Source organism: Dicentrarchus labrax, unplaced genomic scaffold, assembly GCF_905237075.1.
Source record: "Dicentrarchus labrax unplaced genomic scaffold, dlabrax2021, whole genome shotgun sequence".
Taxonomy (NCBI): domain Eukaryota; kingdom Metazoa; phylum Chordata; class Actinopteri; family Moronidae; genus Dicentrarchus; species Dicentrarchus labrax.
In genome coordinates this window covers 27,146,653-27,422,362 of record NW_026136704.1, presented here as the reverse complement: position 1 = coordinate 27,422,362, position 275,710 = coordinate 27,146,653, and the positions used below count along the sequence as shown (strand labels likewise).

General features: G+C 40.8%; 12 protein-coding genes, 1 long non-coding RNA gene and 2 other non-coding genes across 32 annotated transcripts; 7 read left to right on the top strand and 8 right to left on the bottom strand.

Moving 5' to 3' along the window:
• Positions 1-2,768: 2,768 nt before the first annotated feature.
• On the bottom strand, positions 2,769-7,451 carry mlnr (motilin receptor). Its single transcript, XM_051397614.1, has 3 exons — positions 7,377-7,451; positions 6,092-6,932; positions 2,769-3,799 (listed from the first exon to the last, which is right to left on the bottom strand). Exons 2-3 carry the CDS (start codon positions 6,873-6,875, stop codon positions 3,492-3,494), a joined length of 1,092 nt encoding a protein of 363 aa, XP_051253574.1. The 5' UTR covers positions 6,876-6,932; positions 7,377-7,451; the 3' UTR covers positions 2,769-3,491.
• Positions 7,452-10,173: 2,722 nt separating this feature from the next.
• Positions 10,174-55,299, bottom strand: fndc3a (fibronectin type III domain containing 3A). Of its 5 annotated transcripts, none has more exons than XM_051396635.1 (27): positions 55,281-55,299; positions 54,669-54,767; positions 51,454-51,597; positions 39,618-39,693; positions 29,590-29,666; positions 29,236-29,482; positions 28,645-28,962; positions 27,624-27,682; positions 26,258-26,424; positions 26,103-26,162; positions 25,874-26,012; positions 25,260-25,313; positions 25,020-25,144; positions 24,667-24,841; positions 24,010-24,096; positions 21,128-21,266; positions 20,404-20,472; positions 20,167-20,285; positions 18,945-19,052; positions 18,554-18,727; positions 18,279-18,392; positions 17,968-18,117; positions 16,569-16,915; positions 15,273-15,485; positions 14,778-14,944; positions 13,689-13,813; positions 10,174-12,676 (listed from the first exon to the last, which is right to left on the bottom strand). In XM_051396635.1, the coding sequence occupies exons 3-27, from the start codon at positions 51,562-51,564 to the stop codon at positions 12,353-12,355; spliced, it is 3,744 nt and encodes a 1,247-aa protein (XP_051252595.1). In that variant the 5' UTR covers positions 51,565-51,597; positions 54,669-54,767; positions 55,281-55,299; the 3' UTR covers positions 10,174-12,352. The 5 variants fall into 5 exon arrangements, with proteins under 5 accessions (XP_051252595.1, XP_051252591.1, XP_051252592.1 ...); XM_051396631.1 differs by lacking the exon at positions 55,281-55,299 and adding an exon at positions 54,882-55,127; XM_051396632.1 differs by lacking the exon at positions 55,281-55,299 and adding an exon at positions 54,893-55,127.
• A 2,280-nt stretch (positions 55,300-57,579) lies between these two features.
• On the top strand, positions 57,580-66,942 carry rcbtb2 (regulator of chromosome condensation (RCC1) and BTB (POZ) domain containing protein 2). 2 transcript variants are annotated; one of them, XM_051396637.1, is made up of 12 exons: positions 57,582-57,826; positions 59,097-59,231; positions 60,091-60,241; positions 60,946-61,112; positions 61,186-61,344; positions 61,799-61,906; positions 62,009-62,151; positions 62,503-62,693; positions 63,353-63,479; positions 64,838-64,977; positions 65,100-65,230; positions 65,342-66,942. In XM_051396637.1, the coding sequence occupies exons 2-12, from the start codon at positions 59,106-59,108 to the stop codon at positions 65,480-65,482; spliced, it is 1,584 nt and encodes a 527-aa protein (XP_051252597.1). In that variant the 5' UTR covers positions 57,582-57,826; positions 59,097-59,105; the 3' UTR covers positions 65,483-66,942. The 2 variants fall into 2 exon arrangements, with proteins under 2 accessions (XP_051252598.1, XP_051252597.1); XM_051396638.1 differs by lacking the exons at positions 64,838-64,977; positions 65,100-65,230; positions 65,342-66,942 and adding an exon at positions 63,616-64,265 and having other exon boundaries at positions 57,580-57,826.
• Positions 66,943-73,060: 6,118 nt separating this feature from the next.
• On the top strand, positions 73,061-75,687 carry lpar6a (lysophosphatidic acid receptor 6a). The gene has a single exon (XM_051398098.1). The coding sequence runs from the start codon at positions 73,969-73,971 to the stop codon at positions 75,052-75,054; it is 1,086 nt and encodes a 361-aa protein (XP_051254058.1). The 5' UTR covers positions 73,061-73,968; the 3' UTR covers positions 75,055-75,687.
• A 9,974-nt stretch (positions 75,688-85,661) lies between these two features.
• nek3 (NIMA related kinase 3) lies at positions 85,662-91,718 on the bottom strand. Of its 3 annotated transcripts, none has more exons than XM_051398838.1 (14): positions 91,602-91,718; positions 91,100-91,225; positions 90,654-90,747; positions 90,457-90,554; positions 90,263-90,346; positions 89,819-89,886; positions 89,629-89,715; positions 88,562-88,616; positions 88,100-88,300; positions 87,717-87,831; positions 87,047-87,199; positions 86,794-86,925; positions 86,524-86,635; positions 85,662-86,001 (listed from the first exon to the last, which is right to left on the bottom strand). In XM_051398838.1, the coding sequence occupies exons 2-14, from the start codon at positions 91,214-91,216 to the stop codon at positions 85,935-85,937; spliced, it is 1,383 nt and encodes a 460-aa protein (XP_051254798.1). In that variant the 5' UTR covers positions 91,217-91,225; positions 91,602-91,718; the 3' UTR covers positions 85,662-85,934. The 3 variants fall into 3 exon arrangements, with proteins under 3 accessions (XP_051254798.1, XP_051254797.1, XP_051254799.1); XM_051398837.1 differs by lacking the exon at positions 91,602-91,718 and adding an exon at positions 91,390-91,493; XM_051398839.1 differs by lacking the exon at positions 91,602-91,718 and having other exon boundaries at positions 91,030-91,154.
• Positions 91,719-91,803: 85 nt separating this feature from the next.
• Positions 91,804-91,876, top strand: trnak-uuu (transfer RNA lysine (anticodon UUU)). The gene has a single exon. It is a non-coding gene; the product is annotated as a tRNA-Lys (tRNA).
• Positions 91,877-93,291: 1,415 nt separating this feature from the next.
• Positions 93,292-93,364, top strand: trnak-uuu (transfer RNA lysine (anticodon UUU)). The gene has a single exon. It is a non-coding gene; the product is annotated as a tRNA-Lys (tRNA).
• An 8,738-nt stretch (positions 93,365-102,102) lies between these two features.
• On the bottom strand, positions 102,103-142,964 carry LOC127362586 (LHFPL tetraspan subfamily member 6 protein). The gene is made up of 4 exons (XM_051398433.1): positions 142,656-142,964; positions 141,312-141,829; positions 106,062-106,160; positions 102,103-102,903 (listed from the first exon to the last, which is right to left on the bottom strand). Exons 2-4 carry the CDS (start codon positions 141,694-141,696, stop codon positions 102,785-102,787), a joined length of 603 nt encoding a protein of 200 aa, XP_051254393.1. The 5' UTR covers positions 141,697-141,829; positions 142,656-142,964; the 3' UTR covers positions 102,103-102,784.
• A 1,193-nt stretch (positions 142,965-144,157) lies between these two features.
• On the top strand, positions 144,158-164,238 carry cog6 (component of oligomeric golgi complex 6). Its single transcript, XM_051399748.1, has 19 exons — positions 144,158-144,502; positions 144,687-144,830; positions 145,181-145,252; positions 145,469-145,527; positions 152,350-152,461; positions 153,040-153,122; positions 153,353-153,423; positions 154,313-154,406; positions 155,410-155,538; positions 156,526-156,617; positions 157,432-157,496; positions 157,622-157,713; positions 158,079-158,196; positions 159,059-159,190; positions 159,386-159,553; positions 160,066-160,173; positions 161,835-161,888; positions 161,991-162,070; positions 163,736-164,238. The coding sequence occupies exons 1-19, from the start codon at positions 144,368-144,370 to the stop codon at positions 163,881-163,883; spliced, it is 1,956 nt and encodes a 651-aa protein (XP_051255708.1). The 5' UTR covers positions 144,158-144,367; the 3' UTR covers positions 163,884-164,238.
• A 1,991-nt stretch (positions 164,239-166,229) lies between these two features.
• On the bottom strand, positions 166,230-185,446 carry LOC127363182 (uncharacterized). Its single transcript, XR_007884675.1, has 2 exons — positions 184,285-185,446; positions 166,230-172,733 (listed from the first exon to the last, which is right to left on the bottom strand). It is a non-coding gene; the product is annotated as an uncharacterized LOC127363182 (long non-coding RNA).
• Positions 185,447-188,653: 3,207 nt separating this feature from the next.
• On the bottom strand, positions 188,654-215,420 carry foxo1a (forkhead box O1 a). The gene is made up of 3 exons (XM_051399747.1): positions 214,214-215,420; positions 193,445-193,636; positions 188,654-192,862 (listed from the first exon to the last, which is right to left on the bottom strand). Exons 1-3 carry the CDS (start codon positions 214,874-214,876, stop codon positions 191,675-191,677), a joined length of 2,043 nt encoding a protein of 680 aa, XP_051255707.1. The 5' UTR covers positions 214,877-215,420; the 3' UTR covers positions 188,654-191,674.
• Positions 215,421-216,686: 1,266 nt separating this feature from the next.
• On the top strand, positions 216,687-223,806 carry slc25a15a (solute carrier family 25 member 15a). 2 transcript variants are annotated; one of them, XR_007884674.1, is made up of 8 exons: positions 216,687-217,067; positions 217,206-217,276; positions 218,041-218,299; positions 219,226-219,366; positions 219,459-219,634; positions 219,733-219,891; positions 221,332-221,512; positions 221,584-223,806. XR_007884674.1 is itself a non-coding variant. In XM_051399749.1 (7 exons), the coding sequence occupies exons 2-7, from the start codon at positions 217,222-217,224 to the stop codon at positions 221,451-221,453; spliced, it is 912 nt and encodes a 303-aa protein (XP_051255709.1). In that variant the 5' UTR covers positions 216,687-217,067; positions 217,206-217,221; the 3' UTR covers positions 221,454-223,806. The 2 variants fall into 2 exon arrangements, 1 of the variants encoding a protein (XP_051255709.1); XM_051399749.1 differs by having other exon boundaries at positions 221,332-223,806.
• A 1,984-nt stretch (positions 223,807-225,790) lies between these two features.
• Positions 225,791-231,819, top strand: stoml3a (stomatin (EPB72)-like 3a). Its single transcript, XM_051397719.1, has 7 exons — positions 225,791-225,908; positions 227,504-227,607; positions 228,262-228,334; positions 228,452-228,534; positions 228,693-228,896; positions 230,341-230,475; positions 230,585-231,819. The coding sequence occupies exons 1-7, from the start codon at positions 225,830-225,832 to the stop codon at positions 230,774-230,776; spliced, it is 870 nt and encodes a 289-aa protein (XP_051253679.1). The 5' UTR covers positions 225,791-225,829; the 3' UTR covers positions 230,777-231,819.
• mtus2b (microtubule associated tumor suppressor candidate 2b) lies at positions 231,015-259,723 on the bottom strand. Of its 8 annotated transcripts, none has more exons than XM_051397711.1 (15): positions 259,394-259,713; positions 253,162-255,167; positions 252,740-252,932; positions 250,233-250,448; positions 245,011-245,157; positions 242,721-242,819; positions 241,388-241,584; positions 236,099-236,165; positions 235,320-235,534; positions 234,741-234,846; positions 234,580-234,653; positions 234,378-234,476; positions 234,150-234,269; positions 233,791-233,891; positions 231,015-233,660 (listed from the first exon to the last, which is right to left on the bottom strand). In XM_051397711.1, exons 2-15 carry the CDS (start codon positions 254,941-254,943, stop codon positions 233,453-233,455), a joined length of 3,624 nt encoding a protein of 1,207 aa, XP_051253671.1. In that variant the 5' UTR covers positions 254,944-255,167; positions 259,394-259,713; the 3' UTR covers positions 231,015-233,452. The 8 variants fall into 8 exon arrangements, 7 of the variants coding, with proteins under 7 accessions (XP_051253671.1, XP_051253673.1, XP_051253674.1 ...); XM_051397713.1 differs by having other exon boundaries at positions 259,544-259,713; XM_051397714.1 differs by having other exon boundaries at positions 233,791-233,888; positions 259,394-259,712.
• Positions 259,724-260,512: 789 nt separating this feature from the next.
• On the bottom strand, positions 260,513-271,935 carry LOC127362261 (high affinity cationic amino acid transporter 1). 3 transcript variants are annotated; one of them, XM_051397752.1, is made up of 12 exons: positions 271,780-271,935; positions 266,872-267,286; positions 266,635-266,793; positions 266,355-266,526; positions 266,118-266,251; positions 265,815-266,037; positions 265,391-265,530; positions 264,608-264,710; positions 264,037-264,242; positions 263,766-263,917; positions 263,119-263,227; positions 260,513-263,022 (listed from the first exon to the last, which is right to left on the bottom strand). In XM_051397752.1, the coding sequence occupies exons 2-12, from the start codon at positions 267,239-267,241 to the stop codon at positions 262,850-262,852; spliced, it is 1,941 nt and encodes a 646-aa protein (XP_051253712.1). In that variant the 5' UTR covers positions 267,242-267,286; positions 271,780-271,935; the 3' UTR covers positions 260,513-262,849. The 3 variants fall into 3 exon arrangements, with proteins under 3 accessions (XP_051253712.1, XP_051253713.1, XP_051253714.1); XM_051397753.1 differs by lacking the exon at positions 271,780-271,935 and adding an exon at positions 271,347-271,623; XM_051397754.1 differs by lacking the exon at positions 271,780-271,935 and adding an exon at positions 267,943-268,025.
• Between the last annotated feature and the right edge of the window lie 3,775 nt (positions 271,936-275,710).

Sequence of the window (275,710 nt, the reverse complement as noted above, 5' to 3'; positions counted from 1 at the left end):
TTAGGGTTACGTAAAGTTTAGGGTTAGTGTGGTGCTGAATTAGGTCACTGGCACCTTTTACACTGTTGACACCTTTTTGTTTACTTGACTTAGCCAAAAGCAGGCTGTGATCCGGTTTCACAGGTTTGAAATTGATACAGAAGCAGGTTCCGTTGTCTAGGGAGTTTACATTTTTTACATTCTCAGTAGGCCACATGTCAAAAAGTATTGAACAAACACAAACACTTCACAGACAGAGTAGATATTAATTAGCCTCCAAATTGCTGGAAGCTCTACTCATTTGGAGAAAGAAGCAGGGCATTGACTCTTCTGCGTGTAACATGGTTCATTAAACAATGGAAACTGTTTACTAAAAGCTTTAGAAGACAGGGTGATTAGTGCTTTATAAATTAAGCTTATCATTATTACTGCCGTTAAAGGCACTCGAAGGCGCTGTGGGAGTGCCTGGTGGTTTATAAAAGCCGAAGACACATTTGTGTTTGTTGTCTTACTGTCACCCAGCTGTGACAACAGGAGTGCAAAGTGAAAGTGAGTAGGCGCTGGCACACATCTGGCTCTTTGTGGCAGGGACAAGATGGCCAACTTGACAGACCATTTCAGGCTTTTATGTTCGCACAAGATAAAATATCTGCCACTTCAAAACAGGTGGTCACCAGAAGGGCTCTCCGTTATAGGAGTTTTTTACAGTGAACACTTGACCTCACAGTCACAGCTTGGGGTAAGAAAAGCTTTGGGCATGGGGAGGCGGAGAGAGAACCAGATGACACCAGAGGACGTAAGGAGAGCAGCCTGGCTTCAACAGAAACCATCAGGAAATATGGTGAACCCCTGCAGTCTTTCTAGAAAGAGTTGATCAGCCGACCCCTCCCCTAAAGGACCTCCATTTTAGCGCAGCTTCCTGTGGCCACACGCATGGACCAGCAGGCACAGGGAGCCAAACAGGAAGTGAATATGTGTGGCTGATAATTTGTGGAAATGGGCCGAAAGGGGGAAGCTGATAAATATTTCTCACAAGGAGAATTGGAAGCCTTTGACCTAAAATAGAAGTGTTTATGTAGTTTACAAGCAATATTTGGCCCACATAAAGCCCAGGAAATGTTTGATATTGCTGTAATTTCTTTTTTGCACATGCACACACACACACACACACACACACACACACACACACACACACACACACACACACACACACACACACACACACACACACACACACTATTCTTTGGCTCCTCCCTCTGGTGGAGAAGATCATTACACTGAAATGATGTTGGCCTGTGCAGCTGTGCCAGAAAACACTCACTTTCCAGAAGAGGTTAACTTAAATTGATTCACTAATGGATGCAAATAATAATAAAAAAAAAACATACATACATACATCAAAACAAAGCAGCATGTATTATAGGGGATTATATGTGTAAATCCATGTAGTCTCTGTCTTATTTGAGGTTTACTACATTATACACAATTACAAAACGCTTTCCAAATGTTAAAATGAGGCAGACAAAACCAATCAAACACTTTGCTTGCAAATCAGTTTAGATATGTTTTGTGCTTAAGTGGTATATATATTACTCAGTTGCTTAATAACAGGCCTCAAGATATTTTTTGTAAAGGACCTTGAGATGAGGGAAACAGGCGGTGTAAACAGCTGCAGCAGTAATATCATCATCAGTTTCATTACTATTCATATTTGGAAATAATGTGTTTTTGCTGAGGAATTTTAGTCCTCATGACGTCAAGAAATCTCTGAGGAAATGTGTCATCATATTTCTATTAATATTTATCATTTGTTTTACATTTCCAATGAATGACATGCCGTATGCAGCATGTTAGATGGTTGCTGACTGAAGTCATGGCCTGAAAAGGAGAGTCAAAGCAAACAAACTGTATATTTCTAAAGCTGAATGACTTGAGGTGGTGTGAAGAAGGCCTGAGGGAGGTGTTGACAGCTCTGGACAAGCTGTTCGCAGACACTCTCTTCATTATCAGTAAAGAAAATAACCAACAGAGGAGTCGTGCTGCTTGCTGATCTTTCCCCAGGTGATGGCAGGGATGGTCTGCAGGATGTAAGCTTTTACCCGCTGCTTCAGCTCCTCTGGCAGAGATGAATGGCTCTGTGAAAAAAGTGTCATGAGGATGAGTCAGCCCAGAGCGACTTTGTCTCTTTGTATTTGTGCAAACCAAGGACTGATGATTCATGGGCAAAATCACGACAGTTCCTTTTAAAGAACAAGATGTATGGTAGACAGAACCTGGAAAACTCTGGGTTTATTTTGGGATTAGACATTGTTCAGGTTAAAAATACATAACTTTGACGTTACCTTTCTTGCCAGAGTGCAGGAGGTACAAAAGTGTACAATTTCTGATCCGAAACGCAGCATCAAAGAAGAATTGTACAATGGTGTCAAGATTATGCAAGTGGAAGCAATAAAAGCAATGAGCTCTGCTACTGCTGACAACCTAATATCGTTTTTCCTCTTTGAAATGCACTTAGAGCAGCCATTACTTTGAATATGGTGATGCAGGGACGTTGGCTGCCAGCGTAAATCTAGCTCAGAGCCCAGGTAATATAATAGCTGTGTCAGATTACATGTGATGGCCGGCACGTACGCAGCCTCAAACCTCAAGGCTCAGGTGGCCTCTGTATCACACACACAGACAACAACCTCCCCATTTTCATAGTAATTTGCTTTTATCAAGTTTATGTTCCATCTATTCACTGGAGAGATGGTACACAGCCCCGCAACAAACCCACACACAACACACACACACACACACACACACACACACACACATAATTTTAGATCTGAACAACTAATGGCCCACAGCTAATAGGTTTACTTGTTTTTGTGTTTCTTGATTTATGAGAGCAACCAACAAACAGTATGATAACAATTGTTCACCATACATTAAACAAATTCAATCTTACAACAGTAATGTAGCTGAGACGACAATTAAATATTATAAATGAACAGACATTTTGAATGTGGCAAACGTCATCTGTCATTAACAAAGACGGGTCATTTATTAATCAGAGCTGCGGATTGATGGTAATGGCGAACTGAAATGGTGCATGTATTCAATAAGCGCGGACACCAAGCAAGAAAAACAAGTAGCGGTACACAATGTAGAGATAAATACTTTTGCATGAGATGTAACACTGGAACAAGAAAACGTAAATAACAACTTTGTCTCTTGAGTCAACTGAATTTCTATTTCCTTGACAACATTTTTTTTAATCTGACATCTTTGAAAATCATCCAGTCTCTGTGAACAAACTGCCACTGAGTAGTAGTAAATCTGATTTTGCATTTTAAGTGCAGTGGAGCCCTCAGCCCTACTTTCATCCTCAAACATAAAATGGAACAAAGATCCCTCCTCTACACATCTTCAGCAAGTTTCCTCTTTAGCTGCAACTCCTGAACTTCAAAGAACCGTGCAAACTCTTTCTTGGTGATGAAGTCAAAAGGGCCTGCAGGAGCTGAGGCCCCTCAGACCCCAGTCAGGCTTTCGTTCAGGGTGGAGATGTGGTCGCTCACACAGAGCTGTCTCTGGCCACGGTGGGCTTGTCTGGGCCTCTGGTGCAACAGGAACAGGCGTTTGGCTGCAGCCCTGTACTTCCGTGACATAAGGTTGTAGACGACGGGGTTGATGGAGGCGCTGAGGTAGCAGAGCACCATGGAGGCCATGTTGAAGTTCTGGCTCAGCATGGCCGTGTCGTAGTCGTCCACCTGGGCAAAGAGGTTCCTGCCGATGTGGTAGGGCAGCCAGCAGATGATGAAGGCCAGCACCACCACCACTGACGGGGCGAAATAAAATTAGTTTAATTTAAAAGGTGATTAAAGGAATAGCTCGACATTTTGCAAAATATACTTATGAGAGAGAGTTAGGTGAGAAAATGTACCAAAATGTCAAACAATTCACTTAAAGCTGCATTCAATGGTTTGGTTCCACTTAACCAAATATTTGTTTGTATGTTTTTGTATCTCCACGCCTGAGGCAATAACATAACTAGATATCACTAGATTACTAGAAGTAGGTACAAAACTATTTTCACTTGTATTTTGGGTGCACAGACCCTTTGAGTATTTTTGACTAAAACACACTTGGTTCTAAGAGTTTCATAAACAGCTAATGGGACTGTGTGGGAGTGGTTCGATCAGATTTGATGGACAGTATCTGTCCAGCAGCAACCAGTTTACAGCCAGTAGTGTTATGTTGTTAAATTTCAGATTGGTGCACAGAAATACCTTCTTCTCCTGTCCTCTTCAAACTAGTGATAAATATAAAATAAAATATTCTACTTTGACAGATATTATTGTATTCATGTTGGGCTCATTTATAATTAGAAGCTGATTAATCAAATTGTCAGGATCTTTAAGTAACCTATGATCCATAGTCACCCTTGACATTTATTAATGAACAGCAGCAATTAACATCCAAAGAACGTCTCCTTAAGCCCACGCAAAACTCACTTGGACAACCTCTCTTGTTCCCTTAAGTGACGGCGGCCTGTAATTGGCTCCAACAATGAAGTCACATTTTCACAATACAGGCAAGGAGGCAAACTAATTAGAGCATGCAGCAGAAACGCCACTGAGGAGAGAACATGTCACAAATCGCAAATAGAAAAAAGCTTTATCGAGCTTTTGAAAGCCAGAAATATCGGGGGGGGGATGAGGTAATCATTGAGTCACTGATATTGATCAAGAAACCCCTGCAAATAAAATGATCATCAATTTGTCTGATAGGGGCAGAAATTTTCTGTATGGATAATAAATGTCAATTCAATAATCAAAAGAGAGGTATATCTGGCCTACATAAGCTTAATTATCTGTGAATTAACAATAACAGTTCAATTAAAAGATTAATTGTGGATTCACAGAGAGAACAGATGCCACACTTTTTTCCAGAATTGATCATCTTTTGCTGTACAGGAACACTGATCATTGAGTGACTCCTGAGTTGTGTGACACCGGCAGATTAAAAAGGTGCCCAGGACTGTGGGAGCATGTACATTTTCATTAAGGTTGATTTATGGAGGCCTCTGATGACAATCCAATTTGTGATTCAACAAATGTGGATACAAATGGCTGCAGGTCTGACAACATGAGCTCTGTGCAGTGTGTGCTCAGCTAATAAACAGCATTAATATCCTAATGGATAGATCATGATTAAATATTTGGTTAATGCAGATTGGCATGGCCACGGCCTTTTACTGTAAAACAGGGTTTCCTGCACAGTATGCCAGAGCTGCAAATTAAGCCAGTCACTATCTGCAGTGGCAGGACATGATTAGCTTCAGACAAAACAGAACAATTAACCAGCTGATATCAACAGCAACACACGTTACCGGCTTTCTCTTCCTCAAATTTTACCGCATAAAAACAACACATTGCGCTGTGAAAGCGCTTACAGAGCTGGATTGAACAGATTGGGTGAAACTACTTTAGGTTTTAAATTGAGGACAAATCAGTCCTTCAAATATATGTGAAAACAAAAGTTCAATTTGCCATACCAAACACGTACACACAACAGAGCCAGAGCAGAAAACCAGAAATCCTGGATTCCAAAGGAATCCGTCTGTTTCTTTGCTTCAGCAACAATGAAAGGCAGACTGTGTAAACAGATGGTTTTTTGGTTGAGGCTTTTTACCAACAAAGAGAGTTTAATATGCTATCAGTGGTGAATCTGAGTTGTCTGCCTTTGCACTTTCTGCCAATGGAAAGCAGAGAAAGGTTTTAGAAAGCAGAATCAGAGGGCGCAATTCTGGGTGATGTGAAATGTCTTTGAGCTTTTGTGCATTATCAGTGATGATCAATATGTACATGTTCACTTGCAAACTGCGAATGTGAAATTTTTTGTCACAGTGCTATAACAGCTGTCTGTTCAACTGTGCAAACCTGCTCTCTGATGTATATCTTTGTACAGGATGCAACACTTGAAGGCTGACACTCACTGACACTGGTAGTGGTTCAAGTTTCCGTTTTTTGTTTTTGACTATGATGTGGCCTGATTGCTGCCTGATATCAGCATACAAGAACCAGATCTGTCTTTAGATATGAGAAAAGGGAAGGAATAACCCACTTACCCAGGATCTTGACTGTTTGCCTGTGTGACCTTTCACGTGCCAAAGCACAGTGGCCTTGCAGGTCATTTTTGCTTTTCCACAACTTGCACCCGATGGAGCCGTAGAGGAAGATAAGGCAGAGCATTGGGCAGAAAAAGTAGGTGGTGGACACCCAGAGCATGATGTGCAGTTGCCCAGAGATGATGGCGTAGTTGGTGTGCTTGCACTGGCCAGTGTTGTAGTCCGGGTGTGTGTCATTGTCATACTCCACCCCGACCAGGAAGAGTGTGGGAGCTGCAGAAATCAGGGCGAAACCCCACAGGGCGAAGATGATGTACTGGACCCTGCGTCTGGTCACCACCACCTTACTCCTGAGGGGGAAGCTGATGGCCAGGTAGCGCTCAATGCTCAGGGCCGTGATGTGAAGGATGGTGGCTGAGGTGCATCCCTCAAAGATGTAGTGATAGAAGCGGCACACTGCCTCCCCAAACAGCCAGGGCACATACTTCCACAGCCGGTAGAGGTCAAAGGGCAGGCAGAGGAAGATGATGAGGTCAGACACCGCCATGCTGGATAGGTAGAGGTTGGTGGTGGTCTTCATGTCCTTGAAGTGCTGGATGATGAGGATGGTCATGGTGTTGCCCGTAACCCCGATGATGAAGATGAGGATGCAGATGACAGTGACAGGGATGAGGGTGGAGGTGGGGAACAGGGAGCCCTCGTAGTGGTGGTCCTCTATGTTATACTGGTCCATGGCCTCTGCTCCACCAGCATGAAGGTCCACCTGGGGTCTGGTCCAGGGCATGCCAACCTCCACTAAGTGCCGGCACACTGAAGTATGAAATCAAAACTCAACAAGCAGCTGAGGAGAGAAGAATAAGACCATTACAGAAGCAACCCTGTGCTCTCTCTTAAAGTTATGTAGACTTTACATTTCTGCTGACATGCAGGCGTTGGTTTCTGTTCATTTACGTACATTAAATATGAACATTTGTTAGCAGTGGTTTGAAACGTGATACAGATAGGTAATCTACAACAGTGAAAACAGCCTGCATTATTTTTCAGTTTCATTATGGTTGTAAGGTAATGTAAAACGTAAATGATTTTAAATGATAGCATTGCACTGGAAACCAGTGGATGGCTGGAGAAATATATTCAAAAATGTGAAACACAACAACATTATTTTAAAAAACAATTCAATATGAAGCCTAAAACATGCAAAAACCACAAGTGTGATCCTTTAACTTGAACACTGAAAGCAGAAATAACATCCTGGTCTAAAATAAATCTTTGCTGATGACTTTACCTTTAAAGCAGAGCTCAATCTCCCAACCTTTTAACTTTTTCTTGGTCTCTGCTGTGTTACTGTGTGTCGATGGAGAGCAGCAGCAGCAGCAGCAGCAGCAGCAGCAGGGGAGTCACATGAAGTGGCAGAGCCGGACCCTGATGCTTAATAACCAATCTGAGCTCTGGTGAGAGACGATGAAAGGAGCACCTCCTCCGCAGTACCCTGAGGAGTCAGGGAGCAACAGGGGGGTTGTCTGCTGTGTGTGTGTGTGTGTGTGTCTAAGTAATGTTCATAATCAAATGATGACGGGACTGAGGAAGGTAAAAGGCATAAGATGGAGGGGAATAAGATTTGAGGGAACACCCCCCCACCTCCTCTGGAATAAATAAATGCATATAATTTTATTAATTAATGCATCAATCACTGAAATCGCAGTGTGTTTGCCAAGCTGTCTGGAAGCAGTCACTAAAAAAATGAGTTCTGTCTTTGCTTAATTGTCCACCAGCCCCATCTGTCTCTCCGCTTGGCTTCATCACTCCACACACCCACAAGCTCATCTCTTCCTTTTCACCCACAAGATACCAATCAGGCTTGTTATGATAAACCTACAACAATGCTGGTTAAAGAGGAATGTCATTTTAAGAATAAACTTTGGTCATTACCTAGAGGTGTAACCAGGGCCTAAAAAGGTCAAAATCCCACAAGAATCTAGCTGTGCTCTGTAGACAGTGAATGAGTGGGGCATTGGATTTAACCTCACCCTATCCCTTTATCTGTGAGACTTGTGTGAGTTCTTCCACCTGGATTTTCAATGTGAGAATACAAGCTTTATTTTAGTGCAACCTCCAACAAGTCAGTGCACAGTCTGGATAATTCTTGTGAAATGAATGCTCTTCCACCAACTTGTGTGTTGCAAGTAGAAGGTAACGTCATGAACATGCGCAGAGGTGTATTTCTTGATCTACAGGTTTTCCTATGTTGTGTCACATTAATCACCAAAGCCTGGATGACCTGCTGGATGACCAGCAGTGTGCTCTGTTGGTTCCGAGCCACCACATCCATTAGATCTAAATGAACCTTTGTTACAAGAGTCACACTGACGTCAGGGTGTATTTGTGTGTTTACACTGAACTGACCCACAGCCGGATGTGCCACTTGACCTCAGAGGGGCAGCAGGAACGTCCCTCCTCTGTCATTGTTTACTCCCCGTCAAAGCAACACGACAGGGAAAGCTTGTTTGCCCGTTTTTTGTGTTTTTTAAAAAAAAGAGGATCCAGTCTGTCTCTCAACAAGAGCTAATGTTGTACACAGAATGGTGACTGAGACGAGTAAGCCCACTTTCACCCTCATTAATCATGGCTCTCTTGCTTATGCCACTTAGGTGTGCTTGAGCAGTGAACAGAAACTCGTAGTCCAGAAGCTTTCATTCAGCAGTGTTTCTCACACACACACACACACACACACACACAGTCAATACTGTGAGGTGTGGCAACAGTGCTGAACTCCAGACCAGACAGAGGAAGTATCAGTATTTAATGATTGATTAGGATTTAAATTCTTGAGATTCTATGCTTGTTTGGTAGGTGATTATATTCTTTAAGTTTTCTTACCTTGAGAGACAGAATGAAAGAGGAGAGAAGGAGGAAGTAGATCTGGGGAAACAAAAGGATAGAAGATTTTTCCATTCAGATTTTGAACCTTCTGTATTTTTAATCTTGGTTTAGGGGGATGATGTCGGCCACCTGCCGTCATCATCTGTGAAAATAGAATAGTGGTATTCCAGCAATGCAGAATTTTTTTAATAAAATGAAAGTCCTTCGGTTTGCTTTCAGCCTGAAGACTGTACGTACTGGCTGGTAGATTGGCTCCATAATGTGGAGCTCATTTCATTTATGTTGGTAAAAGTTTTTGTATTCATGTGCCTTTGTTTAACTAAAACATAATAGCTATAGATTAGAGTCTCTTCAGAGTCCCTGTACATGTCTTTTCCTTTTTTTGGTTTCATATAAGGTATTTAATTACTGGTCAAACTTTAGATTTTTGACACAGTGGCTGGGCCAACAACTGTCAACTATACTTGCATCAACACTAAGCTTTCATTTTCCCATCATTTACCGTTTCAAAAGTTATAAATAGAAATGATCAAGTATAATTTTTGCTGACGTCAGTCTCTCCAGCTCTGTGCAGGAACATGCTCTCTCATGTTATGTAATGATAATGTGATCTAAATGAAAATTTGACAATGCAGAAGCCAACCACGGTGTGGGACATCCTCATTAATTATTTTCTATAGCAATACACCTCTGGGTGTATTACTGCACTTACTTATGCCATTGCCGCCTACCACCTGAGAGACTGTGGTCCCTTTTTCTTTTCTTTTTTAAGTTTGTTTCCAGTCAGCTGAACCCGGGGTTAAGTCTGTTTCAGGTTAGCAAGTGAGGTAAATAGACCTACTGTAGCTATCATTTTGGGCTCCAACTAACAAATAATTTCTTATTTTTTCTTTTGATTAGTTAAAAGTCTATAAATCATCCAAAAATGTTGAAACATCTACAAAGATTTTGTTAAACCAACAGTCCAAACCCATAAAAATATTCAATTATAAAAAACCTTAAAACAATTAATGGATTTCCAGAATAGCTGACTATTCATTTTCTTATTAGTTATTGATACAGATATATAAATTAAACTGTGCATTTCCTGGTATACAATTTCAACAGACACCTGGCAGCCAATCAAAAACAAGTATTTCCATTGCTATGTTATAACTGATGAGTAATCCGAACACAAATATATGCCCAAACTTCCAACATGATTAAGAATTATAAATCTTTTATTGTGCATGGATCCTTTGTAGATATCATGGCTATACAGATACACTTTTGATACATATCTATGATTATACATTTTTCCCATAACGAACATTTTAAAGTGATATGTCTGGTAGTATGTATAGTATAACAAATTTTCATTTTGGAATGTACGGTGTATGAGGTAACTGCAAACATTAAAATTACATAAAAATGGTCTCTATTTTTGTGCATATTTTACTCATTTTTGTAGCATTTTGTTAATCTCTCCAACCAAAGGTAGTGAGCCCTGGGTGAAGAGGTGTTAAAATGGCACACGTTGCAATCGCTATCAAAAATAGGAATTTGAATTCTTTAAATGACAAAGAGAAGACATTTGCAGAATGTCTGAAAGACCAAATCATGTAATTATCCAAGACGTTTTGCAAGGTACCTGTATTTCATTTTTATGGTTGCAACAGCAATTATCTGCCCAAAACCAAACAACACTAGACCCTACAGCCAGATTACCACTGAAAACTCAGCACTGGCAATCTGTTACAAATACTTAACACACAGAGAAAAGGCAAATTTAGATTCACAGGAAGTACATGATATAACACATTTTTCTATCTGCCATTTGCGTTCCATGATTCATGAGTACTCAGGATTTATTATTTTCTCTGGAGAGTATTAACTTATATTACTTCAATATTATAAAAAAATATACTTCACACATGTTTGACTTGACAAAAGAAATCAAAAGAAATCATAAGTAATATATAGAACTACTTTCCATTTCTCTCCTGATTACGTATGTTTACTAACATCAAATAAATGTTGCAAAAATAAAAGTAAATAAAACACATTTTAGTGTTTTCTAACACTAAAAGAAAAACATCGAAACTTAAGAGAAATTAAGAAAATTCTCCCGAGATTTTTTTCCTCTCCAATTAAGGCCTCTGAAACAACTGGTACATACTTTTTTTTCCTCCGTTTTTTTTTCCTTTTTTTTTTGCTGAGATAGATCAGCTGTTTCAGTGACACATTATGTGGTACTACAACTTTTAAAACACCCAAAACACAAGTAGGGCTTGCACAATCTCAAAGTGTGTTCTATAAAATGCATCACAAGACCAAGACGCAGTTAGTCAAGGTTTCCTTTCACTAAGGTGCAAAATCAATTACTGGGGAAAAACCAAAACCAAAGTAAAACAAAACATACAGGTAAGCATACATTTTTTGTGCTGAACAACAATATTTCGGAGTAAAGCAGCAGTATAACTATATGATAGTAAAAATAATTAGAATTCACTGTTAGTTTGGTTTTTGTTTGTTTTCTAATCATACTGAGCATTTTTTTTCTCAAACTTACAGGTCCTTGTGTCTTTACTGTACAAAAATATACTAACATTTCTCCAGTCATTTTTGCATCCTTAAACATTCTGAACATCAAAAAGGTTGGAAAGTGCTAAATGAACGTTCTATAATGTGAACAAGATTTTCATTTCTGTTTCTTCTCTCACTAGACCCCTTAAACTCCAGCAGGGGGTTAAGTCCCTTCGTCTGGCCCTGAAGCCCTCCCAGCCGTGTACCTCTGTGGCACTAACTACGTACAGTATACACATCTGGACACACACACCCCACTGTGCAAACACTGGCCCACCAGGTCCCAGGATCAAATAGCACATAGGCTAATGACACACCTACATACTATTTTCAGAACACATCTATCAAAAACAGTTTCATACTGGACACATTAATGGAAATATAAATAAGGACTATTTCTATACATATATATGTATATATGTATATATATATATATACATATATATACTATAATCAACAAGAACATGAGTCGAAGCGCCCCTTCCCTCCCGACCCTCTCCCCAAAATAAACCATATCCCTGCTCTTTCTGAGTTTCTTTTGCGCAGGAAGCTGATCATCAAGGAACAGAATTCTGAACTGAACAACAGATACCACAGGGTGACAAAGGCAGGATAGTCAGGAAGGTATAACACGTGCTGAATAAGGTGTTACATCCTTAATTTTTAGCTGCTATTCAGCTCTCACTCAACAGCCTTCTTGCTCGTAACGCGATTACTCTGTTGACAGAAAACAAAGTACAAAACAAAGAATACAAAACAACAGAGAAAAGGGGGAAAGAATAAAGCTATAACCCTGCAGCTGGGTGCGCAAACTGCTCATTTAATAACAAAGTACTGGATGACAAAAGCGATGAGAATGGCAATGACGGCGAAAACCATGAGGAGGAGGAACGCGCACTGCTCGTCCGTCAGGCTTCGTCTGGCTCGGTTGGACTCTGTGCCGGCCCTGGATCCCGAGCCGGCCGCACCGCCGCCCACCGCCACTTCGTTCCGCTGGGGGGAGAGGGTCACTGTGGTGCTGTAGGGGCCGCTCAGCTCAGGGGCGTCCTGGCACTGCCTGATAGCGCACACACGGAAACGGTAGTCGCTGTTGGGCTGGAGGTTCTGAACATGGAAGGATGTGGCAGAGCCTTTGTACGCCTTCAAACGGGAAGGAAGAGGAGAAGAAATGATTAAAAACGGAGTGTAAGAGAGTGAAAAATTGTGCGATATTGTGAATTTTTTTCTTGAGTGCACACAAATTATTTTTCTTTTTAATCCTATCCTTACATTTTATCTCTATGTCTATGACAATATTGGTGGAATTAAATTAGTGAATTGAATTGAACTTGACCAACTGGATGAAGTATTCCTTTTGTGTCAGGCATTATGGAAAAAATCTGTCCCTCATTCAGCTTTAACTACCTATTTTCTGATTTATTTGTTAGAGTTATGCTGTTTGTTGCCTTGGTTGCAGGGGGAAGCCATCTGCCTTAGCTGTTTGCACAGCTGACGCTGAACCTGGTGTGTGAGTGACACTTTCTTGAACTTGAATCTAAAACTGCCTAAAACTGAACTGTTTTTCTTATAAATTGCAATGTAGTAAAGAAAAAAACGATTGAAGACAACTATCGGAGGAGGCTACAAGCAGTTTTTATACTAAACTAGCAAAAGCCAAATTACACTAGCTGTGTTGGTGCAAAGAAACTCCTATCCACAGAAAAGAAATAATTCCCTGATATTAAACATGGGCTTTTCGAGTCTAGGCCACTGAGACTGACAACAAACATCGAACTCATGTGTGGTGGCAGCCACATATTTCAACTCCCTGATCCAATTGCCATGTATGATATGGCGAGATTAGCATAAGCCTGCAGTGGCCATTACTCCACGTTAACATGGCTGGAGGCCAGCGAGAGGGATGAATGTGCTTGGCAGGGGCTAGACACCTGGGATACCTCATGGATCAATGACCTTTGCATAATGGACAATTTAAAGCCAGCAGTGAATAATACAGCATGCTGCAAAGCCACTGTGAAAACATTAAGGCCCCCGGATCCATCTGTATCTTGATCTGCATAAAAAGGCCACTGTGATGAATGGCAGGTCAGCTGAAGGTAAGGACACAAATACAAGAGGGAGTAACCGAACCTTCACACAACAGCGTCCGTACCTGTTTAAACTCAGAGTTTCCCATCATGCACTGCAAGGTGTAGATGATCGGGTCCCCCTTCATGGGCAGCAGGGCCTCCCATGTGACTTCGCAGGAGTTGTCATCCAGACGCTCCACTTTAGGGGCTTGGGGGGTGGAGGAAGAGAGTGCAGATGTAATGAAAGGTACACAGAAGGAACCTCTGCCACCACATATCAAATTTAAAATCAGTCACATCGATCAACCTGACATCGCTGCCATTGAGATGTGTCAAACACTACTAGCACAACACTATTTGGTTTGAACTCATGCAGTGTAATCTATAAGAAAAAAAAAATCCTCTGGGTTAGAATTTATAACAAAACACATTTGCTAAAACTGGTTGTAACTTGAATTCTTGAATATTAAAAAAACAGAGTTTGGAGGATTTCTCTTAAAGTGGGGTGGTTACAGAACCCATTTGCTTTACTACAAGATAACTCGCTTTAATGAATGTACAATGACTCAGCTAATGAATTGAGAATTAATTCTAGACTACATGTAACCTTAGTTCTTCAGTATAGTGCCATAACTATGAGTCATGCTCTTCTTAAGATAGGTGGCATTTTAAGCAAAAATTAAAATAAGCAATAAAATAAAGTTAGCATTATGATATTAGACTTAACGTTAAAATGGATAGTCTGAATTCAAACAGTTAACGGTTGAGAGTCCACTTCACTGTGTGGGGAGACAAACACTGTTGAGTAACACTGACAAACTGGCACATGCCTGATTCAAAAGAGGTGCAGCACTGAGAATAAAACCCACGTCCTCATTACTGACTTCAACATGTAGGATCAAAAGAGGCTTTGCAGAGGCTGTTTGAGACAAGACCACAGCGCTGAACAACCTGACTCATGATGACAGTCGACAAGTGAATCTCGGGCTACTGGGTCTTGATCAAATGCAAGTCAAACTTGGGTCAACTGAGGTTAAAAGCTGAGCACAGACTGGCTGTCTGTATGTCAGCAGTGAGTGTTTGTAATGATAATAAGAGCTGATCCACATTGGGGAGATAGAGAGACAGAGAGCGGGAGAGAAGAAGAAAGAAAGAAAGAGTTGCTACTGTACCTTTTACAGGGGCTGGAGGAGAGCGTGGGGTGTTGAATGTGTAAACATTGGAGAAGGGCCCTTCGCCCGCCTCATTAAAGGCCTGGATGCGGAACGTATAAGAGGTAGACTCATTAAGCCTCTGGACTTTGTGTGTGTGGCATGGTCCTTTATACAAGGATATAAATCTGCAATGACAGGAAAATGAACGAGAGAGAGAGAGAGAGAGAGAGAGAGAGAGAGAGAGAGAGAGAGAATTTAATGAGTAAAAGGGTAAAGATGACAAAAAGCAAACAAGACGAGTGACTTCTCTGTCAGGACATATACAGTGGCTTAAAGCAGATCATCTTTTGCTGTCTCCTTATAAAAAGGCACTCTGTCTGGGGCATTACTCTGTATGTATCTCGCCCTCCTCGATACAGTTATCTGAAGCTTTTGCTCAAACACCGGTCTCCTGTCTTATCGGTTCATCTCTTGTCAGGTCACTTCCTCTCGCCTGACTAATGGGCCACTGACCTGCCACTCTTGTCCCCCATCTGCAGCTGATACTGGAGGGCGTCTGAGGTGGCGGCTTTGGCTGGGCCGTCGCCCCACTTGAGCCTGAGGGTCTGGTGGCTGAAGGCGGTACACTCCAGACGGGGTGGCTGCGGGGGCAGGGGCTTTGTCTTCAGCTTAAAGGTGTGACTAAAGGGGCCTGCTCCCAGGCTGTTCAGGGCTTGGATTCGGATCCTGAGGAGGAAGACGAAGAGAAGTGTCAACATCAGAGAGCGAATCCATGAAGGATATTTTATTTTATTTAACTAAGCAAAATTCCTGCAAAAATACAAGAACACTTGTGATGAGAAAAAGTGACCAGCTTGTTGAGCCACAGCAGATTTGTGAAAACAAAAAAAAATGGTGTGCTATAGCCTCCTGAGACCTGAGCTTTTGTTTGGTGTGCATTTTTAATTTCTCCTAGCTCTTTGGGATTAGTAGGACCTGATAAACATAAAAACCAAAATGATGCCTCATATGAGGACCGGTCAGGTATATTTAGCGACCCACTTTAGCATTTTGCAGAGAAACACAGAGAGAGAGATGTTATCTGATATGACATTAAGCGGACACGGCAGAAATCTTACATTACGGAGCATCAGTGAACGCCCCACTGCAGATGTCACTAACGTTAGTTTTGGTTTGGACCCACATGCGGCGCACTTGAAAACTGAATCACGGGTGAGTTTATGAAACGTACTGCGGATGGAGAAAGTCAGCAGAGACACACACACGGAGAGAGAGAAAGAAAGAGGCGGAGCAAGCGGGCGTGTTTGCCGTGAGTGACCAGAGGTCCAGGCTAGGTGTGTGTGCTGTGTGTGAGTGTGGGGAGAAGAGAAAGGGAGCAGATTAAAGTAGTAAATAAACACTAAAATAAGGTGGAAAATGACCTGGAACCGTGGACTTTTGTGTCACGATTTCAGTCTCGGTTTCAGAACCGTTACAGCCCTAGTATGGACTAGGTCTGAATGCCCCAACTATTTCTTTAACAGCTCCCAGCCCTGTTGAAAAAACCCTGGATTTAGAAGTGCAACTAAATATATTTTGTTTGAGTTGCCCCCTTTGGCATTCTCTGGTACAAAGCACAGATAATATACGAGAGTGGTGTGTGTATGTAATTGATTTGTATCGCGTTATAAGACTTGTGAGCGCTGAGATTTAGCAGTTTCAAACAGCTGTTAGCTCGCGTTCACATCTAAAAAAGGTGCAAAGTTGTGTAGTACAAGAATGAGGCGAGCATTTCGTAAGCTTTTGAGTTTATTATGAGGAAGCACCAACCTGTAGCTGGTGTCGGGCTGCAGGTGCTGGATGATGTGTTTGGTGACGGGACCAACAACAATGGGCTGGCGCTCTCCAAGGTCGATCAGGTAGGAAGTTATCTCAGAACCATGATCGCATGGGGGGTCCCAGCAAATACCCAGGCAGGTGGACGGAGAGTAGAATGGTGGCGGCCTGGAACCGTTGTCCTCGTCTTCCTCGTCTTCATCTGCGTCCACTGGAGTCTCGTACCTTTGCAGCTCGGACTCCTTCAACGTGTAGATGTTGCTGACAGCTGCGGGCACAGAGCAGGGCGTCTGGCACAACACTGCCTCGCTGAAGGGCCCCACGCCAGCCACATTCACAGCCTGCACAACAGCAAGACACGAGAATCAGCCAATCAGGTCGACATCAACTCTCACTTGCGACAGTGAAAGGACACACATGTAACGTTCATGTTTGACCACAAGGTGGAGTTCCAATGTAAACATAATCGGTAAGGGTTTTAACAAGCGCAAACAAATATGCAGTTTTTATTTTGTAGCCAGGCCAAGTGATAAAATTCAACTATCATAATGAAAAGTCTGGTTTTATAGCCTGTCTAGAGTGTAATATTCAGCAATGGTCTAAGTACCAGAGATGTACTGCCTTTACTGTGGACCAACAGTGGCGGTGGGAAAAATAAACACACTGCAAGTGTGATAACCTATAAGCGTCCCTCCCTTTCTTCCCTGTTGGACCACAAAGGAGGCTGCAAGAGAACAGCACGGCCTGAAATTTCAGCCTGAACCAGACCCAAAGGACCATGTCACTGTTTTAAGGCCAGAATCTGTCTCCTCTTTCACACAAACGCTGGCTTCATTGGTCACGGTCTAAAAAGGCATTCAGCGCAGCAGCACAAGAGAGACATGGCCTAACCTCCTGTAATATCAGCACGTATAAACGATGGTAATGCAGCTCTTAGCAACCATTAGTTGGCCAATTATGACAGGCAAGCACACAAAATCAAAATCACTAAAACAAACCTTCTGGTTCCTAGTTGTTTAACATGTCAAAACTGACTTCACTTTGCACTGATGTGAGAAGAACATAATGTGAAAGATCAAGTTCACAAGTGTTCTCTGAATTATCGCCAATCAAAACCTGACAATATGGAAACCATTACCTTTTGTAGTTCATCCAAAACACAGCTTGGCATGATTTAATTTACTGTGGTTGCAATATTTTGGGATAACTATGAACCTAATTACAAGCACTGAGGTGTAAGATAAAAACCACTGATCTTTGCTGTTCTTACTGAGCTCTAATTGTGATACTAATAAAAGGTACTGTGAAATTTAGCTATTCTTCAAAATAATAATTGTACTGAAATGACTGGGTTTATAAGGTGATATAATTCGAAGTGTTTTTTAGTGCTGACCTGTGCCCGGCAGAAGTAGTTAGTTGCAGGCAGCAGCCCCTTCACTTCATGGCTGAGCGCTGGTCCGTTGTAGCACACCTGCATGCTGCCCTCAGCGGCTCCCCACTCCAGGCGAAACTCTGTCACTGGGGCTCCGTTGCAAGGAGGGGCCTACAATGAGAATGTCCATCAGTGCTTAAATTCATGACACAGTTTCATAATAATGCATTGAGTTTGTGATGTGTACGTTTTCTCATATATTGTCAGAATGACACATGTGATGTTGTAATTTATGTACATCAGTGGGGGAATAGGAGTGGAGCTGGTCTTACCTCCCAGCTCACAACAACACAGCTGGGGGATTTGCATGTGGTGGAAGGAGCCTTGCACTGCTCAGGGGCCCCGGGACCGGTTGTGACCTCACAGCGCTCCGAAAGAGGTCCAAACTATCCGCACAAGGAAACAAAAACAATTTAATACAACTGAATAATTTCATATTAGGCATTTTAAATCATATTTAGTGAGAGAGGGTTGAAAGCATGTAGCAGAAGAAAAAAACAATCCTCTCTCTTTTTATTGATAGATCAGTGCTGACACTCTTTCTCACCCCAGCCTTGTTCGCTGCCTTGAGCCGGAAGCTGTAGGTTTTGCCAGGCATTAAGCCTCCCACAGAGCAGTCCAGCTCTGGACCCTGGTAAACCTCCCTGCTCTCCTCAGACTGCGGCCCACTCACTTCAACACTGTAGCAGGACACTGGGCTGCCTCCGTCTACCTGAGGGGGGACCTAGGAAATTTGTGCAACCAGTGCTTATAAATCAATACACTTTAAAAAGGGTTTTCCAAGAAAAAAAAAAATACACAAAGATAAATGTACAAACAGCAAACTACAAACCGCATAATCAAAGCTCACTGCTTTGAGGTAGTTTGCTAGACAAATAAATGCATCAACAGAAGCTAGAATACATCCCACACAAATCTGAGTTGGAGAGGAATGACTCACCCCAGCGCAGTTGCACCTCCCTGGCTTTGGGCTTGCCCACCAGCCGAGGGGGCTGGCAGGGCCCAGGGGGCACTGCGGGAGTCTGGACCTGCAGGGTCTCCGACAGCTTGCAAGGGAAGACAACACACCAATTAAGACCCGGAGAAAAAAACAAATTGACATTCTCACTCCCCTCCTCTCTTTCTCTCTCACACAACACAGACACACTGGATACCGATTGTCATTTTCACAAGACTGATTCAGGCTACAACAGAGCAGAAAGGGAGACAAATGTGAATACATTGTTCAAAGAAGCTGGTAAATGTCTATATAAAAAAACAATTTTGACACCTGCATACAGAGAAATATGCTGTATATCTTACAAAGTCGTGGATTAAGTTAGACAGATATTCTGGTGATCAAAAAAGAAAGAAAAAAATCGGACTCAACTTCTGTGACAAAAGTGGCAAACATGTGAGTGTTATGTCACATTGTGCTGCACCAAAAGGCAGGATCTCGCCACCATGAGTCATGTTTCTTTACAAGCCCCATCATGAATAAATGCATGCACTAACAGCTGATGAAGAAATTAATGAAGAGTGCCTGTGAACTGAACTAATTAAGAAAAACATCCTCTGACACATGCAGGGAGGGTTAATCGATTAGCGGGCTTTGTCTTGTACTTACACACCAGGAAGCATAGTCTAATCTCCCAACATAGGACACTGGCTGAATGACAATTTCCTATTAAAACTCACCATAAATAGAGTGCATATCTAGAATTATTCATGTAAGATTTATCAGATCAACCATGGGATGTAGTGACATACATGGCTGCTTTCCCTAACAATTAGTTTACGTAACAGCCGAGAAATGTATCAATAATAAGAGCCCACAGAAAACAGTGCACAATAATCAGGTTTTACACTGTATAACTACATTGTGACAGAGACAGCGAGTGTGTCATATTGGATGTCTGGAGTAATCCTGCTTTGTAATTTGAAGTCCATTTTATGTTTGACAAAAAATAAGTGCAGGTAATAAAACCTTCACCACAGATAATTCTAATTCTAATAGTAATCTTGGTAATTGTGTATGTACAGTACATAATTAAAAAAATAAAGAATAGGTGCAATTTTGTGATCCCTTTCTACCACGCCATATGAAATCGGAACTGATCAGGAAACTTCTGTGGCGAAAGACAAGGCCGTGTGCACACGGTCTGATGCTGAATGACTCACCGGGCTCTGTCCTCCCTCGCTCATGCAGTAAACTCGAGTCTGGTAGGAGCACCCGGGCTTCAAGCCTTCACACACGTGCTCCGTAGCTGGTCCTGAGTAAACCAGCTCCCATGACAAGCCTAAGCACAAACGCATTGCAAACCAATTTAAATTTTTTCAATAAACATCTTTTCAATGTCCGACACATAGTTTTCACTGGAACATAAACAATTTTTATTATCACCAATAGCAACTTACCACTTAAGCCTTCAGACAGCTCCACAACATACTTTGTGACTTCTGCTCCACCATTATCTTTTGGGGGCTCTAAGGTGAAAAATAAACAAACAAAAATCATTTTTCAGTCATTCAATCAGTACTAACCAAGTTCATCAACATCAACTAGGTATCCTGGCAATGCCAGCAAGCTCAATTTTCACTGTGCTATGTCTGGAAATCTACTTGAGAATTGATTCATTCCAGTAAGTATGAAATTTGGGGAGTCACTTGATAATAGAGGAGCTCACAGCCTCTTAAATCTCCACAAACTCAGTAAGAAATGTAAAAATAGATGAAGCATGATTCACCAACGACATGGCCTCTATGACCCCTCAAATTTCTTCAGAAAATAATTTGAGAGGAAACAGAGAGGGACATTTAGAGAGTAGAGAGAAATTTGACAATGTTTTTAGACCTGAGGACATAGTTTTGCTTTTTTATTTTGAAAAATGGAAGAAGAGACAAGTACAGCAGCAGGTGATGTGTTTCTCAAGTGAGATTTAGGGAGGATTCATGCCGATGTCCGAATGATGGTGAGAACTGTCAGTCATCTACTGTAAAGGCTACTTGGAATTCATTCAACTACGGTCAGACACAGCTGGATTGGAAAAGAGAAATTATGAACTGACCTTAATAGGCTGTCAATTACATGTGAGACTGAAGGGATTCGATAAGGAAAGGGTGATTGGTAGGAAATGCTCACCCCAGGCCATCTTAAAGCTGTTGGGCAGGACTCTTCCCCTGATGACAGGCCTGCAGGGACTGCTGGGTCTGTCTGGGTTTGTGATGAACTCGACCACCTGGCTGGGGTTACTCTTCCCCTCTGAGTTGTATGCCGCCACCTAGAGGAAGTGCATGAATACAGGCAGTGAGGAGTCATATTATTCCTCTCAGAATACTGGCTACTGTTTGCATTGACAGTCAATGAGGGCAAGTGTACAAAGGTCATTATGTTTCCTGATAACAAGCATTGACTAGACTCAGAGAAGGGTAATGAACTGCAACTAAAATGGCCACACACACAAATACCACATTATCAAAAAGATTCAGCTGTAGATCTAAGGCATCTACTCAAACATTTCAACAAAACTGTTCAGACACCACAAGCATTGCAACCACAAAAACGAGGCAATAAGCTTTAGTGGCATTTGCATTTCAGTATCGCGCATCTGCGATAATATGGAAATCTCTATCAGCCTGCTGAGTACAGCTCATTCACATACTGTACCAAGACAAACCTGCACAGCACCCAGGCACCCTTCACACTGCGCAGCTGGATAATTGAAAATGAGGGAGGGAGGGAGTCTTGAGAGAGGCTAATGAACATTTCTATCATTTGGGCATATGGGGGTTTGTTTGGGTAATACAATACCTTTCTGTCAGCATCATGGTTTAGGAATGCTGTGGTGCAGACATTGGTGGCTATGTAAGTAATGCGTCCTAATTCTCCTATCAGACTATCTATTAATATGATTTCATGTTCTTAAGAGTTGGACAGATAGAAAGAGCACTTGTTGTTGTAAATGCTGCATGAAAACAATAAGTGTTAAAGAGGGAGCCACTCTGAGTGCCTGTGGTGTAGCGCCCAGCTTCAACTGATAACAGAGTTTAATTTATAGTAGTAAATACAGAGTATACGCACCTACTGAGCCAAACTGACAATGACCAAGTTATGAAATGTAACAGTTACACATAACTTGTGCAATTAAATAAAACTACTCTGCTCTGAATTTAAAAAGGTTTATTATATCCCATAAAAAGACCAAAATCAAGCATTAGACTGTCACTCAATATTTTCCTACTCTGTAGCACTCAAGCCCACTGGTTCCTACTGAAGACATGAATCTTTTTTGGGGGGGTGCTATTTTATGCCTTTGTTTAACAATGTAACAGTCACCGGTGGAGAGAAATTGGAAAGAGGGGAGAAAGAGAGGGGACGGCATGCAGCATGCGGTGGGGACTACGCGATCTACCAGGTGAGCTACCTGGGCACCCCAACATAAATCTTACACATATATAGTTTGTAGGGAAGCTGTGCCACGATGTAGCACTCAAATAAATTCCACACTCAGTGGACAAAGTGCTACACTACACAATAATATTTTTTAAAAGGGATCATAAATGTCCTCAAACAGTTGGGCGATGTAGTTTTTACTGTTATTCAAACAGGCATAAATAGTGTATTACGACTATTTACCAGGCATTAATACAGTACAATACAATATATGTGGGATCAGAGTTGGGAAGGTTACCTATAAAATGTATTAACATTTTTAGCACAAAACATTTTTTTCTTCTCAGGGCATTTGTAAAGGAAACTGATATATTTTACAATAGTAATCCTGTTAATAATTTTTACTCAATGGATCTACAACCTGATTTCATATGTTTTCTGCAACTGTACACTGATTACATAACTCAGTTACATATAATACATTACGCAGTGCTATGGTTCATTGAGGTGTTATTAATACCCTGGCCCACCCATGGCCATATCGGATTTTTTTAATACCATTTTAAATGTTTACTCTGTTTACCACTCCATTACTGCCTATTTTGCTGTCTGACCTGAGAAAGCATGTCAAGGTAAGTAAACATTTCCACACACTACCAGAGCTGTATCAAAACACTGCCATGCTATTTTATGGGGGTGGGGTGAGGTGGGATGTCCCCTTTTGTCAATTTCAATTGTGTTTCTACAGGCATTATCTATAGGCTTTGTGGCCTATTCTACAAGCTTTTTATTCTACACGTTCTACAAGCAAGTGCATTCAGTGGGTTGTTCCAGAGTCATTAGGTTCTGGAAATGCACTGAGGCAACAATACAACAATACATGTGCAACAACACATCAATAAATCTACCTGGAACGGCTCCCCTGACTGATTTAAAAGCCATGTAAGGAGCAAAGCTGTCAAAACCAGATGATTTTTGTTAGAGCATAGCTAATCAAAGCTCTGACACAAAACTGACAGTGTTAGAAAAAGAAAATGCAGGACTTTACTTTAAATTTACTGTAGATTATTTATGTCATCTTTTCTTACTGGATTGCCACTATTCAGCTCAGGAGCATCATGTGTCCTTCTCTCAATGGTCTTTGTCTAAAACGGGTGAAGGACAGTCACCTGTGATTCATCAGAGCTATTTAGTAAATGATCAATAGTCAATAACTAACCGTCAGGAGCACATCAACTTAGAAGAGAACATTAGAATGAGAGGAGGAAAATGAGGGAGATGGTGAGAGGCAAAGAGAGAAACTGTGACATGGAGAGAAAGACACTTGTCTGCCCCTACAATCGGCCACACTACTGCTGACCAAAAAGCCATTGTGGCTCAAACGCTTTGCTTGACCAGCTTCTCACTGGGGCCCCGCATATGATGAGCAGTGAAGTCCTCCTGTTTATGCTGTCAGTAGCCCACCGCCCTGCTGGCAGAATCCTGGAAATGGATGAGTCATAGGGCCACTGTGGGCCTCAGCACCCTCCCTGCCTGAAGTCTGTCCCCTCCACACAAACACACGCCACTGCAGTCTAAATTAAACCTGTAGATCACCAGCTTTGACTGTAAACATCACAAGGCTCCCTTACCCTAAACTTGTACTTTGTACTCCTGTGGAGATTCTTGACGGTGCAGGAGAGCTCGTCCCCGTCGTAGCTTGGCTGGAAGCCATATCCCTGGGACAAAGACAAATTACAAAGGGAGAAAGAAAACAACCAGGTGATCAATGGTTTACAAGGCAACCATTGTAGGACAGAAACAAAGTGGTCTGCAAGAGACACACAGCTACAGGGGATAGGGAAACTTTGTGTTTTACCTGGCAGGCACTATGTCTGCAGGTAGCTGCTTGCGGTGCAGGCAGAGGTGACAGTAGCTATAAATGTCATGTAACTTTTAGAGCAAACGGATGAAGTGTTGCAAAAAAAGAGATGTGAATCAGATCTTTGCTTTTGGCTGGGTTGAAAATAAATAACAGTACCTGAATACATGAAGTGGCTACACAAGGATCATCAACATCAACCAGGAAAATGGCTCTCTATTATTCATTGATTAACATTGTACTTCGCTAATGGTGTACATACATTCTGTCTGAAGATGGGCAAAAAGTCAAAAAGATGCATTCGGCAATACTGCCTTGTAAAAAGCAACTACAGCAAGCACATTTGGTAGAGGGAAAATTGCTGTGTCATTATGTGTTTCGATCTCCCATGATTTCTCTATTTAAAAAGAGACCGTGAGAGACATACCGAGCCTTCCTCCTCCATCTCCAAAATATAGTAGATGTCGTCCTCCTTTGGAGAGCTAGTGGGCCTCTGCCACTTCAGACACAGCCAGGTCACCCCCGCCATCTCCAGCTCTGGAGGGAAGGGTGGCAATGGCACACTGCATGAAGTGAACAGGTCCACCACTTCACTGAACTCGCTGGGGAGGGCAGAGAGAGACAGAAGATGGGAGAGAATGGGAGAAAGAGACAGGAGAGACAGTGAGAGACACACATGCGCACACAGATGGAGACAGTGAATGGAAGAAACTGTAACATAAAAATGGACAACAGGGAGGGTGCCATCCAGAAAAGAATCTAGCATGTCAAGGCCCCTACCTTACACCCATGTCATTTTTGGCAGCAAGGCGGAAGGAGTATCTTGAAGCTGGTGAAAGCTTGGTCACTCTGTACTGCTTCTGGGGTCCATAGTAGCACTGTTCATAAATCCCAGTGCCCTTCCCCTTCAAAGAACAAAGTCTTTAGCCTCAAGAACAAGTAACTCGAAATATGTTGCACATAAAACATCAGAGTGCTGTGCAGTGTTCAACAATTCTTTCATTAGAAATAAATAAATACCTCATCCCACTGAAGAATGTAGTTTTGGATTTTGGAACCGTTGTCACATGGAGCCTGTAGATAAACCACACACAGTTTGATTATTATATCTCAAGCCCTGCGATCCCTTAATCAAAACCTAGTACTAAACACTTCCTTTAACTGCCACTAATTACAAAGAAGCAACCTCCAGCACTAATAACAAACAAGGTGTGCAATAAGGTGTCCAGGTGTGCAGCCTTTTCTATGGTTTAATTAATTCAGTGAAGTTTGCTGAGCGTGCATAGTTGCTCTTATTATTTCTCACTAAACTCTCACACATTTACACGCACTCCTGGGAGGCGATCAGTGATCTGAATCACTTTTCCCCTCTTTCTCCCAGCCAGTTTGGCAATCTTAACTGGTGACCTTTCAGTCATATTCTCATTTCTCCATCCGTAAGGCTACTTAGGAGGACAAATATGTCTGTGTATTAAAAAGGTGTCATGGCTAACAAATGATACCGTGGTCTAACTGTTTGCTTTATCTACATTTTTTAAAAATCCTTGCTTTCTACCACTTAGATGTTGTTGCTACTTGTCCTTTAAAACTGTGGTTTTAAATCCCAGCTCCATCAATCATCTAACTGTTCTTACTTTCCACTGGAGTACGAGTGTGTTCTTGGTCCCGCTGGCCTTCCTGGGAGGATTGGGAGGATCCGGCTCACAGCTTAAAGTGGTGAAGCTCACAGCCTCCGACGGGCTTCCCTGTAAACAGTTACACATGGCCTGGACCCTGAGGTCAGAAGAACAAAGTGGTTACAAAATGGTCCTCCTGGCATTAACACTGTAGTTAAAACAAAAGCAGGTGGAAGGTTATGCCAACCTGACATGATAGTCCGTTGCTGGTCGAAGGTCTTCTAAAGTAGCACTTAGTTCTTCCCCACTGCATCAAAGGAAAACGTTAAAAATAAAATGTCTATGTAAAATCTCGACAGCATATGGGGTTTAGTCTTGTAGCATATTGCTGCTAGTGCTCACCAGTAGTTGCTCTTGTACTTCCCATCTTTGCCGCTACATGAGATGGAGACCTCGTAGCTGAAGGGCTCCGGGGGGCTGCACTCGTCCTCCACATTGCCGTTCTCACTCTCTGGCCTGGTGGGCGCACTCCAGCTCACTACTGCTCCTCTTGCCTGGATGTCTGACACCTATCATATGAAAGTTTAATGGGTCACTATCAAGTCTACACAATGGACACGGAACGAAAGCTTTTACTCTTCTAACTGCAGAACCTGCCAAATCTCAAAATACAAGTCACTAGATTTTGCTACCCGTACCATACTTAACTTATTTTTAAATTTCCAAAAATAATAATAATAATAATAATAATAGCACAAATATTGCAATGCTTGGTAGAAGAATAGAGACAGGTATCAAAATATTCAAGCTGATGCCACTCTGGGAAAAGATTTTCTGCACTTGGCAGGGATGTGCTGTGCAATCCTAAGATTTTTCATTCTGTTTTGAGGAGGTTTAAAAATAGCCTGAGCTACACTGCAGGGGGGATTCATATGTGGAAGAATTCAATCAGGTCAAGTCTGTGCCTCCTCCTCCCCTCTCCCCTCAGGGGCCCACCTTACTCCTTTACTTCCCACAGTTAAGATTCTCAGTCCTTTAACAAACCAGTGTGACGGCAAAGATGAAGAAAATTAACTTTCCACTGAAGCTGAACCATCCCTGTATTAGACATACTCCCTTAACTTTATCCATCATCTTTCTAATAGACCTGTTTTGCTACTTTTACAAGGAGTTCAGACCTAAGAGACAGTCTATGACAAATCCCATCTTATATGGAGGTCAAAGAAATTCTATTTCTAGTTCTACTGATTCCCATACAGCTGCTGTTAACACAACTATTCTGTATTTATCCACATTGATGCTGTAAGCCGAGTGCAACTAAACCAGGGTTTCTCAAGGGTTATTTAAAAGAAAACTTTTGCATATATGTATAATTTTATCTGATTATATGTCGGATTTGTAATCTTACATTTTGGGACAAAATAAATGGTTGTCTACGAGCCACCGCAAATAGTACCGTGAAGATGTGAGAGCTTGTTAAAAATCAGTCTCTTTTTAAAGCAAAGCTCAAACCTTTTAGTAACTGCTAGCGTAGTTGTTTGGTGACACATCTGGGAATAGAAATCCCCACAAGGATGCTAGTCAGCAGGTCTGACTCCATTAGCAAGATATCAGCAAGAATTCATCATGGATGTTAAGAGAATGTTTAATGATGCAATACATTTGCATCATTACGAGTTTTCAAGAACACAGCACTAATAGTCACATAAAATCAGGCAAATTGCATTCATTTGATAAAGAAAAAAAGATAGCAGAAGTGAATACTAACCACTGGTTTACTGATCGTACTCAATAGTGCTTGCAGGGCCAGAGCTTCCTCGTCCAGCTCTGAGGAGAGAAATAAGAGTAAATACGGTCAGAAAACACCACTGTCTTAATGAAATGAAGAAAAGATTAAGGCATGTGACAAATAATGTGTCAATTTCCATTTAAATAGGTAACACTTAGTTGCCTGCTGGATTTTATGTGCAGTGCAGTATCTATCTCACTACTGTAACATTTCTGAATGTCATGTTTGTGTGCTTCTTGGATAGTGTACTAATGGGTGTAACTTTGCACTATCCACTATCTGTAGGAAATGCAATGTTTTAGTAGCAGTTCTTCAAACGATGACGTTCAAAAGATGTGAAAGTTCTTAATAAATTTACCATTACAAATCAACATTTAGAATCAGCACTGAGGGTACTGGCTACTGAGGGTTTTATTGTGGAAAAAGTAAGAATTTCACCACTAAAAGTAGCCTCGGTAGACCTGTATCCAATGCACTGCAGCAAAAAGAAACTATGCAATCATGATAGGCTTGCTGCCACAGTCATAGACCAGTCAAGTTCACAAACTAGTGTGCTAATTAGGTACATTTGTATGCTTATATTCCTACCTCTAACAGAATACAACGTCAACCATTTCCTTAAAATAATGGAAAGTATCGACATGATTTTTTTAAACACCCCATTACATTTTTGAGGTAGATTGCTCATATTTCAGCAATCTTTACGAGGTCATAAGATGAAATTAATTTTCCCTCCACTTTCAAAATTGACAGTAATTCCTTAATTATGCACTGGTGTCGCCAAGTAGCAGTGTTAAACTCCATGATTAATGAGCAGTCAGAGTTCATGTAATCAAGAATAATGTTGGCCGTGTTGCTGATCCCTCACTGCCACCAGCTGCTGCAGCTAATGAGGCACTATTCTCAGTACCTAAACACAACACACTCCTAACATCCGGAAAATGCTGTGTGTCAGCCCAATTGTAAATCTTGACAAACCTCTACCCTTTAACCTCCTTACCTCCTGACTCTCCATTTTTCCCCCTGCCTGTCTGCTTGTCAGGGCCGGCCACTGCATGGCTGAGCTGTCCCTGCTCCGCCTCCAGCCCTTTCCCTCCGACGCCATTGTGAATGTCCACCGTTGGGGGGCTGCTGCAATTCTTCTGTGGCGAAGGGGGAGGGCTGTCCTTCACCTGCCCTCCTCCTCCTCCTCCTCCTCCTCCGCCGCCTCCCTGACGCTCCTTCAGTTTCTTCTGCAGACGCTCATATGTTTTGCTAGTTCTGTCGTCTCGGTGAAGAAACGGGGGGCGTCCGTGTTGGGAGTGAGAATCTGCAGAGACTGAAGGAAGGAAAAGGCAACACTTGTAAGTTTGTACGGACACAGACAGGAGTACAAAAAAAGCCAGAGAAGCAGGTCAAACAATGGCAAAAATCATAGGTTATATGAGGGCATACAAATAAACAGGCGGTAGTGAGGTAAACCCCCACAGATCGAGAAACTGAAAGACTAAACTGTTTGACTCAGGCCTTGATTGTATAACTTGACTGTGCAACTGTACGGGACAAATAAATAACATCTTAATACAACAACAGAGCCCAGACACCAACTCACCCTGCTCTGAGTAGATATGAGCTGGATGGTACTGGGAGATGTACTGAGAGCTCATGTCGCCCACGCCCCCAGCCATGCCCGTGTACAGGTGGGGCGGCGGGGGCATCATGGCAGGGTGTGGGATGAAGGCTGGCAGGTGGGGATGGGGTGGAGGTGGAGGGTGGTGGAGAGGGGAGTGGCCCCCGGGGTGGAACTCTGGTTGCTGAGGTAAAACCAGAACTCGCCGCACTCCGTTCTCTTCTATGATCTAAGAGAAAAACAAACAAGGAGAGGGAATGTAGATATCAAAGCTGACCTGAGTTCAACAAAGTGCCAATCAGAAACAGTGCACTGTAAGTAGTATAGAATTAGTACCTGTGAAACGTATCCAGGAGGCACATAGATTGGAGGCACTGAACCATTTGGAGACATCATGGGAACCTGAGCAGGACCTGTGAAGAAAGAAGGAGCGAGATCAAACACTCTGCCGCAGGGCAAACAGCTGCTTCATCTGTGCTAAATGTACTGAGAGTATTAGAGTGGTGAACAGGGCTGAAATTTCAGCCCCAGTCTGGCCTGATTCATTCAAGCCCTAGCCGGAATTCAACAGCTAATGTTTTAACACCAAACCCAATTTTCTATGTCAGAAAAAACTCTCTTTTTCACACACACACAATTGCAGAATGATCAACAGAGCTACTTTTAAAGCTCACACACCAACATTTGAGAGTTTTGTTTCAACAATAACATCAATGCAGCGTTTTTTTTCCCCCATCAGCAATTGACTCTACAGTACCCAGGAGGAGAAGCTTTGTGAACTTGTTGTTTTTGTGGACACAGTCTTCCGACAGTACTTTTTAAATCAAAAGAGATTTATTTCAGTACAGTTGTTCATCTTTTGTATGGTTTGTCCTTTACATCCAAGCCTTGAAACTCCTTGAACTGTCAGTCACCTTAAACTATACACGTAGATAATAAATCCACTTTTACTTCCGTATCCCTGGACAATCATAATAACTCCTCCCATTTTGCCACCTATGGTCTATGACACTTGGCAGGTTTCATTTTAGACAACCTCAAACGTTAGCCTCTGTAGGGGGGAAATCCCCAAATACTCGATTCCCTCTTCTAAACCAGCTACCATTCCATTTTTTAAATACCTGTGAGTAAGAAAAGGCAGAGGAATGCATTTTTTTTTAAAATACTGGCAAATGCAAGAAGACCACTTTACAAAAGTGCTGAGAAACAACAAAGTTTCTTGCGTGGCTCGGTTGTAGGGGCCAGTGCAGCGGCTTAGCTCAGCTCAGAGAAGTGACAGCTCAGCAGAAAGTATGGGAGAGAGAAAGAGAGTGGGCCCTCTGTGCCAAGTTTGCACAGTCGCACATTTCTCTTCTTACAAACCTAAGACATAAACACTAGGGCCACAATGCCGGATGTCATGCAGGAAAGCAAGAAGATCCACAACACACACTGACCTCCCAGCAGCCTGTTTGAGGAAGAGTCTTCCTTCATTTTGCCAAAGTTACCGTAAGCAGAGAGAAGACATTCTGCAGACATAATGGGCCAACAACTACAGAGGCTGGCCTGTGCAATGATACACTGAAACCTCCCACTTCTAACCTCTAGCACCACCCCTTCAGGTGCTGATGTCCAGGCTCCACCTCTTGGGGAGAGTAACATCAAGTGATATATAGACAGGTGGTTTGTTAGGTAAACCTAGTCAACACTGATAAAGTCTAATACAACAGTCCTGCAGTAAATCCTACCTTCATGAAGGTTATAAAGTTCAGTTATTGTTGAAAGCCCAGAACAGACAAACCAAACACTGGCTCTAGACAGGGCCTTTTGCATTTTGCACGAGCTTTTTAGGGCCACCGTAGTTTCTCCTACACACTTGGAAGGGGAGGATGAGATGAGGGGTATTCAGTTGGTTGCAATCACACTACTTGATGCCACCAAATCCTAAACACTAGACCTTTAAAAGAGGCGTTGATTCACCTTTATGGTCTTTTTTGGTTGCGGTTTGTGGTTCTGTTGGACTAAGTGTTTCTTTCATTATTATATCCACCCCATTTATACTAAGGGTTGACTAAATCCCCTCTCAGTATAATGCACAATCATGAGTCTCTGCATTTGCAGATATATTCCACGCCTGCTGCTTTCTTTCTTACTTTATCATCAGCCACACTTTTTGTATTCAAGCTGTGTCTCCAAAGTTGGCGCAAAATTGTATTATTCAATGTAAAATAATAAATTAAAAGAAATTTATATAATAAGATATGGACCGTTCTTTAACAGTTTTAAATATTTCAAGGGAGGAATGGATAAGAATCAGCCACAGTGAACTGGTAGAAGAGCTGCAGGCACTGCAGTTTGTGCCAACTAGAGAACCTTCAAAACTTTATAAAAGGTGAGCAACATCTTTTATAAAGCTACAACCCTGTTTAATAATGAACAGGACTTGCAGAGATAATGAAAGATGAAATGTCTGACCTAATTTTGTGTCATTATAATGTAACACATTTGTAAGCAGTAGTGAAGCAATAAACTAATAAAATAAATCGTCTCAGAAATTAAAAAATGAAGAGGGTTGAGATTTGCACAGGCCTAGATTAGATATTCAAACTGGATTTAATTTCAGAATAAATTAGCCAAATATTACAAATAAACATTTCCCAAAACCGTCATCGGACCGCTCTAGTCACTGTGTACTGTGGGCTAGAAGATGCACTCTTCTTAAACCTGTTACCGTCTAATGTCAGACAGCCTCACAATTTATTACTTTCTGTTTGTAGAAAAATATATTGGAAATGCACTGTATTAGTCTAGCTGCTAATAAACTTCATTGGACAAGACAGACAGCAGGTAGGCATCTTAGACTGAAATCAAAAGGGCAAAGAGCTTTGAAGCCCCTCTCAGTGCACAGAGCCAGCAGACTGATAGGCAATGAGTCATTTCCCTACCTGAGAACACAGGGTCTGTAAGGACAAAAATCTCAATTCAGGGAGCATGGGAGAGCTCAGCCTGAATGAAAGCAGTCACACTGCCTCAGCCCTTATTGATTTCAGATTACAATATCATTTGAGTGGGAGTTCAAAGTGTGTACTGTTAACTCCACTCACTTTTAAGACTAATAAATGATGTTGTGTTTATGCCAGGTGCTGCTGTGCACCTGCGTAATGACTGATTAAGGCAACTCCAGTTCGTGCCGCCAGTGCTGACTAACAGGAAATCTGATGAATCACATTAGCATTCAATATGCCATTGTTTGTCCGTTTAGAATGAAATGCTTGGTGTGTACCGACTTGCGGAGCATAGGGAGAAGAGGACCAGCAGAAAGCACAGGGTGAGGGAGGGAGGATGAGGGAGCCACACACATCTAAGAGAGAGAGAGAGAGAGAGAGAGAGAGAGAGAGAGAGAGAGAGAGAGAGAGAGAGAGAGAGAGAGAGAGAGAGAGGTAGGGTGGAGAATGGGGGGGGAAAAAAACACCCACTCTTTTACATCAGACTGACGCACGAGTGCTGACAGAGATCAGATAGAAAAGGCCACATCCCCCTCGCCCTCCCCTCCCCCCGAGTCAACTGGAGCATTGGTTGTGCTGACGTGGCCGTGGAGTGCCAGCCTTCCAGAGGAAGCAGCCACGGGAAAAACATCAGTCCTCCTCCACAAAACGGCAGGCTGCCACTGAGCCAAGAATAGCCACAAACAAGCTGCCCGTTCTGGCAGTGTAAACAGAGGCTAGGCAACACTTTGGAAACACCATCATCTCCCGTCAACATCACATAACCCGTCTTCACCTCCCCTCCTCCTGGGGCAGGCAGACAGGATCAACTGGTGCGACGTGTCTGAGTCGAGAGAAAGGCTGGAGGTTACCACCGGGAGATGGGGATAATTGTTCAGGTTGGGTGAAAAAGCCGAGGGAGAGACCCATCCAAGGCCAGACACATGTCCACACACATACGTACGCAGGTGCGCAGGGGTGGTAGGGCCACTTGGAGCATCCACCTGTTTCCTCTTGTCTTAAAATGGACAGAGATCATAACAAACTAACTCAAGTGGGGCTTCACGCAGGTCTTCTAAGGCATACTGCAACCAGGAAACTTGGCAAACGTGGCTCTGAAATAACAGCAACAATCCATGCAAACTGTCAGGTTTAATCGGACGTACAAATGAACCCTCAATTAGATACGGAGAATGAAAAGAAGCAGAGAAGACAAGCTAGACATAGGCTTGCTGCTATTAACAGACGGGTGTAAAAATCAAGTAAAGCACACAGCAAGAGAGGAGGAAAGAGACAGAATGGTTTCATATGGGAGCTCTTAATAAGCTCTCAATGGCAACATGATGAACTGTGAGCCTATAAAGATGGAGCGGGCTTGATTATTAATTAGAGCTAATAAATTGTCGCCATCCACAAATAAAGAGGAGAGAGAGAGAGAGAGGACAGGAAAGGCAAGGCAAGCAGACTAACCGACAGAGGTTAATAATTACAGCAAAGCAAGTGAAAGAAGCTAAGTACTGAACTGTCAATACAACCAAAAAGTACTTATTGCAAGTTAAAAGCCCAACACTGACTTTTTTGTGATGACACTGTGGCAAATGGTTCTCCTTTTGCAAGGCATGGCACATTTTTCTCACAGCCAGGAGAGATCTTCATCAATTAAGGAAGTAGTAATTTGCAATAAGTGTAGCGTTCTATTAGCAAATTACAAAGCCACGGATGTGTACGCTTGTCCTTGGAATGGCTACTTCTCCACAACATGCTGGTTAGCATCAACCACTGCCAATCCAGGCACACGGAGGAGGATAGCAAGTGGATAAAAAAGGGGCATTCTGTGTTGATCTGTGTGCAAACCAGAGCCAGAGGGAGGAAGCTGTATAGTAAACAACAGAACAATTTAATAAGAAATAGCCCTTTTATTTTTTAGGTGTTAGTAAACTGAAGTCTGATATATTTTAAGCTACCCACATGGGTCCTGCAACCCCAACCAGCATGAATGACGTTTACAGGAGGGGAGGGAATCAGTAACCTTCACGCTTGTGCTTATTACAGAACATCACACTGCTGCTGCTCTCAGCCAGACCAACGGAAAAGGGATTTTTTTTTTTTTTTTTTTAAGTAATTCATTATTTGGCTCTGTTCGGGATATGAAGATTCCACTCTAAAACCACTGCCTCCCCCTGTAACAAGAGGCTAACCTCACAAACCCAGCTGAGTGCACGTGGAATTGCCTTCCTATGACCACCCCATCCCGGACTAAACTAACTAACGTTTTTTTTTTCCCCATCTTCTATCATCCTCTTTACCCTTTCTCCCTCCTCCCCTCGGTATCAACGCAGCAATGGGAGAATGAGTCACAAGCTCAGTCATTCTTAGAGCTACTCACTGCAGGAGCTGTGAATGAACCGCGCCTGTGTGTGCGTCCGCATGCACATGTTTGTGTACATGTACGAGGAGTTAGGTGGGGGAGGTGGTGGATATAAAAATAATGTGCTAATGTGGCTAATGTGTGTGATGTGTCTGATGATTGCGGCCCAATTATGTGAACCATATGTGACGAGTTTTTGTTCAGGAGGTTGCTGGGGGTGAGGAAACACGCAACCTCCCCACAACTGTGCACATGAGTTTTAATTTTAGGCCAACAGATACTGTCATGTCATTTTATATGCTGTGTTGTCCCTGCTAAGTAACGGACTGCCCACTGGAAGCACAATACCTGTTGCACCAGCCCCCCCCCCACCACTGCAAGCTCAATGTTGCATGATGGTTTTGTGTCCTTGCCGCCCACTCGCCAAACACAATGTAAACTCAATGGAAGGCTTTAAATAAATAGACAGGTGGGAAATGAGGAAAGGGAGGAGGAGAGAGAGTGTCAAATAACAGAATGAGAGGTAGGATGAATAAAGGAGAGATGTTTTTTTGAAGCTGATGTTGATACCTTTTTCTAGTGACGCTGCTGATATTTTTGGCTGATTTTTACCATCTTTAAATGTGACCATATAGTTAGAAATATCCCTGGAGTTTAGGGACAGAATCCAAGGCTTCTAAAAAGGGGCCAGTATAGTCCATTAAAACTGCTTGTCGGATGGGCAAATAGCTTCTGAGGGACAGATCACAAATATATTTTTCCTTCCAACAAGGCTGGACAACACATCACACAGCCTAACCGGACTCTAACTGTCTCAAGCAATTCAACTTGATGATAACACTTGGGCTATTTTCAAGCAATCTTAAAAACTCAAACTTGTCTTGAACAGAAAAATAATGGGAATGTGTAATGCAACAGTAAAGCTTCCTAAAAGTAAATTCCAGCAGAATTTCTCTCAAGCCGGTACTTGTGTATTGACAGTATGGATACGCCTGCACCACGCAGTGTCAGATGTTCAACAGTGCACGTCCGGGCTGCTCAGTTTCAGGCACAGGGGACATGACAATCTCAAGTCCCTCTGATAGAAAATAGACCAAGCACATCTGCAGCACCATCAGGAATGAGATGAGGTGTCACAGTTATGGCATCAGAGATAAGGGACAAGTAGACAGATATGTTGTTACTGGTTGGTCAGTCGGCCTCAGAGAGAGAAAGGACAGAGGATACTGGCGACAGGGCTACAAACTGAGCCAAGGGTACTCATGTACATACAAATGTGTGCGTGCACACACACACACAGACACAGACACACACACACTCTTTAGCCACCCGTCGAGATGCCAGAATGGCTGTCTTGGCTTTGGTGGGAGAAGGCACATCTCTATCAGGCTCAATAAGCCCAGTGGAACTACACAGTGCTTTCAGCCATCAACCAGAGACTGAATCATCCAAAGTGATGTGAATCAGCAGCAGGCTAAGTCAGATAAAGAAGTGGATCTAATCAAGCCAATGGTCCTGATGCTGACTTGTCTCATCAGTCACCAAGCTTATCAGGTGGTCTATCACTTGGTGCCAGTGATGCAGCCTTCAGATCTACAGTGGCAGACGCTGTGAAAGGCCAATCCAGGGAGCGCTGGGGGTCTGGGTTGAAGCTATGAGGGCATGTCCACTTGAAAACAGAAGTCCCCTTATGGCAAGGAAGGATAGCGAGCAGGAAGATGCTAAATGGCCACACTAATAGCCTCCCTCGCTAAAGGCCCCTCCTCCAAGGCAGATATCTAAAAAGGCAAATGACTCCTATAAATTGTATTTTGCAAGATTGTCTGTTAGTATTAAGCAGGCTGTCATGCGCTAACACGTAGCAATTACGCACATCCAGCTGATAAAAATACATGATTGAATACACATATTAGTGTGAGATGGAGCAATTCCTGAAAAATGTGTAAACCACATCATTCTGTCTGTAACTGTGTCACTCTGTCCCTGTCAGTACATACTAGGGTTAAAGGTGAAAGCATGCATAGGCACAACAGATACTTAAGTGAACAGGGATAGTCTGTTGTTGCGAACACACAACAAACCAAACCAACCAACCAAATGCGCATACATGCTCGCACGCACACACTCTTCTTCCTCCCTCCTTGCACCGCAAGCGGTGAGTCATCCCTCTATTCACGTCACCAAGAGATGAGTGCACCCTGTGACAGGCCAGTTAGTAGCAGTCACACTGATCTATGTGGCACCTCTCAGCTCTTTGTTTCTCCTCTGATGGAGAGACTATGTATGCTCGCTCCCTATTAGGAAGGTTTACTCAGCTCGTAATGGGGGGCCGGTGTGGGAGCTCAGTCAGACAGGAGTAGGGAGAAGAGCCCCTGCATGAGCAAACTGTATGATGGCTTCCTGCCTTAGCAGCATCACTTTATGTCACTGCTTCTGCTCTTTTGTCATCTAAACCTGGATGCCTAAGGCCTATTGCACAGGTCTATTGTCCCATTGTTATTCATATACATCACAATGCATAGTCAAAAACTATAGACAAGAAATAGCAGTGTGAGACAGTAAGCACTGGTCTATACATGGCTCAGTGAATTTATGGTAAAATGTCATTTGCCTGTGTGCTGTGGTCACAAAGGGTAGCAAACATTATTCACTCACAAACCTTTATCATGCTGCCATCCTTTAGTTTTATTTATTAAATCAAATTGAACATTTAAGAGAAAAAAAAAACCGCCTGTTTCACAGAAACGTCAATATGCGGAGGGATGTCCGTGGAGCGAGCCATAAACAAAGCAAATCATTTTCAGATCTATGTTTTCCTGGGCAACTACATTTTATCATAATCGTTTACAATTATGGCCCCACAACTCTACCTCCTACAACTACTTCAGCTGTCTTCCGTTCACAATGTCAGCGACGTGTTGGAGCCAGACTTTATTGTTGCTGTCACAAAGCCAACACAATCACCAACAATTGAGGAAAAAGGAAATGACTGCCATCAGGACAAATAAGAATGTGTAACACATCTTACTCAAACACCGCCTTTCTGCCCTAACTTGTCTACTAACACACTGTAATTATACCATATGCTTATTTTACATTATGATATCTATTGGTGCACAGTTCATTTTATCATCTGTCAAATTGAACAGTAAGAGCAGCATGCCAAATGGCGTTCAGATAGCAAAGCTGATGAGGGGGGGAAAAAATGATGACACATTCTGTACTACGGGAAGTATTGTAATAAAAACATCAATAACAATCAAAGTGGATGCATTTATGTGCACGCAACATTAGTTACTAAATTTAAGAATGAAGGTGATAGTACATTTTCTGAGGTCAGGCAGCATTTGGTGTGTCTGTTTTTAATCTGTTATCTTCTACATGCACGTCCCTGTACCTATTATGTTTCTGTTTAGTTACTATGCAGACTGAGCATTTGTATGTACATATATATCAAAGCTCAGCTCAGTGTCTCTTGTAAAACATCTCACTTCGAAAAAATATTGAAGCATTTTCGTAACGCATTCTTTCAAGCTGTACATTTCTCTATATTGGCTGGAACCATAAAATGAAATTGTGCCATTGAGCAGTCTGGGAGCTGTGAGACATGACTGTCATCCTTTTATCATTTCTGGGAAAATACATCAATGCATCCTGGCCAACCCCCTCCATTTTTCACTGAACACACTGAAGAAAGCTGAATGAATCCAGGTGGAGGTGATATATGAAAAAAGAATAAAGAAGTTCAGCAGAAATCTGGCTCTGTTAATCCGATTATTCTTACGCCTCTTACAATCTAACACTTGTTGAGGTGATCAGAATTAAGCACCTACATGGATTTTGCTGAACCTTTAGTAATCTCTCTGATTAGATGACAATATTTGGGGTGTCAATATTGGACTTTAGAAAATCCTCGATTCATCATAATTTTCTACACGTAGGGGCACAAATATACTGAGCTTTCATTTGAATGTTTTGCCTCTTACAGATCAGTAAATTTCAGAAGAGAAGAAAAAATACATATTGTCACGTACATTTTATGAATCAGCCAAACACAAATATACAGTGAAGACCTCCTCTCTAGTTTTGAAGAGACCGCGTTTGTGCTGGAAAAAGTGTAAATATCTAATATGTCTTTTTATGAGTGTGCATTTTTTTACAGATGACCAAATTAAGGATTCTAAACAAATCTGTAGTTAAGAAAAGAACAAACTGAGTTATATAAGTTTATGTTCTGCACCGTGTGGAGAGATTGTTATACATAACAAAAGAAAAATATATTGCACTGAACATCAGTTTGATTCTTTCCATGTGATTTTATTTTCTTAATTGCATATTATGGTGATATACGTCACTATTAGGAAAATCTTGTTAATTTTGAGATAATCACTTCAACCATATTGCCCAGCCCTTTATATTTTCCAGATTTTCTGTAGTAATCAATTTAGACAAGTCTCTTAGCTTCCCATAGATGTCAGGGTATAAGCAGAGTACTAAGCATTTTAAATGAGCCATACATTTCCTGGAGCTTTTCGGCAACCCTGTGAAGACCGCAGCAAAGAAGGCATTTGTCTTGCGGTCACAATGTCCTGAAACTCGCACAGTTACAATATGTTGTCTGCGCTCACTGGAGCACTCTCTGCTGGAGCAGTAGCCCTTTGACCACTGAATACACTAGATCTCTTACAGCAAGGTCTTCTGTCTTCATATTAAGGTAGAACTGCTAGAACTTTCTATTATTCTTCTTGTTGCTTTTGGGATTTTTTTTCCAGACTAAAAGCACATCGAGTGCTGCAAGGGCGAAATTTGCGTTTTTTTTTTTATCCTTACACGAAGGGTTTAATAAATGACCATGGGTCCAATATTTTGAATTGAACAGAAAAATAATGTTATTTTCCACATTTGTTCTGTTTTTCCTTCTATACTGAAAATGTACCAAACCGTGGCCCAAAAACCAAGGTACATACATCATTTTGTGTACCTTTACAGCCTACTGAAAAGATATGCATGCAATAACGGAACAGCTTTCTTACCTGTGATACACTGAAACTGACCATCCTCTCGTCGAATAGTGAAGGCCTCACCTGGGTTTACCTGCACCAGGATTACCTGTGGAGAACAAAAGCAACATTTCATCTAGAGCCCTTTTTGTACGTGGACAACTTGTACAACATGTCAGCATGTTTAAACTAAAGTTGCTCTGGAATTGTACAAATCATCATAAAGTGTCCCGTCAAATTACCATGCAAAGCACCAAACGGTCTTGACGGTTTAGTGTTACTCTGAAGATACTGGCAAACGAAACTCATAGTTGGAAAAAGAATCATACCCTATCTCTCCAATTAGAGCATTTTCTGTGATGCCTAATATGTAGGCGACACTGGCAGAGGTAGGTACAAGCAACAGAAATAACACCACCAAAAACAACCAAAATACACAAAGCTGTCTGCTTTGGGACAAGCGTTCCAACCAAAATATGTGCAGTTGACAATAAAAAACAAACAGGTGGACAGGTCACTTTAATTTAATTTTAAATCACAATAATTGTTATCAGGACATCAAAACAGGTATTAGCTACAAAATCAACAAGATCAATTAACTGAGAGTAAGGCTGACAAACTGTGAAATGTAAGGCATTGGTAAGACTTTCTCAAGTGTTGACTGTGGTCCTCAATTTGTCTGAGGGGATAAACAATCATTAAACCTCTAAAAAAAAAGAAAACCTTTCAACTGATTTTTTTTTATAAAGAGAAAGACACCATTAACCAGTGCAATACCTGGACAATTGAAGCCATCAATATGTGTGTGTGAAATGGTTTAATTGAACATACACAAGCTCATGTTCTACATAAACGTTCACTGTCAATTTCTCACAATATCATCCATAGAATCTAGGATTGTTTCTAGGAAGTAGTACATGTTAATGATTGTAAATGTAAAATGATTCTACAGATCATGAAATTGTGGTTTGGGTGTCACGAGACAATATATTTAAACTGCTGCTCATTTTGGAAATCAATGAGATAAAATGGTTGAATTTGTAACTTTTGTGTTTGATAACAATTTTTTTTATGTTTTAAGGTTCAATTACAAGGATTTACAAGGGTCAGTATCATTTTCCCCAACTGTACGAAAGCAAGAATAACCTGTAAATTCAGGAACATTCAACAGATGTTACCTACCGGTTAAAAAAAAAAAAAAAAAACAGGAAGCCCTTGCCTCTATCTCTAAAGCTGATTGTGTCAATATTATAAATTAGAAATTGTCAAGGAATCATTATTTGTAATCGTTTCTCCCCATACCTAGTTTTAATGTGGATAAAAACACGTTCCCCTTGTAGAGTTATCATGCTGTAAATGCATTTTTCTAAAGCTTCATCCATAAACAACTGTAAACTGTTACTATATCATACCATTCATGGAGTTCATCATGACTGTTGGAAATATCAGGTACACACTGTTAGCCTACACTGAGTCATGCTGCTACTGTCATCACTAAAGACTTGAGGATCAGAAAGGAACAAGAAAAGCCTCATGGAAAGGTGAAAGCAACCAACCTTTTAAACCATTTAAAACGTTTCTGACAAATATTCTATTTTGTTCATTTTCTATTAACGGAACTGAAGACATTTTTTTTTTTCCATTCACTTAATCAACAGGTCAGATTAAACTTCTCCCTCTAAATCCTCTCAAATTCATCACGCTCTTAACTTCCCAAAGAACGCCCAGAACTAGGTTTTTGTTGCCCGGCAATGTGTGTGGGCGCTAGTTACCTCACTCTTGTGGTAGTCGCTGTCATAGAATCTACACTCCCCTGGCAAAGGGCTTTGCCTATGGTTCTCTTCGAGCACAGACATCATCAGCACCTCCATCTCTGACACTGCTCCCATTCATGTGCTCAGCGGGGAGAGGAAAAAGCCCTTTGACTGCCACACACAGAAGCTCATATGTTCATACACACCCACACAGGCAGCGTCAGCAGCAAGTGTAGATGGTGGTGGTGAGGGTGGGAGGCTGAGGGGGGAGGGGGGTGCAGGGGCAAGGGAGGTCTAATTGAATCAAAGTCTAGGCACTCCACAGTCGGGTGAATGTGTATGTTTGTTGTCCACCCCCTTCTGTGCGAAACAAACACCCCTCCTTGGACTCCCTTTTCTAATTTAATCTTAACACTGGGAGTTACATTTGAAACCAATACTGAGACATTCATTGCATGTTCATAAAATCAAAAGGAAGGACATTTTTATCTGACTGCTACTTACTGTTGCCCGCATTGCTTTTTCTCATTCAGGCCTCGCTATTCACGCAGTCACAGATGCTCCAGGGTCTACCAGACCCTCCACCACTTCACCCAACCCTCATGAGAAATCACATGACCTGCGATGCTAACACATCTGGCTGGGCTGATCCTTTACACCCTCCACTTCCATCAACTCCCGCACAAAATCCAGGAAGAAACTGGCGAGAGGCGAGGAGAGCAGCGGGAGCTATGTAGGCGGATGGGGCTTAGTCTCTTGCGCTGGATGTAGCCTTCACAGAAAGTGTGGCGTGAATCTCATGTTTGCTTAGCCTGGTTCAGCCTCATCTGCTCCATAGCGGCACTCTCTGCAGCAGGCAGCTTGCTCACTCTTGCCTCTGGCTCCAGTGCAGCCTCCCTACCGTCAGTATCCACAGCAACCCCTTCAACAAATAAACCACAGCGATGTCCGCGCCAAACCTTCAGAGAAGGGATTGAAACCTTATCAGCAGTGGCCACTCTCCGGAAAAGGAGGCGGATGAACCCAAGAAAACAAGACCAAAAATATGAGAAGGACTGGATGATGCCTCAGTTTGCTATTCAGTTTCCTCCTTGCCTCTGTCACTGACTGTGTGCCAGCTCAGTTAACGCCTGCTGTGCTTCTTAATACGGTTAATTTCAATAGCATTCCATCAGGGTGTGATCATAGCACAGCGGAGCCGGCAAAGGTATAAGGGTTCCATAGCGTGGGGAGTCCTTTGTTCTGCCTTTTTTCACAACAACAACAATGGCGTGAGGGAGCTGAGCGACCCACGCAGCTTCTGAGGCTGACATATACGACTACGCTACAGTCCCTCTCCCTCCCTCCCTCCCTCCCTCCCTCCCTTCTCTCCCTCCCCCTCATACTCTCTATGGCTCTCTCTCCCATTCACAGAGCGACATGCCATGCAACCTCTCTTAATACTCCGATCGATGTGAGAGGAGATGAGGTGGTGGGAGTTCAATTGCAGCGGTCCAGCGCTGGCGACAATTGCACCCTCGAGTTCTCTACTGTCTTCAAAGATCACAAAGCAGCCCACTGATAGTCAAAACAGAGACAGTATTTGTACAACGACACAATAAACAGAGCTTGCAAGTATTCACTGCTTCTGTAACATCTGTCCTCATTCATTCTAAATGGATCATTTCTTAAAGCGACAGTGACACTGATCACTTGATCAGCATGTGCCAAGTTAAGAGATACTCTGCGTCACTGATACTGCTACGCAGAGGGAACACCTATGGCACGTCCTCGGCAAAATGACATTGTACGGTTCATTTTGCTCCGTAAAATGAAAAAGGGCAGGATTTAAGGAATTAGATAAATAAAGCAGCTTGTAGCCACGATCAATGACTAAGTACAATAGGCTTATGAATTAAGATGACTTTAGGGAAATATGAAGCAGAGATTAATTTTGGAAGAAGAATGGTAAGAAAAACAAACAAAACACTTGCAGCACACAGTAATAGGTTTTTAAAATTCTGCATTGATCAAATTAACAATCTCTAACGCTGAAAGTCTATTAAATAAGGTTATGGGGTTTTTTCCAACTACAATCAAGGATTTATGGACCAAATCACAGTTATTGAGGATAGCGCCCCCTTTTGGCTGATTTAAGTATCGATATATCTAAATACATGTTGCAACTTTATTCAAATTTCAGTGAAAAAAAGTCACCAGTTGGTTAAAATATTAGGGTGAACGTCAGCAGTTAACAGGGTCACATGTTAAACCAAAATACTGGCGAGCAGAAACACGCAAATGCCTCAAACTGGGAAAATTAGGGGACCAGTCGGCATTTTCTACTCAAAAGACTGCTGGTGTCTTTTTCAGAGCGAGTAAGGCGTAAGCTACGCAACTTTCTCTCGTGGGCTACTGTAATCATTGGCTGTAATTTGAGGATTAATGAGTAGCATTGCATTTCAGCAACAGCGCCTCTGCCGTTCTGGGATGCTTTCTCATCATAAAAAACAAATACTAAACATGGCGTGATGATGTGACGTCAGGTGAGGTTGGGGCGGTGGCTTGCCACTCCAATTATTTCATTATTGTGGTTATCGCGATAGCTCTAACTACCAAAACAAGCAACTTGCTGCAATTTTATTCCTTGCTGCCAATCACGTCTTGGCCAAAAGGTTGTTAGCATTTTTTTTCTTTTAAAGTTACAACTGCATATCATTGTGCTGTACTAGAAGTAGACACTGAGCTGAGCTTTGATGTAATGGTATTAGTGTTTTTTGGTTTAGAATATGGACAGGTTACTATGATATTTCCAGGCATATTCCATAATGTATGCTTAGACTGGTAATATTCTCTTCACTACAGTTTTTATCTTTGGATTTCAAGATTGCCTCATACTATTACATCAATGTCAGCCATTAAACAGAGGCAAAACCTCTAGTTTTCCAAGTCTCAAAGTAGCATTGTCTACAACATATTCAGCCCAAAAAAACTACACTGCAAAATAACAAAAGGACATAGTAAAAGATTAATACATTTTTAGTCAAGTTATCTTCTGATAACTACACTTGCTTGAGGCAACTGCCAATCACAGGTATCCTTATCCATACACAAACCAAGCTCTTACGTCCCTTGAAGCTCAGCTCTAAGGAAATAAGGAATTGGTAATTTACAGTGCTAATGTAAAATACACTCAAGCTCTGCTACAGAATGAATGTATCACTTAATGTGTAGCTGCCATCACAAACCAACTGTGCGATGGCTTCATTTGAAAGTGGATAGACTCTGAAATAGTGCTAGGATACTGCAAAGGTTACTTTTCACACAGATGACTAAGCACTGTAATGTGCAATGGTTTCCTGGTCACATTCACAACAGGGAGGATCTTTTTAACAAAGCACTAGATGGAAGAAACCATGCATTAAGAGAACAGAAACAATGACACACATATCCATAGAACAATATGTCCAAAAGTTAAATAGTATATCTTGTTCCCACCATTGTAAAGATTTGCGTCCATGTATGTAACCCTGTGCAAAGAGAGTGTGGATCAATTAGCACAGGCTGTCACACAGGTGGCCACTGCTGTGTTTTATTACCCAGGAGAATGGGCTCTGCTCTGTGTGTTCATGGCTGTTAGCTCTGACGTTTCTCAGCCGTCGGTGACTCAGTTCAGGTTTCTCACTATTTGTTCCTCTTAATTGTTTACTGTGCGTTGATGTGACATAGCAGCTGGGCGGACAGGAAACAGGAGCCAAATGACACAGGGAAAAGCCTGCCAGTGTCGGAACTGGCCAGGAACTAACGCAGTCTCCCTGAAGCTGATGGCATACGCTTACGTGTGCAATGATAATTCAAGGCAATTTGATGATCCTCCACCCTCCAGGTTTCCTTGGAAACGTTGCATGATGGGTAGGAGTTTAACGGTACACATTATTCACATTATGGTATGTAGCTCGGTTTTGGAGTCACGTTTTGGTATGTTTTCAGTGCAGCAGGGAAAAACTAAAAATATTTAGAAAATTATATGTTTTTACATTTATCCTGAAAATGTTAAACTTTTAATGGTAGCTCATCAGTTCTGTACAATTCTTACTGTAACAGTTAATGGACAATAATAATAATAATAATAATGGCATATTGTTAACAAGAAAAATTAAATAACACAAATGTCATTAATGCTCCATTTTAAGAGTCTGACCTGTTGATAAGTCATGAACTGCATATCTGGAATGATAAACACTATATAGCATTAGTTATTACATTGGCACAGTATTCGAGTGATACCATTGTACATAAGTGCTTCCACAGACAAAGCAGACTTCAGTTGAACAATATCTGCATAGTTTGACACTAATTGCTGCTGACATCAGTTTTTTTTAATACGTTTCTTTCCCCCCAATAACTATTCAACCACTGACATGAACGTCTTTATAAGCACCTACTATGCCTACATTAGTCTGATACAGCTGTACTTTGTCACGTCTCCGCTTCTTTCTAAAAACTTAATTCAGCTCATTTGAAATATGATTTATTATAGGGCCAATGCAGGACTGAAGTCATTCCGGTATTGATCTGGGTGTATGGTTAGGATCACTGCTCTGCTAAATCAGCATCAAAATAAATTACAATGCCACTATGAAGAGCATTTTACTCATGATTTGGCCTGCATTTGGCTCTGGGCTTAGTTCCCTTCGATATCTACTATTAAAAGAAATGTTAAAAAAAAAAGTATCCCACAGCCTGATGCTGCCACCACCATCCTTCACAGTGGAGCTGGTGTTAGATAGGTGATGTGGTAGTCCTGATACAGAGATCTCCACTACAGCTGAACTATTCATTTTTGTTCAATCAGACCACATTATCTTTTGGCTCATGCCCTCTGAAAATTTCACATTAATTTCTCCCAACCCCAGGCATGCTGTCATGTGTTTTGTTTCTCCCCAGGAGTACCTTCCATCTGGCTCCCCAACAGCAGAGCCCAGACTTGTGAAGTGCTGTACTGAGTGTAGTCCTTCCAGAGGAATTTCTCATCATAGCTAAGGTACTTTGTACTTTTGTCAGAGCTTTCTTGGGTTCCAAGTCAGCCTCTTGGCAAAGGTCCTTTTTTTTTTTTTGAGCAGACCTGGAGACGTTTTCTCCCAGGTTTCTATGATTATTACTTAAAATAGCATTTTAAACAAACAAAACATTTAAGTTTTGTGGTCGGTTCAGTTCAAAGTGTTTCTTAGTCCATTATTTTCAGGGGCAAGAGGGACATATGCAGACCTGATGTATTATATTTGTAATATGAGTGATAGGCTATATTGTGCTAGAAATACCATATACTATAGATATAACGTTCAAATATATTTTACTAATGTGATTTTAACAATCATATGGCTTAATAGACTATAAGGCAGGAAGTCAAACCTGCCCCCCCCCCTTTCACAACTTTGAACTCACCCAGACTAATTACTTCTAGGTCGAACTTACTGAACATTTACTCGGCTCCAAATGAATTAACACCATGTCAAAGACCCAGCACAAATCTCTGTATTGGCCCCCAGCCTCAGAGGAGAAGAAGAGCTGAGTGGATAAAGTCTGTCCGTGACCTAACTTCAAACCTGAAAGCTCAAAGTTTTTGCCATGTTTTAGAGATTGTTTGTAGGTTAACCTGTCAAACTTGGCGTTAGCATGTTGTGTGGCTAACGTGGCTAGCATACTCCCACAGGCTAAGTAGGACTCATTTTGTAATATTGAGGAACGGTCAAGATAACTGTGTGAACGTTAAGCCTTGTTTGAAGCCAGCTAAATAATGAGAGTAGCAGGTTGGATGCCGATAACTGTTCGTGTTGCTTTTTGTGGAACTTCTGCGTTAGCTTTGCTGTTGCTGTTGCCAGAATATATGTGTGTGTTGCTCCTGTATGTAAATTGACTTGATAGACATGCCCCGAAGGTGAAATAGCTACATCAGTTCAGTATTTGTACTGACTGACGTACTTGAGAAAATATTCAGTATCTGAGTCTGTTCTGAATATTGGTGCAGTAATAATCGTATGGTTTGTCTCACTGGCTTAGAAGAAAGTGTCCTAAATATTGCTGAGTCACGCACTGTCCACCTCCTCTCGATAGCTGACAAATAGTGGGCTCACCCCCATCTTCACAGATGATTCAGTGGCTGACCAAGAGACAAGGAGAGTGGGTTGCAATTTTGTCACAACATCTCAAGCCCTCTGGCAACTTGTGAGGGGCACATTTCCAAGGCCCTGTCTCCTGTGTCTGGCTATAGCATACAAGGCCAGCACCAAAGACGGCTGAGTCGGGAGTGAGGTCTCACTATCCCACAGTAACATTAGCCCACGCATGGCACGTAGCCACAAGCAGACCACACACTCATGGCTGTGTGCTCCCTGTTCAATTTGTGTAGTTACTAATTAATGCTAAGTGTTCTCTCACACAGACAGAGCAAACAGTAGGTTCTTGATTTTTTTTAAATCTCAGCTAATGTCATAGGATAAAAAAACAAAAAACAACACGATTAGAAGAGAAAGGCAATTCAGAGCAATTATAAAACAAAATACCTATTCCTTCTTTCACTGTTCTTTCTAAGCTGATGCCTCAAAAGTGCTACGCTGTCTTGAAAGATCTTGTAATTATATACATTTCTCGAAAGGTTGGATGATTCCTAGGTAAGGGTTTGGCAGGAACTGCACAGCAAGAATTTATTCAGAGGAGTGAGAGTTACTGCCACTGAACCATTTCTACTAACTGCTCATCAAAATGTCCTCAAAGGTGTTTTTTATCACTTACAGTCTGTGAGGTTGCAAACACAGACCCGAAAACCATCAAAACACAAGAACATAAAAAACAAATGCACAAAGAACACGAAAACATTAAATGGCAGGTCTAATGAAAAAGAGTGGCCTAATGAACAAAATGGAAGAAACCCATCGGTACAGACAACAGCTAAGTACATAAGCCATTAGCTGAGCTTAAACATTGACAGAAACAGACTGATTCATCTGTTACAAATTTAGCTACAAACCAAACGGCAAGAGCAGGAAAAACTTGGAGGGGAGGGGGGCTTAAATGGATGGAAGCAGTGAATCATACTGTAGCCAAAGTCATCTCTAAAAAGGAATCATCTCAGGTAATGACCCCAAGACAACAGCTTCCTCTCTGACTCACAATAATTGGTCCAACAGAGCGTTAATACCAAGCCAAGACTGGGATAAAGAAACCAAGAACAAAAAATAAGGTGTCCTTGCAGCTTCTCCAACTAAAGGTCAGAAACAGAGGGGTCAGCCATCGCTGTGAATCCTCTTCACTGTCACCACAGTCCTGCCTCGCTCTGTCAGGGCCCAGACCCCTCCAGTGGTTCCTGCTCCTCACTCTGCAGCTGTCATGATATTTACACACCTCCTCAGACACACAACGCACATTAGATACATCTTATTCACAGCAACACTCAAACAAAAAGAAAAGCCTCACATCAAATCATGCAAAATGTATGTCTTTTTTTTTTTTTGCATCAGGATCAGCAGTCAAGACTCTGACACCATGAAATTAGTTTATTAATTCCCATCAAATCTCCCTTGCCATATGTGCTTTCACGAGTTACTAAAAACTCCCTTAATAGGAGAAAGCACTGTATTTAGTGCCAGTTTCTAATGAGAGTAACAGTAACAGCAATGAAAAGGTCTAGCCTAAACAATCACAATCACTGTGAAGATAGATGTGAAAAGAGGAACCAATATGTATGAGAAAGTACAATACAGATGTCAAAACCCCAGTTAGGAGAAATCGCAATTCGTTCTGTGCTCCTGAACCTCCAGTATGTATGCTTGTGTGTATAATCCAGCAAAACAAAATAAACAAATCCCACGCACATCAAAATAATAGCCTGCACAGTATACAACAGCCCAGCCAGCCATAGGTACAAAGTTTCAGAGTTCATCAGATTCTGCAAAAAGCAGTGAAGTCAAAAAAACAGCAGAAACATGTGAAACGTGAAACAGCCATAAAATACTTTTTTAATATTTTGGCACTCCATAACTTTACTGCTCGATTCTCTATTATGCTGCCCTGAATATCAATTTCAGGAGGTTTCAAGAAGTCAATACGAGGCGAGCTAACAATGCTAGGATTAGTAACTACACACTCACACCCAGCTCAAAAGGCAATAACTGAAGTTATAAACCATTTGATTTGCAAGGACATGCACCCATATAGCATTGTTGAAAATGATGGCTACAGATGGATGATACTGACCCTGAAACCAAAGTGCACAACATCCTGATCTGGCAGCATTTCAGTGAAAATTCATACGTAATGGGCACTGTCCAAAAAGTTGCCTCACGTCTAACTGCCCATTGTTTGTTATTATCGTGTTTATGGTTAAAATGAGACCTTAAGACTTTTGCTATTTTTCCATTGTCATTCAAACTCATAATTTATTTCCCATAAAATCAAATCATATTAAATCTTATCTCAATGTCGATGAATTATTTCTGTATCTAATTGTACACCATACTGGGTATTGATATGGCTGAGAGGGATAAACAAAATACCTCTAATGCATACACATCATGATGTAGTTTGAAAAACACAGCACACACTGGTCCGTGTTATCTGATACTTGTTATTCCTCCTCATAGAAACACATTTCAGTACATTTCAGCAATCATGAACATGCAGTGTCTCAAATTGGTATGAGCAGCAGGGTGGTAATGGTGTAAGCTAGGAAGGGACAGCAGCATTTTATTCCTCTAGCTCTCATAAAACACTGTAAACACTGCCAGGGGACATGTACAGGTAATCAGGTAACCTTTGTGGCACGTGGTAAGGTAACTGAATTCCATGAGAACAACATCCTCACAGCTCAACACAACCAGCAAAATGTGATCTGTACGTGAACAAAGCCTGATTCAGGTGAGGGTTTTTCCACTGTGGAAAATGACATGATGGCTGGAAAGGCATGTTTACAGGGCAGCGCTAATATTAGCGAGTCTTATCTGGACAAACTGCATAAGACCGAGGAAATGACGGAAAGGATATCACTGTGGGTTCCGTGCCATCCCCCAGGAAGTCACGGAAACTTAAGCAAATCGAACTGATGACCATCAAAATGACAGGGAAATCACCCAGGCTTGTCAGGGCCACTCAGTCTCACTCTGACACTGACAAGAGATGGTGGGGGATATCACCCCATATTCTTTGCACACACAGCAAAGGCCACTATCACAACCAAAAGAGATGTGGTTCACAGCTAACAAACACCTGTTGCCTATGAAATAGGTCCCATGAGCAGCTGAAGAAACCTGACAACAATTCCGTTAGGGTTGTTTCAATACTTATCTGAGTAAGAACCGAAATCTGCATATTTTGTTTAGCACCTGAAACAAGCTACCAAACGCACCAGGTTTCACAAGAGGTAGATACTCTATGCTATCTATACAATGGAGTGATTCTTTTTTTTTTTTTTTTTTAAATTGAACATACAGCTAGGTTTGAGATATTGTAATCTTGACTATTAAACTAGTAGTCAAGGTAAGGTAAGTAAGGTAAATAAAAAATCAATTATTTAAAAAGAGATTAAACCACTTCTCACAGTAATGTGTTATTTCACTATTGTCACTGAACAACTCTACGTGCAGGGCTTCAGACAGCTTTTGGATTCATTATTGTATGACACACTGGCTCCTGCTTCTGCTGGACTACATATCAGGCTGAATACCACATTAGTGCCTCCCCACTGTGCTGGTCAAACCACACACTATATCGCTGCCTCTAGTGTTACCACTTAAGTAAGTGCTCAAGTGCTTTAAGTGTACCTGATAAAATTTCCAAAGTCCATGAATGTAGTGCATTTCATTTATCTTCATGCATGTATATTCTGGCTTTGCAAAGCAGTCTACTGTTATTATTATTTTATTATTTGTGACAAGGACAAAAAGCTACCGTATGCCATTATGCCTTTGTTTTGCAAAGACTTATGGCCAACAACAGACAAAATAAGCCAGAGGAAGTACTTCCAACAAATCCCTTCAACTGTAATTACAAGGCAGATTGCTTAAAGTCAATTTGGGAATAACAGACTTGATTAAGTGTAACTTCTAGCAGAGAGACATGAGGGCAGAAGGGTCTGAGTGTACCTGCTGGGGGCCGTCCCCGTTGACCATGGCTTGGGGGGGTGGCGAGGCCAGGATTGGGAGTTCAGGGCTGAGAAGCTGGCCGGACTCCAGAGGTGGGGTGTGGTCTGCCATGTCTCCCTCATTCACACCACTGAAGAGGTACACCTGTAAGAAAGACAGGGGGATCAATGGAAAAGTACAAAGGATACCACAAAGATCTGTGGTATCATCATATTGAGTCATCCAACCAGTCATTAGAAAACCACATTTACACAGAATGCCCACAGGATGTGGCTTCTCTACCCCCTGTCCCAGTGTAAAGCATGAGCACACCATTATCTACATTTGTACAATGTTGGCACGTGACTGCTTTGGATATGAAGTAGACGTGTGTAAAATATTATACTACAGAATCATATTGATCACTATGAAATATCTTTATCAGTTTCTAAAGATGTTTTTTTTTTTTTTTTTAGCATTTTATGATGATATTAAAGGAAAAAAATTATTTGAATGAGTGATTTCTGCATTCTCTAGCATACACTGACATCACACATGTGCAACTGTTTCCAGTAAAGACATAGTGACAAGCTGAACGGGACTGAGTGGAAATTTGACACGCATCATAATTTATTTCCAAACCTACCAATTGTTTTCCACCGCCAGTCATGCACTGGCAGCCTTTTCTGGCCCAGCGGCCCAGTTGCTGACTCTGAGATATTTTTTTCTGATGGCATCGATGAGTGGCCAGGTTAGGGCAGCTGTCCCATTTAATCTAATCAGGCCTGATCACAGACCGAAGATAGGGTTTATGAGATGCATTTTCTTTTATAGAATATAAACATGCTATGTAGATAAAAGTCACTCTTATCTGTGCCCTGTTTGGTCCTTGTCTCTGCTGCATATTGCCTGCTCCATTTAAAAAGGAACTTGTATAGTCCATATGAAATTATAAAATCAAATAGCAAGCCATGAGCCAAGATATACTCAAAAGGAAGCTTACCTGAAGCTAGTGAGGGAGAGCTTATCAAGAAGCATTGGCAAATGAGCTCTCTGTGTGTCTATCTCAATTCTTGTTTAGGTGATGCAAACTAAGTTTATGTATTTACAACAATAAATCAAATCAAGAAGGACTGTATCCTGGGAAGATGTGGTTTGTTTTAAGATAAAGCAATGAAATAAGAGTAATAAGTAACAGGGCCACACTGAGGACTGACCCCTAGTGAAAATACCTGCAAAATGCTTACATGGCTAACAACAATTCTGTCAAAAAAAAAAAAACAACAGAACACCATGGGAGAAATGTAACATGTGTCCTTGAACCTAATTACAATCTAGCGCATGCGCCCCTAAACCTCACAGTGATCTGGCTTATCTGTTAGCTTTAGCCCCTCCCCTCCTTAAGCTTAACAACAAAGTCAGTTTACAGTGTGATGGTCAATGAACTGGGTTTGAGCGAACTATTGCTGCAGCAGAGAACCGACATGAGATTAGCCTAGTATCACTAGCAGGCTTTAGATGATGGCAGGCTCCTTCACTGGGCCTTCAAGTTGATCACTGCAAGCATACATAACTTTATAACACAAGACAATTACAGGTAAATACATGTTTATCCAAGTTTGAAATTATTTGTGAAGAACAGCTACTGAGGGGTCAGTGGAAGGAGAAGTAACAAAAACCCCTGATCTTTTCTTCTTTACATTTGCCACTGACCAGCCACGTTTCACACACTTGATCAACACCCAAATGACAATCTATTCTCACACAGGAAATGAATAATTAAGAGTTAATTCAATTCATTTTACAAATATGATGCGAATAGGTGATTGTAAATTTCCCTCAGGGAAAAATAAAGAACAGTATCTATCTATGTATGCACCTATCTAATAGAGTGTATAGATTGTATACTATATAATTATATATAGTAATTGGGAGTTAACAGCGGAGGATGCATGACTGCCTGTTACTTGTGCTAAAATATGAACACATAGTGTAGGTGCTTTCCCCTCTTTGGTCCTATGCCTTCTTTAGGAAAAGATGTGGCTATAAATGTTGTTGATAATGATCACAAAAATCACCACAATCGTGCATTAAAAAAAAAAAACAGCAAAAACAGCAGCTGACCCTTGTGGTTGAATTACACTATATCCTGTGCACAGCCTTTCCTGTTGCAGCACAATAAACATTAGTTCTATATCGAAATTGGGGCAACAGCTGTTGTTGCCCTTACTGTGCATCATATTTGACTATGTCTAAGAGAGCATTCATAATGACACAACAGCTGTTTTTCAGTTACAGTTTTTGGTGTGTGTGTGGGGGGGTGACACCCTGAATGACTAGGATAACAGCCAACATTTCTGTTCAGTACTCATTGTTAAATATTAGCACAAACATAGCATAGAGAAAGTCATGATAACGATAAGGGGGAGAAAAATAGGGCTGCACGATGTGGTAAAACCCATCATATTGCCATAAATTGAACAGATATTGCGATATGGTTCAAGATTACTGGGAATGATCATTTCTGTATCACAAATTAAATTATCACTTTTCACCGTGTGACATTTGTTGGGGTCTGTACCAAGCAAACAATAACACCACTGTCTTTCTCTGCAGCAGTACAGTACTTCATTATAATGCTGTTTGTCCCACATTTTACCTATAGTGAAAAAAAACTGCAGGTTCTTGTGATTTGGATAATATTGCGATTAATTGTGCAGCCCTGGGGGAAAAAAAAGAAAAAAAAAGAAGTCTTCACATATTCCTATCATGTCTTGGTCCGTCTTGTATAACGATTAAATGAATCCTGGTTTTGAACCTTATGTGTGCTTTTTGCTGGAAGCCCAGCAGATCCGCTCAAACACGGTGCAACGTTAACAGCTGGGTTTCCAATTTAGCTCACGTATGTGACTTACCGTCACCTCAGCTAACCCTATCCCTGCCTGACTCAACGTTATTGTTACCCCGTCTACCGACATTAACTCGGTAACATATTACCATGTCACATTACCAATATTAACCAGCTAGCTTAGTCGCCCTGCAGCCACAGACTATTGTTTACTCTGTGTGTGTATGTCACAGCTGTGTGGTTATCTGACTGCCACATTAACACAGGAATGAGCCACATTACCGAACGAATAAACCTTGGACTTTACTTCAAGTCGGCACACTTAATGCACGGTGGACTGTCAAGCAGAGCCAGTTATTAGCAGTAGCACAGCTTTCACGTTACTCACTCAGTCAGTCGGCACAGCAGCAGCAGCACAGTGATGATTCCTCCGCAGCTCTTCCCCCAAATGTTTAACGTCAGCGAGCGTCCGACGACCTGCTACTTTCTGCAACAACAACAACAACAACAACAACAACAACAAAAAATAATCAGCCGAGGCGGATAACTTGCGAGCTCCCTAAATAAACACGGCGCAATGTGACATGCTAGCGTTAGCTACCTTAATGCTACCTTAGCTAATAGTTAGCGAGATGAAGATGGGCTTTACTCGTTGTATGAACGACGATCGTCCGCGCCGACTGCACCGAAAACACACCGAAGTGACTGGCGAGCGACAGTGGCGGTGCCAAGTATCGATAACGAGAGCCTAATTGGCAATTTTATCGAGATAACTTTCCATACAACCCTGCTCCTCGCATAAAAGTCAGGAATTTCGCCATCGCTTACAGGGCTCTGTGCGCATGCGTATTACAGCAAATCATGACGAATCCCAAATTCCAAGATAGCGAAGAGAAACATTTATAATATTGTCACGTTGTTTGATTATTATTATTATTTTCAGTATCGTGGACGTTATATGTGTATAGTGCAGTTATATAAACTTAATCTATCCACCTACATTTGCATTATTTTAAGGAAGACCTTAAGGTTGACGTGTCTGTGATCGGTTTGTCCACCAACACGTTGGCAGAGAATCATGTGAATGTGTTGAAAGGGAAACAGCACATTTGTTTCACGTGTATGGGACCTTGCCAGGCTCCGGGTTAGGGCTCAGCTTCGCCCTGCCGAGCCACAGATATACCCAGACAACGATGAACCGTGACCAGCCTCTTTCTGGTCATTTCCGATCCACCTTAACAGCATCATAGCGCCTTTAAAGGGTACCATTACACTACAGGAATAAGAAGTGTGTGTTATATGTAAACTGAAAATAAATACATTATAAAATACATATATTTTCCACATACCTTTTGAAAGAAATGATCAAATATCCCCTTATCACTCCGACTACGTCTTGTCACTTTGATAATAAGTCTGTGATGGTCAAAATATGACAGATATTTTATATAAGTATTGTCTAATTACTGCCTCTACCCGTTAGTATTAACATATTCAATACACAGTTAATCTAAATATCTATCTTATATGAAATTCTACTGTTTTCCATGTGTGGTGTGTAATGATAGACTTTCTATGGCTTTACATCCTGATTATTAAGTCTCAGGAACTTGATATTGAGGTTTGACAATCAATCAATCCCAATCCAGAAATTCACTCTAGCAGTTATTTGCTGTGTGAAGTACTTCACATTTCATGACACTGCACTTGTGCCAAACTTTAACTTACACTTAAAGACACTTTAACACAACAAAGATCTGTCTAAGATAGATAGATAGATAGATAGATAGATAGATAGACAGATAGATAGACTTTATTAATCCGCGAAGGGAAATCGGGTCGTCATAGCAGCCAGGTACATTTAAATACAATAAAAATACAATAGAATAAAATACTTGAGGCAGAAAAGATAAAAAAGATAAATAGGTAGAACCTCAACTTTAACATGTGCAAAATGACAGTTATTTGGATAGGAAAACAACATATTAAGGGATAGTATTAAAATGAATTAAATCATTAAATTACATGATTTTATTTTACCCAAAAAATAAGTCTGTAATATACTGAACTACCATGTATCCAGCTACAGGTGAACATAAAAAATAGAAACTGAAAATGAATGAATTACCTCACAGTTTATTTTCAGGCACACATTAAATTTAGCAACACGGATGATTTCCAGATCTTCAAACAAAATAAGAGCATGTCAAATGAGGGTCTGTAAAGCTTTGGCACAAACAAGTGCAATGTGTCATACATTGATATGCACTAAGAGAAGGCTATCCATGGCTCCATCTGCTGGACTGGCATACTGTGCTGTTTCTGCCAAAGTAGTCAGTGAAGGAGGAAATAGAAAAGAACGTAGTCTCTCTTCTACAAAACTGATAAAAATACAAACAACGCTCTATTTCCTGATGTTTTCCTAGTTTGCCTTTGCTTTTTTCCCCCTGCAACTTACAGTAAGAAGAGTCCATAGAGGAATATCAAGGAACACCAACGAAGTGTTGAGGACCAAGGGACCAGCAGAGATGAATCAGCCTTAAGTGTTATAAACAAGTTATAAACAGATAGTGTAATATTGTATTGAGCAAAACAAAACCAGAAATCAAGGTGACTTCAGTACAAAGAAGAGAGGATGGCTATGGGGAAAATACACAAAGACATTTTAATAGAAAAATAGTAATAGAGAATGTAACATAGATATAATATAGAGATAAATAGCCATTAAAGTACCACTTGCACCAGATGCACCTGAGGAAATACAAACAGAACAGATGTAGGCCCTACATATTGTTTTTACATGATGTGTCCAAGTTAAATTAGGTTTAGTGTAGTGTAAGTGTTATGATGCTACATAGCCTACAAAACAAGTATAAACAAATGAAAACAAGTTGCACACACCATATCCAATACACTCATCATCCAAAAGGTTACACATCTTGCCATAATTAGAGTAAACAAGGTTGTTTTTATTTCTTCCTAAACAATCAATCAGTCAATCAGGTACTTTACAAATGTCAATATTAATTACAAAAACGTTGCTTACTTGTACTTCTAGATGTTTGTTTATGGATTTACAACTAAATTAATATTTAAAGTGAACAATGCAAAATTATTGGATAGTTTTTAATGAAAAAAAAAAACGACAATAGCATATATATTTGTTTAGCACTTTTTTTTAAGCAAAGAACTGCCTAAAAACAAAGTCTATTACTAATAAATAGCTAATGGTATAGACTCCTGCTGAGAAAAGCCTTCGACACCTTTAATAAACAGGAGAAGTCCCCAGCTCCGACGTTCCGTGAACGCACCGTCCAACTACAGGAAGTAAGGTTGTGTTTCTCGGAGTCGGCGGTGTAGCGATCAAAGCTAACTAAACAACAAACTGCAACCACAGCAACTAATGTGAAGCCAGCAACCACACCACACCGCCGAGGCAGATGACTGCACCAGCAAAACATGTTGGCTGACCATTTTTCAATGTTTCAGTGTTCAGTGATTAGAAAACGACATCGCGGACGAAACACTAGCTAGACCGACAGCAAGGTAACGTCAACAGTTTGAATCCTCAGCGGCTGTCAGCTGTAACATCAACCCCCCCTTTTACGTGAATTAGCCTCATAGTCTTTTGCTGCATGGTTTGATAGCTACGATACCGCTGCTCATGCATAGCCAACTTTTCTGTTGTGTGAGTTACAACGCAACACACCCACTGGTTCGGTGTGTGTTGCGTTGTTTTGTTTGTATCCTCTGTGGGTTTGGTTGTTTTGAGGTGTTGGACAGCGGTGTGTAGGTGGGGAGGAGTGGCGACCATAAGGTCTGCAACTTTATGTTCACTGAGAGACAGCCACTGTTCACACAGGACTGTAACTTAAACGATAAAAGGGGATTTTGACTCTTTGAACTTCAGTTGTGATAAAGCTAGAATCTAATGTCTGTTGCTTATAATTCAGCTGAGAATTGCTCAAGGAGAGAGAAGTCGGGTTTTATTAGCATCTATTGATTTTTGATAAATAACCTCCATTAAGTACAGAGGCCCTGACTGCCCACTTCAAATCAATTTATGTGGGCTGGTTTTACCACCCTGAGGACATTATGAGTTCAGAAAGAAGAGTATGTCTTTGACATATGGTTTGACCATTGTACTGGAAATATTGTGTCTGGCTTTAGATGTAGTTCTAGATAAATGTATGGGTGACATAACCTGGACCCTCATTCTGTCAGTAAACAAACATTAATGGGTTTATGTCAGTCATTGGGCATTCATGTTTTAATCCGTCTACAACACTGGGCTCAGTGCCCAGTGGCTCTCTGTGTCCGACACTTTTGAGACATGGAGAACCGTGTGGATAATTTATCCACTCAGTTTTTATTTCATGCATTTGTTGCTACAGACTGGACAACACTTCACTTTCAATTTATAGTATGTTTCCTTTTGGCATATTCATTCTACAGTCAGGTTTGGCCTTTTGGTCAGATTTTCACTGTTTTCCATTTTTAATAACTGGACTCTACAGCAATCGTTTGTTTGTATGCAATCAAGAAGTTATTAACTGGAGCAGGAATGGCTTCAACATGACAACTTCACCGTATTCCTGCTTTTCTGTGACTTTACTTTACGTTATGACTCTATTCTTTCTTTCAAAGGATACCCCATGTACAGTTCATGAACATGCACATGTTAAAAAAAAACATTCTCATATTTCCATTGAGATCCACATGTTCAGCTTTTGTACACTGTAATGTTTTTGAATCAAAATGTCTGGCTGACTCCTATTTACATCTGTTTAACTGTGTTTTTCTCCTCATTTCACAGCTGAGTAGTATGCTGGACGTGGGGAAGTGGCCAGTGTTTGCACTCCTTCCTCCTGAGGAACTACGGCTTATCCGGCAGGCTTGTGTCTTTGGCAGCGCTGCAAACGAAGCCCTCTATGTCACAGTTAATGATGAGGTAGCACTTAGGCTTTACGCAGGGGTTCTTTAATCCTCTTGTTAACGTTGACATGTGTTGCAAGACTTGAAAGACTCTTCTTTTTGATAATACTGGTTTGATTATTTTGTATGTAGAAATGGATAGAAAGAACGCTGCAGGCCTCTCACTCTCTGGTTGATACAGGATGCAGTTCCAAGCACAGGGATAAGCAGATAGAATGAGGCTATCTTTAGCTAATACCCGAGCAAGCTCCATTTTTATCCTCTGGAAAGGTGTAGAGCGTGGCTCATCTTGACACCCTTGCTAGTGTGTTTGTCCCTGTAACCAAAACAGTTTATGTTTTTGGAGCAGTCAGTTGTGGCGTAAAACATAATTTCACAAAAGATTACATTTTGGTATGCCGTGTAGTTTTATTTGGGTGCGAATAGCGCTGAAATTATAAGTCTGTTGATCATTTAGTCAACTCACACAAAATTGATTGTCAAATCTTCCTCTGTACTGGGATATTGCGAGGCACAAATTTCCCTATTTTCTTAAAATTTTAGAGACTGTACAGACAATTGATTAAAAAAAAATAATAGAAAGATTAACAAGACTGAAAATATTGTTAGTTGCTGGCCTATTTGTATATTTGGTCATTCCTCTGTGGCCGTGAAATGTAAAATAAATTTTTTTAATGTCATATATATATATTTCAAATGACTTTAGACTTCATTATTTCAAATCATTATTAAAATCCTACTAACAAAGCGTCAATATGTTGTCTCATATTTTTTGTGTTTAGTGGGGTGTTTATCAGTAAACATTAGAATAGTAGTATTTACACAACATTTTTTAACATTAGTACCATTTCATCAGTGATGTTTGATCTTTGCAGGTCTTTGCTCTTGGCACCAACTGCAGCGGCTGTTTAGGGCTCGGAGACCTTCAAAGCACCATTGAGCCGCGCAGGATTGATGTGTTGTGTGGAAAGAAGATTGTGTCCCTAAGCTATGGAACAGGGCCGCATGTTGTTATCGCTACTGCAGGTAATCCAGTTCAGAAAACTTCTGTTTGTCCCTGAGGGGCAGTATCCTCAGGAGACATCAAACAACAAGATGATACATGTAAATATTCAGAATGTGTTTATGATGATGCTGTGTCATTATAGCCCATATACAAAATACACTTACACTCGGAAATACCTAATAGTCTAATAACAGATCAGATCAGTACAATCTGCATACACTGAAAGTTCTATGAATTAATAAGGCTTCTGACCAAAATCTGTTGTTATGCTACAAGTGACAGGTTTGTATGCTGAGATTCAACAATTCAACGTGTTTTGGCACAAAAGTGGCCTTCTGGTTATTTGTGGGTAAACTAATCGCACTACGTTGCATCAACTAATAGACAATTAGTGTAACCCTTACTGGTGCTTGACCATGGCAATTAGAGTTATATTCCCATCCATAATCTCATTGTAAGATGGATGAAAATGAGGCTATTTGTTTCCCAATGAATCAGATTTTAAAATACATCGGGGAAACATTGCAAACATTGATTTACTTGTTGTTTTCTTCTATTTCTGTCAGTTGAATTTTGGAGTGATGGCAGGTTTTAATTTAGGTTGTTGGATTGTGCCTTTTTATACAGATGTCTTTACTCTGCTGCAAATTGTGTGTTTCTTATCTGCTAATAACATATTAACCACTGAGACAACATGAGTGAAAGTTTGCTGGCTGCTGTGTAGATGGAGAGGTGTTTGCTTGGGGCCACAATGGCTACAGCCAGCTGGGCAATGGGACCACCAACCACGGACTAACCCCTGCCCTTGTGTCCACCAACCTCCTTAACAAGAGAGTGACAGAGGTGGCCTGTGGCTCCCACCACACTATTGCCCTCACCACTGATGGAGAGGTAACCTATCATCAGCTGTTTCCTTTTATCGAGTGTATTTATTTAGACAGTGAACATTTATCTCTGTGTTCAGGTGTACGCGTGGGGTTACAACAACTCAGGCCAAGTAGGTTCAGGTTCTACTGCCAACCAGCCAACACCGCGCCGGGTCAGCAGCTGCCTGCAGAACAAAGTGGTGGTTAACATAGCCTGTGGCCAGCTGTGCTCTATGGCTGTACTGGACAATGGAGAGGTAATGGGTCACGTACATCTGCAGATGTTTAGAATGAACAAATGAAGCAGTACTCTCAGGTCAGCTATCCTTTTTTTTTTAAAGCATTATCGAATGCATACAAACATGATGGTTTATAAGCAGTTTGTGCATTAGAGGCATAATTTTAGTTTTTTTAAATATACAAATATCTTTAGAAAGGCAGATTAATTGAAGCCAATTTTTACCCTGATTTAATATCCCCATGCATCCAAAAGTGTACGATGTTCCTCAGAGTTAACAGTAAACTTGTTTCTTTCAATAAGGACATCTCAGAATATACATATTCTAACCACTAAAAGAACGTGAAGAGAAAAAATAAGAGAAAATGCAAATTAACCGCTGATACGTCAGATAGATTTTTACAGTATTAATAATATATGCAGATAAATGTTGAGCTTAGTGCATAGTCTGAATGTGTGTCCCCTGTTTGTAGATCTATGGGTGGGGCTACAATTGCAATGGACAGCTAGGTTTGGGCAACAATGGAAATCAGCAGACCCCATGCAGGATCGCTGCACTCCAAGGTGTCAACATCATCCAGGTGAGAGCCTAGAAGGAGATAAATCTCATAAAGCTCTGTTTTTTTTTTATCAAACATTTCTGTTAACATTCAGCTTAATTACACTCTTCCTTCCGTCTACAGGTTGCCTGCGGATATGCACATACATTGGCACTTACAGATGAGGGGTTTGTTTATGCCTGGGGAGCCAACTCGTATGGGCAGTTAGGAACAGGCAATAAGAGTAACCAAGCTCTCCCCACTCTAATAAACACAGACAAGGAGAGGTTAGTGCTTTGTTTTCACCCCAGCCTCATTTAACAGCAACACCTCTCTGCCACCACAACAGGTCAGTGAGGGCCGCGTGACAAAATCCTGAGAGAGGATTTATGTTTTGTTGCTGAAGGCCCCAAAGGCATATACGGTTTAACATTGTAGAGTAATAAGAGATTGGTCGCTGCCTCTAGAGAAATATTATTAGAGAAGTAGTTCTCATTGTGATATAATGCTTATTCTTCTCTATGATAAAATGTGTTCTTTGTCTCTTGGCAGTATTAGACATATTTCGTCAGACAGTCCGCACAAGAGGGCCTTACATCAGTCGTACTTTAAGCTTTGAGTTCTGTTTTTGTCACTAGGATGGTGGAGGTGGCTGCATGTCACACCAGCCACACGTCAGCTGCCAAGACCCAGAGTGGACAGGTTCTGATGTGGGGTCAGTGTCGAGGTCAGGCTATTGCCAGCCCCCACCTCACCCATTTCAGCAGCACAGATGATGTGTTCGCTTGCTTCGCCACCCCAGCAGTAACGTGGCACCTCCTCTCAGTAGGTAAGAGTGTTTCAGGAAAATATTTCCAAAAAACTTCCTAAAACTAAAGAGACCATTATTTCCAGTACAGTTTGACATAGTCCCATTTACCCTTTACTCAGAGGTAATCGTACCACGCAGTGTGTGTGTTTCAGAGGTACAAATTCCTGGAAGTGTCTAAGAAACAAACAGGAAGCTATGTTTCCTGACCGTTTCAAACCATCACATGTGTGCTGATTGATCTCATCTGAAGTCAGTTCAACCTGAGGAGCATGAACATTTGCACATTGACTCATCTCATTTTAAAGCTAATCACATCTCTCTAATTAAATCTTTTTAATTAACAAGCCACTGAAACCAGCAGTGCTCTCTCTGTTTCAGTCTGTCGTTACCTGTTCAACTGTAGTGTTAGAGGAACAGATAGTGATTCCCTAGAATTTTTGTACTAGAGAGAGTCCTATCTGTAGGGTCTAAAGGCATCACTTCTAATTGTAATTTATGTGATTTGAATAAAAGAATGTACAGTATTTGCACACCCTGTACATAGGTGTGGTTTATCTTTGCTGTGAAACACAGCAGTTGTTACAGGACTGTAAAATACGCATTACACATAACTTAGCCCTTTTCATTTCACAGAAAACATTTAGTTATTCATTCCTCCTTTTTTTTATTTTTGCCAGATGGCGATGACTACCTGACTGTTGCCCAGTCTTTGAAGAAGGAGTTTGACAGCCCAGAGATTTCAGACCTGAAGTTCTTGGTTGATGGGAAGTGTATCCATGTTCACAAAGCCCTGCTGAAAATAAGGTACAGAAATTATTATTATTGTGTAGAAAATAGGCAAAGTTTAAGTAAAAAATGTGTCACCTTTAATTTTAGGGCCACTGAACTCTTCTTTTGCTTGACTGTTTTTAAGTGATGCTTTTCTTTTCTTCCTCACCAGAGCTGCCCGCTATTCCATCCTGACTCTCAATTTGGTCACATGAGTGTTTTTTTCAAATTCAGAGGTTGTGCTTGGTCATGAGTAATGAAAGCGCTTGGTATACCACACTGGGATTTTCAGGGGAACAGAAACACAATACGATTGTTAATTATAGTGACAAAAAACCAAGACAAACAAATCGGTTTGTTAAACCGTTGTCACAGCAAACACGCTGAGCCATCTTTCTGTGACCATGAATTTCACATTGCCCACTGAACGAAGTGTTGCCTATATTTAAACTTCATCCGCTTTAGACAGATTCTTTGTCTTTCCCGCTAATGTCACGAGGAAGCAAAGACGGACTTATTGGTTCCTGTTTTTCTTTTCATAACCACACTTTGACACAGAGTATCTGCGTTCCAATCCCTTGCTCTTTTTCACTGTCAGCGGGAAGGAGCCAGACTGTCTGTGACGTCGACCTCTGTGCACACGCTCACACGAATATGCAACAGTGCAAAACGCCTGCTTTGACAAGATCACATGCAAATGATACGTTTGAGATGCCCTTAGACTAGAGTATGCTGAGGAGAAATTATAGCGAAGCAGCGTTTTGAGCCAGTAGAGATTAGCAGTGAGGGGTAAATATAATGCAGAGGGCCGTAAGGAACAAATATGGAAAAATAAGTCAGATCATTAGAATATATAAATATATTTTCACTGATGCAATGAACTGTAACAATTACTGTATATTTAAAAAAAAGCCCCATAGCTGTTTCTGTACTTGTTCAGGGTTATAAACTTATGTAATGGTGGGATTCAGATGAAGCAGTATGGGAAAGAAAACATGACTTACGCTATCAGACAAATAGAGAACACTAACAATTACAAACACCCAAACAGCAGCCTCTGTCTACACTGATTTCCATCCGGTGTGAAAATTAGTTAGCAGGCTCTTGAAACTTGCAAGTTGTGCAATCAATCGAACATCGAGTCTCTTTTTCTGTTGTTGCTAATTTTCTTTTCATTGGGTGGTAGTGCACATTGATCCAAGCATGGACTGCACTGCATTATGCATCGTGATAATGATAATACGCCGACAAATGAATCACAAACCTTGGTTCGATTTAGTGGGATTTGATTTTCCAATCACTTTGCGATGTGTCAATGGGCACAGGCTACTTCACCGGTGTGGTATAGTTTACCATGTCACGCGAGTCGTCTGCTCCTTTTCCTCCCCCTCCAGATGTGAACATTTCCGTGCACTGCTGAATGAAACAGATGAGGACGCCATAGAAATCCACCAGTTCTCATACCTGGTGTACAGAGCCTTTTTGGAGTACCTCTACACAGACACTATTAACCTGCCACCAGAGGATGCTATTGGTAAGCTTAAACATGGGCCACAATCCTTTACACCCTGAGTGTACTAGACTCTAAGAGCTTTGAAACATACCAGTGCAGAAGTCCTAAATACACTCACCCGTGTATTGTTCTTGTGTTTGCAGGGTTGCTAGACCTGGCTACGTTCTACCGAGAGACGAGACTGAAGAGGCTGTGCCAGGAAACCATCAAGAGGGGCATTTCTGAGGAGAACGCCATCACTCTGCTCTCTGCTGCTGTCAAGTATGAGGCCCGGGTAAGCTTATAGCCCCTGACACACAGACAAACACCATGGTGGTGGGGGCCTTCTCAGTAGCTAGTCAGTTGTACTCCTCAGCACTGACCAGACAGCCCTCTTCATTTTTAGGACCTGGAGGAGTTCTGCTTCAAGTTTTGCGTCAACCACCTAACAGCTGTCACGCAGACCCAGGCCTTTGCAGACATGGACCACGACCTGCTCAAGAACTTCATTAGTAAAGCCAGCCGCTACGGGGCCTTCAAAAACTGACTCGAGTGCCCCTGTAGTGATGGATTGAACACGATGAGGGTTAAGCTCAAGCTGAGGTCCTTAAGGGTTGACCCTAAACCAAAGTAAACACCAGGCTGATCAGTACTTCAAAGCCTTGTGGCTGGGGATGTTAACACTGGAGAGGCAAATGGTTTAAGGTTTCACCGTCTAACTGATGTGTCTGTGTTACTCCCCTAAACCTGGCCCAAAGGCAGTGGTTGCTTGGACGTAAATTAGGTTATACCACTCGGTCAGTCACAGGCAGACAGATTCTGTTGTGTTTGAGTTACTGACAATATGTGTGGTTAATTCTCTGTCCTATTTGTTTGTTCAAGCTAGTCAACAGATGGATGGGGTGCAGGGGCTTGCCTCAAAGTAACTTTTTTTTTTTTTAATCACTCAGCCCTTTTATCAGTTAGTAAAACAAATAATCAATGCTTATATTCTATTGTAGTACTATATGTCTGATCAGTAGTGAGAGGAAGCGATAAACAAGTCAGGCATGAATTGACCCTTCACAATGTGCTGCTTTTCTTTGAAGCCTTGATTCTCAAACTCTCTGAATTGAGGATTAGTATTAAATAACGAAACATGTAAGCTGTCTTTTCTTTTTGTTCAGAAAACTGCAACTTAAGTTTGAGCTCACCTTCTTTTTCTAAACAATCATAGTTTGTGACTGATCAATGAGAATATGTGCCCTCTTCCGTAAGTCAATGTTAAAATTCGCCACCTATGTTTTCTATTACAATTATACACCTTTGCCATCCAAATTGATGGTCACTGTTCGACGTTTGTATCGACTAACATTTGCACTGTTTTGCTGTAGAGAGTCACCATCAGCAGACTGATAGTCAGTTACACTTCACGAGAGATAAGAACATCCTCCTGCATGTTTACTTGTGTTCAGTTTAACACTCTCTGAGCAGCTGAAAATTGTGTCTGACTTGCACAAGCATATCTATTCCTGTGTAGCCTGTTGGTTATTATTACACTGTAATTGCAGCTGATTTTACAGTTGTGTTTCATTGCAATTTGGTATGTTTACAAAAGTTTGGTTGTTTATTGTTTTTGTTTTTTTTATTGTAAATATGTTGGCAGCAAACTGGTTGTTTTTACAAGTGTTTTGTTATATCTCTCCCCTGGTAGCACCTTGTGATAATGAAATAGGCCCGGCTTAGTGTAATTGCCAACTGACAGTGCTTAATATAGACCCAAGTCTCTTATTGGACCACAAGGTCTTTAAATGTAGTTACCGGATAATTCCACATTAAATTCCCAAATCTATCCAAATAGAATGTAACATAATGCTTTTACTTTAACAAGCCAATTATTGTATTTTTTGGAACATTTTGATAATTACTAAAAATGCCTATTCTCATTTTGTATGGAAAAGCTGCTGACAATGGCACTAATGGTAACATTTGATAATCTAAAATGTATTAAAATGAATAAGTACATAATTTGTTGTATAAGTTATTGATGTTATTGGTGGTATGTTGTGGGGTGATTTAACAGCCTTGACATACATGTATACACTATGTAATTTACTGAAAAAAATATTAATATAACACATTTTTGGGGTAAATGTACAGCTTGCTACAAGCAGACACGTAAACTGTGATCAGTGTTTCACCAACAGTAGCTCTCAGCCATTGAGGGGCATTGTGTTGCACTTGAGTATCTTTTTATTCTCATATCTGTACTGAAAGCCTGCTGAGTGTGACCTTTGATACTAGTTGTGGTTTTCTCATCTGCAATCAAGTGCTTTTAACAAAGTGTGCAAACACATCACCACTACATCTGTTGCTCCAGCTCTGCTGTTTGCTACCTTTTAAAATAACCCAAGAAATATTTATAAAGTAATGTGGCCAAAAAATAATTTTTTGAAAAGGCATAAGTCACACATAAGTAATACTTTAATTTCTACAGGAAATGGAGACAATGATTGAAACGTGTATCATGCAATACAATCTGACTTTGTACATTGAATGAGGAAGGTCTTAATCTGCATGAGTGCCAGTTCATTTCCTGAAGTGCAGCTTTAAAGTGTCGCATCATCCAGTTAGAATAACGGACACCTTACAAGATAAAGCAATTCAATATAAAATATATCGGTGTATAGTAAATATAAACAGTTTTTTTGAGACTGTGTGTAGATTTTATATTCATACAGTCTCAGCTACTACGAAACATTCTAAGCTTCATAGTCTGCTGAGCCCTAACAGACAGTATGTCTGGACACATTGTGAGGAAAGCCAGATCAGCAGCTCACAGATGATAATTCAGTTACTTGGTTTCAGCTAATGGCTACTCCCAAAACAATTGATGTGCATAAGGCTTGGAGGATAACGGCCACTGTGAGACACAGTATAGCAGAGTATTTGGTGTAAGGTTCTCTGCTGATTTAGCTACAGTCTAGCTTTAATACTAAAGCTAGATAAAAAACGGAAAAAAAACTTGAAATTGTATTAATTTATTGTATTTATTTTTGCATTACAGTTGCCAGAAAAGACGTTTCATTTCACCTTGTTGGGTTTCTCTTAGGGCAAAGGGCCTTTCAGTAGTATAGTATAGTATGCAGAATCAGGGTGTGAGTTAAGTTAATATGTTATTAAATGGATAAAGCCTAAAACTAAACATACATACATTGTCACACAAAATGACTCTACATAGCTGACACACAAGTCAAGCCATTTTTATCTGGAATCTGAGGAAGTGCATGCAGCTGTCAACGGTAACTGGCACTCTGCCACATACAGATGACCCCCCCCCCCACACACACACACACACACACACTGACACAAATATAATTACATTTTAGATTCCTTTAGTCACAATAAAGCCCTTCCATTTTACTAATAACAACATGGTGAAATAAGATTTATTATTCTTTAATGAATTAAAAACAAAACTTTAAATCAATCAAAATTTTACTTGAGTAAAACATTTCACACAACATGCATTTATGTGTGAGAAACATTTCAATTTTGTTTCTGTTTGGAGTTAATTTTACCCCTTAACATGATGTTTGGTAGTTTATAATCAGCTCCTTGTGTGAGAAATGCTTTTCTATCCCATGTTAATCAAGACCTAAAGCCTTCTGACAAATGTAGTAGCAAAAAAACATGTAAATATGAATAGCATGAGATGGAAATGCTCAAGTTCTTCAAAATGAAATACAGCCATCGTAAGAACCTGAGCTTTTTTTTGTAAGAAAATCACTTAAAGTATTTGTTCTGTAAGGGGAAGTTTAGTCTGGGCTAAAAATAAAGCTTTGGTCTCTGCGTTGATCCTTTAATACACGGGAAGTTGTTGTTTTGATAGAAGAGTGCTGGGCTTCATCTGGTTTATAGTCTGCTGTTACAATTAGGTCACATTTTCTTGTACCAGCTTGTGGTGATCTGGATTGCTGATTTTCTGTGTCAGGGGGTGGGGGATACTGCACACTTGAACAGCTATGCAAAGTGGTATTTAAGTTATTTTCTAGTGCGATACAAACTAGCGGATGTTTGTTTACAGGTTTTACAGATACTGGACTGGATTTTTTTCTTTTTTGAAAGCATATTATGTTAGTTCACTTTATGGACTTTATGTTTTGTTTTGTATCCAGTGTGAATCATGTAAATAGACATCATCATCACTTTAAATAATAATAAATAAATAATATAATTAATATACTTAATATAATACCCTTTGCATTGCTATTCAAGCGTGTAGTAGTTTGAGATACAAAGTCAGCGGTCCAACAGTCGCTCACTCAGGATGACAGTATGTTACGAGACATGCAAATGACTGGTGAAGTGGTAAAATGAATCCATCTGCATGTCTATTTCCAGTCAGTGACAAATTCCTCTATAGAAACCAACTTAACCAGAAAAAGCAGAACGACAGCCAAGATCTTTAAATTCTAAATGTTGGTTTTCAATAAAGCAGAACTTAACTTAAGGCTTTTGGTTTAAGGTGCATGCCATTAACTTAGATGCAGCACTGTATGCTAAATCTAGGCCACAAATACAATTACATTTACAATAAGGATTCAGAATAATTACTTACTGCTTCATAAGCAATCTGGCCTGGTCTGTTGTTCACTACACCACTTCTCTAAGGTGTGGACTTGTCTAAGTCACATGACTTGGACTCATGTCTGATTTGAATGTCAATTTTGATAGACTCGACTTGACAAAATCAAAAAACGACTTGCAACTCGACTTAGAGTGACTTGTGACTTGGATTTGTGAGTATTGACTTGAATATACTTGATACCTTCCTACATTTAACCATATAAACTAGTGACTCATATAAACTACTTCTTATCAAGTGTGCCCAAACGGCCTGTGATGGATCATAACACCCTCTGAAGAGCCTGTTGGGTCTGTTGTGCTACTGAAACAGGTTGAAAAAAAAAAAAGGTTGTCAAGACAAGTTACCGCTAAGTTGCTTTTAGATGCAGATCTTTTTATAATAGTGTACATGCAGTCGGCGGTTGCAGCGGGGGAGTGAGGGAGTTTTTGTGGGTGGGGAGTATTTGTTTTACAAAGCAGTCAAAAGCTTTAAGTTGATAAGGCAGTGGGGGAGCACACTGCTGTTCAAAGACCCACAGCAGGCTCTTCTCTTGTGTTTTTCAAATGTCAGGACTTTCATTTTGTAATACATTAAACCATATGGTACAAGTTAACATTTTATTTCCAAGAGAAGATGAAGATAAAGATGATTCAGTTGTAGGGTTATCTTTGTATTGCTCATAGCTTGTGTAGGCTTTTTTCCCCATTGTGTTAATATGTGGAGATCGCAATGATGAAACAATATCCTCCCTTTTTGTGCCTTCTGCAAAGCTTCAATCATTCCCCAATTCAAGTTGTTTTTTCTTGCAGTAAGATGTGTCCGAGCTCTAGTGTACTCCACTTTTTGCCGCTGTGGCATCTGCCACAGCCTCAGTGGTTTGTGTATGGACTGTGGTTATGTGGGGGTTATACCAGTATGTCTTGCTTGTTGTTTGTGCACACAAGCACAACTTGTGTGCTGCTTCTGTTTCCAAGGTGAACAAGAGAGAAGGAGCCAAAAGCCCTTTGAGTCGCTGGCTGTGAATGTCCTTTTTGCCAAGTTAGACATTTGTACAGCAGATTTCCTTTGGGCTGCTCATTTTCTTCTTTGTTACAGTGATCAAACACAATGTTATTTCTTCAAGTTATGAAAGTCATCCTGATAAAATCCAAGCTCACTAATTAACACAACCTGCATATGAAAATAATTTTTTTTAAATCGACACTTAAATTACTCTGTTATATCAAAGAGGTTACTCAGTTACAAACCCAGAGAGAACCAACCAACCACAGCTTTTCCTGAGCTTTTTTAGCACAGAGATATGTGCAACTGTATTTCTCTCATGACTTAAAATGTGTCTCGTGTCAATATACATGTTAAACAGTTAAACAAGTGTTATACCACGCTTCTACTCTGGGTTCCAAGTGTGTATCAATTCATATTCGCATTAAGTTTAAGTTCATGTTTAAATGCAACATTCATGTTTAAGTCACGATTAAAATGATGTCCCGTGTCTGAGTACACTCCTGACTGCCACTGGTGATCATTACGCAACAGCATTATGTCACCTACTGTCTTTCTCATGCATTTTTCTCCCGTGTTTGAAAGCCTTCAGTCTTGGCCTTGGGGGTTCCAGACAGTTTCCTGGCATTGTGAGAAATTTAACAGTCCAGGGATTTAAGGCACATGTTTTTGTTTAGCGACCACATACTTGCATGTGAAGAGCTTGTTTTTATGTGCTGGATGGAATTATTTTGCGAGTGAAAGACAATAGTACAGGTTTTTCTATTTTCTTCAACGTTAGCCTTGATGATGTTTATTTTGTGGCGGACTGACAAAGAGAGGCACACTGGCCATAAAACACCCACCGTCTCTTTGATTCGCTCCAAGATTTCCCCTCTCATTTGTTTGGCTATTATTGGTAACTCTGTGAAGTCAAGACAAACCATTTTTGGATTAGTGTCATGTTCCTAAGCCAGCATGCATAATGTTTGTATCACTGGAGTCAGCTCCAAATGGGGAAATACTTTTGTTACCAATAAAAAGAAGCTAACAGGTTCTCTTATCTTGGTGTGGTTTTATTCATATGTTAACTACAAAGTATCTCTTTTTAACTCTTTTTTTTTTGACAGACAAGCATTTCTTAACTAACGGGAAACCCAGGTATACTTCCTATCTGACACAGTGACAGCCACCTAACACAAATTGACTCAAACTATTTACAGTACTCGCTCACCACACTGCTGATCAAGAAGCTGAGAGCCCTTTCAAGTTGTCTGAGACTAATTATTTATAAACTTCACATTCCTCCTTGCTAAGCTACTTCATTCACAACAAAGGCCCCAATGTTTCTACTGACTGCCAAGTGGGGACTTTCTGCTACAGGAGAACTTGGATGCCGTTGCACAGAGCGCTGACAAGAGAAAGCTGTGGGTATGGACTGACAAGGGCCGAATAGAGAACGCTTTCTGTTCTGTCTCATTTCCAATGTCCGCTGTAGAATAAAACCCTGTTCTTCTATAGCAGAGCCGCTGCCCACGCAGTTCGTCAAAAACAAGGAGACAGTTAAATTTTCTTGAACCTCCCGTCGGACCTGTGGAGGCAGTCACCTCAGGCACCTCTGGGTTTCAGTGAGCTTCTCAGGCACTTTTGACCTCTTGTCTTCATTGACAGCTTGACTGATGTAAAAAAAAAAAAAAAAAAAAAAAATCAATCAGCAATTAATTTAAAGATCAATATTAACTGATTTGTTTATCCTGTTGGGTCATGTTGTGCTGTAACGGTGATGGAAGAGCCTTTAGTTATATTAAAGTAGCAATACCACAATGTAGAAATACTCGATTACAAGTCCTGTATTCAAAATGTTATTTCTTAAGTAAAAGTGCATAAGTAATAGCAGTAAGATATACTTAAAGTGTCAAACGTAAAAGGACATAAAAATGGCTCCTGTCATTTTTATATTATTACCAGGTATCACATTATATGACTGTTATTAGTCATGTATAAATATGTAAGCAGCATTTTTTGATGCAGTTGGTTGAGGTGGAGGTTATTTTAATGTATATGCTGTTGGACAAATTAACCTATGGCACTGTACTGTATTATATAAGCCCAATATAGTATGTAATAACATGATCTCCATGCTGCAAAAGAAAAGCAGGAAACAAATAATTTTAACCTTGTAAAGGCACATTTTTAAACATTAGTTGACCTGTAAAATATTCTTTTGATAAGCCCAATATTGTTGATAACATTTAATATTGCATTTTTAACTTATTAACTCACTCACTACTCAAGTAAGAATAGCTCAGAATGTTTATTACAAATATGTATCCATGCATCAAATGTGTTTTTTACAGGACTGACAGTATTCCAGCAAATTATGAGAATTTATTGTATCATTTTGATAAATTCCCTCACAATGGAGAGTTGTTTGGGTTGATTCCTCCTTTAACAGCAGACAAAGGAGAAGGAGGAGTTAGATGGGAGGCAGAGGGAGGAGTTACGACAGTTGCTCTCCCTTCCACTCAAAGTACAAAAACTGTCTGTGATACCGGCACAAAGGAGAAGTACAACTGAATGTGATGTGTGCTGAGTCAAAGCTTGTGAGGCTGTCAAAGGGAAAAAGAAACTGAGGAAAGAGAGAGAGAGAGAAGTAGATACTGAGTGAGTCAGTCAGTTAGTAAGAGAAAAAGAAGAGAAGGGGGGGACAGGAAAAAGACCCTGAGGACAAACTGTGAAACACACTCACGCTGTGACACACACAGACGGAGAGCAGGAGCTCAACTCAAGCTTGACTTCTGCTCCTGGGAAGAAGCCTGGTGGTTTGTGGTCAGGACCTTGTGAGAGGTGGAACTCTAATGACAAGTTTGCTGCTTTGGAACTGAAAAGGACAAAAACAAAGGACTGAGTTTTGACAAAGAGAAGGGATTTTGCCATCAGGGAATCTCTCTAACGGACCTGAATGTGGATATGCTATCATTCCCTTTGTGGACTCAGCAGCTCATGGTGGTTGAGGACTTCTTGAGAGAAAAGGAGACACATTTGTGGGACTGAATTATCTGAGTAAGTAAGGCTCAGCCTGCAACTTGTGGGGTGCATCCTGGTCAAGAGACAGGGCAGGGGGAGGGGAGGACGCTCCAGCCTGTATCTCTGTCCTCTGGGAGGGTTCTTTTCAACATGAGGTAACCCCCAAAATAACTACATCAAGACAGGGGAGGGAATCATTTTGACCATGTGCAGCAGTCTTCTCTAACATGGGCAGAAACCATTGTGCCGATGGCATGAATTATCAGACAACAGAGTGTCTTTCACTGTATCCTGGCTTAGGACTGTTCTGTGATATACTCTCCATTCATGCTCAATTCATTGTTCACAGCAGCCTTTTCATTATATAGCTATTACATAACAGACACCCCTCATCCCTCCACTCTTTGTCTCTCAGAATGTACAACAGCACCTTACCAACTGTCAGTTTCACCCAGCAAATCGCTAACAACTCTACCTGCATCAAGAATGATGGGTTTAAATACCCATTGTACAGTACAGTCTTTAGCATTGTGTTTGTGGTGGGACTGATCACCAACGTTGTGGCCATTTACATATTCACCTGTTCTCTGAAGCTGAGGAACGAGACCACGACCTACATGATGAACTTGGTAGTGTCTGACCTGCTGTTTGTCTTCACGCTGCCTCTGAGAGTCTTCTACTTTATCAACCAGAACTGGCCTTTTGGAAGCACACTCTGCAAGGTCTCCGTCTCTCTGTTCTACACCAACATGTACGGCAGCATTCTCTTTCTCACCTGCATTAGCGTGGATCGCTTTTTAGCCATTGTGTACCCCTTTCGCTCAAGGGCGCTTAGGACCAAGCGCAATGCCAAGATAGTGTGTATTGCTGTATGGGTGCTGGTGCTGTCAGGGAGTCTCCCCACAGGGTTCCTGTTGGAGACCACCTCACGTGGGAATAATAATACCAACGCCACGTTCTGCTTTGAGAACTTCTCCTCCAACCAGTGGAAATCTCACCTGTCCAAGGTGGTGATCTTCATAGAGACAGTAGGCTTCGTCATCCCACTTCTACTCAATGTGTGTTGCTCCATCATGGTGTTGCAGACCCTGCGTCGCCCTCAAACCATCAGTCGAGGGGGGAAGCTGAACAAAACAAAGATCCTACGTATGATAATTGTGCACCTCCTTATTTTTTGTTTTTGCTTCATCCCCTACAATGTAAACTTGGTTTTCTATGCTCTGGTCCGCACCAAAACTTTAAAAGGCTGCTTTGTGGAATCGGTGGTCCGGACGATCTACCCAATAGCCCTCTGCATTGCTGTGTCCAACTGCTGCTTTGATCCCATCGTGTACTACTTCACCTCGGACACCATCCAGAACTCAATGAAGAGGAAGCCTCAGGGCAAGCACTCGTTTGACGTCAAGTTCTCAGATGCCCTGCAGTCAGAAACCAGCTCAAACCTGCATTGCAGCCTAAGGAATCTCAAAGCTAAAGTCTTCCACAACGAGTCATCAGTGTGACAGTGGGGTTGCTACACTCAACATGAAAGGTATTAAAATACATCCTCTCATAGGAAAACAAACCTCCTTGAGACAATGGGAATGGACTTTTTTGGATTGTTTGAGTGGTTTATGAACCACCTGCCAAAGAAGTTTTATTTGATCTCAGTCTTCATCTCAGGACAAATGTTTGGACTTGTCATAGACAGCCTCTGCTCTGCAGTATTACTGCTACATGTCCATTTGTTCACATCTGTGGATTTGTTGTTACTACTTGCTAATTTCCCTTTCCTGTGGAATATACTGTAATTGTGTTACGCGCAATTACTCTGCCAGTGACCTGGAAGGGAATGTGATCACTGAACAGCAGGACAGTTATCATATTGAATGCTTCATGTGCCTGTATATCTGTACATTTCTGTGGTAATTTGTGGTGCCAATTTTATAGTAGTATCTATTAAATTAACATAAAGTTATATCAAGCTATAGATTGTACAGGGCTTTTTTAGGTCACAGAAGTGCCTTTTTTGTTCTGGCAGCATTTTGTTGTAGACTCTGTCTTCTTAGACTATTAAATGCACTGACACAGAATTCCATATACTGCACTAATGCCACAGTAATGAATAAAAGTCATGTACTGTTTAAAACAAAAAATTGCACTTGAAACCTTTTGTCATTTCACTGATCAACGATCAATCAATCTTTTGACAATGGTATATAAATCATTTAAAACGTTGAACTTGAACATTATATAATGAACCAAAACTTAAAATTAAATTATCAGTATAGTATCTTATTATTTACTATTCTAAACTTCATGAGATCACCTGACAAACTGATGTGACTTCATACCATTTAACTGCTAAACCTCATCCCTGAATATTTGTCCTGCATGCAAATGAGGAGGTAGAGAAGTGGAAGAAGAAAGGCTAATGCAGTCTGTCTGACTCTCACTGGGGAGTGCCAGCTTCCTGTGTGGCAACCAGTGGTGTGAGAGAGGAAGTCTTTATTAATGGAAATTTCATAATTCTGTGCCATAAAGATATCTACTTAAACATAACATGCATGGGTCAGTTGGTACTAGAGAGGAAATAAAGCAGTGCAGTGTATTTTGTGTTTAACTTAAGCTAGATAGGAATTCCATTTTATCATCCAGTAACAAATTGTTCTCCTCCTCCGCAAGGACATGATGTTTTTAATATAATCACTAAAAGGTTGGTCCTCTGCACCAGAACAGTAAAATCAGTGCCATTACATAGTAAATCAGGAAACTTTTGCTCAACAAATGATTACAATTCTAACAGTCGGGTTGTATAATTAAAAAAATTATTTCACATCCTAATGTGTACAAAAAAGGCATCAAATTTAAAAGAAAAATCGATTAATAAGTAAGTTGTGTTTGCAGTTTTCTAGAAAAACAGATGTGTGAAATATTTGTCCTGCTGTGGACATATTTACAAGTGATATACCATCAGTGAGGAGTCAACACAGCGTGAGAGTGAATAACAGAGAGCACATGGTGCTCCAACTTTATTGACATAGCCTGAAGGTCAGTCAGTTGCAAATTTTTCATACCCCACCTATAACTCTGGTTCTGAGGCCATGTGAACGAGTCAAGGACAGGGTTAAAGACCTGGACTGTTATGAAAACAAGTACAATTTGACACTGAAGCAGTTCACGTCATCTGCGCAGGAGGCCCTTTTAAATCTGCCACCTGGCCACATGCTTACTGAGCATCATGAACTAGAACCTGTTCAGAACTGAATCATGAAAACTCATTACAAGAAGACATTGTGTGGCTAATCATTATGTTAAACTGTATGAGTGTGTCAGGAGGTGTGTATTCAGCACATACAACCGTTATCTGACCACCGGCGGTTCATGGCAGCTGTCAGCTGGGTCAAAGGTCAGGGCAGCGACAGAGAAGGACAAACAAAGGAATTCACAACTTAAATGCAGTAAAGATATGTAAATTCCTTGATTAGCTTAACTTTTTCCCTGGAGCAAATAAATTAAGGAAGTAATGCAGTTCTCACTAAATATTTCCACTTCTCCTCAGGAAGTGAACCTTCCTCATAATAACGGATGTAAATAACTTCTAAGAGTTTCTTAATTGTTCCCATTTTACAATGAACATATTGCATAATGTCAAGAACATGAAGTTGTTTATATACTAAAGTCTTATGGTTGTATAAGCTCTCTGGATCAGGGTTCGGACCCCTCACGTGAGCCCAGCAGGCTCGATCCTCTTCATACACAACGGTTATCTAATCAGCCTGACCTCTCCTTCCCAGCAGGCTGCAGGGTGAGAAAACACAGACACCACACTGCTTGTCATCACATACATTCTGTTCTGCATTGCTCTGGTAAATTCAGATGGGAGTGTTCATTAAAGCCTTCTTGTACAGTACAAGATGAACAGAGGATCTGTGAAATTTTATTGTGTGAGTGATGGGAATAAAACAAAATTTAAACATCAAACATTAAACATTTCTACTTCTAAGGTTACAACATTCAAAGGAGGTTTGTCAGCCAATAGTTTTATCTACTAAATAAAATGTTCATAAATCAGTTACATCATATGAATTTAGTAATTCTTAACTGACTGCTGGAATCCACCTAGGGCATGCAAAACAAAAACAATGTTTTGGCTGAGAGTAGCAGTCTACATCAAGGCTAGCACAGTCAGTGCCATTCTCCTAGTCCTAGTGGAGATGAAAACAAGTCTGGATCTAGCCTTTAACTTATAGTGTTAGGTTCCTGTTCCCCTGTGGTAAATTGAGCATGTTTTCTCCAATGAATCCTTTAATAGCTGCTTTGATGTTCCGTCAGTTTCAACTGACTGGAGATCCTCTGCTGTGTTGAGAACTTGTGTCAGGGGTAATTTCTCCCGGGGCATTAACTGGGACTTCAGTAGTGTATGTGTACGCTTTCGGGGAAGAGGAGGACCGGGTAGGGGGTGAGATTGGGGTGAGGTCCTTGTCCTCAGATTAGCTCTGGATCACATGACAAGGGAAGTGCCTGTCCTACTAAATTGACCTGGGCCCCCCCAGGGGGGATGATCATCGTTTTTTTCCTACATGGCTCATAATTTTGAAGTCAAGGGACGCTATTATCCTGATAAAGGAAGTTCCCATTTACAAATTTGCACTATTTTCCCACAATTACACCAGAATCACATTCCGCATCTCTGGATTTTACAATCCCAATTTGGTTTTGGGGTAAACAGGTATTATTATCGCTCTATAAAAAAGATTGTCACCCCCTGGGGGGGGGGTCGACAACTTTCCTGACTGGGAATGAGAAGGCAATAAAAACACACAATGCGGGAGACAGAACATTGCGTTAAGTAATCATTTGTCAGGATGTGGTTTGACAAAAAAAAAAAAGCTTACTTGTGCTAGCACAACAGCCTTACTCATTGTAAAATCAGAGGCAGCACTGAACTAATAACCAGCGGTGGAAGGGGCTCAATGTCTGCAAGGAGGGAGGTAGGCTAAATAGCTGCACCAACCAGTCACATGTAATCCTCCTTAACTCCCTGTCGCCTCGGGCCATAAACAGGCCTTATCAGTTCCTGGAGGAGTTATTTGCCCAGATCAGCTCTTGGTTGTATAACGTCTTAGGAATGAAACAGAAAGTATAAGCAGAATATTGATTAAACACTCCCTTCATCAGGGTGCTGTGGTGTTTATAAAAACATGCGGCAAGTGTCCAGTCCGTTAAGAACTTGTGTCATATAAATAAATAAATATATATATTACTAAATTTGACAAAGCGTGTGCACAATGTTATTGTTCTTTTTATCGACAGGATGAGTCTTCACCCTAAGGCAAGAGCCTGTCTGTGCCTGAAAATGGCAGTTGGAGCGTGTGTGGCATTGGTATAGGGGCCAAGAACTTCCTGTGAAATTGGTTAGATCTGACAGAGGATAATTCATGTAAAAAAGAAAAGAAAAGTAATGCCTGTTTTGGTATGAATCACAGATAAAGGAGTTTACCATCATTCACCTTGTGTTGTTGAGCATGAGGACGTCATTAAAAGTGTTGAAACGCCTCAAAAGTGCATCCATGGTTTCATATAAAACCAAGAAGCCACAAGTTACATCATGTAATGGGACTTCAGTAAGAGGGTTTAACAGTTATGACTAAATCATCCAGTAAATACATCCGGGAATTCCCATACACATATTTTTAGGTTGACTTTGATTTATTTCCCCCTATCTGTTAAAGTGCTGTACACTGCAATATGTCTCTACCCCCAATACATACACATTAGATACAACAGTACATCAAATCTTCTGCCTTTGCTTCAGACTGAGAGTTTCAGGCTGACTGAACATGGTATTACAGTCTGTTGGAGAAAAAAAACGTTATGATTAGGTGTGTTCTGCTTGATGGGACAGGTTGGGCTTTCCTTAGCTCGGAGTCCTTCCTCTGGAAACTCCTGGGGATTTAAACAATGTCTGACCAGCCAATGTGAACACATTAATCCTCTCCTGTAGCTACAGCTTCAAACCAGAGAGGACAGCCCACTGGTGCGACTGACAGTCTCATGACAGAAAGGAGAGGTCACTGGGTCAAATCCCACAGCAATCAAATGTCCAGCATGTGGCTGTCAAAGCACCCTTATAGCAAATATATTATAAAAACTGCCAAAAATGTGGTAGAATTTACTTTTAGAAAGTGTCATATTTTTATACAATAAACTGCATATAACATTAGGTATATACCAGTATATTCTATTCAAGTAGTTTCATCATAAATACTTCAACTGATCATGTAAAATAACAATGTGAAAACAGGAATAAGTAGAGCAAAGTAGAGTTGTTCTTTATTAGTCAGTATTTTATTAAATTAGTTAATAAACCAATTCATCAATGAATGCAATTATTTGTATTAGTAGTATTACATTAATAACATGTTTATGTACTTTGGACAAATTTAGAGGGGCACTGTCACATTTTTTATTACCTGCTGGCTATTACTGCAGCTCTTGAGCAATACTGAATCCTTATCTAGGTGTTTATTGTACATAGCTGTGGATAAGTGTAAAATAAATACCTCAAACGTCAGTCAACCTAAAGAACTGATCAGGAAAAACTTGGAATGGGTGGAATACACCTATCAAATTGTACACAGCGTCTCCACTAAGCACATGGCAGGATTACTGATACCCGGGCCCCACTAATACTACAGCACAGGCTCATAAACAAATGCCCACAGCACACTGCACAGCACAACCACACATAAAAGCTGACGCTTACAGGTCGGCCTTGAGGTCAGCATGTTCCCCATGAGGAATTTCCATAGAGCCTCTCAGACCACACAATACTTTCCCTCTCTTCTTTGGGAGAATTCTTCCTCCTTTAACCACAGCAATTCGCTATTTCATTTCAAAGTGAGGTTAATCCTCATCTGCTCAACCTACACAAAAGCCAAAGCTCTTCCGTAAGATTGAATCATATTTATTGTTTACCACAAGTTCCTGTTTTTAACAAAAACAAAATGTCATGTTCCTTACGACCACCACATCCCTTTGAAGCAGGCTCCCGGAGAGACACCTAATTTATTGACACTCTGGCCTCAGGATGGGAAGGACATGGCTCATTGATACCCCGGGGTTATCTGCATCCAAAAAGACAACGCACAACGTAACAGACAGATAAGACGAAGATCACTCCACTGGTCACAGAGCTTCCATCAACCAAGAGAAGCACAATAATCCATAGGTGATATCTGATTATCATATACATATTGATGTATGTATGCATGATGTATGAGTTATTTCACTTGTTTTCAATTAATACCACATTTACTTTTATCTCCTTAACAAAAAAATCATGTATATCTTATTCTTATAACTATACTATAATTTAAACCATCCACTGGAGTTAAATGTCAGATTAGGATTCAAGAGTCTATGAAATGTACCAGGTGGAAATAATTGGTAGTTGATGGCTGCCACAGAAGAAAATAGCCACAATAAAAATGTTCCTTTACCAAATCACCACATCCTGCGACCTATGACAGATAACATAAGTTGTTGGTCTCCACTTTCTGAAACAATTTCCTGTGATGAAAACACTTGGAAAGTCCAAATGTCATGACTGATTAATTAACCCTTAATTTGACATTGATGAGCTATAAATACAGAAACAAGACTGAATGATTTGATTCATGTTCTGTAGTATCCTTGTTCATGCGTTGCATGCAGTGGATTCAAGCTTGCATTAAACTATGTCAAAATCAATGCTTTGCTTCACTGATAAACAAGTATAACATACTGGCTTATTTAAGAAATATCCAACTAAAGAGCTAACTGAACTAAAGAGCTGAAAGCTATACTGTAGGCCTGCAGCCCTCGCTGTGGATGTGTTCATTGCAGGAGTTTCTCTACATCACATTTGTGCTGCAAGTGCCGCAAATCAGACTCATTGCGAAACCACAGAGCTTTTCACAGGATGTTAACAGAGGTGCAGAAAACCCAAAGGAGCAATTAATATTTAAATTGGGGAAGGACAGTGTGGTCTGAGATTCACATTTAGATTAGGGTGTAGATCAGTGAAGTGATAAGCAGGGGCAGAACTAGTTTCAAGTTTAAGCTGTAATATCACCACCACTACCACCACCAGATGCTTACAGTTTGTTAAGTGATATCTGAAAATGTTCTGCTGCCAGTATCACACACTTCTAGTTTTTGCGAGCTAAAAGGGAAACATTTTTACAGCCTTTCTTACATAATGTACCACTATTTCAATCAAAAAGGATTTCAGTAAACTGCATGTAAGCTACAAGAGGAAATCTCCGAAAAGGCTCTGTTAAAGGTCTTGTCTGCTAATGATCTATTATTGGCTCAAAGGAATGATGGCAAAGAGTAAGGCCAGCAGAGCCCGTGACCCTGCCTAAAGGTGGATCAGGATCCATCATGAGTCAACAGGCGTGTGAGCCACAAACAATAGCAGCGTTTAAAACTGCAAATGGCCCGACAACCTTCGCGGAGCCGGCACTCTCTTACTTCACATAACCCAAATTTAACTGCTCCTGACCTTTTTACGGCTGATGAATTGTGGAGTTCCACAACAAACCCTGCTTGGCCAGGCCAGTCTCTATTGTCTGATACAGAGCAACAAAACACTGGCAGGAGACAATGGAGGGTCACTTTAGAGGGCTTGAAATAATCATAACAATGACAGCTCCCATATTTATAGTTGCAAAGAGACTCCCAACTGCAGCGCCTAAGTGCTTTGTTATTAACAGGAAGATCTGCTCCCCGTGCAGAATAAACAGCACTTCTCTTTACTGAGTGAGTCATGGTAGCAGGTTTCACTGTTTCCTTCACCATGTGGTTAATACCAGTAAGGCTATAAACGTCTACTAATACCACAATTACAGTCAAGACACTAAATGTAGCTTAACGAAAGCTCAAAGTGTAGCTTAAAGAAAGAAAGAAAGAAAGAAAGAAAGAAAGAAAGAAAGAAAGAAAGAAAGAAAGAAAAAAGAAAAAAAACACTAAGGTTTACCATAAGTGTAAGAAAATTGAAAATTGAAAGAGTAAGGTAGAAAATGCCTTTCTAAGCATCAGTAGCCAGACTGAGATCATTGGGTCATCTAGCATCTGCAGAGCCCTTCCTGAGTGAAACAGGGGGCACGCAGAAAGCAGGCCACAAAAACAGGCTGTGTGACAGGCAGACAAAAGGGGAACAGAGATTGTTGCAGATAAAAAGTGTCAATATTTCATCATGGGTGATGACAGAAACTGAGGGCCGAGGTGTGCAGACAATCTCCCAAAAAGACTAAATGAAAGGTCTTTTGTGCATCATTTGATAAGAGGGGAAGTTACTTGATTGTTTGCTATCAGGTCACCAGGATGAGCAGGAAGAAAATCAATGAAGCATTTCAGATTAGACGTCCAGGCAATGCAACCCCACTGCGAATCTGAGTAGATACTGAACAATAGGATGTAGCACCTTTTTTTGTGTTCCGTAGTTTACAGCTTAACAGGAAATTGTATATCACCGTGTGTGGACCCAGCTCAGCTACACTGATTCCTGTACTCAGCTTGCACGCGAGCACTGTGGTTTTGCCTGTACTTGTTAACAAAAACAGCGAGGTGTATTTTCACTTCAGGAAATGAGGCCAATATATGGCACACTTCTCTTCTGAAGTGGAGTTGTGTCATCAAACTGATTAAAAATGAAAGTTGCATTTCTACTTCGACCCCACAACCCCACCGTAGACCCTCAGTGTATTAGTGCGGAGCGGTTCATTCAAACAGAAATGTATTTTCTGACCCATTTATAGCCATTGAGATACAACAGACACAACTTCACATCCTTCCTGCAAGAGGAAGCTCCTGTTCATCTGCTTGTTTGGCTCTATATTTTCTGAAGAGCAGCTTCATAAAATTGTTCCGTCAGGATTTTGTTTTTTTTCAGCCAGGTCTTGCATTCTTGACCCAACAGTCAAAGGGGGTGGACAAAATAACAGAAGCACCTTCACAATTTCATGCAAACCAACAGTCCTGCAATAAATCCTTCAGTTTATAACATCTTGCTTAATATTTGTTAAGACTTTGTTAGAGAGGTTGTTGTTTTATTAAATTGCAATGTAGTGTGAGATGCTGTTTTTTGGACAGATTTTGTATAGATTTATCAAAGGTTATCCTGTAATGATATACTCATGTCCATGTTTCTAAAAGCGTTAAAGAATAAAGACAAACAAAGGCCCAGAAGAGAGGCTATGACTATATGGCTCGCTACGGCCTCATTTCCTGGCATGCTATATTAATGGGACTGAGAATTAATAATAGAATCAGAATAATCTAATAATAAGAAAGAAGGGGAAGGAATCAGAAAAAAATTAAAGAATTAATAAGGAAATTGGAAGAAAGCATACAAAAAGGCTAAATAGATACTGTATTGTAAGTTGTGTTATTTTTACCACCCCCTGTACATCAGCTGCACATGTTGTTGTCGCCTGCTAGCACAGGGGTATTCATTCTAGGACAAGTATTAGGACAGTCTTTTAAAGCCAACATTACATTTACACCAGACTCTATGGAACAGTCACCCACACCTGGAATTAGGGCTGGGTTTAAAGGTTTTGAGATTGGCGCCGATAGTTTGGGGAATATAAACAAAGCATCTGTGTCAATTACTTACTTGATAGTTTTTGATACATAAGGCCAGATGTCCAGATTTGAGCTGATACTCAAAAAATGCTAAGATTCAATAAATGAAACCCTCCAACAGCAGTTACAGCCCTTGACAACACAACCCTTACCATTCATGCACCACAGACTCAGTTAACATTCAATGCTGAGCTGTAAAGATGCTGACTAGTTTGTCATGGACACTGATGGGAGACCCTCCTATCTGCAGGACACACAGCATGGTGGTGTTGTAGCTCTGCTATGTTACACCACTTTATCTGTATCTTTGCTAAACATGGACATCTTTGGAGGTATAAGGGGAAACATGGTAAGAATAAAAAAGCAGGGGGCTGGAGGTTAAGCCCTGGAGGGGGATTCAGTGTGGCTTCAAGATAAGGGGCAAGCTGCAGTCCCGGGCTTCCTCAATAGAACACATTATGGGCAGATATCTGACAAAAGACTGTCATATAGCAGAGTTCTCCTGTCAGCCAATGGGAGACTTCAGTCACTGGAGGAACTTTGGCAGCAGGATAATCCATCCTTGGTGTGACTGTTGGTGAATCAGCATCATTATGGTTTTGTTGACTCAAGGGTCTGTAGTATCTATATCCTGTTGAGCCCAAACAGTCATGGGCGAGGCTTGGCTATTGTCTGCGCTTATTCTGTACTGTCGTGTTTCTAATTTGCCAAAGCAAAGAGACTACAAGGCTGTACTTGTTCCCTTGCACCAAATGTCTTTATGCTCTTCAGGGTGCCAGTAACCCTTATTCATATATACAGAAAGCGAGCATTCCCAGATCGATCTGCCTACATCTGATTAATATCAAAAGGATTTCAACAAAGCTTTAATTATATCTGAACCAGAATCTACAGATGGTCAACATTTTAAGGGAAATTAATTCTCCCATAGGTGTTCAACTGATTTACATAATAATCCTTCTCATTGTGTTCTGTATGTATTTGCATTTAACATATTTCTCCAGTCATTCAGATTTTTCCTTTGTCACCCATCTGTAGCTTTTCTCACTCCTACCCACAAAATGGCTCACACCAGTGAGTTCAACTCCACCTAGTGGTACATAATCAACACTTAACGTAGGAAACACCATCATCTCTCTGTCTGCACTGTTGTGGTCACAGCAAATTCAAAATAACACAACAGCCAAAGGGTCCAGATGTATGGTTTGTTAGTGTCTGAGAATACCAATGAGTGAACATGTTTTGTCTACTTTTGATATTGCAGAGGAAATAGACATCAAAAGGTGCAGGCGGGCTCACAATGGCGTGACCCCATGGAGACCCAGCTGCTCGGAGTCTAATATTTCCTGCTTCCCCGACAAGCCAAACAGAAGCTTCCAGACGGCTTCAATCTACTGGGAATGTTATCATTGGTAACCTGAACAGTACAGAGCAGATGTTCAAATCAAACGAGAGACAGAGCACGCACACACACACACACACACACACACACACCTCCATGTAAAAAATGTTTTATGACAAGTTGAACAATATTCAATTCAATTTTAGTGTTCTGTTTCTGAGCTTGAAACATACATTATAAAAATCTTTGCATGAGCTTAACTCGGTTTTTGTAAACATGTATAGAACCTGCTATAAAAAATTTTCATATTATTCATAACACATGGTCTTATATCAAGTGAAATGATTTTGGCATATGCAAACAGGGTTTTTAGTGAATGCAAACATTAACAATGACTGCCTCTGTAGGCTCAGGAGGAATGAGGCTTTAGTGTTCCGAAAACATTTTCTCAACTTCATCTATCCAGTCACATGGAGATTCTTCCTCAAAGTCTCTGTGAAGAGAGAACAAACAGTACAACACATGTAAACTTTGTTTTCATTTTAGAGGTCACATAAAATATACATTCGACATATATCCGACAGCAGGGCTCACTTTACACAGTAATAATGGATATGAATAGGTCTATTTTGCCAGGTGCTTTGATTTCTGTTGTTCCATTATTTGCTTTAAAGCCCACACTCTCTGCTTAGGAAGCTCAACACTTTTTTTATTATTATTCTTTTTTTAGAACATATTTTATTTTGGAAAAAAAAGAAAAGCAAAATTGACCTGTAAGTATCATATTTTTCCCATCTTATTATACATTTAGTCAAAACCAACACATTAGCCTTTAGCATCTTTACAATGCTGATGCTCTTTAAAATTCCACTAGCACATCTCAATAAAACCAGAAACCTACAGGTCTTTTCCTTTGTGTCCTCCTGATGTACTGTATGTCCAGTCAGATTGGATCAAGCATGCTCATCCTTAGTAATATCATATTAAATTACAGATATAAATTGAGGTTACTTACGTGTCCTCGTCGTCAGAGCGTGGCTGCAGTCGGTCCTCATCTACAACCACTTCCAGCTCAGGACCGTCTGTGTCGTCACCCTGGGAGAGGGGTCCCACCAGGGGGTCATCACCTGAAAACCGTGGCCACAATACCACAGAGGCCAATTTATATAATCCACGACACTGACATATTCCCATCAAGAATGAAATTCAGCACGAACATTATGTTAACTGTGCTCTAGAGAAAGGTTGCTTTATTAAAATAATGTGTATTTAGATATCAACAGACCTCCTCTGTTAATTAAAAAGGTGCTGGAGGCTCTGCTAAGCCTGGCCTTCTCCAACAGACTCAGAAGTCTCTCGGGAGGATCCTTGTCCCATCGTTTCCGCTGCCTGCTGTCCTCTGGCTCCTCTGACACCCCTGTAAAAGCAGGAGTACAGCTGATTCACTTGGACACTGTATCTCATTCTGCAAACTTAAATTTTGTACAAATGCGGAAGTGAAAATGCTGCTATTGGTATTACACATCTATGAGAATGACCTGTGAGGGTGTGGTTGGTAGATGCCATGCTGTCAGACGAGATGAGGGTGGCATTTGCCAACATCTTCATAACGCTGTCTGATGGCTCAGCGGCCCAGTGCTTTCGAGGACCCGGCTCTCTGCTTTCACCATGGGCTTCTGGTAACTCCACGCCTGAGGTAAAATGTTACTTAGGATTATATTTTTGTTATATTTCTTGTTTTCAAAAAGGTCCTGGCAAGAAATTAAACTTCTTTTCTTAAACACACGCAAACCCCTGAAAAGCAGGCAGAGAAAAAGCATAAAAAAATAATAATCAAAACAAGGTAAATGTAAAAGATTTTGGAAGCAATCTTCTACCCGGGGGATGAAGAGTTGCTCATGATCATAAAGATTTGTTTCAGTTCATTATAATGTTTGCTTTTAGTGCTACTTCCTACTTCCTTTACCTTTCTTTGTTTTGGGTTTGGCTGTGTTGAGTGGGTATAGCGGAGTCCTTTCAGAATTGTGCTTTACAGAGTTTGAAGGAATGGAATAAAACAATATAACACACATAAGGCAGTGTTGATGTCTTTACTGACAACAACATTTATGTTCCTACCAGTTTTCACAAAAATGTCAGTGATGTGGTTCTCCCAGAGTTGCAGTACTATATCCTTTTTTATGACTACACTGTTAACTTTGACTTTACCTTCAAATGTTGATGTTTTTATTAAACTTTTCTCTCCCAGAAGATTAGCCACCTCCTTTCCCTCTCCTCTGTTCCATCGACCCGTTCGCCTCCCCTGTTCCTCCGTCTCTATTGCCTGTAAAAGATTCAAAGCGGTGCAGTAAATCAAACGCATAACACCAACTCCTCAGCCATCTGAACTAACAGCAGCTTGTCAAAGGTCAGATTCCGCATAGGGTCACCACAGCTGGGGAAGTTGTGTAAGAGTTTAAATTCTCACTTCGACACTGTGTTGTGACAGTATGTCATTATGATGGATGGGCAGCCATAAAATCACCTCAGGTTCCACTGCTTGAGTGACTGTCACCAAGCAGGAAGCTGCAGGTGCTGACTGTGCTTTTTACCTGGGAGGGCAGATGTGTGCGCAGGAGTCTGGAAACCCGGTGAGAGGTCAGGATGGTGTGCAGGGACGGCCTGTCTTTTGGGTTTGTCTTAAACATCTGCTTGACCAAATACTGCAGCTCGTAGGGCAGGTGACTGGGCAGGGCAGGGTACGCACCCCGACACACCTTAAGAATCAGGCTCTTCCAGCTGGATGCCTGGAACTGCGCACAAGAATGAGGTGTGAAGAACACCAGGACAACAAACCGCGCGGCAACATCTGAGCCACAAAAAAATACACAGTGGATAATCTAACTCAGCTGAAGATACTGGGCCTCCAGCGTTCCACAACAATGCTTTGCAGCATCTCACTGTGCAGTAAGATAACACCAGGACTATCTGATACAATTATTCACTGACAATATTTGGAGAGAGGCCCAACAGTCAAACTCCTGGTACATGGAGAGTGGAGGGAGGGGACATACCGGGTGTCGCAGGGTACAGAGCTCGTAGAGAACGCAGCCCAGAGACCACACATCACTGCAGGACAAATACACAAAGGGACGGTTATTCATTCACACTAGACATTCGTCATGTCCTGGCACAGTCACGAAAACACAGGACTAGTTAACCCATGCATGAGTTACATAATCGCTGCTGAGTTGAGAAACACAGCAGAGCAGAGAACACAGACTGTTTTAAAAACTCTTATTGACACATCCGAGACTGTCTTATGAAAAGCTCACAGGCTATGTTGATGGAAAATCAAGCCTGGAAGGGAAACTCCAAGCAAACATGGACAAGATTATGGGATTTATTTGTAGTTAATTGAAGTCTATCTGTTGTCTGTTTGTTCAATTACAGTAAAGTCTTGGATATTAGAGTTTCCCTTTAAAGTACTAATTAGGGGATTACATTTACTGTATGCACACTGGTCTGGAGTAACAACCTGCTGTAATGCGAAATTTCCCTCATGAGCATTAATATTTAAATTTCTGTGTACATAAGATAAATCCATCCAAGGGTTTATTTATGCACATAACATTATGTGCACATTGTGTAAACATTTCAAACATCTTGCACAGAAGGTATGCTGTTCATGCTCTGTATGTTGTACCAGCAGTTGTGATTTGATACTGTATCGATGTAATGTGATGTTTTTATTGGATCTGGTGAGACCAAAGGGGATTTTCCGGCCTTGGCTTGACAGTGAAGTTGTATTCTATTTGCTTCTTCTATTCTATATCTTATAAACATACGTATAGTTAATACAAATATACTGACGTATAGTCTTCCCCAATGCACCAACCCAGGCCTGAACACCGTCTGTATATGTAAATGTTTTCATATATTAGCTTCTTTATGTTCTCCTATGTTGTTCTTCTCTGTTTGGGGAATACAGTCTTTGCTAAAGACAATTAATACTTCCTTTTGCAATAACCCAGTTTCCCCACATTGGTCTTCCATCATTAAGGTTTCATTTTATTTTGGTTTCATTTGCGGCATGTACAATGTACAAAAGGAACCAGTCGAAACAAACATGGTAACATACCTCTTATTATTGTATGGCTTGTTGTCCCAGATTTCTGGAGCCACATAATATGGTGTCCCAACGTATGTGTGAGCGTAGGCCTTTGAGCTGCAACAAAATTGCAAAAATTAGTCAAATGTAACAGCAGGAAATAAAGCACTGAACTTAAAAAAAGGCAAACTATAAAATTGCTTCCGTTCTTTTCATGTACCTATTCAGAATACACGCTGAGCCAAAGTCCCCGAGCTTGATTGTCCCATTATCTGTCAGGAAAATGTTCTGGGTAAGGAAATGAAAGAGAAGTGATGACTTAACATGAAGCCAAAACAAGAACAGCCAGCCACAGCAAAATGATGATATTATGCATTTGTGAGCGATAATGTTGCGATCTTATCTTGATCAGCAATTTCATCATTGTTCATTTCACAGCGCTCACACTGATGAGATTCTATCAACATGCATCCAACCAGTAAACTAAATGATCTACTTCTTGTTCTGATTCAGAGAACAAACATAAAAAAAATCTGATCTCCCCCACAAGTTCATAATGTCTGTTCCACGAATGACAATAAATGTAATTGTTATACTAACATAAAATGAAAACCTATTAACCTGTAATGTAATTATTAACTATAATGCCTAGAGACTACTGTACCTTGGACTTCAAATCTCTGTGCAAAACCCGTTTATCATGGATATGGTGTGCTGCGGCACACATTTGAGCAAACCACCTCAAGATCTAGAAAAGAAACAAGACTCCAGTGAAACAAAATTGAAAAAACGGTAACAAAACAGTAACAGCAACAGCAGAGTCAATTGAGAGAACAGTTGTAGGTAGTTGAGGCTTACCTCATCAACACAGAACTGAGTAGTTTTCTGCCGCCGGATCCTCTGGAGCAGGTCTCCTCCACTGCAGTACTCCATAACAATACACAGGAGGTCATCAGCTGAACAAACAAACAATCACAATGCCTATTCTGCAATCCAAACAATAATAATTGTATGTCACAAGAGCCCAAAAGGTCTTATAATACGTGTGTGAATACCTTCGAAGGCCTCCCTGAAGGCCACTATATTAGGATGTTTCATTCTGGACAGCAGGGCGGCTTCTCTCCTCGAATTCTCCAATTTGGACTGATTCTATAAAAATGCAAATACAAGCATGAATGCATTCATTATTATGCAAAACCAACAGCCTCCTCGTGTCTGCGTAGGCAACAACCTGGTAGGTTATCAGCGCAGAGCAAATAACATTTCCATATCCAACCTCCAGGCTATAACATAACAGTCTGAGTTCAAATATAGTGTGCAGCAGTGTAGCTCACAGAGTGGTGCAAATCCAACATATCTTTAATTCACTATTTTATGATTTTTATTTGACTAGAAATACTTGCTGCATTGGGAGGATCCAGTTCAGGTTACCTGTTCCACCACTCAGGTGAGCATGAAGCTACAGTAGGTACAGTACATCACCATCTTTGTTTGCAGATACCTTTGGCAGCTGGATTTCTTTGACCACATACTCCTTCTGGCTGCTTTTACACCGGACTAACAAAGCCCGACCGAAAGACCCTTCACCGATCACTTTGTGGAGGGAGTATCTCTCCATAGAGCTGCTCTGCAAACCACAAAGACACACCACAAAGGATGAAAACACAAATGGAGCTACAGAGTACTGGGCCGACGCATGCGCAAACTTTACAGCAATATTGTCTTATTTTAGTCTTTTAAGTGCTAACATTGAGGTGCAATAAAAGACTAAGGCACTAGATAAAAGTCTACCTGGACTCTGTTGCTGTTTTGTTTGGCCGCTACTTCCTTATTATTGTGTGACGTAGGTCGAGTCACAGGTAATGCGCAGCGTCACCGCTAGATGGCGGTAGATCATAATCTCTAAATTTTCCATAACGACTGTCTTTTCAATCCATTATGTTATATTAAACTTTAGGCTTTGTTCATAATGTTTTCTGCTTTTTTTTCTTTTATGCCTTTACCTCAGAGTCCAAAGTTATCTGCCTGCCGGTTTATGTAAAGGTGACAAAGGTATATTGATGGAAAAGTAACGGAGCAGTGACACCGGTCTGGAGAAGAGATGTTTCCTTTCATGTCTCTACAGACAGAAATGAGAAATAAGTTTCTAATTTCAATGTTTTGGCCACGTGATTTGTCAGAGATCCCACGTGACGACTTTCTAGAGCCCGGATAGCTCAGTCGGTAGAGCATCAGACTTTTAATCTGAGGGTCCAGGGTTCAAGTCCCTGTTCGGGCGATCGAAGTTTTAAAAACATAAAGTGTTGCGGACAGACTTTGTGCTAACATCCACTTTGCTTATAAAACAGCCCCCAACCCTGTCACCAGTACAGTTGATGGAGTAACACAAAGTGATCTCTGGCTGGAGCTGGAGCAAGAGACAGATCTGTGGTCAGGTACAAAAATCAATGTGTGCCATCGTAAGGTAAATACAGCAAATTACAGAAATTAAAGGACCATTCATCTATCTGTAGATATCACCATTCATCTATCTGTAGATATCACAGCTCCACATTTTGTAAAACATGCAGCTTTTTATAAATGACAGTGTGTGAATGTGGAGTTGTAGTTCGAACAAAAACACTGAGATCATGAGTCCTAATCCCCCACCAAAAGAAAATTTGCTCAGGCATCAAACGCACGTTCATAAATGTTCTTTTATTTTGTCTAAAATGTAGTGGCATCTAGTGGTGAAGTTGCAGATTGCAACCAACTGAATACCGGCCACCTTCCGAGAGTGTAGGAGAGACTACGGTGGCCCTGAAACCTGCGACAAACTCAAAAGATCCAGTATCTAGATCAAGTTTTTTGGCTTGTCCATCCCAGGCTACTGTAGGAAGATAGCAGTACAAGCATGTCGAACTCTGTAGAAGCTGAAGTTGTTGAATTTCTCCTACGGTGGATCAATAAAGCTACATCATATCTTATCTTAAGAGGACCCACTCCCTCTGTACATGTGAAAAACGGTCAAAGTTTTAGAAACCTCATCCAAAGTTCAACATGTGAAATCTGTGTTTAATTGCAGAACACAAATACCTCCTAAAATCATTAAAACCACCACATTCCCAGAAACAGTACAAACAACAAAGCCTGGATGTCCTCATAGTAACCATGGTGCTGTTTGAATGTGATCTATTCCTACACACAGAATATTAAATTCTAATATAATGAGATAATGATAATGTAATACTGACAGAAACAAAGCAGACCTGACATTCTCTGTGGAGGATTACACAATTTTAAGCAACTTCCAAGAGTCCTTTAATAGACTTTGATATGACACGGCAATGAATGTGGCCGCTAGATGGCGGTAGATCACAATCTCTAAATCCTACACACTCCATTTCCATAAACGTTATAATAATTTGCACAAGTAGTCTAGTGGTTTCATGTTGGCTATCCTGTCTTTAACAACTCATCATACAGTTTCCTCTTTATTTTAATCAATTTTCTAACGTAATGTCAACAATGTAGGTCTGTCATGTTCATGGTGTTGCTGTAATTCCTATGAGCAGTGACACAGGTCTGGAGATGAAACGTTTTCTTTCAAGCTTCTGCAGAAATAATTTAATTAATCAAAAGGTTAAGAATTTGTTTTTAATCCATGGATATCATGTGATTTATTTTGAGATCCCACGTGACCAGCCCTTAAGAGCCCGGATAGCTCAGTCGGTAGAGCATCAGACTTTTAATCTGAGGGTCCAGGGTTCAAGTCCCTGTTCGGGCGATCGAAGTTTTAAAAACTTAAAGCGTTGCTGATTTAAGTCAGATCACACTCCACTGCTCGCAAACATCCTTCTACTCTGCCGCAAGCAAAGTTAAGGCAGTAACAGAAAGTATTGGGTGGGTGGACCTAATACAAATCATTTGAGTCTGACACAACAATCAATGGCTTCCATTATAAGGTAAATAAAGCAGGTGAATTTTAAAGAAACTAAAGGATCATAACAGTTGTACTGACATCAGCTTTACATCACAGCTCAACATTTTGCAAACCATTCTGCTGTTAGGAATGACAATGTGTGAATGCAGAGCCATAGTCACGACACAAATACAGGGGTCATGACGCCTAGTCCCCCCCCCCACAGACAGATTGCTTAATTAATGTACAGCAGAATCCCTCTAACATCTTGTGCAGCATAAACCAAGCGCTTCATAGCCAAACAATTGCATAGCGGGTCCAAACTTGCCTCATTACCTCCTATTTTCTGCTCTCTGGCGGTGCTCTGGTTCCACCTATCAGCAAATAGCCTTCCACTGGGGGAAAATAAATACAATAATGAGGTAAATATTGGGCATGGTGCAACAGTTTGTCTACAGCTTCTGGATTATGCTGCACAAGCTGTTTGGGGGAAATGTGATGGACATTGTTTGCTTTTCTTGGAGCTGTAAAAAGATGTCTAGGTTAACTTAGTTTGGGAAGAAGCCTATTACAGACCTCAGTTGAGCTTCTCCTGACAAATGCATGATGACTATCAGTTTGGGTGAAAAATCTATACAAACTAAATCTACAAATACAACCTGAATACACTGAGAGTGAAGGCATGTTCTGGTATCTGAACAATGTCATGTTTTTAAAATAGCAGCTTGGCCTTTCTGGGATTTATAACAAGATGGTGTTTGTATAATCGGCTAAAGTTCAGTGGTGTCAGGATGTGAGTTTGAATCTGCTCTGCTGAGTTCATAAGTAAGGAACTATCACATGGCTTCTATCTAATCATGAATTACTGGTTATTAAAGATGACCACCAAAGGACCAAGCTGTGCAGGTGTGTGTTTGTGTGTGTGTGTGTGTGTGTGAGAGAGAGAGAGAGAGAGAGAGAGAGAGAGAGAGAGAGAGCAAGCTTTTTTCCACAAACTATTTGATCAGGCTGAAATGAAGATCGAGTTTCTACAAGAAGGGGCATTGCTGTTGGTACTTGTGGTGCAGAGAGAGCATTTAAATACAGAATCATAACATATGGTATCAGTCAGATGCTGTGACACTCTTCTAGTTTGCCTTGCTTCATAAATGACAGATGACTGACACGAAGCAGCTGTGGGGCAATAAAAATTCAAACTGAATGACATTAAGAACCCCTAGTGTATGGTTACTCAATCCAGGGGTCAGACTGGGCCAATAGACTTATTTATTGATGATATTTGTTTTTATGTCTGAATTAAGCCAGTTTTAATGATACCCTGAGTTGTTTATAATACATTCAGGACTTTATTTGTGATCCTCAAAGAGAATACAAAAGCACGCCTTGTTCACATTGCAACTCTTAAACTCCTGATGCCATGAGAACCTTGGGACCAAAAAACATGGCCAAGGGCCAAAAAAAGCCAGAGAAACTCTGCACGGATGACTTTCTGTGAAGTGAAAATGTTTGCAGAGAAAGTTGCCCATGTCATAAAATCTGTCATTTTTAAGCTTTCAATAAAATTTTTATGCTTGAGGTTAACGGTGAAATACATAAAACAGCTTGATGTCTTGAAGATCTAATTTCTAAGAGAAACTTACATTATATTAAAAGCCATCAAACAGTCCTTCGTGGGGACAGTTGGACGTCCATTGGCTGAGAGGATGAATACTGAAGAAATTCAAAAACCCATTAAAAAACTAGAGAAAGCCATTATCCTTAGTGGTTAAATATAAAAGATAATACGTATGTCTATGAGACGCTGTTGCAATATAGTGCTGCTTCAATGTCACACACATTTTATAAGACAAACAAAGACCAAGACCAAGACAAAGTGTTAAAACTGCCCTGTGAGACAACGAAATCTTGAAAATTAGAGTAAGAATTTGTGTTGTGTTACAAATGTGAAAGTCTGATTCCAAACTGGATCACTGCCCACATCCTAAAATTGTTCAGCGATTCAAATAGAATGAATAAATGAACTGAAACAAAACGGCAATTCAGTCTGATTATCAGGCTATTAAAGCTGGACATCAAAGAAACAAAACTATAATCTGTTGTGTCGTGTCAGTGGAGCTGCTTTGTGGGTGGTGAAGGTCACTTTGTGGTCCAATCCAAAGTTTATATAAACTTTAAGGCCCATTTGAGCGCCATATAACAGAGGTTTTATCACCGTTCTTAACCTCAGAGCATATGTTGATCCCCAGATAATTATCTTGGATACTGTCACCTTGTCCCTCTTTTTCAGTTCATTCTCTTCAGCGCTGTTTATCGGTTTACCCTTCATAGGCTTTGGAGATGGATCAGGCTGCCCCCCCTTTTTTTTTATTTTTTAGAGAGACACCAGCTACAGTTCGGGACCAGCGGGACCCTGTTTGATTTGGAATGTACAAACAAATAGGATGACATAACCATCCTGGATGTTAGCTTCCACTGCAGTTTCAGAGGGCTTTAGCAGCCAGATCTACAGGAAGTGGAAAAAGACCTATGATTATCAGTTACCTAATAATGTTTTAGTCAAACAGCTTGAATCCTTCCTGGAATGCACCAAAGTCTGGACCTGTGCAGGGTTGGATGTTGGATTGCTCTTCAGAAAAGGAAAGTCTCGGATTATTTGAGGGATGAGGTGAAACATAATCAGTACTGCTTCTCTAAAAAAAAAAAAAACAGAAATCAACATTTAAGGACATTTTTTGAAGGTGTGTTAAGACAAAACAGTCCTAACAAGATAATGTGAAACCCTGAATGAATGAATGAGTTAGTGGAGGATAAAAAAACAACATTTTGCATATTGAAGTGAGAAGTATCTTATCATATTCGGCCACTAGAAGCCAGAAGAATACAAAGACAAGTGGACAGACCTACAGCCTTGACATAAAAATGTAAGGGGCATCATTCCATTCTGGTCACATGATGATCGTAATTACAATGTTCTTTGAGCTCTTCCCTTACAGTTATTCCCTGTGCTAAAATACCATACGCTGGTACCTCATGTGCCACAGTTCCTTTACTACTTTCCTTTTTTCATGGGATTTTTTCCCCTAGGGGTACTATTCCAGTGCTCAGTGACTTGTGTGGTATTTTGGGACAGATACCACAGGATTGTAGAACATGCGATAATTTACCGCTGAAACTGTGGTACAATCCTGTGGTAGCTGTCCCAAAATACCACAAGAGTCTCTGAGAACCACAGAAATACCAGAGGAAGATGTCAAAGGAACACAAAAACTACCAGAATAAGTTACTTATAACAAACTAATAAGACTAATAAAAAACTTGGGGTACCGGTACCACAAAGCATAAGGTATTTTACAAATAATTTTTTGAAAAAGTGGAGTGATCTTCATCTGCAGTTAAACAAAGACTGTGACTTTATGATGGGCGGTCTCTAAAATATAAAATATCAGTGTCAGTTGGCTCAAACTACCTTTACAAAAACAGCAGTTTAAAGTTAGGTCTATAGTTACTGGGGATTAAGGGATCAAGGCTGGATTCTCAAATAGGAACTGAACCACTGTCTAGTGGCCAGAGAGCTGTTTATGACTGATAAGACGTTGGGATTAACTTTATCAAAGACCTCCTAGAGGAGCTCAGCTGGGGAGACCTTTTTGGGGACAGGCGATGCACTCCATATGAATAACACCTTTTTAAAACATGATCGTAAAATAGCTTTAAAACTATTTAAAGCAGAATTTAAACAACAACAGAATTGGGATCCACTGCTCACGGACGTTTGGGGAAGGATAAAAGAATCAGCATGTTTCTCCAGGAAGCCTTCTGTACTGCAGACGGTTGATAGCAGAGTTGATTACAGCAAACAGTACCTCAGTGTTGTGACAAGTTTTAGATAGGAGCTCAAAGAATGCTGCTCTTGCATCTTCTCTGCATATATCTCACATTACAGTTGGTCTTCCATAGGGTCGTGAAATAGTTGCGCTCTGTTGGTTGTCTGTTGTTTTTTTTGTTTTTTTTTAGGGTTTTATGTTCCCTGAATGAAGAGAAAGCTGCAATATTGTTGTTTTTTAACTTGAAATTGTGCAACAGAACTTCATTCAGGGACTGCATTCACCATTGAATGGAAACTGTGCCACCTCTGCAAGCTTAGAGAAGCTCACAATGATTTCTTTTCTTTGAGACTGTGCCCAGAGGTATGATTTCAGTTCTCTGGAAATTTGTGAGGCGGTACTTTTGGTCTTTAGGAACTATAAATTTGCTGTAGCCGGGTCTTACCCAGGCTTGAAAATAATGCTACTGCCTGAGTTTGAACTTTAACTGAAGTAGCTTGAAAGGTGATGCCAGCCTGCATCCTACAGTTTTTCAGTGATGCTAACTGCACACAAGGAATACATCTGTGGGAGGATTGTAAAGCTTTTTCACTCCTACGTCTCCTTTTCTCCCATCCCTCAGTACCACTCTTCTCTTACCAGGAAATAACCTGGAGGAGATGATGGAATTAAATGCTGGAAAGGAGGAGTAAGGGAACAAGGAGGCCATTTGGGATTTGGATGTTTGAATGTTATTGATGATACAGGTTTACTTAACTACTGATATCAGAGTAGGTAGGACAGATTTGCTTTAGAAAGCAAATAGAAAACAGCAACAGGCTTAAAACCTTATAAAACTAGAACAAAAACACAGATTCTATCCTGTTTGATTTCATGCCAATTTTAAATAAATAGATAAATAATAATAAATAGATATCAGTGAGGAGCTATCCACCCTGAATATTGTCTTCTTGTGCCTACAGCTAGATGATGTATGTGCTGAAGATCTGATTTTAAGGGGCCGGGCACTGAGAATGGACTTAACAGTGAAGTAGGAGACGTCTTGTATCCAGCAGGATACATTTAGAAATGGACCAGATTTGCATATTCATATATTCTGGAATTATTAATGAGGTAGATGTCTTTTAAAGAGTTTAAAAGCAAGGGTAGGTTACATCCCAACAGTAATCAATAAATCAAATGCTCTGAAAGAAAACAAAGGAAGAAAGGGGGGAGACCTGAAGGGAGGGGAAGGGATATTTTTAAAATGTAGCGGTCTCTCTCTTGTTACCTACCGTAGCTTTAATACATGTCTGGATGGAATCTTAAGATATTTCCTCATGTGTCTGATAAAATTGGGATTATCTATCACATTTTACTTCCAAGGCCCAGCATGCCCATCTTAAACCCACACAGGTGATTTTTTATCATTATATGCTTAATTGACCGCTCTCTGACACGCACATGCTCAGTAGGCGCCGATTCCACCTTTATCAGAAGCCATTTTTGACTTGTCAAAGTAGAAAAAGCATGGATGTAAATAATAAAATGAATGATGGTTGCGTAACATTTAGCTTCAGGGTCCGGGTATTGTGCATAGTGTCTTACATGTCGTGGTCTTACTGGGGCACTTGAATAGAACTGAACCGTTGTTACTGTTATTATTATCACTTGTGCTTTTCCTACCATGGCAAATCAAAACGTCTGCTCTGGAGCCCAGTTACCTCGTGTAATTCCTCACATGGCTCTGCCCACTTTGAACCTGAGCAGAGGCGTAATCAGCCAGAATTGGAAATACCTGTGTGGGTGGCCTTTAAAAAGTAAACAGTGGCACTAATATTATTGAGGAGAGGGGGTTTTTCTTCATCAAACATGCCCTTCCAGTATGGCGATGACCTACATTGAGTTCAAACAAACTGCTCATTTAGAAGCCCGGCTAACCGCAGCCTCTCTGTACCCCTGTTGGAGAACCAGTGAACCGAGCTGTAATCTGTATGAGCTCTGAGTAACAGCCTCTGATCCTCTTGGCTGATGCAGTTTGTCTGGCGTATGTTCTCATGAATTCCCTTCATTTCTGTGTCCATATAAACAAGATAATTGTCAGATCTTTAAAAGCAGACATATGGAGCTAATTGGAAGATCCTTTAAGACCAGTGGGGGCATGTAAAGCACAGTAGGAAACAAAGAAAGTAATATGTGGGTGGGAGTTTATTTTAAATCAATAAGACTGAGTGACTTCAAAGATTTGGCACTAAACTGCTCCGTACTCTGGGCGTTCTTTTCAAAATTGTTTGAATTCTATGTGATACACCTGTGTAACTGTTGTACTGCAGATACGTTAGTGCTTGAAGTTCTTTTTCATATTTTCTCCATTACAGTACAGCCTGCTGTGTATTTCACAATAAAATAACCGCTGCTGAGGGGTGACGAGGGTGACACTATTTCTAGAGGTTGTATATGATTGCAGTCATGGTTGACTATTTTGCTATCCTGCAGCAATATCAATTATGTAATATCTTTATGGAGATTGGTGTTATGGTAGCACAAAACCTTTTTTTAAGCAGAGTTGCTCTTAAGGGCAGTAATTATCTCGCTAGGGTACCGTCGGCGAAAAAAAATAATCAGAAATAATTAATTGATGTGGAAGTATCTAACGGGCTGCCAAGGTTGAACTCTCTAAAGGTGATTCACTGCTTTCTCACTCAAATAATCCCCACTCCAACAATATTAAACACACTGCACAGTTGAGGTGTTTTAAACTGCCGTCATAACATTGTGTTGCCTGTGACTTCAGTAGCATTCACTTAGTGGTATGACTGTGTTTTCTGTGATTTTGTGATTTCTTCCTCTCATGCTATTTCCCTTCCAGGATAAAGAAAATTAATTAGGAAATAAAAAAGAACGTTTTAATGTGGGCTATACTTTTCTGATTGTCACTAATCACATTATACTACGAGCTTATCCCTCTTATAATCCTGCTGGTCTTCCCAAATCATAAATGTTATGGCTATGAATGAAAAAAGGTCACCCTTGTCATTGTCAAATATACATTTTGTTATTTTGACGTTGGAGGTATTTCAAGTTTTGGCTTTTTTTTTTTTTTTGCATTTGTTTCTTCATGGGCTCCACTGAATAAAGTACCAGTGTAAAGGATTCAGTGGCATCTGGCGGTGAAGTTTCAGATTTTACAGAAAACACAATGATAATATAAGTGAATACTACTAAAGTTAAAGGCAACACAGTCATTTACAGAATACCATATGCAGAATGTGAAGGAGGAACTATGGTGGCAGTGAAACCCTATCTAGAGCCAGCCTTTGGTTTGTCCATTTTGGGCTATTGTAGAAAAATGGCAGTAACAAAGTTAAGGTAGGTAAGAAACGAAAACACAATTCTTATTTTCAGGTGATTATACACCAATGAAAACATACCTATGGATATTATATTCAATTTCTGCCAATAGATTTTCCGAAATGTTACACACTGGACCTTTAAAGTGATTTTTTTGTATCAAATGTTCAACCCCGATAGGTTTGAAAGGTGTTTTAGGAGGTCAGTTTATCCAAATTACAAAAATAATTCTTGGTATGTTTGGTGGTATTGAACCATGAACATAGTTCTGGCTTTATTTTTTACAGGTTTTAACATATCCGTCAGAGATTTCAGCCTCTAGCCCAAAACAATGGAGATTAGTATGAATCATTGTGTGGTTCTTACAGTATAAAAAAATCATACCTAAAAGTGCTCACAGTGAACAGCAGCCCCAGTCAGCTCAAATTCCCATCAGTTACAACAGTTGTAATATCCCTTTTATTCAGCAGCTGATGAAAGCAGCTGCACTTCCCAGTTACCACACATTTTACATGTTTTAAGACAATCAGCCGCCCACGAGTAACAAGACCTCAGATTGCATGGTACACCCTGTCAGTCTGAGGTAAGAGTACTGATATAAAGGAGGGAACGCTCCAACTTGACCCCAATGTGTCAGCCTTTGCTGATGAGGCATCTGGTTGACACTCTGTAACAATCGCTGGTGATATCAATCAGCACAGCAGATCAGAGAGAGAGAGCAGAATGCAGAGGGGCCATGCTAACATATTAAACAGAGCAAGTACTGAGAGAAAGATTTCTCATGTGAGGATGGGGGGGGGTTACCATTATCTGGGGGTTGCCGAGCATTGTGAGAAAATGGGCATGCTAATGAGGGCCAAATGCATGGAGAACAGCTGCATTGTAAATGAGCTGACTTTGTACACTTGGGTTTGGACGAATCTCTGAAGTGTTGTTTGTTAATCAAAGGAGGAAAAATGGAGAGGAACAAATGACTAAAAATAGTAAGTGAAAATCTAGGTGCAGCTCACGCCTCTGATGACACACATACGGCTGTGGTAATTGCTATGAAAAGGTTACCATTATTGTTATTCACACTATGAAGGCAGGTTGAGGAACTTTGAGATACCCCTTGACATTAAGCTGATGGATGCTATGTCCCAGGGTATGATTGCATCTCAGGCTTTGTCTGGAAGACTCAGAGGCTTTGAAGTTGAGCAACCTGATCAAACGGCAAATAATCTGACTAGAGGTCATGGGATTTAACTCATCAATAAGAGGGAAAAGTTAAATTCACAGCACTGCCCGTCCTTATCCTCTTTATCGATTGGGCAAAAAAAGGACTCCCACATGTAGTGAGGACTACCAAGATCAAGAGGTCATGGGAAAGGCTTTTTAGGAATGCCAGTGGAGGCCTGTTCAGTTTACCTCAGGGCGTATTATTCTTTCACTGAAATAACACGTTAAATCCAGAATTTCAATAAACATTTATTTACAAAAACAAAAAATAATGACAAAGAATAATTTGAAGAGTGAATACAAAACATGTGCTAATATGATAAAATACATTATCATACACAACGTATACCTTATGAATGTGTTAAATAAACTATGCTTTAGATTTTGGGAATCTGAAAAGTGAGTTGTGGAAGCAGGCAGCCAGTGTTGGATTGCTTTACGTATAGGGATTATTGCATTTCAGTTTGTGTTTAAGGCAAGGATGAGACATGAAGAGGAGACAGAAACACTTCACATAACAATGAAGCAATATTACTTTTCTCTTCATCACAGGGCGCACTATCACATAAACATCAATGAGGAGAAAGACAAAAAAAAGAAGAGAATACTCTTTTTGTTAAAGAAATAGTTATGTAACAATTTTACAAATAGGATTGGTCCATACATTTTTCATTTAAGAACAGCTTTTAAGAGAAGAACCAGTTTTCAAAGCCATGTGTGTGCTGCATAATGAAACAGTCCCTGCAGTTGTCAGATGAGTAGTGTCCCGTGATGTGCAGTGCACCATAATGACTTGGTGTCTTTGGTGCCTGATGTGCTGTACTGGTGTGAGTCCACAGAGTCAGAGTCCCCTCCCTTTCGTTGTACCACCTGAGGTCTCCGTCTGCCTGTCCCTGTCTCTCTGACGCTCTCTTCAGTACGGGTACTGCTTCTGCCTCTTGCCTGCGAAACAGGACAGCCAGGTGCACAGTAGCATGGCGGCCGCCGCCCCTGCCCCTGTGCAGTAATACGCCCAGCCGATCTGGCAGGAACCTGCAAAGGAAAACAGAGGATTCAGGATGATATCTTTTCTTTATTTTCTAAGTTAAAAAACTGTTTACTCCATCAACTGCAGGAGTATATAAAATATTCTCTCTCCTCTACCTTCAGTTGTGATCATAAGAACGTTCCCACTTGATTCCATGATTTTAAGGGTATGTTTGCAGAATTAAATAATCAATTTAATTTGGAAACTAGTGTGCTAAGAGCAATGTTTCTGGCCATAAAATAACATTGTTCTTCTAGTTGTATGTGTGCTGAATGTGCTGTATGAATGGAATGTAGTCAATATTGTGAAGGGGAGCCTACTGATAATATAACTGTTATGTCAGCTGCAGTTCATTTAGAATACATATGGTCATTTGAAATACACAACTGTGTGCACTGTATCCTAAGAAGACTATATTCTTGCCTTAGAGCCAACACTAACATGTTAGTATTTAGAGCAGAAAATGTTGCGAACTGCTTTACATTTTTGCTTAAGCCACGACATTTGCCTTCCTCTTGTGAAAAAGAGTTAGCATTGTTGAAACAAACGCACTGAACATAGTTTAACTTCATTTGCAAACAGACAGTCTGGTATGTGACAACAGCACTCTCACAGTACAGACTTTTGGAAAGCACACCAGTGACGAAAACTACTGAAACTGAGCCAAGACCCAAAAGCAAATACAAATTAAAACATTAAGTGTTTTCTTTAGCTGCATCTTCTATAATCCTCAGAGGACATTATTTGGATTATCAAACAAGAATATGACCTATATCTAACTCTAAATCTGGAAAATGTTACAATGACCATTAAGACTAATTAATCTCATTATAAGCATCACATTTTAGGGGAATATCTGATTGAATACAGTAACCTAATTACCAGCCTGGTGGGAGGAGGAGGAAGCGACTCATTAACAAATCATAGTCCTTTCTGTGTCACACTTAATGGAAATTAGCCTCTCCTCTTCTTACAATTTTGCTATAGTTTATCTATTAACACGGTGCGTGACTATATCCTTTTGAAAAACATGTCAAGTAAAAGCAATCACTTGGATTTTGCACACAACTTTTTCATCTTCAACATACATGCAATTAATGTGAACTGCAGCTACATTCAAAGTTATCTTTGAATTACTAAAGTACTGACTTCTCTCTTCATGATTAATGAATGAGTCTATGAAGGAGAGATTCAAAGTACTCGTTGTGGCGAACACATCATTTGTGTGAAATCCACTGTTCTCAAGGGAGAACATCACAGTCTTGTCGAGGGCGCTGCCGAGAATGAGGTGAAACTGAAATAACTATGGTGCCGTCATCTTCAGCAAGCAGATTTAATATGCCAGAGGCAGCGACCGGCACACTGATGCAAACACACTTGTTAACAATAATTTATACGTACTGTGCTTTCAAAGAGGAAATCACAAAATCAAAACTTATCCAACATAATTACTTCTGATGACATGGACTGAAATTTCTGTAATTAAGATGATGTGTCTAGGAATTTAAATCAGTTGGAGTTATATCTGTCTGAATTATACGGACATGGTTTAGATTTAAATGCTGCTGGAACAGTCACATCCATCTCCCACCATAGTGGCAGCAGAAATCTGTATGAATAACAAAACAAACAAATCTTTTTGTTTTTTAATGTCTATAGATTTACACAGTTTTTTTTTTGTCTTGATGGGGATGGTTTTGAAGGACGGTGATGTTGATTGGTGGCTCAGTGACTTTGTTCATCCATCTGTCCAGAGCAATATATATATATATATATATATATATATATAGATATATATATATATATATATACATATATATATATACATCTCTATTCATTGTGGAGTTGTTCCAGTGAGTTAACACCTCACTGATTCATGGCAAAAAAAATCCCTTGGCAGGAAATTGGCTGTGGGTATTCACTGTCTGCAGTGAGTGAATCCAATTTTTTTTTTGGTGGACCTTTCTCACAGCACCACCAACAGGTCGAAATTTAAAAAAATACCAAGATCAAATGGGCAGATTGCAACGACATTCACTGACAACCGTATCTTCTGCTTGTGCCATCCTCAGGTCAAAATGTCAACTTTGACCACAACGTATCTCATAATCCATCAGACTGACAAGAAATTTGAGGATGAACCAGGTAGATTTCAATGACCTCCATTACCTTTTCCTTACCACAACCCTTGGAATATTTTTTCTCATTTTTTAGACCCAGCACTGCTGGTAAGAAGAAGTAAAGAGGGCAGTATGTTGTCCATTTCATACAGTACCTTTGTATTATGAGATGTAATGAAAATTGGACCCTACAGGAGACACCAGTGGGACTTAACTTGATGTTCTGTAACAAGCCACATCTTTTCGCTTAGCAGTTAATAGATATTATAGCAATCCACTTCAGTTAACACATAAAGCTCTGCATAGCTTGATGTGTGAGGAAACAGGTAGACAAAATAACCTCCTTCCCCAAAATTAAAAGTGGCAGAAACTCTGGCATTGATGTAAATTGAAAGAGAGAGCAAATCTAAGTGTAACCGGTATCACTTGATCACATGAGTTATGGGCTCAACAGCTTTATCGGAAATTTACCTTTGACATTTAATTAAAATATTACAATCACAAATTTCTCCCTGTACATTAAGTAAAAAAATAAAATGCTATTTGATTAGCATCAAATAAAGGAGCAGCTGCAGTATGAATAGCTCTTCCACCTGCCTGGAGTCTGATACAGTAGCATATTACTGGCTGTGAGATAGTCCTGAGAATGCCAGCTGAATACAGAGCACATATCGGGTTCCTGCTTATTCTCAGCACATATTTATAGCTATAAAACACTACAGAAATCGACAGCTACTGGAGATTCTGTTGACTTTTTATCATACATTTTAAATACCAAGAGATCTTGTCTCTTTGGAATATGACATTAACAGAGGGTTGTGTCTGCCTGGTTTCTAAAAAAAGGCAGAATGTCAAGGGCCAGATATAAAAGTCTGTTCTTAGTTTCTAACTTTTTTATAGATTCATCTGTTCTGGGACCAGAACATTCAGCGAACACAAGACGCATTTATACGGTCAAGGTTGAAGCATTAGTGTGTAATTTAGCCTCCGGGTGCGTGCTGTTGGTGTGTGTGCATACTGCATCTGCCTGGTAGACATCTTACCTAGTTGAAACTGGTTTGAGCTGTTGTTGCAGGTCTGTTGTACTTCCTCACTGTCCCATCCTAATGGATAAAGTGCACAGCCAGATCCTATGAGCAGACCTGAGAATAAGAGAAAGAAGAGTTCGTCAGGGATGAAGGAACAACTTGAACTGATCACTGGGGGTCAAAAAATATCACAAAACATGGCTGCAGGCTGACAAGACACTGTTTGTGAGGTGGGGGAACTGCAGTAAGGACAAACTCTCACCATCAAAGTGTTCGCTCAGTTCCTCGAGGAAGGTCTGCATTGTTTTTGTGAGACCTTGCCTCTGTGGGTTTTCATAATTTAAACATCTTTCCATTAATGAGGAAGAAAAATGCAAAGCGGTGTGTTGTTTTTTTTATTTGTTGCATTCAAATATCTTGCAAGGCGTGAATTTAAACTCAGGTTTTTGCTCAGATTCCCTCTCATTCTTTGGTTTATGTTCTAATTAAAAACAATGAGCTGCTGCTTTCCAATTGAGAGTGTTTTTTTTTTTTCACCTTATCAACCGTTTCCAGCAGATACGGACGAGGAGGCAGCTCTGACCTGTTCCAGCAGTTTTACCTCTCAACAAGCCTCACATCCCTTTGTAAAAATGACACGGATTGTGATTTTAACACTTCATCACGTTTTCACTGCAACAAAACAAAGCTCTCCTCTGCCAGCAGCTCATAAAACCGCTGCAAATGAACAACGAAACATATGCAAATAGCTTGGCAATTTCTCACAGAGGCAACAGCGGAAAAAAACAAGCATTTTTTGGTACGTAATAATTACTGTAAAAGTCTGGAAAATCCTTGAGGGACTGCTTTATGTCAGTGATTAAAGAGACTTATGACTGTGCTTAAAGCTGCACACAGAGACAAGAGTTAAATCTAGTCAAGGCCATTACATTAAGGATTAATATCCTCAATATTAGCCTGCAACCAGGTCTTGACAAGTTATTCCCCGGATGCCAAGGCCTGTCTCTTGAAATTACCCTGTGGGGGTCCCTGGTAGGTGGCTCTGCCATCACATTAGCTTAATCCCCTCCGATGTGTCTGCCCTGCTATCAGTTTTTTGGATGAGAGGATGGCAGCAGGGGAAGAGAAGGCAAGAAAGCTCTGCCTTCCAACCTGATTACCGCTGCCATCCAGGACTGTCTTACTACATCTAGGCCAGATAACAAGCAGGAATTAATCCACATGCTAATGCGGATGGGCTGGACAAACCGGCTAACAATCAGAGGTGGAGTAAGAAAAGTGAAAAAGACATCTGTGTCTTCCCAGGGACGGTGAAAGTCATCGGCTCGGTTATGGGAGAAAATAGACTTGGTTGATTATGGCACCTGTGGTAGAAAATCAATTGAGTGAAACTCTGGCATGTTGATGAGAATGAAGGAATATAAAATGGCTCTAACCAAGTCTGTCATTACAGCTCAGGATCAGAAGGGATCCGGGGATTGTCATACGTAACAACTCAGCCGTTTCTTCTTCACACCCTTAAGAGAACTTCAGACGAATTTCTGCTTCAGACCTAAAATTCCTACCTTTAGCTGAACAGTACAGCAAAAGCAACGTGGGAGCTAGTCCCTGTACAAGCAGCCACTGTGGACCTCTGATGAACATAAAAACCCACTATTCTACAAGGTACAAAAATGAATTTAGGAACAAGCGAACACGTATACAGTCATTAAAATATTGCCAGTTATATAATGTTATCAGAAGTGTTTTGATTAAAATTTGTAACAGTAAAGACCGTAAAGCATGTGAGCATGATAATGTATTCATGATTAATATTTAACAAAATCAAAAATTCTCTTTCAAGTGTTGTGTAATGCAGAGCGATACAGCAGCATGTAATCAAATTGAATTTCCTTGCAGCACAAGGGAGGACATTTTTTTTTTTACACAGGGCAAAATGTAGCTTTGTCTCCCAAACACATTGTTATTCTACCCTGCAAATGGTAATATTTACATTTGAAAAAAATCCAGATTTATGGGGATTCTCAGTCATTCCTTGATTAACACATTTGTTAAAATGATCAAAACCATAAAGAGCTGCTGCTCTGTGGCAGGCACCTCAGAGAGAAGAAGGGGGAAAGAAAGATTTCAGTGCATAGTTTCCACATCAGGTCAGATGATGATGATGGCATGGAATGAACAAAAAAAAAAAGAAAAGACTACAGACAGACGGAAAATGATTGCCACAACACGAGACAAGAGCTCAGTTCCATTGTGTAATCACAAAAAAATCAAAGTTTTCTGGGTGAACTGTCAGGGCTTTCTGTTGTTTTTGGGGATAAACTCACTCAGCCTGCAACACTGCAGTGGGTGAAATCAATGTGGGCACTCACATGTTACCATGACACTATTAAGACAGATACCCCAAAACACAAATCACAGTGGGAGCAGATGAACAGAAATATAAACACATCACTAAGGTGTAATTCAATTCTGAAGCATATGTGGCACAACCTTCTTCTCTTGGCTTTTATTTATTTGATTTATTTATTTTTTCCCACTATAGTTAATTCCATCAAATCCCATCCTCCACACTCACTATGTGGGTTATTGAGAACTAGAGGTAGGGAGGCTGGTGACTGGGATGTGGGAGAAAGATTACAAAGAATAAAAAATGTTCTTTCACATATGTTTATGAGGCAAGCTGCTCGATAGAAGCATGGATTTGTGAGAGGCAACAACCTCAGGCTCTGATTCTCCATGCCTGCTGCTGTGGACCGATACTTCCTGTCCTTCTTATTTCCTAAGCTGTCACCGATGTGCCCCGATCTGCACAAACAGACATTTGGGGATTTGTGTCATTTAGCACTGTTTCTCAACCTTTTTGTCTCGTGACCTCTCAAACTGAGACAATTACTTCTTGTGACCTCCCATCAAAGACCGCATATGAAGACACTTTGTATTATGTAATGTGTTTTTTTGACCTAAATATGGCGTCCTGACCTCCAGCTTGAGAAACCACTGAGCTAGTGGATACGCTACAAGCACCAAACCACATGCTAGACTTCATAAGATAAAACTTAATGATCCCCTTGGGAAAAACTGGTTTGCTGTAGCAGAAAATAGAGAACTAGAAATAAAAAGCATTTCACTGGATGCAAACAAGGTGATGCATTTAGACTTTTGAAATGTTCGTGTCCATTGTGCCACAAAATAAAAAATCTTCAAATCTAACTGATATGGTTGTAGTGCCAAATTGGTGACAACGATCCATAAGTTTAGCGGCAAAGCTATCCAACTGGCTTGAGTTTGTTCTTTTCCGGCACAAATGCTAACCTGAAGCAGATGACTGTTCGTGGCGGGGGGTTGCAGTGGGCGTGAAGTCCAGAGGATGTGATGAAGTTTGACTTGAAGTACAGGCTTTCTGTTAATGGATTATCTTTATAATGTAAAGAAAGAACTATTGTGCCATTCAAACACACCGACCGAGGTGCAGAGGTGCATTATATTATTATTATATTACACATTATTATGTAATGGTGAGGGCCACCACCACAGCACCATAGCACCAAAATGAAACACCATTTGGCTCCAACAAAAGTATTCTGTGAATGTAATTTCTTTCCCCAAACCACAGAAAGGCTCTCCCTTCTCTCAGACAACATGATCGACTTCAACAAGGGGATTTTTCTGTGAGCAGATGGCTGCCTCATGATGAAATCATTGCAGAACTCCACTAAGCCGCCATGAGGATAGCGGTGAAAGTCACCAGAAGGCTGTTACTGCAGCTACAAGGCAACTATACAACAGTGTAGAACAGACGGACAGAAAAGATCATAAATGTGAGAAATCTGCCATCACCAGCGTACACAGACACCGTGTGCCTTCAACAGAGACTGTTAAGAATCAAAATAACTAGTTTCCCTTTAGCAGCATCAACCATTCCCTGAGGTCAAACTTAAAAGACGCCTTCAGCTTTCTGGGAGATCAGGAGAGGTTCAAGTGCTCCTCCATCAACACAAGCCTGGGAGGTTTGTTTGTTTACTTCACTGCTTTTTGCATGCAACCACTGTTTGTAAAACCTCAACCCATTTTGGAGTCTTGTTTCAGTTGCTATGGTAGCCAGCTGATGCCTGATTTGGCGGAGGAGGTGGAAGAGGAAGAGGAGAGGGTCAGAGAGAGTGCTCTCCAATCCAAGAGGCTGGACAACTTATTCACAGATCGAGTTTCAATTGATCTCCATGCAATCGTTATCCAAATAACTATCTCGGGGTCTAATGGCTTCTCTGAAAGGCTATTCTATGAACTGGAAAGGAGTTCAGTTAAATGGACTCAACCAAATACAATCAGCCGCACATATCAGTGTTCAATCCATAAAATCTGTTCTAATGTAGTCAACTTTCTTCTGTATATCCTTGCCTCAGATTTCATCATCGTAGTTGAGCTCACTTTTAAAATCGCATTTCGGTGCTTTAAAAAGCACACAGAGAAGTGCTTTATTCCATCAGAGCTGCTCCATTGTTCCCTATCCTTTTTCTGTCAACGCTTTTTACCTGAATGAAAAACAGCCCCCTTTTCATATCCTCCACATTCTCTGATTTAGGGAGTGCTGATGCCTTTTGTCAAGCCTTCTTGCTCTCTGTCAGGAACCAAGGAATTTCTTTACCCTCCTTCATGCCCCGAGACAATACCATTCAAGGTTATCATTCAAAAGGCCAAAGAGGACAGGGAGAAAAGGCTGCGGCTAAGCTGGAGAGAATTTTGGTGGCCAGGGAATTGGAGTGGGGATGTGCCTGAATGGGCCGGCTTAATGTAAGACATTCCCTTTTGGGCTTGGAGAATCATCCGAAAGAAGGAGGGAAAATGTACGAGCAACCACACCTGGGAAGGCAGACCTGTGCAGTGTCAAAATAATATCCACCTTTACATGTCCTTTGCTCTTTTTCTGTTTAAACTCTTACTTTTATTAAGACAGCTGAAAAGACAGCTTGAAAATTGTTATGTTCAGTGCTTCTGTTTAAGCAGTATTCTAGAAACGTGTGAATATAAGAAAAGACAGAACAAGGCAGGGTGGTTAAGATTTTCACAGAATCAAACACAGTGTTTTATTCTTCTCATTCTGCAGCAGTAGCCATTCAGTGTTACATTCTGTAATTATCTCTCTATGTAGTACTTTTTATTTGATTATGCCATTTCCGCACTGAATGCGTAATTTGGCAACCTTGGGTGTCGCCAAATCAACAAGGACTGAAATCGTCAGACATTTTTTTGCAATGTTATGAATTTACTCACATGGTAGTTGATAAAATGTGTGCACAATCTGGGCTCAATTTAATAAAATGTCACATTATATGGTTCCTCACATGCAATAGCTCAATAAATACATTCTGTAATGTAATTAATGATGATTAACATGCTTATGTGTGGCTTTTCTGAGTATTAATCCGAGAAAGCAACAGGTTCTGAGTCTCCACAGTGTCACTTTAGCCTAAACAGCCCATGTGACTAATCTGTCAACAGACCCAACCCTGCATGTTGAGGCATGTTTTTCCTTCACTTAAAACACAAGACACTATCCACATGCACAGCTTGCATGCCAGCTTTTCTTGTGACGCCACAGTCGCTCCTATGTGAGCATTTTTTGCCGACAAAGCCTGCGTTCTTAAGTGAGTGAGACGGGGATCTGGAGGTTCAGCTGAAATGTTTCTGGAGCTGTGAGAGATGGAGGATGAGGGGGATGCAGAGAAAGGAGGGATTTAAAGAGAGTATGTGAACTATATGTAATAGGTGATGATGCCATGTGAAGCAAATGCTTGCCGCTTGCCAATGGCTGGCATTCAAGCTTTTATTTAGCCAATTGGTTTTTCAACTCGTTTATGAAGCTACATCAAGCTTGGAAAGTAGCAAAGTCCTAAATTATCTTTATCTTACATTTTTAATTACTTTGCTAAACTGTTTCTCTGCACAGCACTTACCAAAGATTATGTTTGAATCCTACAGTTGGACAATAGGTGAGTTCATGATGAAGATGTTTTTCTGGTTTTCTCCCTACTGTGTGTAATATTTCGTGATATACGCTATATCTACTACTGTGTGATGGCTGAAGCAACACAGAAGACCTTTCAGCCTACAGCCTTCTGTTGAGTCTATTTTATGTTTCTCCATGTTTTGTTGGCTTTACAACTTGAATATCAAACACAACTAAAATGTATTTCCTGACCAGGCCAGTGAGAACAGAGCTCTGTGACAAACAAGCTCTACATCAAACTCTGACTATTCATTCAGAGTGTGACCATCTTCTCCATGACAAATTTCTCCCTCTTCCCTCTGGTATTTGCTACCACTGGCCGAAGAAAAGGTCAAACATTTACAAACACCCCTTTATCCCATCAGCCATCAAATGACTTAAGAAGCCTCATTGTTAGACCGTGTTCATGTGAGGTCTGCATGGTTATATTTTCCTGTCACCCTGCAGACAGACTGTTGTTTTCATGTTTCATGTGTTAGTTAACGTGAACTATTATAATCTAAACTTTAAAAACAACAATTTTGTTTCCCCACAGAAAATGAATGAAATGCTAAGATGTACGCCTTTTTTAAAAAAGTTTTCTTACACCCCTTTAAATCAAGGCCTCGCCCCTGTAAAGCTTTGGTGTGGAAGATGGGAACACCAGGTTGGGAACTAGTGATGTATTGCTTCTTTGCTCTTTGCTCTTTGCTCTTTTTTTCCCCTGCTGTATATCATTTGCCCGCTGGCATAATAAGAAATAATAAACTGAAGTGAACTACTGTTTTAAACAACAGCCACCCTGGTGCTTTCAGGCAGTGCTGTGAGTGCTGTTGACTGTTCAAGTAAACGTGAAAAGCTCTACCAGAGGCTTGTGCAGCAGAGCACACGTTGCAATGAAATGTGCTGGATCCTGTTTTGGACCACCATCCCCATTTGTAGAACACAATGGAAATGCAATGGACTTAACAAGTACTTGAGACTACTTTACTTTACAAGTTACATTGTCAGTTTTGATTCCTGATCAGGCCAAAAATAAGCCCAAAGCGACAGTATGTGCTTATTTGTTGGCTTGTACAACTCTCCTCTAACAGAGTCTCATTTCTTTCCATGTCCACCCATCAGTTACCATCACTGTCTCTGGGCGGAAAGCAGCTTGTGTTATATTGATCTGTTTCAGTGCTTTTGCCAAAGGCACTCTGTCAAAAGCTGGTCTTATCTAATCACACCATTCATTTGTCACATAGGTTCCGACTACAACCGGTAATTAATAAACAAACCAATTACAAGAGCAAATGAACTTCTGGTTCATTAGGCAGCGGCTATGTATGAAGCAGAAAAAAACAGCACAACGTCTACAGCTCAGGAGCACAACACAGTGCATAAAAATGAAACTGGGGTGTGCTAAATACGCAGCAAATAACTTTCAAAAGAGAACATCTTCTGGGTGTGTGGGGACAATGAGCTTTTCACACTAGGGCGCAGATATTTTCTGTATTTCTCACTCTTTCCAGCTAAAAACCCACGCCTCCCTGTGACCTCAACCATGTCTCCTCTGATCTCATATTGCAAATTGGACATTCTTCCCCCTCCTTTCAGTTAAGAGGAGAAGTCAAGTAAGAGGCATGGCGAAAAAAGAAAAAAAAAACAAGGGAAAGAATTCAGCAGCATCCGAGAGAAATTCCTCCTCTAGCTTTTCCAAAATGTTGCACAATCTTACCCTTTTCTTGAAATGTAGTCCCGCTTGTGTGTGGAAACAATGAGTTTGGGTATGTTAGTACAAGAGAAAACCTGCCATGGGAAGATCACCTGACTGCTACCATGCTGCACTGGTGTTAATTTACAGCATTGTTTTTTTTCTCTCCACCAAAGTCAAAGGGAAGATTAGTTTTCGCAATATCTTGCAATGTTTAATGACTTATTATCATTGTGAAGCTTGGTGGCAGGGTGGTGATGATAAGCTACTTTACTTGCACATGACACAGATAGAGTCAAAGCCAACTCACACTAGATTCTGGGCAACAGCTTTCCAGCTTAATTGAACTGAAATTTCAGTAATTTAAAAAAATCAAAGTGGAAAAACATGCAAAGGAGGAATATGAGCATCTTCTACAAATGGTTACACAAACGTATATCAGCATGCTAGTCTGGAATTTCAATTTGAAAAGTGATGGCTGCTCCATACATCAGAGAGTCGAGTGAAGAAAAAAAGGTGTGAGGGGAACAACAAAGCAAAAGGGTATGGAAATCCTCCTCGGGGTAGGATCCACTTTATAGAATCCTACAAGTGTAGCTCCCTAACTGGGTCATGTCTGATGTGTTGAGCAGCACCCTCCTCTCACTGACAGAGCCTGACAGAAAGGCATGACAGTAGGCCACGTGTCCATAAATCAGCATATACCTACAGCAATGCGTCTGTGCCTTAATTACCCTTTACAATAAGGAGTAAACATGCTAACGCAAGGCCTTCTGGGGAGAGGGGAAATCAAAGACACCGTATCTACTCTTTAATATTCATGTTAATAGCATCCAAATATGCAATAAATGTTTTAGTATCCTCCATGCAGAGACTGCCAGACATCAAAATGCCTCTCTGACAGTGCTGGGGCTCATCATGTGAGCAGCTCCATACTGCAAACACAAAGAGTCTCCTTTCAAAAGACAATGCAACGCTTCAGGGATCGAGGAAAAACTGACTCCCACTGCCAAGTGTACAAAGTACTCCATAGCATGTGTTTAAAGTGCCGGTCCACTGCATTCCCGCTGTCTTCTGGGACACAGACCAGGCTAGCTTATTAGCTTAGTGACTTGGGATGGAGTCAAAGCAGCCTTACCCAACTCCCAAAATTAAAATATTCCCTAAACTAACAGGTAACTTTTGCTTCTATTTCATTGTGTGTGTACTGGGAAAACCATTCAGTAAGAGTGGACATTGCAGTGGGACAAGAGGCTCATTCTAAAGCACTATAAGGGTTGTAATAACACCAGAATATAACTTACATTACAACACATATTTTAAAAACAAAGAATGAAACCAAGCATTAGATTTGACCGTTTTTAGAAGAAGATATGTTTTTACATTGAGAAAATGGCATTTCATTCAAGTTTTAAGATTAAACTGTTAGATACACCCAAACCACTGTGATACTCAGGATTTTCTTAAAGGAATAGTTTGACATTTTGGGAAATGTGTTATCAGAGGTTAGATAAAATCATTTCTGCACCAGCAGTCAGTTAGCTTCACTTAACACAAACGCTGTGTTCAAAGGTGAAAAAGTCCATAGCACCTGTGAAGATCACTAATGAACAAATTATATTATTTTTGTTTAAGAATTGTCATTCTTTTCTTTCTAGTCCATTTGCAGTGGGGGTTTTTTTTATGTTGAAGTTGTAAGTTACCTTTTTAAAGGGTTTTTTTTTCTTATTTTTGTACAGTAGACAGATAAGGGTTATGTGATGATGCTCAAGTGGCTCCTCTTTCATCACATGCTGTTATCGTGACATTTGAGAGCGCTTGAGAAAGAGGAGAATAGCTGAAATGAGAACACATTATGTAACATGTCGAGTAATCTGTGAGCAATACAATAGGGCAATACAATGGAGAGGCAGAGATCAGGTTGAGCAGGACTGTGTGCGCTTGACATTTTGTATGATATTGAATTGGTATTGTGATCCTACATAATCATATAATATCTGGTTTATCCTGTCCGCTCAAGGATGAAAAGCTATTTCTGCCCTGATGATTCCACAGATTGAAACCAAACAGATGTCAAGAAAAGGCTACCAATTCCATTTCATATGAAGATTTACCATTATCTTCCTCTTTTATGTTGCCATGCCGTCATCCGACAGGGTAGGAGATAGTACTGAGGTAAATTGAAGCAGATGCTATTGCGTTAAGACAAATGTTAGGGATGAAACTGCACTGTCCTGGTGAATTCTTGTCTTCTTTACAATGCTCTTTGGGAGTTACCCACGGGTAATAAAATAAGATCTAGAACAAACTACTTCTGTTTCAAACTGTTTCTTAATGCTGATTGTGTGGAAAAGAGACATGACAGTGACACTTGTTTATTTTACTCTGGTGGTGAAATTGTCTGTTGTCGTAAAATCAAATGATCAAATATGGCGATCGCTTGAGGGCTTTCCCCAAACCGCCGATTATTTTTGTGTCTCGGTCAGAGAACTGGCTCAATGTGATGACTTGGTTTTTGCTTTGACAGGCACATACATTAAATCTTCTTCCTGATAAACAGTTTGTATTTTCTCAGTTAAGCCCTGAGGCAAACTAAATCAAAAACATTTAATGAAAAGAAAAAGAAAACAGCTGGAAGAGTGTGAACCCAGACGAATTAAAACCCAAAGGGTTAAGCACTAGCAGGTGGGCTGAAAATGAAACAGTTTATATGGGTAATTATAGAGAATACAGAAAACACCCTTAATTATCTGAAATAAATCCATGGCTTTTCATTATTTACTCCTGTGTCCATTTAGGAAAATGTGTAAACCGTGATGTAATGCTAGATGAACAATGCAGCAGTTACTCAGCGTGATGTGTTTCTAATAAGATGAGGACTTTTAAGACAGTATGTTGTCCCGGCCAAGTTTTCTTTTTTTACTATACTTCAGATAATACAAACTTAAGACCTCTATTACACTACTGCCACCCACAAACATATGGCTTCAATCAAGCTGCAGGCATTCATGTCATAAGAGTCAGTGGATGGCATGAATCCACAGATTATAGAATGGGAGCAAGGGCGAATGAAAATCAATAGCTCCCCAAGTCCTTGCAAAACTGCCTCTTACTGAGAGAAAAAAAATCTGAAGAAAAAAAACTGCCTCTTACTGAGAGAAAAAAAATCTGAAGAAAAACAGATGCAATAAGATGTAAGAACAATGCTCTTTTAGCACCAGTGGTTTCCTCTAACAGTCAGTTCCTTATTTACAGATGACTAATAGCACAGTATGTCAAGACCTCAGTATGTCAAGACCTCATACAATTCATCAATCAGCTCAGTTTCAGTTTCTGAAAAAAAATAGGACAAGAAATTAAAATTCACCATGTTGTATAAAAGTGTGTAAAGTCAAAGTGTTTGTCACTAAGAAACGCTAAGCTTCCCAAATTGCCTCCTAAAAGCATTTACACCCCCCCTCTACAATTCCCATTACTGTCTCCAGTTTTATAACAAAGAGCAAAAACAAGAAGACGCCATTAGATGCAAACAAATTCAATTTACATGGGATTAGTAAGTATTACCTGGGGACCTCTGACTTCACCAAGACGTGGCAGGTAATTTGCACTGGAATTTCACTTAAATTATAATCATGGCAAACTTGCATCGGGATTAAAATCATCAGCTATCTCCCTCAATTATACAAATCACTTCCCAACCTCAGGTTACATTAGTTCCGTGCAAATAGAGCTTTATGAAGTTCCATCAGTATTCATGAACATGAACGCCTCTCTTCAGAAGCTTAAAATGAGAGATTAAACTTGGGTCTGATGATGAATTGGAGATGAACTTTGTAGGATGAAACTGTGAAACTTCACAGCGAAATTAACTTTGTGTCATTATAGCGCTCTCAGTGATGAGGCAGAAAAGTTTGCCTCTGTAATGTCATGTGTCCACAAAGGCCCCCATTCACTGTCAAAAGAGCGCGTCCACAATAGGTCTCCTGATTGAATCAATCTCAGTGGCTGTGGCTATTAGAGGGACTTGTTCCTGCTCACAAATTAAGATTGAATTGACCAAGATCATAGGTCATTGCATGTGCAAACTCCTTTTTTTCCCCTTGAATGTTGATCACTGTAGCACTGTTATGGTACCCTCACAGTGACTGAATAGCCTGCCATGGGCTGTTGAGAATGTACCACTGGACATTTCAGAGCTAGTCAGTCTGATTGATTGAGCCATAAAGAGTTTGTCCGTGGGGCTAACAGGACTCGGATAAAAGATTAGGAGTCTGTTGAGTCTTGATTAATGTTAGAGGATATAACCTCTGGCCAGTGGTGCTGAAAGATTTATATAAACAGGGTCTCAGCGGCGAAATATACGCACACTGAATTGGAGCGATTTGAAGTCGGTGAGGACAAAACAATCACAGGGTATCCCCAGGACACGAGCTAAATCAAAACAGAATTGTCACAACTCCGTAATGAGACAAACAAGTGTATTAACTGACAGATGAAGCAGGACAGCAACACGAGTGACAGAACAGACTAGACTAAAAGAGATATCTCAAAGGCAACAACCTCAACTTTATTTTTGCTGTTTTCTAAATCAGAAGGAATGCGATGACGGCAGGAGAAAAAATTCCTCTGCATATTTATACAAGACCTTGTCTGTGTCAAGCCCTGCCCCACCCCCTGGACCTAGGCTGCCTGATTAGTATTCAGTGAATTCATTAAGACACAATCGCTGGTGTCTGGGAACATGGGAACTCTTGATGGAGGAGAGGTTGAGTTCAGCCTACTGGGTAAGTCCCTACAGAAAAAGAAAAAGCCCCATCCCCCAAACCTGAAGGTCACCGTGTCCTTATTCTGCTACTGATCTGATGATCAGAGGCAAACAGCGGTTGGGGGATTCAGAGTTAAGATATTTATTTGCACAAGCTGTGCTGCTGCCAGCATGCAAAGATCTGCGCTGTGCCCGGTGAAAAAGGTAAATGTGAGTCTGACTTTTGACTTGTCCCCAAAGGCAATCCCCCACAATTCATCACCCAGGAGGGAGTGTTGTTGTGCCGCATTATAATATAGTGTTTCTCCTTGTAAGCTATAAAAAAATATAAATGAGATCAGACTTTGTAGCCCGAAGACCATCCATCCCTCAAAACCTGTACCCCCCACCCCTACTTTCCCAACTATTAAAATCAATGTTGAGATGAATGAACGGCAAAAACCAGGGGGGACACCAGGTAGAAAACTCTTCCGACCGCTCCAATAGTTCATACGTTAGGGAGGCGAGCTATGGTTGCATCCCGGCAAACCAGTGATGAATCATTCCTCAGGGAAGCACTTACACACTTCAGCCAGTTTAATGAAAAACACCAAAAAACCTGTACTGCATGAAAGCTTCACAATAATAAATCACAGGCAAGGAGAAAATATTGCATACAGCCACGGTGCACAGATCCAATAGAGTTTGGCTTAACGCTCCCTGCTGGACTGTCAATCTTGTGTGTTTCTTCCATCCTGCTGTTCTCCAGGCTGGCCTCACCAAATGGGGAATAACACGCCAATCTGAAGTCATTTTGTGTGTTATAATGACACCTTTTTTGCTTTTCAAGTGTCTTTTCACACCATTTAGTCTCTACTGCCTGTGCAGACTGTGAAAGCAAAAGTCAGTGTAAAGATAACGTATTTAAGTTATGTAATGTTTAACCCAAAATGTGATCTTTTTTCTTAACCTAACCAAGTAGTTTTGGTGCAGAAACCTAACCAAACTGCCACTTTTACCACACCATGACTGTTCAAGGTGACGCGTGGTATTTGGATGCATCTGGTCTCCAGAGAAACAATGGGAAGGTTCGACATATCAACTTCACGCAAAATTGTACTCTGAAAGTGCAAAGTCGTGTTATTTGCACGCATATTGTATACAAATGTCTTCGTCATCATCTTTGAAAATGATTTCAGCTTATGAGAGAATGATCAAACAGAGGTAAATAACACTTCCCCGGGGTTTAATATCACAATTTATGCTTCTCTGTTTCGCTTCAAGTGGTCTCTTGATGGCTGAGGAAAGATCTTTTGCCTGCACCATTTTTAAGATGTTTGCAGTAAAACTAATTACCATTAAAAAAACAAAACAGAGGGGAATAATATGAAGAGCTGTTCTGGCAGTCCACAGCGTATATCCCAGAGAGAAATCTGTGCCATATCCTGAAGCTTCTTTCTGTTTTCCTCCAACACAATGAGGAAGACAGACTTTGATCATCCACTATATCTCACTCACCAAGAGAAGAGGAAAACAGAGTCAGGGCATAAGAGTTGGGTTTTCAACACAGGGGAATGCAGAGCAGGAGAAAATGAGGTGAGAAGTCCTGAAAGGAAAGGCAGAAAACCTCCAGCATCGGCAGCGCTCTTGACAGGAAACTAAGCTGCTGAAGCAAGTGTCAAACAAAACAAATTGCTAAACCTTTTTTGACACACAGTGCGGTCTCAGGATTGTCACAACAAGAGTGGAAATTAAGTTGCCAGAGACAGAGAATGCCAAGGATAGATCACCAACATCAAGAATAATGCTGACTTTAACGGTAGTGGGGAGGTGTGCGCATGAGTGTACTTACGAAGAATCAGTTCACATCTAAGAATTAATTCATAAATCCTTGGTTCATTTGTCCAATATAGGATTGGAATTCCTTTTTTTTTTTTTTTTTTGTTCAGTTTTTGTCATGGAGCCAAAAGCTAAAATAGGCTTCCTCTCAGCAGGGACCAGAGTATTCTGCCTCAACTGATGCCTTTTTTCTTTTAGAGCCCAGGCATGGCAGACACATAAGAATGAACGTGACATCACAAGTGAGTCAATAAACACAGCCAGGAAACGCACTTTCATTTAGGAAGGAGGGAGTACTTCAAAGTTCAGCCGACGGGGTTAAGAGAGAATACAAAAGAATAAAGAGGGATCTGCACGGGCTGAAAATGCATTTTGAGATGGCGAAAAACTGATACAGCAGCTACAATAGCTACAATAAATACATCTGTAGTGCATTCAAGTTCAGGTCTAAATGAGCAAAAACCTATTTGATGTTTTTGAAGTCTAAATCTGATCGTTAATTAAATTTGTGCATGTGTGTGTTAGTTCAGGTATGGAAGCAATAACCATTACAGAATAGCAAAGTCATTTACAGTATATTATTTCTTGCAAATCCCCTCATTTTATTTTGACAAAATGTCCACAGGAAAGTAGAGAGTAAGCATTAACTATAAATCACCCCAGAGCACAATGACACTAATGCAAGACAAAGTAAAAAATGCAAAGGGAGATATATGAGATAAATTCCAGTGCAAACAGCCACAAAGAAAGGAGCGTGTTCCTGTCTATGTGTGTGTGGTTAAGATCAGGGGCATGTTGCAAAGGTTTAAGGTACCCATTACTGCTGAGTGTAGCAGCAATGGGATTAGTGGTACCCGGGGGGCACAGATGGCACCAAAATCCTCGGAGTCATTCTGAAAAGGTCACACAAAATACAGGAGAGCCACCCCCACCTACTCACCCACCCATTCACTGCTGCTAACAGATTCCTCGGGCTGGTTTCTGCCCAGGCTTTTAGCCCCTCATCAATCCTCTGAAAGCTCCACAATCGTTTCTTTTTTTTCCAAGTATGTAACAGAGAGCTGAACAGAAGTGCCTTTAAAATGTCAAACGGCAGCAGACCTGACTCGCGGTGTCATTGATGAGATCGTGGCAAAGGCTGAATTCAATGAGAAGCTTGTGGCGCGATACAGGAAAAAAAGATTTTTATCAGAGCTCTTTTGTTACTGTGTTTAATGGGACAGGAAGCGAGAAGAAAAAAAGTAGATACATAGTGATGTGTAAAAAGACATTAGTCTGCATGGCCATGAGAGACCAAATGAATCACTACCCACCTTGTAATTTAGTCTGAAGGTCATTTTTGACCTTTTCCGATCTTATTCTCTCATTCATCTGTCTCTGTCATAGTACATGTGCTCGTGTTGGGTCAGTTGTTTTTGCACTGAAGCAGGAGACTTGCATTCCTCTTCTGTCTTGTTTTGCCATACTGCTGTGTCTGTGTATTTCCTGCCACCATACGGCTGCATCCTCCCCAGGCGCTGGCTCCTTCACCAACACCATATGGCAAGGCCAACTAGGCAGGCAGTGCTCCACAAGACTCTCACAGTGTCTCCGTTCGGCATGTTGTCTTTGAGGGATCGGCTGAACCAGTTACAGAGGGGTTTTTTTTTTTTACTGTATATAGAAAATACGCATACTCATACACAATCTGAGCATAGCAAGGCAGCAGAGCAATTAGTAGAACAGACTAGAATGCATACAGACCCACTGGATAACAGGTGGTACATTCATCTGCTGCCGGCCTCAGCCTCTAACCTCTAGCTTATTTGAGATAAGAAAGTCTATTTAGACTCCTCATTCTTCTAAAGTGATATGATAACTTCCCTAATATCGTTTTCTATTGAAATAATATATCATGAACGGAACAGAAGAAAGACAGCTTTACTTTACATAATAAGAAGACTAGATGAAGAAAATTGGAGTTTGTATACATATTTGTGCCCCACGAGATCATCATTAAAAAATCTTTTGTTTTTCCGGAGGTAAAAGTTTGCCTGAAAGAGTAATTGAACCGATGTCCTCATCCTTACTTCAGCATACAGCTTGTAAACTCCTCCACTGAGAATGGACTGAGCCTGACAGCTGGCAAAGCAATCACTGAACTATGGGGAGCAGTTTAGATGATGACATGAGAACTCTGTACACTCCAAAACCTGGTGAATAACTACTTTAACTAGGTGCTCTGGGTATAAAATGAAGCGTGATTCTTTAGCTGCACAGAGCATTCCTGACCAGTTTCAGAGCTCATTTATAAAGAAAGTTGACAATGATAACAATAACTGCTGTGTTTTTAGTTTTTTTCCAGTTTGAAGTTAATTTTGAAATCAAATGGAAAGACCAATGACAGCCAAGTGAGTGGCGTGTTCATCCAATCAGGTGCAGTAAGGATTCATAATGATGCATGAGGGAAGCGGTGCACTGTCAACGGTTGGTTTAAGTTCTGGCTAGACCAAAATGAGTGAAATGTGCGGGTTGGCTGTGCGAGCAAAGTGTTTCATTCCAAAACACAGAAATTACAAGGCGCAGCGCAGCAGTATTTTGGTCAGTACGTCCTGAACCGCTGGATTGAAACTGTCGTTGCACTTCACCTTGGCAACACAACATGTTAACTTGCCCATCAGCTCCCCAGCGTTTGGGAGTTGGGTTGTATTGTGATTGTTTGGGAGTAATACAAACATCAAGCACCTCAGATAATGCTTTTGCCCTTTTGTTTATTCTGATAAATAGCTTTTTCCCCCCATTTTGGCACCGGCAAAGTAAGAACGAAACCAACGTGTGGAAGGAGGTGTGAAACCAAATCTGGAGAGAAAGCTGCAAATAGATTTAGCCAACTCTGGCAGGCGTGAGGAGTATGTGTTATACTGTGAAGATGAAACATTCACATACCCCAGGATCACACTTCATGTATTCAGTGTGCCTCTCTCAACTGGAAGCTCATTTCAAATGGGAAGGTGTTACCACTGTATCTTTCCTCTGCACAGGCATCACGTTATTAGGAAACTGAACTGAGTTTTGACCCATTTTATGATGAAAAACCTCCCATCTATGAATCAAAGACACTAAAATTTGATGTCATAATATTATAATTGATTATCTAATTAATTTTAACAGTCCACGTGAGATCATCCCATTGAGCTGTGCAGTTTACAGGAACATACATTAAATGCATTATGCAGTAACTGGTACTAGAGTCGAGACATCAGTGGTGACAGAGAGTCAGCACCACCCCTGACATCTGTGACTGATTACAAGTTGTAATGTGCCAGTGATAAATGTGTGAACACGAGGCGGTGATGAATTTAACACTGTTCCCCAAGGAACAGGAACCTTCCATTACATATCTTATTACTGTCTTTCCCTCCTGATGGCTTAATTGATCCTTACGGGCCAACAAAGGAAACCCTCCTCCACCCATCCACAGATTATGATACCCAATAGCAGAGGGAAAAAAACAACCCCAGCAGCTTTTAACCCAACTAGCCCCTTGTTCAACATTTAATTACAGAGCTATCAGGCCACTCTGTCTCTTGTATAATATCGAGCAGTTACTGGACCATAAAGGTGAATGCAGCGTTTTATCACGTAGCTTCATTTTCATTGAATACAACTTGTTTTTCCTCAGTAGAGAAAACATTGAAATAGGGCCACCGGTCTGACTGGCATGTCCTGCTGCCAGGGCTTCCTATGCTGCGGTGTGTGCTAAACTGAGCGCCTTCATGGATGAATTCAGAGGAGAAATGCAAAGCATGGAGGAATAGCACTCCTTTCTACCCTCAGAGGTTGACCACGGCATATGCTGCCGCTTGTTATTCCCTGTGTCTGCCTGTTTTCCATTGTATTTATAGCAGGGAGAACTTGATTTAGATCTGCTCCATCTGGTGATTCGCTGTATGGATGGGTGCCACATCTTCCGCTCTTCTGTGTAATCCCCCCCCCCACACCCCACCCCACTCTGCTTACTGGCCTTTATTTAAAAAAGATGGTAAGTGAGATAGCAGGGCGTCACTGCTCTCTCTCCGTCTTTCTCTCTGACACCAGCTGCTGCTGCAAAGTTTATGATGCTGACTGGGAGGCATTGGAAGGAGGGGGAGTCTGAAGCCTGTGGAGGTGTAAAAAATCCCTCCCACTTTCTCTGCTGGTATGCAAAGATTCCACGGGCGGCCTCCAGAGCCCCTTTCCTTCCACAACCCTCCCCCAGTCTCATTTCCCATCAACCTTCAGAAGCCCCTGAAAAGGGAGGGGAAAAGACTGGAGGTAAAAGAGCTGAGGTTTGGGGCACAGAGGAGGAAGAGGCTGATTAAAAACCATCTTTACCCTCTGACTTCCATGTCTGAGTCTCCTTTCAACTCCATATAAAGATGTGCAGGGTTTTCAAGGGTTTGTACCTACAAATGGAGCAAGTGTAGGTGGCAATTTCTTTCATTTCATGTAAATGTACTCCACGCGAAATGTAGGGCAGGATAGCTCAGCTGCCAAAAGATGATTTTCTGATCTAATGAAGCCTCCAAATACAAAGATACAGGTACTAACAAGAAAAAGCAATATATATATATACATATATATATTATATATTATATTATATATATAATATTCTGTATATTCTCCGTGTATTCTTCTCTGTATATTCCTGAACATTTCAGCAGCACAGACATGAGTCCATTTCCACTATAATTACATTTTAGAGGAGATCATAATACCTCTTAATGGGAAGCAAAGTCATTGCAACGGACAACTGGTAATGTGATCGTCTACCCATGACTGACACTCAATTCAAATCTTTCTTTAAATGCCCTTATTTCATTACCCTCTAATGTATTCTTTACTCAGTGTGCTGGTGCACAGAGAAGCGGGGAGAGATGAGGGAAGGGACGGTTAGAGATGAGCTGCTATCTCAAATGCCTCATTTCATGGCTTATTTTTTCAGCTGAGAAAAAGAAAAATGTTAAAATTGGTAAATATTCTAATTGGATCGATCAGCATCTGGCTTCGGCCGAAAAAGCCTGTTTGTGTTGAAGTTTGTTGAAGCTGTATTTGACTTCCTCTTGAAGGGAACAAACAAGGAGTTTGGCCTCCAGCAGCTTTGTCAGGGGCAACATGTCATTCACTTTGCCACAATTGCAAGACTTTCTGAGTGTACTTGCCAGAGTAAATAACTCACCATAAGCCTGACCGTCTGTCTGCTGCAGTACGCTGAAGCTGCAATGTTAGATGGTGAACTTTATACAGTGTGTGCAAAACATTAGCAAGATGGTGTGATTGTGCTTTATTTATTGCGTTTTCTGTCAAATGAATGCCTATGGTTCAAATTAAAAAATAAATAGCTTAATATGAATGTGGGCAGACCATGTGAAACTGCACTGACTTTCACACAATGCAGCTAACAGACTCTGAAGCTTCTGAACTACAGTCAGATGGATGCATTGTGTGACAAAACACAAGAAAAAAAGCACACAAATGACTTGCAAACACTTCTTTGTCTTCCTAAAATCTTCGCGTAATGAAGAACAAACAGTGACGGGGAGCATCTTTGGCTGACTCTGCCCATGTGCATGTGTTTGAATAACTGTGAGACTGATTGTTTGCTCTAACGTGGCGACGTGACAAAGCTATGACTGGAGTTTACAACAGGAAGAAAACAAATATATTAAATGTTGTTTCAGCAAACATTTATATGAGATATGTGAGCAGCTTCCAAAACAAAATAGAACCCAAAGTGAAAAGAAGAAACTGCTCAAACAGCACAGCACTGAAACTAACTTCCCCTGCTATTTGCTCATCTTCACCTCTGAGTGCAAGCACAGTCATGCCTGAGGCTGGAGGCTCCCTGCAGGGGAAAATGGCCATCTCCACTGATTTTCATTTCCACGCTTACCAACAGAGCGTGGGGGAAGAGACAGGCCACTGCTCTGGTGCCCACCTGGTGACCAGATGAAGGCTTCAGGGTCCAGCTTCCCCTCATAGCTCTGCATATGCAAGCACGACAGGACAGGCACGAGGCTGGCCCCTGCCTGTAGCCTGTCTTGAAGACGGATGAGGCAATGGTGCTAGGCCTGGGGCCCCGGGATCCCTGCAGGGACCTCACTATTGGGCTGGTAGATTAGGTCTGGATCACAGTTGACATGCCACAGCAGAAAGCAATGGGATGGTGGAGAGAGGTTGTGGGAATGTTTCTCTCTACTTCAAAAGTGGAGCAGCAAACATGTGATCTGTGATGTTTCTAACCTTTATATAAGGTAGTATAAAGGATATACATCTATTGTCCAGCTATTAATTGAACAATTAATAAAATAATAAATGATTCAATCAACAGAAAAGTAATTGTTAAAGACATTTATTAAGTAAATGCTAGACAGGATTTGCCATATTTCTCTGTTTTATATCATTTTAAATTGAATATCCGTGGGTAATGGACTCATGGAGTTCACACTGCAGCCATAAATCTGATTTTTTTTGCCCCTATGTGACACATCTGTTTTTTAATGGCAGTGTGTGAATAGCATCAAATGGAGTCTGCTCTTTTCCAAATCAGGTCAGATTTTTAGCAATGCAACCTCGTATGAACAGTCATTTAGTTGGACAAAACAAGCAATTTAAAGGCGTCACCTTGGGCTCTGGGAAATGAGTTGCATATCAATATTGATCATGAAAAACCCATGTACAGCTTTTCATTTGTAATGTTTTGGCCAATAGAACATAATAATAACATATCGTCTTTCCAATTGTTTCACATTATCACTGGAAAGATCACATTAGCAGCCACTCAAGCGACAACAGCCCATTTCCCCCACGTTCACCTCACCACCCCCACCTATTACTGCTTCTTGAAGATATATAGCCATCCATATACATGCCAATGAATCACAGTCCTACTCTGCACGCGACACATTGCCCTTGGTTAGGTGTTACTTTTCAAGCTCAAGGTCTAACAACGGGGTAATTATCGCAAAGCGGTGAGACAGAGGAGGATGTTAAAGGATGATACGTTTAGCCGAGGTGCGAGGGGGGTTCCTTCATTGCTAGATGCACGGTGCAGGATCAATCATTTGGTGGGTTTTTAAGACGGAAGACAAAAGCAGGTCAGCGGCTGAATGTCAGAGATAGAACAACAAAGTACTGTACGTGAGGAATGTAGATCAAGAAGAGAGGAAAAAACGTATAAAACACATCCAGGGTACACAGCGAGGCAGCAGAAAGTCGCTCATCATCACAAGTGACAAATAGTGCTCTGATGGTAACTCAGGAGAGGATGTATATCTCTTTTCACAGATCAATAAGTCCTGCAGACACTCCTGTCACAAGCCTGGGCCTGGTGCCTGCTTGTGTCTGAGTCTCCACCCTGCACTGTCCCCACGACTCCCACTCGCCTCCTGTGTAACTGCCTGCGGGGCTTGCCAAGAGGAGAAGTGCGCGCAGAAAACAACAAAGCTTAGAGCAAGGACACTACCGGGGCTCCCAGCTGAAGCATCTGAGCTTTGATCATGATTACAGATTGCTGTAGCTCAGGGCAGGTGTCTTCCAGACTCAGCAACACCCTGCTGAGAGCCCATCAATAAGCAGTAGGAAGGATGACTGCTCGAATACTTTGGCTTGACGACAGCACACCTTTAAATCCCTATGATACCTCTGTACAAGTCTGCTTTGAATTGTTGTTTTGTTCGGTTGCCTTCCAAGAGACAGGATGTTTGTGGAAACCCAGGGGAGCTTCTGACTAGATTTCAGAGGAAACTTTTTTTTTTCTGTGAAGGAAATCACAAACTCTTGCCCAAAGACTTTACAAAAAAACCAAACCCAGTTACTTCATCCCATTTATGTAACTGGTTTTTCTTATCAAACTGCACAGGTTTTTACTTTGGGCTGTATTGACTAGCTGTTATCCCTCTATCACCATTTCCAGCAGTGAAAACAATTTCAGAGTGACTATGCTAAAAGTAATTGTAGCTCAACAGCGCCTGTTTCATCTAAAGTGGCGTATGTCTAGTTTAAATATGTCTTTTCAAACTGAATGTATGCCGCCAGGGAAATCTCCACGCGCCAGTTGCCAGTAGCTGGCCGACAACTGCTCAGGAAAAAGTGCTCAGCTCCTCTCAAGTCTTTCACTGTAAGTGTCTCTGGAGGATAGAGAACAAAGCTGCGGACTGACCAGTAACCATATATTTGCCATTTTTCTTTAGTGTGCGCTTTCCTTTGGGTTGAGAGCCCAAAGAAGAGGCAGAAAGTGTGAAATTCACAACAAAACATGAAAGCTCCAAACCCATGGGAATGTAGCCTTTTAAAATAATAAGCTGTCAGATTTCCTTTGAAACCTTTGACATTTCATTTTGGACTGTTTGTCTCTTCTGTTTTTCCTGTCTAGTTAAACCATATATTTTTAATCCTAAATTGGCTGTGGATGTAGTCATATTAATACTTTACAGTTATATGACTGCTGGCAGCTTTAGAGGGAAACTCCACCCAGAAACTCTCCATGTTGTTTAAAAAAATAAATTGTATTTTCAGTGCCATTTAAGTGGTGTCATTTTTTTATTCCAGAAGATAACTGGGTAACAACATGTCAAGGTACATTCAGTGCAGTTATGCTGATAGTAGAAAAGTCTCCAGTAATGTAAAAATCCACACTAAACATCAGGATTTAGTCTAGGCCAAAAAAATGTAAGATCAAGAGCTTCTTTTTGGACATGCTGCACCAACATTCAGCAGTCGCACTGGCACTAGACAGATACACCCGTTTCTCCCACAAAGCAGACTGCAGAGCAGCCACTTGATTTTCATTAAGAGGTGCAGCTCTTGCTGTGCAGTCTGATCCAAAAGTTGCTGTAATCATACAGGATGCATCCGCCAAGATACATAATAAAATCCTCCTCATATCCTAGAGGACATATCCAGCACAGATCAACAGCCAGGGAGTCCACATGCTTTTCAGCTGTTTCTCTGCCTTTTTCGACGGGCAAAATAATGGATAACTCATCTTCAACTGCACTGCCTGAGGAAGTAGGAGCTAAATAATTTCAAAGAGACACAGTGGAGGCTGAAGGGGAGATACTGAGATAATAATGGACATTTAGTGGCCAAAACCCAGCAGGGTATTGCAGGGGTCTCTGTACACTGCACAGCTCTCTGCTTTTATTGACATTGAGCGCATGCAGCCTGGTTCAGTTTACCGGATGGCTTACAGACTAACCTTGATGTCACTGTTGTTCATGGGTGATGTGCAGTGTAACTGAATGACGGATGTCAAACTCGCCTACCTCTATAATAGCCACCTCTGCAACCTCAAACCAGAGAGCTGATGCAGTTACAGAGGCGGAAAAAAACAATATTGGGTAACATTTCATTTCTGGGACAGTCTACAATGGGAGAAAGATGTCGGTATAACATCAAATCAGAAATCAGATCTCACACAGGCAATCAAAATAGTACAACCTACGCTTTGTCCACTCTGCTGTTTGACTGACAGTCTGCAGTGTTATCAGCAGGCCTGAGTGCCTGTGACTTCTCGGATTCTATCATCTCCTTCTTTGCACATAACGAGCCATTCGGCATCTTTCATGAGTGAGGCTGAGTGCTCTCTGTCTGAAAAAAAAAAAAACCCACACTCCGGCCAGCCATTTACTCTGTGGTTATCTTCAAATGTCAGATGGTGAAGCCCATCACGGTCAGGCTGAAACATGTTGAGCAGAACAGCTTTGGAGGACTTCACTACCTGATCCAGCAGCTCTCACAGAGATTCAGCGATGTTGGAAAAATAACACTGACTTCTAACCTACCATCACTTGTCAGAATAGGTCAGCCAGTCACTGAAATTGTGTTGTTATGACAAGCAATCAGCTGAATCTCCATTTATTTGTGTAACTTCGCACTGAAATAATCATATCAAGTGTGTGCCTTGTGAAAGAGCCAAATTCAATTTGAAAAGTCTTTCTGACGATTTTATAATGAAAGCCATATCTTCAATTTCCCTGCATTTACGTGCTCTAGCAGAGAGACAGGAGGCGGCACAAGGCAGGAAAGGGAGTTGCCCTGAGGGGAATGCCAACAAAGGACCAGCTTTAGAGTAGAACTATCAGGACAGTCATGATAGCGACACATTCACTAATGATCAAGTCTTAGCTGGCGGTGCAGGAGATAAGCAGATGTGAGTGATATCGCTGGCAGTAGAGCAATATGCTTCACCTCCCAAGGGCTTGGCTCCACATATAATCACTCTGTAATTACAAATCCTCCATTCTGCCTTACCTTAACAGGTGACATCCTTGTCTTTAGTCGTGTCTGTTAAAAGCTTTCGAGTTTCCTTCCAATTTGTCCATGAAATGGTGCCTACACACAGGCAGAGTGAGACTATAACATTAGGGAGGGGAGACTATAATGAGATTCATGTATTTCATGAAAATAAAATCAATATTTTTTTGCAGATGCTGGATAGTAGAACAGCTCACAAACTGCTAAGAAAAAATAAATTTTATCCCATTTTCGCTTTTGAATGGATTTAGATTACTTTGTCCTGCAACGATTTATTTAAAATGAAAGCCACAACACAAAGCAGACAAATGATGGTGGTCAGTGTTTGCATTATCTTGGAGCTATACACTGAAGATTGGTGTTTTCATTATGTTGGTCTATAAAGCCTGAGAATAACTCATATTTAATCATTTCGATTCATCCACACTATCTCCCGCTAGGGACATCAACTCATGAGCCAGCTCAAGCAGTAGCTGGAATATGTGATTAAAATGCCCTGGGTTCAGTCACAGTATGACTCTAAATCACTCCCTGGAAAACTTTATGCAATATTCTTGTGTAACTGTAACTACAGCCAGGTTGCTGTTGCCATGAAGACCCCCAGTGAGCCCATGGGACAGGAACTGGGTGTAGTTGGCTTGTCAGGCCTGGGAGAACAACATCAGGGGGGCTCAGACTGGTCCAGACACAGAATTAGTGCTGAGAGCAAAGTCACTCTTGTGGATCAAAGAATACCTTTGTTCCCATGTTCCCTTTGGAAAGGAGCAGAACTCTCAGCTTTCGCTTTTCATTTTAGTTCCCTGTGACATTTTGTTTCTGTTCGGGCAAAAAGAACATACACATTAGTCAAGCAAGAAAAAAAAAAAAAACTGAAAATAGAATATGTGACTCATGGTAATGAAGTGCATTAAAGCGGCAGAGGAAGAGGCGGCGCGGACATGGAGGGCAGATTGTCTTGCTAATGTTCTCTGCCCTAACAGGTAAGGAAAGAAACAAGTTATCACTGGTATCATTATAACCACCTATCATGTGGTTTGACGTCCTACACTAATTTATTTTACATTTATTTATTATAACAACGATCTCTGAATGGCATTCAATAATAGCTTCCAAACCTCAGGCAGCTCTGTACAGTTTTTCCACCAAGCTGTTTTTCACAGTAATCCTATATATGGCCATCAGCTCTTGCTGATCTTCATAAACACATACAAATATGGGTAGAGCACTACAGGCAGCGTCTTCTGTCCTGTTATAGCCTCCTCTAGCTCTCTCTGAGAAGAAGCTCACTTTATGCATTCCACAGACCTTGTGTTATGCTTTCACCGGGCTGCATTTTGGAAAGAGTGGCTCAAAATACAGCCAGCCACTGTCTTATGGTGAACATCTCGCAGCCTCTTATCCCACAGCACTTTCACTACCTTTGTATGTTGGCTGGATAGATAGACTAAATGCCTGACTTCACGCTCTTTCTTGCTGGGTTTTGTTTATGTCTTGCTGTTGCCGCTGAATTTTATTCTTCTTCGGGTTCATGGGAAGGCCAGTCAACAAGGTGCTGTTTAACTGTTGGGGCTTGACTACAATCTGCTCACGGTGGGTAAAAATAGACTCTGGGAGCTAGACTGAATATCAGCAGAATGATGGTCTGTTGTTTCTTGAATCTAAAGGCAACTTGTAGCTTAACTTGTTTATCTTAAGCAACAGAACGCAGACCGCTACAAGACTCTGGGGATTTCTCCCAAAAATGTTGACCCTCTCTCTCTCCCTCCCTCTTTCTCTCCTTTGGGTCTGCACCCCCTGCTGCTGTGGAAACCAGATCCTATAATGGGAGAGCCCACCCAACTGCTGCTGACCAGCTGGAATGAGTCTGGGAAGCAAAGCAAAACTGGAGTCACACTGCGTCGCCTTCCACCCAAACACTAAACCCTCCCAAGTTTCCGCAAGTACAGCCATGGGCCTCAAAATGGAGATTATTGTTCAGCTTGTGTCAGCCTTATAAAAACTGAGGCATGCACACTTTTTTTCCCTGAGACATAATTTCATGCAGCACAATTACAGGGTTGTCACTTTATGATAATGACAGGAGTGACATTTTGCTTATTACTATGCCAAGGTGCCTTTGATGGTGTGTTTCTGCAAGGCTTCAAAAAAGCCCACAAAGCACATTCCACTCCTTCAAATGAAGTCTTATTTGTATTGATCACTAAACACACAAACACTCATTCTCTCAAGGGTCTTGGCGCCTCTAATTTATAAGCTGAATTCATAATGGAAAAATCCTTGACTCTGTTAGCATTCACAATCACAAGCTAAATATAGATTTTAGCCCACTCGTGTATAAACAAAAGGAAAGCTGTGAAATGTATTCACTTCAAATACTTACTATTGTGCAACACATGCAAGAGTATTCATTAAAAGCCTCAAATTAAATTTGTAGTGGTGCTGAGGATGGGGAAGTTAGGGGGGTGGGAGGGGGGCAGTAGGGGGCAACAGAATATATTTACCCTAAATTCCCAGCATTACTCGAGGCAGACAGCAAATGCTGACCCTAGTCTCAGCACACAGGACATTAACACACTAAACCACGTGTCTGCTACACTACAGGAACCCTCAAAGAAAAACACAGATACAAGAAGCAACAAATTCACACTTCACGAGAGCAATTCCCTTTCACGCATGCAACTACTGTCACCAAGTCATCAACCAACTGTGGGTCACTTGTGACAGACAAATGCATGTGCACAGGTGACCCACCCCCGTGCTCCTCTGATCTGATCTGCAGCTGCCTTTTACGCCACCTTCACCTGTCCTCACTGTCTAGCAGCACGGCCACATGTGTTTGAGTGACCCACTGAGGGACAGTTTCTCTCCCAGAGCTGCACGCTGACCCTGATCTAATTCTCCCAGAGACAGAGGCAGCCCTTCTCCACCCATTACCTGCTATGCAGCTCTCAAAGCTATTCCTGGCCTTTCAGGGATAAGATGTGGGAGATACTCGGACACACGGTGTCAAATTAAATGAGACATCCACGGGTAAAAGTGGCAAAAAGGAGAAAAATGACTTTCTTAAATGGGTGTTCGCAATGCCTCTGTGGGATATGGAAGTGTACAATATAATGTATGTTTGGTTTGAGGGTAAAGAAACTATAGACAGGCAATTACTGTGGATTCCTTTACCAAAAATAGACTTCTCTCCCGGCTATTTTGCGCTGCCATTTTATTTGCAGATCTGTCTCCATACATCCAGTCCATATTCTATTTCCTCGCTGGCCTGCTATTTGACCTACGAGAAGGCAGCACAAAAGGAGTATTGACCCCACATTCCCCCTCACTAGGAACAACAGGGTATAATTAACTGTAGTGTTAAAAGCACGGTGCCTCTGAGACTGTAAACCAGGGTATGAATACTGAGCAAAGTACTTTATCCCACAGGGCTCAGACCCAATCCATTCAATCCATACTTATTCATTTATTCAGCCGACTCATGGCCTCTGACTTCCCCTCAGAGATGTCTAACAGGTCAAATGTGGGCTTTCCATCTTCTTCATCCCTAATTAGACATAACGTGGTGAAGTTCAGGAAAACAGTTTTTTTCTTTCTTTCTCTAGTTCTCTCTTTGTATTTCTGTTCACACGATAGGGTTTATCTGCCACAGAAAGAAGAACTGTGATGTCTCAAACTGCATGAAAGAGGTTTATTCTTGTACCCCTACCTGTGACTAAAGTATTGCTCACTGTATGTACAGGCTAGGGAAGTGACATCAGACATGCCCTCCACAATGTGTGTCACCAGTGATACAGAGAAGCGGAGCCTCCGCCATCTGTTAAGCATCTGTGTGAGCTGTGATTCATCCATTCACACATATTCGCTGTTTTAGCTGTCAGCGGCAAAGACGTGATGTGTGTTAACAATTACTGCTTCGCCCTCACTGTCAAAGCAGAGGAGAACCTCCTGGGTAATCATCTCAGGAAACAAACTCTACACAAAGAAATTAAGTTAGAACTAATGACAGTCAGTTACCTTTTTACCCATGCTGCCACAACCCAAGAGAGAGAGAGAGAGAGAGAGAGAACAGGGATAGTCAAGTGAGCTAGAGAGTGAAGCAAGAGAGGGAGCGGTGGTTGTGAGAAAGCCGGTGAATCCGATAAATAAACGTTATTTTCTGATTGTTTCACAGAAGTTATACTCCCCCGCACGTATGTCAACGCCTGATTTGGTGTGAATAAGTCCTCAGACTTGTTAATTAATTAGTCAGTTTAAAAAATGGCACCGCAATGGTTAAAAATATCTGAATAGCTGGAACCAGCAAATGTTGGACATTTTTGCTTCATAAAATACTTACAAATTAACAATTAGCACAATCAGATTTACATCCCAAATACATTAATTCCCCACAACTACCAGCCTCCCTTTGCTCTCTGTTTTTTTTGGCTGCATTAATGCCAGACACAAATACAGACACTGCAGGCACGTTTTCTGCAACAGTTCTGTTCTGAGTAACAAAACCAACCCAATATGCGGCACGCCTGCTACTATGGCAGTGAAAACAATGACTTAACAGAGGAACAGACTGAAATAACCCTTCTGTCTGTCCTATGGTTCCCCAGACTTCCTGTTTGACAAAACTAAATCCCTGTTGATGCTGGGCTTTCCGCCCTGTTTCTCTCTGTTTCTGTCTCGCTCTTTTTTTTCATCCGTTCTCTCTTTCTGTCTTTCTGGCTGAGCCCAGGTCCACACTTCGGGTCACTGGGTACTGGCCCAATCTATTTGTTTTTCTGCTTGCAGACAGCAATGTGCACCGCTACTGAGAGGAGGAGGAGGAGAGTTAGGGAAGGAGAAGGAGAGAAGAAGGACACAGAGGGGTGGACAGAAAGCAGAATTAGGGGAAAGGTGAACCAAGGCTGAAATAGAGAGTTAAAGACTGAGAGCACTGGCAATAATACGCTGGTAACCTGAAAGGTTAGAGAAGGGGGGCAGATGTGTGAGAAAGAGTGAAGAGTGAAGGAGAAAGATAGACCAGAGTGTTGGAGAAAATAGACTGCCTATGGTGTACCGGCTATGTTTCGTTGCTCTCTGACTCCAATCACCTTTGTGGTGATGTTGGGGGGGGGTTTGAGGGAACAGTATGTTAAGCAAAAATAGCTGCCGGGCTCAATGAGCGCATTACAGTGTTGCATGAGTGGTCTGCACTTTAGGTGATCACTCAGCCCAGAGGAAGAGAAGTCCACTTTATAACCATCAGTGGCCGGAAACATAAGCAATGACGAGCAAGATAAAAACCATTAGACAAAGTCTTGTCCGCGGTGCAAAGGCCTGGCTCTTTCCTCTCAAACATATGGGCTGGTGCTATCTCATTAGTTTTATGCAATGCCTACATGGCAGCTGAGACAGTGTAGTCCATCATCATCACATCAAACTGGCAGGTCTACAAGGAGGAAGGAATACAGATTTTTTGGAAGTAAAAGGATAACACGGCGTGTCAGGGAATATTTACCCATTGCCTCGGAAATGTCTCGTGATCCGACACCATTAAACAATGACTGTCAAGAGACACTGTTCCAGACAGAATATTCCCCCGGAAAAATGAGCTCTTCATCCCAAAGCCTTGCTCATATGGATGCGATTTCATTTTGTTGTACCTCTTGAAAATGAGGGCTGGTGGTGAGAGGGGAGTGGAAGCACACATTCTGGGACTGGGCGGGATCCAGCTGGCAAGAACTCACAAAGCCGACACAAGGACAAAGCTCCTGGCTGTGCTGGTATGGCTCTCAAACAGGACAACACACTCCTGTGCCAAATGGCCCTTGGCAACATTATGGAAGCCACAATGGCAGCCCATCTGTAATTTATTTACATGTCTTTAAATGTATTGCTCGTGCACGTGCCCTTGACATACACTTCGAGCTACGGAGGTAGTGCAGACAGATGTGGTAAATTTAATTTCATCTGGCCTTAACAACACATGACCAGGAAACTGTATTACGTGTTCTGTGTTACAGGGCACCTCTGGGGGAACAAGAGAGTGACTGAAGGAAAAGATACACTCAAAATAGAGGCAAACCTAACTGACATAGACCCAGAGTTCAACGTATTTCATGCGTGTATCCTCTCTGAGGCTTCATATTGTTCATTTACTGACATTCCAACCCAGTGTGGGCAAACGAGATGTTGGCACAGTGGTGTAAACAGAGCCAATCAGCCAGAAAACGAAATGGAGAAGCTTTCCCAGAAGGAAACACAGCCAATTATTTGATAGTTCAGATCAACTGCAGCTTCAGCGGAGGCTGGTGTGGGAAGTGTTCAACCAGCGCAGCCAACAAGCCTGTGCACATTGCGGAGGCTAGACCCAGTGTGTGTCGCATTTTTTTCCTCACAAACAAATCTTTTTGTTCTGACAGACCAAGCCTAATAGGGTTTCATCTGCTTGTATTAAATTCTGTTTCCACTTTCACTGTTTTATCTATTTCTTCCATTCTGATTTGAGGGAATAACAAAATCAAAACCAAAAGCTTTGCGGCTGGTCAAAAGAATGTTGTATGTCAAATAAATGACAAGTCTGTCATCTCACTCTGAAAGATCTCACACGGGTGCATCAGAAAGCAGAAATGCATGTCAAGAAAACACACAACACAATGACAATTTCTGTTCTCACTTCATCAAAGAACTGTCAGAACGGGGTAATATTTAATGTAGCATTAAATGTCTCAGTCTGATCAATAATAAAGGCTGTTTATAGCCCATCCCTTAGTGATGGCGTTGAGAGTTCTTTGTACTTCTCACAATGACCGATAAAATTAGACTCTATAAATTCCCTGCTGACCACAGCCTTCTCTTATGGCAGTAAAATGTGCTGCGTTGAGCTGTTTCAAACTTTTTTTCTTTTACATCCCTTGGGGACATTACACCTCATAGGTCCGCACCTCCCCTGAAACAGCAGCAGCTCTATGAAGTCCTCTGATTGTACCCTACATACTGTCCCAACAAACTCCCTGAAAAGCACAAGTACAGCCTGTCATGGATCATATTGTTTGTCTTGTTATTTCGCTTTCAGTTTCAAGGACGCAGCAGTTCAACGCCTTCTCAATAAAATATTGCCTATATCCTCCGGCCTTGAGAAGCTACAGTATATCTCCTGACATTTTTATCAAGAGTTAAAATGATTTTAGTCCAGCTGACATTCTCATAGGCAATATTTTTGAGAGATTTCAGGCATGTTTTAGAAAATTGTTTTATCCTCTCCTAATGTGACTAGTGATTTTGGCTTTGGGCTTCAAATGCTGCAAATCAACCTCTGGGACCTTTGTTTTTTGGATCACAGCAGTTTTATTTGATTGATTGTCTTGAAAGGGCAACAGGGTATAGTTGTCAGTGGAATATATTGGGTCTACATTTGCAATTCAGGTTATTAAATGGACACCACCAAACTTCACAGTCTGCAATGAGCAGCAAAGCCAATGAGAGCTGGCAAGAACAGAGAAGGCAAAAAAAAATGAAATACACAATAAAATCTATATAATAAGAAGTGCACAATCAAAGTATTTCCCTAACCACTCTCCTCTCTTCTCCAAATTTGGCATCAAGCCCTGGTTGTCTCTCTTTCAGCACAGGAGTTCACACAAACTCCGACTGCTGTGTAATACTCCTCTTTCTCAGATACCAACTTTACCACAGTCATTTCAGAAAGTCACATTTTAAGTTTGTTTCTGTAAGATATTGAAACATTCCCAAGTAGATCCCTTTTGTGTACCCCCACCTATCAGAAATACGATAACGTTAAAGTATCTCAGTATGAAAAAACCCTTTAGAAATTGACTTGGTGAGGCCCAAGGCTCCCATCACTACCCCTAGTATTTAATTGGTGATGGAACAGACCAATCATCCAATCATGAAGCCTGTCAAACCATTAGTCACCTTGAGGCAATCAACAAAACTACCTGTCAGGTGCAGAGAGGGAAGAGATGAAATAAAAGGACAAAAAAAATCATAAATTAAAAGGTAGGTTATTGTGCTAAGGGAACATAAGTATGTAAAAAGGTACATAGAGGTCTTGTGCCTGTTGAAAACAACCATTAAATAGCTTTCTTCCCACTGTGCGCAGCTCTGCTTGGGGCACCCAAAAGACAACACAAGCTCTACAGGAGGGAATCAAAATCCCTAACAACCAAATCCAAGTCAAGAATCTTTTAATGTCTGAACCTCCTGTCTGTGCCACAGTCGTTTGGAGTCCGCATTGCTGCATAACAAAGACAAGAAACTACAGCAAAGGCAGTTGTTTAATGTAAGCAGCGCAGAGTTCTCAGGCCTTTGATTTATGAGCCAGAACAGTCTCATAGTCTCATACTCAGACTCTACCTCTCTGGCCTGTAGAGGAAATTTGGGCCTTTGCCATTACCAATTAACTAGCTCTGGAACAATTTGCCCATAGTGGACTGGGAGAAAACAACATTATAAGAGGGAAACAACAACACTAGCAACAACAGTAGTTATTGTTAAAAGTTATTCTTTCAGTCTGGGCTGCAGCTAATGAGATAAAGCACTGATAAATCCTTTCCGCTCTAATCTATTTCATGGGATTGAGATAAATTACAGGGAGATATAAAGTGGGTGTTTTACTTGTGACAGCCCAGAGGCCCGGGCCTCTCTGGTAAGACACTCTTCATTAGTGGTCTACAATAGGAGCAGAGGAAACACAAGAGACATCGGCATCAGATGATGAACCATGAGGCTCCTTTGCATCTGGTAAAACTCGCGTGCCTTGCCTCACCGACCGTTTGTCTCATTTACTCCCTCTCCCTCTTGCTGAGATTTGATCATATCTCTCGGCAAACATTTTAGTTTTCCCCCTGCGGATCTTTATTTCTCAGCGAGGTTCTCGGTTAATAAGAAGTGAATCCTGAATGTTTCAATCATCAGGTATTTTTCCTTCTTGCACGCCTGCAAGTGATGGAAGACAATACATGAAGCAGCCCACTGAGCTTCCCAATTGTGTCACTTCCAATTAGCCCTTCTGAGACATCTCTGCCCTTTTGATCAAAGGCATTCAAGTTAAAAGGACTGAGCATTGTCCCCTGTATTGTACCCCACCTTCCTTCACTCTCCCCCCATCTAAATTCATGCGTGTCTGGATTTGTGACTCCACGAAAGAGAGAAATCGCAAGAAAGACAGACAGGGATTTTTTTAATCCTTTAACCAAAAATAGCAGCTCGCTGTAATTCTGTATGTACGGGTTTGCTATGAGCTTAAAAGGCGCTCTTCTTACATAAAAGTGCACATTTCTGAATAAACCAACCAGCCTTCACCTTAATCATCCGCTATATTATACATCATTAATACCGATGTTCCTAAGTAGCTAAGCCTTTTAGAACTAGGACATGGCACGTTGTGGTGGTCCTCAGTAGATTTATCCTTCTGAAAAACCTGGCAGCTCTGTCAAATCTGCCTGCAACCTGCTTTTCTGTCATATCACTTTTTAAAGCCAAACTGAAGTGATGGGGATTGTAAATAGCAGAGTGGTGAGCCACAGTATGCGAGCAAGCGTTTTGAGTTAATGAGAGGGCTGGAGCACCGCAGCTTCTTAAACTAGGGCAGAGAAACTTGCAGCTTCAATGGAAGCCTTCCCTCAGACCTCACGTCCCGGGAGAACACATGTGCAAAACCAACAGTACACATAAACAAAGCCAGTGCCGTGCGGAGCCGTGTCCACTTACTGTAATCAAACAAACAAACAAAAAGACGTTTCCATAGCCAGAGCTGCAGCGTGGACAGGGCTCTATTTTTGCAAAGAGAATGAGAAAGGGCGTGGGTTTCTTTTCAACTTTAAGGGGCGCATTGTGGATCAAACCCAGAGCACAAAATCCCACTGACATATTTTGGTCATGCTTGTAGCCCAAATAAAGTTCAGTTTTCCATCATTTTATCAGTCAAACTAAAAACAAAAGATATGCACATAAGACAAAGAGTAAAGAGATTAAAATATTAGTATGTCTTATGAAACTCTGTTCTGTTCTGGGTTTTTTTTCTTCTTATCAAATTATATGTTCCACCTTATTTACAATATGTGAGCCCGGTCTAGGGTTTCTTAAATGGGACCACAGCCTAAAATCACCAAAAGCCATTCACAAAATGTGCACAAAATGCAGACAGACACCCTTGGCACCGTCACACTTGATGTGAAATCAACGATTCAGTTTATGAATGTGGTCCTTATTTAAACATTCTTTCAAAAAACTCACGCAGTCCGATAAAAACAATGTGCAGAATTGTGTGTTTTTTTTAAACTGCAGTCCTGAGTTATGAAATGTAAACTGAGCCAACGTCATTAACCGAGTAACATGACCAGCATCTCACTGAGAGACTTTTCATGTCTTGTGGAGCCGAGTATCTGAGGAAACAATAGCTTTTCTGGGCCGACGGCGGGTTAGTTGGCTTAGAAAAGTTGTCCAGAGGAGAAATTTTCATGGTTATCAAGATTTCTATGCCTCCTTGTTTCCTCACCAATGTGATTTTGTTTCATGAACAACACTTCAATTGGAGAGTTCAAACCAAATTTGATGAGAAGTTAACTACAGCCATTAAAACCTTCAGGTTCTATATAGGCATCTATATCTTAGGAGTTACAGAGAATCTGTCTTCTTGTAGTCTGTCTAATGGAAAGCAAACCCTACTGTGAAGTCCAGGGTGGTTGCAGGTACAAACACAAAGAAAACATTACATGAACATAAACTCACCTCCAACAAACTGGATACCGCCGGCCACACGGCCAATTGTACGTGAGATGAGGTCAGAGATGCAGCAGCCCATGAGAGCTGTGAGCGCCACCAGCAGGAGGAGGCCGCACCCCACGCCCGTAACCACCGTGCAGATCCTCCACTCCAGACTCGGGATGCCGTGAAAGGAGGCGTAGCGCCCACACTGCTCCAGCATCACCGTGGCCTGCCTCTCCTCGTCCCTCACCGGGTAGGAGCAGCGCCGGAAGGTGCCAAAGGACACTGGCTTATCCATCTGTGTCCCCAGCAGCCAGTAGGGCATGAAGAAGCCAACGCAGGAAGCAGCAGCACACAGCAGGGACAGCAGGGCCCAGATAACACCCGTACATGTCAGACTAGACGCCATGGTAAACAGTCTGCGAACGGTTCACACAGTCACTGAACTAACAGTAGTTTTATGAGCAGTTGCTGTGTTGTGGGAAGCCTTGTAGTGAGCATTTAACACTAGCAGTCTTCACCTTCTCAGTGACTCCGGGTCCCTGTCAGGAGGAAGAGAAACATCCATACTGAGCACTGACAGAAACATCATCTGTGGGAACAAGCTGTTGGCTTTTGGAGTAAAAAAAAAAAATCAGAGCTCGATAAACTGGAAACTAGAAACCTGTTCCCCAGTCATTATAAGTGGAGCTATAATCTCAGATATGAAAGATTCCTAGTAAGGGGTGCTACTCATTAGTTAGATCTTTTTCCTGTAAAGTACTTTAAGACAAGATAAACAACACAGGGTACAGTTTAGAGTATAGTTATTCAATATAGATTCTAACTATAATTTGATTCATATAGGCTATAACAGCAAACACAATCCAATAATGATAAAACTCAGGCCAATAAATAATTAACTCAAGTTTGATAAGCTTGAGGCAGCAATTATTCTCCATCCTAGTTATTTCTTAATGCGTTCCCTTCATTGACATATATAACAACTAGTGAATGCCAACAGGTAGCCTATTATTGCAACAACTGGAATTATTACATATGTATAGCTACTGTGGATTTATTTGGATTTTTAAAAACAATGTTAACTCTTATACAACAGCATTTCTACAACAACTACATACAATACACCATAAAAGGCATATTGCTGGATTATAATATAATTAAACATGAATTAAGTACCACTAAAACCAATGGAAACTGCTCATTTAGTTCAGGAAACACACACAAGCAGCCACTACAGAAACATACAGTGATTTTTTGGTTAGGGGTGACCTCACGGAACACGCTGCATTATCGCAGTGCTCACACTGTCGGAATGTGAATAATGAAAACAAGACTAAGAGAGGGGGAAAGGAGAAGAAAGCTTACATATTGGGAGACCTCCGGAATAAGGTGCGCTCGGTGTACACTGAGGGCTTATTTCCATCTGCTGACTCCAGCTGTGTTGGGTCTCAAAGCAAACTTTTCTTCAGTCGAGGAAAAAGAGAAAAGAAATGCGTTCGACCCCAAGAATGTAAATCCAAAAAGTGGCCGCTGAATCCGTTCACAAATCACTTCCTCCTCATCAATATATTTAACCGAGCAAAGATCAATTATTCACTCCTGTGCGGTGCAGAAAACGTGCGGCGCTGACTGACTGGACTCCGGTTTCCACATTCCTGCTCAGAGAGAGAGAGAGAGAGAGAGAGAGAGAGAGAGAGAGAGAGAGGGAGGGAGGGAGAGAGAGGGAGAGAGAGGGAGATAGCGGGGAGGGGGCGAGCCCATGAAACACTCTCGGGAGGTGACCATCAATCACACCAATCCCCACCCAGGGGCAGGACTCACCGCTACTATCATTCCCTGCATGCTCTTGATGCATTCACGGTCGCCTCGTAAAACTGCCACGGTAGACTTGGAAATAACAATAGGCCTACTGAATCTGACAAACCTCAATTGAGTTGTTGAGGTGATGAAAGTTAAGGAAATGAACGGATGAAAGTATTATTGTAGCATAATGTTAGGATATGATAAATATTAGTGTTGGTAAATTTTGCTTACGAGCCATTAAGCTGATTCACATTTACATTAATGAGGTCTTGATTTCATGTAATTTTATAATATATATATATATGCTATATATATCATATCATATCTTGTATATATATATTTGTGTGTACATATTACATTGTTATTATACATCATATTATATATACATATTATTATTTTATTATAATATTATTAATATTATCATTATATACTGTTATTAACAATAACACTACCATCATGTCATCAGTACTATTACCACCATCAACTAAAAACTAAAAACTTTGCAACCTTTATATCTTATATCTTTTTTTATATTTATTTGTATTAAGTATTTTATTCTTTTGTTGTATTTTATTCTATTGTATTTTATTGTATTTTAATGTACCTGGCTGCTATAACGACCCAATTTCCCTTCTGGGATTAATAAAGTATCTATCTATCTATCTATTTATCTATCTATCTATCTATCTATCTATCTATCTATCTATCTATCTATCTATCTATCTATCTATCTATCTATCTATCTATCTATCTATCTATCTATCTATCTATCTATCTATCTATCTATCGAACTGAATATTCCCATTATTGTGCAGAAATAGGTAATTTAACTATTAAAAATGTGGATGTTAAAGACAGATGCACTCACCAATTCTATTGATAAGAATTACGAGTAATAGCAAGTAATACAGTCTTTTCTTCATTAAGTATTTTATTATTATTATTTTAATTTGCATAATATAAATATCTTACAGCTGGAACAATTTCTAAGTGGAATATTTCTAACAGCACTTGAACACAGCAATGTGTTCTTCGGTACTTGGCAACACATAACATCATAATGACACAGTTTCTTGAATGGGTGATGAGCCTGAGTATGAAGACATATTGTATTTTGGTTGATATATTTTACTTATAACAAACAAGTGTTTTTCAACAAAAAATAAAAAACCCTGGAGCGGAACGCCTCCACGGAGCTACACGCCGACCGGACCTACATTTCACACGGACCAAAACATTTCCCCGAAGTTGACGTGGAGGTGTTTGTGTGCACAATGGGCGACACTAAGGTAGAAATGTCATCTGAGAGCTGCACTGTGATACAGAACCAAAACGCACAACCTCAACCCAACAACCCGTTGTCAAGGAAACTTAATAAAATACTGGAGACGAGGCTTGACAACGACAAGGTACGTGGGAGGCTAGGTAGCTAACGTTAGCTCACTTTTTTGCACGCTAGTCGTGTCACATCTGGATATAGGTTGATACTGTCGCCCTGTCAGAGGCAATTGTTTGGACAAAACGGTATTGTTGCTCGCTGGTTGTGGTAGTAATACAGTAATAATGCCCACAATGTCCTGGGTGTGCTTCCAGGAGATGCTGGAGGCTCTGAAGGCGCTCTCTGTGTTCTTCACTGAGAACAGTTTGCGCACCAGGAGAAATCTTCGTGGCGACATTGAGAAACGAAGCCTGAACATCAACGAGGAGTTTGCACGGATATTCAAGGAAGTAAAAGAGGTAACATACAGTTTTGCACATACAGTTTATAACGCTTAAACAACACCTAAGTGCTACTACTGTTGAACCAGCCAGACCTTCCTTGCAGTGAGTCTTTTTTTAACTGAGGTGTGTTTGGAAGATGTTGTTAGATTAATAGAGAGGTTTTCAGTTCCCACAGACACAGCTGTAAAACAGCAGTCCTGATGTAGCAGGTGCATTCAAGGAATGACATGAAGGTTTAGGTTCAAGGCAGTGTGTAAGATTATAGTACAGAGTATCGGAAAATTCAGTTTAATAGTTTGAATGTGTGAATATGGGGGTACGTCTGCCTCAGTGCTGTTGTGACTGAGACTAAATGTTCTCTGCAGGAGCTTGAAAGTGTTCACGAGGACGTCCAGGCCATGAGCACATGTTGTGAAGAAATGACCAATACATTAAAGGTATGTTTTATTATCTCTGCATCCTCCTCCGTGTATAATGAAACTCAACTCTTCATAGGAACGGCAGGTAGGAGGAGGGTAGGGTATTTGTGTAAGCTTGGTATTAGTATGGTCTGGATCAAATGTATGACACTTCATATGAGTGATTTATTACAGTTTCTTTGGAAACATGATGTTCACAAGCCATCTTTTAAAAACAGTAACTTTTGTCAACAGGCTGCGAAGGAGCAAACTCAAGACCTTATAGTAAAAACCAACAAGCTGCAGGGAGAAAAGTAAGTTGATTCTAAAGTAGAAATCCTTTTATGTGTGTTTGGATGTGTGTGTGTTACTGTGCAGAGTTAACCATGTTACTTCAAATATACATGCATATTTGAACTAAGATAGACATAAGGAATCAGTGGAGAAATGTTCTTAAGAATAAAACAGCCAATCCAGTTGCCTTTACTTTGTATGTCTAGAAATATTGCTGACTGATAATCTTTATAGACATTTCTAAACTCAATATATCTTTTTTGAATTGCATTATACTGTGAGGGTTTTTCTTATATTTTGCGCCATAAATCTGGAGGACAAAATGTTAGATATTTCTTTTTCTATCAGTCAGTCCACAATTGAAGTCCCCAGCGCATTTGTAATGTACAGCTTCTTGTAAGGTATGCTTTATTGTAGGGCTGACATGATGGATACAGTGAACAAGTTTTGCACTCAGTCAATGTAGAAATTAATCAAGAGACTCAACCTTATTCTATCATTGGGAGCAAAAGTAATTTTTTAATCCGATTGTAACTAAATTGTCCCCAAAAAGTAAAACAAAACCATATGATGAAGCTGTCTCCCTGAACTTTTTTAAAATAGCATTTCAGAATGTCAGAGAGATCGTGGAGATAAGCTGGACACTTTATACTAAATTATCTGCAGAAAGTTCAAAGAAAATCTCATACTGCCATTTCTCCCCTTATCTTTTTTCTGAGGCTACACATCATTTTGGAAACCTATCACATACGTCACTGATAGGCATCTTCATCAGTCCAAAGCTAGACACCATCATTTCACTCTCTCTGCTGTCTCATTTCCACAGAGAAATTGCCCCTTTTTATATCCAGGCGAGTTTCCAGACACATTTCACCTTAATCAAAAGCACACAGCAGGAACAATGCAGTGACTTTGTAAGTGATAAGCTTTTATTGCAAAGTGAGATGTTGCTTAATGAGTCAGCACCTCCTTGTTTTCCAGGAGTTGCCTCTGACAGTTGCCAATTGAAGGAGATTTCTACATTTAATTAGAACTAAACCATTAGATTAAAAATTATATACTGATAACTTCAAATATTTGCACAAATAAAGATAAGACTCGCCAAGTTAAAAAACTAATAAGTTGAAGAGTAGATTTCCAGTCTAGTGAAATGCAGCTTTTCTATAGTGTCAGAAGTTACAGAAATTTGGTGCAGGGCAGGAGGAGCTGGCAAGCACATTTTTTATTTTTGATGAGGAGGGATGAATGATTAATGAGGTTGATGAATATTTCTCCTGCAGTTGTCTATTTGCATAAGGAGGGCGGCAATCATCATTAATGGAGCTTTATTTGTTTTATTTGTCATGTCCTGTGATGTTTGGCCTTGAGATACACATCAAAGTAGTTCCTGTTTACACTGCATTACTCCCTGATCTCATTGAAGTCAAGCTATTACAACTGGAGAGCAGCCCATCAGTGTGTTCTTGTATTTGAGCGTACGCATTGAGATTTGCTGACAACACGTATTACGAGCCATCAGATATGCAGATCTAATATATATATATATATATATACCGCTCGCCACGACACAGAGTCATGAGTGGAGTCGGGCGGCGTTTCTTGGGTATCCGGGCCAGCTGCAACTCTTGGAATGCTGATGGATTTTTTTTGGTTGAAAGCTTGCCAATAAAATTAATCTAGGTATCATTAATCTATGATTTTTGGCCAGCAGAGTGTTGACAGGGTTGTGAAAATAAAACACTCGCTGCCTGTTCGCTGATAGCTGGGGGTCGGGGTGGAATTCATTAGTAATTTGTGGCGGCTGTGACCTTAGTGCTCAGTGACCTTGTGAGTTGACATAGAGGCAGTGGCACCGGCAAAGATAATGTAGATTTCTGGCAAAAGACACTGCTGCCAGCTGTGATGTACCGCGGCAATTCCATGCTCTGCTGGCACAGATTCAGGTCCTCCTTGACGAAAAAGGTGACATCGAAGGGGAGGGAGAGCGAGATTGAAAAGGAAGGAGATGAGCTCAGAATCTGAGAGCAGTCAAAGACACCAGTGGGGATAAAGCCACCAGTGAATACGTGCAGACAATGAATTAATACAAGCCATATTGCTTTGTGCGGGGGGTCTTGTTGAAGGTAAGTGGTCAGAGGTTTTACACGGATGCCCTTCTGAATGACCCCCCGCCTTGTCTTTTTCTTTGCATAGCGGTCCCATTGGGACCCGCTGTCCGTCTGCATGACATTTTCATTCGCAGAACCACAATGACCCCACAGCCAGATGGGATAGTGTCTGCACGCTGGGTTTTGACCTTGTCTTTAGCAATTGTGTCTCAGAAGAGCTGCCAAGGGAAGTGTGCAGTCAAGCTGTCCTCCTTCAACCACCCACCAGTCAGCCCACTGCACCACACCATTCCAGTCTTCTTGGTCAGATCTATTTCAGGTCACACAATCCTCTGCAGTCCCAAGCCACTGTCTTTTTTTTGTGCTTCTCCTGTTGACACTTATTATAGCAGTGCTACGTTTGCAGCACGATATCACTTTTTGTGCTTATAGGGCAGCTCTGCCGAGAGAGTACAGTCATTTTAAAAGCTCTGCAGATGCTTGTGATGTGTATTTACCCGGCAGAGCAGGCCTGTCCTGAACTGTTTGCTATCTTATCTGCCAGTGGCACTGTGTCATTTGTCAGCCCTAATGAAACGGAAAGGAGCCGCGGATTGCTTACAGTGTGCAGAAGCAAAGGTGGAAGAGGCGAGCCAATGAGAGTAGGCGTTCTGTGTTTGTCTGCCGGCCTTCAGACGTGCTGCTCTTTTGTTCTGAGCTGGTCCTGTTCAAAGGCGCTGTCAGCAAGAGCACTAAATAGGTGTTGTGTGTTGTTCCATAATGAAATGTAACGCTACCCACCTGCCCTGCACTGTGTGATCTTTGCATTAGCGTGACATGTTATCTGCTGAACATGTTGAGACGTCTCACAAACGGATGTTTCTGTGTACTGTGTGACCTCACAAGCAGCTGGAGCTGAAGGGTTGGACTGTCAGTTTAGTTCTCCAGCGATTACTGAACTGCTCAGGCAGCTACAATAGGCCTACCTGGCTGCATGCCAAAGAGCAATGTGCTGTTGACACATTTAGTAACCACAACTAAGATTTACCTGCATTTGGCTTGACACAGTAATTCCTACAGCATATGATGAATTATCAGACAGGAGCCCTGTGTTTCACTGAGACTATTTTTCCTGAAAATAAAGAAAATGCTCTGTGTGACTTCTGTGTAGGTCATTAATAAATCAAGAGCTCTGAAACCCTCAGGAGAACGATCGGGGACATCGGAGTGTAAATGACAACCTGTGTAAATGACACTTGAGCCTTATTAAGGCTCAGCTGGCTGTTAATGAGGGTATGGCTGTGAGTGTGCCTTTGTGTTGTCTGATGTGACTGGCTGCGACGGCACTCTGTGATCAGTGGCGCGTGGCTAACTAACAGCTTTTGCGCATGCCAAATTTCCACGCAAGCCTTTGAAATGGCCCCTAATAGATTTTAATGGATAATCGACCCACATGGTTTACAACCTCCGAGAAGGTTGGACATTGGCTTGTTAAGAGAACACTTGATCTCTTTATTATTCATTCTGTATGACTGTCAGTTTTTTCAAAATAAGACATTAAAAATGTCCTATTAATTTATTCATTGAAGTCAAATGTTTTTCTACCCTGTATAGTGACTAGTGAGCTTGGTAATTGTTATTCACAGATGAAGCTCTCAGTTTTTAGAAACTGACGAAGCTCTTTATGAGATTGTGCTGTTTTATATTGCAAACGATTTCTGCGCTTGAACAGACAAAATCAATCAGCCTAGTTGGGAAATCTGAGCACACACACAAGCAGACACAAAGAGGCCGACCATTATACAAGTTACAGTGTTAACTTGTTTTTATCCAGTCATGTAACGTGCGTAATCTGGATTTAGTGTAACTTTGCTCTTGCGTGCCGTTTTTAAAGAAAAGCTTACATCATTGAGTTAATTTTCCTTAACCACTAGCCCAGAGTCTCTACAAACTTGCCTTTAGAGTGTGAGGTTGCCGATTCACTCAAGTATGTTGCCTCTCTCTGGTATTCGGTAATTGCAGTCTGAAGAAGAATGTGTCATGTCCTGACAGCGCTGTAGAAACCGATCCTGCCGCTCCACCATTCCCTTGCCCTCCTAACTCTGCTGCTACAGCTCCCACAGTCCACCTCTCCTCACCTTGTACAAACATTTGCAGCCTGTCTCCTTGTTGTGATTTACATCTTAGAGGAGCCGGTCTGTCACTCCTGGCCTGGACATGAGAAAGTGGGGGCATTTCTTATCTTCTTGAGGTGAATCTGTTGCAGAGTTTGACATGTGAACAAGGTTTTCTCCAGCATCACTCCCATGCCTATCAAGGAACCAAGGAAATGTGTTTATCATTACACAACAGAAAGTTGTAGAAGTGAATATGAAGTTCAACATGTCCATTGACAGAAATGGATTAGGTACAATTGTTGCTTTAAATGAAACTAATGAGGTTATATTTCTGACATAGAGAGTGGAGTAAACTAGAAGAAGAAAGTCCATATGAACTGTGTCTTCAGCTGCAGACACTGAGCAATGAACTCAATTCCCCTGCTCTTTAACTGTCTCACAGAGCTACCTCTGTAACCTGAGAGTCCCAGAAATGCTCCCTGCTGATCACTGATAAGTGTTATTAAGAATGACAGAAGTTACTGAGAGTTCATATCAGGGAATCTTGGAGCCTTTTCCACACGTGGTTAAACCCTGAGACCTGTGCTGTTGGTAACTGACTTTAAAAACATTTGCTAATGATTTTGTGTTTTCTGTATTTTAGTCAGTCACTTTTGGACTCCAAGCTTTAACTCTCATACGAGTCATCGGCTCATTCAAGTCAACTCTTCTCATTAAATGAGTGAACACAACCTCTTCATGGCACCAGTTGTTGGCAGAAATGCAGTCTGTGGCTGATATCTTTTATGAATGTAATTTCAAACTATGACATGTTAAATGCTATTAGGTCTTAATGACTGTTAGGCCAATAAATTGATGTCCCATAAAAATGACATGTGGGACCTTTTGCCCCAGGTTCAATGTTTCTGGTTTTCCACTCTTGTGGAGATGATAACTCGACATGCTTCAATTATATGAATTCCATGTTTACACCACACTTTCTCACTAAAGAACAGATGATCCAATTAGATTTTGAAATCTTCCGGTTTCAATTAGCGTATTTGCATATAAAATTTCATTGAATCCACTATAGCGCCATGCTCTACTAAGAGTTTACAGATTACATATTAATATTGCTCGTGTGTTGTGTGAAGACAAGCGTGTTCACATGTAAATAGTTTCTCTAATTTATACACTACTCAGTTTAATTAATGACCTTATTAGCATAGCTTGTTTGTTTTTTTTAGACATCACTGTAATTGTGGTGGGATATCAGGCCGCTCGAGTGCCCCTTGTGTTCATTTGTTATCTCTCAGTGGCATGATCTGTTTTCTTTTACTCCAATCAATTCTCTTTCACTTTTCTCCCCTTTGTCCTGGAGTTCAGTGTGTTTTTGTACACACGTGTGCAGTGTTGAGCAACAACAGTTATCTTTTTAATATAAAAAATTTAACTGTTACATTACCTAAATAATGTTCTGTAATTTCAAGTGTTTGTGATAGACTAAATGATTGCTTTTGACAATCTCACAGTGAAAGCCTGCTGTTTTCGTTAAAATGGAACTTATTATTATCATTGTCACTTCTTGCTATTTTGAATATGTAGACAGATAATAAAGTCAAATTTGAAAATATGCTACCCAAGCCTATCTGTGCTGGAATTAAATGCAGTGGTCTAGCCAAGCTCTTATCCTTGTGCAGTAACAAAATCTCAACACGCGAAGCACGTAAAGGGCAAAGACGCCTTCAGGTCCTGTGTGTGGCTCGGCGAGCTGTACGGAGAAATACTAAATCATAGGATCCTGTAACACATTTACAACCCTTTACTTTCAGCTGGCTGAGCGCTGGTAAATAGCCGTGTGAGAAACAATGGTCAGATAATGTTGGGTTCTTCTGCTCCACCAAAACAACCTGGTGATTTACTGATCCAGCCTTGTTTTCACAGACAGGGGAGAGAATATAGACGAGGTGGTTTGGATGGAAAGATGGGGACAGTGGGAGGACTCACTCTTGTTCTGCTATCCCGTGACAGAGTTCCCTGTTTGACTGGGATGGTTGCCATGGTCACTATTGTGTTGAGACACTTAGAGTGACACTGATAGTGATCACTCTGCTGTTATTGATAGCGACAAAAGCTGGCCTGTATCTGGCTGTGTATTCTTTTTGTTTCTCTTGTCTTCCTCTGTTATTTATTTTCTCACTGCTGCATATGATATCTTTACTCTCCGTCCCACCCTGTTTCACTGTCCCAGTCAGTTCACCGTGAGCAAAGGTGTATGAGGAGTATGACTGCCATCTGCTGTAGAACGTCAAACATTACAGCTTCTTGATGACAAGCACTGTTTTTTTGTTAAATGAAAGTACACAACTTTGTTTTCCACACTGACAGGTCATTTATTTACACAATAAGAAAACACAATAATACAATAAAACTCAGTGATAAAGGACCGAAGGAAAAATCGGAATGCTTTTGTTGAATAAAGCTCCACAATGGCCTTGAAGACTAACAGAACAAATCATGATGACAAGCAAAGGCCCAACTGAACTGAACAGAAACTAAATGACAAAACATTATAAGATCAAAGTAATTCTTTATAAAGATGTCAAAGTGCAACAATGGCAAGTGAAGGAAATTATGACATTTATCTCTTTCCCCTTAGTCACCGCCTGGAAGTGAGAGCTCAGGTTGCTCAGGCTTTCCTGGCCAAGTTCCAGCTGTCTAATGAAGAGATGGCCACGCTGCGAGGTGCTCGGGATGCAGCCATTACTGAGGTAATCTCCATTATAATGTATTCTGATGTATTAAATCATATAAAGAATCCTCCCATCCACATCCACAGGATGGAAGGATGCAATATTAGGTAAAGCATAGTGGCAGAAGAGAGGGCTCCATTATCTTTATCCTCTTTTTGAAGTGTGATCAGTCTTCTCACTCTGCCAACATGCTGCCACAATATCTAATAAGTTAGAAGATATGGTAAAGATATTCCATAGTCCATTAACTAAATGTTTGAAGGGAGTGGAGGTGATTTTTAACTTTCCCTACTTCCTCTCTTTTCTTTATACTGTATACCAACTACTATACATAAAGACAAATCAATATGATCTAAAAAACTTTTGCTTTTTTATATGATTATGATATGCAGATGTAAAATAACACCATGCATGTCAGTTTCAACTCTATCAATATTGCATGATTAATTACAAATGCTGTCCTTGGTCACATCAGACAACATTTTTACCAAAGCTGTAACATTCAGTGTTTTGGCAGTACATTTTCTTCGACTCCTGCAAAACTGCAACCTATTTTCCACCTGATATATTCATTTATGTATCGTTCAATTTCCCAGGATTTCTTCAAAGCTCTCAGCCGAGTGAAGCACATCCATGAAGATGTGAAAATCCTCTTGCGAACCAACCAGCAAACTGCAGGGTAAGGCACACATCTCACTGTGCTCCACTTACTCTGACAGAATAAAATAACAGTGTCTTTTACAGTTTTCCTGTTATTGATGTTAAATTCATGGCAATTATTCTGAAGCTGAATGGTGAAACAGACAAGCAGGAAAAAAAAACATCCAGACCTGGTATGTCACTGTCAGGGATCTCTCACTCAGGGTATGGGTTTGTAATGTGTGGTCTTGGTTTGCATGCTTGTTCCAGGTTAGAGATCATGGAGCAGATGGCCGTGTTACAGGAGACATCATATGAGCAGCTCTACCGCTGGGCTCAGAGTGAGTGTAGTACACAGAATTTATACCACGATCACACTATGTACACATTGTTCAAGGTCTCCATACTGAAGTGCACAGAACTAAATACAAAACTGTGCTCTTTCAAGAGTAATGGCGTGTATAGGACACATTTGAGGACACATGTGACTCATAACCTCTGACTAAGTTTTGACAAAAGAATGCCAGAAACCAAAATTTTCCTCAGCTAAGCCATGTGTTTTGTCATTGAAATCAAAATGAAATAAACCATTTAGATCAGAGAAACCTCATCTGTATAATTATACAATAACAAAATATAGAGCATTTTCTAAATTATGAGTTTCTCCACAGTCACTTATTTTGTTGTGGTTAAGATTTGCTAAAAGACCTAAATCCAGAAGTTTGGCAAGTGAAAATTGTAAAAAAAAAAAAAAAACTGTAAGTAATTATAAAAAATATAAAAATATTTCTGCACATTTTTTACTTATATTTGCAGCATTAGGTGAGGTCTGACCAGAGTGCAGTGTGTTGACCAGTTTTCTCCACAGTCTGGAAGTTTGGCCGCTGCCTGTTCATTGTTTGTATTGTCTGAGGCATAAGTAAACTGACTTCTTGGTACAAGCTCATGGGAAAATATGATTGCAAAATGTTCTTGGTGCTTTGATTTGCTTCTTGCCAAAAGGGTTGCCATGGTCCAAAACATTTAGAAACAATGAATGGAGCATAACACAAGCATACTAGAAAGACTGCAACTATTTAGTTTAGTTTGATGAGTTGATGAGTTAGTTAGTTAGTTAGTTAGTTAGTTAGTTAGTTAGTTAGTTAGTTAGTTAGTTAGTTAGTTAGTTAGTAAGTTGGATGACAGTGTATAAGATGCATTTCATGTTTTGCTTTCCTTCTTTCCACAAAGATGAATGCAGAGGAGTCACCCAAGAGAGCTGTGATATCAGCCCTGTGTTGACTCAAGCCATGGAAGCCTTGCAGGACCGACCTGTCCTTTACAAGTAATATGTCATACAAACATACACACACTTACAAACAGCAACAATCTTTGATCTAAATAGCATGCTGTATGGTTCGTCCCTTCAGTTATATTCCTCTCTATGCTCAGTGTTTACAGGTATTCTAAGAGCATTAATAGAAAGTACAAGTAGACCAGGTATGGATGTTTTTAAATGTCAAAAATCACTCACAGGTAAATTGGGAGTGAAACAAAGAATTAGAAAACAACAGAGTGAACTGCCTGAAGCAAGTTTCGCCACGATCGAGCTTGCAGAAGAAGAAAGTGTCTCCTCCCAATATATCCCTTCATAGTTTAATAAGTCAGTGCTCAAAAAAGAGGCAATTTAATACAATGCTTGATATACCTGAGACGTCATATGAGATTAATCTGCATTCTAAACCAGCAGTTTAGTTCAAGGATATTTTTTGTGTGTGTTAGTGACAAACAAAGGGTTTAGTCACTCTGAGAATCATGACATATAACATTAAGAACCATTGGGTTTTGAAAATCTTTAAGAGCTTTGAAATGGCTGAAGTACATTTGATTCAGTACTATTAATGCCCATTACTCAGTTATTTTCTGACGCTTACTGGGAGTTTAACTTTGTCCCTAAAAGAAAACAGCTCAGAGGAAAGTTTCACACGTTACCCCAAGATATGTTTTCATGGCAATCTCTCCTTTCCCTCCTCCTCCTCCATTTGTCTGCATGTGCACCTGTCTCAATGCTCACAAAGTGTCCCAAGGTTATGCACTGGCTGGGGATGTTGAGGCTGAGAGAGCATTCCTGGAATCTTAATTCAGCACTATCTTGTGTTTAGTCTGTCTCAAAGCCTGCCACCGCCAAGTAATCAAAACAACCTCAAAGTCTTTCCTTTTGGAAAAGCTGCCTGCATTGTTGATGTATACCAGCGGCTGACCTCTGACACACAGTCTGCACGAAAACACGTCTTTTCACATGAGGTTTGGGTGTTGAGTGTTTCCTTCTCTCTCCTTTGTTTGATCAGGTACACTCTGGATGAGTTTGGGACTGCACGCAGGTGTGCGGTGGTACGAGGCTTCATCGATGCCCTCACCCGCGGTGGGCCAGGAGGAACTCCCCGTCCCATAGAGATGCATTCACATGACCCTATGAGGTACATCTCCAATCCCATTTATGAGCTGAACATTGCTATTTCGTACTGTAATAAAACCAATGGTAATAAATGGATAATTGCTTAATAAATGGTTATTCAAACTTAGTAACAAGTTGTAATCTATATTGTTATAGAGTCACTAATTTTCATTTACAAACACAGTTTATACAACAAATAAACTAGATTATATCAAACTTTCAACCTGTGTCCTGTTTACATGTGCCCACCTCCAGAGCTGATTAATACGAATACTGTGTGTATATTTTGTAAAAAGTAGTGCCAGACTGTTTTGTTGTTATTAGAATCCTCCAAGAACTGTGTGGAAGCATTCCCTTATGATCACAAAATATGACTAAACTCACGTTTGTCTAACTCTAGATATTAAAATATAAATTTAGTAAAATTCCTCAAAAACACAGCTTAACCTTTTAATAAATATTTAGAGATATAAGTATTCTATTGTATGATTGCAAATGCCATGATTCCTAATCTATAAATCTATTCGATTTAGTTATAAAGAGATTCTTAACTTTTAAAATCCAATTCCAGAGGTTGTTAAATGTCTATTTTCTCAAGGAGTGTGTCTGTGCTTCCTGTTGTACCACATCCTCTTCCCTCTTCTTCATGTGCCCAGGAGCCAAATAGGAGATTTTCTCAGAATACCAGCCATGTATGGAACACAAAATCACCTCCTCTTTAAAGGAGGCATCAGCAGTTCTGAGAACATCAAGTTCTTTCTCACCTCCCTATGTCCTCTCTCACACACACACACACACACACAGGCTTACACACAATAATTCAAGTTTAACCTTGCTGTTTTCCAGCGTTATGTAACACCAAAAGCCTTGTGTGTGTTTGTCTGTGAGGGGAGTGAAACACGATGATCCATGCCTCAATGTAGCTGTGGTCACAGCCTGGTAAGATTAGCCCTCAGGTTGGCCCCTCAGTGACGTACTGTTTAATACAGACTGTTTGTCGCTCTTTCAGGTATGTTGGGGACATGCTGGCCTGGCTGCACCAAGCTACCGCCTCAGAGAAAGAGCATCTAGAAGCTCTCCTGAAACAAGTAACTCTGCAAGGTATGACGTTTCATACATGGTGATTTTACAGTGAGCAGTTCTCCATCATCCCCAGTTCATTCACATTTCAAATACAGTTCTTGTTTTTTTTTTACCTTATTGTAAACATTTGCTGTGTTGCGTCTTTTAATTTAGTCATTTTTACCAGTAAACCAGGGCTTGTAAACATATATTACACAGACTCAAGAGTAGCTCGATTATCGGACAGAGTTTGGGTAACCAGTCGTTTAATGAGGGTAGAGATGTTGGCAACAGTTAGAGAGTGTGAACAAATCTAATTCCAGTACATTTAATTCAGCCTGATGGACTAATCCTGTGCTTGTTTCTCTAATTTAACTTCTTCGGTTCTCATAGCAGTTAAGAATGAAGATAGTTCAGTAGGCTTAGCCAAGACCAGGGTTTCTGTTTGGTCCCTTTTTAATAACTGAATCTATTACATCAAGGCTATCAAATGTCAACTTTATCTCCTTATAGTAGTAAAGAGATAAGTAAGAGATAGTTTTCTGCAGTGTATTTTGATTATGATCTCACTCCCAGCAAATCATGTGAGAGTTGACCTGGGAAAAGTTTGAGCCCTGTGTTTTCAGGCAGGTGTCAGTGTGGTTATATGGTGCCACAGGAGTTTGAATGATGGCATTGCTGTCACCTGCCTAAACACAGTGAATTCAAAAAATAAATGTGAACCTGCATTCACATGGATATGTGAATGCAGGACTAATACAGGAATGAATTAGGAATGTTGTGACCCTATGTTATACTCACGTAGTTTGTGTGTGTTTCTGTGTGTGTTCCTGTGTGTGTTTTCCTACTTTAGGTGTGGAGGAGAACATGCAGGAGGTAGTTGGACATATCACTGAGGGAGTCTGCAGGCCACTAAAAGTGAGCAACCATATTAGTTTTAAGAAGCTGTTAAAGAACCACGGACCAGCTCTGTTAAATGCATATAGTGTTGTAGTGTCATGTTTTGCTCATCTGCTCACTCTATGTTATGTGCTGTCATTCAGGTTCGGATAGAACAGGTCATTGTGGCTGAGCCAGGTGCTGTCCTCCTTTACAAGCTGTCCAACCTTCTGAAGTTCTACCACCACACCATCAGGTATTTTAACTCAGAAAATAATAAAGACTTAAGAGTTGAAATGATTAGTCCATTAAGTACTCAACAAAAAATATGTGAATAATTGACTAATCAAGTCATTTGTAGAGCAAAACATACTTGAAAATGTGTTGCTTTTCTACTTTATATCATTGTATGTTGAATATCTTTTACTATCTTGTTTTACACTGTCAGTTGCAAAAAACAAGCAATTTAAAGATTTCACTTTTGGTTCGTGGCGCTTCTTTTGCTATTTTCGGACATTTTGTAGAAGATAAAATAGTTGATAAAATGAAGAAAATAAAAATATAATTGATCATGTAAATAATCACTGGATGCAGTCACCCACCTATTTAATCTTTGCCCAGCTCTATCATTGGGACCAGTGTGGCCTCGTTGCTCATGACTATGGAAGAAATGCACATCCTCAGCAAAAAGATGTTCTTCAATAGCCTGAGCCTTCATGCAAGCAGACTCATGGACAAGGTAGTGTATGAGTAAGATGATTTTTATTTGAATAATACAAAATATTGTTTTCTCTTGTACGGTTGTGAGAAAGTGACTTCTAGGAAAACCATACCATCACCTAAAGACAGGGATTAAAGAAGCTTTGTTTCTAAAATGGATACGATTCGCAATGTTCTTTCATGAAATCGCTTAAATGACAGTGCAGAGGTTCAGTATTGCATCCTGTGGACACACATTGTGTATTTCAGCTCTGTGTCTAAACCCTCAAAGACAACAAGGCTATTTCTGAAGCACTTATGCTTGTAAACAGTTTCGGCCTGTTGGCCACAGCATCGAAAAGACGCTAGCTGCCAAAAAACACCAGACTTGTTACCGTTGAGTTAAATTGGCATCCAAATATACCTCAGCACGAGCAGGAGCTCTTCCACATAACATGCTGGCTGTGTCCTGATCAATAGCAGTTACAAGAATTATCCCTGTAGCTCGGTGTTAATCAAATTGGAGGCCCTCAGGGTTTTGGTGTCAATTCCAGCTAATGCCAGGAACACAGCCTTCTCATAATTTTCTCTATTAGGTGGACAAAGGTGGCTGGGCTCAGTACTATGTTGTCTATCCAGAGGCCAATGAAATCAGAACCCTCTTTATTATGAAAAGCTCATCTGACTCCGGACAAGCTGAGTCTCAGAGTAGCAGCAGGAAGCAGTTGAATATTCGGTCTATCATGCTGCTCATTAGGGATGTTTAGTGCTTTGATAACGTTATGAGGACCGCTTGTCTTGGTGAAGGCTAGGGCCCACAACTAACCTCTGCAAGAATAATTTTGCTCTTTTGCTCCATCTACTAATAACTTGTCTTCTTCTGGGCCTGTTTGGCTGGCCAGGTGGAGCTGCCACCTGCAGATCTGGGACCTACAGCCTCCCTCACTCAGACCCTCTCCCTCCTCAGGGAGGTGCTAGCCTCCCACGACTCATCAGTTGTTCCTCTGGATGCCCGACAGGCTGACTTTGCTCAGGTAAAGTCACATCAGGATTGGAGAAATGTTAAACTCATCTCCCTCCATTGTCTTATTTAAGCATTCTCTTAAATTTATGGGGTATAAATGTCTATCTGAATGTATTTTTTATCAAAGTTTGTGATATTTCACTGATGACTGATAAACAAGTAAACTTTCATTTCTTAAGGCTCTGTCTTATTTTGTATCTCACAGGTGCTTTCTTGCATCTTGGATCCCCTCCTCCAATTGTGTACTGTGTCAGCCAGTAATCTTGGCACTGCTGACATGGCAACGTACATGGTCAACTCGCTGTATGTCATGAAGACCACGCTGGCTCTCTTTGAGTTCACTGACAAGAGGCTCGAGATGCTCGAGTTCCAGGTCTGCCCTATTATTAAACAATTATCAACAAATTAAAAGTGAATCAGACAATTCCATTTGTTAGCTATCTATTTACTTTTAATTGCATGTAGTCAAGGACATTAATCAGATAAAAACACACCACACCATAGTAAAAAAAGACAAACTGAATCATTAAACACCAATGGTACTCATCATGAATGCTCAGCTTTGTCCGTGCATAGGAGGATTGTTCATTGAAAATAGTTAATTATTCTTGTTCCTTTCATTAAAACTAATACAGCCCAAATCTTTTATTTAAAAGATTTAATTTACTGTCTCATAGAAGGGTGTGCGTCATGTATTGTTGTTCATGCGCCAGTGCGCTAGCTATCCATCTATTTTTAGCATGTCTTTTGTAATTGAGAACCACAAGAGCTCCTGTGGAAGTTTCATTATCAATAGCACAGTGGTTCTCCATTAACCACAAGTACCATTGGTTCACAATGCAGGCTTGGACTGGATTTTAAGCCACTCTCTCCCTCATTTTCTAGATCGAGGCTCACCTTGACACTCTGATCAACGAGCAGGCGTCCTACGTGCTGACCAGAGTTGGACTGAGTTACATCTATAGCTGTGTCCAGCAGCACAGTGCTGAACAGGTGGATTACTTAACAGCACGTTGACATGCACTCACTCATTAAGGTTTAGAACTGTGGAATTTTTTTTAGGGAGTCCCTAATGGTTTTCCTTTATATTATAAATACCTTGTTGTTTACAGTACACTACCTCTTTAGGCTTCACAATAGCTATTGCTAAGGTTACCACATGATCAACGTCTCTTATTAGGGCATAATGGCATTTCTATCAGATTTTCAGATGAGAAAGAAGCAGAGGGAGGCAGATCGTATTATGTTCTGTTAAAATTTGTATTAGTTTCTCCAGAAGTGTCCTGTGCAGCTGAGAGAGCTGATGCCCTGGAGCCTTCCTCCCTCTGTGTGACACACATTGCTACTGGGCTGACTGAGACCCATAGTTGTGGTTTAGCATGCGAGTCTTGAAACCCTGGGTCATGTTAGGACACACCACACCCTGCTGCTGCTGCAGCTCAACGCAAAGCTCAATCAAGAACTGTCATTCTTCTGCAGACTACTTCTCTCCTCGGGTGGCCTGCCTTGGGTTTTCTTTAAATAGTCTTCTGCTTGAAGAGATTAAGTCTAGCTGTCTACACTCAACGGAGTCCCAGATGTCAACGACTGACAAGAATCCCCAAGTTTATTTTAGACTTTTCAGGTTTATGTTTGCTATCTGTTTAACATTTTATCCCTGTAATGTACTGAGATACATCAGATGAACATGTCAGAAAGAAGAAAACGGTGATTAAAACAATACTGTTCACTGGCTAGTAGCTAGCAGATTGTAGGCTCCTAGTATGTTAATATTCCCATCGCCATAAAATCACTCTAGGTACTGCACTGTAGCTTTGACCCTTGCACTGACATCTATTTGCTGCTTTTAATGTTGGCAATTTAGGCATTTAAGCTTGACTTAATGTTGCCATTCTGGATAATCAGTGTCAGCTAATTGCCTGAAATGTACCTGCTGTTGTGTTCACAAAGTCAGTCATGTGTTTACTTTGCACATATTTTGTGTTGTTACCATCAAGATTTAGGGAGGGAATTTCTCTTGATTACAAATTAAGATTCACAGGTTCAGTGTCTTACCAGCTTAAATTTACTCACTTTGTTGTTCAATATATGAGTAATCTGAATCCCATATCATTAAGCCAAAAAGACCTACAACAACCCAAACAAATGTTTAACCAACAAGTCAGCCATTTAAAAAGTAAGCCAGCACGATAAAGGAAGTGTTCTGTACTGATGTACATGCACTATTTATAGTTATTGAGATAAGTGTAACATTTTATTATGATACAGATGATATCGCCCGGCCCTAGTGTAAATCATTTTGTTTCACCGTAGGAAGGAGTGAGACAGCCGTACACAATGATGATGTGTGGGTTTTTTTAATATATTTTGTCCAAAAGAGAAAGAAATTATCCTTATTATATGCTCAGGAGGCCGGAGGTAACATCATTCATGTAATCATCATTGTGTCTCTGCCTCCATCCATTTTAAGCAGCTGCTCAGGGCAATGTAGACAAATGACAAAGGAAGAAACCTTTTCAATGCTGCCTGCAGCCGCGAATAAGAGCAGGATGTCGGCCACCTGACCTTTGTTCGGTTCTGAGATTCAACATTGTTGCTGTTCAAACACTAACCTTGAGTTGGATTCTGAGCTCATGATGACTTTTCTATCTCAGGGTCCCCTGTCCCTACTGCCAAGCATGGACAGCTCTTCTGTGAAAGCAGCGATGGTGAGTTACACTGTATATTAATGGAGCAAATTTAAACAAAATGAATTCTCACGGAATGATTTTTTGACTCGTAACCTGTTAACTCTCTCGCACAAACAACAGGTCCAGTTTGATCGTTACTTGTCGTCACCTGACACTCTTGTGATGCCACAGCTCAACTTCCTGCTCAGTGCAGCCATCAAGTGAGTTCCCGTCCTTCTTGTTGATTGTATATATATTGTATATATAACTCTTCTTGTCTCACTCTATAAAGAATAGAATACATGCAATATGCAGACTTCAAGTTAAGTGTTTATAACATTGCATGTTGTTTCGACAGGATAAAGAGCGTATTCAGAGGGATAAAAATAGAACAGGGGCATTGACCTAATAATGTTCAACATTCATTTGTTTTCCAGATGAAATACGATCATTACTGCATTCCAAACAAAACACTCGACTAAATGCACAGCGATTTTAGATGCTAAATTGCTAAAGCCGCTAACACATAGAGAGAGAGCGGTCTGCGAGACTGCCTGTATTTGTCTTACTGATCAGAAAATGTACATGCTTTTAGCTCAATACAGCTGCTACATTGGAGTGCGCTTTCTATGAGTCACGTTTACTGGGAAGTGCAGCAGGCTTGAGAAGCACTCTGTACCTCAGGTTAATGTTCTCTATTAATGGACATGGGAGGACTGATGGGCAGGACGCCATTAATTACCTTCTGGTCCATTTCTCACTCACACTCGTTCCCTGAAATCATTCCTCCTCTTTGTCTTTCTCTCTCTCTCCCGCTGTCTCTCAAGTCTGCTTCTCTGTTCACCTAAATACACAAAAACACCAGCCAGCACTCTGAAAACACTCCTGGAGCACACAAATAATGGGAATGTACTCACATTTCGTGTTAGTGCACTTGGTGTGGAGTAAGGTGTTATACACAGCACTGTGGTTCTGTGTTCTCTGTGGGCCAATTAAAAATATGGATCTCAAGAGCCTGAGTGGGATACAACCTAGGCGCTCCCACTGTGTCCTTGAGTCCTCTCACTGGGCTCTTCAGTCCGACTGTTGCATCCTCCATTCATACTCCGCTGCAAGAAATAGTGAAATTATCTCCTTCACTCAACAGTGTATGTAAAAAAAGAATCACACTGAAGAACTAAAATGATGAACAAAATCAAAGCAGAACAAGAGATCCTGTTTCCAATTTTCTTTTTTTTTATTCTTTAAACGACTTATAAAAGACTTCTTTAATTAATTAATAGTTTGGTCTCTGAAATGTCACCAAGTGACGTCCTCAAATGCCGTGTTTGGACAACTTGGAATCATTGAATGAAAAACAATGAATTTATTATCAAAATAGTTGCAGAATGATTTTCTTCTCCTGGACTAATTGTTGCAACTCTAAAAGAGAAAAGCATAACTGAATTGGATTTCAAACATATGTAGAAATGTATAAAATGAGAAATAATGCTATTGTACTTATACTGTATATTTTAATTACAAATATGATTGGGGGAATAGAAGTCTCTGTTTTCTTTGCTAAATCAGTACATCTCTCTGTGGCTGACACCTGATGCTTGAGCAATAATGCTGTAATATGTATCCATAGGTGGCAGTGTGCACCACATACTACCTCTCATTGTTTTGACACGGCTGGGGCATTCAATGGTCACTGAACAAAAAAAAGTAATTAGGACAAATTCTTACTCATGGCTGACTTATTTCGGCCCTTCATCAGTGACTAATTACAACATAGCTCTGCTTGTCTGATTTAGACTAGAAATGTTGGAATTTAAGAGGCTCATTCCCTGCTGGTCCTGGATTTGTGAGTATAAAAATCTAAAGAGTTTTATCTGTTTGTGCAGGGAGCAGATTTTCCGTCAGTCGACAGAGCTGGTGTGCAGAGCCTATGGGGAGGTTTACACAGCGCTGACCAGTCCAGCTAACGGCTACAAAGACCCAGAGAACCTCGTACCCAGATCACCTAAACAGGTTCAGACCTTGCTGTCCTGAGAAACACTCATGCCTGCAGGTTATTTAAAGAGCTGTGTAATTTGTATGGTATAATGATATAAATGTATATAAAAGTAGTTGTTAAGGTGGGGTTCTTTGTGGGAAATATGGCATGTGGGTCACTGACCTCAGAGAGAGACACTCCTGTGTGCAAGTAGGAAGGAACATTATATGTATATGATCCATTTACTTTCACTGCTGCAGGCATTGCCTTGTTTTTCTCTGTGTAAAGCACATATGTCTTGTTCTTTCTGTCTGTTTCCACTCGGTGTACTCTGTTTGGGGTACATAATTGTACAAAGTAATGCCTTTTTATTGAAAATATTGATTATATAAAACAAAAGGATAGACCGATTTTAAGAGACTTGTCTTATTTTTCCACACTTAAAAGTGGTCAGGAAAAATGTAGCCACAATGCCAAGAGGAACCTCAGAAGCTTCAGCATAAACGCTGTGTTTATTTTAATCTCAACTGTTTTGAGTTGTAGGGGTAAAATGGAAAATCTGTCTTACCATCTCGTTTGGCTTTTAAAAAATGTCTGCCATGCTGACTAAGATGTGAAAACAAGAAGATAATAATGTTGGATATAGTAATTTACCATAAATTCTACCTTTAAATAAAACTCTGGCCATTTAAAACACATTATGGTGTGCCATGTAGAGAATGTATGCATCATTAGCACGACATTTACACCTACAATTATATTAGTATGTTTTGCATGTATTCACGTATGAACTTTCTTACCATGTGCTGTCTTTTGGACCTTCTAGTCTCTTACCTTTCCCTAGACAATGTAGTGGTGACTGGGATAAAGTAACATAGACCTAATAAGGCTTCCGTTTCACAAGGACAATCTTCAGCTTTCATAAATCAAGATCTACAGAATCCTAAAATTGAAAGTGAAACCTCAAAAGCACTGGCCCGAATCCAGACCCAAAAGTGATCTTTAAAGTAGCCACAGTCTTACTTGTCTCTAAATGCACATACAGTACAGTTGATCCTAATAGTGGTATATTTCATCTCACTTTTAAGTAAACTTGACGGGCTTGGGCGGTTGTGACATGATAGTGTATAATATCATATCAGTAAAAATCTGACACCACCCATCCCACGTAATCTCCAATAAATCACCACTGAAACAGTAGAGATAAGTGAATATTGATTCCATCTGCTGTTATGGTCTCTGGCCTGAGAGGCAGCATTTCATTTCTGGTGTCTGACATCAAGGTTCATGGCAGTAGGCCTGATCTTGGCAGCTCTGCCAACACTGAGTCCCAGGATTTCCCCAGCTCACCGGATGTTACTCGGATATCATTGGCCAGGACATTGAGTACTGGGAATAAATGGAATACCACAAAGTTCAGCATCTGGACGGCGCTCTTAAGTCCTTTAAATAGACCAGCTCTGTCTTCCAATTCTGTTTGGCTCCGGTTGGATTCAAGCAGGATTCTTGTATGTTTTTACTCAGCACTCTTTGGCAGTAAGTGGGATGATGTTTGAGAAGCAGGATTATTGAATAACAGCATATCGTTCATGTGAAGCAATACGCACAGTGCACGCCCTCACTTACTCCGCTTCACATCAGTTGTGTGTGAATACATGTGGACCTACACAGTTCAGCACGTGAGAGCTTTTTCCTGCCGGTGGCTGTATTAATGAGTTAGCAGATGTGGGAGGTGATGGAGTCACCACTTAGAGGTAGGTAGTGGTGAGCAGGGTGGCAAACATTCATCCCATCATCCGCTCCATATGACAGCGGTCACCAAGCTTTTGCCTGCTGAAGCATGAGACCATCAGGAATCTGGGTTAAAGGATGACACCAGCAATATAGAGTTTTGTTTTTCTCTCTCTCGCTCCAGTGACTGGTGATTGATGTCGATCCATAGCTGAGAACTCTCTTACCTATTGCCTCAGCAGAAACTCTGACAGGAAAATGACAAATGCACAGCCACTGGAAATCACACTAATTTTGCTCTTTCTACATGTTCAATCTCAGAAATATCATGTGTTGCTTCCTCGCTTGGAAATGAATCATCAAAGTAGGATTCGGTAATTAGCTAAACAAGAGGAATGAGGTTTTTTTTTTATCACATCTCAGTGATGCTGTTCTGTATACAGGACAAATTCAGGATAAATGTGGAAAAAACAATTGATCAATCATTGTACTAATATAATTGATGTGGTGACTATTGCTCACCATGTTTTTCTGAAACTTAAATATACTATACATACGAGACTAGAATAATTTTTTATTTTAATGGACAGATTGATAAGCTTGATTGTATTAACTGAATAGACTAATGATACATAGTGTTTATAGCCTGAAGTAATTTGCAGTGTTCGTCCTTAGATAGGCTATATAAAAAATACATTTGATACAGTGGCCTCCATGTTGAACCATGTTTCTACAGTAGCCCAGAACAGACAAACACAACACTGGCTCTACATAGCGTAATAAGTTTTGCGACTGCTGTAGCTTCCCCTTCGCACTAGGAAGGGGAGGGTGAAGCAAGGGAGTTGCAATCTGCAGTTACACTGCTAGATGACACTAAATCCTACACACTAGTCCTTAAAGTACCCAAAAGTACCTAAATATGAAATGCTCTGATGGTTGCGTGGAAATTGAGTATATATTCTTTCTTGCAGATACAATTAAAACGGCATCGTCTGCATACATCTAGAAACCAGTTTATGACTCGGTGAAATCTGGTTGTTGTTCACTGGTTGTTGTCTATTGTTTGTTGTCTGGTGATGTTGAATATGTATATACTGCTGGCTGTACAAGAATTGCCCTTCATGGATAATAAATATACCCTTGATACAGTATTTCTTGCATTTGTGTGAAATAATAACTGCCGTTATCCCCGTATTCAAACAGTACTTCTCCATGAGACCTGGCTTTTCTCTCCACCTTCAAGCACAGAGCTTCAGAACAACTAACAGATTTATTTATAGTCTAACAAAGTAGTTCTAATTGAGCTCTTACGTGTAGCAAGGACATAATATTAGAATGGAAATATGTAGAGTGAATAGATCAATACAAACAAAGTCCACATTGGTTATCCCAGGTGGACTAAAATGATAAACAGCAGCTTCAAGGGAATTTGGATTATGCTGAGCTTAGGCAAAAACCTTTAACACTGCTGGTATGTTTCTCTACTAGTGACTCCGTGGTTCAGGCAAAATGCCTTTTTCTACTTTCCTGCTCCAATCTTCCCACACAGATGTCCTGTCCGATAGGAAGTCGTTAAGAAATCAATGACGAAATACTGGACTTTGTGCCACTAAAGCACTAAGTAGAAACACTGTGAGATGTACAACGTTAATGTGTTATCTGTTTTGATTAGGCTTCATTTCATAAACTGTGCTGTCCTCGCAGATTATGGTCAGTTGCATCATGACCTTCCCCCTTGTTAAACATTCAACACAAACTTTCTGCAAGAGGAGATGTGTTTATGCCCGGAAATCTAATTTATCAGTCATTATACGTAACATGGTCTTAGTCAATACTTGGAGAACGCTTTGTTTCTGGATTTCATCACCTCAGCCAAATTGTTGGTTTGAATTGAGCTTCTCATCTCCCTATCCCGACATACCTTATTAAACCCATTAGAATAAAGACATGATGTAATATGCTCTCCATGCATTGTCCACTAGCAGCTTCAAGTACAGGGCGTGTACATCTATCTTATTATGAAGCTCAGATATCTCTTGCCTCATATCAATGGTACTCATGATTATTTCTCCACATCGCTTTTATTATTTGGAAAGGTTACCTTATGTCAAACCTCTCTCTCTCTCTCTTTAGAGGCTATTACGTAATTTGTCTATTAGCACAGGAAGGGGGGCACTGTGAAGTACTGACCTCCAACACAAGTGCACTGTAATTAATTTTCTTCTCCGATTCTCTGCTGTTCTCATCACCCTAATCAGCATTTCATTCAGTGATCCCAACACAACACAGGCCTTCGGAAACTTCCAAACTGCCTCAAAAGTCAGCATTTGCAGCTTGTGCTTTTGACACATAAGATACAGTTATTAATGCACGTCCATCTGGCACTGCTATTGACAGGCATACTCCCTGGCTGACCAGATGCATGTCCAGGTGGCCTGATAAACAAAGCATATCAGAGACGCTAACAGCACAGTGTTTGGTTAGTTGTGGGATGAGAGGAGAGCGCAGAGATGACTGGCTCTCTCCAGCCAAAAGTTAGCCAATGATGGAGCTGCCTTGCCCTCACGCTGTTGGAAAAGGTTGGACCCCCCGATGGTGCCCCAGAATCCTTGTACAGTATTGCGTGTGGCTGTGATACTTCATTGTGTAAGCTTTTCCTCCCAGCAGAAACATGTTTGCTTTTGCTGGTATGAACACTTTGTACAGTCCCAGAGCCACACACAGCACGTTCAGTGATTTCCGAATTGTTTCACTAATGACCAGATTTGTCCTGTGTTGTTATTGGATTTTAGTCACCCATGAAAAATATTTTACGCACAAGCTGTAAATGCTGACTTTTGAGGCAGTTTGGAAGTTTTGGAAGGTCTGTGAAATTCTGATTAGGGTGATTTTCCCTATTAACATAATATATTTTACAAAGCAGTGCATCACAAAAGGGTTTTTGATGAAGATTTATTGGAACCTACTGGTAGTCAGAGATGTGTGTTTACTTACCATGATAATTCGTGTATATTTCAAACTGAAGAACATTTAGATGCCTTTTTTGCCAAACTTTTTAAAAATCACCAGGTTTGCCACAGCACACAACCAAATCAGACAGACAGACCTATTCACACTAGCAGAATAGAGAACAAGAACATGTAACAAATTCACCATGACTAATGCCTCTGAGTAATCCAACATGCTGTCAATCATTACTCACACAGAGAGCACTGTCTTCGTTCCCATTGGATCGAATGTGGTTGTGCTGTGCGCTTCTTCAAAGCACAGTCCCGTGACTCCCATCCTGAGGCGAAAGAACAGGGCCGAGCTGTGTGTGCGCGTGTGTGTGTGCGCGGGAGAGGAAGAAAGGCAGCAATTATATGGACAGGGGTTGTTCTTGTCGCCGGGGTCACGGCCACCTACCCTGTCGCCCCACTTTCATGTGTCCCCGCTCAGGGACAGTAAACAAACACGCATATGAGCACAAGCTATAGCTGCATTACACACGGCTGTGTTTTGACGCCAGAGTGCCTGGAAGGTGACGCAATAGTGGGAGGCTGTGGTCCAGTTAAAGGTGGCAACATCCGCTTTGGTTCTGTACTGCATCACTGTGGTGTTAGTTTAAAGTTGAGCATGCGTATCTCATCCTCACATCAATTACACTACTTTTGTATATTTATGGTAAACAGATGAGATCAATGATTTGTATGTAGCCTCTGTCTCACAGACTCTGTTATTTCTAGCTTGAAGCTTCAACCGCCTGAAGGCAAACTGAGCACCCTAGAACAAGAAGCATTTACACACCAAATAATGGCATTTCTGAGCAGCCTAGACTGTATAAGTATAACAATATGTGGTATTTCTGATTTATGTAGGGACTGTACCATAACTGGTAGCTAACTACCAACAAAAGCTATTATTAACAGAGTTTTACCTTCAGTATTTGCAGATATTTCACCAAATCTGCCCTGTTGGCATACGGAGTATCTCAGTTTTGGTGATTTTTTTTTTTGTTAGCTTAAATTATTCTAAAGAGGCATTCATTTATTTATTCTGTAATGAGTTATTGGGGTAATTCTGAGCCTTTAATTACGTTTGTAAATAAGTTTGTGGTTCGGATATCTATACACATGAGGTTTTCCAATGGGAAAATCAACTTGAGAACTAGAGTATTGCTTCATTATTTCGTCTTTTAGAGAAAGAACGTGAGGAAAGCGTGTTTGTATGTGCATGGTGGCAGGAGTGGGGGTGGTTGCACAGAAACAGCACTAGAGGCCTGAGAGGGGAAGGAGAGAGCCCCAGTTACTGAGTAACCCAGAGCAGCAGTCCCATACTCACCTTTCCCCTAATAGCCCTTCACCTTCCGAACCACGTGAAGTGGGCCTGTATGCTGACTCCCCATAGTGTGCACTCAAACACACACACACCCACACCAAGAAAGCTTAGCAAGTGACAGAGACACACACACAAGCATTAAGTAGATGTTTTCCTTGACAGCAGAGCAAGCAAAATAGCAGCAGCTTAAATGTGGAATATGTGTCATTTTAAATGTGGAATATGTGTCATTTTCACTGTCCCATAACGCAAAATGAGCAGGGCATAATGTGTCTGTCAGGATTTGACTTGGTTGCTCGTCAGTACGTATGACTCAAAACTTACCTCACTGTGCTGAGATTTCTGGGTTTTAAAACAAACTCTCACACCCTTCAGGGCCCTGGCACACCAAACCGTTGGGCGCCGTCGGGCCATGTGTGGTCAACTGAAGCGTTTGCAGTGTGATCGGTGCGGTTGTCTTCAGTCGGTCCTCATCAGGCCGTTCAACAGATTGAGCACTGTGAATTGACGTTGGAGGCAGCTGGCATTGGCATTAGTTTCTCCATGTTACGCCTTCACCTCGACTTTTTCCACGAGCAAAATACCGTGGGTTGACAAACAGTGCTGCAAAGAAAAACTTAGTTGCCAGATGCATCAAAATTTTAACAGATGGATTCGCAATTTGTATTCTTAGCACATGACGAGACTTGCTTGATCAAATTTATTGTGGTGTAACTGTGGCTTCCCAGTTTGTTTTGTTCATCTCTCTGCACACATACGCACTAGTTAATTCCTCTCATGCGGGCACAGAGCGTACATGCATGCCGGCAGCCAACAGGCCAGCGGCTGTGGCGTTCGCTGTGTTCACGTGCAACTTTTAACAGAAGGCATGATGCATCGGCCTTCGTCAGTGCTACGTCTTTCAAGTTGTCCACCTCCTTTGTTTTAAAAAAAAACAAAGCCCAACCTTCCATCTCCAGCTGCTCCCATTGTCAGCTTTCAACTGACAGATTGCCATGAGAGACTAAAATCACAAAACATCACAGTTATGAATGTTATTAAACCTGAAAAAAACAGGATTATCATTCCAGCGACATCTTCATCTCTTTTCTAATTAGCAGGCTATCCTTCATTCTGAACCGGTTACTCTATTCATTTTCAGGTAAAGGCTAATGCTGCTTTTAAGTAGGCCTCGACTGACCTTTGTGGAGCATAAACTACAGTTGAATATTGCTGTATAGAGAAGTGTGTGGGAATGTGTGTAGTGTACAACTGTGGCAGCAGAAAGCCACTCCTTCCCATTGTAGCAGCTGAATGAGTAAGATTTCAATGGAAAGTATGAGTCACTAGACCTACAACTCACAACAATAATATTTAGCATGAGTAGGGAACGCTGAGCAGTCTGCTGAAGGTAGATTGGTGATTAGTGGCTTTATACGCAGACTGGGAGTGGCTATGACAAAACTGCTGGCCTGACATCATTAATCCGTCCCAGCCCACACACTCTCCATGCCAGACTGGTAAGGGAGGTACCGGCTGAAAGATGGGCTGCTAATTCAGTCCAGGGTGAGGAGCAGAACCAGAGCGATCCAGATCAGCCACACTGAAACCTTCACCCGTTCCTTCATCACATGGGTGTGACTGGGAGCTTTTCTGGTAATGCCCTGTCTTAGACAAAAAAAAAGGAGTGTGCTTTCTCACACTACAGAGCACATTCTTCCAAGTCATTATGTACATTCTTTGTAAATATTGAATAAGTAATGAGTGATAAAAAGTGTTATGTCAAGAGTTCAGTAGAGATATGTAAAATAGCTCCAGTAAAAGTATATTTTTAAAAGAACTTTGTTTTTGCCAAAGTACCCATCACTGTTAATCAAGTCCTGTTCTATTTTCATGGTAATTTGGATAAACTAGCCATGTTGTTTTGCAGTGTGACAGGAATTTATGTGGATGAGGAACGTCATAGGTCTAAAACGTGTTATGTGTATTTTAACAATAGTCCATGAATCAGTGAACCCCCTTTTGGTTTGGAAAGGAAAAGCTAGAGCATACAGGGAGCATAATCACATTTCTGTCAAAAAACCTTTCTGTAGCATTCACATACTATGTAATTTAAATCCCTTTAAATTGCAAGAAGCACAAAATAGATAAAATTACTTGTGATGTGAGGCAAATAAATAAGTGAAATGGGATTTTTTTGGCGCAACCTCCTCATCCAAAAAAAAAAAAAGAAGCAGAAAATAACAAGCAGGAAACTAGATAGCGGCTCATATTATTACACTCTGTACAAAATTCTTTTTCATTTTGTGTTGTGACATTCTCTTACTTCCCAAAGTCATAAAGAAGTCCTTCAGTGCAAAAACGTCACAGCAGCAGCTTTGTTTCCGTGTGATATGTCAGCAGTAATGACACAAATTGGCAGTTTTTAGGTAACAGAACTCACATGCGTGACCGTCAGCTGGAGCACTGATAATTATCCACCAAACACTGTAGAAAATTCCTTATTATCTCAAAATAATTTATAAAACTCAAATCTCATGACAACAAACAAGAAGAAAAAGATGCCTTGTGGAGCTGTTGTAAAAGAAAATGAGAGAAAGCTTGGTTTTTTGTTTGTCGTAGCTGGAAAAATATGGAAATAAAAACCACTGCCTCTATATGAGATACACGCTAAGCATTTATGTTGTGCACATCGAATTGAGTAATCATTCAGATTTACAAATCTGTCCGTGAATCAGGACTGCATTGAGGTTGAAGCTCAAATCCGTGGTGTTGACTCAGAAAATGAATCATGGAACCTGCGGAGAGCCCAGATCATCTGAGCAGCTGTCCCAACAAGCCGGGGGCCGGGGCCGGGGCCAGATCAGGCCCTGTTTTCACTGAGGAGGGGGGGAGAGGAGAGGAGAGAGAGAGAGAGAGAGAGAGAGAGAGAGAGAGAGAGAGAGAGAGAGAGAGAGAGATCTGAAAACTTTCCACAGAATGCTTTTTAAACGGTCAGTTTCAAATCATGGAAGCAAATCAAATCCTTGCAGAGAAAACAAGCTTTTGTATTTGACACCGAAGCAAAGAGGGGCTGTTATTATTGAATGACTGGCATGGTTGGTAAACTCTCCAGCTATTTCCTCCCATTCATACGCCGAAAGGTCCTGACTTTCTCTTAAGTGATATCTTGGCTCCGGCATATGAAATGCTCGAGATTCATCAAGAAGTAGGAAGCTGTGTCTGACCTTAAATAGGAAATCACCTTAGGAAGTTAGATAAAATTCAAGAATGGAGGATCGGGCTTTCGCCAAACACTTTTCCACTTGTCTTGCAATGTGATTTATGTGTTGTGTGCTGTTTTGCAATTGCTTTTGTCACACAACCCTTATTTTCTTAGTTTAGTTTACCTGTTATGCAAAGTCTATTCCTCCCCGAGAAAGGAACATGGTCTGTGTGTTATACTTATTTTGTTCAAACTTTGCAAAAATGCAGTATTTATGACATTGTGCGTCCAGAAGCTAGTTTCTAATTACATTTTTGTGTGAGATGAAAGAAAAAGTTGTTTTGAAGGTATAAATTATGGTTGTCGTGGAAACAGTGTGTGATTTTAGCTTGGCGCTCTCATACGTGGGTGGCCCAAACATGTGAGTCAGCGAAACAGACCACTCGGATTGCATCTGCTGTCACGATATGAGAGAGATCGTGAACTCTATCTATTTTCTATTCCCTGAAGAGCGGCCATATGGTCAAGCCTCCTTTCTGCCGGTGCGATCCTCAAACTGGGTTGTCTGGTTCAGTTTTCTCCAGATTACAGCTCAAAGATGAAGAAACACTGAGTCAAATGAATCAGAGGCAGGAATATGCTGCATTATGCAATAAGAAACAATTCACCAAAAGCCTTTGCATTTGCTGCATCAGTGGAAGCAGGTGGATCCCAGTTAAGGCTTCTTATTTAACCACGTAGAGGGGCAACTGTGGCTCAGGAGGTAGAGTGGGTAGTCCACTAATCAGGTGGTTGTTGGTTCCCCTTTGCATGTTGAAGTGGGGTGGGCAAAGTGAAAAGCACCGCTTGCCCCTCCCTCATCACCACCGCTGAGGTGCCCTTGACCAAGCCCCTTAACCCCAGCCGCTCCAGTGGTTGTACTGCACAACATCCAGGTGTGAATGTGATCAGGGCATTGCACTCAGTGAAACTCTCCTGAATAAATAAAAGTTTAAAAAAAGAAGCATCCTTGTGCAAGAAAGGAATAATTCCAAATTGCACCCGATGGCTGTGTGAATGTGTGTAAATGGGATTAGTTAGTTTCTGATGAGCAGTGGGCATCAGACTCTGCCATCAGTATACAAATGTGTGTCAATGGGTTAATGTGAGTGTGTAGTATAAGCGGCGTTGAGTGGTCGGAAGAGTAGAAAAAGACGCTATGTCAGTGCATTTACCATTTAAAGCCACTTCAGTAATGACAGAGGGGAGTTGAGTGTGTGGACAATTTCCTCTTGACTGTGAGACTGGACTCAGAACAGCAGGGTGCCAATCAACAGCAGCACGTATTTTTCATACAGTAAAACAGTATTTTTCACAGTATCATATTTTCATTTGAAGTCAGTTTGTGAGAAATATGTGAGAAAAGTTGACTTAATGTGGCATATTTCATTGATTGATTGATTCATTCATTTAACCTCTAGCTATAAAGACTGGTCCAATGTTGCTCACTCTCTTTTCATGAAAGTAAAAGCAGATATTACAAGTTGCAATCTTAAAGGATAATTCACCATTTTGGAGATATACACCTTTGCTTTCTTGCTGAGAGTTATCAGAATCAGAAATACATCCCTATCTAGGCTCATCTAGGCTCGGGCAAAAACTAGATTGCTATCAATCTTCTCATCTAACGCTGGACAAGAAAGAGTATTTCACAAAATGTCTGACTATTTCTCGAAGTATAAAAAAAATAAAATAAAAACACATAAAGCTGCAATTGAATAAAAGGGGAAACGCATATGAGGGTAAACACAGACATCAAACAGCAATCAGTGATCATATTCAAGAGTATGAGTTAAAAGCCTAGAAAGTATCTACAGTTGCAGGTACAGCTATAGTCAACAGTAGATGTGATTAATAAGGTAAAATATCTGTTGCTAAGGTGATTGATTTTCACTTAGAGTTAACTCTGTTTGAGTGTACATTTAATGGCTCTTTTTTTTTTTGCCAAGCCCTGATTTGAAATTGGGAACCTTCAGAACAACAACGTTTTCAAAATGGGTTTAAAGGTGGCCATTATTACTAGACAATCTTCACTTTCCTCTGCCAGACATACTACATTCAATTTAGCGTCAAATCTCCATCAAAGAAATCCCTTATTTGAAAGAATGTGAAAGTAAATGAGAACCTGTCGGAAGGCCTTGCTTACGGAGGCAAGTCAACCTTTCCTCTTTCCTCTAGACAGTGAAAAGGCTGGGCCACTGATGAGCTCAGGGAGTCAAACAGGCAGCTGTAGCCTTCCACCTGCTCCCTGGCTCAGGCACCCATGGGAGCAGGTCTGGATCACACCTTGCATGCAGCGTTCTGGCCCCAGGAGATGCCAGGCTACAGAAAGCCTTGTCCTGACTTGCCAGCTTACAGTCAAACTGCCTCCCACCGTACAGGTCAGGCCTGTTTTCGTCTGTCTAGCCTGGAGCCGTGTATGGGATAATTAGCAAACTTTCAAACATTACATTAACTGTAACACCTGAGCCACCACCATACTGTGTGTGATCTTGTGTGAAATGTTGGTTATGTGTGAAACTTGCCTGACATCCGTTTCCAGAGCCACATTGTACTACTTTTAAGTTTCCTTTTGTTTGATATTTGTCGTACAAATACTGGAAATATTTATTTTACAATTTGTGTAACTGGATAAGGGAGTTACAACAGATGTAAAGTTTAGATAATGTGGTTTTTGAAAATCCCCCAAAATGTTTTGATGCTTAGACTGCCTCCATGTGGTTTAAAACATACTGGTGTTCTGGGTGAAAGTCTCATAAATGTCCAAAATATAACATTTTAATAAGCCATCAATTTATGAGGGATTTATAACTTGTCACACATGGCTTTGTTAATGAATATGAAGTCATTTGTAAAGGCTCTATATATCCACAGTAAGACACAAATAAGGATATGTCCTTTGATGAATGACTCTCTAACATTTATAATTACTGACTTGATGGGCTGAATAAAAGAAAAAACGGGTCATGAGTTTCTCACTTTTCGATAATCCATCAAGTCCGCAGTTGTAAATGTTATTAAGTTGATGATAAATGGATTTTGGTCTGCGTGCTGTGGAGCTCATTTTTAAACGGTGAGAGGTCAAACTGCCCATTGGAATTAAAGCACCAGCTAAAAACATAAAGCAAGAAATGTCAGCATTCACATCAGCCAAAGGGGTTATTCAAAACCTGCCAGTACAAAAAGTTATCCTTTTTAATTGTTAATTATGGACATATATTAACATATCTTAAGCATTTATAAACAGTAATACAACCATTAGTAACAACTTATAAAAGAGCTTTTTTTAGGACATTTAGGAGTTGGCGTAGGATAAAGGGATGTATGACACCACATCCGCCTATGAAGTGTTTATGGAATCACCACTCACGACCAACAGTCCATGAAACAGCCCCCACATACTGGATCCAGTCTGGTAGAGTGCACAGTGTAAGTCTTCCCAGTGTTTCAAAATCCACTTGATGCTGCATTACTGTGTTCTCACTGGGACGCTCAGGCCTTTAGGGACTAATAATGTCTGTCATGCATACTGTAGCAGACCCACAAATCCAAAGGTGAGAAACATTAGCAAACAGCCCTGACAGATCTACACACAGCTCGTGCAAGAGTGTGGCTGCGTTACACCAGGCCTGTGGGCATCAGCTGGGAAAACAAGCTGAGACTGATAACAGATCAGGCCCACATTCCATCCTGGGCTGTGCTGAGGGACAAAGCAGACCACCAATTCTCACACACGGTGATAGCGGTTAGCGTGAGAGTTAGGGTGAGGCCTACAGAGGCGCACGGTTGGCGGCGTTTCACAGAACTCCTCTGCTTTGATATGTATCTCGTGTCACGGCCAGGTTGCGCGCGGCCGTGTGAATGCCTCTGTGAGAGAAGAAAACAAAAACATACATCTCACTGGCTTTATTCAGTGTCAGTTTTAGGCTAGTCTGTTTTTAATAATGTGAGGAATGGTTTGGCACTGTAAGGCCCAGGTGCTGACAGACCTCCCGACACGCTGAGCGGTTCTCTCTGGGTCCATGCTGCGCAGGCCTGGCTGGGCCCGGCTGGACGGCTGAGTGCAGGTTGCCCAGCAGGCTGTGTTGTCTCAGCCTTCAGCCATGGATGATAGATGGAGCTGGAAATGCTCCCAGAGAGGGGGTGAGCACATGTGTGGCAAGACGTGGCAGGTGGTGAGCGCTGACTTGACAGCAATTAAATGTACAAATCTTTGATTAAGCTCATGGGAAGGCAGTCATTAGCAACACTGAATCGGCTCTCCCCCAACACTCGCTCACACACTCTCTTTCTCTCACGAACATACATAAATACACACACAGGCACGCATTTTTCACCCTGAGTTACACTAACACTACTGTATGAGTGGGTTTCATAATGACTAATACAGTGTATACTTTTTAAAGAGGCAGTTTTTGTTCGGTTCATATACGGTTCGGTTCAATGTGTTTCTATGTCGGCCTTTGACCAAGGCACTCATGTTGTATTAAACTGACATTAAGAGATCAACTTCAGGTCTTTTGAACAGTTTATTTAAATGCTGGAGACAAACAATCTTTTAAAAGGCTTTTCTCTCCAGTATGCACAACATGATAATAGCTTTCTTGTGTCTGTTGTTCCTTCCTGCTGTGCGTTCTTACACGTCAGAGACAGGGCAAAACATAAAAAAAGAAATCCTTTTTTTAACAACGTGCTTCTGTAGATCTGGCTGTCATTCTTGTCCAAATTATACACAACAATAAAATGTTTCTCATTAATGTCTGAGGTTGTGGTGAAATCACCGAGTTCAACAGGGCAACAGTGTGAGTGGTCGGACAACCACACGTATCTGTCCCAGTTGTTTGAAAGTGAAACCAAAAGTAAAATTTTATGTTCATCTGTTGCACTATAAATCATGCACACACGCAGATATGACAAGTACAGTAGGTCACCATTAAAACGTAGACTACTTGTAATCTCATTAACATTTGGCAAGCTGAATAGTATGTCAGTAAGTTTATGACATTGTGGTTGTAATTTCCAAATAAGTTGTTTGTTTAATATGTCTGGATACTGGGCTTGTTTCCGACCTGTTTGATTGCTTGTACTATTGCCCCATGTACTCAGCAATTAACCCAGTAAATAAAATAATGTCATAACTGACAGCCAAGATTATGAAAATAAAACCACATTTGTAAAACAGTATAGGTATTTAGAAAGAAGCAGCACAGCGACTGGTTGTGTCCCATAAAGGGTTAAAATGTTCTGCTTTGAACAATGCCTGCGTCATGCACGCAATAAATGTTATACCACTCAACCCTGAATGCACAACATCGCATTGTCACATCTTGGAGTAATGTGTTCTGAAATGTTCCCTTGAAATGTATTTATGAAGTAATACGAGCTCTGCGAGCAACATCCGTAAACCTGCGAGTTTTATAATGTGGCTTCAAGCCAGACTCATCACGACATCACATCACCATTCTGCATTGATTGAAGTGATTTAATTATATTGCTATGATTAATTGGCTTCTTGTGTTTCAGTTGTCTGCAAGTCCACTCAATTTATTTCTTCATAGGAAACAAATACACTGGTAACCATAGCAAAAAGGACATTTGCTCCTTCACTAAATCCTCTCAGGTCCAGGACTTCAGTTGGCTCAATCCTAAAATTTTAAAATCCTAAAGTTAAATGTTTAACGCATGAATCCTGGCTCCCTTAGGTTTATGCCAAATTATATTTTGTTTAACACAAATAAATAGATAACCTTTGAATTCATTATTATCTTATCGATCCTGGATACGTATCTAATCCCTGGTAGATATGTCACTGGTAAAAAGGTTAAATCCATTCAACTTGGTGAATTATAACTATGAGAAAATCAAGCTCTGTAATATGCAAATTTTTTCCTGGGTTACCTTATATTTAGCAGTATGGGGAAGGAGGTGCATCCATACGAAAGTCTCTCACATGAGGTAAAGGTGTCACCTTAACACATAGTTTATCACACACCTAACAAGTCCCTTTAGAATTGCCACTGTCTTCCTGTGGGACTGTGAGTGGTAATTGCCATCCTCTCCCCACCTCACTAATGAGAGCGAGGTCATTCCCTATACCCAGTCTGCCCCGTGTTTGGACATATCTCACTGTCTATATCCCATAATCCCATTGTCTAGGAAACAGAGGAATGCTTACAGCTCTACACCTGACAAGCCTCCAGTGAATTCAATCAGCTCTCAGTTGCCACACAGGATTACTGAACATAAATCACAGCTCAGAGCAAAGTAAAGGCTTTCAAACACCACTGTGCAACTCAACTCAATTTATCTTTTATATAAACAGGTATTTTAAAGGCACCCCTTATTTATTTTTGGGGGGCAAATTTACAGTCTGGAGCCTATTACAATACTGTCTGTGAAAGGATTTGTGTTTTTTTTAAGTGAAAGCTAATTACCCAACAATTTTTACACCAATTTCACAATTTGATAAACTTTTTGGTTTAAAAAGAAATGGATTTATAGCAAAGCTCTTCATCTACAGTGGCTGCTGAGTGTACGGCTCTGCTCCTTTCATGGGAATCTGTCACCGTGGAGATGTGAAGGTGCTCCCTCCCTGCCTGAGCCAGGAGAGACTGCAGCACATCCCACTGGACCAAATTTATCCTCAGAATTATACCAGTTGACTCTTCATGATGAGATAATCAGAGACACTGAGCTTAATGTGACACTGTCACATGGCAATTATATCGTACTTGCTTGTGATTTAAAAGGAAATCACAAAAAATATTGAAATAAATACATTAAAACAGACTTAGGTCCATCATGTTAACCATGGCACCATTTCCATTGATGCTGCAGATACTAATAAAATGGCATTAAACCACAAAAGCAAACTAGAAAATGTGATTAAATAAAGTCTTTAACGTCAGTCCATTATTTGCTTTCATCTGCTAATTAATAGCCTACCATTCAATAATAATGACATTAGTCTAAACATCTTTTATGGGACCCCTTTGTCCCAGGATAAATGCTTTCCTGTAGGATGCAGGGTGGGTTTTATGTTTCCAGAAGTAGCAACAAGTGGCAGACTATATATTATTGCACTGAGTATCTGTTTACACATTGGACCATTGGGCATACAGTATATGGGGTGGAAAGGCACAAAACTCCAAATAACAACTTGTTAAAGAGAAAGACAAACATCTCCACGACAAAAGAGGAACTACATTATCACTTTAGAGCTGCAAAACCAAATAACCCAAATAACGAGTTCTCTTTGGGTTTCACACTAAGAGCCCTTGTAACTTGGTAATATAAAAACATTAATAAGTCGAGCTTTAAATCAGGCGTGTCACTGATCTTAGCCCGCTGTCTTAGATTATAGTGCTGTCAATCAAAAGGTCTAAATCTGATAATGTTACACATGAAATGTATTTCTGATGATGCATTTTGGAACATATTTTTGTTTTGATGAAGTCAGGATGCTCTCGTCACATCATTATATTAAGACAGTTCACGTTAGATAATCAATAGCATTTCCTGGGTCCATGTTTTCCTGCTCCTCCCCTCTTCTAAGAATACGCTGGCCGGCCTAATCACAGGAACCGACCCAGGCTGGAGGTGCATGCCTTTGCACATGGCAGCACAAATTAAAATGTCTCCTGCCGCCCGGCTCTCTAATTCCCTGGCACTATGCCTTGGCCTGTCCCACGAATTACAACCAGACCTCTCCATATGGTGCAGCCAGCATGGGGCAGGCCAGTTTATTGACATGAGCTCCTCCCTGAACTCTCTAAGTCAATAACTGAGTAGCTCAGAACACACACATTTGGCCAGCCACAGAGTGCTAACTCCATAACATTATTAAGAGCAATAGTAAAGGGACTTGGATAGTATGAGCAGGATTTTTTGTCCATTTTCTTAAGGAGACTACTACTTGATACCACAACACATAACATTATACTGAGAAAGAATCAAGACTTTATCAAATTCTGAACCATTTATTCCCACATGAGCTGCACTGTGTGATTCTCGGGCAGGGGTCTCTGGGTCATTCCTAAGTCTAGACTGAAAACTCAAAGTGATTGGACGATTTCCAGTGTGGTTCTTTAGCTTTTTAATCTCGGTTTTATTGTCTCGTTCACAGTTAATGGTATCAAAGAGTCGACCTCTCCCAGATTTAGATGTTTTTTTCTTTTTCTCTGCTGTAATCTCTGTTATTAAGTATTATTACCCCTCAGCCACCCAAAGATGTATTGTTTACTCATAGATAATAACTAGTAGTGGGTCAGATTGTTTCCTTTTGAACCTTGATCAGCCAGGACATTGGAACTGCCCATTTTGATTAAATCATAGGTTGATGCTATTTTTGGTCAAATAGAAAGAGTTACCTTAAAAGCACAGAATAATCTGATATTACCATAGCAACAGTGCAGAGTAGGCATTACCTGTATTATAACGGCAAAAGGTTATGATAGTTAACAAAGGTCATAAAAGGATTAAGAAAAGTCCCGATGAGGACAATGGAATCAGAAAATAGACTGATATGTTATATGAGAATGTCAAAGACCAACTAATGATCAAATCAAACAGGTCTTATGACTGTTTATGACTCTAAACTGCATATATTCATATATTTTGGAGTTGTAAATCGAACATTCTGTCTTTGTACATTTCTGACCTAACTGAGGTTATTTTGTTCCAGTTTTTGCATCTATAACAAAATATAAACACATTTTATAGCCCCTTTATACCTATAAAACCTTCAAAAATAAAAGTTTAGACAATAAATTCCAGGATAAAAGTGGTGAGGGGAGGTTACAGACTGAGCATTTCAGCTTAAATAATTGATAACTTGAAATAAAATGTGAGAGTGTTTACCACAACAAAGCTCAGACAAAACAAAAGAAAAATGTTTGTCTGCTCAAAAGATGAAAAAAGAATATATGCTATAAATTTGAAAAAAAATGGAAAAAAAGAGGGTTTTGGTGGCCACTTCCTTTGCTTTGTTCTCTGCTGGATGTATCACTGGTTTATTTTTCTCTTCTGTTATGTCTGCATTTAAGCTTTGTGCAGATGAAGAAATTAGCTAAAAAGCAGACACTCAGAGTGCTCATGCTGTGACCCTGAATGCTCAAGCTACTTGAAACACAATTATATTGAAATATTTCTCTTATTGTAAGCTTGTTATGGGTAAAACAATAAGCTACATTCCTGAAATGTAAATCCAAAAAGACACCGTAGAGTAAATGTACTGCAGTGAGGGACATCCTCAAACCAAAAACCAGACAATGATGTTGTTGTTGACTCTGTTATCAGAAGACAAATCTTTCACCGCAACAGAGATGGGACAAATCCTGCGGTTGGAACACGGAGACGGACTGCCTCCACCTGCAACTCAGTGCCAGACTTTTCCAAACACACATGCTGCTTTGTTAGGATCAGCGATCAGTGTTTGTCAGCCACATTGAGTGTTGTTGATGGTGTTGTTTTCAAATGTCCTGCCGATACTTGGTTCTCGCCTACACGTACCCTGGATGCAGATTATTAGGCCGGGGCTCAGGTAACTGATATGTGCCTGGATAAAACGTAAACAAGCGTGAAACACCTTATGACACGCATGAGTAGAGGGGACACAGAATCTATGAATAATTTCATCACCGGCTGAATGACCCACTGCTGCAGCAGGTTACCTGTTCCCTTTCCCTGCCATTGATGAGTAACACTTTAAAACTCATTACTTATGGCAAGGTAAGGCCAACCAATAATGAATACTAACATATATGTCCTTTAACCAAATAAAAATAACATTTTGATAACAACAATCTCAAAAGATTCAAGTTGTTAAAGGCTAAAATGGCCAATTCAGCATTTCTCAATGGAAAACCAGAGAACCACAACTCATAGTTCCCAATCATGAAAACATCCTGGGGCAGTTCCATCCACAAAAGAGAGTAGACAATATTTGTGGGCTTATGGATATTAAGCTGGGATTTAAACATGTAAATGAGTCGTATTGTTCCAAAACCAGAAAATGTACTGTGCCATGAGCCACAACCCGGCAAAGTACCGTAACAGCATCCTATTGTTTTAAAATGTTAGTCTCTGTTGAAGTGTACAGCTAAGACAGATCACAAACTGTATGGTGAACTTACAAGAAAGCTAAAGGCAAAAAGTCAAGGATCTGAGTTTTTTCCATTTAAATATCCAGCTATTTACAGTACTGTAGTTATACTGTATATATACTGTAACATGCAAATCAATGCCTTCATCTTTCCCTAAAGAGCTTTCTAAAGCATTTTATGCTCTATGCAAAGCCATTACGTCTGTTTGAAAGATACTACACAAATAAATCTGCCTCACCTAACTCTTTCTTTCTTCTTTCTGTTGATGTTTTACTTGATCCAAGTCTTTTACTTTTCTCTCCTGCTTTCCCTCTTTGTCCTCTCGTAATTTTACCATAGAAACTTCAGTGTTTACATCCTGTGTGCCTTTCAAGAAGACCTTGTTTATTCTTGAGAGTGCCGGTGTGTGACTCTCTTACTATCATTCTGGAGGAAATACCATGAGTCGCGTGCCAGTCGCAGTTAACCACAAACCCAAGCTGGGTGGAGAGGGCATTTTTCATATAAATCATGGAATATGGCTGTGAGCGAGCCATTGCCAGGCTGAGTGAACAGCCATAAATAGATTCCCACTGCATGTAGTAACAGCTTTGAGCAACACAAAGGCAGACTGTAGTAACCATTGCCTGTGGTAGAGCGGGAAAAAAGGGCTCTTATTGTTTATGTGCGTTGCGGAGTTAGTCATAAGGTATTACCAGGCTGTCAAGTTCAATCCATGAAACATTGAACTTCTGAATCTGTTTTGAATGCTTGAAATACCCTGAATTTCCACTTAAGTCCTCCCCTCCCACCATCAGAAGGCTTAAAAGTATGACAGAAAAGTCCCTTAATGAACCCCACCTGAAGTATCGGGGACCAGCGGCTCTGACACGCTTTGGTCTTCAACAAAACACTCACAGACTCTCATTTCCCAAGATTGCTCACATCACATGACATAAATGGAACTCTCTGGGATATATATCTAGTGCTGCGATGAAAGATACTAAAATAATGTCAGAGGTGGTTAATGAGGGCTCTTTGAGCAAGAAAGTGTGACAGTACAAAGGCTGCAAGGAACAAAGACTGATGTGGAATGTTACTAACCTGGAAGCTAAAGTCATACGGGGATAATCGGTTCCAGCGATGCATAAATTACAAGGGGAGGAACAGTGATGGTCAGCAGCATGGTCAGAAACAAGATAAAAAGAAAGAAAAAAGAATCAGATCAGTATGCGCTTGTGTCATGCCTGTTGGGTGTCTTATCAGTGCTGCTGGAGAGGTCACGTCAGGACACAAATCACACCCCCAGACTCGGCTGTCTCCTCTCAACTTACACAACAGTTGGGCTACATCTGTTTCTCTTTTACTCTCTCTGTCTCTCCGCATCTTTCTCTCTTTGACTGTTTTCCCACTCCTGAAGTGTGTTGTTTCATAGTGACGTTTGTTGGCCCAAAAGTGGACTTGCTTTGGTACATGATGATGTGATGTAATGACACAATGGAGCGCAATTAATCATCTGATCGGTGGCATGCACAGGCTTTCTATGGGACAGGGAGCAAAAAAAAAAAGTGGTATATCAATAGTGCACTGTGAACCAACCACAGAGTAACCCGGGCTTACCATTGGGAGACTTGTGCCAACCAAAGGGTCACTTGGGCTTACCAAAGTACCACTTAGAGCAATCAAAAGGGCACGTGAGCCACCAAAGGTGGACTATGGTCGACCAAAAGAGGATCTGGGCCAACCAGAAAGACACAAGTGCTGACCAGAGAGTTACTGAAGTAGCACCAAAATTTCACTTGAGCTGGAAGAACACTTTGGTCCAAGCAAAAAGGGCATGAGATCAAACTAGGGGCACTTTGGGCCAACCGGAGGGATGCTTGGGCTGAGAAAAAGGGGTATTTTCAACAACCAAAGGTTTACTTGAACCACCAGGAAAGGAATTTGGGACAACCAAAGGGCCACTTAAACCAACCAGAGGGACACTTTGGACAACTAGAAGAGCACTTGGGCCTACCAGAGGGTCACGTGTGCAAACTATGGACACTTGGGCTTACCAGATACACACTTTGACCAACTAGAAGAGTGCATGGGTCAACAAAAAAGCTATAAAAAGCCCTTGCAACAAGAGGACATATCCCTATTAAATATTTTTTAAAATTTTAAATAGATATAGATTGGCACATCACTCCATTTGATGTTATGAGATATTGGTCTTGTTCTGTCTCATAGATCCAGCCAAAAAATTGATTTTTCAGTTTTTAACACTATGTTGCAATTATGACTTTTCTGTTCACAAGGCCTTCACGGAACAAAAAGAATATTCTTTCATTAAACAAGACTATAAGGTATAACAAGCAGGTAAACAAATCTAAAAACACCAGATGAACTGATAAACAAATAAAATAATGTGCTGAATTCTGCTGGGTCAATAGCCGATGTGCAGTAGGGAGGCTCAGCTGATGCTGGTGACCACCCATGGGTTCTGTCATCCACGTCGGCACTTCACTAGTTACAGGCCCCATTGCTTGGTGTCTTTTGGGTCCAAAGTCTCTCTGAGACTTATTTGTGTCACCCACAGAGCCCTGGAGACACACCTGCCAACACCTACACACACACATATAGTCGTGTTCAGGCTTGCATGATTGCTGGAAAAGATAAGTACAGTAGATACAAGTCTGCAAATGTAATTTTGTGTTTTCCTATTTACATTTTAAATTGGTTCAGTTGAGTCTCTTTGAAATATGTTCTGTTAAGCTTATATAATCAAATTCTTTAGAATGGTATTTTCTAGCCCGATTACACAGTTAGACTCCAATAGGATTCAGATTTAAAGATATTTTGTGCAATACAGCTCTGTAAGTCTTACATCTAAATCACAGACTAATCTGGTAGTGTTATTGAACTAGTCATTGGCTTTAGTCCAGAATGTGGTTGATTCTGTTGAGCTTTTTGATCCAGTCTAATGATTAATTTTCTCTTTTTTTTTTTACAGGAGTATATTAACCCACTGTACAGTTGTTTGAATGTAACACTTTTCACTTTAAATGATCAAAGATTTGCATGACTACAGCACACAACTCCCTTCACAGATGCCTCTTGTTTTTGTGATCAACAGTAAATACTCTTTATGTCTTGAACTAGAATATTTGTGCATTTTCTAACCTTTTTTTTCTACCTGAAAACACATTTTGTTGTATATGATTTAATATTAAATAATGTTATAAAGAGTTCGGTCTAGACCTGCTCTATTTGAAAAGTGTCCTGAGATACGTTCTGTTATGAATTGGCGCTATACAAATAAAATTGAATTGAAAACTTTAATTGAAATAAGATATTTGCAAATTCTCTTATTATTTTCTAGGAATGTTATTAGAGAGTGAAAACCCAAACAAGCACATTGTTAACAGGCAACACCAGGAAGTGGCTTTCCTGACAGATTTGACTACTGGCCACAGTATTCTAGTATTGAGAATGTCTGTGTGTTAGCAAATGTTGACTCAACTGTCCTGCTAAGGGAATGACAAGAATTCAAATTTAATGAGATTTTTTTTCATGGTGCAACTTCTCCGTCATATCAGAATTCTGCACTTTGACTCATTGTTTTCGATTCAAAATAGGGGCACGGGGAAATACTAGCTGGAAACAGAGGGAAATGTGAAAACACAAAAGCAGCGAAGAGTGTGAACTCCATGGCATATTACTATGTCCTCACACTGCATCTGTGTCCTGACATGGCCCCAACCGTCTAACCGCATTTGCCTTCTCGCACTCAGGGGAACATAAGGATCGCATATGCCTTTGGCAGGAGTCCACACCCACATTCCTCAGCTATGTGCTCACAAGCGTCCTCTCTGCCCCCCTCTCCTCCTCCCTCCCACTTCGCTCTGACACCAAAACCTTGGCCCACATTGCTGTGCACTGTAAAGAAATGCAAACACATTTTTTTCCTGGACACTGGGGGAGGTGAAACATACAGCATGCCACTTCTTGAACTAAGTTGAGCCTTCCAAGCTCTCCTCAATGTGCTACTGACTAATCTGATTGTTATTCATGTGGATTATGTAGGTTTGTCTAGGTTCTGGGATGGGATGGGACCTAGATTCTGATACTCATTTCACAGAAGTTTTCTTCAGTGTGAAATCCAGCCCTGTAGGAACGAGTAGGAGAAAAAAATGGTAAAGTAAGAAAAACCCTTGAGCACTGCAACCAGTCTGCAACTTCTGAAGAATGCTTTTTAGCCAGGGCTTTTTATGAGACTAGTCCCCAGTGGCTTGTCTAGTTAAAGGTTATCTTTTACTTTACTTACAACTCAAAGTCAAAGACATTGGGGCCAGAGAGGCTGTGCAGTTTGCTGTCTGGGGTGACTGGGTTCAGTGGTAGGGGGTGCATGGTGTGGAATGTGGCTGTAAGGAAAAGCCAGGAGGAATCATTATAGGGAAGAAATGAGACGCCAGAACTGTGAGTACAGCACAGAAGTAGATAATTTTTAGTCTTTTATAAAACAAGCCTCTGCACATGGCTTAAATCTCCTGTTCTGGGATCCTTTATCCTCCTGTGACAATGTGCGCTTTCAAATTTTCAAGTGTGGACACTTTATAGAAAATGAAAGCATGGAATATACTTTACTCTGCATATACTTTGATTTTCAGACTCTGGGTTGATGGCTATTTATAATGGTTTTTGCCATCTAGCTCCTGACTTCTTAATTGTTTCTATCACAAACATAGCCGATGCTACATTATTTCAAATCCTACTACACTTTTCTAATAGCCCTCCACAACTTCACTAGAAGTCTTGTCAAGTACTGTAGCTCTTATTGTACTACATGAGTCACTTTGACCTGGAAATGTCAGTTGGCTTATTAGTTGGAACAAAAATGTGACCTCAGGCCAGACAACCTCAGACAGTCATCTCCTGTAAATACCAGTTGAGGTATTAGTACTCAGCGCTAAAGAAGAAAAGAATAGTATCATTTCTTGATATACAACAATTTGTGTTCCTATCAGCGACTGACTGCTCTGGAGGCAGGAATCAATAGTGGTGGCTAAAACGCCCATTGCCATGGGTTATGGCTTTTTTCCCCTCTCTAGCTACTTTATTTGCATAATTATATAAATAAATGTATTAGAAAAAGTTATAATTATTTTGGCAAAGATGTATTTCAGTCAGTTGTTTTTGTCATTGAAGTTACTTCTATTCTGAAAAACAAGTTATTTGGTCCCACCAACTGATGCTTTACACAACTAACTAGATTACTTCTATGTAACACAATAATGTAAGCTCAATGGTCCACTTACTAGCTTTTAGCCTAATCTCCCAGACTTCTTCAGCAAATGGCGACAACCTGTGTCTGCCGGCATTGCAGCTCCACCTCTACGTCGTGTTTGTACCAAACCAAAACTCCAAGGCGCTGATACCGACTTCTGCATGCAATATCTTTGTTGTTGTTGAATGACAAATCTGAGACATCTTTAACACAGAAGTACATTTATTCAGGTCTTAGTACATTAATATTGAACAGTTACATATTCTAATTGATTGCAAATCACACAGCACAAGTCCAATTTATTTCTGTATATAAGTTAAATGTAACAGATTTTTATTTTAAAATATGTAATGGGAACTCTTCCTCTTGTTATGAGGAGCACTTTGTTATAAAATGTAAGTAAAAGTGCAATATCTTTTCTACTCATAAAATTACAAAAATTGGTCCAGAATCTGCATTCTGATCAGGACTGACAGACTAAATATTGTTTTTTTCATTTTAAAAATGCAATATATCTTTCCTTTTTTCAGTAATTTGCTTTTTGATGCTATTTTCTAAAAACTGTAGCTAAATACAAGAAATACAACATTGTCAGTTTACAAAAGCTTAGCATATTAATCACTGCATCATCTATTTTCTAAATAAACTTCATTTTTTTCCCATATAACTATCTGGAACATTGAGTTTTGACAACAACAATACCATAATATCTCACAGCGCTATGTTACAATAAAATATCTCTGTCAGAAGTTCAAAGAAAAAGAAAATATAACAATAGCAACATAAAATTAAGGAATACAATGCATAGATTCAATCATTTAAAAATGTAGAGATATAATTTACTTAGTACAGCTCTTTTACTTTAGAGTGAACCCTGTGACACTGACTACATGGATTCATTACAGTTTATCCTGACTTGAGTGACCGGCACAAATATATATAATTCTGAACATATCACATGATAAAAATGCTTAATATATCACTTTAACTTCAAAAGGCAAATTTGGCTATAGTACACTATGGCATGTTTGGGTAAGAAAAGGCAACACCTGGCACCAAAGCCAAACAGCAGCTTCTTTAACAGCTTCTCTGCAGGGCCTTTTGAAATGTTAAGAATTTCATTTACCTGCCCCGCTCCCTGGCTTTCTTAAAATCTATGTCAGCGGTGTCAGATCGTGTGCCATTACTGGTCTAGAGTATGAAAGTTTTCGTTTCAAGCAAACACCAGAACTAATTACAGAGCTTCGCCCTCCAGCTGGAGGTGAACTCAATAGTGGAACGACTTAAATAAAAACCTGCATACCCAGAGCCCTTGAGAGCACATGATCAGACACCCACTGACATATGTGGTGTCTGGATTAATCATACAATAAACAATAATGTCGAATAGGCAGTTTTCCATTTTAGTCTATAAGCCACCGAACCAGTCGACTTCATGAGAAGCAGTCATGTTTACAGACACCATCTTCACAAAGGTAGCAACAACCTTGTACACTATTTGTGACTCTGCATAATAAGTCACTGACAGGCTGAAAAGCTCATTGTTAGTACAGCAATAAGTGGGAAAAGCAAGTCAGAAAATGCAAATATACAAGCTAGATAAGATACTTAACACTTAGTGGCGCTGTTCAAGGGCAACATTAAAAAATAATGAAAATAGACTTGTTATTTAAAGATGATTGGAGCTATCAAGTAACGTGTTACCGTTATATCAAATGTTTAAAAAGACAGAGATAGGTAGAGGTAGGAGGGGCAGAGTAAAAGTGGAGTCTCATTAAAAGCAGTAAAGCTGATCCTATTGACAGCATCAGAGGGCTCTTTTGGACAAAAAGGAATCATATTGTACTAAATTAGACCAATAATACTAACCTTTTACGACAAAGAAAATGAAACGAATTCTGAAACTGAACAGGGGACAGGCTGGTTACTCACAGTGTCTTTAATGACAATCTCTGGCAGGTCTTAGACTCAGCCTTGGTGTTAAAAAAACAACAACAGTAGCACTGAGAATATCTTTTATCAAACAAACCTGCCTTGACCTCTTAACATTCACAGCACTGCGAAGCTATCGGGAAACCTTGACAATAACAATCCGCTCACTCGTTTCTTCTTGACTTCTAAAAAAAAAAAAAAAAAAGGGAAAGCCGGGAACTGAAAATAAAGAATTCACTGTACTTTTCTTCAAGACCGCTGGATTTGAGTATCTTCTGGACCGTAGACATTTACAATACAAAACCCTTCAAGCCTGCAGTTGATATCTACTTTGTTAGGCACAATAAATAGGCCCCTGTGGTATTAAGGTTCAGAGTGACGAATGACTCAGAACAATTCTGATGTCTGAGTGCAGGTTATGCACCAGCATAAATCTATATTAACCACAAATAATTTAGGTCTCAAATATATACTAAATCTAGTAAACATCTACTACATCATTTTGATATACAATCTTAACGTATGTACAATAAATCTGAAAGTGTATTTCCATTTTACAGCCTGACTGATTTAAAAGAATCTGATCCAGTTTTCTCTGTGAGCTCATTTCTGCTGCCTTTTTTTGCTTCCGCTCTGTAAACACTATTTACAGTCTTAGAAAATACACTACGAGACCTGATTTTACAAACTGTATGATGACATTATGTACATTCAGGCAATAACAAAGTGAGTCATTATGTAACATCATCCGAGGATCCCTTGAGAAGTCTCTCACTTTATGTCATGTCAGTCCACAAACCCATGAGCCAGATTACCTTCATAATTCTTCTGTAGTGGTAACCAATTATCACCACACTGTACATACAAAACGTTTGATTGTGGAAACCCAGTAAACAGCATGGTATGAGTTAGAGCACTTCTACAGATTGTGCTGTTGCTATCTGTAACCTTTATGAGTAAACCAGAGAGGTGTGTTTCAGTTTGGCTCTTACATTAAGGCAAAATGTTTGGCACTTAGTTTGTACAGAATATTTGATATTTCAAAAATAATTCTGATTTCAACTTCACCAGTTCTAGGAAACTAATAGAGATGCATTCTCAGCAGATCATGACCAGTGTCAGTCTCCTGAAGTGACCCGAAAAGTGTTTTTGAAACAGAAATGTTGATGGTACAGAAACTGCAGGTGAAGATGTGATGAGGATACACTTTTTGTCTCAAATGAGTTCTGATTGTGTCTTTTACCAAACAGCGACAGCAGTCATTTGAACTGAACATTTTTCACCCTACAGCTTCTACCCTGACACCCAGCTGTGTGTGGTGGTCTTCACTCCGTGGGGGAAACCTTGTTGGGTCACCATTGGCTCAAAGTTGAAATCCAGAGAGTCTCCGTCCATCAGAGTGTCATGGAGAACCGTCTCCATGTCAAACTCAAACTTCTCAATGGACATGTCATCCAGGTCGCTGGGCAGCTTCTCCGGGTGTGAGGGCTGTGGCAGGCCCGGTCGGCCGTATCCGTTGGTGTTGAGAGGGCAGAAGCCACCAGACATGCCTCCCCCGCTGAGGTGGCTGGAGATGCCATAAGGCATCTGCATAGGGCTTTTTGGTTGTAGGGAACGCGGGGTGCCCCCGCTGTGGCTCAGGGGCATGAGCAAGCGGCCATTCATAGCTGGTGATGAGGCTGGGGCTTGGCTGTGCACATTGTGGGGGTGAGTGTGAGAGAGGCCGTGAGGGTGGCTGTTACCTCCTCCCATTAGTTTGGCAGCATGCTGGCTGCTGCTGTACGGCGGCAGCATGCAGCCTCCGCTCGACTGAGACACCACAGTGTCCACTGACGGCATTAGATCTCCGTGCTGGTCTGTATCTGTCGTCAGCAGCTCCTTCAGAAGCCCCGCAGGACAACTATACTGGCCCATAGTGGGCCCGAAGCTGGGCTTACTCTCTGGCAGTGTCTGCAGCGGCATGGACGACAGTGTGTTCATTCCCGCTTGGCCATACACACACTTGCGGTACTCCTGCTGAGGCTGCGACACCATGCTGGGGGAGCTGTACGTGGGGTACCCAGGGCTCGGCTGCATCATAGGAGAGGGGGAGGACTGGGAGGAGCCAGGGGTCGTCGCCCCGCCTCCAACCTGAGAGTTGTTGGGCGACAGCAAGTTCAGGTTGTCCAGAAGGTTTTCCATGACATTCTCAGAGCTGTGTCCCAAAGAGCCTGTCATCTCTGTGAGACTGGGTAGCGTGGCCGTCATCTTGGCCCCAGGAGCTCCTGGGTAGCCCATATGCACGTCTGCCTCCCCGAGGTCATCCTCTGGCATGAAGGGTGAGAGGCGGCCACTCAGAGTGCTAGCGTTGGAGCTGGTCCGAGGCCTGAAGCTGTTCCATGCATCAAAGTCGTCGTTGCTGTGGGAGTTGGGGCTTCCAGGCCACTTGGAGTAGGAGCCAGGGCTGTCTGCGCCTACGTCAGGGCCGCCCTGCAGGGACAGCTGTGGGGAGACAGGGAGACTCTCAGTGCACCAATAGACATACTGTATGTGCCAGAGACAGTCAGTGTAACATTATGTTTTTAGCAGAAACCATTGGCAAGATTGGAAGGTACAAAAAAAAATCTAACACAAAAGTATCCTTGCTAAATACTGCATCAATAATGTGATAATATCTTAAGATAGCTGTTCAAAAGATGCGTAAAGACATGATGTAACGATAAGAACATTAGAATTGTGGATATGATTACACATTCTTAGTTAATTGCCTTCACCTCTACAAGGTTAATAAGTCCAGATAATTGTATTCGTAAATGTAATGTAGCCATTAAGACCAAGAAAAGGATAATTTAGGCTAAGAATATTACCAAAATCCTACAAGATGTCAACAACAGGATTATGTTGATCTATAAACCAACTCCTTTGCCAAAATACAATCACAAATCAGTTTCTTTTGTTTAAAAAAACAACACTGTACACTGTCTATTTTCTCAGATAAGAATTTACAAAAAGGTGAATTCTTGCCATGGTTCAAATAAATATGAGCTGTCTCTAGGCACCAGAAATATTAGACTTCTTATTTACCTTTTTCTTAGCTGCTCTTCCTCTGCTCTTGGTGAGCTTGCTATTGTTGTCCATGGAGGCTGCCCTGCGTCGCGGCGACTTGCCGCTCTTCCCGCCCTCTGGGTTTAGCATCCACCACGAGCTCTTTCCCGTCCCCTCATTCTGGACGCGAACAAAGCGGCTGTGCAGCGACAGGTTGTGTCTAATGGAGTTCTAGTGGAGAGGGATAAAGAGAAAGAGAAAAAAGCTGGGTGAGAAGCAGACAAACAGAGAGATTTGTGTTTGCCCTTTACCCAAAACATTACAGATGTGCTTTAGCATACGAGTGCAAATCCATCTGTACAGGTGGTTCTCTTTTAAAAACACACTCGGCGTGACAGCCGTCTTACAGAGGAGAAAGGGGAGATTTTAAGGTCACTCAACAAGCGAACGTCATTTGCAATTCAAAGAAACACGTGCACAGACACCACACACCCACACACACACACACACACACACAATAGCTGTCAGTGAGTTTACTCCATGAGCAATACATCCTGAACAGAGCAAGGATTAAACTGTAGACTCTCTTATCTCCAAAAATACTGTACATGTGGGCCTTCATTTCCTTCAGAAAAACAGAGGGGCCCATTGTAAAACACCATTATACCAACACTCACATTCCACCTGACTACGTGTCTTGTCTAAACCAGCACAGAATCAAAGGGAGGAAACAAACTAATCTTTCCTCCTTACAGACACATTAATAGTGCACTCTAACGTTGCTTAGTGACACCCCCAGTGGAAAAACTAATTTTTGAGCAGGAAGCTAGTGAAGCATTGTTAAAACATGGCAAACAAGAGCGAGAATATTGGGCAAACGTCTGCTAAGCAAACCACAGAAAGTGAGACGCCATTTCTGTCCTACTTTACTGGAACTACTGCTGTTCTGGGACACTTGGTTTTTTTTTTTTGGATTTCCAAACTGTTTCGGAGACTATTTACCTGGAGAAGAACTTATACTTGCACTGTATCGTTTCATGTCCTGGCCATAACATGAAGTAATAATGAGCCTTGGCCAGACATTACTGTGCATGCGTAAAGCTTGTTGTTTTGGAAGAAAGACTGGAACTCCCGGCACACACACACACACACACACATACACACACACACACACGCAGAGCTTAGCGTGCATAGTGGCTCACGTCATCAAGCCTGTTCCTGCTGTGAGTCATTGCTTCACATCTGGTTCACAGTCTGCCCTCTGCTCTGACTTTACCTCTGCTTCGCCTCATCCCAACCATCTCTTCTCATTCTTGACGCTCTTTGGTCCCACTCTAACCTATGCCACTATTATTATTTTCAACGATTCATTTGTCAACTCTGGGATGAATGATTTGTCTATAAAATGTAAAAAAAAAAAAACTGAAAAATGCTCATCATGATTTCCCATAGCCCAAATTGGTTTGGTCCAACAGTCCAAAACCCAACGCTATACAAGTCACAATAATATGAAATACAAACAATGGGAAAATTATTGCATTTGTGCTTAATAAATGACAAATATTAAAGGGCTAGTGCAGCCATTCAGTTTTGCACTTCCATACAGTTGAGGGACTTGCAAGAGACAAATAAAAAGAAGCTCGCGATTGAAGCACAAGAAGATGAGATATCCTGACTTCAAGTCCCTGTATGGGTCAAGCTCCCAAAACACTGGATCCTACATTTCCCATAGTGCAACTTGATAGTGTCTTTCATTTGACTCTCCCTTACTTTTGAATACAGACATCTTTCAAACTCCAAATTTTAAGTTTATTACAAAGGCTTTCTGTTTAAAGTGTGATTGACCTGAGATAACCCTGATGACATCACTATGACATCATCAGGGTCATTATCCAACTGTTTTCACAGCCTGACTCCTCATGATACATAAAGTAACCTGCATGTGTAAAAGTGGTAAAGGTGATGTTCCCCTTTAATCAATTAACCGAGCTGTTGTTGACTTATTTTCTGACAATCAGCTGATCAGTTCATTGATTAATCTGATCCCTGAATACTATTCCTCTCCTTTCTGTATGTACTTTTCCTTCCTCTCCACCTCTCTCCTCTCCTCACTGGAGGACCTCGGGCTCTTGGGCACATGGGGGCCCTCCTGAATACACTGGCCCTTCACAAATGAATGAAATGACGAATCAAGTGACCCGGCTGCCTCAGCCAATAGTCTCGGGCTAGTTTGCATGATCTGAGGGACGTGACAGCCCTTCCCTGATTAGCCTAGCAAATGCTTTTCTCCCCCCCCCACCCCCTCCTCCTGCACATCGGTAGCTATGACAAAAGGCGAGGAGTAAAGTCTGGTCATGAGCCTCTCTTTCCCATGACCGCTGAGAGTGCTGGTAATTTCAGCTGTGCTGCAACATGGAATGACTGCAATGTGAGTGCAGACGCCGGGATGTCCTGTTACAGCCCTATATCATCCTGATGACAGGAAGGAGAAACTCACAGCTAAAGTCTCCAATATGGACACTCTGGTTTCTAGTTTGCCTTAGGTCACAGTCAATATACGCTAGGTGTGTGATGATGGAGAACCTTTTAGAACCAGTTTTAAAGTCTTGATGCAAGAGAGGGAGTACAAGTGAAGGGTCATAAAAGCTGCTATGATGGGAAATACCAGAACTCGGCAGAACTCGGAGTGCTGTGTGGGGAGTGTGGCTGAGGGTGTCTGGTGGGGCCAGTGGAAAAGCCTCGTCTCCCACTGTGTGTGTGTGTGTGTGTGTGTGTGTGTGTGTGTGTGTGTGTGTGTGTGTGTGTGTGTGTGTTTGCCAGCTCATGTTTTTAGTGGAATGGCAGTCCGACAAACAGCAGCGCAGTATGGTTTTGATTTTGTTGCTCGATCCACTGCAGCCAGTGACATTGTGGTTTGAAAACACATGCGATTTTGGATGAACACACGCACACGTCGTTCCCCCGAGAGGCACAAACACACGCAAACACGCATAAATGAATGACAAGTATGACACATTGCTCGTTGCATTAGTTAATGTACTTATTTCTTTTTTAATATATTCGATTTTGTACAAATTGTGAGTCTGTTGCTTTTGGATCCTGCAACTGTATGTGACACTAATTTATCTCTGGCTGCAGTACACAGGAATCTTAACATTCCTGCTAATCACTGTGTGCAAAGTTCAATTGTAATCAGAGCCAACGTGTTAGTATCTCTTAGGAAACAGTAAAGGCAGGATTCCCAGCCAGGCAGCCATCACAATCAACATTCCTCAGCAAGGTTACAAAACCCACGATTTCACAGAACTGAACTCTGATTACCGTCGCCTGAGGACGGCCCTATCTCGTGTGTTGCAGAAAAATATGACAATAACATTATGTCTCATATCAAGAGTACGTTTTTTGTTTATTCCCACAAAACTGCAACAAAATGATGGAGACTTTGGAAAAGAAACAAAAGACAGAGTATCCTGCACTCACGAAAAATCATTGTTGTTTGCAATTAATACAAAGTTCATATGAACTCAGGAATGTCATCATAATAAATCTTGTGAAAACAGGCAGTAATATGACATTACTGTATCTCTGAAGGCTACTTCATGTAGCCAGAGATAATAAAAGGACTTGTCTCTGTTCTGCCCGAGCCCACCACGAGGAGCACCACGTCCGTTCTCTGAGTCAACAGAACAGAGCAGCGCTGGCAAAACACGAGGAAGTGACCACATGAAAGAGGACTGTGACAGGAAACAGAGCTGACTTCCTGCCTCACAGGAAACACGGCGGTCGTGAGGCAGAGAAAAAGGCATGGAATGCGAAGCCGCAGTGCCGCGGGCCAAGTGGACACCGCAAATTTAGCTTTCGCCCCCTCCACTACCCCCCCACTGCCAGAGAGTTTATGTTTAGCAACAGGCACTAATCCCTGATGTCACACTATATTTATTAAATGAAAGTAATGTTCACTTTGTCGTGTGACTGCTGAAACTGAATTACATGAGTGGATACGTCATGACTCAACAAGTGGCTGCAGTATGGGCGTCTGGGTGGTGTGAGTGAGTGTGTGTGTGTGTGTGAGTGAGAGAGGGGAGAGAGAGAGAGAGAGAGAGCAGGAGAATGTGTTTTGAGTGTAGGCTATTTGAGAAATAGAGAAAGAGGGGTTGTGTGTGACAGAGTGGGCATGGATCAGTAAGGAACACACTGTGCTGGTTTAAACTCCCTCACTGGCAGAACTACTGAAAGACCACAGTGTTCAGTACAACTCTCCTTTCCTTCCTTCTCCACTTCTCTTTATTACTCATCTCCTCTCCCTATTTACATCTCCTCTCCCCTCCTTCTTGCCTTATCTTCTCTCACCTCTATTCTACTGCACCCATCTCCTATATTCTATTCTATCATCTCCGCATTCTCTCCTCCCCATCTTGCCTAGTCTTCTGTCACCTCCTCCATACTACATCTTCATTCTTGCTTCTCCTCTCCTTATTCCTCATCTTGTTTCCTCGCCTATTAACTTCTTCCTTCCCACCTCCTCTTGTCTGTTTTCCATCCTTTTCCTCTCCTCTCCTACCTTCTCTTGCAGACAGTAGCCAAGAACCTGCAGAAAAATGATGCCAGACACATGCTGGCACACTGACCGAGGTGCTGGTGCTCTCAAGTGCTGCTCAAATGTCAACTCGTCTAATGAAAAAATCCCCAGATGAGCCCAACACCACCTACTTGCAGGGCTGCTTTGAATCAAGTGAAGCCACAAGTGAAACCTCAGCTGCAAAGCGCACACAGCTATAGGTATAAAGTGCAGAAATGCTCTCTCCTCACTGACTGAAAGCGCACAGCAGGTACAAACTCACACGCCAGCACTTCTCTGAACAGTTTCACACGCTTTTACCAGAGTTATGGAACTGATGAAAGTGAAAAGTGTGGTTTCCCTGCACTATTTCCACTGAACTCATTAGAAAAACGGTGCTGTCCTGAACAGGCGTGTTCACCTTTCATTACCTATGTTTCAGCTTTAACAGTAGGTGTACCCTTGCACTGTAACCAGCTATTTTCTGTGTAATGTCTGCGGCTGTGAAGAAGACAACCTATAGAGTATGTATCGCACCATTTCTAACCACCAAAGTAAGTAGCCCGAAAGCTGTAGCTTGGTCATGTCTGGAGCTTTGTGCTGAGTCTGGTGGAGTTAGAGCAGTGTGGTTAAGACAGAAAACGTGTAAACCTGTTATTAGCCTTACACCCGCTCAGCAGGTCTGCCTGCTTAACAACAGCATGGGGCTGAGTGCACAGCTCCAGGTGAGATGGCAGGGCGACAAGTGACGAGGAACTACCACTCACTGGGGTTACAAAATCATCAAAGATTCACGGCAGGTTTTCCCCTTCATGTCAGATACTCTTAGTATTCTGTGATACAGAGGCAACTGATTCCATTATGAAAGTAGGTTTGCTAAAGGTGCACAGTGTGGTTAACTGGCTGATCAAAGTGATACCACCTGGAACCAGGTAAAGAGCAGAGGGAAGAGGCAATGGTTATTTTATAGAGTCAGTTCTTCTTGAAGATACTTCAAGCTTTTTGGTGCCTAGAAAACTGTGTCTGTAGCACAGAGGACCAAAAGCTATCAGGTACCAAAAGTTGGTCAGCTTGGTCAGATTTGTTCTCTTATGTGCTTGCTCCTTTGACAGACAGTTTCAGATTTAAATGGTAATTTAATTTGCAGGTGTTCTACAGAAGCCCAGAAGGGACTAACCAAACACTGGCTCTACATAGGGCATTTTGCGTTTTTCCACGAGTTTTATGGCCACTGTAGTTTCTCCTTTGTACTTGGAAGGGGAGGTTGAAGCGAGGGGGTTGTGATCTGCAACTACGGTACACCACTAGATGCCACTAAGTCTTACACACTGGACCTTTAAATAATAAAATATATTTATGTCTCTCCAGGTTAGATTTAGCTAAAAGTATCTCAGATATTGGCCCTATCGAAGAATTTCAAACAATGCACGACTCTTAAGAGGCATCTTGAATCATTAGAAACCAAATTACATCAAACAGCCATAAATCAGATTTAATTTGGTTTTTGGGGGATTTTTCTTCATTTTGGGAGGCTTGCTGCCTGGATTTGAAATGGGGGGAATTTGTTTGTTTGATTTATTGGACATCAATGGTCAATAAAGACAAGATCATATGACCTTGATAGTAAGTGTCTGCACCTAAATGTCCCCTTAATTTGCTGAGTCATGAGCTATGTAGTCATCGAGTAATGGTTTAAACTGGTATATGGTAGCTTTACAGTACAGGGAGCGTTTTTATCTTCACGCATGTTCAGCTACACAAAAGGAATCTGTCACACACACACTCATGCTTAAAAAAATACAGCAATACACCTTCACATTACCACATTCACAAAGCAATCTGAACAGACTGTGATGACTTCATGTGTTTGCAGTTTGATAGGTTATCGTCAGCAACAATATTGAAGTGACCAGTGATAATCACTGACCTATTTACTAAAGTCAATACAGCAATGATCATAAAAGGCAGTGGAAATAAAAAGCACAGCACAGGAAATGTAAAGCCTTGGGCCTTTTTATTATTTATACCCCCAGTTTCATTAAAATAGTCCGGAGAAAAGGAAATGATTGTTGTCATTAATGTTGCATAGCAGCGGGCAACACAGCACAGCGCCTCAGGTTTGACTGGTCGGGAGAGCATAAACGTGTCACTGTTAGCAGCGATATAAAAAGAAATCTGTTTTGCCACAATTTCTGTTTTTAAAAAAAGTCTCAGATTAAAATTGGAAACTGACCCCTAGGACATGGTTCTATCCAGAAATAGGTTATCTCTGCCTGCTCCCTCCATCCCGCCCCTTTCCTGGTCTTCTATTCCTCCCTTGTCCTTTTCACTTGCTCCTCTGGGACACCGTGCATGTGCACTACTGGCCACAGCTGATCGCACACTCGTGTTGCAGCGAAAAAAAGGGTCCCTTTCTCACTCGCTGACGTCAACTTCCAATAATTCAATTTGACAAAAAGAGGGGAGAGAGGAGGCCACAGGAGGACACAGAGAGCTCAGTGTGGAGCTCCTTAAATTCACTTAAGAGTTCTATGAGACCAAGCAGGAGTCTATGACTTCCAGGAAAGTACCTCTTCAAAATGGTCATTGTCAGAGTTATATGACCATCATAAAGCGCAGATGGAAAGGCAGAAAACGCAAGTCATGCAGAAGCAAATCTGTCTGCAAATGTATTTACTGACGGCCTCTTGGCAGGATCTGATTTTCACAATCCTCTGCAAGGAATCTGAGTGCAACCAACTGCCCTCCCCCCAAACACACACACACAGCTGAACTTGGAAGCCTGAGCGGATGATGATTGGTTAAGCTTAAGATTGATCGGCCTCACAGATGCTGCAGTCAAATGATAAATAGTCTGTGAGTCGTTTTGTGCGTACGGTGAGAAGCAGTAGAGCCGCTGACACTCCAGGATCTTTCATCGCTGTATGATAGTGTGAGACGAGTGGCGGAGTGGAGGGGCTATTAGCGAACTTCCTGCTGCATTGTATCCACACAGGAAGAGCTGGCTAGTCCTGATACTGATCCCACTGATGCCTCTGGTTTCTATGCAAAACACTGCAGAATGAGACCCTGGTAGGTGCAGTGCTAGGGTCTCGCTGAAGAAAACAGTGGGTTCAAGAGCCGCTACATCCTAATCAAAACTAAACTACACTCTGTAGTCTGACTGGGCAAAACAAGAGGAAAAAGGAAATAGGGGGCCCTTGTCCAGGTAGGCTTTTCCAGCCAGGATTACAATGGTGGCTAAAGCTCTTACTGTTCATCTTAGGAACAGTTCCCCACTTATGATTTGCCCTCATTATAGATCCAAACAAACAGAAGTTGGTGAGAGAATAATAAATTATCTGCTATTTCCACTGGCTTGGCTCCAAAAGAAAAGTCGTCTGAATGAGCCAGTGAGTGACCGCACATTCAAACTACATAATCAACAGGTCAAACAGTCAAAAAGGTTGTTGATTGTGCAAAACAGGTTGACCTGTTTGTGTTTGTTGGCTACAAACTTTAAAATCCTTACTGTCATTTCCCCAGGCCAATAAGAAAAGGATGAGACGTTAACTACAGCCAACTGTATGACAGTTAGTGTCTAAAAGAATGATGCAGGAGACGGTAGGGCTACGAAGTAATTTAAAAAAATCCCTAAACCCTTCAACTGCAACTACAAATCAGAAAAAAAACTCTTGCAAGCAAATAATTTAAATTGTAAGACACTTTAACCTGCTTATAATGTTTTAAAAGCTCCAAAAATCCCCATTTTAAGACATTTGAGAAGTTTCAAATGTTTAGAATTTTTGAGCGAAAGCAAGCACGTGTACTTCTTTCTATTCAATCATCGTATTCATACTGTTATACTGATTTAACCACACTGCTTATGTCACCTGACCTGGAATGCCAATAAAATATGGTGAGAGAGTAACGGACTGAAGCTTTTTTTTTCTGCTGATTATTCAGAGATAGTTTATAAAAGCTACTACACGTTCTTTAAAAATAATCTCCCAGCAGCAATCAGACCTTGCTGTTTACATGCTGAGCTCTCTCTTGTGCTCGCTGATTTCCTGACTCAGAATTAAGCAGCACGCAGCTCATGTGTACAGACAGGGACCGGGTTGTGCTGGCTAAGCTTACCATGCTAAAATATGTGCATGTGTTGCTATGTGCAACACAATGTGAGTCTGTAAATGCACAGAGCTGTGTCTGTGGAGCGGGGATATTTTTCGCCTCTGATCAGCAGAGCGGCTGGGCTGGGCTTCTGCCTGCTCTGCCTGGATAAAGATGCAGTGTGTGGACCACTGCTGGGTGCCTGTGTGGCGGCCTGCGTCCATAGGCCTGACCCACCATGGGAAGGGTGGGGGGGGAGTGTTTGGGGCGTTATATTTATACGGTACCCCAGTTCAACCTGGCAAACATGGGGATATCCCCGAGCTGTTTTTATGGCTGGATGTTGATTCCAACAATGAATCTTTACTCGGTTACAAAGTGGAGAGGATTTCTCATTGGTACACTGTGGTGTTGTTTTGTAACACTGCACAGACAGAAATGTGTGCACTTATGAACTTTCCTCATGAAAATGACTGTATACTAACAATGTTTGTAATGAATAAAAATAAGAAAATAGAGAAAACCGACTGCCCACACTGTTTGGATAGGGACTCTAAAAAGTGCATTTCTAAAACACCACAGGGATTCCTGTTGAGCAACAAAAATGTTGCCAAAATAAAGCAAGGACATCATTGCAGGTAAGCATATTGTCATGGTATGTAATCATGTTTTCTAACGAGAGACTTATAGTAATATCATGGCCTGAGTCTGACGTCTCACACAACCATGATGTTGTTTGTCGAGAAGAAAAAAAGACTTCTTTTAAGCTTCATTTGCTTGTATTGTACAAGACTGAGTGAGTAATTGGCCACAAGTGTCTTTGGTTGAAGGATTGCTGTTTAATTATGGAGTAAAATGATTTAGTATTGCATTCTTGCTCTCAGTCCTCAATGCTTAAACTCTCCTTACATTTGCACAATGTCCAGGAAGCAGTCTGTATGTAGAGCTGTAATGCACTTACCTGTCTAAAACTAGCAACTCAAGCTCTGCCACAAAAAACTGTTTGCAGAGGGGAAAAAAACATAAAAGAAACCTTATGAGATGCAGTGGAGCCACTATAGCGCTTTTATCACAAAGTATTTTTTTCATGGGCTCATTATGAAAAGGAAATAAAGGTGATGCATCACAAAATAAATAAATATATGCGAGTCTCACAGAAGGAGCTGGAGAACTTCATTCAAGTGATTTAAAAGAAACTCATGCCGAGATTGTGACTCGGCTCCATTTTTCTTGGTTAGATATCTTAGACATATCAGATATCTTCATGTGTTTTGGCAGGCAAAACACAATTTATTTGACACAATTGAAAACCATTGCTCTGTTTAACACTTATGTGTAGTTGTTTTTTTATCGTCCTTGTTATTTGGCCTTGTTGCGATTACTCCAGAGCCATTAGATGACAGTATATGGTACTGTAAGTGCGTTGCTATGCCAAAGAAAAGTCTCTTGAGGACAGCTGCATTGTGATACTATGTGGAAAAATAAGTCGAAAAAGTGCCATTATTGTTATAGAGTGTATAGTCTATGTATATAGTATATAGGACTACAAATCTCCTCCAATCAATATTTAAAAACCTAATCAGCTGTGATGAGGGCTCACATTTTTGCAAGGAACAGCAGATAGCAAGTGTGACATTAAAACAGGGCACCCAGACCTGGACTTGGCATCCCAGTCAGAAGGACCATTATCATGCTGGCACCAGTTCAGGTCAGGACAGGAGCTGCACATGAGTAAACCAAAGCCTCACTCCAGCATTTACTTTGGCTCCATTTAACTGAAGGCCACACAGTTATCATTTAGCTCATTATATCAAGTGTGAACCACACAATACCTCAATAAGAATTTTAAACAATAATTCACAAGTACGATAAGTAATGACACTGATTGATTTCCCAGCTCTGAGTGGAACTAAGAAAAGAAAATAATGAAGGGAACTCTGGGAGAGGAAGAAGACACAGAATCTAGCGTCACACTCAGTGTTGCTTCCTCTCATGACATCATTACCCTGCTACTGCATACTGTACCTTGTACTGCTGTCAAAGCAACCACTTCCTGTCATGGGCTGAAATTTGCAAATTTGCTCTTAAAAGGCAGTAGAGCAGGGAGAAGAAGAGAGAGGTAATAGATTCAAGAAACAAGATAGGAAATATCAGAATCAATTTAAAAGATAGATAATGGTAATTCAAAGTGCAAAATATTAATAACTTCCCTGAAATCAGTGTTTCAAAAATTCTGATTTGTTTGTCTTTAAGAAAAAAAGGATAGAGAAAAATTATGCGTTTAAAATTACAGATGATAAAACCTCAACAACACTATTTAAGCTCCAATGTTAGTACAGAATAGAAGGTATGCAGATGCAAGATACAAAAACGGCACCCTGACAATGAACTCTAAACTAAATCTTCATTTTACTCAGGCTGCATTCCGGCTTTAAAAAATATTTCACACTTTTTGGCAAAGTCAGTGAAATAATTATTAAATGTCAAGATTAATTGGAAAAAGACTGACAAATGACAGCGTCTTTAAACAATGAAAATAATGAGTAACTCAACATAACTCAAAACCCAGCGTCATCAACAGATCGAGATTCTTCTTTGGTATCTCAATGATTCATTGAGAGAAAAATTACTCCACATGTGGTTACATGTCTAATATGCTTGACTGACACTGCTGCATTTCCTAGAATTCAACCAACACAGGAACCCTGAATGGGGAGCCACGCTGGAAAACTAAAGAGGCCACCCTGAAACTGTACATTACATCTCCCCTACATCTATTTATGTACCCCAGACATACGTAAATATCCTAAACTACACTTATGTCTGTCTCAGCTAACAGCCAGGGTGAGAGAATATAATGTCATCCCATGCACACTTGATTTGGAAATTGCTAACAGCAATCTATTATTGAAAAATCTGTTTCAGTCCGTGCAGTATGTGCTCGTAGACGTTAATGTCAAGTGAAAACGTAACTGCTGGTAACCTCTCCTCTCCCGTGAGGTGTTTCTTTTAGACACACTACGTCAGCCAAGAGCCCCGCCATACAACACAGACAATAGCGCTGCAATGTTGCAACGCCAATGCAAACCTAAACTGAATACGCCTCAGGGTGGTTCGGTTACACTGTTACGCACTTTGACCTTGAAACAAACTATTAGTTCCTGTGACAGCAGAGGCAGTGAACCTGCTGTCTGACGCACACTCATAACGACACTTCTGATTTAAGTGTGCATTTAATTTCCACCCATGGCAGCCAGCTACAGAGCTCCAGCGTTCATGTATGTGAACACAATCACACATGCCCGAATGCATGTGTGATTGTGTGATAATGCTGGGCCAGTCTGACAGGCACCGTGCATAATCGCTTTAGGGCGGGAATTGCACAACAATGTGGGTCTGGGTAATGCCTGTGGTTTGGGGCCCTCAGCAGTAAGCGGTCCCGTAAAAGTGCTGCTCTATTCACTTAATGTGTGTCTGCAGCCAGTTCGCGCGCACACACACACACACACACACACACACACACACACATACACATACACATACACATACACACACACACATACACACACACACACACACACACACATACACAAGCTATGAGAAATTGATGGGACACCACATTTTTCACATGTGAACAGCGTTGAGGGGCTTTCACTTCTCATTTGAATGGTGAAATTATTCAAAATCCATGCAAGTTCCTCTTCTCACACCGTAAAACAATGCTGAGGTCTTCCTGTTAACCCTCACAGGACATTTTCCCAATTTTTCTGACAGATGAGAAGTTGTGATGGCAGACAGAGCAACAGCATATTCTGTGAAACAAACTGCCATGCCTGGTCAAACCCACTGCCAAAACAGACAATCACATGCTCTCTGCCTGCTACTACCAAACCCGCACTGAGAAAAACAAAACAATCTGACTCATCCTAAATGACTGTTTACCTGACCACGGCGCTGGATGTCAACTGTATTTTTTCGACTGCACAGTAAAGCAGCCTGCGTGGGCACCTGTGGGCTCTGACCTGTCGAATAATGCTCTACTCTCTGCTGGTATCTTTTTATACATCACTTACACTCTGTGCAGTTACTGGACACTACAATCACTGAATGATCTGTCCTCTGGTCTATAGCCAGAAAAAGAACTGGCAAAACAAAACTCTGGCAGGAGTGCTCCAGGGTTGTGTGATGCCAGTGTCTGAGGTGGGTGGAAACACCCGGTGTACACATTTGACATGATTTGTTTGAATTCACTAAATGAAAGGGGCACTTTACAGGGATTTTCCTGGGTCCTTTCCAGTAAGATAAAGGCTCTGAAAGTGTGATGTTAGCAGCTGGAGCACCAGCTGTGTCACTATTCACTACAATGTAGTTAGCTATTATTCAGAGATCAGAAAACATACAGTTTGAATAGATTGTGCTCAAATTAAGTATGTTATGTTTCTGTTTTAGAGGAACAGTGTTGGGTTGCGTTTTGGATTCAGTTCTAAAACACATGCACTCATTGAACTACAAAGACTTTTGTGGAAGTAAAATATTCTTAGAATCTAAAGAGAGCTTTTGAAATGATTCATATTCAGCAGCTGTATAATGCAGCCAGGTTTTCTTTCTTTCTTTTTTTTACTATGAAAAGCAATGAAATTCATTACATAACATTTATAGCAATCAAAATATATTAAGAAAAGATCTGAAGGATGTTATTCTCCACTGTCTAGTGAGTAATGTTTAGCAGTCCATGTGGAACATCATATGAAGCCCTTGCAGATATAATGGTTTGGTTCTATGGAGCAACATAAATCCTAATTATTGCCCCTTTAAAGTGAAACTTATTTGCATGTTACATTGGTTCTGCATGTTTTGGGGACATTTGAGTAAAGAAAACCAGTACAGTCTGGGAAGCAGAGCAATGACCCAACAGAATCTGAACTTTTTTGAGGACAGAACTACAAACTGTAAAGTCTCTTCAACTCAGACAGACAGAAGTGACTCTCTCTGTGTGGTATGTGTCTCTTACATGTGCCCGTTGGCTTCCTCCCCATGGCATTTGGGACATACTGTTAAAGGTTTACTGTGAAACAATGACCCAGACAGCACCGGCACATGGAATCAATTGTCAGTGCGTGTTTGAGGTTGACATGATGAGACTTTGCTAGCTATCTATAGCCACAGAATGGCTGGATCCATAAATAAACACACGTGTTTCAAAGACACACAAACACCATCTGATATCCCCAACTTCGCCACACTGACCTGCTTTCCCCGCATCTTTTTATATTTCTGTCAGTGATTAATATCCTAAAATGTTTCTTGGTAGCGGGGAAGAGAGACGGACGGCAACAGAGAGTGCGAATGCAGGGGTTGAGAGGTAAACAAATGTAGATCAGGACAGAAGGAAAACATGAGGTTGTGAAATAATCTGTGGGGCTACTAGTTGCACGCTGTTGCTCAATCTGATCAGTGTGGATGGGCACAGTTACATCACTTTGAACATGACAATGTTTTTTTACTCATCTACATTACACTTTTATGCCAGGCTGAGCCAAAACCACCCAAACAAGAAGATCTACTTGTGCTGAAACAATTAAAACGAAACAGACATAAGCTGCTTCTTTGTGGTCTTTGGTTTTGAACTTAAAATATGCAGTTTGTGATTTTTGGAACTTGTGATTGGCATTTCCACTCTGGGGCCAATCTTTCAGGGCTTCCGGTGAAGCCAATGGATATCTTGAAAACACATAATGGATATCCAGGCCAAGACTTCCTCCACGGTCCGATTAGCAACCTGATACACAAGAATGACAAGAAAGACACATTTTGGCCAGTCTCTATAAACAGATACCTGAATATGAACAAAGACATATTTTTAAAAAGCTAATAAAAAGAAAACTTCATAGCAGACGATAGCTTATTATATTGGGTTCCAAGATTACATCTCAGCCAATGCATTCTCCATCCTTTGCTCTCCACACAGACTGTTTACCTGCATGCCACCAAAGCCTTCTCAGCTGTGATTGGTCAAAACATCTCGGTCTACAAACCAGAACAATTCCATTGCCAAAGTCTTGGTCCATTCATATGCAGATATCTGTTTATAGAGATTACTACCAGGACATCTAACAGGTAGTGTCTGTCAATACTCACAGCTGCTTTTTAACACCTGTGGTGTGCCAGCTATGGTGATTCAGCACAACAAAGCACAAGTGGTGGTACAAAAAGCGAAGGGGAGAAAAGGGCAGTTGTAAGGAGATACCGGTTTAAAATCATCTGGGGAGAAAATGAAAGTCAGGATATCTTGCCACAATAAAAAAAGATATTAATCCTGTGCTGGAATGTTCCCTGTGTTGGCCTGTCTGTCTGTCTGCCATCGTGTCTGTGCATCTGCCAGCAGCAGGGCTTTAATTATGAGGCCCAGGTTATGTGCACACGCACACACACACAGGAGACTAGCGTCCCACATATCTCTAACACAGTGCCTCACAGTTCCGCTGACTAACCAGTGGCACCAGACTTTGGCCTGCGGCTCCCTGATTCCAGTAAATGTCTTGTTATGCAACTACTAACAAGTGTCACCCAGTCTGAACTTAGAGCATTCTGGGGCTCTGCTGCTCTCTCTCTTTCTTTCTCTTTATCTCTTAATTTTTCTCTGAAGACAGTAAGAGGTTAGCTCCTTAGGGTTTGACTGAGGGGGTTGGGGGGGGGTCCAGTAACCCTTCAAAGCACTAAGTGTGCACTGCTTTGTGCAGAGGCAGAAAACCAGGAATGGAGAGGCAGGCGGCGCAGGCAGGAAATGGGGAGGAGGGCGAGGAGAGCTCCTCCAGCTCTTTGCCTGAGAAACACAGCTGCCCCTCATGTCTTGGGGCAATGCCAAGGTTGGACTCCTCGACTGCCTCAGGGGGGTGAGAGGTGTGTGTGTGTGTGTGTGTGTGTGTATGTTGAACCAATGGAAACAGGAGGACTGCTGTTCTATCCAGCTCCCTGTCCTACTAATACACATTCAGACCCAGAGAAACGAGCAGTTCAACACACAGCAATTACACACACCTCTTCATCCTCCCTCCAAAAAGTCAGGAAAGTTAAACCATGTAAAATTAAAGCTAAAAACGGTGTACAGTGTGACAGAAGGACATACTTATCAGTCATTAAGATTGACCTTTAATGTGATGTTTAGGAAGAGTTGGCTAACACTTACCGCAAGACAACAGAAATCTGTAAACTGGTGGAGATTGTGCTATGCCGCTGACACTAATGTGGCACTCCCCTTGATGTCTCTGGTTGTATTATTCCATTATGTTCAATGTTGCAAATCAGCAACTTGACAATTTTAATAAGGTTAATATGTTTTGAAAATTAATCATTTTATCTATAATATTTTATATCTAACTCCAAGCCGGAGTAATCTTAGCTGAAAGATAGTTGCATAATGTAACGTCTCTGTAAGCCACATGTTCTATTCTGCAGAGTGGTTCTATTATTTGTCAATGGCGAGATTAAAAGGCAATCTCTGGAAACCTGTCTTTTACCAGCTAAACTCAATGCAAAGAAAATGATGTAGGTTTGAGGTCATTTAGAAACAGTGTCATCATTACATAGTTTTTGTTATTTGTTTATGTTAAAACAAGCATCTGCAATAACTGCGACCACGTACACGCATGCATTCACACACACACACACACACACACACACACACACACACAAGCTTGAATGCCAAATTTCAGCCACCTAGAGTGGAAAGTGTGGCTACCAACAAACCGACCAACAGTGGAAGCTATATAGATGCTGATCGCAGTTTAAAAAGCTCGGTAGAGCTTGAAGGTTATTAATGCCTCACATATTCAGATGGTTTCCTTATACTGTCATTGTAACTCAATTAAAACAACACTACTCGCATTCTGAATATCAATCAGCAGCCCGTCCCTGGGAGCCATGACTTGGTTATGAAGTCAAAACAGAGATGCTTGTCCTGTGCGCTGAGCCTCTCCTCTCGGTGATACCTACTGTAAGACTAAGAGGGATCGGAGTCAATGGGGGCATTTACATGGTAATGACCCTCGTGTCACTTTCTGTACAATCTGCTCTGACCTACGTGTTTGTCTGCTCCCGCGGTTTGTTTTGAGATCCGTGGGAGTGTTTACCAGCGTAGGCTGAGGAATTTCAGGTCAAGAGAGCGCGGCGTACAGAGAAAACCTGCGACAGAATTGATCCCGATACCGACATCAAAGAGCACCTGAGCCATCCAGCTCCACCGGCTGAAACCAAATATTTATCCTGTGGTGACGTATGTATAGTAGAGAAATACAAGAAAGAACAGAATTTTTGGCAGGTATGCAAGGATGTGTGTACACTGTATATACTGCGCTGTATAGATGCATGTGTGCAATGTGTGTGTGTGTGTGGGTGTGTGTGTGTGTTGCACCCTGAACCCTGTTTGTAATACTTAATATATTAATAACATTCGGAGTGAGATGAAGAAAAAAAAAAACACGGGAACGGGACGTATTAGAAATAAATAACCAGCTCTGCAGAGAGGTTTGATGATACATAATTTGTGCCATCTGTTCTTCTTCCTGTTGGATTGCGTCCTGTGCCAGGGCCAGTGTCCAGTCCATTCTGAGAGCTTCTCCAAGCTGGTCCCACCTGGCACAACTGTCCTCAAAACTCACACTGTCGCAGACGGCCTGAGAAGTGTGGAGGCTGTCTGTGACTCAGTTCAGACACGACCGACTGTGGAGGATCAGCAGCGCTGAGAAACAAGCAAGGCCTCAAACAATTACAGAGCAGACAGCCTTAATCATAGATTAATGAAAACTTGATGTGCTTCAGCCCGTTCACTTCAGGTGAACCTCGTCTGCTCAGAGAGATCAGGCACATGGATCCCTTGTTAACTTCAAAAAGACGCAAGTGAATTATGATCAGTGTTTTAAGGTGTTTAACAGTCAATGGTGTCAAGAAAACACATTTGTGTTGTGACTTCCGTTACTGTGATCGCTGTCTTACACCACAAGCTTCAACCTGTATATGACTTAACACTGAGTCAATGAATCTACCCACTAACAAACAGGACATTTATATTCCTGATTCTGACTGTTGTATTCTCTCTTGAAGGTCATTTGTTTTGAGTGCTTTTGTTTGAATGTCTAGGATAATTTTGCAAAGCTGGTGTCTTCGGAATGGGGTCTGCCACACAATTTACATATATTCATGTTTCCAATCAGTCATGTCGCCTCAGTCGAGACAGCACATAACAAAGCAGCAGAAGATGAAACAGCTACACTTGGGAATTTTACCGCAAAATAAAAAGAAAGAAAGAAAATCAACAAGTTAAATACTGATTTCTTAATTCAGCTTGTGTTTGAAAGGTACTCTTAAAATCACTGAAGAAGAAACAACAACAAAAAAAAAAAGAAACACAAGGCTTGCCACAAAATTACCATTCTACACATTGTCATCTTTCCTCAGCTCCGCTCTGGCCCTCGCCCCGGCTCATAAGTAAGCTCGCTCTGAAGAGACAATGTGTGATAGCCCCCCTGTGTGGAGCCGAGGGGAGCTCTATGAATAACTCCCCTCGCAGCAGTGAATGGCACTTTGCTTTCCCACAGTATTACTCAGTCTACACCCCCAACATGGCAGGATAAGCAGCAAGCCCAGGCGGTGGCTGAGCGCCCCTCTCCGAGCCGCCAATCACACAATAACTGTTAAACGGACGGAACAGCGCTGAGAGAAGCTTCACTATTTATTTAGCTACATCAATGAATACACAAAGACATGTTCGCAGGCCTTGTCACGGTGACTTTGTTGCATGCTTTACAAAAATGTAAATGATCTACTAATGTAGGTAATGATGCTGGGGACAGTTAACTCACAGTTGCTTGTCTGACACTCTGCTATACAATAACTTCCTAATTACACTGTAACCAGTGAGTATCAGTGGGAAGGTGTTCACTACTGCTGTGTTTCATGGTCACTGAGGTGCTGGTACCACTGCTGACACTGGGAGAAGTGTAAAGTGTGCTCTCTCATCAAAGGAAAAAATAATAACGGGAAAGATTATCCTGTCTTTTAACGTCAACGACAGCACCTTTTTCTCTCTCTCTCACTGCTGATACTCCGCAACGTCAGACTCCAAGTGAATAACACTCTGTGGGTGTTTGTGTTTTGAGGTGTCGCCTTACCACACACTGCCTATGGATTCTTTATTCAGATCCCCATCCACCAACTTACTGAACATTATCCCTGGCTCTTCGCAGATGTATTCAGTTGTATTTTCCCACATGGATGCATCACTCTTAGTAGTATTTGTTCGACGAGTGTTGTTTACTGCTAATTGGGAAACAACATCTTTGCTCTTTTCAAGCAAGAAATGTTATTAAAGGTGAGCAAATTCTTATATTGATGTCCATACCAGACACACATACACTCAAAGTTTGATATGCGTGCCACTATGGTTAACTGAGTAATAAGAAAAGAACATTTTACATACAAATCCCAAAAGCCATAGAGTATGACAGATGTTGAAGCTTTTAAAAGGTACCAAGGCATATGACGAGCACAACGTTGCTTTTCCTTAAAAGGACCAAACCTACTTGGACAACATCACTACCCTAGCAACACATCTGCCCAGTGCTTGCTTTGTTTACTGTGTGTATTTCACCACACCGAAGGGGGTTTTTCCACTCGTATAATTTGACTGACTGGACTACGTTTGACAGCTCAACACGAGTTTTGTGCCTTTTGTAAACACTGAATTCAAATGGATGAATATGGAGCAGGGTGTTGCTGAAAACGACATTTGTGCCCAGTCAGCTTTAAAAAAAAAAAATGTATGTGGTAAAATAGGTCGGTTTTTTTAAATATCCGTCTATGTGATTCACAACCAAACAAGAAATTCTTGCTGTCATTTGTGACCGACATGAGTGTGTCATCTCTCAGCACATGACTCAAACATGGGAGCCTCCTCTGACAGGGGGAAGAAACAAAGGAGAACAAAAATAAATGAAAAAAACACTTGACAACTGCTTTAAATTTCATCGGCAACCCAGACATCCTATAACAGAGGGAAGCGGTAATAAATCTCTCACTGTGTGTCTACTCGCTCAATATGATTTCCCACTTGGAGCGCAGACTGTCATCAATTTATTGTCAGACACCACTGAAACTATGTGTCTCCAAAGTGAGGTTTACGCCCTTCAATAGTGTTCAGTGGGAGGGCTTGTCACACCACATCAGAAATTTAAAGTCCCCTCTTGTGTAATGCTTTGGATGGTCTCCAGGACACATGAATGCTTCTGGTATCTCCTTAAGACACAGACCAAACACAGCTTCGTTCAAGGCGCACACTCTAATACGGAAAACTGGGATTTAGCCCTAAAATCGATCAAACATTTTAAAATAGCAGAGAGCTGTCTCAATCACATGGAGCCAGAACTCAAAGAATTTCTGAGCAGCACATTGAGGGAAGCAATAAGGCAAAAAGAAAAAAAACCCTGTTGAGTCAGCAGACTCATATAAATCACATACTGCAGGGAGAAGTCAGATGACTGTCTAAGGTCATGGTAGCAATTGGTCAGTTTACTGAAGTGCCATGAATTGGATGGATGGCAATGAAGAGGGACACGGTTTCACAAGCAAATGATAAACAATTTCACAGTTACTTAACTCATCATGCATGCTCTTTTGTCAAGAGACATTTGAGGAAAAAATTAAGGACCCTATGTAAATATCAAAAGTCCCTGCAGGAGATGCAACAGTGATAACCATAGATGATGGAGATGACAAATAAACATCCCTAACCAAAAAGCATTATATAGTCACAATAAACTGACTATTAAACAACACAGAAAAGCCAGAAATCCCTGGAGGGATATTACAGTGATACCACAGGAGATAAAAACATAGCATAAAGCACAATGAAGTCACTGTGAACCCACTGTTAAAGTACCACAGCCATACCAAAACGCCCCACTGGAAAACTTTGTACAAGAACTGGCACAGGCTTTATCAGGCATAAGCAGCAGCCATAAGCCATCCATGCTGTGAACTCCCACCACACACACACACACACACACACACACACACACACACACACACACACACACACACACACACACACACACTGTATCTCCTGGACGAAAGTACCAAAAGAGGAAAAACAAACACAAACGTACCTTCCAGCCTGCAGAGCTATTGCTGTCTCCTTTGTCCTTAAAATAAGGCACACTCTTCACCATCCAGTCATAAATCTGAGACAGAGTTAGTCGGTTCTCAGGAGAACTTTCGATAGCTTTGGTTATGAGGTCTGCATATGACATATTCCCCCACGCGTTTCGCCGGGAGGAGCTGCTCTTCCTCTGGGCAGCGGCGGCAGCTGCGGCCGCCGTGGACGACGATCCGACCGGGGAGGAGAGCAGAGGCACCTGCTGCTGCTGCTGCTGCTGCTGCTGCTGCTGTTGCTGATGATGATGATGCGGGAGTTGCGGGTTCGGGTGCTGCTGCTGATGCTGCTGATGTTGCTGCTGATGTTGCTGCTGCTGCTGCTGTGGAGGCTGCTGGTGGACGCAGTTCTCCTGACACTGGAAATCAGTGCACAGGATGACAGGCTTCTGCTCCGTGAAGTCCTCGGTCTCCTCCAGCAGGCTAAGGTTGTTGATGAAGTCGGCATTGCCGGCGGGCTCCTGCTTCACAGACGGCACGGGCGAGGACGTGTTGGAGTCGCCCGGGTTGATGAACTCCGGCCGGGGCAAGGGCCAAGTGCACGACCGGGGCCGCGACAGGGGCTCAAAATCCGGGTCGATTTCCACCAGGTGTGGCTGTTGGGCCGCTTCCGCCATGGTCGAGAGGTGACGGAGCAACAAGTGTTACAATGTCATGTAAATGTGACGAACCTGTCGACCCTTTAAAAGTAGCAACTTCGCCTTTGAAATGTGAGCGAACACAAGACAAAATTGTCCGGGAAAACAGTGCTCCGCCTGGGCGCAAAGTCACTACACTGGAAGTCACATCCCAAGCCGGTAGAAATCTGTGTTAACAACAATAAAAAAGTATGTTTCCAAAAAGGCCTTTCATGAGAAAAAAAAAAGGTTGTCTAAGTGTCCACAGGGTGTTTGACCCGCTGGTTTGTTTTTGTTATCCAGTCGTAGTGATGTTCCGTCTGCGCCCCGAACAGCCTGTTGACTCTGTGTTGTACAGCATGTGAGGACTTACTGGAACTATCATTTGTCAGCTGACACCGCCCACTCTTGATTGACAGCAGGAGACCGCCAATGGACAGCGTCGAAAGAGTTGGACCCAAAAAAATAGTCCTTGTTTTCATTCCTTCGTCTAGTAAACACCGTGTCTGAAGAGCACAAAAAATACTGAACTTTTACCCAGCTCAACAGTAGTTTATTAAAAATGAATCGTGACCGATTGTTTTACACGTGAGATCAAGATAGTACTTGTATCTTGCATCTATTCTTGTGTTTGTATGAATGAAAACACTGTATTTTTGTCACCTCGTTGATTGATAAAACCGAAGCGAATTAATGTGAAAATATCCTCTCACTTAGCCCAATCCATCAATTATTTAGGGTTAAATATTTGTTTTGGTCATCTGCCATCTGATATTGATGGTCATGTTTTATCCCGTGCAACTCATTGAGACAGCAACCCTGTATTATTACTCATTATGAGTAGGTTTTAAGTTTCTAAATTAATTATCCACCAAAGGATAAGATGGATAAGTGTACTACTACTTTTGCTATACAGCCAATGTTCAAACCATATAATAATTTAAAGGACAGAGTTTACAAAAAATAACCTACAATTTCTCAAAACTAGCGATATAGATATACTAAATAAGGTTACATCTTTACTAATAATACTAACTCTGTATAATAACTCTGAAAATAAAAACACAAAGACAGTTTTAAGAAAAGATTAAAGCATATTTTGTTTGAAAGAAACGAAGAAAGAGCGGCTCCTCACAGTTAAATCAATGCAACACAACAGTTAGTGTCCTCAGTTGGAGGTTGACTGCCGGTGGTTTGTTGGATTGAAGCTGTTTTTTTGGGCGTCCTCAGTCAACTATGGACTTTATTGACATCTTGTGGCCATTGTCAGGTATTACAACTAGACACAGCCAGCATCTCATCTCTTCCGCATTGAACTCTCCATTTAGTCAGCGTGACTCAAACCACACTAAAACACATGGTTGTAAAACACATGGTTCTTTTTTTTTTCTACCAGTGTGTTTTTTTTTTTAATGAAATGTATTTATCTGTTACTCTAACTAATCAGCTATCAAACAAAATATTGAGATATACAGTTTACAGAGTCAGCCTGTTAAAAGAAAAATAAAACCAACCAAAATAAAACCAACTGCCTAATGCGTTTTAACTGAATAAAGCTTCAAGATAAGATGGATAGAGAGCTCTTTTTGTTTTTTTTAAATAATTTTCTCAGCAATGTCAACAGTCACATCGCATGACATTTAACAGTGGTATCAAAGACAGGAAGTCCATAGAGCATATCGATGTAGCAGCCTAGTTATGCCCCTAATTATCATGCTTTCATTTTGGATTTTAAAAAATGGTTTCCTGTATTACTGTTGTTTCCCCTGGATAGCTTGACACAACTCCGCCTGCGCTTGGTTATGCGTAAAGTGCGCCCTTTACGCGCGGCAGGAACAACTTGTTGCAATCCGCCGATAGATTTCACAAGAAGCTGCTAAGAAAACGGAAGTACAGTGAGATTACAGGCACATTAAAAAGCATGGCTGAATTAAAAGGAAATTCGAATCCTGCCCTCTGTTCTCGAAAATGTTAGTTTCATTCTGTGAAATGAGATGCTCATATGGAAACTTACCACGAGTTAAGGGTGTATGCGAGTCTGTGTGTTTGACAGGGTCAGACTCATCTTTTGCCCATATAGAGCAACGTGCTGATAGCTTGTAGCACAATACACGTTCTACTGTTGCTGCTCTTGAGGGAAAGATTAAGATCAACCCGAGTGATAAACAGCAGCAGACTGAGGAGACTGCAGGTGAGCATGGAATGTGTCCAGGCTTTATTTTCCTTTATTGTAGTTTTTTGTCATTTAGCATTACTAATTTACTTTCAGTTTTGTGTTTGTATGTATGTGCCAAAAAATGAAGTATGAAGGTTGTTTTGATATTTTCAGGTTCATTATCATCATTATGGCCACACAGCCCATGATCCAGGCAATCATTGACTTCTCAGCCGGAGCAATAGGTGAGATCTATCTATCTATCTATCTATCTATCTATCTATCTATCTATCTATCTGTCTATCTGTCTATCCTATTTAGTAGTATTTAAGTATATCCTGCTATTTTGTATATTTTACATATTTTATTTGTGTATTTTTATTGCATTTTTATTGCCCCTATTTTTTATCTTTTTATCTTTATTTATATTTTTCTACGCTTCATTGTTATTCTTTTGCACCACTGTACAAAGGCAAATTCCTCCTGTTTGAAAACTTACTTGGCAATAAACCTGATTCTGATCTATCTACTGTATATCTATGATGAAAAATTATTAATCATGATTTAACTTTAATCCAAGTTAACACAATGCAGATGCATAATAACTTTTTGGTCCTGGGTTTTCACTCACCTCCACTGTTGCCTCTCAATCTACCGTTTCATAAAAAAAAGAAAATAAAGCTTCAGTATGTACTAAAACACCATTATCGAGGATGTCCCATAGCATTCTTCCTCTATTTATGGGTAGGAGAAAATGTTGGCTTTGTTGAGGGAGAGTCACGAGGTCAGCAGCAATAGTTTGTAAAGTGTACAGTTATGTCTCTACAAAGTCATATCCAGCAACTACTGTGGGTCTGTGTACTGATGTGGATCTATCTGGGGAAGCATGACAATATATATACACAGTTCCCCGTACTTTCCTTTGCCACTTCTGCTCTGATAAGTCATTGCATCGGTTTTATCTCTCGTATTGAAACTCACAAAGACGTCTCTTGAAATCCTTCCTCAGGTGGTACAGCCTGTGTGCTGAGCGGTCAGCCGTTTGATACCACAAAGGTGAAGATGCAAGCGTTCCCCACAATGTACCGTGGCTTCACCCACTGCTTCGTGTCTACCTTCAGGCAGGCAGGACTACGTGGTTTCTACAAAGGCACGACCCCGGCCCTTTTGGCCAACATCACTGAGAACGCCGTGCTCTTCTTGAGTTATGGTCTCTGCCAGGATGCGGTCCGCTTTGTGTCCAGTATGGATAAAGGGGCCAATCTCAGGTTTGACACCTTTCAAGGCACATTTCTGTGTATTTATTTGTTTATTCATAATAAAGCTCCAGAATTGGCTGTGGTGGTGAGCAACATTTTGACATATCAGTATTGTATTACATAACAAATATTAATATGAACAAAGACTGTAGTTCTTTAGCCAAGTTTCCAGGCCATCAGTATGACATCTTAGAATTGTCTTACCAATACGTTTTTTTTTTGCTAATGTAGACATTCAAGGAATTCAAATCTTGTCACCCCCACATGTCCTTTCTGTCCTCCATGAGTTGCTGCTTCCTCAATCCACACCCTTTTTGCAGTAACATAGGTCAGCACACACTATTGTGTAAAGCTATATCATAATTGGGTCATAATTTTATTTCATTGTAAATTTCATATATTTTGGGGACTGTTTAAGGACTAAACAATGGACTGAATAATAACAGAGATAATTTTCTAACAGACCACTTTCATATTGTGAATTTGAATAGTAGCACTGATGTCATTAAGATACAAGTATTGAAGTTACTGCTGGGAAGATGAATCACTGACTTCTGAGAACATACCCCATTTTGTGCAACTCAGAGCATTTTCCATCTGTATTTTAGCTGCTGGATAGTTCACTGGTTTTAAAGAGAAGATTGTTTTTCTTCTTGAAGCTCACAGTTTTATTTACACCTGATTATGTCCTCAAGTGTTGATACTTTGATTTATACCGTAGAGAGATGAGAGAGAGACATTATCATAAAATCTGATGAGGAACTACAGTACATGTTTCTTGTACTTTTAGTGCAATGAATTTTGGAGGTAATTTGTAAGTCAGCAGACTACAACAGAGCAAAGAACCTCTTATTTGTGGTAGATATAGGAAGTAATTGTTTTTTTCTTTTCCCCTTATTGTTTCTTCTATTGTGCTCTTTTTCATTGCTCATTAGTGACATTCAGAAGGCATCTGCAGGGTCTTTAGCCTCCATCTTCTCCGCCACGGCGATATGCCCCACCGAGCTGGTGAAATGTCGCCTTCAGGCCATGCATGAAATGGAAGCAGCTGGCAAGATTGCAAGTGGACAGAGAAGGTCAGGGGGACCAAAAAGTGATACTGGAATGAGCAGAAGATGTTTAGTTTCAGTTGATACACCTTTGACTGTGTTTTGTGGTTTGATTACAGCACAATGTGGACAGTAGTGAAGACAGTGTTGAAGAAAAATGGTCCCCTGGGTTTCTACCAAGGATGGTCATCCACCATTGTGAGGGAGATACCAGGTTACTTCTGCTTTTTTGGAGCCTATGAAATGTGTCGGTCTAAATTTGCACAGTACAAGGGTACGGACAAGGACAGCATAGGTATGGTTATTTTATTTTCTATTTATATTTAACAGGCATTTTTGCAGTTTATGATTTTTCTCTGACCTGCTACCACAAAATAATATTCGTCTTTGCAGGTATTCTTCCACTCATGTTCAGCGGTGGATTTGGGGGAGCTTGTCTTTGGTTGATGGTCTACCCCATAGACTGTGTGAAGTCCAGGATCCAGGTCTACTCATTAGCTGGGAATCAAAAGGGCTTCATGAAGACCTTCATGGGTATCATACGCACTGAGGGTAAGATCTGAACATACATTTCAAAATTGTAATTGACCCAGATGGGTTCTCAACAGCACAGTTCACACATTTTACAGAAAAAAGGGAGCACAGACTGGTTTATATCACGTGACCATGTAATTTGAAGGACAGCCACTGTATAATTAGGCTTTTTGTGAGCAACCTTGGTTCAGTAGAGAACAGTGCTGTCAAAACCTGCGACTCCCACTCTGTTCATAATGAGTTTAGAAATAACCGACCTCTCTATAGTGACAGAATATACCTCTCAGGCAGTTGCTGCTTTGTCGTTTTTGACAGAAAGAGAGGATGGGAGAGACACAACTGCTGGTGGTGCCAGTAAATGTTCATAAATAAAACAGAAATGAGAATAAGCCCTGAAGGAGATAGGGTTGTTTTATTAGCAAACAGCAAGACTGACAATGAATGAAAACACTAGTGCATAAGAATTAAATATATGAATATTAGTAGCCTATGTACAGTATAAAGGGTGTCCTGCACATGTAACAACATGTGCAGGACATGCAAACAATTGAAATAAACAAACAATTGAAAATAAAATAAAAAAGAAGGCAACATTTCTGAAGTAAATGTATGTCTGCTCGCTGCTGGAAATTGGCAGATGAAACATTTGAAATAGTTGAAATACTGAAAGAAGTTGAAGTGGCAGATGGTTACAATGGAAATCCTGAAAGAAGCTGTAGATTCAGTTCAAGATTAAGCCCTGAATAAAGTTGATGCGTTATTTAAGTGTAAGCGCCCAGGGAAGTTGAAGTCGAAGCACTGAGAGGGATTTGCTGAAACATCGATTGAAGAGTAAGAGATGAAAGCACTTGAGCTGGTATTTTTTTTTTTTTACATGTTTCAGATCAGAGCAGCCTCTGAAGGGATATTTTTATTCCACTATTCTCTGTAAACTGTAGACAAAACTACAGTCTGACCTGAATTGCCCATTTAGTTGACTATAACTGTACATCCCATCTCAGTCTGCATGCTTAATGTACTGAGTCACAGCCACATGCCTCGCCATCTGCACCATCTGTTGGCATGATGGGGAGATGTACAGAGTAACTTTGCCTCAGTGTGCATAGAACGGGTCTCATAATTTCTTTAGAAGTGCATTAGTTAGATAAAGTTTGACTCTGTAAATATCTGTTGACATGACACAAATGAAGCTGGGAGGGCGCTATAATCACATGTCAGAACCTTAATGTGAACTTGTGTAATGTATCTTATCAACATAAAATCTGAGAAAACTACAAATGTAGGGCCTATTCGGGTAGCTGAAGTTTTCAGTCTAATTGCACCGAAAACTAGTTGCATCACTGCTGGTCGGACTATTTGAATACGCACACATGTTGTTACTAACTGGCTCAAGCTCGGGTCCTGACTCATATGTGGGGAATGACCTGTGTAGCTCTTTTACTCTCTCTTGTCCCGCAGGGTTCACTGCTTTGTACTCTGGCCTGACTCCTACCATGATTCGCACCTTCCCTGCCAATGGAGCCCTCTTCCTGGCTTATGAGCTCAGTCGCAAGTTTATGATGGACACAGTTGGTGCCTGACGTGGCGGAGCTTTACACTCGAAGGACGTATTCTGCAAAAACACTGCCTGGTCTTGTTAAATTTTTAAAATGAGTTTCTTTGTGTCCTGGTGTTTGATTGAACTTGAAAGAAAAGTAAATTATCCAGATATTGATGCTTTGAGTATGGCTGTATTTCAATATCAAATTTAAGGTGCTGACCACAGTAATTTAAAATATAGTTCTTAACATCCATGAGTCTTGTGTAATACTTAGAGACCCATTATATAACTTTTCTACCTTAAAATAACAGCTTCAAAATCATTTTAATGCTTCACTATGACCTGTAATATGGTGAATGGTGCCTCTGTCATTCCCACTCTGCACTTCCTGTTCTAATAACTTTGTAACTTTCATATTTTGTGGACAAGATGTTTTCTGGTTTTCTCTCTGATGTCCTCTGGCTGCTCTGCCTCAACTCTCTGGGATTTACAGAGTTTCCTGATGGGCAGTAAAGTAACTGCTGTGAAATGTAGCTGCTATTTAGATTATATCCAAAAGTTCAAATTTCAACTTCAATGGGACCAGGGTTGGGAAAGTTACTTTAAAAATGTTAGCCTATACAATTACATTTCAAAATGTAATCAGTAACATAATTCAAGTTTCATTATGTTGTTAAGTAAGTTAAGTAACTTGATTACCCCCATTACTCTTGGTTTTAGAATTTGTAGCTTCTTTGCAGCAACATTCATGAGGCTGCTAAACAGACAGCAGCATTCTCAGACCTCAATCACCTGCCCACACTAATGTACCATGGGGTGATGTTAGTAAAAACCACACCTGATGTTGACAATGACGGTGGCGATTCTACCATTTCATTGCGTGTTCTGGCTGAGGTACAGTCGACTGCAGAGGAGCAACAACTTTGGTTTGACAGGGGAGTTGTTAAAGACTGCTCCACTAGACGCTTTTTGTTCTGCCACAGGGTTGTTGGTGGCACCTGCATCTTTGATACCACAGTTGTTTGTTGATGCACACAGTGTATCCCACGTTGCGGGGGGGGGGACATGGTACATGGTTGCTACAGTTTAAAAACTGATATAATCATGTGAACTATGCGCAGAACATATCAGAAAACCAGGTGGCCCTTTCAAGCAAAGCAAAACCTGTACAAAAAACAAACTAAAGTTGACAGATTCAACAACAATTTATGTATGTCAATCACAAAGGATCAAGAAACATAGGCTGGGTCGTTCCCAATCACAGGACCTAATGAAAAGAGTTAAAGGAAAATCTGCAGGGAAACTAAGATGGACTGGGTGACTGCATTGCAGCTTGCGCCAATGAGAAAAAGAATGCATACTAACATAATAACCCATCTAAGCATTTGAGAAGACCCCATAAGGGTCTGCCACTTGATTTGCTAATGAAAGAAATGGGTAGCTGAGTCCATTGACTAACAAACATGCATGAGCTTTTGTTCAAACAGGTCAAAGGAGCCACTGGGAACCTTCCTGACGACACCGCTGATTAGGTAGAAGGGCGGTAATAAAATATGTGACATTGCAAATACCACAAAACAGTGATAAGTTGCACTGCTACAAGTAAAATAAGTTAGGACCACAGTACTCACTTTATTATTACCAGAGAAGAAGGGAAATCTATCATCTAATCAAGAAATGTAACACAGGGTTTTTCAATGTTTAGACACAATGGCATTTACTGTATATCATTCATTTTAAAGTTTGTATTGATGTAAAATGAGAAGGTATCGTTGAAACAAGCATAAAAGTTGAAGTTATGTTTGAAATTGAGTCCTGAATAAGGGAACATTGAACTTTAATATGCAAAATCTATGGTACATTCAGACACCCTGATTGACAAATGAGGGTCAGATCGAAACCCCCTTGCATCAAAGTGCTAGTAACCTCTTCCTGGGGGTGCCTCTCTAATGTATGTAAAAATACTCATATGAAATATACAATGCTTTAATTACATCTTGTTATCATTGTTGTATGTTATTTGCTTGCTTGATATCTAAGTTGTATGGGAAAAAGGATATCCTGCTATATAGATAATCACCTTAAGTGGCTCGGGAAGTAGCATGAGGGAGAAGACATTTAAATGCAGTTATGTAACCAATTCATGTAATCTTTATGTACTATGATATCATACTATATGTGGATTGTTCAGCAGGAACAATTGGGCATCAGATGTGTTATGACTACTGTTTATCAGAAATTAAATGTCACCAATAGACATCCTTGGGAAAAAGGCTGCATTCTTTGGGAAAGAGACATATAATAGAGTGATTTTCTTTGTTCAAGTCAGTTGTATCCTAGGGCAACTAGGTTTGCTTGTATCCTGTATGATGCAAATATATCTGTCAATTCTCTTTGCTTTCTGTGAGTCTGTGTCACCATTCTGGGTACCTTCAGTGGGAGTTTCTGGTCTCTCACTATAGTCAGATAGCTAAATGTTTGAGTTAGATGGACATCAATTTAGGTGTATTGAGACAAGAAAAATTAAACCACAACACAGCAGAACTAGAACAACAAAGTCAAGTAAAATCAATTGTGTGTCATGAGTCTCCTCAGGAAGAACAGTCTTCTGTGTCCCTTCCTGAAAATGGATTCAGTGCTGTCAGTCCAGTCAAGTTTTTTTTAAATTGATTTTGACCCCAGGGTACTCGTATGAGTCCACCCTCTTCACTTCCTCTACCTGGATGAAAACCAGGACAGGGAACCTCCTGTTCCTCTTGTAGTCCACCACGAGCCCATTGGTTCTGTTGATATTGAGCTTGAGGTGATTGTCATTGCACCATGTGATGAAGCTCTCTATCAGTCCTCTGTGCTCCTCTGTAAAAATAGCCTCTATGTGAAAACAGCATGTTTCTCACTGGAAATTATTCACTGGAGTCATAGTGATAAATTCCATTTTGCCAAAAAAAACACTAAATACCTTTTATTAAACTACTTGAAAAAGTCTTCACTTATATAAGCCTGGACAGATATGAATGTGAACTGCAACTTGACTTGTTGGGTGAGGCATATAACCGTGAGGTAGTAATTCTAGTTTACTGAGCACATGAACGGCCCTCCCTCCCCTCTAGGCAGTATAAGCAGCTCAGCTCTTTCTGCTCAGTCATGCCAACAATGACATTTAAGACAAATTCTGTTAACTAGACTAAATGCTCACCATTTTCCACTTTTGGAGAAACTATATATTCGATATAAACAAACTGTTGAAAATTGGACAAATCAAAGTGAAGCTGCAAAAATCCGAGAAAAGATCAGATTATAAAAAAAACATGCAGTGAAAATGGTTCTCTCTGTTCTTTTTGGAAATAACTTGCGACTGCTAGGAATTATGAGTAATCTCACATGATGGAATATACAATATATTTGACCTTCCCAAAAGCCTGAGTACACATATGTAGATTTCTTTTCTGATTTTTAAACTTTAAAAAAAAAAAATATATTTTTTTTGCATTTTAAACTGTAAAAAAAGTGCAAAGTCAGCCTGTTGTGTGTAGTGTTGTGCCCAACTGAACCTGGATTCACATGCACTCATCATGTATTGTAGTGAGCTGGTTGTCATGTGACCAAGTATCATGTGACAGTTGATTAAAGGGACCTCACTGAAAAATGGCAGTAACAAGCAGCCCTCAGGTCTGTTCTTATGACTCTGTAGCTCACACACACAGTGTCCTGTACTGCTTCACATGATAGAAGACACTGCGAAGTCAGGCTGTTCTTCATTCTGTAGTTATGTATCTACATTACTCTCAGCCACACAATTCCACTGTTAAAATTTGCAATAAATAAAAATATACTAGGTATAATTTCTTTGGTAAATTACTTGCACATTCCTTTCTGCCTTTGACAGGCTTTTCTGTGTATTTCACAATTCCTCGATTTTGTGCATTGATATGTGGGTAAACTTCAGTTTTAAGGGACAGGAAACATGAGCATGATCACATCTTATTGTGCCTGCACCACTCATGTTTCACGACTTGGATGCCACCTATTCTTTATTCATAACCTGCACTCAACAGGTGTCAGACTGCTGGATGTGAATGTAAGAGTATAATTGAATAGCACAAGAGCTGAACTTTAAGCTTTCTAATACAGGAGCCACATAGAGGCTGATCAGGCTCTATGGTTCATGTTACCTGCTAGCACCTATTAGGTGAGTCCAAGAGTCACACACCAAGTGGAAGTTATCTGTAAATGTGTGTGTGTGTGTGTGTGTGTGTGTGTGTGTGTGTGTGTGTGTGTGTGTGTGTGTCAAGCTCATGTAAAGCAGTAGGTGAGGAGGGATGGGAGGGGAACAGGCCACACCCCTCAGGGAGAACAGACAGGTAAACAACTGCAGTGCTGCTTCACTCGCTCCATCACCACACAACATACTCACTAATGATCTCAACAACGTCCAGCACGGCTGAGATGGTTACACAAGGTAAACTTCAGATCAACGCCGTGGACAATGTCGAAGGTAAATTCTTTTTGTGATCTTTTAAAAAGTGAGTGTATTAGATTAGAAATGTTTATTTTTTAACAACTTGTGTGAATTTTTCAGGGTGAACATGCCAGGGATAAAATATATTGCTTTGAAGGCCCAAAGTGTGCTGTTTTTATGGGACCTGGGACCTGTATCAAAAACAATTTAATCCTGTTATATTATATTATTGAATATTTTGACACAACACTACTTTTTTTTTTTTATTGTCTATAAAGCATTTGGTCTTTTTTGCTTTTAATCTTCCTTATTATTATTATGTATCTTACACAATTTAATTGTCATATAATTTTACACAATAATAATACAAAGTTACACCTACAATTTTTTGAAAGATTTGAAAAGAAGAAACTGAAAAGTTAATGCACAGCAAAATACTCTAAAGAAATTAATTAACTGAACAAAGTTTTTCCAGAAATATTTAATATAAATAAATAAGGATTGTATGTCTTAAGCACAGTGACATTTTCTTTAATGCAAAATTGTTCGATGACGACATTAGTTACCAGAGATCCCACCTACACTGAGACAGGTTGTTTAGAGCATAAAGCATCATTCCTGATTGGCTGGCAGCCTAGCTCACCAGTCTCTTCCCGTGACAAATGAATACTGATCAGATTTTTTTTTTATTGAAGCTTAATACATAATACATGTCATTCCATGTGTTCACTTTTCTCAAGAGATCGTATGTAAAGGCTTGTACTTAAAAACATACAGAGGGAACATACAGGGGTTAATTACAAAACAAAACAAAAACAGAGATAGTGATGCATCTCTCTTTCTGGTCTAGGTCTACATTGTACAGTCCCAGCTTTTCAGATGTGAACCTCACTTGTGTATTGTTTTGGCAGCATCTTAAAATGCAGCAGCTTTTTTTTCAGTCTACAACCTATATATACTCCATTTACAAAGATAAAGCAGAGAAAAGAGGCTCAGATTTGAGAAGCTTGAATTAGAGAATCTTTGGCATTTTTCCTTCATAGAAGACTTAAATGATCAGAAATGGATGAACAAAGCTACTGCATTATAATATGTCATATTTTCTTTACTATGTTTGACAATTCATAGACTAAGTCTTTATGGAACTGATAAATAGATCAATTAACACATTAAAGATAATGGAAATAGTAAGCAGCAACCCACTAATTGAAAGAGTTTTACACTACGACTAGACAGTTTTTTTCCTCTCTACATCCTCTCTGTAACTTAAGGAGACATTTCCATTACAGTGTAAGCACCTATGGATGACATATCAATAGTTCAGTACCTTTACACAACACTCACTCATGGGGTTTTGAAGTTACGTGACTTCCCCCTAGAGATTAATTACATCCTTAGTGACAAATGAGACGTGTGGATATACTATCTCCCACTGCTTGATTGTATGAATGTTTTGTGTCAACTTTAATAAAACGTTCTGTCCCACTGGATCATATTACAGTTTAATTGTGTAAACTTAATGACTACAGCATCCTTTGGTCTGGATTCAAATGCTCACAAGTGTGGAACAAAAGTGCCATGGAAAATATGCAAAATAGTGTGCCTCTCCGTATTTTTCACTCTCTCTACAGATAAAAACTCTGGGGGACTGGGATGTTGCGGTTGGCTGTTGGTCCTCATATCCCTCCTCACTGTTGCAGTAACATTCCCACTCACATTATTTATGTGTATTAAGGTGAAGTATATTCTCATTGATGTACTCAACTGGCTAGGACTCTTTAGTTTTGAAAGCCAAAGTTTCAACAGTTTCTCTTATGAAGTTTTGGCAGGTCAGAAAGGCCTTTAACAAGGTCCACCAGTCAGACTTCTAAATGGTTTATAAGTTGTCTGAGTGAAGCACATTTGTGATGCAGAAATGTAATTCTTCTATTATTTGGGAGCCGCAGATCATGTAGTTGCCTCCTCTCTATGGACTCTGTGTTTTTATAGGTTAGTAGCTCTTTAAAGCTAGTGGAGACTTTTATGTGATTACAGCCTTGTTCAAATGACTCTGATGACATGTTTTTGTTTGTATAAAAATTATACACCATGCAGTTTTCACTTTATTCATCACAGGTGCATTGCTGTATACCACTGGCACCAAAATATTAAATGTTTCAATTCTACACATATTGGTTTTAAAGAATCTATTCAGTTGTAGGGAGTTGACTTTTTATTTACAAAAAGAATTATTGGCCAATCAATGAAATATGCAGATGTAGGACATGTGGCTGTCTGACAGAAACCACATCGTATAAGAAGTAGATACCAGATATTGTTTTCCCTTTAAGCTAATTTGTTTTTGGTCTTTCTCGTCCTCTGTATGGCTGGCGGTGTTTCTAAAATCCAGATAGTGAAGGAGTACGAGCGAGCTGTCATTTTCAGACTCGGCCGGATCACAGACAGGAAACCTAAAGGGCCAGGTTATTTTATTTTGTCCTGTTACATTCAGCAAGAACTTATACAGTGTTTGATGTCAAAATCACCCGTTGAATGTGATGGTTACAAAAAATAAAAGCAGTGTCTTGACTTCTTTCCAGGACTTTTCTTTGTTCTGCCATGCACTGATAACTTTGTGAAGGTCGATCTGAGAACTGTGTCTTTTGACATCCCTCCACAAGAGGTAAGTTTGTTTTTGTTTTCGTTTTTTCTTCATTTACTTACATCAAAAGTGGGAGTATAATTGGTGTCTCCCCTGTATCACAGCTTATCTCTGTCATTAATAAAAAAAAAACCCTATCATTTTCGTGGGTGATTAAAACACCATGGTTTACCTTACAGATCCTAACCAGAGACTCAGTGACAGTGTCTGTGGACGGCGTGGTGTATTTCCGTATACATTGCCCCATCTCATCTGTGGCCAATGTGTCAAACGCACACTCATCTACACGACTGCTGGCTCAAACCACCCTGAGGAATGTACTCGGTACCAAAAACCTGGCAGAACTGCTGTCTGACAGGGAGGGCATATCACTCAGTATGCAGGTGAGGATTATGGGAAGCTGGAGGGGAATGTTACATTTAGTAACTATGCAATGATTTTAGAGGGTATGGTTGAACATAAAATCAAATCTCATTTATTTTCTGGTGACTGCTGACCCTTACATTAGTCCCCCTCCGCGCAAAAATATGTCTTCTGGTTCCTTGTTGGATGTTTGAGCTTCACTGTGCAGAGTGACGTATGAGCGACGTTTGACTCTAAAAGGATATTTTCACATTCATCTGCTGAAAGTGGATGAAAGTTTCTCAGCGCTCATTTAAAACCTAATTTCAAGGGGCGAGGCCTACGAGCATTACTTGTAACATCACAAATAGTTTGGAAGTCAAGCCTTGTCAAGTATGCAACTTCTACAAGACTGATGTAGAAACTTAAGGCCTCATCTTGTATCCAGCGGGAAAACTAGAAATACATAATTTTTGCATATTCAAAGATTCTGGAATTTTAAATGATGTGGAAGGAGTAGATGCCTTTTTAAGGATGTCAATGTGGAAGTTATGCTTTTTTTGGGGAAAAAACACACACAGACTATTCATATACATGTCTGTAGGGGATCTTTCGGACTTTGCAGAGGCAACAAAACACATATTTTCTTAGACCAACTTCAATTTTAGACTTCATCCAAATACTAAAGACAATGTGCCTTTCTCTAAAAGTTACAAAAAGGTAATGAAATTGGTCGCTGATCAACATTCAAACAGCTTGTGCATCATGCTGTTGTACAATTGGACTGTAGGTGTTTGAAAGTCCAATATCTACCTCATAAGACTTTTTTTTGCGTTTTGACAAGGGTGCACAATTTGCGTGGAAAGCATTAGCAATGAGAAATCTTTGGAGGAAATCTTTCATGAAAAACACAAAGACCAGCTCATTGTGCTTTGTGTGGTCCTCACAATTTGAAAAGACATGCTAATAAACTTAAACTCTGGGGTAATCTGCTACTTTAAGATGCATTAAATGTTTCTCTGGCCACTAGGGGGCAGAAGACCTCCAAAACATGCTGACACTGACATGATTTTCTTAAAAAGTTACGACTATGACAGCAAATATTTGCCTTCTTCACACATTCAGCAAACATGCAGCAACCCTATCATCGTGTTTCTAACCAACTGATAAATGTATGTCCAAAAATGAAAATCTCATACTTGTCTAAACTGACTATTTAATTAAACTAGACTATATCTAGATATTTAATTGTTCCTTTTTAAGCAGTTGTCTTTAAATATATCTGCTGATACTCTGGGTTTATAAGAGCTTGTCTGCATAAAACCTGTGTCTGTGTCTGCTCCAACAACAATGTTGAGTGGTGACAGAGTAGGGTAATAATTTTTGTAATCATTTGAGTTCTTGCTTATCAAAACGTAACAGATTAGTGGAGCTAACACGGGAAACACGGGACTGGAGCATGTGCTATTTAATATTTCCCTGCAGGAAGCTCTGGATGAAGCCACTGATCCGTGGGGTATTAAGGTGGAGCGTGTGGAGATCAAGGATGTGAAGTTGCCTCAGCAGCTGCAGAGAGCCATGGCAGCAGAGGCAGAAGCCAGTCGGGAGGCCAGAGCGAAGGTGACGAGGGAAAATGATCTCGATACCTAGAGAGATATCTGTGAATAAGGAGGGATGCTGAGAGGGAACAACCTTATAAATAATGATTGTCTGTCTGTTTGTGTTTCAGATCATTGCCGCAGAGGGAGAAATGAATGCGTCAAGGGCTCTGAAAGAAGCTTCTCTGGTCATTGCTGAGTCACCCTCAGCTCTCCAGCTGCGATACCTGCAGAGCCTCAACTCCATCGCAGCAGAGAAGAACTCCACCATCATCTTCCCTGTGCCCATTGATATGTTGCAGGGTTTTATGCAGAGGAAGTGATGAATCTTATAGCCAGCAATTACTACAAGAGCTAAATGAATTATCTCTTTTAGATGCTGTATAAGAGGCATATATTGTATTTACTGCTGAACTACACTGCACTGCACTTCTTATACAAAGTGTTCTCAGACAAAAGAGGAGCTTTGGTAATTTTCCCTATATAGGAATGCAAACTATAGATATATAGAATAATTATGTATTTAAAGATATACATATACCAGATCTCACTTTTGGACACTTATTTTCATATTGTGATTTAATACTTAATACAAAGTGCAACATATACAGTACTGTATAGACATTAGTGTCTTATCACTGACCACAATATTTTTACCAGCTAAGCTACAGTTGCAGTTCTGGCGGGGGACACATAAATTAATCAATTAATGAAATGCACAAGAAATGTAAAACAAAAATAATGCATAACAACCTGATAAAGACATGCTTTCATTTAAACTCATCCAGAGCATGAACTTTTAAAATACTGAATACAATCTTTACAACAGAAGTCCTGTAAACAATCAAGAAGAACTGACATCCACCTGATGGACCAACCTTCTCTGACATTGGATATAAACTGTGAACAAAACCTCTTATTCTAGTGTCAAACATTCAGTAAATGAGTACAAGGTCATGTCCACAGGACACAGAGGGAATCAGTGCAATCGGAGTACCTGATGGAGAGAAATACCATTTCCACTTTCTTTTAGGACACAGTAAAACCAAGTTAAACATAATCAACTTGTTGTCCTAACAGTAAATGCAACTCACCTGAAACCAAATCCCTGTTTGAGCAGATTTCCACATTTTATGTGTCTGGGGGGGCTGATTATTATATCATTATAATAAAAGCAATATTTATTCTATCTATATATTTGCTGACTGCACAATGCTCTTTAACATAGTTAAACATATTTTGTACATCCAACTACTTTCATACAAAGGTTATCTTGCAAAGGAGACAGTTGAGTTGAGTGATTATGTAAACATGAGCAAACGTATAAAAAAAAGATTACAATTAATAAAAAAAAATAAAAAAGTTATGGCAGTTGCTTCCCTTTGATGACTCATAATTCTCCTCAAGACCTGAGATTATTCTCTGCAATGAGAAATGAGGTATCAGCTTGCAGATTTTCATGATTTCACTTTTTTTCTCTGATTAAGTCAGTTTTACTTCTTTAATTTTGGACAGGAATTTTGCGAGTCAAAAGATTCAATTGGAGGTGCGAATGGAGAATGAATGAAACAATTAGTTAGTTTTAGTATATTTCATCACATTTTCTCATGAGGGTTTCTGTGGGGAATTTCAAAACACACAGAAAACAATCAGCAGCAGAGAAAATTTGAATCAACTGTAAGAGCGATGATAAGGTTCACGTAAAGAAAGAGAAAGCATGTTCAACTGTCCAAATGCAACAGCAACAACGTTTGATTTACATATGCTCAGGTCAATACATTATGATAAGAACTGCAATGTCTGCAGCATTTATGGCTGATTCTGCAGCACTAAACTCTAGACATATGACAACTATACAGTACATGACGAACTGCTGTGTTTCATGATTTCCTCTTTGGTGGTTTCTACAGATCCTGCAGTTTTATTTTGTGGCATATTCTTATGCTTATCCTTAACCCGACTGAAGGTGAGGGACACCATCTCACATAAAAAATGTGAGATTAGCCTGAAATGTATAATACAGTAATTTTTTTTTTAGTTCCATTTGAATAACTGCACTGTTTTATTAGAAATCAGAGTTAACTTGTGTTGCCCCTTTACCTTCCTTCTCCATGTTGTCACACTGTAGGTAATCCTAAAGTAAAATGCATTATAACTGGAAGACAGAACATGCTTTAAAGAGAGCAATACATATACAGTTTTTGAAAATTATAATCAATATCATAGTTACACTGTGTTGGCAGTTCAATGAAATTATGAGTTTTCATGTTGTTGTAATCTTACATTTCAGGTAAATGCTGATATCTAGTTGTTGGATGGTTGAGGTTAGATGGGTAGGTAGTCATTCATACACTCTATATGAAAGATTTCAGCAGGAAAAGGTAAACATGCCCCAGAGAAGTATCCAAACTTTTAGAGTTACTTACTGTAGGTAGGTTTGTGATTTACTCAAAGTATTCCCTGTGCCTTGATAAACGTTGCTGGTGGGAGAAAATGGACAGCAAAGGCGCTTCTTGTGTTCGTTGTTGCACTTTTGATATTTGTTATGTCTCGTACATCCATCATCCTGAGCGCTGGATGAGAAGGTGGTGATGGTAGGTAGATGGAGGCGAAAACATGGAAATGAGGCACCATGACTCTGATCCTGCTCTCTGAAGTCTACAATGACCAGGTCTTTTATCTACTGCGGTATCACAGCACGTTGGTTTTGTGGACCATTCAGGTGGTATAGAAAAAGAGGAGGGCAGATAATTCCCTTTTGAACAATAAGAGGTGTGACCGTTAATACAATTCTTTAGGTCAGAGATTCAAATTCCTGGGGTTGGACTTTGGAAATGCATCACATGTGAGTGGCATTTTCCAGGAAACAAACTTACTATGTCTGTCCATTTACATAGTGGGAAATCCTAACAAACATTCAACAGAGACGTTTTAAAAAATCAGGGCTTCTGATGCCAGTTAAAAGAAAGCGTTTGATACAAGAGCTTCCATTGAGAGTGTCATTGATGGTAGGAGTGTGGGCGGGCAGGAGAACCTGGTCCAGAGGAGGGTCTATGGATGGGGGAGGAGCTGGGGGACATGCGAGGGCTCAGCTCGCCTGTCTGAAGACGCCAGAGCAGTTCCTCATTAGTGCGACTCAGCCGCTTCTTCTCGTTGCTCTCCTTCTCCACGTGCACTTGCAGGTTTGCATTCTCCTCCGAGAGTTGCCTGAGAAAGAGGACAGACAGGGAAAAATTAAAGATTCAAACATTTTAATGTTATCAATAGGCTAAATCCACTGCCACTGGTTTGAACTAGATTTTAAATCTGCACTAGTACGTGTTGGAACTCATCTCACCTGGACACAGCAACGTTCTTGTCTATTCTTTCCTTCAGGTCCTCGTTCTGCTGTTGTAACACTTGTAGTCTCTCCTCCAGGTACACATTCTTTTCAGCCTGCTCAAAAACACAGAGAGAAAATGTGCACAACATTAAAATTTTTAAATGATGTATGACAAAAGTAAAACAGGCAAAAACCATGTGTGTTTACAAAGGAGAAAATACTGCATGAATCCCTTTTTTGGTCATATTATGCTGTCATTAGTTTACCCTGGATGTTAGTACAACCTCTATGTGTGGGTTTAATATTTTTGACAACTTCACATAAAAAAACAGTTTTCCTTTGTTGCTGAATGAAAGCAGAAATTTGAAACCTACTATTTTCTCCAGCTCTGAGATCTTCAGGTCCTGTTGATGAATTTGTTGATTCTTCATCTCCAGAACTTCTTTCAGACTCTTCAGGTCCTCCTCAATGTGTTTATATGGTGCCAAAGCATCCTGGCAACAGCAGATAACATTAGTGAAAACCAATAAACAAAGTTTTATCCAGCTACTGTCACCAAAGCAGTCAACATGCTGTCCTGTACTGAATCATTCAGCAGTTACCACTATCTGCTCATCCGTGCTCCTGCGAAGAGCTTCTTCAAAGCGTTTGGCACGGTCTCTGAGGCTACGATTCTGAAACGTCAGCGTGTCCACCTGATCCTGGTGATCAGACAGATATTCACTTGTTAATTACTGTCACTATTTACAAAATGTATCATACCTTGTGTATCTGTAAAAACATATATTTTCAACAACCGTTTACCTGCAGTGACAGTCTGATCTTCTCAAACTCTTCTGCCAGAGACTTTGTCTGCTGTTCATGGGCCATCTTTAGATCTGACACAAGAAATAACATATTCATATTTCTCTTGAGCTGCAGCAGAGTGGATCAGTGCAAGAGAGCAACAGGTTTTAAATGCTTACTCTTCACAGTTCTAGCTTGCTCCTCCTGCAGAGTGGCCAGAGTGTTATTGTGAGCTGTCTCCATCTCCATCAAGGTAGCCTCGTGGTTCTCATTCATTTCCTCAATCTGGGGCAAGAATTTGGACAATTAACAATCCCAAAAAAACTTCAGTGATACCTACTGTTCACTGTTACGCAAACACACATTCATACATGCATATGTGCACCCTAGGGGATTATGTAACATACTATTAAAAGTTTTAATGGGGACTGTTTCTTCAGTAGGAAAGCAGTTCCAATGAAAGCAGTATATAGTGAGGTGTGTGGCTTACCCAGAGTAACTGGAAAGACATATTTGTAATATATTGGTGTTTACATAGAATTTCAAAATGCTTTGAGAACCACAAACAAAATTTAATTAGCATCCTTTGTATTCAGTTGGAAACAGGGATTTCAGAGCCAGATAATCAAAACCTGGAGTAGGTAAATATTCTTTTGTAATTTAGGTGAACTGAACGTTTTAGTGACATCCCATCTTCCCTTCTCATATCACATGTGGACAAAACAGCTTATATCCAGTCTTTATCAAAACACACACACCTGCTCTTGCTGTCTGAATCGTAGCTCCTCTAGCTCGCCCCGTTGTTGGGCCTTCAGGCTCTTGGCCTCAGCCGCGTGTTGTGCCTTCAGCCGCTTCTCCAGCGCTCCCAGCTCCCTCTGCTGCTGAGCCCGCAAACCCTGCAGCTCAGCCTCAAAACGACGCTCCAGTTGCCCCTTCTCCTGCTGCAATTGCTCCCAGTGTGCAACACTGAAAGCTGGGACACAACGTAGAACTTTAGTTTATTTCACTAGATCCAAATTTAGGTCATGTACCAGCAACCAAAGAAGCAACTTTGTTTCAAGAAGATCCACCAAAGCAAAACATTTAACAGCTTCTTAGTTTGTTGGCTTATTATTTTATTAATTATTTCAATATTATTCTATTGTAAAGTCTGGATGTTTAGATTTTGTTTTGTTAACACATTAATAATGTTAAATTGTGTAACTTCATATGTTTATTTTGTGTTAGCTCTTATTCTCTGTACAATGTTTGCCCACTTGTTTGAAAAATCTTTAAACAAACCCAGACTAAATGATTTTGATAAAGTTTGATATGAAGCTATGACAACAGGGCAGGATTTTTACAGTGTATGGTATATGGTATTCGATTTCTGACTAAATCCAGACTTTAGCATCAGCAGAGTGGACTCCCAGAGGTCACTTGTTTCCTCCGTCCCTTGTGGTAGTTCACTGTATAATACATGATATGCAGTAAGCAGTGACTCACTGCCTTCTCTCTTCCCTGTGGTGTTGTATATGTCACGCTGCATCCCACTCACCCACTTCATCCCTGATTCTGGCAAGCTCCAGGGACAGTTCCCTCTCCTTCACAATGGCACTCTCACTCTGAAATGCAAACACACACAGCAGTGAACACCTCTGAACTGTACTGAACCACCTACAGTACCACAGTGGCAAACTGACCTAGGAATGGACTCATATGTTTATGGCAAACCAGAGAAACACAAAGAAGAGGAAGGGTTGGAGATATTTTCAACCCAAAATGTTAGCAGGTAGTGTGCATTAGGTCAAGAGAATGTCCTGACAACATGAGGTATTATTTACAGTTTGTTTTACCAAAAATGTTGATAATATGCAATAAAGTAGCCTGTGCTCATACTTGTATAACAGCTCTGTTAGATGTTTTAACCACCAGATGGTGTAATTAGCAATAACCACAAACCATTTTGTATCTCTACCAGACCAAAACCCAGCACTCCCTAGTTATAATACAATATGTCATATTGTATGCCCTGCAGGCCATGATTCACTGATAAAAGATGACAATATGCTGGACTAAAGGTCAGAAGTCACAGCTACAATCTGTTGTACTTTTGGTAAAAATAGATGATTAGAGGTCACATTTGTATGGCTTTTCAACATAAACATGTAAATATGTGTGGCTACAAGAACCAACACAAAAGTCTTTATGTACTCCAATCTAGAAACATATGATGAATGGTAACAACACAGTCTATATCATTTACTTTTTCTACAGCACTACAATTTAGCACTACCTAATTCACTGGTTCTCCTACGATGGTATATGTACCACTGCTGGCGGCTTCTAGTGGTTGGCTAAGTGGAGCAATCTGTGAAACGTTTTTTAAAAATGAAATTAATTCAAAAACATATAATACTATCAAAATACTACAAAATTTCAAATGAAAATATTTCAATTTAAAATACGTTTTGCATTTCCTATCATATTTTGTTTTAATATCAGTCTGCTACACAGTCATGGCCATAAACATAGTGCATGTATACATGGTTAGTTACAAACTAAAATATAATGACAAAATAGTAAGGGGAGGTAAAATGAATGGTTCCAAAACACTACAATCATGGTCCAAATGGAAACTAAGTGGACCAGGAGTACCATTTTTCCTCCAAATTAGCTCTGGTTCTTGAACTGGATCTGTTCAGGATTCAACAATGGTCAACAACAAATAATGTTCTTATTAGAATAAACCTGCCTCCTGTGTGAACTGTCCACGGTCATATTGGTGGTTATTATTATATAATATAGTATATTATATTTTCTGTGTTACGCTGTTACACAGAAGTGCTACGTAGAGTAGAACGTTTGAGAAACACCAATCTAGTTCACCATGGATTATAATAGCTAAGGGTCTTACAAGCTACAGTAAATGATCACGCCAGCCTGTAAGAGTCAAGTCTATTACATTTGTGAAAAATTAAACAGTCATCAGACACAGCTTTTGCACAGGCCTGCTCTGGTATCCACTGGAGACTCATGATGTGACACTTTCAGAGCAAATCTTACTAACAGAGGAAAACACACCAGAATAGTTAAATGACTATTGATCACAATTCTAAAGATGTGGTAAGACAGCTATGCACACTGTTGCTAGGAGATATACTAGGGAACACAAAGCAGTGCTTATGAGAAACAAAGAAAGAGAGAGACAGAGAGCAGTGGGTGAAATACGTATGAGATAGTATACAGTATGCCTCAGTAGTAATGATATCATCCTCTAAGAGGTTTTACATGGAACATACAGTCATCAGGGAAAGACTGCTCTGACCTCATGAGGGATGAAGGATGGAGACTTTTTTCATTTCTACCTCTTCATCTCCTCCTCTGCTCCTACCCATCATTTCCCCGTCCCGCCCAAACGCCCCCTACTTAGATCTTCAGGGAGTTATGTGATGTGCATTCTAATCTTCCCATCTGATCTGCCTTCACCAAGGTAACATAATCAATGCAACTGTTGCAACTGCAACTGATGGTTGTTTCCTTTATTGATTACGCTGTTGATTATTTTTGTGATTCTCTGATCAGTTGTTAGATAACAATTTTTTGTTCTGTAACAATTTTTTGTTTTGTAACATAAGAAAATAGTGAAACATTCTTATCACAATAAACCAGAGTCCATGGTCCACAACCCAAAGATATTCTACTTACAATGATACACAGAAAACAGAGAAGCACTGTACATTCTACCTTCTGGAAAATAATAAACAAGACTTTTTATAGTTAAGGTGCTCATTCTCAAGGAGATACTGTAATTAGTTAATTAACCTCTCCAATAGAATACAACTAGTTTCAGTGGGTTCATAAAAACCTTCCAATGAGCAGCTGCTGTTTTGTTTGGACTTTTTGCCCCGAAGAGATTCAGACTCCATCGAACATGCAGGAAGCTGGAACTACAGCTTGACTTTTATAAGGAAAACAAAACATGTGATTTCTTGTAGGTGATAAATTCAGCAGCATCAGGTAAACAAAAGAAAAATGCATTCTAAGTGGAGGAAGTTCTATCATACACATAATCACCCAGATTTACACCAGCATACATACATTAAGGACAGAAGGTACACACAGGGATAGAAAGTGTAAGAATAAAGCACACCAGCAATAACATGTTATGTAATGTCCCTGCAAACTCTAAGAGAAAAGAAAGAGGGACAGTGCGACAGACAAGCCTGCTTTGACTCAGCATAATCATGCACAGCTTTACACTCTCTCCACCAGCTCTGTCTCTAGGAAACAGGTGAATATAATGCACATACAGACACCCTCAGATACCCAACCCCCCCCCCACCAAACACACACACATGCGCACAACCACACATACAAAAAGGAATCCTCTGTGCTGAAACAAGCCTGCTGCCTGCAGAAGATACTGCCTTTACCGTTTGGTCCAGACAGCGCAGAGGGAGGAAATGGAGCCTACAGCAGCAATGGCCCATGCTGGGCTAGCAGACAGCAGCATCCCTGAGCCGACTGGGGAGGCAGCAGTGATAGATGCGAGTGCCAGAAAGATACAGAAAGAGAGACAGAGGGGGAGGGAACCAGGCGAAAGAAGGAGAGGGGAGGAGAGATGGGAAGACCGAAGCCTCACCTCGTTTCCTGGTTTGCGACCGGCGTTTATCCCTGCTGGAACAAAGACTGCCAGCCCCAGCCCAGCTCTCTCTGCCCTCCCCTTAAACCCCCACCAACACGCCCTGTATCACATTCACAAGCATGGCAGAGAGCAACACACACACACACACATATGTGTGGTCTTTCGCATCTTTAAGAACAAAAAAAACAAAAAGAGTGGAGCAGGATAAGATGGGGGAGGGAGATGATCAATAACTGGCCAATTATGTGCTCTGTTACTCAGCTCAGGGAAAATAGCTACATGCAGGCATTTCAATACATACAGAACACAAATATGCTGAATAAAAAATTACTTATTCTAGATAGTTTTGACTGAAGCAAGGATTTGAAATTGCAGCATGTAAAGTAAGTAAAGCAATAAATCTGTCCAATATAGGTCAATTAATAATCATATGTTCATAAAAAAGACAATATTAGTCTCTATTCTCTTCTGCTTGTATACATCTTAAAATACACAACATGTATGCGCAGTAATGACCAGAGCAGTGGTGCTAGATTACAAGGTAGAGGGAGGAGGTTCTGAAGAGCTGAAGCTAGTCTCAGATCTTATCAACACAGAAATATAATATGTTGGCCAATATCGGAAAAAATGATACACTGTATTCCAAAAGAAACTGACTGGAACTAGTAAGTGAACAAATATTTAAGGAAAAGAAAATCACTGACAATTTGTCGTAATTAGCGATTGCAAATCAAATTCAAGTAACACATTTTAAAGGTTAGTCCCATACACTAGATACATCTCGGATCCACATTTCAAAGTCTTCCATGTCTTCCCGTCAAACCTTAGAGGGTATTCTACCAGTGTCTGACAATCAGTCTTACTAAAAGCACACAGAGGTCCAGGCAGGCAGCTCTAATCTTAAAAATCATCTCCCACTGTAGAGCAGAACCCGTGGGTGGGACCGGGTAATGGATTAAATGCAAGCAGAGGACCAGAAAAGGGCAAGAAACAAGCGCTTAATCCAGGTTTTGAGTTCAGAACACACTGCAAAGTGTGAAAGCAGCCTGTCTCTACCACCAGAAGCTGGAGAATACTCATCAACCCAGCTATTTGAAATAAATACTAAATGAGTCAACCATCCAGCCACTGCAGGACAGACCCAACATGAAATGCCACACAACTATAAAATGCATGTCCCTATATACACTTGAATGTATAAAAACCCATAATGCCTCAAATACCATTTCCTTTAAACCACTTGAAAAATCTTTGTATTTTTCCACACAGACAGTTTTACTGACAGATTCTTCTGCTTCAGGGTTATTCTCAATATATTCAAAAAGCTGCAACAATGTGGTTCTAAAGCAAGGGACTGGCTTTGTGAACAAAGTAATGCTGACAACAGAAACCAGATGCTGCAGGTGTCATTTGTGATATTGGTCTCACTTTGTAGTTGCAGTCTGAAGCCAGCAACAGCTTTCCCTTTGTAGTTTTTAACAGCAAAACGAACAGCCATCTTAGATTAACCACAGTCAACAATGCAAGTGCTTGATTTAATCAAAAGATGCAGTTTCTATTACAGGATTCTGTTTGCATAACACTTAGTAGAGCATAGGTTGGTTGGTTCATCTTTCTCTTTGAACCAACCAACCTCTCTCTTTGTTCATTTCAGCATGGAAACCAAACTTGCTTGAGATTGGCAATCCATCATGATAAAATTAACTTTATTAAACCATGTCAAATTTTATTTATATAGCCCAAAATTACTAATACCAATTTCCCTCAGGGGTGTTTACAATCTGTACACTGTACAACACCCTCTGTCCTCAAACTCTTGATACGGTTAAGATCAAGTTATGCTACTGTTACACAATAATGCAGCTGCAAGCCAGGGCTGTTCATCCTTGCTCAACATCCAGATTTTAAATGTGGAAGATGACATCCATGAACTAATTTCTCAGAGAGTTAAGCCAGGGGATACTTGTGGGATTCAATTCTGATAAGTTACTTCATGAATGCAAAGCTCCAAAATCTTGGACATCAGAGATTCCTTAAAAGGGCAGAAGAAGGGGATGTGAAACCTCCTGCAGCCCTGTTTTACAGTTTTGATTGAACTAATTTGGACTTTGGACTTTAAAATCTTCTACGGAGCTCTCATAGTGAAGGCAACCTTGAGTTAGCTTCTCTGTCAACCCCCAGAGCCTTGCTGTAGCCTACCTTGTGACAGAAGTGCTGCGTGGTGATGCTGAAAACGTCCAGGCACAGGGAGGCCTTCTTTAACTGGGCCTGAAGGCTCTGTAGCTGCAGAGCCTGCTGCTCACAGCGTTCCCGCAGCTGCTGGATCAGAGCCCGGTCCAGCTCCTGGGCCCTTTCAGTCCGAACAGCTCCATGAACTGCTGCTGTCCGCCCACGAACTACAGAGACACAGAGCAGAAGGATGAACAACGTATACTGAAATATTATCACTCATAACAGACTTGAATGAAAATGAAGTGAAAAATCTGAACACTGCCATTCACAAGTAGATAACCTATTCCACAACCATTCCTCTGCAACCGCTGACATGTTTGCACCAGCCAAAGATTGTGAAGACTTTATAATGTGTATATAAGTAGAATCAGAAGAGTGAACACCAACAATAGCAAGACTAATGTCACAACAACAGTGATTATCGATCAGCAAAAAATGAATCAACATTCATTTTAATAATCAATAAAAAAGTTATTTTTGGAAAATGATACATAAGTTATTATCTGGTTCCAGCCTGAGGATTTGGTGCTTACCCTGTTTTATATCTCTGTAAAATGAATATCTTTATTAGCAATTAGTCAAATGTACTTGGGGTTCTGGAAGCATGTTATTTTTAAACTATTTCACTGACTTTTCAAATTTGTTTTTTATATATAATTAATAGAAACATAACCAGCAGCTAAATCGATAATCATTAACTGCACCCCTAATAACAATACCAAATAGCTGAGTTACACTGCGGAAAAATACTAGCAATTGTTTAACTCTCTTACACACATACACATACTCACACAATTGAACTGCGGATTGGTTGGAACCTCAGTGGTTTATATCCTCCCACAAGGACAAATGGTCTTTCCAGCTTACTGTTACTCAAGTCTTCTCACGCCTTAGACCAATCAGCAACTCTCTCACCTCTGGGAAAATATGAGTGTGTATTATGTGTGCAGCAAACTTTTATTAGCTGAACTCTGTCTGTCTGGTCACTGACTGAGAGAAAGACAAGACGCTGACTTGAAGTGGTAATCTGACCCAGCAGGATTGCTAGAGAAGGAGCCATCCTAGCATTATAGCCACTGTAGCTTGTTGCTATGACAACAGCAGGCTGCCATGGGTCTTGTAATGCAGCGTCGAGAGAGAGAGTGACTGTAAATTTTAAAGATACAGTAGAGGCTGAAGATGTTTGACTGCTGCTTTCTCTCTTTGTACAATATCAGATGTATATTGTATTGTATGTGCATACAGTATGTGATCACATGTACACACACTCACAGGCTGCAATGTGATATGTAAGACTCACCAGGGGACTGTGGCTTGGGCGAAACCACCGCAAATCTTTTAGGGGAGGACTTGGGCGGCATCACAGCCTCTATGTCCTTCTGCAGCTCTCTCCTAGAGGCTGTGTGGTAAAGAAAAATGTTAATGTGTTTTATAATGCACACATTCGAAAGACAAGAAATGCTGTTTTTGATTTCTCTCATAGGTTTTAAATTCTGTTTACTCTTTCACTTTAATGTGTTTGACAGTTAAGGTAACAAGTTACTTTGCAGACAGAGATTACACACAAAAAACATACATAAAACGAGTTTATAAATTATGATCTATTTCTGTGGATTAAACTATTGTACATGTATGCAAAGTAGATCAAATTAGGTTCATCTTGATCTGCTACAGCATTAAAATGCTGCTTACAAATAAATGTACCAGTATTAATAATCCAGTAACACATAAAATAACACTTTGACAGGGTTTTCTCTGTATTAGCACAATCACTTTTGATAATTTAGGTACATTTTGCTGATTATGCTTCTGTACTTTTATTCAAGTATAATTTTGAATCGAGAGCATTTACTTGTAATGGAGTATTTTTGATTAGTGAGGTAGTTAGTTGGTTTTTGTTGTTGACGTTGTGGAAAAATTGTTTTTAGTTCCACCACACAGCGTTAAAAACAATACAGGACAAAGATGAGGTATAACACTGCGGTATTGTAATTTTACTTACTGTAGGCAACAGATCTGAATACGTCCACCAGTGTCCATACATAGAGTATTTTAAGGTCATTAGTATAACTTCTGTTAATTATAAAAGTTTGATTCTGCAACTCAGCATGCATTGTGTGCACATGTTCCCAGCCTGGTGGTCGGTTGCACCAGCACCCAAAGGGCTGTGATATATAAACTTTGATTTTTACTACATATATTCTCAAAAAATACTTCAGGCTCTTAAAAATGATTTCAATGCAACAATCAGGGAGTTGGAAATCGATATTTGATTGAAAAAGTTAACCGAAAAAGGTTGGGAACTACTGGTGTAAACCACAGATGAGAAAATGTATAAGTAAGGTACAATGTGATACAGTGACCACTAGCTGGAGCTGCTCCTCCGGTTGTTCACACAGGTTTTGTTGAAGGACGCTGAGGCACACTGAAATACACTCTGTGACCACTGGAAGGTGTTAATACTCCACAATTGCTGCAAGGATGCCAACATGAGCCACAAGGTGCACCAACTTACAACAAAGACGCCTACATCCGCAGAGAAGGAGTATATGGTACTGTATCACTGCTGTGATGCAATGCTAAGCAACAGTTAAGATACATTTCAGCAGGATTCACGTTTTTGGGGTAATTACTTTTCATTCTGTGTTCCTTTTTTTCCACAAGGAAAATGCAACAAATGGTGGATATTGAGGGCATGTCAATGGGGCACACTCATTGATGGCCATAATTGTCCATCTCAAACAAACAAAAATAGAAAAATGCCCTGTCAAAGACCGGGTTGAATAGAAAAAGGATTTACTTTTGCCTTGAAGACACAATTTCACAATTTTATATTAAGTTACAGATTAAAAAGTGGCCCTTTTCCCCCTTAATTTATGAATGTAATTTACATTTTACACTCATGTGAGAAAGATGAGATGTCAACAAAGCCATTTAAACACATATTCATATATTCCCACGTGTCTCATATATAAATCAATTGCCTGAAGCCAGTGAGACACTCAAAACATATATTCTGCTGCCTCGCCAACAGTGTTATGGTATCAAGTAGTAAAATGAAATTCGTGGCACGCCTCATACAGAATTCAGGTCCAGCTACACACACCATACAGTACACCAGCGCCTGTAAACTACCCTGCTAGGTAACTGTCTTACTACTATTACTATTACTACTCTATTGTGTATCTCATTGACAACTTCAGTAATCTAAACAGAGAAAAATAACACACTAAGAAAACAGTCATTGCTGTGAATTAGAGGCTGGAGGTGAACCAGTGCTGTCATTACAGGGCTTGGAGTGGCTGAATCCTACTGAGGAATGAATACCAACATGTGAAAAGAGGAATACAGTTTAGCAGTTGTGATGAGCTGTTTGAGTGATGACAGCAATTTCCACGTACATTCCTATGCTTAGCTGCCACCCCCACTAGCACTGGCTCACCAATCTCAAGGCTCATGTGATCACCCGGCAGAGTGACCTTGAATGGGGACAAGGATGTTGTCTCTGGAGATAGCTCTAACCGCGCATACACATGTACAGAAAAACTGAGCACCAGGATGCTTGTTTCTAGGGTGTTGCAGGGACGTACCGAGGGGGGAGCTGCGCTGAGGCGGCAAACTGCGGCGCTGGAGGCTGGGGGCGTTGGGAGGTTGAGACCGACTCTGAACATGGGAGGCTTCACTGGGGGGCGCAGTGGCTTTGTGGAGAGGCGTGTCATCGCTGCCACTGCCTGGATCTGCAGAGCAGGAAGGATGCCAGAGAACAGAAAAACGTAGTCAGTGTCAAAATAAAAAATCTAAAATTACAGGGATGTATGAATGCAGAGAGAGTTGCTGTGCCTGAAATATTTTTTTTAAAGCTGTTATCTCGCAATGTGGAGTTATTTATTTTGTTGTCTGGAGAAACCTGCCTTTTGTGTTTTCGAGATAATGAGATGATTTAAGTTGAGATCTCGAGATAATTAACGACGAGAAAACGATCTGTTTTCTTGAGATAACGTGATAATTATGGAGAACTTAAAAATTAGGGGTTGGTTCATTTGCTCACACCTGATTTCAGCCTTCAAGACCACTGTCATAACTGTCAGGGAGGATTCATAACTGAAGTGAAAAGAGTGGTTACCAGACAGCTAACTGACAGCAAATTTGAGCTATTTATTTCCTGGCAATGTGATGCAATACTGACAAAATATAGCAAGACTATGATTTACTAAATTAGCTCGAAGATCTGTGCAATGTCTAGATTCTTTTCGTGCACTTTTTTAGTGAAGAATTTAGTATGAAAATAAATATTAACTAGCACATTACATCATCCATGCAATGTCCTTTATGTTGAACCAATGCTACATCTATAATACATCATCTATCTCTCTTGAGGGTGCTGATTAACATAATAAGTAACAAGAGGAAACAACCTTTTGTTTTCTTGTGTTGACAGGTTGATTATCTTGTTATCTGAGGACAACAAAGCTTATTTTCTTGAGATCACAAAGTAATTGTGATCTCAAGATAGCAGCATTAAAAAAGAATAATTGCAAAGCACGGCCGTTCTTGGCTTCCGTATGAATAAGTTCTTTGTCTGCTTTCAATCACTCCATGTTTTCACATTTTTTTCGGTTTGTTGAGTGAGAATAAGATGGTAGAAGTGTTTAGCACAAGTCTAAGCCCATTGGTCTGAGAACTACCGTTTTGAAGCCTCGAGTTTGGCATTGAGGCCGTCACCATCTTGTTTTTTTGGAGCGTGGAGCTGCCTCTATCCTAAATGGATGGAGAACCCGAGGACACGCCCTGGTAACAACTTATCAGTCACGAGGTAGAGCATACTGTGCTTTATCGTCTATTTTACTCTAAATAATTTACAAAAGGAACACGTTGTTGTTTGGAAGACGACTTGAAACCAGTGTTTAGGAAACTGTTTACTGAGGTAATAAATCAAGTGAGAAGTAGTGTCGTTTTCTCATAAGCTTACATACAATTGCACTTCTTTTTGCAGGCCAGTGGAGTTGCCCCCTGCTGACCATGGCCATGTTTCTTTTGTACTTTTAGGATTAAGTATCATCAGATCAGTATCTTTCCTTGGAGAGTTTTTTTTTTATGAACAGAAGAAATTCACCAAGACTAGCCAAAAAGGAGAACTCTGCAAACATCTTAATTATTCATAATAGCTGTTATTACGCCTCTAGCGTTCTGTGGATATGAAAGGCTTTGATTCATAGACAAACTGAGGCTACAGCAACGAGCAGTCCAACATAAAAACATCACCAAGAACAAACACCCGCTCCAAACGAAGGATGATCTCACAGTTGTTATACATTGCAGTTGCTGTTTTGTGCTGTAAAATTCTATCAGGATAAGCTCTTAACTGTCTCTGGATTCCAACACTATGTAGACGATTCAGAATTTAGGTTTACTTTAGTGCAAGTGCTGCAATCCAGCTCCAATTACTATCATGAAATATTCAGCTTCTCAATCAATAACAGTGCTGACACATCAGTAACTTAGCCTGTCAAAGAGGAAAGAAGGACAGGTGTGTGCCCTTGATTCAAAATATCCTTATTCTGATCTGAGAATAAATAAGTCAGAATGTGGTTAAAAAACACTATGAAACAACAAACTGTTGTAGTAAAATATACAAAATGAGTGTAGGGAGTATTACAAATTAGAAAGAGAATACTTTTGATGTCAAAATGCCCCGGGCCTGTGTGAAACCTCCTGTGGGATCACAGTAACTCTCCTCACCTGGGAGAGTCAGCAGATGTTTTTTTTTTCCAAAGGCGTCTTGCTGACAAGGAAGTTGAGCCAAGAAGCAGATTGGCTAAGGGAGACGGCTGGAGGCTGACTCACACAGCTAAATGCTTGTTTCTAGCCTGCATGTACAGTACAAATCCATCCCCTGCCGTAAGCATCCTCTGATCGGTGTTACACCAGCAAGAAGTAAGAAGGACTTTATCTACTCTGCTGGTGACTAATTCACAAGAAGTGAGAACAGACAGTTTCAAAATATCTTTATGAGTCTACATAATGTACTCTTATATCCTCTATTTCTGAATAATTTCTCTTTATCTAAATTAGAATTTCTCAATTAATTTGTCTGACCTCCAAATATTGGAAATACACAAATTCAGACAGATATCTTTGGAGTAACGTTGGTTATTTGTCATGTTTTCCCTTTGTCAGATTAGTAATTCTTTTTTATTATTCAAACGTAAAACTGCAGTAGGACACCAATGTGAACTCATATTTGAAATATATGAAGACAGTTTTTAAGCTCTTTGTGAAAAGGCAGAATACTGTACAGAGCTAGTTAGATTGCTCTGCACTGTTACACCTCACACACCTTTTCTTTCTATCAGATCTCCTTTTGAGAAGACAGACTAAAACACAGAATGGGCCTTCCAGTCACCACAGGGTCCTGTCAAAAACTGTGTCTGGTGTTTTTTTTTTTTTCTGCAGGACAAGACAGGGATGGGATTGATTCACAGGAAAAGAGGATTAGAATTTATAACATGCCACGGAGATTTGTGCTGCTGTGAAGTCTCACTTCAAACTGGTACCCAAAGCATAAAATTGCATTATAAAGTACAGTATATAGTAACTAGTAGAAGCAATACCATGGCTATAAAATTTCAGAAAATAGGGAGCATGGCAACATTAAAATTGGTTGTTTTGTCTGACCAAAATGTAAAGATATTCACTCGATAAAAGGAAAAAAACAAATCTACAAATTTGAGAATCAGGAAATAATGAATTTCTGCTTGATAAATAACTTAAATTATTACTCGATTGTAATTGCTTTAATATGAACACATAGTGTTGTTCAAGAAGTACAACAAACAACCACACTGTAGCTCCAAACACAGAACCTAACTCTTGTATCTTGCCATCCAAGTAATACATGAGCATACTGTGTGCTCCCATTGATCTAACTGGATGGATGAATTACCAGCATCCTGATGGTCATTGTAAAATCCTCTACTCTGAGAGGATGTACTCACTCCCAGTCACAATGTTTTGCTGGAGTGCATCCCCGGTGAATGTGGCTGCATTCGAGGCATACGGTGGCATACTAATAGAGCAGCGATGTCTGAGCCAACAGCCTGAAGGCAAACACTGATATGCAAGCTGCCACTCATGTATATGCTGTCTGAGCTACTCCCAAGCGTTTTCCTACCTGGTAGACACCCATATATTCTCTGTGGCACTAACAGAATTACATTTTCTTATTTCCTGGAAGGAGCACAGCACATTTGCAATTGGCTTATAAATTTAACAACAGCTCAGCACAGAGAAGCTAACAAAGACAACAATAACAATAAAAGACCAGGCCAGACTTACATGACTGCAGATTATCATCTTGAGCTGTAGTTGTTTTCTGAAGAATGAGTGTTAAAAATGGTACAAAATAACCCAGTAAAGTGTACATTGGAGCCTTTTGGGAAGGACACTGAAGCGGAAAGATTATCTGGCTTGACTGCAGTGAAAGTTTGAGGAGATCCACAGGCAAGAAAAGGGGGTGGTCAGATGTGTCGGGGTAAAAACAGCCTCACAGATTATCCTGTCATATCCCACCCTGACACTCTCTTTTCAACACACACCGCAGCCACCGGCACCACTTTGTCATTTCAGAGATTATAAATAGGCAAGAAGAGATTGCTGCTGACATGTGAAGCAGTTACTGCGATTGAGGTTGGGGGGGCACCCTTCATGAGACAACAGCTGTTTTCTATACCAGCGTCTGAATCCAGCAGGTCAGAATAAGACATAAAAGTGGGGAGTAGGGAAAGGCAGCCGTCAGCTGTCTGAAACTGGAGCAAATGTGGTGACACTTGAGCGAGGACAGCATTAAGCCATCCTCATATCTACACAGCCAGTACAGATGCCACAGAGACATGTTTATCTGTGCATACGGAAGAAATGGTAACTTGTACACCATGAGATTATTGATTCTGGCAATCAACGTACTTGGACATTTTGATGGGTTTGAATTAATTTGATCTGCTTGTGATCAATTTATATTTATGGTAAAAAAGACTGCCAAAAAAGTAAAGATTTATTCAGTCCAGCTGTTTAAGGTGTAATATTTGTGACTCAATCAAACAGGACCATGGGATAAATATAAAAACACAAGAAGGGAAACAGGATTTTTTTTACAGTATGTCTAAGCATTTTTCAGACAATGGTTGGTGTGAGTCAGCACTATGGAAAAATGAATCTGCAGTAGCTCCATGCTGGAACAGAACATACACTCCTTATAAATGCTTTCTCTGTAATACATTAGTCTTATCTGACAACTTCTCAGCTTGTTCTGACACATTTCTCATCTCTATTCCACGCAGAGATAATGAGCTTTTCAAAGGAATTTTACTAGCATTGATTTCTGTGAATGAAGGCAGCAAGAAGCTTATGAAAGGTGGCGTCGGACTGGGCACCGGGATCTGATCCAGACAAAATGCTGCAGTGTGCAGGCTGAGGAGAGAGAGCAGAGGGAGGAGAGCGACTTAAAGATTTCTTCATCAAAGCCCCTGTGGTGCTGCAGCTTTCAGCTCCTACTTGTGATAAATGAATGAAAAATGAAAGGAAGTGAGTGGCTGTTACTATAGTAACTGAGGATAGCAGGGGCAACCACAACTACTGGTGAACTAATAAGGAGATGTAGTGGTGATAAAACATACATGTCGAATATCCTTTTAATCAGACACTGTCTGTCTGAGGTCTGAAATAATTTTGTCTGGGACTCTTTTCAGTATTTTAAGCTAAAATAAAAACGGTATATCATAATTCATATAAAATGTGTGGTGATAGAGTGACTCACGCTGAGAAGGTCGGCAGGGATCACTGTGACTGCTGTCGTTAGACTGGTTGCTGGACACAGACGAGACACTGGAACTCCGGACGAAGCCAAAGGCAGCCAGACGGGCAGTTGGCAGGGCGGAGAAGCCTGGAGGACGGAGACCGGACTGGCCCTGTTTGAGCAGGAGGCTCTTGGGGTTGGTTTCTGGACCTCTTTCGCCTGACCTCTTTTGCTCTCCTGGAGGTAGATGGGAAAAATATGCAATCATACAGGAGCACTGTGGGTGAAATTCCAAGACCTAATGAGATAAAGCCCACTGCCTTTCTGTTTCTATGTTACATTCTCATGCTAAACCTGCAAATAAAGAATGTAGAGATAGGAGTAAAAAAGAAATATGATCTTATAAAATCTAATCTTTGAACTAGATTCCATAAACGACATTACAATTTGCAATTGTAGCTAATGGAATTCTGTTTTATTCTTCATTTCCATATAACTTTTTGTCAAAGCCACAGGGAGCCATGGGAGAGGGGTTGAAGTGACTCTGGAGCTGCAGGTTGCCTACCCCTGAACTAATACAACAACATATACCACTAATTACACTACTAAGACACTGCTGGGATTTGCAGGCAAAAGGAGTCACTCTGATGAGTAAAAAGAGGATTCATGTCACAAGATGACACACATAAATGAAAAACAACTTCCATTCAGTGATGAAACTGCACATAAATAAGATAGCACCATATGTGGAGGCTGACTAGATTCTGACTTATAATGTGAGCAGGTAGTGCGGTGCAAGTTGCTGGGATGTGTGAGTTACATTGCTATGAATTGCTCTGCACTTCAAAGAGTTCAGGTGCCAAAAGCCAAGCCTCATCCATAAGCATGACAGGGGAAAAAAATTGGTAAATCATTCAGCAAGCATAAAAAGATAACTTCTCTGCAGCTCGGCAACAAGGGGATGGAATGCTCACAGAATAGCAAAGTATGCAGACAGGTGAGAAAGCTCTCATAAAATGGTCTTTCCCGCAATGGTCTATATGGTTTACAAAATAAGCACATAAGTATACAGCATTTCATCTATGCTCTTGTGTTCTCTTAGCTGAACTGAACAGTTGACAACTGTCATGATGTTAAACAAAAAAAAAACGAAATTCTTGTACTTGGCCCCAAAAATCTTAGAGACTCACTGTCTAAAGATATAGTTACTCTAGATGGCATTACCTTGGCCTCTAGCACCACTGTCAGGAATCTTGAAGTTATCTTTGATCAGAATTTGTCATTTAATTCCCACATGAAGCAGACCTCTAGGACTGCCTTCTTTCATTTACGTAATATTACAAAAATTAGATACATCCTATCACAGACAGATGCAGAAAAACTAATCCATGCATTTGTTACTTCTAGGCTGGATTACTGCAACTCTGTATTATCAGGTTGCCCCAATAAGTCCATTAAAACGCTCCAATTAATTCAAAACGCTGCAGCACGAGTACTTACAGGAACTAGAAAAAGAGATCACATCTCTCCTGTACTAGCTTCTCTGCACTGGCTCCTTGTAAAATTTAGAATAGAATTTAAAATTCTCCTCCTCACCTATAAAGCTCTTCATGGTCAGGCCCCTTCATATCTTAAAGAGCTCATAGTACCCTATTACCCCTCTAGAACACTACGTTCTCTGAATGCTGGGCTACTTGTGGTTCCTATAGTCTCTAAAAGTAGAACAGGAGCCAGAGCCTTCAGTTACCAAGCTCCTCTCCTGTGGAATCAGCTTCCAGTTGTGGTTCGGGAGGCAGACACCCTCTCCACATTTAAGAGTAGACATTGCTCTTTGATAAAGCTTATAGTTAGGGCTGGATCAGGTGAGTCCTGAACCATCCCCTAGTTATGTTGCTATAGGCCTAGACTATCGGGGGATATCTACTATCTCTTCCTCTCTCTCTCTTTCTGCACTCATTCATGTCCCATTAATGCATGTTACTAACTTCACTTCTTCCCCGGAGTTCTTGTGCTTTCTCGTCTCGCAGGTTCTTATCGATCCTGGTGGAGCCTCCTGCCATGGTCCTGCTAGATTGCCATTACCAACACTGTTGTTGCTGGGCACCTGTCTGTCTGTCTGTCTGTCTGTCTGTATCTCTCTCTGTCTCTGTCTGTCTGTCTGTCTGTCTCTCTCTCTCTCTCTCTCTCTCTCTCTCTCTCTCTCTCTCTCACCCCAACTGGTCGAGACAGACGACCACCCACCTAGAGCCGAAGGACCTGTCCTAGGTTTCTGCCTTTTAACTGGCAGTTTTTCCAAGCCCTTGTTGCCAAGTGGTTGCTCATGGTGGTACTGTTGGGTCTCTGTAAATAATGTTATAAGGAGTTTGATCTAGACCTGCTCTATTTGAAAAGTGTCCTGAGATAACTTCTGTTATGAATTGGCACTATACAAATAAAATTGAATTGAATTGAATTGAATTGAACGCTTTGACTAAAATCTCAGTAGAATTTCGCTTTGAACTGAATATGTTAGCAGATCACCATCTCACCTGCAGGGTCCTGATAGCTTTGGGTGGATACTCCAGCTGCCTGAACAGAATGGCTTGGGGCCGGTGCTGACCTTTGACCTGTCTGCTGAACTCTTGTCCGTGCTGCAGGCTGCCTGGTGACCGCTCCTAACCCCAGCTGAGGCCTCAGAGCTCTGGGTGAGCGGTAGACACTGCCACCCTCCTGGGAAACATGCTGGTGAGGGAGATTACAAATACAGTGTCATCACCACAAATATTTCAACTGATCAACAGTTTTTTTTTATAGCACAATAAGTAACTTCTTTCTCATATCATCATCATTTGGCATCATGATTTAATCAAAATAGTTTTAATTGATTGATTGATTAACTTTATAAATAATCAATCTACTAATCCTTGCAGCTCTAAATGTTAGTATATCAAATCAAAAGTCAATTTCTCACCTCTTGGTGATATTTCTCAGGCATATCCTCATGAAAACTGTCCGACTTCCCACTCAGCCTTTGAGGGATGGTGCTGCTTGGAGGTTTCACACCAGTTGCAGCCATGCCTGGTGGACAGTACCCCGCCTTCTGCATCTCCTGTCGATATTTGTCAAACAGCAGGTTGGAGGAGCATAGTGCCGTTGTGGATTTAGGCTGAGGACCAACCTTTAGGTCTTTGTGAGCTGCCGGACTAGAGTAAGAAGATAGTCTTACTGGGAGTGTGGAGGCTTCGAGTGGGGCATCTGTACCTTGTGCTATTGCTTGAGGGTTCTTTCGCACATAGGTGATGATTTTTGGTCGGACATTTTTAGGCTTCTGGGGAGGAGAAGACCTCCTGGGTTCAGGCTCTTTCTGCTGAGGAATTACAGGTTTGGGGATGCCACTGCTCAAACTTGTCTTACCTGGCATTTTGACTGTTTGACTTAAACCTCTCTGAGGGGACTGGCTGCGCTCCAAGCTCAGTGCCCTGATGCCCTGGACCTTCGCTGGAGAACCAGGCGGTCTTCTCTTGGGGGAACAGGAGGTAGTTTTAGGGGAAGAAGGATATGCTGGTCGACTAGGGCTTCCCCATGGCTTCCTCCTCTCCAGACTTGAAGAGCTGGAGGTGACGGGGTTCTCAAAAGAGCCCTGCTTTTTGAAGGTGTTCTCAAATGATGGCTGCTTTTTAAAACTCTTGTCAAACGAGTTTTGTTTTTTCAGTGTGTTATCAAATGATCCTTGTTTCTTTATGGCTTTGGATTCAATTGATGACTGAGTCCCTTTTGTACCTGTTTTGTGTGGGCTGTAGTTCACATCAGGGGCCTCATCAGCTTGTGTGCTTTTATCCATTTTAGTGTTGCTTTCTTCATATGATATTTTTGCAGTGGGTACACCCTTGTGCTCAGTACTTCTCCCTTGATCACAGTCCTGCTCTGAAATGGTATTCCCTGCTTTATTTCTCTGGTTATTGTTCTTCCTGCAGTCATCAATGCCATCCTTAAATGGAACAACTCCATTGTTCACTTGCGCCTGTGATACCACATCCTCTGAGTGAACTGTTGAATTCAAATTCATGTCCACATCTTTCTGGTGTATTGTGCTTTTTTCAGAGATGGAAGGCTGATCAGCTCTGTTGCAAGACTGGGAAACCAGAGTCAGGTCCTCTGAGATGGTTGAGTAAGGACCAGAGGCAAGGTGCCAGGACTCTGTTGTCTGGGTCCTGCCCGCAGTGTCTATAGCAGTGTCCATGCTTGAAATAGTGGACAGACAGGTCACAAAGACATCCGTTTCTGAGCTTAACTCAGTCCTGGATGCCTCTCTGCTCTCATGTGAGGCACTGGTTTCCTGCTCACTTGCACCGTGCAGAATAGACATTCTCTCTTCTCTGCTCTTATTATCTGTTGCCTGTTCTTCTGTGGCTTTACCACATGATGAAGGCTGTTCTTGAAGTTCCTTCCGGTCTGCAAGCCCGACGAAGTCCTCTCCATCCTCAACCAGGTAGGCCTCCATCTCCTGACACTCCAGCATCTCAAACTCAGCTAGATCTGGGTCGTCACACTGGGAGTCTGTACCCCAGATGATGACTTTGTCCTGCTCAGCTGTTTCAGTCATCAGTCCCGACAGAGTGACGGTGTCTCCCGTCCTCCCTCCATCCTCTGTTCGGATATCATTGGCGTTCGCATCACCATCAGCCAGCACTCCACCCTGCTGATTGTTGTTCCTTAACTCTCCCTCACCGAAGGGCTCTCCTCGCTCACACATTTTGGAAACAGCTCTGAGTTTACAGCGCCCTCAAGAGCACTTTAAAAATCAATCATCCATGGCATCAATTACAAAAAAGTCTGCCTACCCATCAAAGAGTCTTAGTGGCACAGCAGGGGACTGGAATTGATTTTCACATTTCCTTCTAGTATGCCAGTTATCAGAATGTTGAATATCATGTCTAATTTGGAGGATGGATCTTCATGACGTCTGGGGTCCTTATCCTTTATAAAAAGAAAAGATAAGAAAATGACAGATGACTTGACAAGAAAGTATTTAACAGGTGTAAACTCTTGTACAATCTGATGAATCATCAATGAGTCATTTGTTTTAGACATGAAACATGCTATGATTAGATTAATTTAATTACTTTAATTTTGTTTCAGAGCATTTAATAAACTATTACTACAGGATGGCCAGAATCTTTAGGAGAACCCCTGGGAAAAGCACATAATCATTATCTTCTCTGCTGTGCCATGCTCTTTCAAAAGGCAAGCTTCTGAAGTTGAATTAAAAAAGGAAATTCCATCAAGTTGTTTTATTCTTTTCTGAGATTGCCTCCTTAAAACTGTGAATGGTCTCATGACACAAACAACTTTGTCCGAACAAGATCATTTACATTCTCCGTCAACTGTAATTTTCTGTAATCCTTAGCATTTTCCCTCTGCATCAGTCATTGCTTACTTTTCCATTCACAGCTGAAATACTCAGTAAATACATGAAACTTTACCAAGCCCAGAACATATAGGCCCAGTCAACAGTCCATAATGAATGATACAATAGCACGTCACTGTTTGACATGAAAAGAAGCAGCTTTTTGTTATCCCTGCAGAGGAGCTGTGTGGTTGTGGCATGATGACAACATGCTGTGCTGTAGGGTAAACAGGTGGCCATTAAGTCTGTTTGCTCCTACATTAGTTATGAATGGGTTCACATTTATAGTGTTTACATATAAAAATATACTAGGAGCAGCAGCACTAGGAGTACTACTAGGGATGGTACAGGGACTTTGATAAATACAAATGCAGATCCCACTGACAAATTCACAATATATCACCTTGCTTACAGTATTGCAATATATTGCAATATATTAAGTTGCAACCCCAGTACGTACGTATTATATCGCATTCTTTCCAATACACTTACCTTACCTGAATTTGAATTTTATTTGAATTTACATTAATACGTTAAAGACTGTTTAATGTGACAGAAACCTTTGCAAACAGAATCCACTATTAGCCACAAATCAAGTGATCTCTGCACACCCAAAGTCATGAGGAAAGACAAAACTATACTGATGTTTAAGTGTGGAAAAAATATTTCAGTATCATGTGGGACTTACTTGGACTGCTGAGATCATTATCGGGGAAGTTATCAAGCTTAAGACTATCCAATTAAATGTAAGGTTTTTGTGCTCATTGTACCATGGTATGGTTGGTGTTACTAATTAAAAGAGCTGCATTTAATAATTGCTATACCAACCCAGTGATTGTTAGCAGCCAGTAGGTATGTTCACTTGTTCTACTATTCAGCGTCTATAATTTAGGCTCTACTATAATTGGGAGGAGACCTGTTTCCCTTCATGTCTTCAGCCTAAAGCACACAATAAAGGATGTCTGCAACTGACCTATTTCCTGAGAGGACTCTACAGTACAGAGAGCTTCAACAGAACCTCTGATCTCAAGCAGCAATTCTTTCTCACAAAAATATCTGCACATTAAGTTCCCACCTTGCCATATTCTTGCCATTATTCGGCTCTGATTGTCAAGTTCAGCTAGGTATCATAAATTAACCTCCCAAGTAAAAAAAAAAGAACCCCTGCTGTCACTGGATGTCATCCTCATTTTCTTCCACTTAAGTATACATAACTGAGCCACAAAGTCACACAAACAGAAGAAAGATATTTTACTAGGTAATATCATATTAGGTTAGGAATACAGTGCTACTTGTTGCTAAAAGGGATGTGAAAAGGACTGAAAATGAAAGAGTGAAACACAAACCTATCTTGGGACGTCTTGGGACGAAAGCAGAGCAAAACTGGTGTATTCTCTGTTTGCCCTTGTAAGACTCAGACGCAGATTAACTGACTACAGCTCCACCTCGTCTCTTTGCTCCCCATTTATGTTTTAAATTCACTTACACAGCAGGAAGTAGCATCTCATTTCCCTCCTTATGAAAAAAATGTGCTGCTGTGTGATAATAGAGTTTGCTGCATGTTTAGGACAAGGAGGGAAAACACGATTAGCTACAAAAAATAGATACTATGTTTTCTTTCTTTATATATTTCTGGACGGACACTTCCAATACACAACAAATGCAGAGAGGGTCCAAAGACTGCATTGTCTGTTTGAAGTACAGGCTAACACACTACATGAAATGCTGTCTCAGCACCTGCACTGCAGAGACCAATGAATCAGATTCCCTTACACCTGCCTCTACCCCACCTCTCAACAACACTTTATGGTTACTGTTCAGCTACATAAAGCCACAAACTCCCTCTGGGTAACCAAACATCTGATGAAACTCTGATAAAGATTCATACATGGAGCATGTTGCCTGACAAGCATGACAAGAGATGGGAAATTGGATAAATTATGTCTTGTTTCAAGGGAGAAGCTGCAATCTGCTAACAGGACTTTTTGTGCTGCAGCCCTTAGATTGATTTGCAACTCAAAATCAATGCAGCGCAGACCACCGTACAGACACAACAGTACTGTACATCATATGACACTCATCAAAAAGGTGTAACATGAAGTATATGGCTCACTAGTTTGGAAGTTTTTTTGTTTGCTCTGACGTATAAAAAAACAACTCGGGGACAGAGAGTCCACCTGGCACCACAAATGACAAAAAACACAACTGAAAGTTAAACTAATCCTAAGATCTAACGTCTCTCAGAAATCTAAAAACAATTACACCTAAAGCTTTTACCTTTACCTCCTGCCCTACTTCAGTGAGTTAAGTTCACATTGTTCTCACTGTGGATTTTATAATTTTCTGCTTCACACTCTCCCATCCTGGATGAAATAAAAGCACTGCAGAGATAATTAAACATTTTAATTTATTTCAACCTCTTTCTCTTCACAAATCTCCGGAGAGCTGAGCGTCACAGTCGGGGCAGGGTGCTGCTAGTCTCACTGACTGGAAAAGTGCAGTGCAAGTACCCTGAGTGACTGAAGTGATATTCTTCACCTCCTTTACCACCCCATTTCCCATTTCCACCCACACAGCGCATACTGTACATGTCAGTGTTCTGGGCTCATTCCTGCATTGGCCCTGTCACTTCCATCCCTTTGCATCTTTTCTTCTTAATTTACGTTCCCTGGCTGTTTTCCTCTCATGCTATTCCTGCTGCTGCAACAGCTGATAATGTTCCTGTGGTGACACCATCATGGCACAAGAGAGATTGAGGAAATGTATGCTCGCCCCAACAACATGCTTCCCTGAGCATGTTCCCCCATCCCCCCATTGTTCAGCAACTCACCCCGCCACCTGCCTCCTGATATGCAGCATGCATGATGGCGAGACCTTCATCAGGGCCTCTTATGAAATCTGTGCATCCTTGCACGAGGGCTTGTGTGAGTGTGTGAGCTCAAGCGACTTGGTTGAAGCTCAGTTTTTTGTATCTGAAGCAGAGCACAGACCAAGGCCTTCATTTGTCCACCAAGCTTCACTTGATGCTTAAGCTGGAATCCTCATGAAATATTGAGGAAGAATGAAAATGGAGGCATCGCTCTCCCTCTGATTTTAATGCTTCAGTGGCCCTGACTTCTTTGTGTAACCAACCAAAGCTCACAGAAGATCTGTTGTTGTGACTTAAGCAAATTGGAACAGCAGTGGAAGTGTGTGCCTCTACAGTAAATGCAAACTTGGTGCAAAATTAGCATACATGCCAGAAAAATGTGGCATACAAATGTAAAATTTTCCTATGCAAAGGCACAAGTATGTAATAGCAACACCATTCATTATAATCACCAAGCATTTAGCGATACATGACTGAGGCCTCAGTGGTCCTCTGTACTTCTGTCACACCTTACATAATGTAACAAAAATGAGGCCTTTTGGATAACTGGGGTCACTAAAACCACCCCAGCAGAAATCTGTCAGTTCACTGTTACTGATGTTCATTCAGCTCATGTTCCTCATTTTACAGCTTCTAAATATAAAGTGCATCTACACACATGATCCCCAAAGAGGAAGAAACAAGTAGGCTTTGCTTTTAGGACAAACACTGAAAAACAAACATTAAATAGAGGTGAAAGAACACACACTCCAGGATCTGACCCCACTACGTACGTACACACACACACAACACACACTGAGGTGAGTCCACCTATAGCGAGGTTACCTTTTACAGGTTGACTTCATGCAACAGCTACATCAGAACTTGCACAACTGGACACAATTAACCAATGACTTTAAAAAAAACAACGTTAATAAAATAAAATACCTCCGACCAGAGGATCATCCGCAGTCTCTCCAGCAGATGCAGCAGTGTCAATAAATCCAATGATCACTGCCGCTGATCTGAGATGGAGATGGACAGGGACAGAGACAGAAACCGAGCCTCCGTCCCCCGCTGTGGAATGCAGATTATTACCGTTCAGTTTCAGGTAATCCGCTGGAGAAGAGCTCGACAGTGAAGAGGAGAAGCAGCAGGGACACATCCAGGTTGAGCCGTGAGGAAGAGGATACAGTCTGCAGCATCGCTGGAAAACAGGGAGGAGAGGAGAGGAGAGGAGAGGAGAGGAGAGGAGACTCAACGCCCATGCCAACAAGGGCTCAGGTCGCCCCCTGCAGGTGAAACTATCCATTTATGTTCCCTTTATCAATTATTGAGGGCTACATACAGTAACATACAGTAGGGCCTGTCAGACTGTGTACACAATGAAGGGACAACACAACAAACAAAACCATCACTTAAAATATATAAGAGAACCTGTCTTCCCTTTTATTGAGTATGTGGAAAATTGATATTGAACCTCATATAGGAGGCGATACTGTGACCTGACTACATTTTTTACCTTTATTTCCTTTTTTTCTTCCTGAATGCAAATAACCTGCGTGTAACCTTTGTACTGTACAGCAGTTTTTTTTTTTTGTTATTGTCCCCCAATATTATATATTCATGTATCCAGGAACAATATACTGCTACAAGCAGTCATCAATATCTTATGGACTTATGCTTATACAATTGTCTAGCCCCTTTATTGTCTTATCTATTTTGCTTTTGGGGTTTTTTGTTTTGTTTCTGTTTAGTTTTTAGTTTTGTCTATAAAAAAAAACATTTTTTTTACTATTTGTGTAAACTATATGCTGTTTTTCGAAAGAAAACGATGTGTTCAAAAAAAAAAAAAAAAAACACAAATGAAGCAAATCCAGGTGTTCCATGTATCCAAACATTACTTAGAGATACAGTAAGATATGTTCATGACTTATAAATAAAACAATTCTGAACACATACTAAAAAACACTGGAGAAAAAAAACAATCAGCTATGCCATGCAAATCATTTATGTAACACGCTGGCAGGGGGTGCACAACTTCTCCAAAAAATTAAAAGACAAAGGTTGTGGCTTTAACTTTGAGCCTTATTTATTTACAGCAGAAACTATACAAACCCTTAACCAACATTCAGACAACACATGCTTAATACCTGACATTCACCACTCAGATACACTAAAAACGCCTCTACTACAAAAATCTAAATATTTATTTTTCAAGCTTTAGAAAGTTTTGAAGTACTAAAACTTTAAAATGGTGCAGCATGAAAATGTTTACATAAAACTGTCATGGACAAAACTTAGTATTTGTAATTTCATTAGTGTGGATGAAGCCTCAAATGAGTGTGATAGGACAGAATACAGAATCCATAACCAAAGCAAACATCACTGGAACTAGTGCTCCGTGACATTGCTCACATAATGAATGGCTACTTCGATCTGTCAAACAAATATATCACAACTGTTAACAGCTCCAATACTGTTGGCACAGTTTGTGTTAGTGTTTTACATATCGCTTGAAACAATAGATTTTATAGATTAATGCTGGTGGTTGATATGCTTAAGTGAAAGTTGTAACGTAGGCAGTAACTTTTAAGAAAAATCCAAACTATTTACAAAAACAAAACAAAAAAAACACAGACATAAAACGATGACTGGCATTTCTAAAACAGGCAATGATGCATGTAAAGAACAACATTCGTAATGTCCCACCGATTCAAACATCTCCCTGTTTAAATAAAGGCTAGTTGCTTTAATGCATGGCATTTACAAGTTCATGGGCGGAAAACAGTAACTTTCTGCAGCACTATCGCATTTGACAATGTTGCTTCGATATCTTAAAATGCAACAAAATTACATACACTCTGTTTATTTACAAAGCTGTCTAGTATTTTTAACTTGAAGGCAACTCCAATGCCATAGTTAGAAAAATCTACAGCAACTCAATAAATAGCAACATTGTTTTGACACACAATCCAATTAAACAGAATTTGGCTTCAGGTCACATCAATAGATTCTCTCGATGGAACATAAATAGCAAAAAAGAGAAAATATTGCGTTTTCATAAAGGGATTTAGTACAGAGACTTTTCACCTTGTTGCATTTTCAGTCTTTAGTGAACGCACATATTTTGACATGTCGCTTTCAGATTTTAGCTGACTGGCTAAGGCACTTTAACATACATTACTGCTTGTTCGTGCAAGAATAAAACAACAGTGAGTGCTCGGGAGTTCAATATCACCAACTGATTATACTTCATCCCATTCCGATGCATGTCAACTAAAAAGTGAAAATGGTCCACCGAGGTGAAATTTCTCTCATAGATTTTAAATATAGGCTTTTCAAAATCCAAAGTGTACAATTATATACAGACAATATGTATATTTCACAATTCTAGCTGGTGATATCATACCTCTAAAAAGGTGTAATATTCCTTTGGGACATAGGCACTTAAAATACATCCTTTAAAGTATCTTATAAATCAATTCACATTAGCAGCTTTTTTTCTTTGGCTAGATTAAAAAAAAGTGCAGGTCCCTGATGATGACAACACTGGTGTATTTGATCTCTGGTAAACGTGAGGAAACCATCAATCAGCTATAGGACACATCCACATAACATCAACCCTTTCACACAGATATACTGTTCACAAATGATTGTACCAGATTACACTGAGCAGCCTGGTGCATTTCTCTGAGTTATACTGTAAATAAACAAACAGGTCCAGAGTTGGGATTTCTATACGGTACTTTTTCTCAGGAGCAAAGTATCTACATTCAAAGTTGTACCTTGGAGGTAACCCTACAATACAAAACTGAGGATACAATTCAATTCTTAGCTAGGTTCGAAAGGTATTATTATTTAAATTGTGGAATAAAGGGATGTCTCTCTAATGGGTTCAGGACACAGTAGCTGGCACTGTATCTCTTAAGGCAGCATGACGACTGACAAACATTTACCAAGATATCGCTTAAAAGCATTCAAATTTGCCAAAAAAAACCACACAAAGATGTACAACATATGCCGTGGTAAAACGTTGATAAAACAACTTGTGCTTTGCTTTTTGTTTGGTTTCCGTCTGTACACTTTAGTAAAATTGATAATATCATAAAAAATACTTTTGAACTGGAAAATAAAAACGTTTTCTGGAATAAAATCTTGGTTTACAGATGTATGGAAATTAATATTGTCTATTCTGGTTTTTACTTCGTCTTTAGATCTAATTCGACTTTTTTACGTGAAACAGCCAAATTAGACAATTTCTTTTAGCAGAATTGAGAAACAACTCTACGCTCTGTGGGGCGCATAAAAGGCTTCATATGTCTCCTGGATTTGTAGCCATTTAAAACAATTTAACACATCGATGTTTGATATGCAGAACGGATTAGTAAACCTCCCGTTTCCTCAGGAATCTTCATCGTCATCTAGGTTGGCATTTTGTGTGTTGTGTAGAAAAGCTTCCTTCTCCGTGGCCATGGGTTCTCCCTTTATTGTGCAAGCTGGCGTGTAGGAATCAGACCTGGTCATCACTGCCTCTGCACTGTTGCGAAAACCGTAGCTGAAGTAGATAAGGAAACCTACAAATGATGGAGAAACATTGTGGCAAAGACATTAATTCATCTCCAAAAGATAAGTACAACAGAGATAATAACTGAAATTGTTGTCCAATATACCTAAGGCCATCCAGATGGAAAAGCGCATCCAGGTTCCTTTGTCGAGCTGCATCATCAGATAGACGTTGATGAACAAACTAGCGACTGGGAGAAAGGGCAGCAGGGGAACCTGTGAGAAGATTTAATAGGCAATTACATTACAACCTTAGATATTAAGAAAATATACACTCAGAGCATAGTGATGGGTGACATGGACCTTATAAATAATGGCTGAGTGGGTAATGTTACAGGGAAATCCCCAACAATCAAAATTTATTTTCAATAAGACATTGCTTCAGCACCCAAAGTCTAAAACACCTTTTCCAGAGGAAACGCACATCTGTGTCGTGTTTTCTGAGTGCAACCAAAAATTATTAATTATAATTATAATTTGTATTTATTGGGCTGAAAGATGTGTAGTCATTTAACAGGTAAGGATAAATAACTCTGAAGAGCAAATACTGCCCTGCCCTTCACTGCTCACTATGTCTGTATTTTACAGCACTCGTATAAGCTACAATAAAACTGGGCATTTTGTTAAACCTTTAAGTATACAGGAGAAACTTGCAGAATGATTTACACATCACGCTTATCACACTCTGACAATGTCATATTGTACGTGGGACTGAAACAGTGCGAGGAGTGTTTGGTGAAAGAACACACTCTACCTTGAAGGCAAGCTTGGTCTTGCTCTGCGGCTGTCTCCACACAATGAAAGTGAGAATCAGACAAACCAAGAAGATAATAGAGAGGACAGACAGCGACCAGGGTGCCAGCCCTCCGTGAACAGCTACAACACTGAAGACAAACACCAAAACACCTGGAGGGAAATAGAAGACAGTAAACATAGGGCATCAGATGATGTTCTGTATTAGCAACCAGGTGAATCATTCAGGGACTTGCATCCAGTTTTCTCTGAGATCTTTGTATGCGTCTCACCGAGTATGCTGGTGCAAATGTTGACGGCGAATCCGGACAGAGCGGATGGCTCTGTGTTTGAAGGGTAAAGTAGATTCTTGATGGTGAAGCGATCCTCTGGTTGTGGTAACATATCAATGCTCCCCTCGTTATAAGACTCCGGATTTTCAGGTTCTTCCTGAGTGTTGGCCATCTCATAGGCCATACTGGGGTGTTCTGGCTGGTACCTTCAGACGGCAAAACAGACAGTCAAAACCACATTTAGAAACTTCAAGCCTAACAAAGTTTAAAAAACACACTGCATCACATTCATCATGAGAGCTTTAATAGATGTTTCTCATTCACATCCTGAAGCGTGGTCCAGTGTTTGCAAACACTCCATGTTTGATATAATTGAGGCAGTTCAGATCAGTCATTAAGTATAAAAATGGAAACTGAGCGTGTTGAGTATCACTCGCACACACATCTGGACTGACTGGTCTGACTAGACTCTGGGATTTCCTTTGCAGTACATATAAATAAGTTTGTTATTCAGGCTGGTAATTCCCTAGAGTGTGGTCGGGATTAAACTACGGTGAGTGATGAGGAATACCTGAGGACGAGCACACACGCAGCCACCAGAGTATAGGCCAGCAAAGTGCCAATGGACATGAGGTCAACTAGGTCCTTCAAGTCAAACAGGAAAGCCATCACAGCTGGAGGAAAATAAGAGAAAGCAGGAGAAAAATAGACATCAGCAAGACAACACACATCTTCTAAGCACATTCACAATATAATGCAATATAATGTTTTTATTTAATTCATTCTATAAATACATCATTTTCTGTTATTGTACAGCTCCATTTATTTACAACTTGCCACCATCCTCCTTCCACAAGAGGGCACTGTTGCTTTTGGCCTCATCTCAGCTACCTACCAGACATAAGCCCTGACACCAAGGTGGAGATGATAGGCGTCTTCCGCTCGCTGACACGTGCCAGAAACGAGAAGAGCAGACCATCGCGAGCCATAGCAAAGATAATGCGTGGAAGTGGAAACATGGAGCCAAGGAGACTAAGCCATAGATGAAGGAAGAAGGAGGAGGAGGAGGCAGAGATTTTTAACTTTTTAAAGTTTGTCAACTCTGGTTTCACACAAGGCCTCAACTGCATCCGTTCTCAGCCCAAGATAAAACTACGCAGGTTGCTGTACTCAGGATGTCGCTGTGTCAGCTTTGTACACGGCTGTGACCGAAGAAGGAGAAATTTGAAAAACAATATCATGCTTTATGACCAATCGTGGCTTGTGCTTGTGTTGAGGCCATGTGCACCAAGAGTGTCTTGCAGTGTTCTTAAAGGAACCCCAACCAGTTAGTAGGTTTAGGTCATGACCTCACCTGCCACAACACCGGATGTTATGGTAGCTGTTAGAGGGGTTTTGGTTCGTGGGTTGATTTTAGCCAAACATTTGAAGAGCAGGCCATCTTCTGCCATGGCCCAGATCACTCTGGGCATTGGGAACATGGAGCCTAGTAAACTAGTACGGGAGAGAGACAAAAAAAAGCATGCCGTGCAAGTGAATGCACACAGTTAGAAAATATAACGGGACTGTTGCCACAAAGTTAAAAGAACACTTGCTGTCTAATATATTGTTTCTTGTAGCATTAGCCGAAACCATTAAAACAGCCCCAGACCAAAATAATAAGAATAGGACAAGGGTGTCCACATACAAGGTCAAGCACTGCAAATTAACTTAGGTTACATAATCTATAGTAAATATTGTCTGCCAACTTCTCATGATGAGAGACGGTAGGACCTTACCTGGTTGACAAGGCACATAAAGAGCCAATGGCCACCGCATAATTGGCTCCCTCCCAGCCCACATATTTAAAGGCCACTGGCAGTGGGCTGTTCTTGTCCAGCAGGTAGTAAGGCATCATCACAGTGAGGGCCGCGGACACGCCAAAGTACGCCACAAAGCAGATGAGGAGCGAGGCCACAATTCCGATAGGAATGGCCCTCTGAGGATTCTTCACTTCTTCTCCTGCGGAGGAAACATGACTGGAGATGTCAGAGGGAAGGAGTCGTGTGTGTTGATTATCAATTGAATGTATTCCTTCTCACCTGTGGTAGCGATACAGTCGAACCCTACAAAGGCATAAAAACAGGTGGCAGCACCAGAGAGGACTCCAGACAAGCCAAACGGCATGAAGCCGCCTTCACCAAGACTCTCTTTTGATGGTAGGGGAACAGACACACTGGAAGTAACAAGAAAGAAAACATTTGCTTATTAGAAACACAACTCTGGCATGTCATTTGCCACATTATGCAATTTGGGAATAAGCTTTTCATTTCACCCACTTAAGGCTAGAGTTGCTGGTGCCATTGAGGATTTCATTAGGGTTCAAGTTCCAGTTTTTCCGGTCTCCTTTGACCAGGCCAGAGATGATCACAAACAGCAGCACAAGTACATTGATGCAGGTGAATACTTTATTTACCATGGCTGACTCTTTCACTCCAAATGCGAGAAGTCCTGCAAGCAGTGAAAAAAAAAAAAAAACACTATGAAAGTTGAAAGCCTATGAAAGAAGGGTAAAAACTAGATAAAATACAAGCAAGATATTTCCGAGCTGCTCCTCACCTGTCAGAGTTATTATGATGAAGACAGCAAATATGTCTGGATACTCTGCCAGGATACCCGGGGCTTCCATGGTCATGTGTTGTCTGTAGAATTCCTCAATGTGCTTTCCAATCAGCTCATCAAAGGTTGCGCTCCATGCTCTGGCCACACTTGAAGTTCCTGTGCAGAGCAAAGTATTGATGGAACAATATCTAGTATAGCAGACAACTCCTTTCCTTATTTAGGTGAGTGTCTTACCAATGATATAAGAGAGGATGAGGTTCCACCCTGTGATGAAGGCCCACAGTTCACCAACTGTCACATAGCTATAGAGGTAAGCCGAGCCAGTTTTGGGTACACGGGCTCCGAACTCGGCGTAGCACAGGCCAGCCAGCACTGAGGCAAGGGCAGCGATGAGGAAGGAGAGGACGATGGCGGGTCCAGAACTCTCTCGGGCTACAGCGCCAGCCAGCACGTAGACTCCAGCGCCCAGCGTACTGCCGACACCCAGGGCCACCAGGTCAAACGTGTTGAGGCATCGAGAGAAGTGGGAGTCTTCTGCGTTACAGTCTACAACCTTCACCCGCAGGAGCTGCTTCCCAATGCCCTTTAATGTCGCCAGAATCATCCTGGCTGGCACCCTGCACCCAAGGTTTTACAGGAGATGATTTACCTGTTGACAAAGAAAGACAGGAACGCCAGAGCAATGAGTTTACTATGCATTGGTAAACAGACAAAAGACCATAGTGCTGTTCCAGTCTCATATCAGGAAACGCTTTGTTGCTTGTGCTTCTAACTTTGATTTGAAGACATAATAGCAAACAAATAATTAAGTGCTGATTCTTTTTTTAGAACAAATACACCTCAATCTACTTGCATTTTCGGTTCAGTGATAGAAGACATGCTATGAGCATTTGAAGAGTGTCACTGAATGTTACGACTGGTGTAGTTTACATCATTCTGGGCCTTAACCCAATGTAATAAACACTCTCCGGTCCTTTGTTTTCAAGGAAACAACAAGGCTTACTTTCTGTCACTATTAGTACATGAGACAGATAATCTGTGGAAAACAATCATCTTCCTCTGGCTCCTCATGGTACTCCTAATGGCATTTGCAAGACTCCACTGTGTCTGAATGAAAACAACCAATCAGAGGCAAAAAAGATTCGTAACTACAATTACATTTTGATCCTTTGTAAATACTGTATTCGACAGAGCAGAATCCTGACAATCCAAGATCCAATTTCAAAGCTTCTTCTGACACAGCACAAGCGAGACAGATATAGATAAAGCGGACAAGCAAGACAATGCGGAGGAACAAGTACTCACTTTCACAACACAATACAAAACAGGATCTTCTATCTTCACTGACACAGTTACTCTTTTTTTCGGTTTATAAATCTGCTCGACCGCTTTCTCCAGAGTGCAACTGCAGACTAATTTCCAGGTATGTTCAGTTGAATAGAACTGAGAGAGACGTTTACAAGTGCTGGTTTGACACGTGACACAGACACCTCTTAGTGTACAAACCATTCAGGTGTCCAGCTCTCAAATAGAACAGTGACACATGACATGCCCTTCGGGCTCAAGACACTCAGAGCAGCTGTGACGACAGCCATATTCCCCACGAGCAAGACCAGCTGAGTGACTCTGGCAGGCTCTACTTATTATAGTCAAGTCATGAATACAAGACGGCTGGACAAATATGACCTGGTTATACACTTTTATGGTCTTACAAAGGCAATGGTTATTTTAGATAAAAGAAATACCTGATGTAGGGTCAGAAATGTGTCCCGTATTAGGAATTCAATTAAAAAAGCTTAAATAAATCGATGCTTTGTGAATATACATAGAAGGGTATTCCTGCTGCATATCATGAAGTGAGGATGTGTGCAGAACATTCAAGGACTAACTGAGCCAAAAGTTGTAGCTTCATTGGGCCAACAGTTTGATTAGACCAACACGCAGAAGCCAAAACATCCCTGATGAATAAGTGTGAACGAATGTGTACCTGAAACATGAAACAATATGTACTTATATGTTGCACAAGCAAGAACATTTGTTACATCGCAGCCCGGGCAAAAGGGCCGAGGACAGCCAGTGGTTCAGAACTCAGCGCGGTGGCATACTGTAGCATGCACGAGATGTGACATGCAGTGGCTGAGCTAAAAAAAGGAGGGTGGGCAGGATAGGGCCCTGCCCTCTTCTCAGCCAATCACTGAACTCAACACCTGCTCATGACACACAGGGGGCATGTGGGTGAATTTGGAGTAGCAGTCAGTCACATGCTCTTCACTATTTGGCCTGAGGGAAAATACTTTTGCTCCTTCAAATGTCTTTTAGGTGAGCTGTGACTTTGTTTATATACACAGAGAAGACAGCAGAGTCACGATAAGAAATCAAACAGAACTTTGATATAATATATACGAGATCAGAGCAAAAATCGGATTAAATCAGAATAACCTAAAACTACAAGCCAATTGGCCCAGATATCGGTGGGGCTGACATAGAGATGATAATGGTATTTTAGATATAGTATTACAGAGGTTTCTATGGGGCTACAAAGAAATTACATTTCCAGTCATTCAGTTTCCAAATAAATAAATGTTAAAGATAACATTCAAATAAAAAAGAAAATTCAAATGTAGTTGCCTTGCACTCAGTCAAGGTTTAATACTGGAACCTGCCTATCTGTGTTGGCTGTATTCAAATGATGCTGCAAATGTTGGATCCATTACATAGAACTGACAGACACCTGCAGAACCACCTGTGTCCGGAAAAACAAATTATCTAAGAATTTGAGTGTGCAACTTGACATATTTCTAACACTAATTTGAGAAAAGCTGCTGACTGTCTTTAATTACAATTTTCCATGCATGAATTTAAAAGAAGACGACGGCAGAGAGCCAATTCAGGGAACGCTGAGTTCCCACTTGGCATGTGAAGGGTATTTCGCAGCACTACAAAAAGCCCACCTGCTGTTATGGTGTAACTGGGGATGGAGCAAACAAAGTGCCATGTGAGGGCGATCATAAAACAGACAGCTTACACAAGCCAAACACACTTTCCTTTCCAGGGATTTAAGCCTTAGTGACACCTCCAGAGCCGCATCGACCTTGTAGCTACCAAGGGCAGAATGTAACAACACCCATCCATTAGAAAAGGAACAACAGCTTTCAGTGTTTTCTGAGGTTAGCTGAGATGTTCATACGGTAGCGGGTTGTGAGCACACGCATAGTGTCTCTTGAAAACAGGAACAAAAATGAAATAACAACTCAGAAGTGAAACTAAATGGATCCTTTTCATGATGTAGCCGTTGATGAAGCGTGTGTTTTGGGACATTGCAATGTTATTGAAGGGATTGGCTAGGAAACGTCTATAGCTTACATACTAAACATTAGTACAAAATATCTATTTCAGTCTGTATAGCGCTCAAACACACACACACACAACACACACACACACACACACACACACACACACACACAGTACAGCCAATAATAGTATCATTCATGATGTAGATTGTGAGACGTAGACACCCATGTTTAAAGCCGGGCGGGGGGTGGGCTGGGGGGGTGGGGGCAGGGTCACAAACAGTCCCCCTGTTATAGCTCACAGTGACACCAAATACAGAATAATCTTAATAAAATAAACTTTATATCTTCACACCCAAGCGTTCCAATAGTTAATGCAGGAACAGTCTGTCTGTGTCTGACCACTGACTGGCACTGTGCCAGTAATACTGCTCCAAAACACCATCTAAAAAATGAACACATTCACACTTATTGGACTGTGTATTTAAAATGCTCCGACGCTTGTTTGGATTAATTTACATATTTTTAAAGCAATTTTCATGCCTAATTGGCTAAATTTGAGATTTTGCCCCATTCTTTAATGATGGACTGACTAGATGCAGTAATGACCTTTAGGAAAATCAAACTTGTGGTGTGGAATTTTACATCAGATGTGGAAAGTGTATGTTTTATCACGGTCAGCAATTAATCATGGCACTACTTTCTTAGATTAAATAGTGTTTCTTAGCCTGCTTCAGTAAACCTGGTATATTTAGGTCTTTTTTGTTTTGTTTCTTCATGTAGTGCTTGCTTGCTGACCTATGGTAGCATGAATAAGGAATGTTGTACTAAAAGCACAGCAGCTTTGGGAGACACCCATTTGCTTTGACTAGCTCAGCCTTGTGGCGCTTTGTATTGGATGAACTGTAGATGTCCCTGTCTTGCATTAGGACAGTAGGGATGACCACAGCGGCCAATAAAACTTGTCAACGTGGGCATGTGAATGCTGTTTTATGACAGACTTGAAAAGAATGTAAAACCAAACTGAACCAATTCATCTGATTTAGTTTTCTTTTTATCTCTACATGATTCATGCTAAACTTCATGTCACATTGCCTACAGAGTTTGTGAACTGATCAAAACATACCAAACTGGGCCAAGATCTATGCAACCGTAGGCCTGCTTAAAAATAATATCAAAAAGATATTTTGAGCTATTCATTAAATTTAGGTGAATATATCCCAACATTCACAGCTTCACTGATTAAATGCATTTCCAGGGTGCAAAACAGAAACTAAATCCAACTCCTCATTATCTATCCACACTAACATCCTGTCTTTCTTTTCTTCACATCTAAAGCCTAAACAACTTCATTAAACTTCATTAAACAATTCTTGCACACTAAAAATGTGCAAGAATTGATTTGTTGCATTTACTTACAGTGTGGGTTCAAATGAGTTCAGCCACACCACTGGTGCAAATGACACTGGTGAATGAGACGCTATAAAAGGCAATGTTTCCCCTCATGCTCCCAGCTCAGGCTCTTTCACACACAAAACTACTTGGAATTCACTTCTTAACAGAGTATCGCCAGTGAAGATCTTTCCTCTCCAAAAGCCCGCCAGTATAATGAGAAAAGTAATCCACAGTAGTCATCAGGAAACATTGCATCAGCCGGACGGTTCCTTCCTCCTTTCAGACCACCGCTTCCTTATCGACTGCTGTCTGCAGCCTGGCTCAGACGCTCTTACCTTTTTCCCCCACTTTATCAAATAGTCCACAGCCTAACAAGTATGCCTTTTTTTTTTTTTTTCTTTAGAAACAACTTTAATTTCATAGAACGTGTCAAATAATTAAACTTTTAACGGCTTACCTTCTTAAAGAAACGCCAATCACACACAAAAAAAAGGCCAACAACTTCCAGTTATGCGGCTTCGCTCCTCACAATGAAACGCATGACACGCTTTCTTTGTCAGCCATTAAGCTTGATGGTTTGTGGGGCTCATGCGTACGGAGGTCCTGCCCACCCTAAACCCCTGACTCTTGCTCCACCCAAAGAAGTCAGATTCTATGTGCCACCAGATGGCGCTCTTTACAAGCAAACGCCCCTCCAGGTCCTCCTGGAGACTTGAGGCATCCTGGACGGTGATCACAGACACCAACATACCTTGTCATGTCTTAATATGCAACTTGGCTCTGTATCAGTATGCTTATGTTGACATCTTTCCCTTCTGGTCCTCCTTCCTTCCCCTGTTGTATACAAACTGTCACATCAACACAAGATGATTATGGATCACTTGTGAAGTTGCAGAAGTCTCAGTGGGGAAACAAAGCTGTTACGCTCCATTCTCCGTGTTTCCTGCTGTTGCCTTGAAGCGATACCATGTCGTGATCCTCTTATTTCAGCTTCATCCTTTATATATAGGCCCAAGATCTACACCAGGATTTGGGATTATCAATGCAAGGGAATCCTTACAGACTGCTCAGCATACAAAAAGGAAGCATAACTAAGCTCCATCCAGCCTGGGATGGAAAGATTTCGGAAACCTGATCATTTTTAGGCCCTGCTGATAGCTGCAGCGGTTGCTAAGATCAGTTGGATATTCAGACTGCTTCATGATCCCCGTCTTTGCTTTGAGTATAACTAGTTCATGTATCAGAGCTTACTAAGACATAATTGGTAAGAGAAGTGCTGTATATGCTGCCTTATCTGACATTTCTAGATTTATGGTTGACTGCTGCTCACCCTGTGGGCCAATTGTGAATCGCCATGATAAATGGAAGTCAGTGCTCTAAGGTGATTTTAAAAGTAATGCAGTTCCTGTGGGACTCAGAGAAGGAAGTACTTCATAAGAAATACTCACACACTCCCCTTCACCAGATATCCCTGCGTTTTGCTCCTTTTAGATTGAGTATCTGTACATTTCTGGTGGATTGTTTCCCCACCTCATGAACTTATCTTAACCACTTTCGTAAATGAGAACTGGCGGTGGATTCTGTATTAATGTCATTTCTACTAGTGTTTCCCTGCTCTGGTTCTTGGGGGCTTGGGTACTTCATTCAAGCTTTTTAATGAGGACTGAATAGACACAAGATACCAGGAGAATGATTTTAATTACCTTGTACAATATAAAAACAAGTGGCACTTTGGGTCCCAAAGATCTGCATTGGAACCAGTCACTGCCAGTGTTACGCATAAAGATGAAAAACTATAATGACAAAAAGAATATCAGCACACTCTGCTCTCCGCTGGGCCTAACAACAGGGCCACCACACACACACATCTTCCCCTCTCCTTTGCTAATGCCAGAGTGCAGCACTAAGACAGCCTGATTTAGGTACCAATGATCTTTATGAATCACAGTGAGTAAATATTCCAATCAGTTTGACTCAGGAATCTTTGCTAATTGGAAGCCTCTGTCAAATGAAAAAAAAGATAAGCTACAAGCTACAAAACTAGCCCCAGTTGTTCTCTCCTGTATTACCATCAGGTCACTGATAACATACAACGTGTTTCCCAACTTGCACATGTACTGTTAATCCAAACAGAGATGGTAGCAAGGAATGACATTTGTTGGTGCACAATTTCTACAACAAACAATGTTATATTGTCAGGTATATTTGAGTCTATATTGCATTATTTTTGCATTCTTTATATTTTATATAGAATCAAATTTTTATATTTTTCCTGTGTCACACAAAATAAGCAAGGAGATATATCATTTCTGCCTACCTGGTTAGTAAAAACAGACAAAATGTCTTTTTTATCCAGATGGTTAGAAGAGTCTTTGGGGATTGTGTTAATAATTTCGGAACAGCTGTAAGTGTTGTTAAATGACCTTCTGGGTTTTTCCAAATCACTGCATATTTATTTAAAGGCATACTATGCAGTTTTCTGGTTTTGTCACACAGCTACACCTAGAGTCACTGCCGAGTACTTGTATTTAATGTGAACTGTCGTAAATACCACTCACCAGAGCCGTCTCTATATACGGCTCTGCGTCTCTGCACTCACAGCCTGATCCCCTCCCCCCTGTATACTGGTATATTTTCAGTAGGATGGAAGCGTCGGACATCGAACAGGCAAAGATAGACACCCTGAAGATGTCTACTGACCAGGTAACGTCTGAGTGAATGCCTGCTAGTGTCTTCCATTGAGGCTGCTTCTTATGCTGCTGATGTATGTGACATCGCGCCGTAAAGCAATTTGTGATTCTCGCGAGATTTGGCGGGACGCCACCTTTCAGACTTGCATTGCTGGTTCTGCCAACGGCGTCCCTCTCCTGCTTTGCTATTGGGATGATTCGCTATACTATGAGTTTGTTTACCATCGAAATGACTTCGAAGCTATTATATTAAGTTAAAATATTGCATAGTGTGCCTTTAAAAAAAAGAAAACAATGCTAAACTCTGTGTCTCCAATGCAGTGAAAGGTACAAATGTTACTCCAAAGCTATCTTATGTGCATCTTGTATCTTACATTGTTATAGGCAGATGTTTTGACAAAATGTTGCAGCCCTTACCTGCTGTATGATAAGGATTTGTTCCTTCTAAATGTCCTACAAACCAAAAAAAATAATATCTGTATAAAAGCAGAAAACTGCAACACTTTATGCTGAATTACCTTATCTTACACATTTAGGGGACTTCATTTACAGATTTGTAAACTTTTCCCAGGGTTTACTAGTCAGGCAGGAAAACAGATCCAGTTCCCATGCATGTTGGGCAGGGCAGTAGGCATTAGGTGCAGGTTAATATTGGCCACTGTACCTTGCAAGGAGGATGCCTTTATAAGGCCTAAGTCATGTTCTGATCAAGAAATATTTAATTCCATTAAATTTCCATATGAAAGAAGTGCCTAGGTTCAGAGAAATGACCTTCACTCTTACTGAAGTATCCAATAGCCAGATATCTTACCAACAGAATCCACTGTATATAATAATACTGCCGGTAGGGTTGATAACAATATATTGTCTGCATCACGTTTAATTTGAAATTGCGGTTTTCAGTGTTGCCATTTTCATTATTGCAGTTTCTAATTCGGTTAAAGTTATCAACTATGTTAATCAAGGGGAGATAAGGCCCCTGAAGAAGGCTTGTTCGGCTGTACTTGCTGTATTGTCAGAAGTATACAGTTTAGAATGAAATTCTCTGAAATGATTTATACTGGCTACATGATACATGATCCATTCTCACCTCAAACCGTTTGGATACACTGTCTTGTTCTCAATATGCCTTATCCTGTGTGCCAACATCTTCCCTACCTTAGTTCAAAATGTTATCTTCTGAGTCGGAAAAGTGAGAAAGCAGTTTCCTTATGCACACACTTCTGTAGGTCAGATCTGAGGCGAGAATCATTCAAGACAGTATTGGAGGGGTCCGCCGTGTGTAACTCCTGCAGCCTCTCGAACTCTTAGAAATTAAGCCTTTACAGTATATAGGAGGCTATGGTTATGGAGGACAGTGTCTCACCATCCTAGACAAATACAACTAGCTGGTCTAAAAAGGATCAGGTTCCATACTGTGAGCCCCAGGCATTCAAACCTGCAGGAGTTGACTGTTCCTTAAAACCACAGGCTACCTCTCTTCAAAAACAACAAAGAGTACATGTATTGTTGTCTCGAATTTGCAGGACACTGACTCAGCATGGGTTATAGAAAGTTCACCTCTTAACATTTATGTTTGTTTATGTTTAATCAAATGTGTGGAGTTTTTTTTTTTTTTTTTTTACGAATTGCCTTGCAGAAACCTTCTAGGGGCACATTCTGTTCAAACTGATTTTTCTGTTATTTCTCTGTTGTTTG

Excerpts from the sequence above, each read along its gene's own strand:
- mlnr (XM_051397614.1), bottom strand. The coding sequence starts at position 6,875 with ATGCCCTGGACCAGACCCCAGGTGGACCTTCATGCTGGTGGAGCAGAG. Across the intron at positions 3,800-6,091 it reads GCAAACAGTCAAGATCCTGG|TGGTGGTGGTGCTGGCCTTC; the intron begins GTAAGTGGGTTA and ends TCGCCCCGTCAG.
- fndc3a (XM_051396635.1), bottom strand. The coding sequence starts at position 51,564 with ATGGCAGACCACACCCCACCTCTGGAGTCCGGCCAGCTTCTCAGCCCT. Across the intron at positions 15,486-16,568 it reads CAGCCCGACACCAGCTACAG|GATCCGAATCCAAGCCCTGA; the intron begins GTTGGTGCTTCC and ends CTTCCTCCTCAG. Across the intron at positions 12,677-13,688 it reads GAAACTCTGAGTTTAAACAG|GCGTACAAAGGCTCTGCCAC; the intron begins GTACGGACGCTG and ends TCCCGTTTGAAG.
- rcbtb2 (XM_051396637.1), top strand. The coding sequence starts at position 59,106 with ATGCTGGACGTGGGGAAGTGGCCAGTGTTTGCACTCCTTCCTCCTGAG. Across the intron at positions 61,113-61,185 it reads CCCTCACCACTGATGGAGAG|GTGTACGCGTGGGGTTACAA; the intron begins GTAACCTATCAT and ends CTCTGTGTTCAG. Across the intron at positions 63,480-64,837 it reads AAAGCCCTGCTGAAAATAAG|ATGTGAACATTTCCGTGCAC; the intron begins GTACAGAAATTA and ends CTCCCCCTCCAG.
- lpar6a (XM_051398098.1), top strand. The coding sequence starts at position 73,969 with ATGTACAACAGCACCTTACCAACTGTCAGTTTCACCCAGCAAATCGCT.
- nek3 (XM_051398838.1), bottom strand. The coding sequence starts at position 91,216 with ATGGAGAGATACTCCCTCCACAAAGTGATCGGTGAAGGGTCTTTCGGT. Across the intron at positions 90,555-90,653 it reads CTTCAGGGAGGCCTTCGAAG|CTGATGACCTCCTGTGTATT; the intron begins GTATTCACACAC and ends TTGTTTGTTCAG. Across the intron at positions 88,301-88,561 it reads TCTGTACCCTGCGACACCCG|TTCCAGGCATCCAGCTGGAA; the intron begins GTATGTCCCCTC and ends TCTTGTGCGCAG.
- LOC127362586 (XM_051398433.1), bottom strand. The coding sequence starts at position 141,696 with ATGGCGTCTAGTCTGACATGTACGGGTGTTATCTGGGCCCTGCTGTCC. Across the intron at positions 106,161-141,311 it reads CGGTATCCAGTTTGTTGGAG|GTCTGCTCATAGGATCTGGC; the intron begins GTGAGTTTATGT and ends TCTTATTCTCAG. Across the intron at positions 102,904-106,061 it reads CTCAAACCAGTTTCAACTAG|GTTCCTGCCAGATCGGCTGG; the intron begins GTAAGATGTCTA and ends TTTCCTTTGCAG.
- cog6 (XM_051399748.1), top strand. The coding sequence starts at position 144,368 with ATGGGCGACACTAAGGTAGAAATGTCATCTGAGAGCTGCACTGTGATA. Across the intron at positions 145,253-145,468 it reads AAATGACCAATACATTAAAG|GCTGCGAAGGAGCAAACTCA; the intron begins GTATGTTTTATT and ends TTTTGTCAACAG. Across the intron at positions 160,174-161,834 it reads AGCAGCACAGTGCTGAACAG|GGTCCCCTGTCCCTACTGCC; the intron begins GTGGATTACTTA and ends TTTCTATCTCAG.
- foxo1a (XM_051399747.1), bottom strand. The coding sequence starts at position 214,876 with ATGGCGGAAGCGGCCCAACAGCCACACCTGGTGGAAATCGACCCGGAT. Across the intron at positions 193,637-214,213 it reads ATAGCTCTGCAGGCTGGAAG|AACTCCATTAGACACAACCT; the intron begins GTACGTTTGTGT and ends CCTCTCCACTAG. Across the intron at positions 192,863-193,444 it reads GAAGAGCAGCTAAGAAAAAG|CTGTCCCTGCAGGGCGGCCC; the intron begins GTAAATAAGAAG and ends GTCTCCCCACAG.
- slc25a15a (XM_051399749.1), top strand. The coding sequence starts at position 217,222 with ATGGCCACACAGCCCATGATCCAGGCAATCATTGACTTCTCAGCCGGA. Across the intron at positions 218,300-219,225 it reads GATAAAGGGGCCAATCTCAG|TGACATTCAGAAGGCATCTG; the intron begins GTTTGACACCTT and ends ATTGCTCATTAG. Across the intron at positions 219,892-221,331 it reads GGGTATCATACGCACTGAGG|GGTTCACTGCTTTGTACTCT; the intron begins GTAAGATCTGAA and ends CTTGTCCCGCAG.
- stoml3a (XM_051397719.1), top strand. The coding sequence starts at position 225,830 with ATGATCTCAACAACGTCCAGCACGGCTGAGATGGTTACACAAGGTAAA. Across the intron at positions 228,335-228,451 it reads CAGGAAACCTAAAGGGCCAG|GACTTTTCTTTGTTCTGCCA; the intron begins GTTATTTTATTT and ends ACTTCTTTCCAG. Across the intron at positions 228,535-228,692 it reads TTGACATCCCTCCACAAGAG|ATCCTAACCAGAGACTCAGT; the intron begins GTAAGTTTGTTT and ends TTTACCTTACAG.
- mtus2b (XM_051397711.1), bottom strand. The coding sequence starts at position 254,943 with ATGTGTGAGCGAGGAGAGCCCTTCGGTGAGGGAGAGTTAAGGAACAAC. Across the intron at positions 235,535-236,098 it reads CAGAATCAGGGATGAAGTGG|CTTTCAGTGTTGCACACTGG; the intron begins GTGAGTGGGATG and ends GTTGTGTCCCAG. Across the intron at positions 234,847-235,319 it reads GATTCAGACAGCAAGAGCAG|ATTGAGGAAATGAATGAGAA; the intron begins GTGTGTGTGTTT and ends TTCTTGCCCCAG.
- LOC127362261 (XM_051397752.1), bottom strand. The coding sequence starts at position 267,241 with ATGATTCTGGCGACATTAAAGGGCATTGGGAAGCAGCTCCTGCGGGTG. Across the intron at positions 266,038-266,117 it reads CGACTGTATCGCTACCACAG|GAGAAGAAGTGAAGAATCCT; the intron begins GTGAGAAGGAAT and ends TTTCCTCCGCAG. Across the intron at positions 263,918-264,036 it reads CATTTGCACCAGCATACTCG|GTGTTTTGGTGTTTGTCTTC; the intron begins GTGAGACGCATA and ends ATTTCCCTCCAG.